We start from the raw sequence: 288,358 nt of genomic DNA on the forward strand, positions 1-288,358 counted from the left end.
GTGTTGAAAACAAATATGTCATGTGCCAATTAAACACCAAACAAGATATCATTAAAGAGTTTCTATCAAATTTTGGCCCCTTCATTATGTTCTAAGTAAAGCACATCACTAATTCTTGTCAAAGAAGCAGACAACATCTGATTCTAAAAATATTAAAATATGTATATTTCATTATGTGTTGGGTATCAAGTTTCAATCTTATGCACATTTTTCATTGTGTATTTTGATCCATCACACCATTATGAGAAAGAGACTTTTATTGCCCAATAGAACTTGGGGAAACTGAGGCTCAGAGAGGTTAACAGAATTACTCCAGGTCAAGGAACCAGGATTCCAATGGAAGTTTGACTGATTCTGAAGTCTATTGTCTTGTGACGTCCCTGGTGACCCAGTGTCTAGGACTTCACGCTCCCAATGTAGGGGCCCAGGTTCAATCTCTGTACAGGAAACTAGATCCCACATATGCATCAACCAAGAATTCACATGGTGCGACTAAGGGTTCTGCATGTCGCAACAAAGATAGAAGATCCTGAGTGCTACAAATAAGATATAGTGTAGCCAAATAAATATATATTTTTTAAAATGAAAATAAAACAACATCTGTAAATAAATAAAGTCTATTTTCTTAACCACAATGCTATAATTTATTGCATGTCATAAAAAGGACAACACAAAATTGACCAAATCTAGTAACTAACAATCTACTTCCATCCAACCCTCTAAACTATCCCTGCACAGAACAGACTTGAAAGAACATGTTTAATTGTTGTGATCTGCGAGATGCATGCTGTAGAGGTTATTTTTTTTTTTTCCCCTAAATTTGCCACTGCACATACTGAATGCTTTCCCCATATTCAATCTTCTATGTCAAGAGTCATTTTCATATCGTCTAACAGTACATCAGGGCTATTTTGTTTACAATTACTTGTGTCTGTCAGAAATAATGGCTGCTCCTATTCTACAATATAATCCTCGGGTTGGAGTGCTTACTTTATTTGGCAACTATATTCCCAGGTGCAAGGTGATGGATTCTAAAAGAAATTTAACATGAGAACAATACACCCCCGGCAACAGCAGTCAAGACAGCATTGTGTTTCTTCCTGCAAACTTGTAAAGCTTTAAATGGGAGTCTTCCACTAGCACTTTGCTGTCATCTCAATTGGCTTGTAATACAGAAATCTGTGTGAAAAGTTGGAAAGGTAACAATTAGAGAAGAAATATTGCCCTTTTAACCATCTATTTTGTGCACAAGATTTTCCTCTTTCTATTACTTATTTAGGACAACTGCTTCCAGAATAACAGTAAACAAAAAATAATACAAGTAACAGTCTTGTGCTCCTGCTCATCGCCAAGTCATTTCTGACTCTTTGTGATCCCATGGAATGTAGTCCTCCAGGCTCCTCTGTCTGGGGGATTTTACAGGAAAGAATACTGGAGTGGGATACCATTTCCTTCTCCAGACGATCTTCCCAACTCAGGGATCGAACCTGAGTCTCCTGTGTGTCTCCTGCATTGGCAAGTGGATTCTTTACCACTGAGCCAACTGGGAAGCCCACAAGTAACATTAGATACTATTTATTGTGTGAAAGCTCTTTAAGGGATCAGACAATATTTGTATTTTACTTGCTGTATTCCAAACAGGTAGCATATTGTAGTGTCCATTGCTGCTTGTAAATACTGTCAAATAATTGCTAGATAATTTCTGTTTTGTCATCTATCTAGCTTGCAGGAAGTATGTAACTTTACCCTTTCACTGATTATAACATACTGCCTCAGGGAGATATGTCTAAATTCACATAGTAATTTGATAATGAAAAAAATATTTATTTCCCATCCTTTTCTGGATTGACACTCATACTTCAGGCTTTCCTTTTCAAAGGCATTTTCCCATGTTCTTTATCAATTGTTGAATGGTCCGAACATGGAAAAACAGTAAAGTTCCGATAAACCTTGGAATCACAAAACCTGAGTGGGAATCCCAGTTTTATACGTTTGATGTGTGAATTCTTTCTAGTTTTCTCATCTTGAAATAAGATAGTGAAGACATTACACAATGTTATCATGAGAAGTAAATGAATTAAGCAATATTAAAGCTCCAGTGGATCTTCCCAACTTGGGAATCAAACTAGGGTCTTCTGCATTGCAGGCAGATTCTTTACCAACTGAGCTATCAGGGAAGCCCTCTGACACCCACTGGACTCTTAATCTATTTATATATTATCCCTATTGGGAGATATATATATATATATACACACACACACACAAATGTACACATGTATATTGAAATATATATATATATATAGGCTCATGATCATGCTCAGTTGTGTTCAACTCTGTGATCCAATGGACTGTAACTGCCAGCCTCTGTCCATGGGATTTCCCAGGCAAGAATACTGGAGTGGGTTGCCATTTCCTTCTCCAAGGGATCTTCCTGACCCGGGGGATTGAATCCACATCTCTGGGGTCTCCTGCACTGGCAGCCAGATTCTTTATCATTGCATCCCCTGGGAAGCCCATATGTATGTATGTATGTGTGTGTGTGTATATATATATATGTATATATACACACATACATATATACCAATTGCATGTATACAGCAAATATATAGCCATTGCAAAATGTGTCTTGAATTTTCAGTGATAGCCAAATGAGCAGCAATGAGTTAATATCTAACCAGGTTTAAGACAGATGGATGGATAATATATTCCTCCAGCTTTCTCAAATCTAGAAATGCAAAGGAGAATGGCAAGTAAATCTTGGGAATCAGGAAAAAAAAACTGAGCTGGATTATGATGGTCACCTCTAATTACTAACTAAATAACTGGCCTTTACAAGTTAATGAGATTTCTTAATGTCACTTTTCTCATCTGTAAATTTAGCTTGCTAATACATAAGATTAAATGAGAGAAATCAACATATGTCACCCAGGATGAGTAAATCACAACAGAAGCTTGATACAAGTTAGTGTTTACTTTCATACTTAGGTATACTCAGCTAAAACGAATCAAGAAGCCCAACTCCTAAGTATTGGTATAGTGGGTGAGATATGAATATGAATTTCTGCTCTTCTTCCTTGTTGTTATATTTTAGTTTTTAATTTTTCCAAATTAATATCTACTGTCTTTTCCAAAATTCTGCACATTAGGATTTTATTACTGTTATTTTTTGTATGTTATTATAAAATCTGTAAATCATTATTTCATATTTCCTCATATTTCATCAGACACATACTTTACAACTTTACCTTTTATAGGAGTTCAGATTTTTTTCTTTTTTACATAGTATTAGAATGCACATCTTATTTGGATGTTCTAAGTAAATTATCTATTTCCTCATTTTAAGTAAATAAGTACTTAAGAAATTTCTACAGGGACATATTATCTAGTAATTTCCTCTAAAGTCCTATTCAGAAGCAAGATATCATTACTGTAATTGCTGTCATTTAAAAACACAAATCAAGGTCAATGTGAACAGGAAGACATTGTTTAAAAGCTGATAATCAGAGGAAGAAACCTTAATGTTAAGTATTTGATTTAGGAAAGGACTTAGGAAAGCTTCCTTATAATGATCAGTTAATGCATTAATTTTATACTTGGAAAGGAACAGACCTCAAACAAGACTTATATGATCCCCAGTGACCAAACATTAAAAAAAAAAACAAAACAAAACAAAAAAAACAACTTAATGAATGCTAAGCTTTCAATGAATTCATTGTTCTTTCAGCAACTCAGTAAGTGAATCTGACAGTAAGTCACTGTATAACAAAAGAAGAGTAGATAAGTTAAAATATGTGCTATTTAGGCCCCATTAATATCTATCTATTGGAAATACACTTCTGAAAATTTAGAGGTATAATTAGAAAAATCATGTAGAGGTTTCTTGGTTGCTGTAGTGGAAATGCTGTCATTCTAGTTTCTGCTGTATAAACAATACCAAATGTATCCAAGTTAGACTGCCTGTTTAAAGAGAAATCAATGAATTAACCAAATATTTACAGTCTTTTTCTTATTATTTTACTTGCCTAGGAGATTGAAAAACAACATAGTAAACAAAACAATCTATCATTTCTCACAAAATTGTCTGCATTAAAAATATTTAAAGCACTCACTCATAGAAAGATGACATATAAGATCTTACACCCAGCAAGGAATTGAGACTTGGCTTAATTGGACTTACATCCATTGGGTTTTTTTTATGCCTTTCTGGGATATTCAATTCAGTTCAGTTCAGTTGCTCAGTTGTGTCCGGCTCTTTGCGACCCCATGAATCACAGCACGCCAGGCCTCCCTGTCCATCACCAACTCCCAGAGTTCACACAAACTCAAGTGCGTCGAGTCGGTGATGCCATCCAGCCATCTCATCCTCTGTCGTCCCCTTCTCCTCCTGCCCCCAATCCCTCCCAGCATCAGAGTCTTTTCTAATGAGTCAACTCTTCGAATGAGGTGGCCAAAGTACTGGAGTTTCAGCCTCAGCCTCATTCCTTCCAATGGACACCCAGGACTGGTCTCCTTTAGGATGGACTGGTTGGATCTCTTTGCAGTCCAAGGGACTGTCAAGAGTCTTCTCCAACACCACAGTTCAAAAGCATCATTTCTTTGGCACTCAGCTTTCTTTATAGTCCAAAACTCACATTCATACATGACCACTGGAAAAAACATAGCCTTGACTAGAAAGACCTTTGTTGGCATAGTAATGTCTTTGCTTTTCAATATGCTCTCTAGGTTGGTCATAACTTTCCTTCCAAGGAGTAAGCATCTTTTAATTTCATGGCTGGAATCACCATCTGCAGTGATTTTGGAGCCCAAAAAACTAAAGTCAGCTACTGTTTCCCCATCTATTTCCCATGAAGTGATGGGACCAGATGCCATGATCTTCGTTTTCTGAATGTTGAGCTTTAAGCCAACCTTTTAACTCTCCTCTTTCATTTTCATCAAGAAGTTTTTTAGTTCCTCCGCACTTTCTGCCATAAGTGTGGCGTCATCTACATATCTGAGGTTATTGATATTTCTCCCGGCAATCTTGATTCCAGCTTGTGCTTCTTCCAGACCAACGTTTCTCATGATGTACTCTGCATAGAAGTTAAATAAGCAGGGTGACAATATACAGCCTTGACGTACTCCTTTTCCTATTTGGAACCAATCTGTTGTTCCATGTCCAGTTATAACTGTTGCTTCCTGACCTGCAAACAGGTTTCTCAAGAGGCAGGTCAGGTGGTCTGGTATTCCCATCTCTTTTAGAATTTTCCACAGTTTATTGTGATCCACACAGTCAAAGGCTTTGACATAGTCAATAAAGCAGAAATAGATGTTTTTCTGGAACTTTCTTGCTTTTTCCATGATCCAGCGGATGTTGGCAATTTGATCTCTGGTTCCTCTGCCTTTTCTAAAACCAGCTTGAACATCAGGAAGTTCACGGTTCACGTATTACTGAAGCCTGGCTTGTAGAATTTTGAGCATTACTTTACTAGCGTGTGAAATGACTGCAATTGTGCAGTAGTTTGAGCATTCTTTGGCATTGCATTTCTTTGGGACTGGAATGAAAACTGTCCTTTTCCAGTCCTGTGGCCACTGCTTAGTTTCCAAATTTTCTGGCATATTGAGTGCAACACTTTCTCAGCATCATCTTTCAGGGTTTGAAATAGCTCAACTGGAATTCCATCACCTCCACTAGCTTTGTTCATAGTGATGCTTTCTAAGGCCCACTTGACTTCACATTCCAGGATGTCTGGCTCTAGGTCAGTGATCACACCATCATGATTATCTGGATCTTTTAGAGGCCCACAAAGACAATTATGGTTTTAGGGACTATTTTATAGTATTTAAGGATTTAATTTTTTAAAAGATTATTAATTTTATCATCAAGAGGCAAAAGCGAAAAATCATATATTTTTTATTTCATTTTAAATTATATCAGTGATTATACTTAGTTCTTCATGTTTATTTAAAAGCTTTACTTGACCTCTCTAAATATAGATAGATAGATTGACAAATATAATACACAATGTATTCAAAACATCAAGTTTATTTAAGGCTTACTAATAGAAATTTAAGATATAGTGTTGAATAAATACAGATAATTCTGGCTCTCAGACTGAGAGATAAAAGAAGTAAATGATTACACACATAAAAGGTACATAGGTGGATAGAGACAAATTACAAATGAAATGATTGTGATCCGCAGGATACAACAGTGATACATGCATGATGCTTCTAACCAAGTCTTGAGTTTATGGAAGAAGTAATATTTAAGTTAAAATCCAAAAATATAAGTAGATGTTAGGCAGCCAAAGGATATTTTTTTTTAGGAGAGAAAATAAAAGTATAAAAGCAGAGTAAAAAAACATGCACAGGCACACACAAAATTTTTCTCTCTCTATGGCAATGAGTCAGAATAGCCTAACAAGCATGTCAGAAGGCAAAGACTAGAGTAGGGACACTTACATGTAATGCCTGAAAAAGATCAGTCATAAAACTCACTCAAGTACAACATGAATCATGAGTAAAATGGAGAGTTGAGAAGAAGAACATGGGGAAACCAGCACAATCATAGACACTCTCTAACAGAACATGTTGCTTGGGTTTCCACTCTAACATGAGTACAAAGAAAAAAAAAAAAATCACATGCTGAATGGGGTCCCAAAAATAACTCCAAGCAATGCTGATGAAAGGCTGAATTATCTCCAAAGGTGGACGCATGATTTTTGATTTTAGACCAGTGATTCCTATATCATCTAGGACTATGAATAAAGGTCAATTTCCAGGAAAAGAAGAGGACAGGTGAAGGCTCAACCTGGTGTCAGAACCTTTGCTAAATTGTTAAGTTTCAGCAAAGAGCTGTATCCTGCAGGGAGCTGCAGAGCTTATCCATAAACAGAGTTATAGAGTCTCAGCAAATTTACAGAACAGCTATAGAGTTGTGCCAAGCTGAACATGTGGTTTGATAGGGGTACCCCAGGGTGCATGAGATGAAAAGCTTACAGTATCATGGTAAACTGCAGAATCAGTGTCACTGCGGGAGAGGCATTAGAGGGTAGGACAGTTACATGTATATGGAGTTCAGATTTGGTCTATTCAAAAGGACTATTTTAGACCTCTCATTTTCTATGACTTTGTGACACTGTAGAAATACTAGCACCCCACTCCAGTACTCTTGCCTGGAGAATCCCATGGACGGAGGAGCCTGGTAGGCTGCAGTCCATGGGGTCGCTAGGAGTCGGACACGACTGAGTGACTTCACTTTCACTTTTCACATTCATGCATTGGAGAAGGAAATGGCAACCCACTCCAGTGTCCTTGCCTGGAGAATCCCAGGGACGGGGGAGCCTGGTGGGCTGCCGTCTATGGGGTCGCACAGAGCTGGACACGACTGAAGCGACTTAGCCCCAGGAGCAAAAGCAGGAAGTACTAGCAGAATAAGACTTGCTTGTCTCAATAACTTAAGGGAATTACTTTTAATTTGAAGGGACACATGAAAACATCAGAGATTATAGCAGGGTATGATAATGAAGAATACAAAATGCATTTAGTTCACCTATGTTCTTGGAACATGTTAGGCATTCAGTCATACCCTTAATGATTTAATTGATAAACAATTGTATTATCTGAGAATTTTCTTATTTATAATTGAATATATACAACATGTATTAGCATACACACACACACACACACACACACAGACATTTACATTATAAACATAATTGTTTCTGGTCTACTGCCCAGTATGATGGGATTCTTTTTTTTCCTTTGCATTGTCTCTCCCCATGGCTTTAATTATACAAGTTGTTCTGATTTGATCCAATTATAAACTGTCCTTCTCTATACTACACTTCCTAGTTGGGACAGTGGTTTAAGAATTCACATGCTAGTGCAGGAGACTCAAGACGAGGGTTCAATCCTTGGGTCAGAAAGGTGCCCTGGAGAAGGGCATGGCAACCCACTCCAGTATTTTTGCCTGGAAAATCCCATGGACAGAAGAGCCTGGTGTGCTGCAGTCCATGGGTTTGCAACAGTGTTGGACACATCTGAGTGACTGAGCACATCCTACAATGAATACAATCCAGGCTGGTAACAAGTTTTTGTTTGTGACTCCCCATCCTCTGTGTCCATTCATGCATAGTCATGGAGGACTAACTCTCTTCTAAGTCTTAGGTTATACTCATCTATCCAGGATTTAGTATCTCTTTGTTTCCCTTTTTCCTGTCAGGTTCCCTCTGTTCTGCTTCCTACCATTTCTCAATGCTCTTCACGCTTTCTTGTATCCAACAATACTTGTCTGGGCCTAAGTTTTTATCCAGAGAGTCTAAGTCCCTTTTAATCCATCAGATCCTAAATGTTCCAAAACAGAGGGTATATAACAATTATTTATGGAAATTTTTACATGTTTAATGTTTCAAAAAGTCTAAGAAGACAATCTTGAATGAAAACGGGAGCAAAGATACTTTCAAGGGCTTAATATGGAGGAGAATTATTTCAGATTAGCACCAAGCAGTCGTCCCTTTAAATGAGCTAGAAGTTGGATTGGATTTTATTCCCAAAGATTAATTAAAAAAAAATAGGAAAATAAAACTGATGAGATCACTTACTCTTTCACCCACCTAAAATATTCAATGGCTACCCGTTACTTCAGGGATATTCTCCTTTTATATAGTCCACAATGCTCTGTACAGTCTTGGCCCTATTTATCTCTAACTCAGTTTGTCTTTTGCCAGCTGTCTTCCTTTTTCTCTTTTAATACATATTCAGTCCTCTGAGATCTCAGAAACCCTGGCCTTTTTTTGGGTCCTTGAACCCAGCATGATTCTTGATCCACAGAGTCTTTTCAATGGCTTTTCTCTACCTCACCGTCTCCACTAATTACTTAACTCTGCTCATCCCCAGACCAAAATTGAAGTAGGGATTTGTGAGATAGGTCATTCCTGAGCAGGTCAAATTCATTCAATATAAATTCATTAAGGGTCCACTATGTACCACACACTGTCCTTGATACTAGCTTTATAACAGTAAACACATTGTCTATGATATACTTTCATCATTACTTTTAACTCCCTTATACATCACTTACCACTGATGTAACCTAATTACTATTAATTTCATACTTAAATGCTTATTGTCTCTCTTACCGTTACTCTCCCTGAAGGCAGGAAGCATGGCTTCCTGCTCACTTTTTGAATTGAAGCTTACAGAAAGTCGGTGCACAATATTGGTAGAATGAGACAATGAATAAAATTATGACTCCATATCATAAGGGTAAAAATTAAAAAAGGATCACTGATTTGGATAATTAGGAAGTACTGTCTATCCTGGTTCACAAGTAAACAGTTTATCAATATACCTCTCTTTTAAGCTGAAATAGGTTAAAAAAAAAGAGTACAAAAATAAATGCACATAACATATACTTAGAAAGAGGACATTCATCATACCTTAGCCATGTAGAGAGATCACCCAACTTTGATCAACGAAGCCCATCCACCTAAACCTCTCTTGGTACAAAGTACACTTTGGGCATAAAGAGATCCAATTTTGTTGTCAGCAGTGATCAAATTCACTAGCAGCTACCCTTCTCTGTAGTCAACCAACATCTCAGCTCTGGATATAGCCAAACAGTGAAAAGTTTTCAAAGACATTGTAAGGGAAGAATGGATTGTCTTTGTTTTTCTATAGCTGCAAAATCATGAAGATAATATTAGAATTCCTTTTCTCTTTGTAGAAATGGTAGGATTTTATTTATTTTAGAGCTTCCCTGATGGCTGAGATGGTAAAGAAATTGCCTGCCAATGCTGGGAACTCAGGTTCAATCACTGGGTCAGGAAAATCCCCTGGAGAAGGAAAGGCAACCCATTCCAGTATTTTTGTCTGGGGAATCCCATGGACAGAGGAGCCTGGCAGGTTACAGTCCGTGGAGTCACAAAAGTGTCAGACATGACTGAGTGACTAACACTTTCACTTTGTGTTTTATTTTACTTTTTATTTTATGGATGGAAATAAGACAGGATGGTTGCTGGCAATAGCAGACAGCTGCTAATTATTTGAAAAGGGACATACTAAGTGAAGCATAAGATAGGGATTGAGAAGGCTGAATTCTGGTCTCTGCTTTAGGATTTAAGGATGTCTTTCAATCTCTCTTCACTTGATTTATGCAAAGAGTTAACATATTAATTACTTTTATAACTCTAAATTCTATAATTTTATATAAACCTTTGTTGTTTTTTATAAAAAAAAGTTAATGTTTATTTGGCTGTGTTGGGTCTTAGTTGGGGCACACATGATCTTCATTACCTTATACAGGACCTTTCGTTGCAGTGCACAGACACGTTAGTCATGAGCGTGGGCTCAGTACTGGGTGCACAAGCTGCAGGGTGCATGGATTTTAGTAGTTGTTGCATGTGGCACATGGGCTTAGTTACTCCGCAACATGTGGGGTTTCAGCTCCCCAAGCAGGGAAGGGACCTGCAGGGGACCCTTGTCCCCTGCACTGCAAGGCAGATTCTTGACCAATGAACCCCCAGAGAAGCGACTGCTTTGCTGCTTTTATTTTGAAAACTTTCAGAAAATTTCTTCTCCATGATGAGAATCAGCATCAAATAAGAGGTCTTCTAGGAGTCTGATTTTACACAATTAAACCCAAAACTTTTTTTTAGTTTTTAAACTATCCTATTTAAAATTCTCTGTTTTAAAGAATTTAGTATTTATGTGTATATTATGCTCGCCCTTTGCAAAATAGACAGTAAGAAAGTTCAGAAATTTTGAAATAAAAAAGTCACTTGCAGTGTCATTAAGTTTATTTCATTTTTCATTCTCATTACTATCACTGTCAAAATAATAGGTTCAATTTGTGTTATATTCTCATTACAACCTTGAATGAGGCATCAGAATTTTAATGCCTTATATTTCCAAAGAATTAGAGAGCATGCTGTATTACATTGACCTTTTCAGTATTCCATACAAATGGATTACTGGAAACCACCTTTGAGAAAACATATTTGTATCTCCCCTCCCTTGCTCACATGGCAAATTCTTTCCTTTAATTGGAAAGGAGAACAGGAGAAACTGTCCAATCAGGAAGGCACAAATCCTGAAAAGGTCATGAAGTCTGTGTCTCTGTGTGTATACACATACATAAATACACACAAATTATGTACATGTAAATAATATTGAATATACACAAAGCCTTTAATAATATAAATAAATATATTGGTAGCTTTAGCAACTGTATCCTGACATTTAGAACCCACACAAAAGATAAACTCTACAACGTAAAATTAGAAGAATTTTCTTCTTATTCTCACTTATGAAACACATGAGGTTTGGTTTCAAAGTTAATACTCGGTTCAGCTTAGTTCAGTCATTCAGTTATGTCTGACTCTTGAGACCCTGTGAACTGCAGCACGCCAGGCTTCCCTCTCCATCACCAACTCCTGGAGCTTGCTCAAACTCATGTCCATTGAGTTGGAGATTCCATTCAACTATCTCATCCTCTGTCATCCCCTCCTCCTTCTGCCTTCAATCTTTTCTAGCATCAGGGTCTTTTCCAATGAGTCAGTTCTTTGCATCAGGTGGCCCAAGTATTGGAGTTTCAGCTTCAGCATCAGTCCTTCCAATGAATATTCAAGATGGATTTCCTTTATGATTGACTGGTTGGATCTCCTTGCAGTCCAAGGGATTCTCAAGAGTCTTCTCCAACACCACAATTCAAAAGCAACAATTATTCACTGCTCAGCTTTCTTTACAGTCCAACTCTCACATCCATATATGATATTGGAAAAACCATAGTTTTGACTAGATGGACCTTTGCCAGCAAAGTAATGCCTATGTTTCTTAATATGCTGTTTATATTAGTCATAACTTTTCTTCCAAGTGGGAAGTGTCTTTTAATTTCATGGCTGCAGTCACAATCTGCAGTGATTTTGGAGCCCCAACATATAAAGTCTGTCACTGTTTCCATTGTTTCTCCATCTATTTGCCAAGAAGTGATGGGAACAGATTCCATGATCTTAGTTTTTTGAATGTTGAGTTACAAGCCAACTTTTTCACTCTCCTCTTTCACTTTCATCAAGATGCTCTTTAGTTCTTCTTCGCTTTCTGCCTTAAGGGTGGTATCATCTGAGTATCTGAGGTTATCGATATTTTTCTCAGCAATCTTGATTCCAGCTTGTGCTTCATTCGCCCTGGCATTTCACATGATGCACTCTCCATACAAGTTAAATAAGCAGGGCAGGGTGACAATAAACAGCCTTGATGTACTCCTTTCCCAATTTGGAACCAGATCATTGTTCCATGTCTGGTTCTAACTGTTGCTTCTTGATCTGCATACAGATTTCACAGGAGGCAGGTGAGGTGATTTGGTATTCCCATCTATTTAAGAATTTTCCATAGTTTGTTGCGATCCACACAGTCAAAGGCTTTGGTGTAGTCAATAAAACAGTAGATGCTTTTTCTGGAACTCTATTGCTTTTTCTATGACACAACAAATGTTGGCAATTTGATCTGTGGTTCCTCTGTCTTTTTAAAATCCAACTTGAACATGTGGAAGCTCATGTTTTAGGTACTTTTGAAGCCTGACTTGGAAAATTTTGAGCATTACTTTGCTGGTGTGTGAGATGAGTACAATTGTGCAATAGTTTGAACATTCTTTGGCATTGCCTTTCTTTGGGATTGGAATGAAAATTGACCTTTTCTAGTTCTGTGAACACGGCTAAGTTTTCCAAATTTGCTGGCATATTGAGTGCAGCACTTTCACAGCATCATCTTTTACGATTTGAAGTAGCTCAACTGGAATCCCATCACCTCCACTAGCTTTGTTCATAGTGATCCTTCCTAAGACCCACTTGACTTCATATTCCAGAATGTCTGGCTCTAGATGAGTGATCACACCATTGTGGTTATCTGGATCATGAAGATCTTTTTTGTATAGTTCTGTGTATTCTTGCCACCTCTTCTTAATATCTTCACTTCTGTTACATCCATATAATTTCTGTCCTTTATTGTGCCTGTCTTTGCATGAAATATTCCCTTGGTATCTCTAATTATCTTGAAGAGAGCTCTAGTCTTTCCCATTTTATCATTCCTCTGTTTGTTTGCACTGATCATTAAGGAAGGCCTTCTTATCTCCTTGCTATTCTTTGGAACTCTGCATTCAAATGGGTCTGTCTCAGATATGCAGATAACACCACCCTTATGGCAGAAAGTGAAGAGGAACTAGAAAGCCTCTTGATGAAAGTGAAAGAGAAGAGTGAAAAAGTTGGCTTAGAGCTCAACATTCAGAAAACCAAGATCATGGCATCTGGTCCCATCACTTCATGGGAAACAGATGAGCAACAGTGTAAACAGTGTCAGACTTTATTTTTGGGGGCTCAAAAATGACTGCAGGTGGTGATTGCAGCCATGAAATTAAAAGATGCTTACTCCTTGGAAGGAAAGTTATGAACAACCTTAGATAGTATATTGAAAAGCAGAGACATTACTTTGCCAACAAAGGTCTGTCTAGTCAAGGCTATGGTTTTTCCAGTGCTCATGTATGGATGTGAGAGTTGGACTGTGAAGAAGGCTGAGTGCCGAAGAATTGATGCTTTTGAACTGTGGTGTTGGAGAAGACTCTTGAGAGTCCCTTGGACTGCAAGGAGATCCAACCAGTCCATTCTAAAGGAGATCAGCCCTGGGATTTCTTTGGAAGGAATGATGCTAAAGCTGAGACTCCAGTATTTTGGCCACCTTATGAGAAGAGTTGACTCATTGGAAAAGACTGTGATGCTGGGAGGGATTAAGGGCAGGAGGAGAAGGGGACGACAGAGGATGAGATGGCTGGACGGCATCACCGACTCAATGGACGTGAGTCTGAGTGAACTCCGGGAGTTGGTGATGGACAGGGAGGCCTGGCATGCTGCGATTCATGGGGTCGCAACGAGTTGGACATGACTGAGCAACTGAACTGAACTGAACTGATCTTTCCTTTTCTCCTTTGCCTTTCTCTTCTCTTCTTTTCTCAGCTATTTGTAAAGTCTCCTCAGGCAACCATTTTGCCTTTTTGCATTTCTTTTTCTTGAGGATGTTCTTGATCACTTGATAGTTTATATTAGATTCATTAAGTTGCCCTCAGTATAATATTATCTGTTTTTCCATGTTTGTGATTTAGATATTTAACTCCATTTTAATCTACTAAAATGGGCACCATAAAAATAAGATATCATGTTATAATTTACTCAGAACATGTAAGGACTAGTCAGTAGTCTAAGCAATCTATTTGTTCAAATATTCTCTTCTCATTACAACCTAAGTTGTCATCAATATCTGTAGAGGCAGAGTAGTCACAGAGTTTTATTGAGGCCATAAAGCTAAAGAGATGGAACCAGAAATACTTATTTTAAATATTTTAAAATAAAATAAAAGCTCTCCTGTATTTAGTATACTATCACTATTAAATATATAAAATATATTTCAACTGGTTATAATTTCATCATACTGCTAACAATTGTGTTATAATTTTATCATGCTATAATTTTATATGTTACAATCCTAGCATACCACAATCTGCAGTAGGAGAGATGGAGAGAAATCTGATCTGTATCCCTTACTCTTGTGATCAGTGACTGAACCTGTAATCCAAAAGTTTGTAAATCAGCAATATTGTTATGAGATTCTCCTGTCATGTCCCATTGCAATCAAATTCAGAGTCAAGAATTGTTGATGATGATGACTAGATGATATGTAATATTTTAGACAGATGTGACTTCAAATTGTACTAAAATGACAGAATTAAGAGAAAAAAAACCTAAACACCATATTTTGAAAGACTAAATATTTGTAATCATGTAATTAGGTATAATTAATACATTCATTTATCAAATTTCCTAATTCTTAATTGTACACTGAAAAAGGTGGGTGTTAGGTGGGGTTAGAAGGGGATAGTTTTTATGTTAAAGCATTTTAAAAGCTTCTTTAGATCTATATTTAATTAAGAATATTAACATATTTTTACTGGTAAAAATCATTCAGCTCAAGCTTGAAGATTTTAAATAACCATTCAGTATTACCTGATTGTAGGTTCTCTAATTAAAACTTTAAACTAAATTGAACTTTTTTTCTCCTAATACACACATGCATACTCTATAGACACCTAAAACAAGATTTCTAAATTTTAATATAGAATTTAGAGAGTATAATTTCCTGTATCTTCTTTGTGAATTTTGAGAGCTTAATTGTTATGTTATGGCTGCACTTATCAGAAAGCATTGAAAAGTGTTAATTACTTTGTACTTTGGTTAGTTATGAATGCATGCAAAATTTAACTTTTTCCCCAGAAGCAAATAAAGTCCACATTTATTATGTTACATAAAAGTTATGGAATGACTTAAAATAATGAATCCAAAAGCAGTCATACTCCAAGTTTCAAACACTTGTGTGACATATAAAAGGAATCCTGGAAAATTCCATAAAACCATACAGCCATTTTAATAAATCATTGGTGGGTAATGAGAAACAATGTGTGTGTGCATTATGTATATGTGTATGTATGCACAAATGTGTATGTATGCATGTTGTCAGGCAAACATAAAACTTTGTAAACAGTAAGCAAGTAATGGAAAATGAACATAGAAAGAACTTTTTTTTTTAATCACCTGTACCAACCATTTTCTTGGGATTACCTTGGTATCAGTACCACATCCTAGTTTTTGAGTGCAGTATTAAATCTTTGTCAATAACCTTTGCGAGAATACTTCTACTGACTGGGAGCTCATTACGGCTTCAGGTCTTTTTATCCCATATATAACTGATTTTTAAAGCATGATTTGTGTTTAACTGGGATATGCCACACAGTTAGTATATTTGTTACAATTCATTAATAAAATTGAGAAATAGTTTTTGAGCATCTGGTAAATAACCAGCATTTTTTTTTAGTGTGATGAGTCATAGTGATGAACAAAAAAAAGCAGAAAAATTCCTGTCCTCATGGAGCCTGTGTGCAGAACTGAGAGGAGGACTGGGTGATGTTAAACAATGATAAATAATGAGGGGAAAACATTTAGCATGAAAAAGGAGCATTATGATTAAGACACAGCTCCTGGCACCAAGGCCAGCACTGCCACATAATAGACATAAAATATTGGATTACTTCTTCCAGTCAAAAGCTATTAGAAGGATATCACCTGACACATAAATATGGGTTACATTTGTTCTTGCCTCAGCATTCAGCAGTCTTAACTACTGGGTTGATGGATTATGGTGTTGGTGCTGGGAATGACGGGGGTAACCATTTTTTTAGAAGAAAATGATCAGGTCCATATCTTCTTCCACACTGCAGTCCTCTAAATACTTGAGAACAAGTCACAGTTCATTTGAGACATCTTAACTCCAAATTTATCCCTTCTGGTCCCTAAACTGGTTCTTGATATGACTTGCTTTCTAGTTTCTCCATCATTTTTTTTTCAGTATCTTGTGAAAAAAACTCCTATGTCTTAAGTCATGTTCCTGCATTCAGCATGCATGCTGAATAGAAAGATGTACAATCAAAATAATATGTTATAAAGAGGAAAAATCTATAGAATAGCTTTTTCAAGAAAGGTAAAAAATCTGATGATCCCACTGCAATGTAAAAATAATCTTTAAGAACTACATGTACCACAGCTTTCTTATCCATTCATCTGCTGATGGACATCTAGGTTGCTTCCATACCCTGGGTATTATAAACAGTGGTACATATACACAATGGAGTATTACTCAGCCATTAAAAAGAATACATTCGAATCAGTTCTAATGAGGTGGATGAAACTGGAGCCTATTATACAGAGTGAAGTAAGCCAGAAAGAAAAACACCAATACAGTATACTAACGCATATATATGGAATTTAGAAAGATGGTAACAATAACCCTGTATACGAGACAGCAAAAGAGACACTGATGTACAGAACAGTCTTTTGGACTCTGTGGGAGAGGGAGAGGGTGGGATGATTTGGGAGAATGGCATTGAAATATGTATAATATCATATATGAAACGAGTCGCCAGTCCAGGTTCGATGCACGATACTGGATGCTTGGGGCTGGTCTACTGGGACGACCCAGAGGGATGGTATGGGAAGGGAGGAGGGAGGAGGGTTCAGAATGGGGAACACATGTATACCTGTGGCAGATTCATTTTGATATATAGCAAAACCAATACAATATTGTAAAGTTAAATTAAAAAAAAAAAAAGAACTACATGTAATGTGTGGCATGGTGATTGTAGTTAACAGTATTGTGTTATACATTTGCGAGTTGCTAAGAGAGTAGATCTTAACATTTTGCATCAGATAAAATTTTGCAGTCATATGAGATGACAGATGTTAACTAAACTTATAGAAATAATTTTGTAATACATACACATATCAAATCAATATGCTGTACATCTTGGACTAATACAATGTCATGTGTCATTTATATCACAAAAAAATGGAAAACTTAGCAACCAGTTTTAAAAATGTAAAACCTCAAAGTTAAGTAGGAAGAGAGGGAAACAATCTAAATATAACAAAAATGGATTACTGAAATAGATGATTACCATCATCCTAAATAGTGAAACACTAAAAACATATCAAATAAACAGAAACAGAGATACTATATATCATCATGTATACCTGTGGTGGATTCATTTTGATATTTGGCAAAACTAATACAATTATGTAAAGTTTAAAAATAAAATAAAAATAAAATAAAAAGATAAAAATAAATAAATAAATAAATAAAACTAGTCTGGAGGTGTTAGCAATTGCAATAATGAAAATAAAATTAGATAACCTACAGACACATTAGAAGATGTAAAAGTATCCTATTTGGTGACGATTATTATTATATTAGAGTTCAATAAGGAAATGTGGCAAAGTAGTAGGTTATAACATAAGTATACAAAAATCAGGATTTTTCTTCCCTCCAGCAAAACAGATGAGTCAAAATTTTAAAATCCATTCCCATTAGAAAAAAGTAATAAACAATGTAGGAATATATTAAACAGAAGAAAGGCAAAAGATCTATATGAAGAAAAGTATATAACAAACGGAAAGGCTTCCTGAAAATGAAGATTTAATATCATAAAAATGCAAATTCTCCCAAAATAAATACATTTAAAGCACTTCCTATTGAAACACCAACAAGATCAACATGGTAAAGGAGATTTGCATAAATTTAAGTTATGTGGAAAGTAAAGACTCAAAAATAGCTTAGAAAACTATGAAAATGGGAAGGGAAAGTGTACCAGATAAGCAGAATATTCTATAAAGACTCTGCAGTAAAATGTGGGGAAAATAAAGGACTACACTGAGACAGTCTTCTGGCTACATATCAGGCATAGTTATTTTCAATGTCATTTTCTATATTTCAAGTGTTTACCCTTCCCTCACCCCTTCTTTTCTCAATATATCTCTCAACTTTCATTCAGAAATTCCCATATATAGATTCAGTGGTATATTATATAGTTTGCTATGTCTAGTCAAGCATCATGGCTATTTTCCATGAAAAGAACAAAACACTAAATCTGATAGACACGGGACTGTAATTTTTTCTCTTTATAAAGGAATAACCTCTTCTAGGTGTTATTCTTCTATGTGTTTAAAACCCAAAGTAAGTCAATCAAACTATAATTGACTGTAATTGGGACTCCCACAAGCTCTTAATCTGTTAAAAAGTACCTAAAGTTAAGAACAGGTGAAAAATTCATCTGTGATTTTAAGTATTAGAAAATCTGATTTTCCTAAGAAATTATCTCTGATTCTGAATCAGAAATATATAAGTATGCACATATGTATATGTCAGTTCAGTTCAGTTCAGTCGCTCAGTCGTGTCCGACTCTTTGTGACCCCATGAATCGCAGCACGCCAAGCCTCCCTGTCCATCACCAACTCCTGGAGTTCACCCAGACTCACGTCCATCGAGTCAGTGATGCCATCCAGCTATCTCATCCTCTGTCGTCCCCTTCTCCTCCTGTCCCCAATCCCTCCCAGCATCAGAGTCTTTTCAAATGAGTCAACTCTTCGCATAAGGTGGCCAAAGTACTGGAGTTTCAGCTTTAGCATCATTCCTTCCAAAGAAATCCCAGGGCTGATCTCCTTTAGAATGGACTGGTTGGATCTCCTTGCAGTCCAAGGGACTCTCAAGAGTCTTCTCCAACACCACAGTTCAAAAGCATCAATTCTTCGGCACTCAGCCTTCTTCACAGTCCAACTCTCACATCCATACATGACCACAGGAAAAACCATAGCCTTGACTAGACGAATCTTTGTTGGCAAAGTAATGTCTCTGCTTTTGAATATGCTATCTAGGTTGGTCATAACTTTCCTTCCAGTGAGTAAGTGTCTTTTAATTTCATGGCTGCAATCACCATCTGCAGTGATTTTGGAGCCCCAAAAAAGTAAAGTCTGACACTGTTTCCACTGTTTCCCCATCTATTTCCCATGAAGTGATGGGACCAGATGCCATGATCTTCGTTTTCCGAATATGAGCTTTAAGCCAACTTTTTCACTCTCCACTTTCACTTTCATCAAGAGGCTTTTGAGTTCCTCTTCACTTTCTGCCATAAGAGTGGTGTCATCTGCATATCTGAGGTTATTGATATTTCTCCCGGCAATCTTGATTCCAGCTTGTGTTTCCTCCAGTCCAGCATTTCTCATGATATACTCTGCATATAAGTTAAATAAACAGGGTGACAATATACAGCCTTGACGTACTCCTCTTCCTATTTGGAACCAGTCTGTTGTTCCAGGTCCAGTTCTAACTGTTGCTTCCTGACCTGCATAGAAATTCCTCAAGAGACAGGTCAGGTGGTCTGGTATTCCCATCTCTTTCAGAATTTCCCACAGTTTATTGTGATCCACACAGTCAAAGGCTTTGGCATAGTCAATAAAGAAGAAATAGATGTTTTTCTGGAACTCTCTTGCTTTTTCCATGATCCAGCGGATATTGGCAATTTGATCTCTGGTTCCTCTGCCTTTTCTAAAACCAGCTTGAACATCAGGAAGTTCACAGTTCACATATTGCTAAAGCCTGGCTTGGAGAATTATGAGCATTACTTTACTAGCTTGTGAGATGAGTGCAATTGTGCGGTACTTTGAACATTCTATGGCATTGCCTTTCTTTGGGATCGGAATGAAAACTGACCTTTTCCAGTAAAAAAAAAAAATGCATTTATATATATACATATATACACACACACACACATATTTATGTTTATATACATATACATATCTCATGAAGAGATATATTTATGTTTATATACATATACATATCTCATGAAGAGATATATTTATGTTTATATACATATACATATCTCATGAAGAGATATGGTGGTCCTTGGAGGGATATTGACTGGAAATGGACACAAGGGAGCCTACTGAGATGCTGATAACATCCTATATCCTGATCTGAGTAGTGAATGCATCCTGGGTGTTAAGTTCAGTTCAGTCACTCATGTCCAACTCTTTGCGACCCCATGGATTGGAGCACACCAGGCTTCCCTGTCCTTCACTATCTCCCGAAGTTCACTCAAACTCATGTCCTTTGAGTCGGTGATGCCATCCAACCATCTCATACTCTGTTACTCCCTCTCCTCCTACCCTTAATCTTTCCCAACATCAAGGTCTTTTCCAATGAGTCGGGTCTTCACATCAGGTGGCCAAAGTTATTGGAGCTTCAGCATAAGCCCTTCCAAAGAATATTCAGGATTGATTTCCTTTAGGACTGAGTGGTTTGATCTCCTTGCTTTTTTTAAATTTAAATTTATTTTAATTGGAGGCTAATTACTTTACAATATTATATTGGTTTTGCCATACATCAACATGAATCCGCCACAGGTGTACATGTGCTCCCCATCCTGAAACCCCCTCCCACCTCCTTCCCTGTACCATCCCTCTGGGTCAGCCCAGTGCACCAGCCCCAAACATCCTGTATCCTGCATCAAACCTGGACTGGTGATTTGTTTCTTACACAATATTATACATGTTTCAATGCCATTCTCCAAAATCACTGGAAATGACACTGTGTTCTATGGAAATTGATGCACTGAATGTGGAAAATGTGGAAAGCTTCCTATTTATAATAGTTAAAGTGTTGGCAAATAAGAGCTATGAGAAAAAGCAAAAGGGATCTAGAGTATTTAACTGTAAGCAGGGAATGTTGCTGAATAGCAGAACAGTTTCTATAAGGACACATTAGCTTATAACATAAATTAAGCTGATCACTTGTTCACTATTCTTCCTGTGGGTAAGCATCAACTGCATTTAAATGACCAGAGGAAGGACAAGGGACTGGTCTGTTATGCTTTAAGTGGAAGAGAGAGTTATTAACATTTAGGGTCCAAAGGTAATTCTAATACTAATAATACTTTTTTTGTAGTATCTTAACACACAGGTGGTTCAGGTAGATCTATTTGAAAGTGCTAATGAATTCACCTTTTATGTGTTTTTATGACTCAGGAAAGATGAGGTGATCTCAGACAAGGTGATCTTTAGTGTTTTTGGACAATAACTTAATTGCCTCTAATCATGAAATGCTTTAGTTGTTGAACCAAAAAACAAAATTACAACACAAACGGCTTTCAATACTTCATCAGAATCAAAATCAGTCTATAGGGCACAGACTACCTAGAAATTCTGCTGGAAAGTTTATCTAAACATTATCTTAAACCTTGGCTTCATGGAACTTGGAAAGGGGAGTTGATCACTTCTGAATGCACAGTTGTAAATATCCCTTTGCATAAGCACATTAATGATCAAATATTAGGCTACCCTTTTGTGACATTTTCTGAGCTTTAATTTTTATTTAATTGAAAGTATGTTAGAACTGCTGTAACATTTAGAAGCATGGCTCTGGGAAGGCCACGTGCTCCTGTCTCCTTAAGTACATATTTATCCAGCAGGCTAACATTTTGAGACAGCTATGGCAGCTGTTAACAAGACTTTATAGGTTTAATGTTGACACATTAAAATTTTAATTTATGCTTTATCAACTGCTGACGTAGGTGATGATTAGCAAAATATAAAACAAATCAATTGTGTTTTTCAATTAAAACATGTTCCACAGCATACAATTTAACCAGACATTTTCTGTTCCTGATACTGTATTATCTTCCATTCATATAGTTAAGGATATAATTTCCAACACTTCACACATAACTGGCCATGATATTTTAAAAACTATACACATCAGCAACACTGTAATTAAACTTACATTTATTTAGTTGGTCAATGTTTGGGGGAAAGTTTTAAAGTAGTTTAGTCCTTTAACAAATGTATGAGGCAGATATCACTATTCCCATTTGACAGAGGAGAAAACAATGATTGTAAAAATCACTAGCTTATCTATAAAATTCAGGATTTGAACCCAGATTCTCTACCTCCAAGTTCTGTGCTTTCTCATTGTACACAATCAAGTATCTTTTAGAATGTGTCTAAGTCTGCTTGTCTACTGTAACAAAAATACCATAGACTAGGTGACTTATGAACAATAAAGATTCATTTCTCACAGTTCTGGATCCTGGGAAGTCCAATATTAAGCTGAGGGCAGATTTGGTGTCAGGAGAAGGTCCACTTTCAGACTTATAGGTGGCCACTTTCTCACTGTAACCTCACATGGCAGAAGGGGCAAGGAAGCTCTCTGAGGCTTCTTTCATAAAGGTACTAATCCCATTCAAGAAGACTCCACTGTTGTGACATAATTGTCTCCGAGAGATCCTCCTTCTTTACATACCGTCGCACTAGGAATTAGATTTCAACACATGAATTTGGGGGAACATAAATATTCATTCTAGAGCAGAGGGCATGTGTGGATGCACATGTGTGTGTGTGTTTCCTTGGACTCTAGTGAACGTGAACATGTCTTTAGATCATATGCAAAAACATCTTGAGTAATGAAAATATAACACTGCTAGATAGGTATCTGCCTCTGCATTTTAATAATTTAAGAAGATTATAGCTCAGTATATTTAAAGACTCAATGTGTTCTGTATGATTATCTTGTGGCTTATGTTGTTGCTCAGCTTAATTTCTGAAAATAATGTTTCTGACAAATACTGATCACATTTGCATTACTCTCTCCAGATACAACACCACACTCTGTCTCTAGTCTACATTTGGTGTCCTTGAATCATGTGTCTTGTAAAAAAAAATTGAGCAGAGAGAAAGCCTAACAGATTAATCTGAGAATGAAGCTAATTGAAAATATAAAAACAGGAACTTCTAGCATTTAGGAATTTCTAACTGCTACAACAAGTCGAGAGGTTCGGCTCACTAAAAACGCTTTAGTTAGTACAAGTGGTTACCTCCCAAACATCCACTCATGCCCAGTATGATTTTCTCTTTCATCTGTTAGTAATATTTTAAATATTTGTTTTTTCTTTGTGTCTATATCAAACCATCTTATATACTATAATTCTAATATAATATATAGGCATATTCTTTTTTTTTGCCATTCTATCTATTATAATACATATACTTCATAATTTTTATCCTGTTTTGTATTTTGTTCCAACTGCAGAATCTAGGATAGTGCCAGGCACACAATAAAGATTCAACAACTATTTTCTGGCTTGATTCATTGTGTGAAAGGAGGCTGGAAAATTATTCTCCCATTGAGAAGCATTATATACCATAAGACTTTTAAACTGCTTTATTCTGAATCTTGAATATTGCTGATGAGGTGTCCATAGCACCATCACCAATTCTCATTTCATAAATTCAAACCACAGGTCAGAATTGCTTTTCTTTAATCAACTCTCATCCTCAAATATGTTGAAGAAACTGTCAAAGGCAATTCAAAAGGAGGGGGAAAATAGCCTGGTGAGGTTGTGAATAAAATTTTCCTCATTCATGTGATCTCTTTTATTAAAAAGGTCTCCAAAGCTTAGACCCATGAGCCAGGCTTAATTAAAGTTATTTGCTTTTAGCTTAGAATATGAATCGCCCCTTCTCATTTTGAGATGGAATCTACCACTGACAGCAGGAATGGAAATCTGGGGCTCTATCTTCCCTAGAATTTGTCCCTTTGTCTTCAAATGAATCACTTTAATTAAAATAACTTAGTGACCTTTCTCTCTCTCTCTCTCTTTTTCCCCAAGTCTCAGATTTGCCCTTGGCTATTTAAAAATACTGCACTGAGAAACTATTTTTATTTCCTCTAGAAATATGTTTTTGTAAACATCTCTTCCTCTTATTATGACTGGATATTTTGCTGATGTCTTTGATTGATAAATATTAACGCCACAAACAAATAGACTTCAAAGCCAAGGGAATAGCAGTGCTCTTCAACATTTGTTTCTTTTGGACCTTATACAACACTTGAGACTTAGTGGGACTCAAACACAAACTTTGTGAATGAAAGAAGCAATGAATTATATGATCAGTTATTTGCAATGCTGATGACGATTTGAAATCATTACAATGAACAGAGATGATTAGATTCCATGAGGACTTATTATGCATTATGCACTCTATCAAAAATATTTATTCAACCATATAATATGCCAGTGTATTTAGTGTGCAACAGAGCAGTGAACAAACTCAGTATCTCTTTTCAGCAATCATATATTCTCACGGAAGAAATATACATTAATCAGAAAATCACATATATTATGAAATATTTATACCTATGTTAAGCTATATGAAAGAAATAAAAAATAGTTTTATAATAAGAACCCAACTTCAATAATGAGTAGTGGAGGGTAGAGGAGAAAGCCTCCCTGGGTAAGAATCATTTAATCTGAAGAAGAAGAAAGCTGTGTCACAATAAACAGGAAGGAGGAAAATATTCTAGGCAGAAGAAATAACAGTTGTGAAATGCCTGGGAGATGGCCCAGTGGAAGAATGATGGGCAGCAAGAAGAGAAGCAGGAAATGGGAATGCAGATAATCTAAACCAGATATTGTGGATTAATGAGGTCATGTGAAAAGTTCTGGATTTTGTTCTAAAACCAATGGTACTGACTTATTTTTAAAATGACTCCATTTTTCTGTATGCAATATGACACTGAAAAGAGGCAAGAATGACAGTGAGGCTACTGGAGACAAGATTACTGCCACAGTCCAGATGACAGCAACTTGTGCTTTGGGTGGGGGATCTAAAGTGCCTAGAAAGACTTGGCTCATATATGAACATTTTAGTAAAGATGACAGCTATGCGGAAATCAAATTTGGAGTGAGGATTAAATGCTCTGCTTTGAATATATTAAGCTTGGCATTACTGTATGAAATCCAAGGGCAGATGTCAACTAGACATTTTTATATTTACATACTCACACAAATATAATCACACATGGGGTCTGCAGCTGACATGAAGGACCCATAGTGGAAATGAAATTTTGAAATTGAACACTTTACAAGTAATATTTATAGAAAAGAAGACTGCTATCTTGCAGCAGAAGGATGGAAGGAAATCCATGCCTGAGTAACATCACAGAAAGCAAAGGCAGCAAGTTTTAATAAAAAGTAACTCAACTGAATTGGAGAAGGCGATGGCACCCCACGCCAGTACTCTTGCCTGGAAACGCCCATGGACAGAGGAACCTGCTAGGCTGCAGTCCATGGTGTTGCTAAGAGTCGGACACGACTGAACGACTTCCCTTTCACTTTCCACTTTCATGCATTGGAGAAGGAAATGGCAACCCACTCCAGTGTTCTTGCCTGGAGAATCCCAGGGACAGGGGAGCCTGGTGGGCTGCCGTCTATGGGGTCGCACAGAGTCGTACATGACTGAAGCGACTTAGCAGCAACTCAACTGAATATGAAATGATGCTTCAGACTAGAGAGGTGAATGGGCGCCACTGATATTATCTTCATTTTATAAATAAATGATACAGGATTTAGGAAAAGTAAACAACAGGTCAAAAATTACAGTGACATAGTCAAGATATCAGGTCAGTTTTTGTTTTTCCTATAAATTCTCATCTCACTGAATTATGATACCATGATAATTTGGATGCTAATATAAAGTAATTAGGGCTTCCCTGGTTCCTCAGTGGTAAAAAATCTGCCTGCAAATGCAGGAGACGTGGGTTTGATCTCTGGTTCAGGAACCTTCTCCCCTGGAGAAGGAAATGGCTACCCACTCCAATATTCTTGCCTGGAAAATTCTAGGGGAGCCTGGAGGGCTATGGCCCATGGGGCCAGACACGACTTAGTAATTAAGCAACAACAACATAAAGTAATTGAACTTATTTACTTATTTAAACAGAATAGTCAGAGCCTGGCACTGATAAGGCAAGTACACAGACACAGGCACATTCTTATTAGAAGGTGGCATTAGGGTCTTACCCGCCCTAAACTGGTCAACTTCTCTTGAGTGATCCAAAATTCTTATGCAAGTTCTAAAAACTTGACTCTGGAATTTCTTCTGTATTTGTCATTAAGGTACTGTGGGACATGAAAATAGAGTCACAGTGGATAAAAAGATAAAAGGAATCAAGAATCATGACACATTAGGTCTACACAGAAAAATAAACTTCTGAGTTGGGGCCACATTTGACTGTCCTATATAGAACAGCATCTCTCTCATTATCTTGTCACACTTTACTTCATAAAATACATACATAAAATACATACATCTGTCTACTACCTTCCTTGCTCACCTATAAGGCCAATAACGGTCAGAATTTTATTGTTACTCATTCTTTACTGAAACATCTAGCAGAGAGTCTACACATACTGGTCACTAGATAAATAAGTATAGAATGAATGAGCAAATGGATTATTGCGGTAAACTTCAGAAAACACTAACATATTGTTCATTTGTATGACCGCACATGGTCTGAATGCCAGTTAAACTAGAGTAGTTATAATTTGTAATAAATAGGAAAGTCTGTTTATATCAGCCTGGCACTTGGAAAAAGTAAGGGTAAGATACATGTGAGGGGGGAAAGTGAATGCCACTTTCTATTGAGAGATATCCAAAGGAGATATCCAGTGGATACCAGGAATGAGTATCCCAGAAAAGAAAATCCTGGGTGGCAAGAATAGGTAATATTTGGGAAAAAAAAAAATCAGTCCTGAGATAATGCATCTCCTATTTACTGCCCACTTATGAATAATAAATGTTCTCATTTATTGACTGTATAGCAAGTCCCATTTTCACAATCTACTGTTATTCCTTCTCACTAGTGTCTACCTGTCTACTACAAATGAAAAAAATTCAGATATTTGATGTATAATAGGGTACAGTCCCAGGTAGCAGAACATAAAAAGACACTGATCAGTGATCAGTCACATACATATGGGTACATTTAAGATCAAATTTCCAAATGATTGTTTCTTTAACATAGTGAAGACACACTTCATAACTTCTTAGTTTTACAAGTTCACAATGCAATTCATATCTCTGGATTTAGGAACTGAGTTTGAAATGGGCTGCCCAATCTTAGGAAATTCAAAATTTTTAATATAAGAAGTACTTTCACTTTCTGTTCTATGGTTGAAATTCTCTAACAAAATAAAGCATTTTTAGATGCAGCTAAAATTCTTAAGATATCCTCAGGGTTTCACTGAGGAAAGGAAGTTAACCTCAGATTATTTAGTATGGAAAACACTTTACATATATACACCCCCACATATAGGCATACTTCATTTTATCGTGCTTTGTTTTCGTTCATGTCACAGACACTGTATTTTTTTCAATTGAAGTATAGTTAACTTACAATATTGTGTTAGTTTCATGTGTATAGCAAACGGATTCATTTTTGAGATTCTTTTCTATTACAGGTTATTGCTAGGTATAGAGTATAGATCCCTGTGCTATACGGTAGGTCCTTGTTGTCTACCTATTTCATATGTAATAGTGTGTATATGTTACTCCCAAACCCCTACTTTATCTCCCCCTGGCACTATTTTACAAATTAAAGGTTTGTGGCAACCTGTGTTAAGCAAGTCTATGGGTGCCTTGTTTCCAACAGCATCTGCTCACATTGTGTCACATTTTGCTAATTCTTCCAATATTCCACACTTTTTCACTATTATTGCTTTTGTTATGATGAACTCTGATCAGTGACCTTTGATACCACTATTATGACTCATTGAAGGCTCAGGTGATGGCTAGAATTTTTTAGCAATAAAGTATTTTTAATTGATATGGACACTATATTTTAGATATAATGCTATTTCCAACTTAGTGGCCTACTGTATAATATAAACATAACTTCTATGTGCACTGGGAAAAAATGTGATTCATTAATATTTTACTGTGGTGTTCACTTTGTCATGATGGTCTAGAACAGATCCTGAAATATCTCCGAGGTATGCCTGTTGGGCTTTCTGGTGGCTCAGTGGTAAAGAATCTACCTCCCAATGTAGGAGACATGGGTTCAATCCCTGGGTCGGGAAGATCCCCTGGAGAAAAAAATGCAACCCAACTCCAGCATACTTGGCTGGGAAATCCCATGGGCAGAGGGCAGTCCAAGGGGTTGCAAGAGAGTTTGACATAACTTAGTGACTAAGCAACAATGCCTGTATATATTTCATGCAGTCTTGAATATAGAGTTAATGCCATGAACCATTACCTAAAGTGTCTCTAAGTAAGTTCTATAAAGGTTACTAAAGCTTACAATTGCAAGCTATTATCTTTAACACAATAAAAATATCACTGATATAGATAGATAATTAGACTGATAGGTAGACATTGACATGAACATGGACATACATAGATATAAACAAAGACACAGATTAGACAAAAACATGGGCATAGCTAGACATGGATGTGGATAGAGACAGGTGTGGCCATGTCATGATCACAGACATACAGGTGCAGACATAGACATAGATATGGATAGATATTATGGAATAGTAATTAAACCACCATGAGGCCAGTGACTGGCTTTTACAGTGTCTCTAAACAAGGTTTCTAAGAAGAGCATTGCTGACACTTAGGGCCAGATTTGTGGTGGTAAGCAACCCTATTCATAGCAGGATGTTTACCATCATCCTCGGCCTCTATCCACTAGAAACCAGTTGCCCCTGTTTCCTAAGTACAATGACCAGAAATAACTCCAGATATCACCAAATGTTCCCAGGATGGCAAAACCACCCCAGATTGAGAACCATGTTCTAGAATTGTGTTTCGCGAAAGGGTTTGTTTAAATGTAAAGATTCTGGATCCTCTCACAAATAGTTGAATCAGAATCTTTAGGGAGGAGGTTCTGAGAATATGAATTTTCCATAAGCAGGCTTGTTGGTACTAAGGAAATTATAAGTTTAATATGCAGATATGCTGTGAGATAAGCACAAATAAACCTCAATTCTGAAGCAGAGTGAAGATAATGATTTTACGAGGTTAGCACATATTTTTCTGATTTACAAATGCATAGAGTGAAAAATATTTATAACTAAAAGGCATTTGTATTGGATTTGCAATACATAATTAACATTGCACTCGGTGAGAACTGGACTACTAGCTAAACTTCCAATATTCTATCTGTCATATAACTAATTATTTCTGTGGTTCTGAGCAGGTCTTGGTCCCTAACACAGAGTTAGTGGGCAGTAAATGCTCATTTCCTCTTTTTGCTTTGCATTCTTTTTAAGCACTCCACTAAAAGATGGAAATAGACCTACCTGGCCTATTTCACAAGAAAGTAAATTAAAGGGAGACTGTGATAATGCTTTGATAAATAAAAATGTTACTTAAGTGAATGGACCATTATTATTATCCATATGATATTATGTTTTTTTTTTTTTTTAAGATAACCATCAAATTCCTGTTTTTCCTCTTTCCTCATGTGTTCCCTTTACACATAATCCAGCTGTGGCATATGGTCAATTCTTGATTATCTGCAAATGGATTAGCTGTCTTGGAGATTATCTACCTGCAATGGGAGCTGACTCATTATCTAGCTGAGCAGCTGTTAACACATCTGTCTTTTCCCACTCACAATGGGATTCCCAGAGAGGCTCTCCCCTTCTACCAACCAACTCATACAACTCTTCTCATTCATGTCTCCTCTGAAATAACCCAGCCAGATGGAGTCTCTAGCCTTAGGGTTTGTGGGGGAAAAGTAGAAAGGAAGTAAGACATCAGGCATGTTTCAAAATTCCCTCTTCTCTTCATGGAGAAGCTGATAAAAATTGACCTCTCTCTTACTAAACAAATAGGTACACATTGCTTGATGAAGCATGATTGCCCCATCACTACACACATTGCTGTCTCCTGATAAAGAGTTCAATGGGTAAATAGACAATGGAAGAAACAGCCATGGGGATTTCAGAAAAACCTTCCAAAAAAAAATATACTTTATATAACCTTATTGTGGTAACTTTAAACATGTATACAAATACTCTGACTCTTTCGACATCAAAAGATGTGCCTAAAACCCTTCCCTTTGATTCTAGCTGACCTTAGTAACTAGTCATCTAGATGAATATGGCAGACATGACATTATGTGACTTTCAAGTATAGCTAATAATGCTTCTGCCTGAATTTCTAGAAGACAGACAAATAAGCAAGCCACTGTGGAATCAATCTGACTGCTCTGAGGCCATGGTACTGTGAAGAAGTCCAAACTAGCTCATGATGAGCTATCACATGGAGAATATATGAGAGACAGAAATGACACAACTTGCCATCCCCCATCTGCTCCAGCGGCTTCATGTTCCACCTCCAGCTCTCAACTCATGGCACGTAAGTGACCCCCAGATGAAACCACCAGTCTAACCTTTCCCAAATTTCTAAAACTGGGAAAGATGACAGCATCACTGTCATTACCATAAACCATTGAGTTTGGTGTAACTTACATAGCAATAGATTGCTGATACATCCCCTCATACATTAACTTACAGCTTTTCAATATTGTTTGAGTCTGACTCTTCTCTGGCATAAAAAAATGTGTGTCAAGGCCCAGAGGCATATTTATCTCTCATTTATTTAATAAGTATATGTTACCTCAGACACTGTAGGCAAGGATGATTTATGGTTAAGCATATATAGTTCTATACTCCTGGAATATATAGATCATAAGAGAGATACACATGTTAGGTGCAAATGAGTAAATAAATCAGAAAGAAACAAACAGTGATGATTATTAATGCAGAGAAAACAAAATATGTAAAGAGGTCACATACCAGGGATATAGGACTTCCTCTGGGTTGAGGGCAGGGAGGGTGGTAGGTTGGCTTTATTCTCTAACTATTTAGTGTCACATCCTAATATCTCTGGGGTATATACCATTTCAAAGCTCAACAAGACAGGACATTGAACAAGGCTATACAGAAAACCCATTATGCAAATTGTGAAATCTTCAAGGTTCCATATGCCCTGGAATCTTAAATTCTTAAGTGAAAAGCTTAACCAGTTAGAAAATGAAAATAAACTAACCACATAAACAAGGAAATAAGCCATTTTATTTTTCCTCAGGTCAGATTTGGACCCAAGTCTCTAACAATGTTGCTTTGCTTCAGGATGGTGACGAAAACAGTCATTGACTTACTGGCACTTTTGTACCATCTGTGTTCGTGCTCCTTCTCATTAGTGTCTGGCAGCAAGAATTTATTTTATTTGATAAATAATAAATGTAATAAACCTCTACTATCCTAAACACTGTGAGACAAGGCAAAAAAATGAAAAGAGAAAAAAAAGTCAAGGTTTGTCCTTCAGAAATTTATATTATGAAACTGCACAGACTATGGCCCAAAAGATCTATTTATGTATTCTGTAGGAGTTTATTAAACATTTACTTAGGGACCTATTACTAGATGATAGGTGTTATAAGAGATAGCAAGTCAGTATCAGATATTGTCAATGCTGTCAGACTGAATTTTTTTTATTTAAAGGATTAAGATAACTTATCACATAATTTCATTCCAGTTTGCTTTCCCATCACAAAGTAACCATGTTTCAGGAGAAGTTGAATTTTTACTTATACACAGTTTATCTTCTTAGTTTTTAAATCATTCCTATTAAATTATTATGGATGATTTGCATCCATAAACTTCAATAACCTTTTTGGGACTTACTAAGATAAATTTTAGGTACTAGTTAATGGCACAGACTCTAGATTGTACAACACATGGTAACTAAACATGTGATCTAGCTTTTCGACCACATATACATTTTAATCTGTCTGTGCTTAAATTTCATCGTCTGTAAAGTGGGACTCCCAACAAATATTTTTTACTGCATGTTTAAGGAGTAAAATGAAGCCATTCAGCACAATCATTGCATATATTAAATACCTGATAAAATATCACCATACAATTATACGGATTTTATTTGCCTCTCAAAACATCTTTTGCAGGTACATAAATATAATTTTATTATCCTCGTTTTATAGAAGATGAAAGCTGAAACATTATAGTATTTTCCTCTGGCCACCCAGTGGTGCTAGCAGTAAAGAACCTGCCTGCCAATGTAGGAGCCAAAAGAGATACGGGTTCAATCCCTGGGTCAGAAAGATTCCCTGGCGAAGGAAACGGCAACCCACTCCAGTATTCCTGCCTGGAGAATACCATGGACAGAGGAGCCTGGTGGACTACAGTCCATGGGGTTGCAAAGAGTCAGATATGACTGAAATGAGTTAGCATGCACGCACATAGTAAATTGAATAGTTGGTATTTAACTCCCAGTGTTCTGTTTTAATATCCATATGTAATTTTATAATTCCTGAGATTTATTTATCTGAAGATTTCTAATTTAATTCTATGACTAGAGATAATATAGGAATAATTTATTCTTCTCTTTTCCTCATCCCTCACAACCAGGAAAAAATAAAAGGCCTATCAATTCTAGATGCAAAATTATTCTCATCTATTGACCACTCCTGATCTATGCTACTGGACATCACCTGGACCAAGCCATCATTCCGTCACAATTGGACATTAGCTGAGTCAACTCACTAGTTTTATGTTGGCACCTTTTCTCCACTTCTCTGAGTATAATATATACAAATCCCTCACTGTGACCTAGAGAGGTATATACAATTTACCTGCTCTGTCTATTACTCCTCTTCACCTCTCAATACCCCATCCCCTTTGCCCAAGTCAACAGCCCTGAGACTCACTGGCTTTCTTATGTTAGCTAAATTGGTTTCCCTGCCATTCCCCAGAGTGGTCTTTCCTCCCATCCCAGCATTTCCTATGACTGGATCTTATTTGGAATTTAGGAATAAACTCAATACCATCTCCAGTGTGAAGCTGCTCCTGTCCCTACCCACATAATCCAAATTAATCTCCCTTCACAATCATGTTTCTGTTTCACTTTATAGTACATACCACACTATAAAATTATCTTGTTGGATCACAGATACTGTTTATTTAGTTATTTACTTTTCTCTGTCTTCTCCCCCTAGGATGTAAGCACCAGAAAACTCACTCATCAAGTTCACTGCTCTTGTTTAGTCACTAAGCCATGTCTGACTCTTTTGAGACCCCATGGACTGTAGCCTGCCAGGCTCGTCTGTCCATGGGATTCTCCAGGCAAAAGTACTGAAATGGGTTGCCATTTCCTTTTCAGGGGATTTTCCTGATCCAGGGATCAAACCCACGTCTCCTGCTTGACAGGCAAATTCTTTACAACTGAGCCACCTGGGAAGCCCACCTTGTCCATTATTGAATGTCTAAATTGCAGAACAATATGAAACATACACTGTGCCTCCAATCAATACTTGCTAAAATAATGAATTAACTTTACTCCCTGAAGGTTTTTGAGTCTATGAGTCCACTTAAGAATACACACATCCTGCAAAGTTGGTACTTCCCAGGAACAAGATATGCATGTGAGTGACTCTCACAAGAGAGTAGGTCCACAGAGAAAAAAAAGTTACTAGTATACCAGTATTAGTAAATATCATTGCTAACAATGAAAATAGTAATAATCACAGCACACTGAATGTTTACCGATCACCCAGTATAGTTTAAGGGAAATTTACATATGTCCTATCACTGAATCCTTATAACAAAGCTTGAAGCAGCTGTCACTATGCCTATTCTACAGATGGAAAAATAGCTTCGAAAAGCTGTGTCCTGAAGCTAATCTACCAACAAGTGATAAAGGCAATATTTGAACCCAGGTTTATCTGGCTCCAAAGACACATTCTTTATAGAATCTCTTCTGTGGAGCAACCTGCTGTCTTCTCGTGCCTGCTCAGTTGCTAGGTAGTGTCTGACTCTTTGAGACCCTATGGACTGCAGCCCACCAGTCTCCTCTGTCCATGGGATCCTCCAGGCAAGAATAATGGACTAGTTTACCATTTCCTTCTCCAGGGAATATTCCACACCCAGGGATCAGACTCGTGTCTCCTGCATTGGCAGGTGGATTCTTTACCACTCAGCCACCAGGGAAGCCCCAGTGTCTCATTCCCAGTTGTTTTCTCAATGCCTGCTTATTATTTTCAGTGACAGATAATCTTGCTAATTCCATGAGAAGGATAAAAGTACTACTGCACTATCCATCAACTATACATGTGCTTTTGAAAACTGGTAGAAATTGTTCTCACTGGATCAAAAAGACCACCAAAGTCCTTATCATACTTAAAGTTTTAAAGTTCAGTATAGTTACAGAATCTCAGGGAATACAAAGACAGACTGAAAACACTGGTCATTCAACACACAGACATTCTGATGGGAAAAGAGGGGGCAGAGCATGGAGTCTGGTGAGGGGCTTGTGCCAGCATTTCCCTCTGCAGGATGAATGAAAGAGGACTTAGGAGGTTGACACCCATAATTGGGGTCAGAACACTGAATTTATTACTATTTTCCATTCACTGAAAGGCCCTCTCCTATGGTTTTATTTCATTTCCAGATTCTTGTATTTTAAACATTGAGTGAAATGCAAATGTGACATTTAAACTTTCAGAGGGACATTGAAAATGAACAGCTATGAGTAGAGTGTATTTGGTATGGATTGGTGGAGTGGAGAGGAGAGAAAAGGTTATTACATCCAAAGGAAATTTAACTAAAGAAGAGGAAGGAAAAAAAAAAAAACAGACTAAGTTACTCATATAAATGAGAAAACAGAATGACTATAGAAGGGCATTGAATATAAATCTGTTCCTCCCTTAAGTCATTTGAAAGAAATTATATGTTGGAAAGGTCTAAGAATTTTATCTTAGCCAGAAAAATATAGATGGACTTTTTTCCTGGGTTGATTCATGAAATGTAGAGGGCTTATGGGGAGAAATCTCCATTTGATTCTTACAAATAATATTTTAATTCTCTGCTGCTAACTCAAGAAGACTTTAACAATACTGCATGTTGAGATAGGGGAGAAAGTTTGACTATTTTAAGTAGAAAATATATACATATATTTATATGTATAGAAAATATATGTACATATAAATAAACTCGCTGAAGTGTTAGAAGAGACTTGCATAACCCAAAATATTATGTGAATAGTTACATAATATAGTCGGGACACAGGATATATGGCAACAAAGTAGTAACAACAATTAAAACCTCCTGCAAAGGGGTGAGACCCAGAAAAGTCCGGTGATTTATCCAACAATCACTGCAAAAATGTTTCACAATGAATAGGGTTGGGTGAATGGGAAGTCAGGACTATCCAGTTTGGTGGGGCATTTCTATAGATGGAAGTACGACCAATAGTAAGCACTGCATGCTAGTTCATACTTAACTGAGGAGATGAAAATCTATTTAGAAAGATGCTTCTCAGACTTTCCCTCTCAGAATTCCTTGTGCACACCCATATTTGACCATTATCTGTCTATGAGCTCTCATGGTCTGCTAAAATTCTAGCAGAGGCTCTCTTGTTCATTCTCCCTCTTCCTCTGTCTTCCTCTCTCTCCATCTTCCCCCACTTAATTAAAGAGAAGAGTATGCTGGATGGATAGATTAAGATCAGAGTTACCGGGGACGGTAGGAAGAAGCTGCTACGCTGAGACAAAGAATATAGTTTTTCAAGAAGTAAACTTCCTTTTGAGAATCTCAGCCTTTTTGTTCTTGGTCTCTAAGCAGTTCTGAGTCATAAGGACTCATTACAAAGACAAAATTGAGAAAATTATTGGAGATCTGAAGTTCAAATGTAACAGATACATTGCAACAATCTCCCTTGGCTTGGCTGGCATTCTGCTTTCCCCACAAAAGAAAGTACAGGAACAGCAGAATCAGGAAAGTACCAGCCCTGTTCTTCTTTAAACAGCCTCTCAGAAGATGCTGCCAGGGATGTTCCACAAACATCTGGAAGTAATGTGGCATAGTTGCAACAAGAACCACATGTCTTTGCATAAATATCACTGTATCATAGGTTGCTTGGGGGTCATGTCCTCATCACACTCATCACAGTCTCATGAGAAAATGGAAACTTAGGTCACAGAATATGTGACACTGTTACTTAGAATGCTTGTGGGTGCTGAAAATGGCCCAGCCCAGCTTTAAAGTCATTAATACTGTCTTTCAAACTATTAGCTACTCCTCAAAAATATGCTTTCTGTATCTCTTCCAGGAAAGACATATATAAGAACATTATATCATTTTCCCTCAACTAACATCCAGAAGAAGTTGACATCTTTTTAATGGAGTCAAATAAGAGGTAATTAGTGTCCTTGCCAAACATCATCCTTTAAAACAGTGAGTCATGTTACCCTAAGCATTAAGGTATATCCATACATCAGACTCAGGCCCCAGAATTCTATAGGGAACTGTGTAGCAACACATGACTGTATAGCAACACCTAGCACATGACCTAATGCATGACCACCTCAACGATTTTATTTCTCAGATCAGAGACCTGGCTTTACTCATTTGCTATGTAACCTCAGATGAGTCACTCTCAGTTTCTTTTCTTGTAAAATAAGATGAATAATCACTCATTATGCTTCATAGGATGGCTGTGAGGATGAGAAATAAATGTGAATTGTAAGTATATATTAGCATAAAATTGTATTTTTATTCTTACAGGCCAAATTATTAAGTATTTGGAAGCTGCACTGGCTGTATTGTGGGCCTTTCCGTGTTGAAGCAGTACTATGATTCATAGTGGAATTCCATTTTTGCTTTTGCCTAATTTTAGGTTTCCATTGGGCCCTTCTCTTTTTATTTATCCTCTGACTCTCTAACTAAGCCACTCTACCTTCCAACCCTGAATGTCAGAAAAATAAATTATGATCACCAATTCCAATACTAAGCAAATACCAGATGAGCCATCCACTTTTGCTCCTTTAGTATACTTTCTCTCATCTTCTGGGCTCAAAATTATTGTCTCCATACTATGTTCTATCTACCTCTGATCCCTTCAAGTCAACAATGTAATAGATTTCCCCCAGTCTCTTGATTATTTTTCTAGTCTCTCTTCCCTGACTTTTAATGCCCTGGTTCACTGTGGTGATAAGTTTTGTATTTCAGTGCTATACTCTGCCAAAGTCCATCAGGGAAAGAAATATGGAAGACCACGTGTCCCATTTCATGTCCCTATTCTAGGTTTATTCATTCAGGGTTCCTCACATACTAGTTAAGCAGGCAGAGGAAAGTTAATTAATCACTTGGAGTCTCATTATTCTCATGTCTAAAGTGTGAACAATAGTACCTATAATACAGTCATAGTCTAAAGTGGATAAAGAATGCATGTAAATGCACAGGAGTTAGGATAGCATCTGACAGTGCAAAGAGGCAACACATGCAAAAGGGCTAATGCCTCCTGATACTAGAGTGCTTAAGCTCAATCATCTTAGATCTGTGTAGACAATGTTAATGAGCTCTACCTCTGAGATAATTGCTAGACTGGTGATAGAATGGTCAATGTCCAGATGTTTCCTTCCATGTAGAGGAAACTCCAGTAATTTCACATTTCTGATCCCTTTCCACTTCTCACTGACTGACACATTTGGAAGGAGAATCTGGGCACAAATAACCCAGTCACCTTTGCCACACACCTCCTGAAAGTTAGTTCAGTTTTTATCACATGGAGCATATTATTTCATTGTCTCTGCCACCCTAAAATTTCTATACGCAGGACCTCAACCTGACGGAGTGTGGAGTTTTACACTGTGTCTTGTGACTAAGTGGTTAAGTCTGACTACTTTTGAGTCTCAGTATTAATAAGCTTCATTTCTGACAATGTAAAATATAACCTTTACAATATAAAATTTATATTTTGGTTCTGTTATGGTTACCATAACAAAATACCACCCTGGGTGGCTTAAATGACAAAAACTTATTTTCTCATAGTTCTAGAGACTAGAAATCCAAGATCAAGGTGTCAAGAGGTTTGATTTCTCCTGTGGCCTCTCTCCTGGCTTTCAGATGGCAACTTTCTCTTTGTGAACTCACATGGCCCTTTCTTTCTAGGAACATACCTCTGGTATTTTGTATTCTTCTTAAAAGGACACCAGTCAACTAACACAACATTGTAAAGCAATTATTGGGCAATCAAAAATAAAAAAAAGGACACCAGTCATATTGGGGTAGAGATCTACCATATGACCTCATTTAACCTTAAATATTAGCTCCTTAAACATCCTTCTCCAAATACAGTCACATTCTAATATAACAAAGGTTAGAGCTATAATATATGAATTCTGTAGGACACAACTCAATCCATAACAAATTCAGTTCAGTTCAGTTCAGTCACTCAGTCGTGTTCGACCCTTTGTGACCCCATGAACTGCAGCATGCCAGGCCTCCCTATCCATCACCAACTCCCGGGGTCCACCCAAACCCATGTCCATCGAGTCAGTGATGCCATTCAATCATCTCATGATCCGTTGTCCCCTTCTTCTTCCCTCAATATTTCCCAGCATCAGGGTCTTTTCAAATGGGTCAGCTCTTCACATCAGGTGGCCAAAAGTATTGGAGTTTCAGCTTCAACATCAGTCCTTCCAATGAACACCCAGGATAGATCTCCTTTAGGATGGACTTGTTGGATCTCCTTGCAGTCCAAGGGACTCTCAAGAGTCTTCTCCAACACCACAGTTCAAAAGCATCAATTCTTCAGCATTCAGCCTTCTTCACAGTCCAACTCTCACATCCATACACGACCACTGGAAAAACCATAGCTGTGATCAGACTGACCTTTGTTGGCAAAGTAATGTCTCTGCTTTTCAATATGCTATCTAGGTTGGTCATAACTTTCCTTCCAAGGAATAAGCGCCATTTAATTTCATGGCTGCAGTCACCATCTGCAGTGATTTTGGAGCCCCCAAAAATAAAGTCAGCCACTGTTTCCACTGTTTCCCCATCTATTTCCCATGAAGTGATGGGAACAGATGCCATGAACTTAGTTTTCTGAATATTGAGCTTTAAGCCAACTTTTTCACTCTCCTCTTTCACTTTCATCAAGAGGCTCTTTAGTTCTTCTTCACTTTCTGCCATAAGGGTGGTGACATCTGCATTTCTGAGGTTATTGATATTTCTCCTGGAAATCTTGATTCCAGCTTGTGCTTCTTCCAGCCCAGCATTTCTCATGATGTACTCTGCATATAAGTTAAATAAGCAGGGTGACAATATACAGCCTTGACGTCCTCCTTTTCCTATTTGGAACCAGTCTGTTGTTCCATGTCCAGTTATAACTGTTGCTTCCTGAGCTGCATACAGGTTTCTCAAGAGGCAGGTCAGGTGGTCTGGTATTCCCATCTATTTCAGAATTTTCCACAGTTCGTTGTGATCCACACAGTCAAAGGCTTTGGCATGGTCAATAATGCAGAAATACATGTTTTTCTGGAACTCTCTTGCTTTTTCGATGGTCCAACGGATGTTGGCAATTTGATCTCTGGTTCCTCTGCCTTTTCTAAAACCAGCTTGCACATCTGGAAGTTCACAGTTCACATATTGCTGAAGCCTGGCTTGGAGAATTTTGAGCATTACTTTACTAGCATGTGAGATGAGTGCAATTGTGCAGTAGTTTGAGCTTTCTTTAGCATTGCCTTTCTTTGGGATTGGAATGAAAACTGACCTTTTCCAGTCCTGTGGCCACTGCTGAGTTTTCCAAATTTGCTGGCATATTGAGTGTAGCACTTTCACAGCATTATCTTTTAGGATTTGAAATAGCTCAACTGGAATTCCATCACCTCCACTAGGTTTGTTCATAGTGACGCTTTCTAAGGCCCACTTGACTTCACATTCCAGGATGTCTGGCTCTAGGTGAGTGATCACACCATCATGATTATCTGGGCCATGAAGATCTTTTTTTTACAGTTCTTCTGTGTATTCTTGCCACCTCTTTTTAATATCTTCTGCTTCTGTTAGGTCCATACCATTTCTGTCCTTTATTGAGCCCATCTTTGCATGAAATGTTCCCTTGGTATCTCTAATATTCTTGAAGAGATCTCTAGTGTTTCCCATTCTATTGTTTACCTCTATTTCTTTGCCTTGATTGCTGAGGAAGGCTTTCTTATCTCTCCTTGCTATTCTTGGAATACCAAATTACCACTGGCCTTTTCCAAGTTGTTTCCAAATCTTATGTTCAGAAGGAGAGCACAAGTAAGTCATTTTGGAGTCCTCACTAGCCTTAAAGCAGTACTTTCCAATCTTATTTATATATTCCTGTAAGGACCGTTCCATGGCCCTGTGGAAGTCCATAAGATTGTCTAACATCTGAGACGTTTGGCACTAAGAACGAAACTTGCCCTCCTATGGGTGGTCATGTACACAGTAGTGATGTTTTAAAAAGCAGGAATACGTGTACACCCGTGGCGGATTCATGTTGATGTATGGCAAAACCAATACAATATTGTAAAGTAATTAGCCTCCAATTAAATGAATTTATATTCAAATAAATAAATATGTTTAAAAAATAAATAAAAGGCAGGAATAGAGAGCACTCACCAAGTAGACAGTAAGACTCATTCTAGAGGTCCTCAGCCTCCCTGAAGACAGTGCTATGAAACTGGAGCTCAGAGTGGGATTATCCACATTTGTGGAGCATAAAAGGGGTTTCTTCTAATAGGTACAATCTTAAAATAAATAAGTAAAGCCATGTTTCTATCTCTGTGTCCATAATATATTATCATATTTTTAAGGATATATTTGAGGTTGATTATCTGATTTAAAAGAAGAATACATGGCATATATAAAAACTCACTTTATCAGGTCTAGGTGAACAAGACACTTCAAAGTAGTGTGTAACTATCTTCCAGAATAGCTGGAACTAAGGCATGAGATACTCACGTGACTCTCCACTAGGAGAGAGAGCACATATGAGTTAGAATACCATGAACAGAGAAAATCAAAAGGATTTTCAATTATGAGCCTCAAATCAAAAGACAGGAATTCCAAACTGTTGCTACTGACATGCTATTGGGTTACTTCTCACATGGACAACATTTAGGCTCTCCTGGTTAAATGCTACACAGATATGTTTATTCAGTAAAAGCTAATTACAGTTCTGGTAATAACAGAAAAGTACAACAACAACAAACAAAAGATTGGTAACATCACACTGAGAGGAGGATTTCTATGCCAGACATGGGCTAAGCATAATCTCACTTAATACAACAACACTAGGCAATAGATGGTATCATCTTACTCTCCTCCAGAGAAATTCCCATGTGGTTTCACAAGGTAAGTAACTTATTCAACATAAAATCTATATCTACTTGATTACAGAGTCAGAGTATTTCACCACTAACCATTCTGGGTGCCACCTGCTCCTAACTCCTGGAAAGAGATAAATAAAACTTATCTTTCCAATGACAATACCACTCTTTCCTCTTATGTTTTGTCTTTAATACTCCAAGAGGGCTCTCTCTCTGAAACTTGCCTTTTATGTATATCCTCATATTATAAAAGGAGAAATATGCCATTTGGAGAGGAATTGTGACCAGAGACAGAGCTGCAACACTGTTAATTCCATCATCTAAAAAATTATTGTGCCCTTAGAACACCCATCCCTCTGAAGCAGATATCATAGGCAATAATTCCTACCTTACAAATGAGGACACCAAGAATTAGAGACTTCAATGACTTATCCAAGGTCATATATCCAGGTAGAAGCATCAAAGAGAAGAGATAATGTCTGACTTTACATTTGCTGCCAGATTCACTACTTTACACTTTTCCTAACAAAGGAGATAGTCTTTTCCTCTCTTCCACCCACTGTATTTCCCCTCCTGACCCTGACTTAATCTCCCTACTTATTCACCACCATTGTGGTTTTAAAGTTTATAAGTCATTTGAAGGAGATAAGCTTCTCCAACATCCAGACACTCTTATGCTAAACAACTCTGCTGTACATAAGGCACAGAAAGGATTTACATCTTTGACTCTCTTCCAGCAGATATTACTTATCTTGAACTGCCAGCAGTGTCTAGTCTATGTGATGTGCGTGACAGTGAAGAATAGCTTTTTGCCCAGCTTCCATGGGTAAAAGAAATCAGTAGTCCTTGTTTGATGGAATGAATATTCAGAGAAATCTTGGCAAGGAATTTGAGGCGGTGAGCCCTAAGCTTAGGAGCCAAGAAAATCACCCCTGACTGATTCACCAAACCTCTGCAAAGATTTTGCAGAGATTTGTCAAAGAAACAAAAAACAACAATAACAACAGAAAAACATGAGAGATGGATTATTTGGCCTTCCTTAAGACCCCTGTATGACAAATCTTTCCCAGTAAAATTGTCCTGAGTTACACATCTTGTGAGAAAATTTTGTTTATAACTTGGTTCTTTAGAACTTTGAACCAATTATATATTATAAATAAAACTTTAATGAGTCTTAATTACAGATGGTTTCCAGATACATATCTTAGCAGAGCCTTGTATGCATCAGACAGTCGAACATGATAAGTCTTATTAATTGCAGTGGTCATTATAGGTATACACATTTATCTTATTTTTGTCTCCACAGCACAGCACATCCAAATGTGAGAGGAGATGCCTACATTTTATAGTGTACCTGTGGTGCAATTAAAAATATACTTTTTAAATTTATCTTTATAGCCTTCAGAATAGAGTTAAAATATTAATTAATGGAAATATTTGCAAATGAATTCAGAAGGAATAGCTAGACATTCTCAAATTTACTAATTAAAGTTACTAAATGCGAAACAGATCTGGCTGATTTAGCAGAACTGGTTGAATTGAGGTCAAAATATGCTTTTATTCACAATTTTGATAATATGCTTAAAGAAGGTCTTCTCATTTTACTGCAATATTTGACTATAAACAATAGGAAATGTTTTAAAATTGTACAAAAGGGTCAATTATACTGATGCCAGTTTAATATCATTGGATCATGTGCAAAAGAGATTATTTTGTACTTTTCATTTTAATAGAATGACTGACCTCTGAATTCAGTTTTACTTAAGATTAGAATTTCTTCTGAATGAGATAAAAAAGGAACTGAACTCAAGAATTCATTCCTGGTAATGAACATTAGTTCAAAATCCTACTTTGATATATATGAAAATGTATTAAAAAATAAAACACATTTGATAGGCACAAACATATTTTTTCAACATAAGCATAAGTATAGTGTCAAGTACTAACATAATATAAACTATTTTGAGGGTTTTAGTCATAGCACATATGTACTTTTTTTCTTTCCTTCTACTTCAACATCAAATACTAGAAGTATAAGATCCACTTTAGAATATATCAAGGGAATATGGGTATATTCTTGAATATAAATGTATTACCTATATATTTTCCATTCCAAATGCACATAGGAGGCTCCTTCATGGTTTATCCTTAGGTCAGCTCATGGATGCAACAGTTCCAGACTAATCCCACACCATTTGAGGAACAGGGAGTTTCAGTGAGAAAGCAAGTATTTTCAAGAAGTAATAATGAGCATTGTTCTGTATTAGGGATGTCTCCATCAAATCAAAAAGCAGTGCAAAACTAACTGAGTTCAATCCTAAACAACTTAAAGGGCTGAGGGCAAAGCAGTCCCTCAGAATAAAATATGGGTTATATTGATGCAAGAAGAGGAAACTAAATGCAGCTGATCTTTGAACAACACAAGTCTGAACTGCATGAGTCAACTTATATGTGGATTTTTTTCAATTCACTATCTTACTTCACAATGTGTAACTGGCTGAACGTGCAGATAAGGAGGAAACTCAGATATGCAGGGCTGACTATTTTACTCAGGTTTTCAACTGCAAAGAGGGTCAGTGCCCCTAATTCCTGTGTTGCACAAGAGTCAACTCAGGGGGACTGCCTGATAGTCCAGTGGTTAGGACTCAGTGTCTCACTGCTAGGGGCGCTGATTCAATCCCTGGTAAGGGCATTAAGATCACACAAGCCATGAAAGAGTCAACTCAAATTGTCAAATAGCCAATATTTGCCCACCACAGCTAATATATCTGAATCTCTTGTGGTTTAACCATGGTATTTGCATTTTTAACAGATATCCCAGGTGATATTTACTGGGTTAAACTGTAAAAATAATTCTTCATGTAAGGTCAGCACCTCTATAAGAACTCTGAAATTAAGATTAGTATGTGAGTAAAGAAGATTGGGCTCTCCAATGTGGATGGACGTCATTTAATCCACTGAGGGCCTGCACAGGTTAAAAATTAGGCAAAGAGGGACTCTCCTGGCAATCCAAGGGTTAAAATTCCACATTCCCAATGTGGAGGCACAGGTTATATCCCTGAATGGGGTACTAAGATCTTGCATGCCTCATGGTGAAGCCCACCCCCCGCCCCCTGCAAGAAAAAGGGCAAAGAAAAGAAAATTTTACTCTCTCTCCCTGAAACAAGGTGGGATATTGGTCTTCCATCATCCAGGGACTAGGAATCTACACTATCTGCTGGTAGCTCCTCAGGTCTTTGGACTCAGACTGGGATTACAACATTGTTTTTCCTGGTGCTCTGGGTTTTAGAGCCTCCATAATCAAAAGATAATAGTAACATAATCTTTATAATAAGTATTAAATATTGTTGCTGTTATTTAGTCCCTAAGTCATGTTTGACTCTTTTTCCACTCCATGGACTGTAGTCCACCAGATCCCTCTGTCCATGGGATTTTTCAGGCAAGAATAATGGAGTTGGTTGCCATTTCCTTCTTGAAAGGATCTTCCTGACCCAGGGATCAAACATGTGTCTCCTGAATTTGCAGGGGTATTCTCTACCATTGAGCCACCAGGGAAGGCCATATAAAAATATTATTTATTTATCGTTTTATATAATAAACAGTTTAAATGTAGTATTTTGTTGTTGTTCAGTCATTCAGTCATGTCTGACTGTGATCCCACGGACTGCAGCATGCCAGGCTTCTCTGTCCTTCAGCATCTCCTGGAGCTTGCTCAAACTCATGTCCATTGAATCGGAGATGCCATCCAACCATCTCATCCTCTGTCGTTCCCTTCTCCTCCTGTCTTCAATCTTTCCTAGCATCAAGATCTTTTCTAATGAGTCAGCTCTTTGCATCAGGTGGCCGAAGCATTGAGCTTCAGCTTTAGCATCAGTTCTTTTAAAGAATATTCAGGACTGATTTCCTTTAGGATTGACTGGTTTGATTTCCTTGCAGTCCAAGGGCCTTAAGGGTCTTCTCCAATACCACAACTCAGAAGCATCAGTTCTTTGGCATTCAGCCTTCTTTATAAAGGCCCAACTCTCACATTCATATATGACTACTGGAAAAACCATAGCTTTGACTAGATGGACCTTTGTCCATCATTACCAAATGTCCAGACATTACCAAAGTAATGTCTCTGTTTTTTAATATGCTGCTTAGGCTCGTCATAGATTTTCTTCCAAGAAGAAAGTGTCTTTTAATTTTGTGGCTGCAGTCACCATCTGAGTGATTTTGGAGTCCAAGAAAATAAAGTCTCTCACTGTTTCCACTGTTTCCCCATCTATTTCCCATGAAGTGATGGGACCAGATGCCATGATCTTAGTTTTTTGAATGTTGAGTTTTAAGCCAGCTTTTTCACTCTCCTCTTTCAATTTCATCAAGAGGCTCTTTAGTTCTTCTTCGCTTTCTGCCATAAGGGTGGTGTCATCTGCATATTTGAGGTTATTGATATTTCTCCCCGCAATCTTGATTCCAGCTTGTGCTTCATCCAGTCTGGCATTTCACATGACGTACTCTGCATATAAGTTAAATAAGCAGGGAGATAATACACAGCCTTGATGTACTCCTTTTCCAATTTGGAACCAGTGCATTGTTCCATATCCGGTTCTAACTGTTGCTTCTTGACCTGCATATGTAATATTGTCTATTGTGTGTGTGTGTGTATATATATATATATATATGTATATTATATATACATATATATATGTATATAATAAATATATGCATATATATGTGTGCATATATATGTATATATAATAAATATATGTACTATATATATCATGTGTGTATATATATATATACACACATATATGCGTGTGTGTGTGTGTTTGTAGAGCGAAAGAGAGAAAAGGGATAAAGAAATTGGTTCTCTATTGGTTCTGTTTCTTTGGAAAATCCTGATTAATATATTGCTCCTGTTATAAGAATGCTCTTTAATTATAATTAGCTTTAATTAAATGATATCTACAAAAAGCTTTTATCCTTTCTGATGACCTCTGCAAAATACTAGCTTTAAAATTCTGTAAGAATGCTGTGAGATTCTGTTTTCTCCATCTCTCTCTATTCTTTTCTGTCTCTGTGTTTGCTCATGTAGATGCTTCCTCTGGTGAAACTGCTACTGCCTTCTGCATTTTTTGTTGATTTGGCTACATGTGTCCTCAGTGGAAAAGAAAGAGAAGTTGAGAATTACTTTGGGCAAGAAAATTTCTAGCTCTTTTGAAAATATTCTAAAAACCAGATCCTTCAGTGAACCTAAATATACACCATATGTTAACTTTTAGCCATGACCTTGAATATCCTCCAGACAAGTTAACACAGAACTAAACACATTACTCTTTCATTATGTTAAATTCTACCATGCAGATTATTGTTTTTACAAACGTTCTCTCTTAGTCCATCTCCTTCTACATACACCATATATTCAGTGCTTGACATATTCTTGCCATAATACAAGCCCTAAGGTTTTAAACTGGATTAGGTAGGGTCCTCCCTCAGTTCATTATACTCATCAATATTATGAATAAAAATAGATAAATCAATAAGTTACAATTATATTGTATTAAAAGGGCACCCAATTGCTCCTGTAGACCTGAGAATATTTTCATTAAAAAGAAAAGAGATTTAAAGAATAATTAAAGTTTTACTGAGTTTAAAATAAAGCAGTATGCACTGAGGCAAAGAGAGATGGAAATGCATGATATTTATTGTAAAGAGAATGTTTCACAAATATTTGGCTAGAGAAGGGCAAGTGATATGGGAATGGTTAGATGGGAGAAGGACCATCAATATCCATTAGACATTTTTAGACGGGGGTGACAACAGACATGTAATTTTCAAAACACTTCTAGCATCATATGGTAGATTAAAGAGGATAAGACAGAAAGGAGAGAAGGAAGGAGACTAAATGCAAAAACTGCTCAATAATCCAAAGAAGATTTGACAAGATCCAAAATAAAGTCCTGATAGGAAGGCTGTCATGATAATTTGAACATGTAGGATATGTGTAGGATAAAATGTTTAAGGCTTTGCAGCTGATTGGATGGAATAGTGAAGGAGGAGATGGGAGTGAGGATGACACAGAGGCTTCAAAAATAAGTGATCTAAATGAATGAAAGTGAGCCATAAACCATATTTAATCTTTTTAATTTCTATTGGTTGCTCACACTGGAAATATATGGTAGCTACCAATGGCACAGATTCACAGACTAGTGAATGTCACACATACTAAACTATCTCACCAAATTATAATTTTGAAAAACTACTGCCATTCTACTGCTTTTCACTCCAACAATGAGAGTTCTTTGAATCACAGCATAGAGGTTCTTTTACCTTATACATAGGTTTCCCAGGAGGCTCTTTTTGAATTAATTATCTGTGTCATCTCAATGATCCAGAAAACTTTATATTTAGTGACCATAACTGTGTACTTGCTGAAGAGGCATTTTCTGCACAGCTATACATCAAAGGCCAAATAGGCATGTGAGTTTCACACAGCTTTTGTAGTAACAAAGTACTATAGAGACAAAAAGGATATAGGCATGATAGTATATTTTAAATGATTTTTTATTATTGATTATGGAAATTAGGAAACGTAATCTTATCAGCTTCTGACTAACCCTTTGAAGATATTTTTGTTATTAGGTCTGATATTCCCCCACTCCACTAATGTACATTGCATTTCATTTCATCCTTATATTCTCAGCACTGTAATTTGATGTCAAGGCTTATGAGAGCAACATTTCCAATCCTTACTTTTAGAAATAAGAGACAATAAGACTCAGGGATAAATCAATTTTCCCAAGATCACACAAAGAAGAATTTTAAATAAATCAAGAGAATAATTGGACAATTAAAATTGGGTCTAGAGCTTTGCCATCTAAGATCTATGACAAAAAGTAGGTAGCAATAATGAATTGGAGAGCCATTTAAGTCTAGGATATTAAGCTTTAGTCATTCAGTGTGGACACATTGGAAAAGTTTAGCAAAGATGGATTTCAAGGACAGGGAAATAAGTCATTATCAGAACAAACTTCCCCAGAAAGGAGTAAGTATATCCATGACATGAAGCTTACAAATTGATTCTAGGTGACCAGAGAAAGTGATGTGCAGAAGACCCAATGGACCAAAGGAAGAATCCGTATGTAGGAGGAATATCTCAGAAGGACACACAAGGCTGGAAGGATACTGGACACCTCACCAATGCCCCAGTTTTTGGAGTGATCCCACAAGCATTTTGAGGTCCTTGAATGCATGGTTTTATAAAGGCAAATTGTTGTTCGTTGTTCAGTCACTAAGTTGTGTCCAGCTCTTCATGACCCCATGAACTGAAGCATGCCAGGCTTCCCTGTCCTTCACTATCTCCCTGCATTTGCTAAAATTCATGTTCATACTGGCAGATAGGTGAGAACCAATGAAGTCCTAAGGCATGCTGCTTAGAACCAGTTTACTGAAAATGTCTTTAAATGATATCTCACTTCTAAATAACAAGGTTGGGGTGGGAAATGGAAGCCTGTAACTCATGTTTGTTTTGATGTCTTCTTTCCTTCTTTTCTTTGCCCACATTTCAAAATAATAGTATCACTGAATTCCTATTTTCAAAAAAATAACTCAAATTATCTTTGAAAATAATTACCCAAGACAGGGAATCTCAAAATAACTGAATACAAATTGTCTGGGTCATCAAAATCCCCAAACACGGTCACTCCTTCAATAGATAGTTGTGTGCAACTGTGTGTATAAGTCTTTGTTATGTGGATATATTATAATGAAACTCTTTCTGACTGTAGCTTAGAAAATACATAAAAGATGGTGATTAAGCTGCTGGTTTCTTCACCTTCCATGGTTTGGTGCACAGGAACAATTTGAGACTTCAAGGTATCAAACAAACAAGTTTCCAGGTTGCTATACCCTAGAAACTAATTGAAATCATGTGCTTTTTCCACTTAAAGATTAGCTTTGACAGTGCTTCTGAAAATGAGAAGTGGGAAGAAGCACTCTACTCCATGTGGTGCTCCACAGCTTGGCTACAGACTCCAGAGTGACTCTACTGATCACAGATTTAGTGAACAGCAGGTCATATAAATAACAGAAAGTAGCAAATAACTTTGATCTTGGCTACCTCAAATTATGCAGAGTAACTAGGATATTCTCTTTTTCAGTTTGGCACTGGGATTTCAAATGAGATTTCAGGGACCCCTCTGACCCAAAAAGCAAGATGAACACTTTACACTTATCCAGGAGTTCTCTGACACCCAGTCAGCTTGCCATTTTCCCAATAGAATGTGTTAACCAACCAGAAAAGTCTAACATAAAAAATCTTAAATTTGAAAATGTGGCCCTGTGGTGAAATATGTCAATGTTCATACTACCTACATTGGCTATTTTCATGTGAAAGAGTGATGTCACTCCCTCTCCCCAACCCCAACACACACTTATATCTTCCATAATGTTTCCCTTGGAATGCATCAAGATTCATCAAGAAAATGTTTCAGTATTCAGTACTGTTTTATTGAAATAATTTTTTAGACAGTTTCACTAACTTTAAGAACAAGAAATCTTAATTTTAAAAGTGGCAGCACATGATAGCAATATTTTACACATAATTACTGCTGCTCAAAAAATTAAAATCAAATACAAAACAACAAATGTCAATAAATAACAGATTTTAAAGTAAAGACTTCTTGAAAGAATTAATACGTATTATGTGAGAGAACACTGAAGCCTGCTGCTGCTGCTGCTAAGTCGCTTCAGTTGTGTCCGACTCTGTGTGACCCCATAGACAGCAGCCCACCAGGCCCCGGCGTCCCCGGGATTCTCCAGGCAAGAACACTGGAGTGGGTTGCCATTTCAAGTAGCAAATAGTTTTCCTATTGATGAGCTACATCTTTCACCAAATTTATCCCTTCTGAAATGAAATTTAAAGTAGATGCTCTTGTCTTCTAATATTATTTTATAATCCACAAAGTGAAACAAATAAAGCCCAATCGTTTTTAGTGCTCACCTGTTCAGTTTCATCTTCTGATAGCCTCCCCTACATTCTCCTATGTGCCTCCTACACAGTCCAAGGCATCACTGTGGTCCATGTTTCTACTACTTTACACAGAATATTTATATCCCCTTGAATGCTTTCCCTTTCCATCGACTGCAGAAATCTTACTTCTTATTTATCTCTTTTTGCACCTTACCTTCTCTGCAAAGAAACCCAGTGTTTCCAGAGGAAGCTTCTTTCTTCTATGAGTTTAACAGAGCATAATTTATACCCTCTGTCTAAATATTTATTGCACTCTATTAGAAATGTTTGTTCATCTATCAGTTTCACCCAGTAAAGTGCACAGTCAATGAGGAAATCTTCATTTCCATCATTTCCTTACTTAAATTCCCAGGTTTCTTTTGACAGTAGCAGTGGGTCCCAAACAGTAATATTCATCAGAAGCTCCCAGAGGTTTGTTAAAGTGCAGGTTGCTGTATTACAATCACAGACTTTCTGATTTACAGGGTTTGAATAAGGCTTCAGAGAAGGCGATGGCACCCCACTCCAGTACTCTTGCCTGGAAAATCCCATGGATGAAGGAGCCTGGTAGGCTGCAGTCTATGGGGTTGCGAAGAGTCAGACACGACTGAGTGAATTCACTTTCACTTTTCACTTTCGTGCATTGGAGAAGGAAATGGCAACCCACGCCAGTGTTCTTGCCTGGATAATCCCAGGGATGGGGGATCCTGGTCGGCTGACATCTATGGGGTCGCACAGAGTCAGACACGACTGAAGTGACTTAGCAGCAGCAGCAGAGTAAGGCTTGATCATGTGCATTTCTAACAAGCTCCCAGGTGATAATAATGTTGCTGAAGACTCTAAGAACTACTGACTTACAGGACTTACTGACTTTACTGAGGAACTCAGCAAAACTATATTTTATTGAAAATACAAATTAATATGAACATACTTATGATTCTTGTACTTAATGTCAGATAGATCTGAAATAAAATCCCTGACCTGCCAAGTACTATTTTTATACATGGACATTTTATCTGAATTATGTTGTTTTTCCTCAGAGCAGCTATTCTCTATCGCTGATTAAAAACGACTTAATGACTTAAGACACACATTATAATTTGGTAGTTCCTCCTCAAAAAGGTAAGTTATTCCAGTCCTAGTTATACAGTCTAAAGAATTGAAAGCAGATTCTCAAACAAATACAGATATACACATATTCACAGAAGCTCTACGTACAAGAGCCAAAAGATGGAAACAACTCAAATGGCCATTGAGGCTGAATGGATAAACAAAATGTCCCATGTTCATACAATAGACTACTAAGTGGTGAAACAAAGGAATTAAGTACTGAGAAATGCTACAATCATGAGAAATGCTAGACTGGATGAAGCACAAGCTGGAATCAAGATTGCTGGGAGAAATATCAATATCCTCATATATGAAGATAACACCACCTTTACGGCAGAAAGTGAAGAAGAACTAAAAAGCCTCTTGACGAAAGTGAAAGAGGAGAGTGAAAAAGTTCACGGAAAACTCAATATTCAGAAAACTAAGATCATGTCATCTGGTCCCATCACTTCATGGCAAATAGATGAGGAAACAATGGAAACAGTAACAGACTTTATTTTTTGGGGGGGAGGGGCTGCAAAATGACTGCAGATGGTGACTGCAGCCATGAAATTAAAAGATGCTTGCTGCTTGGAAGAAAAGTTATGACCAACCTTGACAGCATATTAAAAAGCAGAGACATTACTTTGCCACCAAAGGTGTGTCTAGTCAAAGCTATGGTTTTTCCAGTAGTCATGTATAGATGTGAGAGTTGGACTATAAAGAAAGCTGAGCACAGAAGAATTGATGCTTTTGAACTGCGGTGTTGGAGAAGATCCTTGAGAGTCCCTTGGACTGCAAGGAGATCCAACAAGTCCATACTAAAGGAGATCAGTCCTAAGTGTTCATTGGAAAGACTAATGTTGAAGCTGAAACTCCAATACTTTGGCTACCTGATGCAAAGAACTGGCTCCTTGGAAAAGACCCTGATGCTGGGAAAGATTGAAGGTGGGAGAGGAAGGGGTGACAGAGGATGAGATGGTTGGATGGCATCACCGAGTCAATGGACATGAGTTTGAGTAAACTCCAGGAGTTGGTGATGGTCAGGGAGGCCTGGCGTGTTGCAGTGCATGGGGCTTCAAAGAGTCAGACATGACTGAGTGACTGAACTGAACTGAACTGAAATGCTACAGTATATATAATCCTCGAACACATTAAGCTAAGCATAAGAAGCTAGACACAAAGATCACTTATTGTATAATTTCATTATATGAAATATCTATAATAGGTAAATCTATAGACAGAAAAAGACTCGTGATTGCTAAGGGCTGAGGGGAGGAGGATGTAAAATGATTGCTCACTGGGTACAAGGTTTCCTTTAGGGGTGTTGAAAATTCTGGAAATTGAAAAAGGCAACAGTTGCACAAAATGGCGAATATACCAAACACCACTGAATTGTATGCTTTAAAATGGTTAACTCAATATTATGCAAAATTTACTTCAATTATAAAAGGACTTAAGAAAAAATAAGAATTCTCATTTATTATTTCAGAGTGCCCATGAGCCAGGAGTCTGCACATATTTTAAATGAGTCTTCTATTCGGGGTCTCACAAGGATGCAATTAAGGTGTTGGTCAGGCTGCATTCTGACTAGAGGCTTGACTGAAAACAGGATCCTGTTTTTTGTTTGTTTGTTTGAAATCTCCCTTAAGTTTTCAGCAGGATTAATTTCTTTGTGATGTGGGAAATGGCACTTAACTTCTTTAGGGCAAGCAAAAGGCTCTCTCTGACTTCTCTGACCCAATCTTAGCCACTTTGACTCTATTGCCCTGTACTTTTGAGGTTCTTGCTATAAACAAGTTTCTCCTTTGTAATCCACCTGGGACATTTGTATTCATCCTTCAATACAGACATTCTCCATGCAGGTTATGGCTCATATACCTGGCTTCACAAGACAACCAATGACTACTCCTACCTAAATACTACATATCACACTGAATTGTAATTATTTGTTTAGAATCTGCCTTCCCATCTAAAATGCTAAGTCTTTATGAAGAAGATAAAATGTCTTCTTCATATGCTGAACAGATGGTATTCTTTTATAGGATTTGATCACTTGATTAGATCAGACTACCTAGAATGATCAACTCAAAGTCAAATACTTTGGGACCTTAATTACACCTGAAAACTCCCCTCATTTTTGGCAGGTCACAGTTTCTGCCCGAACTCAAGGAAAAAAGATTATATATGGTTGCATCTCATTGGGGGACTCCTTAGGGTATGTATGCTTTGTATAAACTGAATATTTGTGTTCCTCAAAATTCATATGCTAAAATATAATCCCCTATGTTAAGATATTTGCAGGCAGGGCCTTTGGGAAGTTAAGTCACAAGGGTAGAGTCCTGATGAATGGGATTTGTGCCCTTATAAAAAGAGAGCTCCCTTTCTTCTTCTACCATATGAGGACACATCAAGAAGACTGTTATCTATGAACCAGGAAGCAAGCCCTCACTGTCATACATCTTCCAGTACAACATATTGGAAGAAATAAATCTCTATTGGCTATAAGCCATCTAGTCTATGGCTTTCTCTTATAACAGCTTAAACGGACTAAGATAATACTATATTGGCTCTCCAATTTGTAAAGTGAGAAAGTACTAATACTTTCCCTTAGGCCTATCATAGGAATTCAATGAGACAAGGCCAGAACAATGTTGGTATACAATAACAGTTTAATAAATATTAGCTACCATAGTAACTATTTACCTAGTTTATCATACATCTATTTTCATTATGTAATTCTCTCTAATATACATTTACTGTACCTCCAATGATGTAACTGAGGCTGGAAAAGACAACCTAATCATTCTAATTAGATATTGAAGCTGAAAACCAGAGACCTTACTCCATGCTTCAAAATATATTTTGAAAGGAAAAAGCAGCAACCAATCCCCTACAAGGAAGTAACCAGAAGGTTCATAAGGAGATATATGGGAGTTTTCTGAGCATGTCGATAGTCATACACAAAAATAAACTCAAAATGGATTAAAGATCTAAACGTAAGATCAGAAACTGTAAAACTCCTAGAGGAGAACATAGGCAAAACACTCTCCGACATATATCACAGCAGGATCCTCTATGACCCACCTCCCAGAATATTGGAAATAAAAGCAAAAATAAACAAATGGGACCTAATTAAACTTAAAAGCTTCTGCACAACAAAGGAAACTATCAGCAAGGTGAAAAGACAGCCTTCAGAATGGGAGAAAATAATAGCAAATGAAGCAACAGACAAACAGCTAATCTCAAAAATATACAAGCAACTCCTACAGCTCAACTCCAGAAAAATAAATGACCCAATCAAAAAATGGGCCAAAGATCTAAATAGACATTTCTCCAAAGAAGACATACAGATGGCTAACAAACACATGAAAAGATGCACAACAGCACTCATTATCAGAGAAATGCAAATCAAAACCACTATGAGGTACCATTTCACACCAGTCAGAATGGCTGCGATCCAAAAGTCTACCAGCAATAAATGCTGGAGAGGGTGTGGAGAAAAGGGAACCCTCTTACACTGTTGGTGGGAATGCAAACTAGTACAGCCACTATGGAGAACAGTGTGGAGATTCCTTAAAAAACTGGAAATAGAACTGCCTTATGATCCAGCAATCCCACTGCTGGGCATACACACTGAGGAAACCAGAAGGGAAAGAGACACATGTACCCCAATGTTCATCGCAGCACTGTTTATAATAGCCAGGACATGGAAGCAACCTAGATGCCCATCAGCAGATGAATGGATAAGAAAGCAGTGGTACATATACACAATGGAGTATTACTCAGCCATTAAAAAGAATACATTTGAATCAGTTCTAATGAGGTGGATGAAACTGGAGCCTATTATACAGAGTGAAGTAAGCCAGAAAGAAAAACACCAATACAGTATACTAACGCATATATATGGAATTTAGAAAGATGGTAACAATAACCCTGTGTACGAGACAGCAAAAGAGACACTGATGTACAGATCAGTCTTATGGACTCTGTGGGAGAGGGAAAGGGTGGGAAGATTTGGGAGAATGGCATTGAAGCATGTATAATATCATGTATGAAACGAGTTGCCAGTCCAGGTTCAATGCACGATAATGGATGCTTGGGGCTGGTGCACTGGGACGACCCAGGGAGATGGTGTGAGGAGGGAGGAGGGAGGAGGGTTCAGGATGGGGAGCACATGTATGCCTATGGTGGATTCATTTCAATGTTTGGCAAAACTAACACAATACTGTAAAGTTTAAAAATAAAATAAAATTTAAAAAAAAGAAAAGAAAAAAAATAAACACATGACAAATAAATTGTCAAATACTCAAGAGTATCAGCATCAGCTCCAGGATTCAAATACATATATATCAAACTTATGTATCATGCTCTCGGGACTCTACAGCATTTTAACAGTTTAATTAAAATATTGCCTCAATGCAAAAATAGTTATTACTTGGGAAGGATAATGATATGGACCTGACAAAGAAAATAAGGATAACTCTACATTCTTAATGAGAAAAAGCAAAAGAAAGAAAGGAAATAAACACTTCAGATTGATCTGAGAAGTGAAAATACATTCTGTGCAATGAAATCTGTGTTCTTCATACATGCCAAGAAGATATGTCAGAAAAAATGCCATAATCCATCCAAAGTGTTATAAAGTCTCTCTTGTGTTCCTATTAATAGAACTCTTAGATGAAAGAAAAAGAGCAATGGTCTTGGATCCAGGCAAACTGAATCCATTTGTCAGACCTGATGAGCATAGCAAAACTGGCATTTTTAACAATGTGACCTTAGATGTGTTACTAGACTCTCTAGGCTTAGCTTTCACATCTGAAAATTGGATATCGTGATATCAATGTCATAGAGCTGTTGCAAATTATATAATTAATATAAAATGCCCATCACACTATCTGCTACACACTAAATATTCAGTAAGAAGAGATGATGATAATGATCATAATGACACCTAAGTCAAGCCATTTTAACTCCCTGAACCACAATGTTCTTACGTGAATATGCTTTGCATAATCAAAGGGTTGTAGGGAGGATACTAAATGATGATGAATTCATCTTAAGGCACTGATATGCATATACAGGATGATGAAAAATTCTTGATGTACAGCACTCAGGATTGTAATAACTTTATGCTTTTGTTTAGAGAGCCAGAGGAGGGACTTCTCTGCTGGTCCAGTGGTTAGGACTTCATGCTTCTAAGGCAGGCGGTGGGGAGTGAGGGGGCATAGTTTTGATCCCTGGTCAGAGAACTAAAATCCCACATGCCTTGCCCCGCAGCCAGATAAAAGAGCGTCAAAGGATCAGGAAGGCTTCATTTCTATCATAGCCTATTAACACCTTCTTACCATGAAAAGGAGATGCAAGCACAAAAGAGGAAACCAAAGGGGAAGTATGGCACTATTTTATTTTCAATATTATATAAGTTGGTTCTCAAAACTCGAATATGATGCTCTTTGAAAGTAAGCAGCTGGGCTAATTGTAACCATGAAAAGAAAGCAGTTCTCCTTCCTTTTACATCCAAATCATTCTAGCAAATGGCTGCTTAAAATCTGAGCACAAGCCTGGACATCTGAACATGAGAGTGGACGGAAAGCAAAGCCAGCTCTCCTGCTTGATGTTTCTTCCACTTGGTCTGCCTTCTTCTTTAGCTTCCTAACACATTTTTCCAAAGATTAAGCTCTTTCCAAAGATTAACTGAAGCAGAGTTAGGAATGTAATGGCCATGTTGGGGAGCCATCCTTGAAAGAAAATACAAAGAAAGGTTAGTAGGCAGGGGGTGCTGCAGGATTACAGGACAAATCTGATGAAATCTGCCTTGCAATCCCAATGAGAAAGTGTGGCTCAAAGATTACCCATCATATTGAGTGGAAATGGTCAGACTTTTTTTTTTTTTAAACCAGTGCTTTACTTAATAACTGGATTAAGGTCACATGAGGGAGTGTGATCTAGACTACAGAGTTCCTGAAACAGACCCTGCAAATGCTACCAAGTGAAGTCTGTCAGCTATCACACTCCATGCAGATGTACAATAAATCTTTTCTTGAAGAGGAATCTGAGCGGTACATTTCAGTATCTTCAATACAAATAATGATCTGGTATATCACTTACATAATATAGTCAGAGATCTCAAAACTGATATTTGCTCTTCCGGTACAAACACTAACCAGCTGAGGAACATAAATTGTGTTCCTTTTTATCCCCTCTCAAAACGATGCCTGTGATAATCATGGTGATTAGTCAATTCCAAATCAACTTCATTTGCTCTATACTGTGTGCTTCTGCCAGATGACCTCAATATACAATTTAAATATGGAATAAAATGCTTTTAAAAATATATTAAATTGTTCTATGTTGAGAAGCCGAAAATTTATAAGAAAAGAAACAAAAAGATGGTAGCATTCATTACACTCTGACACAATTTTTGAGATTATTCTTAGGGTCGATATTTTCTCCAGGGGTTAATAGGTATGAATGAATGAATGAGAGCTAGAGTACACTAGATGATTTGGAATAAGAAATTCAAATATTCAGTGAACACAAACTATTCCAATTAAGTTGCATATTTAATCATCTGCCTACTTTCTTGAAATAAAATATTTAACCCTCTTTCCCTGAAGAAAGCAAATTTCCTCAGAAACCCACTAAAACCTGAACTGAAATATGAGGAAGCCACTCAGTCATGAATTCTACTATACAGAGAGACAAATAGTCCCACATAGTTTCATTTAATCAACTAAACCCATTAGAGAAATGTGAGGTTGAGGTACTAAGTCAAGTTGGAGATTACACACATCAGTAGAGTTAATGGTCTTTCTTTTTTGAGAAATTGCCATGGGGGCAGAATTATATTTAAACTTGTAGCTGGGTGAAGTAGGAAAGCACTTAATTTAGCACATCCATACTACCCAGTCAACTGATTGATTAACATTTCACTGAGCACCTATTATGTACCAGCTAAAATGCTAGACCTGGAGGCTCACAGGTAGACGCCAATACATTATAAGTATTAAGTGCTAGGATATGACTTATATGACTCATTGATTAGCTAACACTAATCACTCCCATTGCCTAAAAGCTTTCCAATAAAATGCCCATGAAATGAAGAGTGACTCTTTCAAATTTACAATACTGAAAGGCATACAAATTGTTCAAAAGTCTTTGATGGAACTGCCATGAGTTGCAGTATGGAGAGACTCAATTGAAAAGAAATCAGAAGTTAAAGAGATTTATGTCCCACCACTGACAAAGTCCACCAATAGGCTAGTTCCTTTTATCCAACCAACACACATGCTTTGCTCCTTTCCTTTTGTTTCATTACATAAATTATTAATCTAATTTTTGGGAGTGAAGGTTGGATGCTACATTCTGAATGATGAAGTCAGATTTTGCAAGTAAAAAGAAACAAGTAATGGAGAAGATGTGGGAATTGTATCTTCTCATATGCTTGTTTAGGTAGAGAAGAATCATGAACAATCTTCAACTATTAAAAACAACATAATTCCCTCCATTCATTTACAAGTTCTATCAGGCAGAGATATGAATAGACACCCAGGGACACGGCCACCTACATGTAACCAGTTAGAAGGAGCAAAACAAATTCTTGCCAAATCCCATCAGAGCCTCACCTGACTTTGCCTGGTAGATTTACACAGGACATTCTGTAACTCAACAACTGAAAAACACATTCTAAAGATCCAGATGTTTGCAAGTGAAGCACATAAAGGAGAAACACACACCTAACTCAAATAGGGAATAAACAACTGTACAAATAACACACACACATAGGCACAGTATGTTCTACCTTTGAAAAGAAATTTAGCTTAGAAAATAATACATTCCAAATAATAAAAAGTTGAACTTTATTAGAAATTAGGGAGTGCAAAAGCAGATATTTTAACCTACCACATAGGCAAATACATACATTTTAAAGATAATATTTCAATTGTACCTTTTTGAAGCCACTGCTCTAATAGAGCAGGAGTTCTGAGCTTAAAGGATGAATAGGTATCTACTAAGAGATAAAGGTATGAAAATACATACCGAGAAGAGGGAACAGCATCTTAAGGGACTAAATCCTGAATAAACATGACATTTTCTAAATCAAACAAACAAAACCCCCCACAAATCATAATGTGTGGAGTTAGGGCTGTGTGGTGGTGGTAAGACATGAAGGGATCCAGGTAAATAGAGACTGGGGACCCATTCAGAGTGTTGGAATTCAAGATGCAAAGTTTGGGTCTTATTGTGAAGGCTAAGTGAAATCATCAGAGCCCTGGTCGGTATCTTCTTGGAGCTCTGGTCATAGACATTTCTTTAAATCTTGCTATGGTGGCTTCTACACAGAACTGGAAGTAGAAAAGACTGTGGTCAAGAGAGGTGTCAGGATGTACTCAGGACGATACAACAAGTTAGTGATTTTATTGCCAAGGGAAAATCCATATCACACATTGCTACAATGTGCATCACCATCCTTAAAAAGAACTATTTCTGCCTACAAAAGCATCTGAAACAGTGCAAAAGTCTATGAATTTTTTTGATATTTTATGCAAATACACTTTCCTTTCTCCTCTCAATCTGTTCCCATCTGTCCTATTCAAGAATACTCTGCAAAACATTTTTTTAATTAAAAAAATTGAATAAGCATGTTATCACTTGTATCAATTACTAAATACTTTGGATATTTTCCACAAATAACATTCAGAATAGATTGATCTCTGAAGGTTTTTCAGCTATATTGTTTATCAATACTGAGTCCATTACACATGTTTACACTGGAAAGACAAGAAGCAAAGATGTGAACTGGGCTAGAGTCTGAGACCTAGGGAAGCTATGGACAAGTACCATGGACTTGACAGTGAGAACCTGGGTGACAACAGATGTACAGCTTTCTCAGTTGAACACTTCTGGTAAGGTACTCTCTCCAGCTCCTTTACTGGTGTCTATAAATATGTATATAATAAAAACTACATAGTGATAGAAGTCTAAATTAGAATGAGACCTTTCCCATCATAGGGAAGATGTAAGCACTGCATGGCATGATATATGTAAAATGCCTTGCCCAGTACCTGGTAGATGGTCAAGTCAAGGTTAGCTTTGTCTCTTACCATTACTCTCTCATGACTAATCTCTTAAACTGTCAGCTCCTTGTGGGTGCATGACTTAGAATTTTATAAGATACACTGGAATTGCTCAATAACCGCTTCCCAATATAACATCTCTCTCTGCCTAAATTCTCTCACTTATAAAGTCACAGTGGAAAATATTCTCCCCAAGCCTGAACTAAAGATTTCATGTCATATCCGTGTGGGATATAAAACACTCATGATAACCACTCAATAAATGTCAACCATTATACTATATGGGCAGTGTAGCATCAGCACGTACTCTTAGGAGCTAGACTGTTAATGATAGCTGTGTGACTTTGGATGAATTATTTTAAGGTTATGTGCCTCCACTTCTTATCTGAAAAGAGGGGTTGATAACATTACCTATGTTAGGAGTGTTGGACTTATTAAACACATTTAGAACAATGTTTGACATATAGTATGCACTATATAATGTCTAAGATTTTATTATAATCCTCCATTCAAATGAGATATCAAAAGATACACAGCCCATTTTTGTCATCCTGATTGTTTCAGACCCCACAGCAGGGAGGGGCTGAAAGGAGTGGTTCTTTAGGGTTAGCTGTTCCAATCACCAGCTGTTACTCTGTTAGACAGATCTCTGGTACAACTCATTACAAACGTATGATAACCCCAGAAGATGTTTTCTTCCTGCTGCCTTGGGCTTTTGCAAATGTTCAAACCTCGCCTCTGCTTTCCCTTCCTTTCTTCCTTGTCAGTTGTCACCTTTGGATTCTAGGCTGAAGCCAACGTCAGTCAGTTAAGCAAACCTGACTCCTGCTGTGGCCTGTTCTTTGAACCTCTTCCAGCAAGCTCATGGTGTTCATCTGTGCGGAGAGGAGAAGTCTGCCCAAAAATTTCTCAGCACTTGAGGGCTTCCAAACATTTCCCTGGTGTCTTTGTGCATCTCTACTTCAAATCCCTGTGTCAGAATGTTGACACTGTCTGCATTGGGAGTAAAATATTACTTTTGGTGTGTCATGTTTCTTTAAGGGTCAAGTATTTCAAATCTTGGTACTGGATATTTTGTCTCAGTGATACCAAAGTAGGTTTAATCCTGTGGTTTGTTTGTTTTGGCAAGATTCCTCCATATTCTCACTCTTTATGAGATATGAGTGAAGTGAAGACGCTCAGTCGTGTCTGACTCTTTGCGACCCCATAGACTGTAGCCCCCCAGGCTCCTCCATCCATGGGATTCTCCAGGCAAGAATACTGGAGTGGGTTGCCATTTCCTTCCCCAGGGGTTTATGAGATATACTTTATTTATTTATTTATTACCTATTCAGAGATAAATACCTTTAGGTCCAGACTCTGACACTTTCTAGCTATGGACTGTTTATATTAGGATTTAAGGATTCATAAATTCAAGGAATATTTGTTCAATGCCAAGTATGGATCTCATACTTAGTTTTTGTGTATTATTGCATCCTCGGTATTTACAAACATTTCCAGTGCTCTCAATGTACTTACATTTTGGTGAGAAGAGATAAATATTAATCACCATGGTCACAAAGAGATGTATAGGTATTGAGATAATTTAATTAATAAAAAGAACATGAGCTATGAAAGCAGTGAATATGCCTGTTTAAATGTGAGGATGGTAGGGAAGATACCCTGAATAAATCATATTTGAACAGAAATCTGAACACTGAATATGAATTCACAATAGCAAAAAGAAAGTGCTTCAAGGAGAGGAGATAGATGTGCAAACGTGCAAGAGCCACAGTTGCTGGAAGGAGTATGGTCTGTTTCAGAATCCAAAGGGTCAGTGAAAGAGAACCAAAAGTGTGTCTACAGAACTGAGCGACAATCACAGAAGTAAAGTCTGAAGACGTCAAGTCTGCCATGCCTTCTGTAATCTAGACTTATAAAACGGCACTCTAATTGCAGTTTCTGTTGTGAGTTCTTTAAGCAATAGAGGCCTTGGAAGAAGAAGAGAGTTTTCTTAAGACCACCCAGATCCTCCTCCATTATTTGCTTCTGTGCCTCCATTTCTTCACATACCACTCCAACTCTACAAATTGCTGCTGGTTCAGTATTCTATTTCTTGGGTTAGTGTAAGCTGTTTATATTCTTGTAGTTATGCTAAATTATTTCCAGTATGGCCCAACTAACCTTCGTTATTCTCTTGCAGAGAGAGTGCCTGAAATAGATGCCTTCCTCTCCCTAAAATACTGTATTTGCTGCTGATCCATGGATCTCAGCTCGCAACCACTTGATAAAATCATTCCCATTTCAGTCCATATGATACCATGGTCCAACTTAACTCCTATCCCTCAGGGGAAAATAGCAAATAACCATTGGTCATTCCCATAAATTGCTTAAGTATTTTATATTCATATTATTTTGTCCCCACTAAACATAAGTTGTTTGAAATACAAGGGTCATCGTTTCATTTTCTGTTAATTGCAGTATGTAGTCTCATGTTTTTCTGTTTAGAAATGAATAAGATAACTAAAGGTATAGAGGTTAAAGAACTCCCTACTCTACAAAACATGAAAATTAAAGTCACTTACATCACTAAGAGATTATGGTAAGGTAAATGAGACTCTTAAAAAGCTATACAATGTGCTATCTGCTACTAAACTTCATATACTAAAAATCATAATCTTTGAGGATTATGAACTTTCCCAGTGATCCAAAGTTTTAGTCTTGGTCAGGCTTGGTCAAGGCACAGTGCTTCTTGGAGCATCTAACAGGGGAATCAACACAGGTCTTTAGAGATTCTGTATGAGAATCTCTAAAATTCTCCTACAAATAGAAACTTATCATCATTTTAAACCAACCATGTGGACCATTTAAATAAAATGCTTTTGACATGCAGAACCTTAAGCAAAAAAAAATTTACATTTGGACTTTAGTGATCAAACAAGAAAATAAGATGTAGTATCCCATTTCTTTTACTATGTTTCAGTCACAGATCAGGATATTTCCCACAACTGACACTATCTTTGGATTATGGGTTTTCTGTATTATCAAGTGTTATCAGTGCTAGAAGAGGCTTTCTCTTAAGTTCTCCTGATCACTTCTAGTTCCCCTAATATTTTATTAAAGCTCCCATCAAGTCAAACCTCTAGCTCATCATAATTTAGAGGCATCCAATATAAAAATATTTGTCAGTACATGTGAATATCTGTTACAGCTCTGCTAACTAACATGGGAAGAACAAAAAATGCATTTTCTCCCATTCTGGAGATTAGAAGTCCAAGATCAAGGTGCCAAGATTGTCAATTTCTGATGAGAGCTTTCCGGTTACAAATAGCCACTGTCTTTTTGTGTTCTCACAAGGCAGGGAGAAAGATGGGGAGTAAGCTCTCAGGTTTTTAGTAAAGACACTAATCCGATCATGGGGGCTCCACCTCATGAGACTTATCTAAACTTAATATTTTCCCCAATGTCTCATATTCAAATACCAGCACATTGGGAGCTAGGACTGGAATATGTGAATTTTGGGAGACAAGCCGGTCCATTTCAAGTAGGAATTAGGTCAGTTCCCATTTCAGTAGATTGCAAAATAATAATCTCTGGATAATCAGTTTATCATTAGAAACTCCAGGGAACTTTATTCTCATAATGTTCACATATATTCGGAAAATCTTTTTGACTTGCTTCATGTTGAGGCACAGAGAACTGTCAGCACACTGGACCTCAAGCCTGCAACACTGGATCAGCCCTAGACAAATGGATGCCTGATTCCTTCTCCTTGAACGTCACCAGATCCAAGACCTTTGTACTTTTGTTATATTTACTGTAACAAGACAGGTAGAAACATTTCCCTTTAATAGAATTGAGTAGATATTATTTGTTATCAATTACATTTGTAATTGGAGAGAGAAATGGCAACCCACTCTAATGTTCTTGTCTGGGAAATCCCATGGACAGAGGAGGCTGGCAGAAGTACAGTCCATGGGTCACAAACAGTCAGACACAACTTAGCAACTGAACAACAACAACATTTGTATTGCCTAATACATATTTACATCTAATCCAATTTAATAACTTTAATTAGTAAAAAAAAAAAAAAAAGGAATCAAATATAGAGAATACAAAATATTAGCACTCAGGCGTATTCAGATAGGAAAGCATTTCCAAGATCTTTTTATCCCAGGACACTTGCCCTCAGCGGGAATTCAGTGCATGTTTGCTGATGGATGTATATCATACGACAACACTAGAACTGTCTGAAACCTGGCTCATTCCAAAGACAGCAGGGGACAATGGCAGGGGGTGGGGTGAGGAACTATGAGTTTACGTTTGATATGCTACACTTTAAGGTGATTTTCTCCCTCACTGAATTGCCTTCTTCTTCAAATGAATTCACTAATCTCTTAAGATGGGGTGGTATAGACCATATCCTGAAACAGCACTGAGATACTTAATAAATATCAGTAGAATAAATGCATAAATAAACTCTCAATGTCTTTCCCTTTACTCCTTACACCTCACATACAAAAAGCTGTTAAAAATAGCAATGATATTAGCATTTTCCCATTTTTTCCCTGATAAACAGACTCAGGGTATGTTTTACCTAGCTATAATATGGTATCGAGCATTGATATCTATGAAAGGAATTAAATGAACATTATAAACTAAAATTCTAATTTATTTAAAAATCTAATACAATATTGTAAAGTTTAAAAATAAAATAAAATTAAAAAAAAATAAAAATCAAACCATTAGCTAATTAAAATAATAGTCTGTGATCCCAGCTGTTGATATGAATTAATAAATTATCATGTTCCTGTTCATATATTCTACTGACATTTAATGAGCTTCTGGTCTGTACTAGACTTTCAGTTTGGCTCTGAGATTTTAAATACAAATAACCTACAGACCGAAGCCTCAAGATGCACATAATTTAGCTGGAGAGATAAATACATGAAAAGATAAATAATAACATATGCTTTTGTGATCAACAGTATCTATATAAAAAATAGTGGTCTGTGGAGAAAGGCAGGAAGAAGAAGAAAGCAAGAGAAAATTGGAAAGGCCAATCTTGGAACCTAAAAGTTCTAATTCAAATGATGAGAAAATTGCTAGGTGATGTCTTTCACAAATATTTACTTTCTAAAGTTTATTGTCATGCATTCTATTAGGTTCAATGTACAATTTTCTAAATGCTTTTGAAATAACTTTAGACTAATGAAAGTATTTTGAAACTGTAGTGTTCCCCCGTAACCTTTACCCAACTTCTCCTAATACAAATTTTTATGTAGTCATAGTATAATTATAAAAATCAGATTAACATTAATATAACTAAAATAACTAATATATAGATCTTGGTAGAATTTTGCCATAGAACTCATGATCCAGGTTGAACTTCTAGCCTAATTCCTCCTCCTGGCTGAAGAGATTAATCAAAGGATGGATGCATGCCTTATAATAGGCCAGTGAGACTCAAATAAGGTATTTTAATTAAATTAATTGGGAAATAGAAGGTTCTTCTGTGCTACAATTTCTAAATATAAGATCAGTTCATCTTGAAACTAATAGATTTGAAGTGTTTCAACTTCAGCAATAGAGACATATGGAAAGATTCTTAGTAATATTACCATGTTACAGCTGTACCTGATAGAGATCAACCCATGAATGCTTAGCTATATGACTAAAGAAATTGCCTCTTCACTTAGAAAACTTTGTGTTTGATATTCTGTCACATGCTAAGCAAAAATATAGATATTGTATTGACAGAGATACACATGACTCATTCAAATAACAGCACTTTTAAGTCCTGTGTGTGTGTGCGTATGTGTGTGTGTGTATGTGTGTGTGTGTATAATTACTTATATAATATGAATCTGTGCCCTGAATATTCTAACTAACTTGTCACAACCTAAGTTGGAGGAAAATCAAATTTATTTTATTGATCAAAGATATGTGTCTAAAGTATTCAGCACTGTGTCCTTGATTATGTGCTTGATAGTGTGCTAAGCCACCAATGAATGGAAATACTCCATTCTTTCATAGAATTCAAGGGACATTCTCAATGTTGTTACCAAAGATCATTCATTCATTAAGAATAAGATCCATGAGAGGCAGAACAAATTATGCTTTTTTGTGAATTCTTCATCTGCCCTACTCACTCCATCCTTTGGTGGAAATGGTGAATTGTGATGTGCTGGGGGACTGAAATTCTCCTATTATATTCTGAATTTAGATAAGAAGTTTGATATAAAAACTGCCACAATTATTTTCCTGTTCTCATCTTTGAAAGTCACAGCCAGGCTGCAAGAGTGTTTGCCAAGTTTTCCGCCTGGAGGAAAATTGTGTGACTGAGTTATAAATACATTGATGGATCCAGCTGGAACTGTCTCTTGTAATTTAATATGCAAAGAAATAATCTGAGTCATAGATGGAGACGAGCAGTTCCTTTCAGATAAGAGAGCTCTAAGTTTGGCTTTGTAGAAGACTGTCGAGAGCTTTATATCATAGAAAAATAAGAGATGGTCACAGGGCAAGTGGGGTCAAACTTCATCCTTCAAAACTAGCATTCAACTGACTTCCCTGATCTTTGTTCCAAAAATCGGCAAAGGGGCATGTCACCTGCCTTCTTCCTCAGTCAGCTTAAAATCAAAGGAGAATATATATAGTGTTTGCAAATGTTGGGAAAAATAAGGATCTCAATTTCTGAAAACTACATTTTTTTCATATTCCCTTAAGCTAAATAATGTGTATGTGTATCTACTATGAATAAGAAACATGATAAGAAGTGAAGGGGAAGGGAGGATAAGACATATAAATTGCAACTGAACCCTGCCCTCAATAAAATGTTGCAGTCCTAGTAAGATCCTTTTGCCATCAAAATAACTCTGAACATAATGCTGCTGCTGCTGCTGCTATGTCACTTCAGTCATGTCTGACTCTGTGCGACCCCATAGACGGCAGCCCACCAGCCTCCCCTGTCCCTGGGATTCTCCAGGCAAGAACACTGGAGTGGGTTGCCATTTCCTTCTCCAATGCATGAAAGTGAAAAGTGAAAGTGAAGTCGCTCAGTCATGTCCGACTCTTAGCGACCCCATGGACTGCAGCCTACCAGGCTCCTCCATCCATGGGATTTTCCAGGCAAGAGTACTGGAGTGGGTCGCCATTGCCTTCTCTGGGACATAATGCTACCTCTAGTTATTTTGAAGAGCTTGTAACATGACAATGTTACTATTTTGTAAATAGTAGCGATCATAGCTTAATAATTAATAATTATGCTTTCTTAATAAGTCATGCCATTTGATAACACACAGTGTATTAGTTATCTACTGTTACAACAAATCCCTCCCCCCAAATCTTAATGACTATAGATAGCAATTTACTATTTATCTTGATTATGTGGGATGTTAGGAGATTCTCCCATTATTTTACTTGTATTCACTCTAGCATTGCATTTATCAGAAGGTTGATTATTCCAGAAGGTTCTAGAGCCTCACTGGTGTAACCGGTAGTTGGTTCTGCTGCTTGAGGTCCCTCCGTTCTCCTCCATGTGGCCTCACATGCTCCAGTCCACTAGCCCAGCTTCCCACTGCAGTCTCAGGGCGGTGTCTCAGGAGAGTGAAAATGGGAGGCTCAGCCTCAGGGAAAGCATCATGTTTCTCCCACCACTTTCTGTCAAAGCAAGTCCTGAGGCCAGATTTAAAAAAATAGAGAAAGACAGACAGTAAATACGAGAAAACTGAGGTTCAGAAAGGTTAAGCAAAAACCTGAATAGTAAATGTCAGAGAAAGGATTCAAACATACAGATGCCCATGGGACCAGTGGTTCTGATTTTTCACAGCAGCACACTGTACTTTAAGGGTTTTTTTTTTAGCACTTTTACCTACCTAAGATTATTTTTACTTCTATCATTCCTGAGAGAGAGTTGCTATGAGTATTTTATCAACAAGGAATCAGTTCAGCTCAGTTGCTCAGTCACGTATGACTCTGCGACCCCATGGACTATAGCACACCAGGCTTCCCTGTCCATCGCCAACTCCCAAAGGTTACTCAAACTCATGTCCATTGAGTTCGTGATGCCATCCAACCATCTCATCTTCTGTTGTCCCCTTCTCCTCCTGCCTTCAATCTTTCCCAGCATCAGGGTCTTTTCCAATGAGTCAGTTCTTCGCATCAGGTGGCCAAAGTATTGGAGTTTCAGCTTCAGTATCAGTCCTTCCAATGACTGAAAAGAAGACTCTACACATGGACATCACCAGATGGTCAATACTGAAATCAGATTGATTATATTCTTTGCAGCCAGAGGTGGAAAAGCTCTATACCCAAAAACAAGACCGGGAATTGACTGTGGCTCAGATCATGAACTCCTTATTGCCAAATTCAGACTTAAATTGAAGAAAGTAGGGAAAACCACTAGACCATTCAGGTATGACCTAAATCAAATCCCTTAAGAATACACAGTGGAAGTGACAAATAGATTCAAGGGATTCGATACGATAGAGTACCTGATGAACAATGGACAGAGGTTTGTGACATTGTACAGGAGGCAGGGATCAAGACCATCCCCAAGAAAAAGAAACAAAAAAAGGCAAAATGGTTGTCTAATGAGGCCTTACAAATAGCTGAGAAAAGGTGAGAAGCTAAAGGCAAAGGAGAAAAGGAAAGATATACCCATTTGAATGCAGAGTTTGAAAGAATAGCAAAGAGAGATAGTCTTCCTCAGTGATCAATGCAAACAAATAAAGGAAAACAATAGAATGGGAAAGACTAAAGCTCTGGTTAAGAAAATTAGAGATACCAAGGGAACATTACATGCAAAGGTGGGCACAATAAAGGACAGAAATGGTATGGACCTAACAAAAGTAGAAGATATTAAGAAGAGGTGGCAAGAATATACAGAAGTACTATACATAAAAGATCTTCATGACCCAGATAATCACAATGGTGTGATCACTCACCTAAAGACAGACATCCAGGAATGTGAAGTCAAGTGGGCCTTAGGAAGCATCACTATATATAAACCTAGTGGAGGTGATGAAATTCCAGTTGAGCTATTTCAAATCCTAAAAGATGATTCTGTGAAACTGCTGCACTCTATGCCAGCAAATCTGGAAGACTCAGCAGTGCCCACAAGACTGGAAAAGATCAGTTTTAATTCCAATCCCAAAGAAAAGTAATGCCAAAGAATCCCCAAACTACCGTACAATTGCACTCATCTCACATGCTAGCAAAGTAATGCTCAAAATTCTGCAAGCCAGGCTTCAACAGTATGTGAACCATGAACTTCCAGATATTCAAGCTAAATTTTGAAAAGGCAGAGGAACAAGGAATAGAGGTGCAGAAAAAAAATCGTGACTTCACACAGGCAAACTGCTAAGTCAGGAGTTCATACAGAATACTGAAACTCATACCCCTCCCTTTACCCACCCATATTTCAACAGCAGCTTCATTCATTCACTCATTGATTCATTCATTCACTTACATTGCTCTGTAAAGACTATATTGTCAGGGCATCAGACTAAATCAAGGGAGGAAGTTAGGCTATTGTGTGGGGGAGGATGATGACTCAGACCCAGGTCAAGAAATGGAGAGAACTGGACTGGTTTCAGATAACATTTTGAGACTAGACTATGTAAGAAACCAGGACCGGATTATCCTCAGACCCATTCCTCGAATTAGCCTTTCTCTGCTTTTTATAAGGATTGAGCTGTGACTCTTCCAATGGGTGTTACTTCTAAAGCCTCCCTTTTCATCTAGATGCTCAACCAATGACACAGGCAAGACATTTGGAAGAAAAAAATATATATATATAGGAAAAGGTGTTTCACATGATCACTCTGCCTCCCAGCTCCATCTTCAGAGACATCTGTGTATCATTCATGGCTTCAGTCCCTATTGCAGAGTTCCAACTTTCTTCCATCAGCCTAAGTACTGTAGCAGCTCCCTGTATTCCTTCCTAGTTTGCTAATGTAGGTGGCTTTCTGCTCACCTAACATCAATGTACCAAATCCTGGTTAAATCTCCTTTTGTTCTAAGTACCCTTAAGGATTTTTATTTTCTTCCTTGTATCTTGGACAGTGACTTGGTGATGTTTTTAATGAAAGGAATGAAGAGCAGAGGGGTCATCATTTTGGGTTTGTGCAACTAGGTGGATGTAGGTTCTTTATATTAAGAAACCTTTCATATGTGTGAAGTTACTCATTCTTATCCTTTGAGACTTGGTTTTACTATTAACCTCAAAACAATGCCTTGAAGTCCCTATGTAAAATAGATTTTCATTATTTAGCAGTAATTGAATTATTTTGTTTTTAGCTTACTGCATAAAAATGTGAGCTCCATTGAGTTATGCCATGCCCTTCTTTTTATTATATTCCAAGTGCATCACCCATAGTAAATAAAAGACTAGTGTTTGTAAAAGGAAGAAGAATGAAAGGCAAGGAAAGATGAAGGGAAAGAGGAAGGGGGGGATGATTACAAGAACCTCAAGTTGCTTCCAACCACCTCTGTCCCCATGATTGAAACACAAACACTACACAGACAAGAACTCACTGGCCTCATGACAGACATGGACTGAATTATCTTCCCTCCTGAAATTATCACTGAATGTCAAGAACTACTCTGCATTTCCAGTTACTCCTGCTCTGAGATATTCCAAGTATTTTCTTTACCTACCAGGAACCATCTTTACTAGGCTTTAGATGGCAAAAGATGTCTATGGATGAACCTTTTCCCATGGCTATCACTCTACCACCTAGATATCCTGTTTTGTGTGTTTGTGCCTGACCAGAATCCCTTAAAATTCTGACACTACTATTCTTCTCTATATAGAAAACTCCAGTTAGCTGGCAAGCCTCATCCTAGACAATCTTCCTCCACCCAAATGCAAATCAATCACTTAACAGTCAGATTTGTTCTTAGGTCTGATGCTTTGAAACCAAGGTTATTCAGAAGAAGGTACATTGACTAGGAAATTAAACACAACCAAGTTCATCCCATCCTGACAGTTGTTAGCTTGTTATTATGATAAATATATTCCTCTCTCTGAGCAGAAGTTTTCACATTTAAAAGTAAAACACAGTTATCCAGTGATGATTATAGTATCTGAAACACAGATACATTAAATTGATATTTGTTGGAGGAAAGAATGGCAGCCTATCTCTACTGCTGTAAGATTTATGTCATTTTACATGGGTACAAATAATAATATGGTACCTGTTCCACTGAGGTGTTCATCAAATATTATCTTACCAAACCTCCAAATTCTGATTGATGTTATATTTGTAGACTTCACATCATCCCTATTCTGCAAAGACATCATAATCATTAACGTCTGTGAAAATTCCAGAAGACTGCTTTACCCACATTCACTTGTCTGAAATAATCATAACTGTTGACCAGCTCCCTCCTGGACCTATGTTCCCATACCTGCCCCACAGAACCTCATTCTATTATCTCCTACATCAGAAGACCACATTGCCTTCTAAATTCTTGTATTTTCAGACTAAAAGTCACATTATAAACATGGAGTTATCCTTCTCTGCCCATGTCCAATTGATTCTTTAACAGAAATCTCTAAATGCCTTATTTTTCTCCCTATCTTCATCCATGCCTTAGCTCTAGTCCACATTGTATTACTCCTCAATTATTTCCTATTTTAATTGTTTTCTTATTAGATTATTTTAGGATCCCCATTTCTTGTATATTTCACTATTAATGTTCCTATTTGAATGACTTTCCTCTTAAAATATCACATAAATAAAAATAAAAATTCTATCTGGTCAATATCCTTCACAATTTACTAATCTGGGTCTTTATAGGAAAAAGGCTCAACCTCCTATCCATAATACACCATACCCCTCACAGAGCAGATCCTATAACCCTCCCTGATCTTGTCACTAAGGTGACCATACACTTTTCTGAAGACTATTTTTCAAGAGCAGTTTTAGGTTCACATCAAAAATTGGGAGGGAGATACAGAGATTTTCCACATATTTTCTGACCCCTACTCATGCATATCTTCCCCCATTATCAACATTCCCCACCAAATCAGTATATTTGTTACAATTAAGTAACTTACATTGACACTCAATGTCCATAGTTTACATTAGAGTTCATTCATTATGTTGTACATCCTATGGATTTGGACAAAAGTGTAATGACATCCATGTATCCATCATTTTAATGTACAGAGTAGTTTCACTGCCCTAAAAATCCTTTGGACTCCACCTATTCAGTACTCCCCACTCACCAATCCATGACACCCAGTGATGCTTTTACTCTCTCCCAAGTTTTACCTTTTACAGAGTCACATAGTTGGAATAATACAGCATATAGCCTTTTTATATTGACTTCTTTTACTCAGTAATATGCATTTAAATGTCTTCTATGTCTTTTCGGGTTTCCCTGGTGGCTATGTGGTAAAGAACCCACCTGCCAAAGCACGGGACATGGGTTTGATCCCTGTATCAGGAAGATACCCTGGAAAAGGAAATGCCAACCCACTCCAGCGTTCTTGCCTGGGAAATTCCATGGACTGAAGGAGCCTGATGGGCTACAGTCCATGGGGTTGCAAAAGACTCAGACATGACTTAGTGACTAAACAACAACAAATGTCTTTTCATGTCTTGATAGCTCAGATCACTTTAGCACTGAGTAATATTTCATTGTTCGGGTGTACCACAGAGAATTTATTTATTCACTTACTGAAGGACATCTAGGTTGCTTCTAAGTGTTGGAAATTATGAATAAAGGTCCTATAAACATTCATGTGCAGGTGTTTCAGCAGACATGAGTTTTCCATTTATTTGGGTAAATACCAAGGAGTATGATCATGGATTGTATGGTAAGAGTATATTATGGTTTTATTTAAAAAACACCAAATTGTCTTTCAAAGTAGCTGTACCACTTTGCATTCCCATCAATAATGAATGAGAGTTCCTGCTGCTCCATATCCTAGATAGTACTTGATATTGTAAGTGTTCTAGATTTTGGTCATCATAATAGGTGGTTTAGCTGCTAGGTCGTGTCCAACTCTTGCAACCCCATGGATTGTAGCCTGCCAGGCTCCTCTGTCCATTGGATTTTCAAGGCAAGAACACTGCAGTGGGTTTCTATTTCCTTCTCCAGGGGATCTTCTGGACCCAGGACTCAAACCCGGGTCTCCTTCATTGCAGGCAGAATCTTTACAGACTGAGTTAGGAGAGAAGCCCTAATAGGTATATGCTGCTGCTGCTGCTAAGTCGCTTCAGTCATGTCCGACTCTGTGTGACCCCATAGACGGCAGCCCACCAGGCTCCCCCGTCCCTGGGATTCTCCAGGCAAGAACACTGGAGTGGGTTGCCATTTCCTTCTCCAATGCGTGAAAGTGAAAAGGGAAAGTGAAGTCATTCAGTCATGTCCAACTCTTAGCAACCCCATGGACGGCAGCCTACCAGGTTCCTCCGCCCATGGGATTTTCCAGGCAAGAGTACTGGAGTCGGGTGCCATATAGCAGTATCTAATTATTGTTTTAGTTTGGATTTCCCTCATGACATATGATTTGGAACATCATTTCATATACTTATTTACCATCAGTATATCTTCTCCACTGAGGCATCTCTTAAAGTCTGTGGTCCAGTTTTTAACTGGGTTGTTTTCTTATTGTTGAATTACATACTTTTTTTTTTTTAATAAAATGGAGTATCACCACTAATAATTATCTGGGACAACAGTAATAAACTGACACTTCCCTTTACAAATGAAGATTCATGCTCATTTTACTTATCACTCCTACTCTTTCTGATTCATCTCTCATTGTCTGAACTGCTTATCATCACACAAAAGCCATGCACTATTTTACCACTCGGCCTTAGGTCATGTGGTAACTACTTGTGAAACCCTTCCTTAATTTTCTTCCAAACACTTACAGAATTCTGAACACTGTTACTAATTTAAAACTTTGGTAAAGTTTCCTATGACCTTTATCAAAATATCAGAATTACTGTTCATTTCAAATATTGACACCACTTTTATTGTAACTGACACTGTGTAGTAGTATAACAATATAACCATGCCTCCCACATCAATGCTTGTATCTGAACCTGAAAGACTTAGGGTTCTGTTTTATTCATCTTTGTATTTCAGTTCCTAACAGGTTTGTTTCATAGTAGGTATACAGTCTTTTGTTTTGTTTTTTTTTCCCCTAGTGTTAAATCTCTTTTAAGTAAATAAATGGGCTTAACATCTGGGCTTAACAAATGGTGCTCAAACATAAATCACTTCTATATAGGACTCAATTTGAAAACTGCTAAAGGATCAGCTGGAGTAGCCAAATTTCCTAGAGCCCAAGGACCCTATTTCATTTTCGAAGGGCTTCTGTATATAAAAGTTCATAAAAGTATCTCTTATGAGTACTGTCCTCCATAGTGGAAACAGTGGCCTAAAAGGAAGTGAAGATATCCATGTCTAATCTGCCCCATAGGAAACTAACTGTAAGGCAGGGAGATCTGGACAGATAAGATAAAGTCAAGGGATTTATAAATAAGATGAACATCAGTAGTATGTGTTATGTGGAGAACTAGAATGGATGAATATGCTAGGCACCATCCATGTTTCTGGGATCAATGGGGTGGTCAGGAAAAGCTCAAGTTGGCAATATTTAAGCTGTGCTCTATAACACAAGAAAGAGCTATCTGTGCAAAGAAGGGGGAAGATGGGAAAGTTAGCTACAGAAGGAGGAAAAGCACTGCTGCTGCTGCTAAGTCGCCTCAGTCGTGTCCGACTCTGTGCGACCCCATAGACGGCAGCCCACCAGGCTCCCCCGTCCCTGGGATTCTCCAGGCAAGAACACTGGAGTGGGTTGCCATTTCCTTCTCCAATGCATGAAAGTGAAAAGTGAAAGGGAAGTCACTCAGTCGTGTCCGACTCTTAGTGACCCCATGGACTGCAGCCTATCAGGCTCCCCCATCCCTGGGATTTTCCAGGCAAGAGTACTGGAGTGGGGTGCCATTGCCTTCTCCGATTAGTAGCTCTGCTGCTGCTGCTGCTGCTAAGTCACTTCAGTCGTGTTCAACTCTGTGCGACCCCATAGACGGCAGCCCACCAGGCTCCCGTCCCTGGGATTCTCCAGTCAAGAATACTGGAGTGGGTTGCCATTTCCTTCTCTGAGGAAAAGCACTATGAACTTGTAATTTTCCTATTTTTAGTAAATTTTCCCATTTCTGAAATTTTTCCCTTATACTTTTTATCACCACTTTCCTGAAGGATCACAGAAATTGGGATTGTCTGATAGGATAAATATAAAAAAGTAAAGGAACCACTGTGCTTTATTCCTTTTCCTTCTTATTAAATGAATATATTTTATTTTTTTAAAGCAATTTTAGGTTCACAGCATACTTCAGTGAAAGGTACATACAATTCCCATGTATGCCCCTCTACACACACACACAGATTCACAAACACATATACAGGCTCCTCCACTGTCAGTGTTTCCCATACCAGCTTTGTACACTTCAACATTGAGGCATCATTATCAACCAAAGTCCATAATTTACATTATGGATTACTCTTGTGTTGTACATTATATGGGTTTGACAAACATATGTTGATTTGAACATGTATCTTATTATGGAGAAGGCAATGGCACCCCACTCCAGTACTCTTGCCTGGAAAATCCCATGGACAGAGGAGCCTGGTAGGCTGCAGTCCATGGGGTCACTAAAACACGACTGAGCAACTTCCCTTTCACTTTTCACTTTTATGCATTGGAGAAGGAAATGGCAACCCACTCCAGTGTTCTTGCCTGGAGAATCCCAGGGACTGAAGCGACTTAGCAGCAGCAGCTACTTTATTATACAGAATAGGTTCACCATCCTAAAAATCCCGTGTTCTACATAGTTATCCTTCCCTGCCCCTAAATCACCAATCATTTTACTGTTTTCATAGTTTTGTCTTTTCCAGAATGTCATATATTCGGAATTAAGCAGCATGTGGCCTTTTCAGATTGGCTTATTTCACTTAGTAATTTAGCCTTTAAGTTTCCTCCATGTCTTTTCAAGTTTCGATAGCTCATTTCTTTATAGTTTTACCTTTTATTATGTTTATTCTTAAAAGAGAGATTCATGCTATACAGTAAGGGTGTCATGATGTCAATTTATTTGAACCTGGTGATATAGGATTTTTTTAAAATTTTATTTTATTTTTAAACTTTACATAATTGTATTAGTTTTGTCAAATATCAAAATGAATCCATCACAGGTATACATGTGCTCCCCATCCTGAACCCTCCTCCCTCCTCCCTCCCCATACCATCCCTCTGGGTCGTCCCAGTGCACTAGCCCCAAGCATCCAGTATTGTGCATTGAACCTGGACTGGCGGGATTTTGAAAGTATTAATCTAGTGAACAAAATAGAAGCCCCCCCAAAAAAAGGTAAAAAAAAAAACTAAAAAATTTTTTCTTATTAAAAAAAAACACAACTGAGAAAAGGACTTTTGAACAGGGAGAAAAAAATAAAACTTAACAGAGGAAGAAAAATATGATATACCACCAGACATATGCACTCAGAATCATACCCACAGTATCACTGTCCTTGGCATTTTGCTTCCCTACCAACAGCCTCTAAGAATAAACAATAAGAAGGAACAGCTTGTTCATCTTTTCATATGCTGCCCTAAACATATGTTATCAAAACTTTCCCTTTTTTAAAATATCATTAAAAGCATTAAAGATAAATCAGGCCTTTGTGGGTTTAATTATTCAGTATATTGCATTTTAATTATTTATTAATATTCTGTATTTGACAAATACTTCCAGAGAATTGGGGAAGTTATAATAAAAAGATTAATTGACTCCATTAATATTCTGGAATGAGCCTAGTTTATGCATCGACTGGGCAAAGCACATCCATCTTCTCTGAGGAAAACCCAAGATTAGCTTAGCAACATTGGGAAAACTACATCTTTAAGCCTTCATTTTCTCATCATTAAGATAGGCCTAGCAATAATGTCTTTTAGTAAAAGATTCTTGGAAAGATTAATGGGACAAAGTACATTAAAGAAGTAGAACAATGTCTGGCAGATAATATAGAGTGTTTAATAAATATTTTATTCAATATTATTTCCACTTATAGGGATGAGATAATATATATTTCCAGGGTTTCCCTGGTGACTCTGTGGTAAAAAATCAGCCTGCCATCACCAGAGACACGGGTTCAATTTCTGGGTCAGGATGATCCCCTCGTGAAGCAAACGGCAACCCACTCCAGTATTCTTGCCTGGGAAATCCCATGGACAAAGAAGCCTGGCTGGCTACAGTCCATAAGGTTGCAAAGAGTCAGACATGACTTGATGACTAAACAACAAACAATATACATATTTCTATTCTGATGGGAGGTGTTAGGAAATGACTTGGGAATTGAAGGAGGTTATGATGTGCTCCAAGAAGACAGGGGACTACCGGATGGAGGAACAGTACCAGCACAAATCTGTATTTAAATCCTATCTCTCTTCCCATAATTGACTTACTATTGGGCATCACAAAACTATATTCTACAACTTCAGTGGACTGAGCAAATTCAAAGCAATAATTAGAACACAGAATATGCTGCTGGAATTACACATTAGGGTGTAAAAATCTAACCATCCCAAACAAGGTATTACATGCATACATAAAATCTCAGTCTTCAAAGAAAGTAGAACCTTAACAAGCCCCCTCAAATGTGATCTTATTCCAAGTTCTTATGAGATGGTAGAAAGAATAATAATTTCTGCCACCTTGACTAGGCCTTTGACATTCATAAATTTTGAAGGGAGAAGTCTCTGAAGGCACGATTATTTATCAACAACAACAGTGTCTGTTCTGCTTCTGGTGTTGATGGTCTGGTGCCTATCAGATTCCCCAGAGTGACCAAGAAAAGATCAGAGTCCCACAGATACAGGAAAACAGTTACACAGCATTTGTGGCATGTTTAGTTTTTATAAATACAATGAAGAGCACTTTATATGCATTATCTATTTCAACTTCACAGTAGGCCTGTAAGAATGATAATATAAAAGTGCATGACCAAGAAACCAAGGTAGAATGAACTGGTCAAAGTCACAAAAAGGGTGCAGTATGAACTGTCTTCTAAAACTCACAACTGTCCAACTGAAAAATGCGTATCCTTATCTGTTCTGCTGTGATGCTATCAATCCTTCATCAGTAATTTGATTTTAACACACCTATGCCAGTTAATTTGTTGTTTTACTTTTGTATAGCCTTCATAGCCTTTGTCTATGAAGTCTAAATAGCTTAAGAGTCCAAACGCTCAATGATCCAAAGAATAGGGATGAGTCCACAAATCCATATATGCTTCTATAAAAGCAACATCACTAAAACAATGACATTCATGTTGAGAAACCTCCTGGATCTGTCCCCACTAACTAGATTTGGCTAGCACTCTAAATCCTATATTATCAGTGCAAGTCCATTTTCCAGAGAGTACAGTAAGTGGGGCAGACATATGAGATTTTAAGTCAGAATAAATAAGGTCCATGTTTTGGTTCTATTACTAAAAACAGCAATTCAGAAGGATAATTTAATTTGTATCCATTTCAATCACCTTGTAAGGAAATGGAAACATTAAACGTAACTACCAGCTAGAATTGCCATGTTTCCCACCACCAGTCCAAACCTGGCTTGGGATCATTTAATGTGATTTTCAGTGCATTGCAAAAATTCATATGTGAACTATCTGTATCATCATCGTCAATGTCATCATTAACCTTATTATCATTTTATGATTATTTGCTAATTTATTCACCTTCAGTACTCCTGTGATCAAGAAAAAAAAAGTCAATATAAAAGCAGAATAATGGCAGGTATGGGAAAAGTAAGCTCTCAGAAACACTGTGTGCTTTATAAATTATTTTTATTAAAAGGAAATCTGTTTTCTGATTGAGCCAAGAAGAATCTGTAGCAGACAAGAGAGTGAAAGGAGACCGAGAACAAAATAAAGAAAGAAAGGTAGAAAGAAATAAAGTCAGATAAATGGTGGTAGTTTCCACCAGACTCTCTTTAGAGCATGCTAATTTCTGGAGCCTGAATGCTTCAGGGAAACTGATGTACCATCTACAATTCAGCTTTCTTGCATAATTAGCTCTTATTTGCTCTGTAACACTTTGCTTTTAACTCTACTTTTCTCTACTGAAAATAGGAAGGAGAGAGACTTATAAATTGTAACTGACTGTACAGAGATACCCCAGAGATATCACAGGTTTGGTTCAAGACCTCGGGAATAAGGTGAGTCATAGAATTCTTTTAGTTTCTCAGTGCATATAAAAGTTAGGTATATTCTATTCTACAGTCTATTAAGTGTACAAAAGCATTATGTCTAAGAAAAGTGCACACTTCAATTAAAAAATAACTTGTTGCTAAGATATGTTAACCATCATCTGAGCCTTCAGTAAGTTATAATCTCTTTGCACTGATCACAGATCACCATGATAAATATGATGCTAGGGAAATGTTTAAAATATTGGTAGGGTTACCAAAATGTGACATAGAGACAAAGAAAGTGCTAAGTCATGTCCGACTCTTACGATCCTATGAACTGTAGCCTGTCAGGCTCCTCTGTCCGTGGGATTCTCCAGGCAAGAATACTGGAGTGGGTTGCACAGAGACAAGAAGTGAACAAATGCTTTGGAAAAACAGCATCAATAAACTTGATCGATGTAAGGTTGCCACAAACCTTCAATTTGTAAAGGAAAACAAAAATGCAGTATCTGTGAAGTGCAACTTAAAGCACAATAAAATGAGGTATGTCTGTACCTCCTTGATTACTTAGAGTTTACCAAGAAAATATGAGAGTGGAAATTAACAAGACACTAGTAAACAACAGTTTTACTGGTTTGGTACTTATCGGAATGTTTTCCTAGGATATTTTTTAAAGCGTATTAGTTAGCCATGAAACAGCTTGTTTAGAATTGTTCTTGTGTCAAAAGAGGGAAATGAACAATCCTTAAGTAGAAGGGATTTTCGCTAACTCAGCTCCCTAGAAGAATCAATACTGTATCATAACTTTTTCCCTGCTGTTGAAACAGTGTGGTTTAAAATATAAAGATTCTATTCTTCCTTGGGAAAAAGCAATGTTTAAATTTTCCACCTGACATGTTATAGTGTTATATTTCATGTCAGGTTGTTTCAGGCATGGCAAATGATAGGAAGCCTCAGTGATACTGTGATACAAATTCTGAAGCTCACATTGAGTTATCTTAGTGGGACATACCAGCTTGAAAACATATATGAGGAAAATGCACAATTCTGAAGACCAGAGATAATACCCAAAGGTCCCAGAGATAGTAACGTTCATCATTTATTTCTGATGCAGGGACAAGTTAACAAAGCGACATACAAACACTATTAATCCAGCTTAATAAAATGAAGGCAACAGAAGGATTTGTTTTAACTCAGTGGGTAGATAAATATACAAATAGCCAAATAGATTCAGTTGACTATAAAAAGTTCTAAAACTGACAAGGAAAAGGGCTAATATTTATCTCATACCTACTGTGTTCCAGATTCTTTTCAATAGATTATTTGATTTAATAATAACAATTTTCTTTAGGTAGGTAATATTATTTTTCAACCTTCATTTTTTGTTCAAAAAGAAAAGAAAAACATAAATTGAAGCTTGGCATGTTTACCTAAGTTGACCACCACCATCTTTTTTCAAGTCATCTAAAAACACGGAATTTCTTCTAAATTTTGCTGAGTGCCGAAGAATTGATGCTTTTGAACTTTGGTGTTGGAGAAGATTCTTTAGAGTCCCTTAGACAGCAAGGAGATCAAACCAGTCAATCCTAAAGGAAGTCAGTCCTGAATATTCACTGGAAGGACTGATGCTCAAGATGAAACTCCAATACTTTGGCCACCTGATGCGAAGAGCTGACTCTCTGGAAAAGACCCTGATGCTGGGAAAGATTGAAGGCAGGAGGAGAAGGGGAAGGCAGAGGATAATATGGTGGGATAGCATCACCTACTCAATGGACATGAGTCTGAGTGAACCCCAGGAGCTGGTGATGGAAAGGAAAGCCTGGCCTGCTACAGTCGATGGGGTCACAAAGAGTCGGACATGACTGAGCAAATGAACTAAACTGCCTGAGTCAAGAGTCAAATGATGTCAGTGTTTCTGTCGTAACAAACAGTACACTATTTCAGGTCTTCACGGCCTCTGGCTTAAAGTTTACAGTGTTTTGTTTTGCTCATACTGGTTTTTTCAAATTTAGTTCCTCTTTAAAGCTTTCTATACATTGAAGCCAAACTATTATTATCTCTAAGTATAGTACCAATCATATTCATTTTTCTCCTCAGAAAACTTCTTTGGAATTATTTCCAGTTTTAAATGACATTAGAGCAACTAAGAGAGGCTGGCTCAGCCTCTCTCAATTTCCTGATGAAATAATTAGAAACCCAAAGAAATCCCCAACCTCCTCTACCAAGCGACCAAAACACTGATATAAGGTTCTGGAAAAAGGCAATACAGATGCAACCTGGGTCTAAAAGGCCTCCCAGCATCCATGGATGAAGATAAGGTCATAAAACCAAAGGGATTCTCTCATAAAACATAAATTTCAAAGTGATTTAAACAGAGAAAACCCAAATACAAAGAAAAAGACCTTCAGCCACTCCCTGAAATGCAGGACATGTTTCATGGCAGGGTTGAGGGAACAGTAGAAAAATAGAAAGGTTTAGCCCAGAACGAATCTCTGAAATATCCATATTAAAATTTGGCTCCATTAAAGAGGGTCTTGGTTACATATGATAGATGGTAATCCAAATTTGCAGGAAAAACATCAAAACTATATAAAATGGTAGGTTTACTTATTGGCAGAAAACTGTCAAGAATGAAACTGACAAGAACTAGAATGAGAATGAGAAATTGGTAACTCACATTTGCTATGCAACAAATCATAGAAACCCATCAGTCAGGTTTGTTAGGGAATCCCTTTATCTCATTGCTGCTGTTTCATACCTCGTCAGAAATGATGTGTAATCATCTCTGGAATCAACTTCTATCAGTGAATAGAATTTTTAACTGAGAAACCCTGAGGGTTCTTCTTTTCTCATCCACATAACAATCTCAATTGCTATTTCTATTCCTAGACTAGGACATCCAGACAACAGCTGGCTAGTAAGAAGCAGTTTACAGAGGCAAGTGGTCCACAGAGGTGTGGCAGGGGGACTCCAGGTAGGCATGCAAGCAAGAGATTGCTGTTGTCAGTTACTCCATCTGCTAGTTTGTCTGAAAACCTGACATTTGGGGTAAGGCTACATCTCTTCAGTCTAACAGCTCTCCAGGAAACTTAAACAGGGTCTGCACTGAGAAGTGGGCTTATGGCTATTTACAAAAACCAACTTCCAGCTATGGAACTCCATGAGTATTCCATATAACAGAATGGTTGGCAAACTCCAGCTATTTATTCAGGAGACCAAAGTGAAATAAAGTATATTAAATCTATCCATATATCTGCCTGCTTTTATATCTCTTTAGAAACATATTATAGAACGATGGAAAGGTACATCATCCAGACACCAAAGGATAAATGCTATCAGCCTTATAACTTAATGTTGTTCAGAAACTTCTGTTTTTATAGGCTGGTTAACAGAATATGATACGTCAGTTAAACAAAAAGTACACAGAAATACTTGAAAATTCTAATTCTATTGATGTTAAAATGTGTGTGTTGGTGGGGGGGCTATGTATTCATGTTTAACTGGAAGGAAACATATGAATTAGATAATTACTATCTCTAAGTAATGGATTTTAGATGACTTTCATCTTCTGTTATATATTTGTCTATGGTTTCAAATTTCCTATAGTTGCCACATTTTTTCTGTATAATAAAAATGTAATAAATATTTTTAAATAATTGAATAAAATGAATTAAAAAGGCAGGATTCAGCAAGCTCCTTGTGGACTGCCCAACAGTTCTCTGTTCCTTTTTAGTATTCAAGGTCTTCTTTACTTTGTTTCTAATTGTCATTTCATTCTTACTTTCTTACTTTTTTTTACAAACCTGCCATACTGAATTTCTCACTTTAAAAGAAGCCTATTATACAGAGTGAAGTAAGCCAGAAAGAAAAACACCAATACAGTATACTAACGCATATATATGGAATTTAGAAAGATGGTAACAATAACCCTGTATACGAGACAGCAAAAGAGACACTGATGTATAGAACAGTCTTTTGGACTCTGTGGGAGAGGGAGAGGGTGGGAAGATTTGGGAGAATGGCATTGAAACATGTATAATATCATATATGAAACGAGTAGCCAGTCCAGGTTCGATGCACGATACTGGATGCTTGGGGCTGGTGCTCTGGGATGACCCAGAGGGATGGTATGGGGAGGGAGGAGGGAGGAGGGTTCAGGATGGGGAACACATGTATACCTGTGGTGGATTCATTTTGATATATGGCACAACCAATAAAATATTGTAAAGTTTAAAAATAAAATAAAATTAAAAAAAAAATAAGCTACCTCTAGCCAGGACACTATAAACATATAGAACGGAAAAAGAAAATATTAACAATTTTATGTTGCTACTATATTCAATTGGTATTCACTATTTAACACACACACACATAGACAAATACACACACAGAATGCTCTATTTACCTATATGTGACTTAGCAGTTCCATAAGATTATTTAAATGTTTATTTTTATTTAAATGTTTCATATTCAGAACAAAGCTAATGGAGGTGATGGAACTTCAGTTGAGCTATTTCAAATCCTGAAATATGATGCTGTGGAAGTGCTGCACTCAATATGTCCCCAAATTTGGAAAACTCAGGAGTGGCCACAGGACTGGAAAAGGTCAGTTTTCATTCCAATCCCAAAGAAAGGCAATGCCAAAGAACGCTCAAACTACTGCACAATTGCACTCATCTCACACGCTAGTACAGAGAAGGCAATGGCACCCACTCCAGTATTCTTGCCTGGAAAATCCCATGGATGGAGGAGCCTGGTGGGCTGCAGTCCATGGGGTCACTAAAAGTCGGGCACGACTGAGCGGGACTTCACTTTCACTTTTCAATTTCATGCATTGGAGAAGGAAATGGCAACCCACTCCAGTGTTCTTGTCTGGAGAATCCAAGGGACAGGGGAGCCTGGTGGGCTGCCATCTATGGTGTCGCACAGAGTCAGACACGACTGAAGTGACTTAGCAGCAGCAGGAGCAGCATACGCTAGTAAAGTAATGCTCAAAATTCTCCAAGCCAGGCTTCAGCAATACGTGAACCTTAAACTTCCAGATGTTCAAGCTGGTTTTAGAAAAGGCAGAGGAACCAGAGATCAAATTGCCAACATCTGCTGGATCATCGAAAAAGTAAGAGAGTTCCAGAAAAACATCTACTTCTGCTTTATTGACTATGCCAAAGCCTTCAACTGTGTGGATCACAAAAAACTATGGAAAATTCTGAAAGAGATGGGAATACCTCTTGAAAAATCTGTATGCAGGTCAGGAAGCAACAGTTAGAACTGGACATGGAACAACAGACTGGTTCCAAATAGGAAAAGGAGTATGTCAAGGCTGTATATTGTTATCCTGCTTATTTAACTTATGTGCAGAGTACACGAGAAATGCTGGGCTGGAAGAAGCACAAGCTGGAATCAAGATTGCCGGGAGAAATATCAATAACCTCAAATATGCAGATGACACAACCCTTACGGCAGAAAGTGAAGAGGAACTAAAAAAACCTCTTGATGAAAGTGAAAGAGGAGAGTGAAAAAGTTGGCTTTAAGCTCAACATTCAGAAAACGAAGATCATGGCATCTGGTCCCATCACTTCATGGGAAATAGATGGGGAAACTGTGGAAACAGTGTCAGACTTTATTTTGGGGGGATCCAAAATCACTGCAGATGGTGACTGCAGCCATGAAATTAAAAGACGCTTACGCCTTGGAAGAAAAGTTATGACCAACCTAGATAGGATATTCAAAAGCAGAGACATTACTTTGCCAACAAAGGTCCATCTAGTCAAGGCTCTGGTTTTTCCTGTGGTCGTGTATGGATGTGAGAGTTGGACTGTGAAGAAGGCTGAGTGCTGAAGAATTGATGCTTTTGAACTGTGGTGTTGGAGAAGACTCTTGAAAGTCCCTTGGACTGCAAGGAGATCCAACCAGTCCATTCTGAAGGAGATAAGCCCTGGGAGTTCTTTGGAAGGAATGATGCTAAAGCTGAAACTCCAGTCCTTTGGCCACCTCATGTGAAGAGTTGACTCATTGGAAAAGACTCTGATGCTAGGAGGGATTGGGGGCAGGAGGAAGAGGGGACGACAGAGGATGAGATGGCTGGATGACATCACTGACTCGATGGACGTGATTTTGAGTTGAACTCCGGGAGATGATGATGGACAGGGAGGCCTGGCGTGCTGCGATTCATGGGGTCGCAAAGAGTCGGACATGATTGAGTGACTGAACTGAAGGAGAAAGATCAGCTTGGAACCATCTAGTGATTTCTCTGTATCAATCTGTATCTATACACAAATTCCTTTTCCCTCCCCATCATATATTCCTGACCATGTGATCCATTAACCACAATCTGTGTATACATCACTGGCAGTTCATTTCGTATCTTGGCTTTGCCTGTCCTTTCCATCTGAGATCACTTTTACAAAGCAATACTTAAAAGCACAAATCAAATGTTCCCATCAGTCAGAGATTATCTCTCTCCTTTTGCATCCTAGTGCCAAACGATGTTTTTTGCATGTATTTTTCCCACTGCATTACTGTGTCACAATAAACTTTCGGAGGGTAAACAGCTACCTTTTTCTGTGTTCTGTGTTTAGCATATAACTGATCATACAGAATCCACAAATATGCAATGAAAAATGGACAATTCAGGTTTCACAATTGAAACTCAGACCTTTGGAAACATGCCAGGGAATAGAGAGGAAGTATCTGACTGCAGGAAATGAGGTTATAGAGACAAAGGAAGAAAAGGGGAGAAGGCATCAATACTACTTTTACCTTCTTCACAATTTTGCCTTACGCTCACCCTAAGGCAACATGAATGGTAGAGACAGGACACTGAAATTGCAATTGATCCCTAACACACTAACTAGAAATTACTCCATTCACAGCAAATAAGAAGAAAGAATTACCAGAGCCAAAGCAAAGCTAACTTACTTCCTTTTCCTAGAAATAAAGTAACCAAGAGTTATAATAGGAACAAAAACAGAATAGGGACAAAAACATTGCCTTTTCCACATCCAAATGTATTCTTCTCTTTGCAAGAAAAGGAGGATAAAACAGGGCTTGCTGAAAGCTATGTGAAGGATACATGTTATGCTTTTCAAATGGATATGTATGTATATAGATGTGTGAGTATAATATACCTATATTATATATACTTCACCTTATATTTATAACATACCTCTACAATAAGTCAGTAATAGTACTTGAGATCTTAGAGAAAAAGAAGCCCCACATCTCCTCGGGTCTTACCTTTCACCCATACAGCAGGATCAGTTACCTCAGATCATGTGGTCATTCAGTTTAGCTTATCTTAGTTTAGTTTAGTCATTCAGTTGCTCAGTCGTGTCCAACTCTTTGTGACTCTATGGACTGCAGCACGCCAGGCTTCCCTGGCCATCACCAATTCCCGGAGCTTGCTCAAACTCATGTCCATCGTGTCAGTGATGCCATCCAACCAGCTCATCCTCTGTGGTCCCCTTCTCCTCCTGCCTTCAGCCTTTCCCAGCATCAGGGTCTCTTCAAATGAGTCAGTTCTTCGCATCACGTGGCCAAAGTATTGGAGCTTCAGCTTCAGTATCAGTCCTTCCAATGGATATTCAGGACTGATTTCCTTTAGGAACTGGTTTGATATCCTTGCAGTTCAAGGGACTCTCGAGAGTGGTCATTCAGCCACTGCTATATCCCTATAACTGTTCATTATTAGGCCATTCCTACTTGACTACAAGTTTCTCAAGAGAAACTTTATATCTGCATATCGAATCCCTACTTTGGGAAATAGTGAAAACCAAAAATGGTAAAATGAGGGAACATATTATTGAGCCCTCTAATAAATAAAAAGTTTTATTTGCTTATACATTATCCTGAAATGTTCCACCATCTTTGCCTGTAAATCATGTCTCTGAAACCACAAAGTGGGAAATTAACCTCTTTTGAAATCCTTGATTGTAGCTGCTAAGACTTCCACTGTGCTTTTAGTGTTTCTTGTGGCTCCTTAATGGTACATTCTCATGATTTCAATAAACTTCTGTTCTCAATATTGCTTCCCCTTGGTCAACACCTTTTAATGATTGATGGACCCTGGGAGCAATAGACTGCTTTCCTCAGTCCAGATTGTTTCATGGCTTGATGAGGATGAAGACTGCTTTTCAAAAGATAGGTTTCTGGATTCCAACTATGGAGATGGTTTCACTCCATTAGGGAGTTTCAAGTAGTGACACTGCAAAAGTTTTCTAGGTGATACTTCTATATCAATAATTTATCTTTATGGAGCTGGGGAAAATAGGTATTCACAACAGAAGAAGGTTTTCCCTAGGAAGTATCTATCTGCAGAAAATTTAGCGTGAGGAAGGGAGGCACGAGGCTAGGAACAAAATGTTCAGAAGGTATAGTTTACCACTAAAGATGGAAACATTCAATAATAATATTCCACAAAATGCAGTGCACATATCATAGTATTAAAAAAGGTAATGAAGGATAGTGGAAGTATACCTTTTTATTTCCCCTTTGGCCACACCATGTGCCTTGTGGGATCTTGGTTTGCCAATGAGGGATTAAACCTGGGCCATGGCAGCAAAAGCCCAAAATCCTAGCCACTCCATAAACAAATTAACTCCCCAACTATACCTTTATAACACTGATTCAAATAGTAAGAAGTATCTCCTTTTTGAATTGTCTTTAAACTATGCTGTCGCATGTAGGATAAAGTTTCAATTTTTGAATACTTGTTAATTTTAATTTGAAACAAGGAGAAACCTGGCTCAAATTCAGAGACTCGGGAGCAATAGATCTTATTAGAATATAAGAGTATTTTCTTGTTTTCTTAGGTTTATTTTTACCTTGTCTTTATAGCAGGTGATACTAGTTTTCCACATAAAATACCACTATATTCAAACCTCTTTAGTACAAGCACTGAAGTAAAAATGGTGAGTATATTAAATTATCAAGTCAATATTGCAGATAACGTTCAGTTGTGACAAAACCACGGACACAGTAAGAAATGACTGCAGTTTGGAAATTTTATCAATAGTGATGGATCGATCTCCCAGAAATGGATTTCTATTTGATGGGGAGCATGGAGAGAATTGATAAAGGCTAAGCATTTACTTTGCCGACAAAGGTTCGTCTAGCCAAGGCTATGGTTTTTCCTGTGGTCATGTATGGATGTGAGAGTTGGACTGTGAAGAAGGCTGAGCGCTGAAGAATTGATGCTTTTGAACTGTGGTGTTGGAGAAGACTCTTGAGAGTCCCTTGGACTGCAAGGAGATCCAACCAGTCCATTCTGAAGGAGATCAGCCCTGGGATTTCTTTGGAAAGAATGATGCTAAAGCTGAAACTCCAATACTTTGGCCACCTCATGCGAAGAGTTGACTCATTGGAAAAGACTCTGATGCTGGGAGGGATTGGGGGTAGGAGGAGAAGGCAACAACAGAGGATGAGATGGCTGGATGGCATCACTGACTCGATGGACGTGAGTCTGAGTGAACTCCGGGAGTTTGTGATGGACAGGGAGGCCTGGCGTGCTGCGATTCATGGGGTCGCAAAGAGTTGGACACGACTGAGCGACTGATCTGATCTGATCTACTGCAACGTTTGTCACATGCTAAGAAATGGTAGCTACATTGTCTGATTTGTAATCTTCCTTTCTCTTATATATAGTTTGGCTTATGTTCAAAATTCAAAGCATGTTTAGTAAATAGAATGGCAAATCTCGCAAGTTAGCACATTTCCAGGTGTGGGTCTGAACATTTTCCTTGCTACAACCATCTCCTACATTCCCCCTGGCTTTTATCTCTGTTTTCTCTCTACCTCCAGATGGGCCACTACAGTTTACCTTCCTGTGCAGTCTGCTGCTGCTGCTGCTAAGTCACTTCAGTCGTGTCCAACTCTGTGGGACCCCATAGACGGCAGCCCACCAGGCTCTCCCGTCCCTGGGATTCTCCAGGCAACAACACTGGAGTGGGTCACCATTTCCTTCTCCAATGCATGAAAGTGAAAAGTGAAAGTGAAGTCACTCAGTTGTGTCTGACCCTCAGCGACCCCAAGGACTGCATCCTTCCAGGCTCCTCCATCCATGGGATTTTCCAGGCAAGAGTAAGTCTCTGTCAAAGTCTCCTCAGGAGCTCAGAAATCAGTTTTCTCTAGAAAGAAACCAGTGTCCTTAGGGAGCAGGTTTGAACAGAGTATATTTAATTAGGTCTAAGTTTTTTAGTCACTGAGAATATCATTCACAGACATGAATCAACCAGTAAGGACACAGCCATATGTTTTATGAGGTTGCCTGCAACTGAAACACTTTATACTAAGTCAAAGGAAGAAGCAAGGAGGATTGTAATTAACATCAATTAAAAGAGATTTTTTAACAACATGAGATGAATCCCAGCAAATTAAGAGGCTTAAAATCTGAATTTTCTAAACAGAGAAGAAACTGAGCAATGGCATATGTGATAAGGTCACACTAGACACCTGGCTTTTAAAAGGACCAAAGCTGTGGGCAGCAAATAGATCTAGAGCCACCCACCTAATTTCTACACAACTAGTGACTTTCCCCTTTACATTCTAAGTTTCGGTTACCTCAGCTATAAAATGAAAATGGTGGTACCTTTCTCCTGAGGTTCTCCTGATGATTAATAATATTTTGCATAAAATGGCCCAGCCGATAGCACATGCTAATGCTATTTGCTCCTTCCTCACTTAAAAGAAAGGGATGATAATGATATCATAAACAACTGAAGACACAGTGATTTGTTTAAAAAGCCAGGCAAACTCATCAAAGTGAGTACATGCAGTAGTCTATAAAGAACGTTCTTTTATCTCTAAAATATTGGGTAGAAAAGCAGATGAATGCATGAATTAATTCTAACCAAAACAAAGATAAAGTATAAATACATAAAATGTGTTAAGAGGTTAAGTGGCTGGTAATTTTCATTAATTTTATCCCTATTTTGTAACTTTTACAAACATTATGTTCCACAAAATAGGAAATCTTTAGAAAACCTGAGAATTGTTCATAGCTTTGAAAAAAAAAACTAGGATTCAAATGAGAGGAGAAATATACTCTACGGCAGTGAACTAGTTCACTTGAGCATTATTTTTAAAGTTTTATCTTGAATTTTCACCCATAATCTTTCAAATGAGTATTGTAAGTAAACTGTGTTAATATTTACTTGAGTATCAAATTCATTCAAAAGATATTTAGACAGGAAAACTACATGTATGCCATAAAAGTACATGGGGATGGGGATACTCATAAACGTTTTCCTCTTAAGATACCTTAAATAAGACTTAGCATTTAAACATTGCTTCCTTGAGGCATATTATGAAATATTTTTCTCAGAAGAAAGGGATTTGAAGTCCATAAAATAATTATACAAAATGGCCAATCTTAATATTTTAACCATTAAATTTGTAAAGGGAATATTTAGTGAGAGGAAAAAACATCAGTAATTCAATAAATGAGATTTACATCCTCAGACATCTTTTGAAAAAGTTTTTAATTCATATCTTTAGTGTTTGAAATGGAAAGTGTTAGTCACTCAGTCATGCCTGACTCTGCCAGCCAGACTCTTCGCGACCCCATAGACTGAAGTCTGCCAGGCTCCTCCGTCCATGGGATTTTCCAGGCAAAGATACTGGAGTAGTTTGCTATTTCCTTCTCCAGAGGATCTTCTGTTTGACTACCCAGTATCACAAAATTAATAACTGGCTGAGGAGGTATTTCTACCCTATTTGTTCTCAAAGTCTATATATTTCTACTCTCGTGTAGATTATATGGTCTCTGAAAATATATAAGTCCATAACATCCATAACAATATTTAAATATTTAAACATAGTAAATAACATTAAAATATTTAAATAAAAACAATATTTCAATATATAAATATATGATGCTATAATTTGTAAATTCACATAGGAATAGGTTACAGCATCAGCAATATTCAACCAGAGAATGCTAAAATCTCTACTCATTTTAAGGTGACATCACATTTCTATTCTTAAGAAACTTTGTGATACTAAGTAAAGTGAAGTTTTTCTCTTGAAAAGTTCAAGTTTTTTAGGAGATGCTTTATTTGGTGATTATAATTATTAACTCCTGTTTATCCCTGACATGATCTTCTATAATACAAATGATCTGTTAGTGCTAAGTCAATAGTTATGAAATGTAAACATTACTGATCAAATGCACCTGTAGATGCCATCCATCATGTGACAAAGTTTTTAAACTTTGAATTATAAAACCACTCTTTACAGAGGAAAAAAAAAAAAACTATGTCCTATGAGTTGATTTAAAACACTATAAATTTATTTAAATATATGCAAACAGTAATATAGGTATAAAATCCTTATACTCACAATAAAATTTAAACTGCCAGAATCACAGCTTAAAACAAACATGGTTATACAAGTAATTAATTTAATGAGGAATATGAGGTCGTGTGTAGTAGTGAGGTAGTGTTCTAGATTTCTTTTCCTTTGAATTCTTCATGACTCCACTATGCATACCAGTCAAGGTTTAAGCCATTTTTCCATGTTCAAACTACAGAGAAATCATCATTCCTGCAGAATGCAAAGATGTCAGCCTGTTTTCCCTCAAACACACAATTTCTGTATTAGATCTTATTTTTCAATTAACTTAAAAAAACGGAATTTCTACATATATAATGTTGAAATATATAATGTTACATATATAATGTTAAAAATTAAAAACAAAGAGAGAATATGCACATGGTAAAAAAAGTTTCAAAAGTAGTACCAAACATATCTTTACTTAGGATTCTTGTACACTAGTATTTTCTGAAAAATCTCATTACTGAACACTGATTTGACTTTTTGTAATCCAGAATTTTTCAAAATTTTATTTTAAAGTCATAGGGTGTTTTTAATAACATATCCAATAACACAGTTTGAGAAATGCTGTATTAGACTGTCAACTGATTTTAAAAAGCACTTTCATACAATTGTTTTTATTAAAATGCATCATTTCAAGCACGTTGTTCAGCTAATCACAGTGAACACCAAGAAGGAAAAACATGAAGTGTATGAATTCAAGTAAATAGAGCCAGTGAGAAACAATAAGAACGCATACTTTCATTTTCTCTTTTTTTTCCTTCTGTTTAGGAGAAAACAGTCTACTGTATTTAAATTATTAATTTAACAGAGTCTTATTATTATCTTACTTTATACCATTTAAAGTTAATCTGAAATCAGGGAACTAAAAATAATTTTGTCAAACTTGATACTATCAAAAGGAAGTTTCTAGAGAATTTATTTAATGAATTGGTAACTGCGATGAAATTATATATACAACAGTAAAGTTCTATTATAGTAAATATTACTTTTGTGCTACATATGAGAAATAACTGAAGTAAAACATCAAGTAAAAATTAAAAACATAAAGTATAAAATATAGTATTCAACAATGGATATACCATTAGGGAGGGGAAAAAAGATACCTATGACAAATGATTATAAAAGAAAATGTGTAAAGTGTGAAATACATTCTCACAGCATGAGAGAGAGTGATGATATATAAGAATATAAGGGAAGATTTTGATGAATATAAGCCACATACAAACTGTATGAAAAAAACTATAGGCAGTTCTGCTTTGAATATCCCATCAAGGAGCCAGACCCATATCACACACTCTACCTCATGTCCCCTTAGACACTGAGGACTTCTACATACTGAACTTGTTTCTAAACGTTATCCCACTCGGGTCCAGTCCTCAAATACTTCTCTTTTCAATTTGGGTGGGACTGTAAGAAATCAGAAGAGAAAATTTTCTCACCTGTACTATTATCATTTTCATTTTAACTCTCAAAGTGGTATTATTTCCTCCAGATTAGACTCTTCTCCCTAAAAATAAATACTAAACTATCGGATTGGCCAAAAAGTTCATTTTCCATAATATCCTATGGAAAAATCATGGCCTTCCATACCACTTGTATTAACTATCTTAGCGAGATAAGTTTATCTAGTTCTCTATTCATTTAAAATATATTTCAGGGGGAGATGGGTGGGGGACTGTCATCCATCCAGACCCTATGCTAACTCTGAGGATCAGGAAAGAACATAAAACAGAGGAAATCACTTTTTATGGAACTGTACAACAAATTTTCTGATAAGGGTTAAGAAATAATCAATGTACATATACAACAGAATAGCTAATATTATTTCTGAGGGGGTGGTGAGTGAAAATTCCTTCTTGGAAGTGATAATAATGTAAGGCCTAAAGCATTACTAGAAACTTCACTGGTAGAAATACAAAAATGAGACTTAGGTCAATTTACATTTTCCTGAAGAAGACAGGAGTTATTTGGACATGATACCAAATGGACATAATCCATACAGATAAATTTATAGGCCTAGTCTGCACCAGTCTAATGCAACTGTGTTAAAATAATAAAATACAGTTGACTCTTGAATGATTTGAACTGCATTTATATGTGAAATTTTTTCAATAAATACATACTAAAGTACAATATAATCTGGGGTTGGTTGGACCCATGGATGCAGACGTGTGAATACAAAAAATGACAAGCCAACTAAAAAGTGAAATATTGATTTTCAACTGAACAGGGGTCAACATCCCTAAGCTGTGAGTTGTTCCAGGGTCAATCATAATCAGAAGTTTTTCAATTCAAATATTATTAACGACTTCAAAGTAGATCAAAGTTTATTTACTTTATATTTCATAGTGTTATATGGTGAAATTGCATTTCTTCTCTTTTATTCCATCATACACCCCAAATTCTGTAGGTACTTCTACATGAAAGATGCTCATATAGAGCACCCAGACATGCATGGATCTCTTTTCTCTCAGTTAGGTCTCCTAATTTTTCTATTGTAGTAAGAACATTTAACATGAGATCTATTCTCTTAACAAAGTTTTAAGTGTAAACTACAGTACTGTTAACTTTAGGCACAACAGAATATATCAGTTCTCTTGAGGTACTCATAATGCATAATGAAAACTGAATAGTTCTCCATTTCTCTCTTCCCTATGAAAGTGAAAATGTTAGTTGCTCAGTTGTGTAGGACTCTTCCAAACCCATGGACTGTAGCCCGCCAGGCTCCCCTGTCCATGGGGTTCTCCTGGAAAGAATAATGGAGTGAGTTACCATTGCCTTCTGCAGGGATTCTTCCCAACTCAGGAATTGAACCCAGGTCTCCCATACTGCGGAGAGATTCTTTACCATTGGAGTCACAATCCTGGCAATTACCATTCTACTCTTTGCTTCTATAAATTTGACAATTTCAGATCACCATATAAGATTATCTTATAAGTGAAACCATACATGTCATCCCGTGATTGGCTTATTTCACTTAACATAATGTCTCCATCCATGTTGCTTCATATTGTAGGATTTTCTTCTGTTTTAAGGCTGAATAATATCCCATTATATGCATAAGAAATGCAAAAAGGCAAATTGGTTGTCTGAGGAGGTCTTACAAATAGCTGAGAAAAGAAAAGAAGCTAAAGGCAAAGGAGAAAAGGAAAGATATACTCATTTGAATGCAGAGTTCCAAAGAATAGTAAGGAGAGATAAAAAAGCCTTCCTCAGTAATCAGTGCAAAGAAATAGAGGAAAATAATACAATGGGAAAGGCAAGAGATCTCTTCAAGAAAATCAGAGATACCAAGGGAACACTTCATGCAAAGATGGGCACAATAAAGGACAGAAATGGTATGGACCTAACAGAAGCAGAAGATATTAAGAAGAGATAGCAAGAATACACAGAACAGCTATACAAAAAAGATCTCATGACCCAGATAACCATGATGGTGTGACCACTCACCTAGAGCCAGACATCTGGGAATGCAAAATCAAGTAGGGCTTAGGAAGCATCACTAAAAACAAAGCTAGTGGAGGTAATGGAAATCCAGTTGAGCTATTTCAAACCCTAAGAGAAAATGCTGTGAAAGTGCTGCACTCAAAATGCCAGCAAATTTGCAAAACTCAGCAGTGGCCACAGGACTGAAAAAGACCAGTTTTCATTCTAATCCCAAAGAAAGGCAATGCCAAAGGGTGTTCAAACTACCACACAATTGCACTCATCTCACATGCTAGTAAAGTAATGCTCAAAATTCTCCAAGCAGGCTTCAACACTATCTGAAATGTGAGCTTCCAGATCTTCAGGCTGGATTTAGAAAGGGCAGAGGAACCAGAGATCAAATTACCAACATCCGTTGGATCATCAAAAAAGCAAGAGAGTTATAGAAAAACATCTATTTCTGCTTTATTGACTACACCAAAGCCTTTGACTGTGTGAACCACAACAAACTCTGGAAAATTCTGAAAGAGATGGGAATACCAGACCACCTGATCTGCCTCCTGAGAAATCTGTATGCAGGTCAAGAAACAACATTTAGAACTGCACACGGAACAACAGACTGGTTCCAAATCAGGAAAGGAGTATGTCAAGGCTGTGTATTGTCACCCTGCTTATTTAACTTATATGCACAGTACATCATGAGAAATGCCAGGCTGGATGAGGCACAAGCTGTATAAGATTGCTGGGAGAAATATCAATAACCTCAGAAATGCAGATGACACCACCCTTAAGGCAGAAAGCGAAGAACTAAAGAGAATTTTGATGGAAGTGAAGAGGAGAGTGAAAAAGTTGGCTTAAAACTCAATATTCTGAAAACTAAGATCATGGCATCTGGTCCCATCATTTTATGGAAAATAGTAGAGGAACAATGGAAACAGTGACAGACTTTATTTTGGGGGGCTCCAAAATGACTGCAGATGATGACTGCAGCCATGAAATTAACAGACACTTTCTCCTTGGAAGAAAAGCTATGACCAACCTAGACAGCATATTAAAAGCAGAGACATTACTTTGCCAACAAACGTCCATCTAGTCAAAGCTATGGTTTTTTCCAGTATTCACGTATGAATGTGAGAGTGGGACTATAAAGAAAGCTTAGTGCTGAAGCATGGATGCTTTTGAGCTGTGGTGTTAGAGAAGATCCTTGAGAGTCCCTTGGACTGCAAGGAGATCCAACCAGTGCATACTAAAGGAAATCAGTCCTGAATATTTATTGGAAGGACTGATGCTCAAGCTGAAACTCCAATACTTTGGCCACCTGATGCAAAGAACTGACTCAGTGGAAAAGACCCTGATGCTAGGAAAGATTGAAAGTGGGAAGAGAAGGGGAAACAGAGGATGAGATGGTTGGATGGCATCACCAATTCAGTGGAAATGAGTTTGAATGAGTTCTGGGTGTTGGTGATGGCCAGGGAAGCCCAGCGTGCTGCATCCCATGGGGTCGCAAAGTTGGACACAACTGAGCAACTGAACTGACTCTGTGCATATACCACATATTCCCAGGCATCTGTTGTTGGATATTTACATTGTTTCTACTTCTTGACTATTGTGAATAATGCTTTAAAGAATATGAGAGTCCAAAGACAATATATAAAGGATCAACAGATACATGAAAAATGCTCAACATCCCTAATCATCAAGGAAAAGCAAATAAAAATCACAGTGAAATATCACCTCACAACTGTTAGGATGGCTATTATTGGGGGGGGGAGACAATAGTTAATGAGGATGTGAATAAACTGTTGGCAGGAATTTAATATGATGCATCCACTATGGAAAACAGTATGGAGCGTGCTTAAAAGATTAAAAACAACCATAGGATCCAACAATTCAGCTTCTTGATATTTATCTGAAAGCACTGAACTCAGGATCTTGAGCATAGGTGTCTCCTTCTTTATGAGTACCTTATCATTACACTGATAACTCTCTCTGTTTAGAGATTCTTCACAAAGAAATTACCAGAAAATTGGTCCCTCTCTTTCTAACTTCTTTATCTTTCTGTAAAATTTCCTCCTCCTTAGAGAGAGGAAAGCAGGAAATGGAACGTGTAGGAAAAAGGAAGAAACTAGGCTGTAAAAAACAAAATCAGATTCCACTTCTCTCCTAATCTACAGCATTGCAGGTAGTATATATTCCGTTTGCTGCAAGGAATTCACACTCAGAACACATACCAGAGGTCAGAAGGATTAGGAGAGGAGATCCATTCACCAAGCCATTAAACAGGAGCAAATGTTTTACCAACAACTCAAGCATATTTCACTTCACTTGTGTTTCCTGGCTCCATACACCTACCTTGGAGCTTTTATGCTAACTCTTGCTCTTAAATCTCCTTTCATATAAAAGAGTTTTTCCATATGGTACATAAAACTCAAAGAACAAATCAGTTCAGAAATCAAGGCAAGGTTTCCCACTGCTAACCTGTCAGAATGAGTCTGTTTATTTATTTATTTATTTATTTTTAAAATCTCTTAAGGCTCAACAGACTTATTACAACTGTCAGACTTATGTTAGACAAATTGGCCATAATGTAAATAAATAGTCTCTCACCTTTGAAATTCTAACACTCAGCAGAAACATAAACCTCAAAAGCCACAAAAGGAAAAGCTGCCCTGAATTAACGATGAGGCCTTCCAGCATAAAATAAAATCATGTTTAGACACGGAGTACTTCCTCCCTGAGCATACAGATGAAGTTAGAATTAAGATGGCAAATCTAAAACAGGCAAAGTTTTTAGGAGCACCTCATTTATGTATTTTTATACACTACTCCTTGGAATCCTTGGGATTCTACAGAAGTCTTGGTGTCCACATTCTTATTCCAAATCCCCCAAAGATACTAACCTTTGAAATTTGAAAATAGAAGTAAAAATTCCCCGGAATTCTTAAGAATTTCCAAAATCATAAATAATTCTGTATTTTATGTACTTTAAAACTATGTCTTAAAATAATTAACAGCTAAAAAATAAAGAATGAATCTTTTAGATTCTAAAAGATTAAATATTTCAGGGGGATTTTATAAAAATTGGATACTACATAAACAAATACATTATGACAAGATTATATAGTTAAATAGTAAGCGAAATGAACTCTGCCTGATTAGGAAATATTTGATAATCAAAACATCAACGAAAGAAACATTACCATTAATAAATGCCAAGTAAAATAATTTAAAACTAAAATATAATAGTATAAGTATTTAATATTTAAAAGTTATTATTAAAAATGAAAGTTTAAAACACAGAAAGCTTAACTGTTCTATCCTGTTGTCTTAATCTTTGTTTCACAACAAATTTTCCAAACATTGAATGATTTCCTTCCTTTTGCACTGATGTTAGTTAACTTGTTATAAGTTCATCCAAAACATCTGCAAGTTGAATGCTATGATGTATGATGTTCTGTATGTTCATTTCATTTTTAAATAATAAAAATATTTTATCTACTTGTCCTGATTTTTATTTTGCCATTAAAATCTATATTTATTTTTCTGCTTTGTATTTTACATCAGTTTCTAATTTTCTTTTGGAATACTCCACAGCAACGTTCATATATTCTCTTTGCACTTCTTTTTCAAAGATCAATACTCTAAAGTGAATATCCAAGCACTGAAAAACCCCAGCAAACATTATTAGGTAGTAGTTAAATGATGTAAAATGCAGAACTCCTAGCAAAACTAATAGAACTTCACATAATTGTGCATTAAAATTGTCAATATAAACATTTATTTGTTTCCAAAAGTTATTTCTTGGACTACCAATCAAAAATTTGTTTAAAACATACTGTATGACTAAACTTATTAATATTTAATTTTTTGCAAGAATGACTCACCTTTTGCAGTGGCAGATAGCACTATGCACATTTATTTATAGCAGAGCAACAGCTATGAGGAAGACTGAATTATCAGACAGTATTGTTTATTTTCTACATACTTCTATCTTGGTTTTCAGAAATATCCATTTTATTCTTTAAATACAGATCAATGCTTTTCCTCATATTTCCAATTGATGTTAGGTAATTTTCTCAATCTAGTAGCATCTCTGTGTTAACCAAGAAGTTTTTATTTTCAAAGTATAATTTTTTCCTACTTTCTCCCCTTTTTTGCAAAGAAATAGCCCCTCACTAACCAGTAGATTAATGCCAAAGGGTAAGATAGTCAAGTGATCAAAGTCCACAAAAAGATAAAGAAAGAAGTGTTTGATGCAAAAAAAAAAAAAAAAGAGAGAGAGAGAGAAATAAATGTATGGGTTCAAAGAGTCTCAGTGGAATCCCTATAAAAATTAATGTCTTAAAATATATTGAAAATGGAAGACAGTAAAAAAGAAATCTTGAATACAGAAAACTAACTATTATAAGGAAATATCAATCTTAATGATATTTCTCATCAAAATTTCTTATCAAAAATTTGGAGGATAGAAAGTAGAAGAACACTTTTATATTACTAAAAGAAAAAATAAATTAACCTAGATTTCTATATTTAGAAAAACTATACTTCAAGAGTGAAGCTGAATAAAGACATTTCCAGATAGAGAAAAATTAACATAATCTGTTGCCAATGTGTTCTAAAATAATCACTAAAGAAAATTCTTCCAACAGAAAGAAATTATATCAGAAGAAAATTTGGAATATTGGGAATAAGTAAAAACAACAGAAATGGTTGATATCTTAGATAAATACATTATTTATCTAAGAGCTTTAAAATATTTTATAGTTGTTAGAAAAAAATCATAATATTGTATCATCAGATTTTTGTAGCTTCAATTTATAAGAAAAGGTACATAAAGAAAAGTTACATTAAGCAAAGATGGTAAAGAGACAATATTGTTGTGACATTTCTACATCCTAATTGAAATGATAAAATGTTGATACTATTATATTGTAAAAATATCATGAAACTATATTGTAATTTTTAAGATATTCCACAAAATACCATATGATTACAATCAACTACATAATGGGTAAACAGAAATACTAAAAATATTAAAATAAGCCACAAAAGATAGAAAAATGGAAACAACCAAGGGACAAATCAGAAAACAATTAATAAAATTATAAAATTAATCCAAACATACCAATAATTACATCATATGTAAAGTATCTAAATATACCAAAGAAAAGACATAGATTAGGAGAATGCATCTAAAAAATATGTGCTGCCTACTAGAAATTCACTTCAAATATAAGTAGGCTAAAGTTAAAAGCCTGGCAAAAAGAATTAACACATGAATGCTAATCAAAAGAGTGGGAATATTAATATCAGACAATTTTCAGTCAAAGAGAATTGCTAAGGATAAGGAGATTACAAAATAATAAAAGAGTCAATTTCAACTAAGAAAGCTTAGCATTTTAAATTTAACTTACTACAGAGCTTTAGAATATACATGGCAAAACCAAAACAAATGAAAGGAGAAACAGATAAATCCACAATCAACATCAGAAACGTCAACACTCTTGCTGAGTAAAAACCAGGATCAATATGAATTATTACAAAATCAGCAATGATATGAAAAAATGAACACCATTAATTAACTAGAGCCTTTGCATCAACACTTGCTTTTAAAACTCTTTTCATGTAAAGTCGGTTTTCCATGAAATACAAAAAAAATCTCAAAAATCCCACAAAATATTACCAAATACGATCCAACATAACATATAAAGAATAATAACCCCAAATCATCTGTGGTTTATTATAAGAATGCAAGCCATGTTTAACATTTGAAAACAAACATATCCCAATAGAATCATAGCCTAAAAGTCATGTCTGACTCTTGCGACCCCATGGACTACAGCTTGCCAGGCTCCTCTGTCTATGGGATTCTCCAGGCAAGAATACTGGAGTGGGTTGCCATTTCCTTCTCCAGGGGATCTTCCCGATCCAGGAATCAAACCTGGGTCTCCTGCATTGCAGGCAGATTCTTCACCCACTGAGCTACAAAGGAAACCCTAAAGAAAATCAACATGATCATTAAAGTTCATGCCCAAAAAGCATTTGACAAAATTCAAAATCCACTGCTAATAAATATTCTCAACAAATCATAAATAGAAGATAACTTACTCAACTTGATAAAGAACATCTACCAAAAACAAAACTACAACTAACCTCATCCTTAAAAGTAGTGAAAGACCTAGTAAGAGTATCAACTCACAGCAGTCAAACACCTGTCCTATTAAAGGGGAAGCTCCAGCCAGAAAAATGTAACAAAACAATAGAAGACATAAACACTTGAAATGAAGAAATAAAACTGTTCTTACTTGCAGATGACATCATTGTCTAAGGAGAAAATCCCAGAGTCTAAAAACAAATAAAAACAAAACAGAATAAAACCTCTCACACTAATTATTTATTGAAGCTTTAGGATGCAAGGTTAACACATAAAAATCTATTGTATCCTATGTCTAGCAATGTAATACACAATTTTAAAATTGTGTTTTCAAAATTCAACAACAATGTAAAGATTCAAAAGCAACAATGTAAATATTTAACTCCAAAAGGAAACACTCATGTACAAATATATAAAACATATATATATATATATATAAATTGTATTCTGAAAACTAAATGCACTGATGAAAGAATCAAAGAAGACCCCAAAAGCAGAGATGCATAGGGATAAAATTTCTATTTATCAATCCATGAACTGCTCAATAAAACCAATTTGATCTTTAAAATAATTGAGATACATATTGTGTTCATGGGTTGGAAGACTCAACCTGGTAAAAATGTCATTCCTCCTATTTTTTTTTTTTTCTTACAGATTTTATTTCATTCAAATCAAAATTACAGGAGTATATTTTGTAATATACAGAAGGAGTATACAGAAGCTCGCTCAAAAAAAGAAAATGGGGGTGGGGGTGGGGGGTGGGGAGTGGGTAAGGGTGATCTTGGCAAGATGGTGGAGTAGCCGACTGCAGCCTTCATGCCCTCAGACAGCACTAAAATTAGACAACTATCCACAAATTTAAGTAGCTCTGGGAAAGCTCAGGGATCCACTCAGAAACTTCAGCAACAGACTGGGGAGAAAAGTCCCATAATGACTTCACAAAAAGGGAAGGGGGAACAGTCTCGAGTTGCCAGTCTCATCCCATCCCCCAGCGTGGGACAGCTTGGTGCTGACAGGAAGTCCCAGACCCCAGAGAATTCCCTTCACCAGGAAAAAAACAGGGATGGTAACCAGCTACCCAACTTTTCAGGGCCCTGCAGGAGGACCGGCTTTGGTTTCATCCCATTCAGAGACTGGCACTGCCAGGCTGTCTAGAGACAGCACGAAACAAGGAAGCAGAGGCTATGGAAACCAGCGCTGAGTTTCCAGTCACCTGCTCCACCAACGAGTCCACAAGCCCTGTCTTGAGAGTCTGGACAGCCACTGCATATACCAGTGGACCCATGAAGCTTTCGTCACTGAGGACCTCACTGTGGACCCCAGTGCACAGCTCTGCAGAGGACACCTGTCGTTCTCCTCACCGAAGAAAACAGCGGCTGGCGCAGCCACCACAGACCCAGGCCGCTCCTGTCACTGAGGACTCCACAGGTTTTCTCGCATTTAGAAACACCAGTGACTGGGTCTCTACCTGCTTCTGTCCTCCTCCTCACCAGCTGCCACATCCAGTGCTACCATGGACGCCTGGGACCGGAGAACTTGCACCTGGCGCCCATCCAGTCTCTCTCCAGGAGGCAGTTTGGCCTCGGATGGCCGCACAGGTGCAGGCATCTGGAGAGATTCCCACCACCCGCCTCCGCCGCTGTGCGCATGCCCACAGCCAGTCCACGCGCTTGCGCCGTGGCAGGGATCCTCACAGACACTAGCGGGCCCTGACGAGGCTGGACTTGGAGCTCCCCGAGCGGCGCTGTCGCCTGTGCCCACAGTTTCGCCTGTAGCTCTGCGTCTGCACGCTGCAGACTCCGACTCCTGTCAGTGGCGTCCACTGCCCCGCACAAGCCTGCGGCGAGTCCTCTGTGCCGCCTTAGCAGTGCACACCACAGCCAAGGCCCCTCAGCCGCGCCAAGGCCTGGTTGTCTCTACTCCGCATTAGTTCGCAAACTGGCGCCTAAACTTGGAGCTCAAGGAGTGACTGGGGATAGACGCAGCCCACTCCAAATTGGTAGGTGGTGTTTTTAATAAGCAAAGGAACATATATGAGGGACTTGTTTGGGGAGACTGTGAAACAAGTAGTTGTGTGCACCTGCCCGCAGAATCTTCAGAGTTCCTATAGAGGATGGAGTTCAGTCACGTACGCTCTCTCAGCTGCTCTCTTAAGGCTGATTCACTGAAACAGCTGCAGCTGTGGGAATGGTGGGCAGAAGATACATTCCCAGGACAGGGGAAGGGGTTGAGGAATACCGAATTCCCCGCCTCCGGTGACTTGCAGGTCAGTCAGCCGTCACGTTCTCTGGATGACCTCCTGCAAAGCTTTATTCCCCATATTTAGCTCTTATATGTGCTCCTCTTTCGCTCCTCCTCCAGAATGTGCCCTGAGGGGTCCGCCATGGGTTTCATTTGCATGACCAAGGCTCATTTGACTGCTCTCTAGCTGCACCATCCCTGTGGGACATTCCATTGCAAATTCCAATAGAATGTGCACCCCTGGCTAATTCATGTCAATGTATGGCAAAAACCACTACTATATTGTAAAGTAATTATCCTCCAACTGAAATAAGTTAATTAAAAAAAAAATCCAATAGAAAGGCTTTCCCTAGGCATCATGGGGCTTAGGGTTCTCAACAGGTTTATCACAACTTGAGTCTGAACAGTAACCATCTCCTTATGATTTTCACACCTTTACAGTGTTGAGTGTCTTGGCAGGGGTTCCAGTCTGGCATCTAGGGTAGCAGGCTCCACTGGTTGGTCATACAGATGTGTGAAAGCTTGGGACAATACGTTGGTCCACAAGGCCAAAGTGGTTGTATCTGTTACTAATTTAATCTCCTGCTATAATATTCCATTTTTCCTTTTTATCAACCCTGATGCCTATGGGTTATAGCAGAGAGGAAACCTCCATTCAGTGTTGTGTTCTTTTGGCCAGTCTTGCATGCCATGACCCTTAAAATATGAGGCCTGATCACTGTCTATTCCATGAGGATGTCTGTACAGTGGTACTTAAGTTTCCCTAGTGCCCTATTGTTTGTAGCTTGGTAACAGGAGAAAGCTTGAGTTAGGCCAGACATGGTGTCCACACAGATCAAAACATACTTAAAAACCTCATTTGGAGGGAAGGGACCCTTATAATCAATTTGCCAATCTTTTACAATTTTGAAATTTTGGTAGATACCCCCATGTTCCTTTGGCAGTTGCCTTGGAAATTGATTTGAACACAAAGATAATTGTATTAAGCAATTCGCTGTATATAAAGGGCAATTCAACATCCTTGGCAATGTGTCATCCCATCTGAGTGCTATGGTAACCCTTCTTTCTACATATCCAATCTGCTGTATCTACTGAAGAGTCAGTTGTGAAGATTCATATCTGGGCTAGGACATAAGCTTCCTGATTGCCGGGAGGTGTCAGTGCCTTATGATTCAGAATATTAAAAACAATGAGGCATTCTCAGACACTTGAAGGTGCACCCAAGTGTTTTTCTGTATATCCTGATCCACAAGCACTTATTTATGATCATCCATTTCTCAGTACGAAGAGAAGTTTCTTACCATAGCATGTTTCTAAATTCTTCTGGTCATATCTGAGTCCATGCATATTTGTATTTATTTAATTAAAAAATTATAGTTGATCTGCAATGTTATATTAGTTCCAGGTGTCATTCGGTCGCTAAGTCGTATCTGACTCTTCACAGCCTCATGGACTACAACATGTCAGGTTTCCCACTCCTTCACTATCTCCCGGAATTTGCTCAAATTCATGTTCAATGAGTACGTGATCCTATCTAACCATCTCATCAGTATTTTTATAGATTATACTCTATTTAAAGTTATATAAATATAACTATAATATATATATAATATTATATATATATATAAAATATTATATATAATATAAGTATAGAGATTATACTCTATACATAGCCCCCCAGAAGTCTTGTATATTTTTACAGGGGTGCCTCTTCTAATAAGCCCACTTCCTGGTTAAATCCTATATCCCCTGTGCTATACAATATGCCCTTGAAGTTTATTTATTTTCTACATAGTAGTTTCAACCTCTTAATCTACTAACTCTATACTGCCCCTTCTACCTTCCCTTTCCTCACTGGTAACCCCTAGTTTACCCTCTATATCTCTGAGTCTGTTTCTGTTTTGTTATAGTCATGATTGTTTATTTCTTTGTTTTTAGATTTCACATATATGTGATAACATACAGTATGTGTCTTTTGTCTTTTGACAGTTCACTCAGCATAATCCCTCTAGGTCCATCAAGGTTGTTGAGAATAGCGGGATTTCATTCTTTTTATGGCTGAGTAGTATTCCATCACATATATAAACCACATCTTTTATATCTGTTCGTTTGTTGCTTCCACCTCTTGGATGTTGTAAATAATGCTGCTGTGAACATTGTGGTCTATGTATCTCTTGAATTAGTGTTTTTAATTTTCTTTGGATATATATCCAGATGTGGAATTGCTTGTTAATATGCTAGTTCAATTTTTAGCTTTTTGAGGAGAAGGCATACTGATTTCCATAGTGGTTGCATCAGTGTACGTTCTTACAAGCATAGAACCAGGCCACCAACTGTGGTCCTGGGAATGCCTCACCTTCTCAGAAATAACCCACCAGGAGCCCTTTTGGGGGCATCACCTCTGCCTGTGCCCATCCCTCAGCCTAATTTCCTACCTTGGGCGCCTGGCCCAGCCCAGGCTGACAAGTGAGGGAAGGGGAGAGGCAGGGGCATAACTCCATCCTCCCTTCCTTTTGACAAGATCCTAGAGGTTTCAAGTCAAGGCTGGAGGACAGAGATCATGACCTTACCAGCTACCTCTGAAGTCATGGAACCTGGGAGCAGAAGTCCCAACCACCACGAAATCAAGCATCAGTTAGACCTTGCAATCATGGGGAGGCCAGAGATCACAAGCCTCTACAAAGGGATATATGTGTGTGTACATGAGAGTGGGGCCGTTTCAGAGGTCATATCTCATGATTTCTTGAGGTGCACCATCACTGCTCTTTTCAGTAAGCCAAAGGCCAAAGTGCCCCCCTCCTTTTCATCTACCCCCAAGTCCTCAGGCTTTCTGAAGGCTAGGGGAGAAGAAGCTAAATGAAAGGTGTTCCAGGTACATATTTATCTCCCCTTCCACATAGCCCCCCAGAAGTCTTGTATATTTTTACAGGGGTGCCTCTTCTAATAAGCCCACTTCCTGGTTAAATCCTAAGACCAGTGTTGTGTTCCTAAGGTCTGGCCACTCTAAGATGAGGGGGTACTGCATGGGGAAGAGCTGTGAGGGAACAGGCAGGAATCCAGGGCTTATCCCTGGAAATATGGGGTCCAGCAGGGGAACCAACAGGGGAAGAGGCTTGGGTACCTGGACCAGGAAAAAAAAGAAAAAAAAAAGGCAAATGCTTCCTGCTTATCTGACAGCCCAGGTTCCTTCTACTTGTAACTGTTGTGCCCCCATCTCCAAAGGTGCAAGCTCTAAGCTTCAGACTCTACTTTGTGGCTTGGTCCTCTCCACTCTAAGTGCCCCCAGGATTCCTGGGTCTTGCTCTCCAGAACCCTCTTTCCCAGAATGCTGCCCTAGGCTAAGGAGGGCCAGAGAAGGTACCATGTACCACATACCAAAAAAGGTTTGGCCTAGGGGTCGGCCACATACTATCTTCAGCAGCCTCTTGGCATAAGCCCCAGCCTTCCCAAAGCAGCAGGCATCCCCAAGCAGGGGCCCAACCTAGAAAGCAGAGATAGGTTTAACAAAAACATAATGTTGACTTTCCCCCTCCAGTGGGGCTATTCTGTAATGTGACTTCCATATGTTTATATAAAATGAGTGTCACATTGAGAAAAAAGAAAAAAAAAACCTGTTTCAAAAGGTTACATATTTTATTCTATTTGTATGATCTTCCTAAAAATAAAAATAAAACTATATAAGTAGAATACAAGTCAGCAGTTGCCAAGGGTTAAGGTTGAGGGAAAGGTGAGACTGTAAAGGGATAACCTGAAGTGGTCTTTTGGAGACAGTGTAATTGTCTTCATCCCATTTGTTGTATACATGATTCTATACAAATGCTAAAATTCATAGAATGGTAAAAGAAATAAATCAGTTCCACACAACAATAATTAATCAAATTACTGATGGAAGCATCCTGTTTTATTTAAATGATAACCAGTGTTTAACATCCTCACATATACAAGGGTGTTAACTATAACAAAATGATGCATATTTTATTTTGAGAACATCTGAATGCAGAGTTCCAAAGAATAGCAAGAAGAGATAAGAAAGCCTTCTTCAGCAATCAATGCAAAGAAATAGAGGAAAACAACAAAATGGGAAAGACTAGGGATCTCTTCAAGAAAATCAGAGATACCACAGGAACATTTCATGCAAAGATGGGCTAGATAAAGGAAAGAAATGGTATGGACCTAACAGAAGAAGAAGATATTAAGAAGAGGTGGCAAGAATACACACAGAAGAACTGTACAAAAAAGATCTTCACAACCCAGATAATCACGATGGTGTGATCACTGACCTAGAGCCAGACGTCCTGGAATGTGAAGTCAAGAGGGCCTTAGAAAGCATCACTACGAACAAGGCTAGTGGAGGTGATGGAATTCCAGTTGAGCTATTCCAAATCCTGAAAGATGATGCAGTGAAAGTGCTGCACTCAATATGCCAGCAAATTTGGAAAACTCAGTAGTGGCCACAGGACTGGAAAAGGTCAGTGTTCATTCCAATCCCAAAGAAAGGCAATGCCAAAGAATGCTCAAACTACCGCACAATTGCACTCATCTCACACGCTAGTAGAGTAATGCTCAAAATTCTCCAAGCCAGGCTTCAGCAATATGTGAACTGTGAACTTCCTGATGTTCAAGCTGGTTTTAGAAAAGGCAGAGGAACCAGAGATCAAATTGCCAACATACGCTGGATCATGGAAAAAGCAAGAGAGTTCCAGAAAAACATCTATTTCTGCTTTATTGACTATGCCAAAGCCTTTGACTGTGTAGATCACAATAAACTGTGGGAAATTCTGAAAGAAATGGGAATACCAGACCACCTGACCTGCCTCTTGAAAAATCTGTATGCAGGTCAGGAAGCAACAGTTAGAACTGGACATGGAACAACAGACTGGTTCCAAATAGGAAAAGGAGTACGTCAAGGCTGTATATTGTCACCTTGCTTATTTAACTTATATGCAGAGTACATCATGAGAAACGCTGGACTGGAAGAAGCACAAGCTGGAATCAAGATTGCCGGGAGAAATATCAATAACCACAGATATGAAGATGACAACACCCTTATGGCAGAAAGTGAAGAGGAACTCAAAAGCCTCTTGATGAAAGTGAAAGAGGAGAGTGAAAAAGTTGGCTTAAAGCTCAACATTCAGAAAACGAAGATCATGGCATCCGGTCCCACCACTTCATGGGAAATAGATGGGGAAACAATGGAAACAGTGTCAGACTTTATTTTTCTGGCCTCCAAAATCACTACAGATGGTGACTGCAGCCATGAAATTAAAAGATGCTTACTCCTTGGAAGGAAAGTTACGACCAACCTAGATAGCATATTCAAAAGCAGAGACATTACTTTGCCAACAAAGATTCGTCTAGTCAAGGCTATGGTTTTTCCTGTGGTCATGTATGGATGTGAGAGTTGGACTGTGAAGAAGGCTGAGCACTGAAGAATTGATGCTTTTGAACTGTGGTGTTGGAGAAGCCTCTCGAGAGTCCCTTAGACTGCAAGAAGATCCAACCAGTCCATTCTGAAGGAGATCAGCCCTGGGATTTCTTTGGAAGGAATGATGCTGAAGCTGAAACTCCAATACTTTGGCCACCTCATGCAAAGAGTTGACTCATTGGAAAAGACTCTGATGCTGGGAGGGATTGGGGGCAGGAGGAGAAGGGGACGACAGAGGATGAGATGGCTGGATGGCATCACTGACTTGATGGACATGAGTCTGAGTGAACTCCGGGAGTTGGTGCTGGACAGGGAGGCCTGGCGTGCTGCGATTCATGGGGTCGCAAAGAGTTGGACACGACTGAGCGACTGATCTGATCTGATCTGATCTGATGGATGTGTTTAAGGTAAATTTTTTAAACTTCCTTGATGACATCATGTCAAGAGGAAGGGAGACCTAAAACTATGGGATCAGGCAAGCACTTTAACAGGACATATTTACCAAGACAGGCTGTGTAGTGAATAGCAATTTGAAGTGGGTCTCAAGGTATTAGTAAGTATTGACCAACTTAGGAGGAACCTAACTTTCCAGGTGTAGACAATCCCATTCTGAAAGCCATGAAGACCTACAATATCCTGGCCTTTTTAAAGAGAGTTAAATGATTCTTTATGTCTGGATCTTAAATTTGTAGAAAGATGTAGAATCAGATGGAACTTGAATGGTGAAAGATCTCAATTTCAAAGAACTGAGTTTCCAGGGCTGAAGAATGCTTTTATCTTGAGGAGAGTAGGAAACTGCTGAACATGGTTAAGCTATATATCCTCCACCTGATGTCTAAATAGTTGTAAAAAAGAACCAAACCAAACCAAACCAAACAAAACAAACCTGTTACTGTAGCAAAGCCCTGAAGTATTGGTGCTGCTGCTGTTGCTGCTAAGTCGCTTCAGTCGTGTCCGACTCTGTGCGACCCCATAGACAGCAGCCCACCAGGCTCCGCCATCCCTGGGATACTCCAGGCAAGAACACTGGAGTGGGTTGCCATTTCCTTCTTCAGTGCATGAAAGTGAAAAGTGAAAGTGAAGTCGCTCAGTTGTGTCTGACCCTCAGTGATCCCATGGACTGCATGCATCCTACCAGGCTCCTCCGCCCATGGGATTTTCCAGGCAAGAGTACTGGAGTGGGGTGCCATTGCCTTCTCCAAAACAAGTACTAGCACATATCGTATATCCAGCAAGATGTTAGGTACTGGACATTTAAACATGACATGGTATCAGTACTCAAAGGGGTTTTTTCCATGAATTTTATATATATATATATATATATATATATATATATCTCAAGATTATAGTGCACTGCAGTTTGGGTTATAGCAAAATTATTCATAAGAATAATCTCAGAAAAGGGGCCCCAAATATAGCCTTAAAATGTTTCTAGGAATCCTAGGAGATGGGTAGAAATGAACTAGATAGTATACCCACAGGAAGGAACTATGAGAAACAGAAAACAGCCTCAGATTTTCTAAAGTGTGTCACATCCAGGTAACTGGGACTGATTACATGTTACTAATTACACGTTAGGTAGATACATGGAGAAGCGGGGACAGGCAAACCTGACAAGACATCTGGAGCTGGATAATATTGGAACTTGTGTTTTGTGCCAGGGAGAGTAAATATGAGGCATTGATTCTGTCTTTGATTTGTTTTAAAACCCAATCAAAATTTTCTTCAGAAATCCAATAAACAAAACATGTTGAAACTTCAATTTTCTAGTTGTGCGAGGTAGTGCAGAGGGAAAGGGAGATTGACACACTGAAGGTCTGTCCCCAGCTACTTTTCTGGCTGGTACTCTCCGAAGATCCTCCCCAAAATTTGAAAAATTTCACTAATAATTGTGTAGTAGCTAAGGGACTTTCAGAAGAGGCATGCTAAGATCATATTTACAATTTAGAATGAAAATATGCATACCTCTGTCAGTGTCCTCAGAAGAACAAAAATTAAAAGTACCCTCTTTGATTAATCACCAATGTATACCATTGTCATACATGGTAGGCATGTGGCTATGATGAAATGAGACACCTTTCCTTTTTAGGTAAACTATCAGAGAAGGCAATGGCAACCCACTCCAGTACTCTTGTGTGGAAAATCCCATGGATGGAGAAGCCTGGTAGGCTGCAGTCTATGGGGTTGCTAGGAGTCGGACACGACTGAGCGACTTTGCTTTCACTTTTTACTTCCATGCCTTGGAAAAGGAAATGGCAACCCACTCCAGTGTTCTTGCCTGGAGAATCCCAGGGATGGTGAAGCCTGGTGGGCTGCCATCTATGGGGTCGCACAGAGTCGGACACGACTAAAGCAACTTAGCAGCAGCATGGAATGCTTAAGGGAAATTTTCCCACTGCTATGGTCACAGCATGGCCATGAGGAAGAGGGCTGACCTAAAATCATTGCCAGACACATACTTTATCAGAACACATGGAGCAAAACAAGTTTTTGAATGAATGAAAATCTTCAGTTTTTTTTTTAAAGAAAGATTAATCAGCTGTTTCAAACATCTTCTAGATCAGAATTTTTCCGTATTCTGCAGAAATATTCACGTATAGAAAGTTCCCCAGGGATATTCATATACATTAGAGTTTCATGATCTCTGTTATCTAGATACATTATCTTATATATTCAAACATTGGGTACACCTCTTATAGCACTTAATGAAAGAAGACAGTTGCAGAATGTTTGTAGACTTAAATGTTACTAATAAGCAAAATTAGACAAGGAGAGTTTATAAAGGTCTGAAGGACTATGTGACATAGTCCTATGTCACAGGCCTCCTCAGAATCAAACTAGATTATTTTGAAGTGAAGTGAAGGTCACTAAGTCATGTCCAACTCTTTTCTACCCCATGGAGAATGTAGACTTAAATGTTACTAATAAGCAAAATTAGACAAGGAGAGTTTATAAAGATCTGAAGGACTATGTGACATAGTCTTATGTCACAGGCCTCCTCAGAATCAAACTAGATTATTTTGAAGTGAGGTGAAGGTCACTTAGTCATGTCTGACTCTTTTCTACCCCATGGACTATACAGTCCATAGAATTCCCTAGGACAGAATACTGGAGTGGGTACCCTTTTCCTTCTCCAGCGGATCTTCCCAACCCAGGGACTGAACCCAGGTCTCCTGCATTGCAGGCAGATTCTTTATCAGTTGAGCCACAAGGAAAGCCCAAGAATACTGGAGTGGGTAGCCTATCCCTTCCCCAGTGGATCTTCCCGACCCAGGAATTGAACCAGAGTCTCTGCACTGCAGGCAAGATTCTTTACCAACTGAGCTATCAGGGAAGCTTTTACTTGGTGCAGTAAGAGATTCCCACTAATATTTAATCTCCCTAAAGCAACCCCTGCCTGGATTCCCAACTGGATATTCCATGTCTCTTATGAACACAATATATATACCTCAAAAAAAGAACCACTTTTAACAAGTAACAAATGGTGAATACAGGTGTTTCAGTTCCACTGGCTGTTCAGGGAAAACATTCATGGGTAGTAAGATGTGTTGAGGGGGGTCAAAGGTAACTGAAATCACTGATGCTCCAATATTATCATTTTGCCAACAGTTTCAGGTTCTCTTCACATTTAATTTCTGACTGAAGCTAAAGTCCAAAACAGTCATTTGAGTTTCACATTATCCTTTCCTTTTAGTCTCTTGAGGACATGCTAAGAATTTGTGAAAATGGCATAGTGTCAGGAAGCAGGAAATCTAAAGAGGTAAATCTAAAGAATTTGAAGCATGTAATCAAGAAATTTGTTTTTGTTTAAGTGATTTGACTTTTTATATAGAAATTTTATCAGAAAATCCCATTTATACCCTAATGAGGGTTTGAAGCTCCTTGGAGCTCTCCTCAGACATTGGGCATTTGGCCTCTTTAATTGAGAGTGAGCTCTGAGGATTTTTGTGTGTTTTTTTTTTTTTTTTTTTCTGACTGAAGTCAGACAGATTGACAGTGTCCCGAGAAAAAGCCCTGACCTGCCTGGAGCAAGGTAATAAATAATTAAGATGTTGAGTGGGATATGATGATTCTCACCTGGCTTTATCCCTCAGCTGCCAGGGGGTTTCCAGACTATAAGGCTCTGAGAGAAAATACTTTGCTCATGTCATAGACCTAGGAGAGAATCAGTAGGAAGTAAAGCAATTATACTCATTGTGTAACTTAATGACACAATGTAATGTGCTTACTAAGTGGATGTGAATATATGTGGGTTATTAAAGCAAGGTTATGGATCTGAAGAAAGCAATAACCAAACTCTAAAACATTTATGACAATATTTAACAAGCTAATATTAAACAGACTTTTAAGAAGTTTCAAGCAACTTCGTATAATAAATGATATTAGCCAAAAAGAAACAGCAGCTCCAAAGAGTCTCAGTCCAATCAATCTTTTTCTCATTTTGTAATAATTTATTTGTATTATTCTCCAAGACACTGTGAACATATGTGTTTATTTCTGCTTTGATATATTGAAACTCATTACCATGAGGCTTTTTCTAAATATCCTCTGAAATATTTATATAAATTATAGACATACCAATATTGCTTATAAATTTACTTTTATTTTATTCCTTTCTTTTTTTTTTTGCATTCAAGTCTTAGTAAGTTCTAATCTCAGCATCTAATTGTTATGCTTCTGTTAGTGGGGACAGAGAACATCCCAGGGTTTATAACTCTCCATCTGTGCTAAAAAGTTAACATTTATTTCATAATATTATTTTTAACATATGCATATCACATAAATAATTTGCAAGAAAATTTGACCTTCTGATATATTATTGATAGCATTCATTATGGCTGATTATATCATGGAGTCTTAATACCATTATACATGCTATATGACAGAGATTTTTGGTTTAAATTTAATTCATAAGTAAAGGGAATACTATACAATTATTTTAAAGTTTTTTGAAATTTTGGTAAAATTTATTGTTCTAGTGATATTTAGGTGAACAGTTTAGTGGCTTTAATCCCACATAGATGTGCAGCCATTACCACCATCCATCTCCAGCACTTTTCATATTGCAGAACTGAAACTCTGTGCCTATTAAATAATAACTCCCCATTCTTCTCTCTCCTCTGACTCTGACAAAAACCATTCAACTTTCTATTTCTATGAATTTGACTCTTCCAGATAGTGGAATCATTTAGTAACTGTCCTTTTTTGACTGGCTTATTTCAAATTCCACAGTGTTCACTGTAGCATGTATCAGAATGGCATTCCTTTTATGGTTAAATAATCTAAAATATAAAATTTTAGAAATCAATAATATAAAATATTTTATGCATATACCACTTTTTGTTTATCCACTCATCTATAGGTGGTTATTTGTTTCCTTTCTTTTGACTAATGTGAATAATAATGCAAGATCATGGGTGTACAAGTATTTCCTGAAGTCCCTGCTTTCAGTTCTTTTGGATATATACCCAGAAATGCAATTGCTGAAACATATGATAATTCAATGTTTAATTTTTTTGAGAAACTGTCTTTCTGTTTTCTGAAACTGCAGCCCTATGTTACATTTCTGCCAACAATGTGTAAGGGTTTTAATTTCTCCACAGTCTTGTCAACTCTTGTTATTTTCTGGTGTGTGTGTGTGTGTGTGTGTGTGTATTTGATAATAACCATTCTAATGGTATACAGTATTATTTCACTGTGGTTTTAATTTGCCCTAATGATTAATGACATTAAGCCAGTTTTTAGTGATTATTATTCACTTGTGGATCTTCTCTAGATAAATGTCTATTCAAAATTTTTGCCTATTTTTTAAAACAGGTTAGTTTTTATTATTGACTAATTCATGTTCTTAAATGAATTTTCTTACTTTTTTCCTAAATGCATGATTTTAGACTTTATTCAAGTTGTTCTTAACAGCAATAACAGAGACCTCCCTACATAAATTTTTCATGGCTTGTCTCCTTGCATCTTTCAGCATGGGATAAACATATTTTATTACAAAATACACAGACATATCTTAAGCTGAACTGTTGTCTGCAGATTCATGAAATAATGGTCAGAAAGACTAAGCCAATTACCTCTTATTACCCATAATTTCTCCAAAGGAGGTAAAAGAAAATTAGTAATAATTAGTTGTATCTTAAAAAAACAAAGAATTGACATAAATGAATTTTGCCTTAGAAATAGTAGAAATTAATTTGGTTGAAGACGCTTTACTAAAATGCAAGTATCAACAATCAGACCCCATAGAACCTGCTGTGTCTTTGTGTCTTTGATCTCCAGTTAGATATCCACCTGAAAACCAGTGCATCTGAATGGAATATATCCTTTCCCTCCAAAACTCCCCATTCATTTTAACCCTCCCTTTCAAGCAACATTACTACCACCAACTCACAAACTTAGGTCAGTAGCTTGACAGTCATCTTAGAGTCTTCTGCACTCTATCTTATCCTTCCTCAACCAATCCAATATAAATTCTGTCCCACAGATCAGTCACAATTTTTTTCATCCCTTTTGATATTTCCATGTGTCAGGCTATCATGACTGGTACACCGAGGAATCTCATAAATGGGTTTTCTGATTGATTTTTGTCTCTCATCAGTTCATTTTATGCATCAAAAATCTTTCTAAAAGACAAACCTACTAATACGTCGCTCTGATCTAACACATTTTTATACGGCTCTCAGTGCATTTAGGATTAGATCAAAAGCTCTGATTTGGCTTGAAGGAAGCATTGTGGCAGCACCATGCTTTTAAAATCTCTGCATGTTCTTCTTTTCTCTTCCTCCCACACTTCAGGATCACCTAAGTTCCCTAAATGAATAGTCTCAATTCTATGGCTTTGCACAGATTGATTCCTATACCTGGAGTACCCTTTAGCTCTTTGATTTTCATAAATCTGACTCATACTTCTGTATCAGTTGACAGTTTAGAAGAAATTCTATGGTTATCTTTCCTTGATCTCTAAATCTGAATAGACTGTTTCCATTCTCTGCTTTCATGCAGCCCATGATTTCCCTAAGGGCATTTATCACATGGTGATATAGTATCCTTTTAATTCATCTATACCTCCCCAGACTAAAAATTTTTGAGGTCAAGTAACAAGTTTGTTTTGTGCATAGTTTAGTCAGTTCCTTACCCTAATGTTTGGTGTTATGGGCTGAACCATGTCCTCTCAAAATTTCTATGTTGAAGTCCTACCCTTTAACATATGAGAATGTGACTGTATCTGGAGAGAGAGACTTTAAAGTGGTAATTAAGCCTGAAGTCAGTTGAGTGGGCCTAAACTCAATCTGACTGATGTCTTTATAAGAAAAGATGCACTACAGAGTATGTGTAACCAGAAGAAAAGATATATATCTATATATACTTACATACACACATATACATACACATCAGGAAAAGGGCCATTTGCAGGTCAAGGTAAAAGGCTTCAGGAGAAATCAACCAGTCTACAATCTTCATCTTAGACTTCTAGATACCAGAGCTGTGAGAAATGAATTTTTGTTGTTTAAGCCTCATAGTCTGTGATATTTTGTTATGGCAGCTCTACAAACTGATAAGTATTGACAGTCAACAAAAATGTGTTGAATGAGTAAAACTTAGGGATTTTTCATAGATTTCTAATGAACTTTGCCCTAATTATTTTATTAACATAATTTTGAACATACTATGAAACATTCTACTATATATTTTTTTCATTTATAAAAGTGATGCAAGTTGGTCATTATTACCCTCAATTTTCAGGTGAGGAAACTGAAATTCAATAATTTTAACTGAGTTTTCTGAGGACATCTCACTCATGGTAAAGCTTAATTTCCAGCCTGTGCTACTGATTCTAAGTTCAGAACATTACTATCATAACCCAATACCTCCTAAATAATTTCTTCTAATCAGGTCAACTTTATTTTGGTTATCCTGTAAATAAAGCAATAGCATTCTGTTCTTTGAATATCCATTTCTTAAATATGTTTTTGTGGTATATGATACTTTAGACAAATCATATAAATTAATCTGGAGAGATCAGCTTGACTCAATGTTTGGTTTATAAGGCCTGAGTCTGTAAGATGCTAATTGATTAATTTGTAAAGTTCATATTAAGTTGCCAGTTTAAAAGGCATGCTTTGATTGTGAAATGTCTTATAATTAATATATGAGAGTTTATTTTAAAGTGAATCAGCTATTCCTGCAGCACACATTTAAGCCTTTTCTGGCAATATTATAAAGTTGAAAGACTATTCAACTTAGAGACAGATAGTTTCATAACTCTCCTGCAAGACTTACAAGTGACAAGTTTTTGATACTCAGAACATCTCCCTGGTTGCCAGTTCTCTTTAAAATAATGTGCACCTTAAAGAATGGTGGTGAGGCCAGAAAGAGTCAGCTCATATAAAACCCTGACACACATTAGGTTTTCAATGTTATTACCATTACCTTTGACATGAAGGAAGAAAGATTTGCTGTACATGTTATAACTGAACATGTCCTCAAATCCAGGGTAGTTCAGCTACATGTAAGATTATTAGGAAAGAAGAATTGGAAATAATAAATTTACATATTTTACCTAAAGCAATGTCATACAAGTATAAGACTCTGAAGAAATATGAATACTTTGTTACTGACACTCCTTTCTTTTCCTTGCAGTTCTTCCAAAAGGCAGCTATCTATTTGTAAGCCAAGAGAAAACTTCCTTTTTCCATAACCGAGTTTATACAGTGAGAGTAGAGCTTGAGGAAATGAAAGACAGCTGGTGGTTTGGTCTAGTCTCAGAAACACTTTCTTCGTTTACAAGGAAGAGGAACCCCACCATCACCAAGCCTGTAAGTTGTCTTTAAGTCTGCTTCAGTGTATTCTCTTATTTGGTCTGTAATCATCTCTTTTATTACTTAGCTGAAGTTCAGTTCTTGCTCCATCTTAAAGAAATCTTTAAATCATGTTTCCATTCACTGTTAAATGGTTATGGGATGATAAGATTATTAGAATGGCCTACAGCTGATGGACAGGGAGGCCTGGCATGCTGCAGTCCATGGGATTGCAAAGAATCGGACATGACTAAACAACTGAACCAAACTGAACAGCTCTTAATAGCTTACTCTTAGTAACTTCTATAGAACCAGTGCATGAATAATGGAATTTTGCAAATCTGGCATGCTCTGGTTACATTCAGTTTGTTGTCAAGTGTGTCCTAAGTTAATGGGCTCTACCAAGTTCACCATGGAAGAAAGTGTCTTCCTCCATCTTTCTTAAAAAGTTGATGAGCTTCTGCCATGCCTTCATTGCATCTGTGATGTTTTTATTTTTTTATTTTTTAAATTTATTTTAATATAAATTTATTTGTTTTAACTGGAGGCTTTTAAAGAACTGGCTTACATGTTGCTTGTCTCTTATTTTAGGGGTTATTTGTTTTTTGAAAATCATGAACCTTGCACCTTTCCAAAACAAACAAAAAAAAATAACTATATATGCTATTACTGCTAGCTCTGCCTTTTCTGTGTTTTGGCCACAAATCCTTTTCTGTATTTCTATCATAATGCTAATGTCTACCTGGCTGTGTCCAGTTAAAATATACATAGTGACTGGGTTTGCCAGAAAGATGATAGAGTAGGGGGTCCCTAGCATTATTTCTTCATAGCAGGAGCAACTAGCAGATATCCACATACAAGAATGCCATAATAAAATTCTCAGAACAGAGTAAAGGACTCCCATGGACTACCAAAAAGACAGTCTGCATTAGAAGAGTAAGAAGAATTGTTTCACTTTGACTGTGTTACCCATGCACACACTGACAGGGATTCTCTGGGTCTATAATTTATCCAGTAGAGATACAGAGCCCAAGGTATATATTCAGCATCCCCAACATCTAAGGCTGTTTCTAAGAGGCCAAATTCTGTCTCATTAGGAATGTGGGGGAGGTGACAAAGCTAAATCACCTGGAGTCAGCCAGGAAGAAAGAAGAGAAATAGGACACACAGTGACCAGCACATGGATTTTCATGGTGTCTTTGTAGCCCTGCTAGCAGCCTCACCTGACCAATGAGTCCATCCAGCCACTTTACTCACTCATGGAGCTGACCTGGTGTCTCTGTCTGCCAGGGAGTTTGGTTGGCAGTTTTGCCTGCCTTGGGTTCCCAGCCAGCAACCCAGCCTAGCAGGGGGCACAGCTGTTGGCCTCATCCCGGTAGCAAGCCATGTCAGAGACTCTGCCCCGCTGCAGAGCGTAGCCTATGCTTAACCAGGCAAGAAGCCAAGCCAATGATCCCTATGAAACGAAAAGCATACCCTGTAGCTCAATGGAAGCAGAGAGCCCAGACAGTAACCCCACCCAATTGTGGAGCCCAGCTTCCAGCCCCACCTAACTCTGGGGTACACACACCAGCCTCACTCAACCAGGGAACTTAATCAGCAACCCTGTCCAGATTTGAGGCATAACCTGCAGCCTGCCCAAATTCGTAGCCTGGTAACAACCCAAACCTACAGCAGAGCACAGTCAGCAGCATTGTCTGGGTAGATAATCTTGCCAGTGATCTTTCTCAACTATAGAGCACAGGTTTTGGCTGTGCAGAGTCAACCCTGGAAGGCCTGCTTGAAGGAAGAGTCAAGACAACACCACCAGTCTTCCAGGAAGCACAGCCTGGGACCCCACTCAACCAAAGGTGATTATGGAGCCTAGCCGTGAACCCACTCAGTTGAAAAGTCCAACCAAGTGAACACTAATCAATGAATTCAGTAAATTTTCAGGATAGAAAATCAATGTACTGAAATTAGTTTTATTTCTACACACTGACAACAGACTGTCTCAAAAAAAATTTTAAAGAATTCCAGTTAAAATATCATCAAGCACAAATACTTAAAAATAAGTTTAACCAGAAGAAGTAAAAGATATATATACTGAAAATATAAAATACTGATGAAAGAAGTTGAATAAGGCACAAATAAATGGAAAGATATTTCATGTTCATGGATTAAAAGAATTAATATAGTGAAAACGCCCATACTACCCAAGAAGACCTACAGATTTAATGCCACCCCATCAAAATTCCAGTATCAGTCCTTACAAAACTAGAAAAAAATATCCTAAAGTTTGTATGGAACTACAAAAGACCACAAATAGCCAAAGCAATCTTGAGAAGAAGTAAACACTTTGAAGCATTACACTTTCTCATTTCAAACTATACTAAAAAGCCAAATTAATTAAAATAGTATGGTACCAGTATAAAACAGGCACACAGAACATTGAAACAGAATAGAGAGCTAAGAAAGAAATCCACTCATATACAGTCAACTAAACTTCCACAAGGCATAAGAATACACAATGGGTAAAGGACAGCCTCTTCAACAAATGATGTTGGGAAAACTATATATTCACATGCAAAAGAGTAAAGTCACACATTGTCTTACATCACTCACAAATGAACTCAAAATTGATTAAAGACTTAAATGTAAGGCCTGAATCTATAAAACTCCTCAAAGTGGCATGGGGAGAAAACTTGACATTTGTCTTGACATGGTTCTTGGTTGTGACACCAAAAGCACAGGAGACAAAAGCAAAAATAAACAAAGTAGTCATATAATCAAAGTAAATGGCTTTTCACAAAGAAGATGTACAAATGGCCAACAGATACAAGAAAAGATACTCAGCATCACTAATCATCATAGAAATTCAAATCAAAATCACAATGAAATATAACTGTACACCTGTCAGAATAACTATTATCAAAAAGACAACAAATAACAAGTGTTAAAGAAGATGAGGAGAGAGAGAACACTTGAGCATTTTTGGTGGGGATATAATTTGAAACAGCTATATGGAAAAGAGTATGAAGGTTCCTCAAAATAGAAAAATAGAGCTGCATATGATAGTCCTCTCATGTCTGGGTATATATCCAATGGAAATGAAACTAGGATCTTGAAGAGATGTTTGCATTACCATGTTTACTGCAGCATTATTCACAATAACAAGACATGGAAACAACATCAGTGTCCACTGACAGATGGACAGATAAAGAAGCTGTGGTAAATATAAACAATGAAATATTATTCAACTATGAGAAAGAAGGAAATCTGTAATTTTCATAACATGGATGGACCTTGAGTGCATTATGCTGAGGAAATAAGTCAGACTAAGGACGGCAAATACTATATGATCTCACTTGTATTTGAGATCTAAAAAAATTAAATTCATAGAAACAAAATAGAACCATAGTTGCCAGGGCTAGAAGGTAGAAGCAAATGGGAGATGTTTGTCAAAGGGTACAAACTTTTATTTATGACTTGAATAAGTTCTGTGGATCTAATACACAACATTGTGAGTTTACTTAATTTTACAGTATTGTAAACTTGAAATCTGCAAAGAAAGAAGATGTTAAATGTCCTCAGCACACACAGAATGATAACTGTTAGAGGTGATGGATGTGTTACCTAACTTGAGTGCGCTAATCATTTCACAAGGTATATGTATATCAACTTATCATGTTGTGTACCTTAAGTATATGAATTTTATTTGTCAATAAACCTCAATAAAGCTGAACAAATATGTGTATATATATTATATATATATAATATATATAAAATGATGTGGGTGGGACTTGTTAAAAATAGAGGCGATATACACTACCAGGAAGGCAGAATAAAATCTATTTTTGTAATTGGTGTTTGTCTTTTTCAGAAAATAAAAATACAATTATTTTTTGGAATTTGAAATTTCAGAAAAATTACCACAAGTAATTCGTTCACAATCCATAACAGAGAACCATTGTTAATAATTGATAGAATATATCATATATAATTTCCATTTATGCATATGATATAATGCATTCACATATAAAAATATATATGTATATAATTCTGTTTTATGTTAACAATGCATAGAAATCTGAATGTCACAATTACACATGATTACATAATCTTCCCTCCCATAGATGTAACTCCATCTATCTTTCTTTTTATTTCCTTTGGTGTATATTTAAATTATTACTTATTTATAAGTAAAAAAGCAGTGGATACATGTTTTTTTGAACTTCTAGTACTCCAAAGAGAACCAGCTGCCAAATCACTGATCCTGATTATATTGATGAGTTATTTGGGTGCACGGAGTGTATCTCACCTTTATACCTCCAAGCTCTAGAAATATTGCTGCCACATGGTGTCAACTCAATTATCTGTGAGAAACTGAAATAATGAGTGAATATCTATAAATACATACTGTGACATTGTTTTCTTTCTTGTTACCATATCTAGACAAGGATTGTAGTAGAACATAATAAGCTATAAAAAACTAACAGCAAATATTTATTTGGAATACCAATGTTCAGTGACCCCTAGAGCAGTATTAGCAGTACATGCTTATGGGACAGAGGCCAGGCCTCTGGAGCAGAATTTCTAGATATGAGCAATTGAGAATTAGCCAGCAATCTGAGGCTTGTACTTGAAGAGATGATAGAACTGGGCTTGATTTAGGATGAAAATGATACTGAAATAAATGTGGATCTGTAGCCACAGATTTGCGCCAGTTGTCTTTAAACAGTAGCAATCTACAAAGATGCCATTCTACAGGGATGTGAGAATAAAACATTGAGGTCTTGTATCCTCAGCAATCCTTACCTTATCCATGAATCCCTGTAACATTTTTTTTTTCCCCTTTGCTCTCATACCCAGGTATCACTACTGGAGACTGAGAGGCTAATTCAAATCCAAATTTTGGCACTTACTACAAGTAAGTTGCCCATATCTCATTTTTTCCCTTCACATTCCAGGATTATTAAAAAGATTATGTGAAATGATCTCTGTGATGCATCTTGTACAGTTCCAAAGATCAAGGAGGTATATATAGCACATTATATTTTTCAACACTTCCCTCTTGTTAGACTTGATGACATTTGGGCTTAAATAATTTAAAGATAGTGATTCTAATTTAAAACAAAGCAAATAACAACAACAAACTGTTTGGATCCCTGTAAGTTGACATTAGGGTGCCATTAAAATTTGTGAGCTGGGAAATTCCATAATAAAAAGTGATGCTCTAGGAAATATATTTTGTGAGCATTATAAAAGGTAGATTGAGAGTGAATATGGACCCCTAGCATGAAGATACAGCAGTAATAGAAATATTTATAAGAATTATTTGTCAAAATAGCAACAAAAACAAAAATAACACAAGGCTATGAAGGAAAGATTTTCAGCATCGGAGTGGCTTTGGGATACATTATTTACATGATAAAAAAAGTTGTATAAAGTTGTATATGTTCATCACTAAGAAAAACTGTTTTCATTAGTATTTCAAGAAAGAATGTTGTTTTTAGATCAAATGAAGGGAGAAGAAAGGAGATAAAATAAATTATTGGGGTCAAAGAGCTAAATATAGCCTTGCTTCTGTTCTGAATAAGAAAGAAGTTAGGTGAAACCTAACTGAGTAAGGTTAGTCACTTGTAACATATTTGAGTCTTACTACTAGAGGACATAAAAGAGTTGATGCACTGTACCCTTCTCCAAGAGTTTAGCTTAGTGTCTTCCACCTTTAACGAAGGCATAAGAATAGCCAGATCCAAAAGTTATCTCCAAAGGAAATGTTATATAAAACTAAATAGTTATACCTTCATTTAATCACGTTTATTATGTGATTTTATAATTTTCATTTATGAGGAATACACTCTACTACATTTAAGAATAACCAACTTAATGACTACCAACATAGTCTATAATCCCCCTTCTTGCAGTAGTTGTATGGGTGGAGTGCTGTTATTTCTTCTTAGAGTACCATTACTCATAAAGACATCTTTATTTTCTTCTGAATTTTATTGCTAACATTAACAGTTGTCACTCATTACTCATTTTTAGAAACAAACTCCATTTCCATCACTTTTCCAGAGATTATTATGTGCACAATAAACAATAAAGTATAATATAGCTGAAATGGTATACATATTTCAGAATCTGTACATATTCTAAGTGACTGACTCCTACACATCAGCCTCCTCCAGTAAGATTCAAATTCCTGCAAAATTATAAACCAATTTACTTCATGGAGTTCCTGATTGATTACAAAGGGAAGTGTTCAGTGCATGGTCCCTAAGCATTTGCAAGTGCCCTTAACTGACATGCTTTGAATTGCGCATAGAACAGCGATAGAGAATTCAGATGCATTTGGAATGTCTTCGTATATGTTCAGTTGAAATGAGCATACATAGCATAATTGCATTATGATAGCAAAGTAGTATTCCATATCAATAATACTAGCTGGATTTTGTTTGAGGAATAAAATTAATTGCCCTGTACCTCATTTGGTCTAGAAACGTGAACTAAGTAACTTTCTTTGGATTGTTTCTTGGAAGAAGATTAAAAGTAGATAATAATTTTGAAAAAAAGGCCCATACACAAGTGCAATTGAATAAGCTATGTGAACGTAAACTCCATTTTGATTGGGGGCTTCAACTATGAAATCCATTAGATTCGCTGCTTTTGTTTGAGCAGCTGTTGATCTGCAAATATATTCAGTGTAAATGTTTATATTAAACATTTAGACACAGTGTGTAGTTTGCATTGTTTCAATCCAATAAAAAAAAAAAAAGTATCTTTAGTCACCCGGGTTTTGCATATGTTTGCTTTAAACAGTTCCAAACACATTGTTATGAAGTTTTTCTTTTTCTTCTCCCAAATGAACATTGCTTAGCCACACACCAAAGAAAGTGACTCAAAGATTTTAGTGAGTTGTTGGCAAGTTATCTTTTTGAAATAAAGTTAAACTAGAAACATTTCCCTAGACATTAAATCCAAGAGCCATTTGTTCTTTTCAAAGGTGCCTGCCAATGATATGGGAAAGTGAGGATTATTTGGAATTTACTCCAAAGAGAGATTCTTAGCAGTAAGTCCCCAAATAGTATGTTATTGGCTAGTAAAGTGACTTTCATGGCTTAAGTGTATTTTAGTTGTCTTTATTTAGTATAATATATGGTAGCTCAGTATCGGTGACTTCTTTCATATTGGAAAAGTTGTGACATGAACCAGAAAAGAAATCTATACCTAAAGACTCCTGTAAATCACTTTTTAAAAAAATTTTAAAGTCCTCTGTCACTTTAAATATCCACAGAATAATAATTTCAGAATAATAAGCTTAGACTTTGTTCAATAAATGAAGTTTATCAGCACTTCATTTGGGACTCTCCACTATAGCATGCTGGGGTTGGGAGTCAGACAGAAAGTATATAAACTTTGTGCTATTGTATAACCTCTTTGAGATTCACTGGCATTAACAACTATTATATAGGCTTACCCTGAGGTTTGAATGGATCATTGTACTTGACATCACCAGGAGTGATGTCTGCATACAGCAAGTGGATAATATTATAAGGCTTGTATCTTTAGGCACTCTTAACGTAATCTGGGAGAAGGGTTTGGTCCTGAGTTCCTGTAATTTTCTACAACTATCATCACTGAGAGGATATCACTATTTGTTTTGGGGGCAAACCAGTAGATTGGAAAATGATTTATTTAAACAAAATAATAAGGAAGCCTAGAGTTGTCTGCATCAGGAGCAAAACCACATTATTCTTTATTTTGCTGACTCGTTGGAAAAGACCCTGATGCTGGGAAAGATTGAGGGCAGGAGGAGAAGGGAATGACAGAGGATGAGATGGTTGGATGGCATCATCGACTCAATAAACATGGGTTTGGGTGGACTCCGGGAGTTGGTGATGGACAGGGAGGCCTGGCGTGCTGCAGTTCATGGGGTCACAAAGAGTCGGACACGACTGAGCAACTGAACTGAACTGAGTGTGCTCTATGGAAGTTGGGGCAGGAATAGCCTCTACACAGTCAAGTGATTTTTCAGAAGATTACACTTACCTGCTTGAAACACAATGCTGACTTTGTTCTCTATTGATCCTGACTTGGACCTTGGGTGGCACACAAATGCAGAGAGGACTGGTTGGGAACTGAATGTACCCCTTTGTTCTCTTTCTTTGTTTTCAGATTATTGGTTCCCAGACTCTTGGCACAAGGTTCTCTTTTATTGTTTGCTTTATAACTTCTCTAAGTGTTTCTTATTGTGTGTATCATAAAGATCCCATAAGCTAAATGAATGATTTCTTTGACAAAACTGTTTCTCACAAGTTACTTGAATGATATCAGTGATGTAATAAACATTTTAACTCTGTCTTCAATACCTACATGTTTCTTCATATTTCTCTGTAGAAGCCTCCATAAACAGATAGGCTTAATAGAGGTCAAATGAATAGAAATTAGGATTTTAACCTTATTTTTGAATTAAAGGTGCATACCCAATATTACCATTGGAGAAGCACTTGCAAAGAGTAATAAGATGAACAGATTTAGGAGATAATGTTAGTCATACCTGGCATTTGTACTACACCTCATCTTTGAACAGCACAGTGCAATATCAGTCAGTCAGTCAGTTCAGTCGCTCAGTCGTGACTGATTCTTTGTGACCCCATGAACTGCAGCATGCCAGGCCTCCCTGTCCATCACCAACTCCCGGAGTTCACTCAAACTCATGTCCATCTAGTCGGTGATGCCATCCAACCATCTCATCCTCTGTCGTTCCCTTCTCCTCCTGCCTCCAATCCCTCCCAGCATCAGTCTTTTCCAATGAGTCAACTCTTCGCATGAGGTGGCCAAAGTACTGGAGTTTCAGCTTCAGCATCATTCTTTCCAAAGAACACCCAGGACCGATCTTTAGAATGGAGTGGTTGGATCTCCTTGCAGTCCAAGAGACTCTCAAGAGTCTTCTCTAACACCACAGTTCAAAAGCATCAATTCTTCAGCTCTCAGCTTTCTTCACAGTCCAACTCTCACATCTATACATGATTACTGGAAAAACCATAGCCTTGACTAGATGGACATCTGTTGGCAAAGTAATGTCTCTGCTTTTGAATATCCTATCTAGGTTGGTCATAACTTTCCTTCCAAGGAGTAAGTGTCTTCTAATTTCATGGCTGCAGTCACCATCTGCAATGATTCTGAAGCCCAAAAAAATAAAGTCTTACACTGTTTCCACTGTTTCCCCATCTATTTCCCATGAAGTGATGGGACCAGATGCCATGATCTTAGTTTTCTGAATGTTGAGCTTTAAGCCAACTTTTTCACTCTCCTCTTTCACTTTCATCAAGAGGCTCTTTAGTTCCTCTTCACTTTCTGCCATAAGGGTGGTGTCATCTGCATATCTGAGGTTATTGATATTTCTCCTGGCAATCTTGATTCCAGCTTGTGCTTCTTCCAGCCAACCGTTTCTCATGATGTACTCTGCATATCATTTGATTATTGTTTCATGTATCAAGTGTTGCAGCCTAGATCCCACAACCCATTTGCTTTTCAGGGAAAACAACTGTAGCTCTTTGCACTTTGGCTCAGCCTAACTTAGAGATTTTTTCTCAAGAGAGGATCTTAAAAACAAACTGAATTGATGCTGAAGTATGAGATAGAATATTACAATGGAATTAATTTAGCCTAGGAGTTTCAGGAGAGGCATCCCGAGGTAGCACAGGATGAAATGTGATGGATGCTAAATAGTTAACTGTATAGGAGATGGGACGGGAGGACAGTCTCCTTAGTTTAGGAAACGGCAGTGAGAGACAAGAAGAGGAACAAAGGGCATTAGAAGGACTGAAAGACATGGAGCAGGTGGCGAGGAGAGTAAACTAGAGAGTGAGTGCGAGTAACGGGGTGGGAAGACATAGAGGGAGAGAACTATTGAGTAAGATAACAAGTGATGGGACTTCCCTGTGGTCCAGTGGTTAATACTTTGCACTCCCAATGCAGGGGCCCCATGTTTGATCCCTGGTCAGTAAACTAGATCCCACATGCCACAACTAAGAGCCTGCCTGGTACAACTAAGAGCCTGTATGGTACAGCTAAGGCCTGGCACAACCAAATACATTTTTACAAAATAGTGAATGATGAGAAGCTGATATATACAATATGAAGAGAAGAGGAAAAGAGAAGAATGAAAGTTATGAGAGAAGAAGAAAAAAGGATGAAAGAAATGCATAGGGATGGACAGGGAATGGGAAATAGGGAAGAGAGAAAAAAAGGAAGAAGAGAGAGAGGAAGGAAGGAAAAAGAAAGGGAAGAATAAAGGAGAGAGGAAGGTAAATTGGAATAGGGTTGAGGTGAGAAAGAATAAGGGATTTGGGGCTAGAAAGTCAAATCACTGGAAAATATTTCAGATTTTTGGACATTCTGTAAGGGTTGTGTGAAACAGTTGGAGTGTTAAAGATGACAGTGATTAACATGATCAAATTTGGAAAGTGTGATTACATAAAGGGAAGATGATGAGTTTTCCCTTCAGAAATTTGAAATCTAATGGAGAGTGGAAGAAGCAAAGTAAAGCATGAAAAAACAGCATAGAATCAGGAAACAGATTGGTTTTTGCTACAGGCTAGGGTAAGAAGACAAATGGGAAGTAATTGTTTAATGGGTTTAGGGTCTTTTGGGGTGTGGTGGTGAAAATATTTTGAAACTAGATAGAGGTGGTGTTTGCACAGTATTGGAAATGTACTACATGCCACTAAATTGCTTAATTTAAAATGGCTGATTTTATAGTTTATGAATTTCCCCTTAATAGAAATGAAAGCAAAAAGTTTAAACTTCATTCCTAAAGTTATAGGAACCTCTGAAAGAAATAATAAAGAAAGTGAAGAAAGAAAAATATAGGGAGAAAGGAATGAAAGAGAGGGAAGGGATGGGGGGAAAGGAGAAAAAGAAAAAGACGGCAAATTACACAAGTTGTTTCTGAAAAGTGACTGACAAAATAGTCTTGGAGGGAAGATGATGTCTTTGTGTTCCCAGGTTTAGATTTCTTGGAGACAGGTCTGAGAAGAGTCTGGATCTGAAATGTAAATTTGGAAGTCATCGGTTTTGTGTTTAGCAGTTTAAATCTAACAATCAAAAAAACTGTCTCTTTCAAAATGATGTTATAAGGAAGAGTTCAAGTCTACATTTCTACCGATCAGCTCTTATAATTTTTTTTTAGGATGGAAAGTTTTACAGAAAATGGAAGAGCAAAACTCAGAGAAATATCTTCAGGGAGGTCACATGATAAACAGCATCTCTGCTGAGAGCCGGGTCTCTTGGAGTTAGGACACAGCAGAGCCAATTCTAAAGATTTATAAACAGATTGGTCTGACTGATAAAGATAGGACAGAGCCCAATAACAAAATTTTATGTTTTATTCTTAACATTCGAAGTATGTGTGTGTGTATTTTTTCCTTAAAGACATTGATTCTAAGGCTAGACAGTGACTGCTACTTTTATAATGCTGAATTCTGTTGTTTGCTTAACATCCTAAGACAGCATAACTGAGAAATGTTTCCTGACATTTGGGGTACAGTTCATGTGACCTGAAAGATCAGCTCACAACAGGCAATTGACATGAGAAGATGGAACAGTTCTGTGATACCTACTGGCCAAATCTTATTTGAATGCTGCTGGGGATAGCCTAGGCGAGATAGTCTTGCCTATGTATCTTCTCTTCCCTGGGTCTTATTCATGGCTTTATTTGTGTCATGAGTTTGTTGAACAAGACAAATAGTTTTCTAACTTATTTTGCATAAGTATCACTAAGGGAAATTTTCAAAATGCAAACTCTTGAGCCCCATACAAATGTATTCTGACCCAGTAGTACTTGATCTTGATGCTCTTAGCATGTGAGATATGGGAAAAGGCAAATTTTAAGATAACTTTCTTCTCAAGTATTCTATAGTTCAATAATTTTATTTCACTTCCTGTGACAAGGGTATTTTTACCAGCCACGATGAGTCACACCCATGGAATTTTTCTCTTCGAGAAAATTAGAGATACCTAGGGAACATTTCATGCAAAGATGGGCTCGATAAAGGACAGAAATGGTATGGACCTAACAGAAGCAGAAGATATAAAGAAGAGGTGGCAAGAATACACAGAAGACCTGTACAAAAATATCTTCATAACACAGATACTCACAATGGTGTGATCACTGACCTAGAGCCAGACATCCTGGAATGTGAAGTCAGTGGGCCTTAGAAAGCATCACTACGAACAAAGCTAGTGGAAGTGATGGAATTCCAGTCGAGCTATTCCAAATTCTGAAAGATGATGCTGTGAAAGTGCTGAACTCAATATGCCAGCAAATTTGGAAAACTCAGCAGTGGCCACAGGACTGGAAAAGGTCAGTTTTCATTCCAATCACAAAGAAAGGCAATGCCAAAGAATGTTCAAACTACTGCACAATTGCACTCATCTCACATGCTAGTAAAGTAATACTCAAAATTCTCCAAGCCAGGCTGCAGCAATACGTGAACCATGAACTTCCAGATGTTCAAGTTGGTTTTAGAAAAGGCAGAGGAACCAGAGACCAAATTGCCAACATCCGCTGGACCATCGAAAAAGCAAGAGAGTTCCAAAAAAATATCTATTTCTGCTTTATTGACTATGCCAAAGCCTTTGACTGTGTGGATCACAATAAATTGTGGAAAATTCTTCAAGAGATGGGAATACCAGACCACCTGACCTGCCTCTTGAGAAATTTGTATGCAGATCAGGAAGCAACAGTTAGAACTGGACATGGAACAACACACTGGTTCCAAATAATAAAAGGAGTACGTCAAGGCTAGATACTGTCCCCCTGCTTATTTAACTTCTATGCAGAGTACATCATGAGAAACGCTGGGCTGGAAGAAGCACAAGCTGGAATCAAGATTGCCAGGAGAAATATCAATAACCTCAGATATGCAGATGATACCACCCTTATGGCAGAAAGTGCAGAGGAACTAAAAAGCCTCTTGACGAAGGTAAAAGAGGAGAGTGAAAAAGTTGGCTTAAAGCTCAACATTCAGAAAACGAAGATCATGGCATTTGGTCCCATCACTTCATGGGAAATAGATGGGGAAACAGTGGAAATAGTGTCAGACTTTATTTTTGGGGCTCCAAAATCACTGCAGATGGTGACTGCAGTCATGAAATTAAAAGACGCTTACTCCTTAGAAGAAAAGTTATGAGCAACCCAGATAGCATATTCAAAAGCAGGGACATTACGTTGCCATCAGATGTCTGTCTAGTCATGGCTATGGTTTTTCCAGTGGTTATGTATGGATGTGAGAGTTGGACTATGAAGAAAGCTGAGTGCTGAAGAATTAATGCTTTTGAACTGTGGTGTTGGAGAAGACTCTTGAGAGTCCCTTGGACTGCAAGAAGATACAACCAGTCCATTCTGAAGGAGATCATCCCTGGGTGTTCTTTGGAAGGAATGATGCTAAAGCTGAAACTCCAGTACTTTGGCCACCTCATGTGAAGAGTTGACTCATTGGAAAAGACTCTGACACTGGGAGGGATTGGGGGCAGGAAGAGAAGGGGACGACAGAGGATGAGATGGCTGGATGGCATCACTGACTCGATGGACATGAGTCTGAGTGAACTCCAGGTGTTGGTGATGGACAGGGAGGCCTGGCGTGCTGTCGCAAAGAGTCGGACACGACTGAGCGACTGAACTGAACTGATTACACACAGTTATGTTGATTTCTTCTTCAGACAAAATGCATCTGCAGTGTCTTCTTTATTAATGCTGTAAAATATATAAAAGGCCTAGAAAAAAGTAGTTGCTGCTGCTGCTAAGTCGCTTCAGTCGTGTCCGACTCTGTGCGACCCCATGGACTACAGCCTACCAGGCTTCTCCGTCCATGGGATTCTCCAGGCAAGACCACTGGAGTGGGTTGCCATTTCCTTCTCTAATGTATGAAAGTGGAAAGTGAAAGTGAAGTCGCTCAGTTGTGTCTGACTCTTAGCGACCCCATGGGCTGCAGCCTACCAGGCTCCTCCATCCATGGGATTTTCCAGGCAACAGTACTGGAATGGGGTGCCATTGCCTTCTCCCAGAAAAAAGTAGTGGATTCGATTAAAACTTTAAAATGAGAGGTTTTGAGTTAATAGTTTTATAGCTAGTTTTATTTCAACTCTGATATATTAAGCTATCATTTTTTCAGCACCTGTGGTAAGCCAGACACTAGCATAGGTGATTCAGGATATTAAAGCATTGGTTATGATCTTGAAGAACGTCAAAGTAGACATCTTTTTAAAATGTGTAGTTGCATTAAAATGAAATAAATGTAATTAACAAAAAAATATAATTTATGCAATAGAGAAATAATACCTGAGAGGACTTATCCCCTTTTTATTTTGTTTTAAAAATAGCTTTTTAAAAGACCTGAGAAGTTTTAATAACAGTATTTAGGCTTATGAACTATTTAATTAAGGACAGACATTTGGATGATAACACAGTGAATACTGCTGAATTTGGATAGATCAGAGAAGATGCACTTGGAAAGATCTACACTTTGTAGTAAATGATATGTACTAGAATTGTGCATGTGAATACATGCTTCTTTCTGTACGATCAGTCTTACAGAAAGAGGAACAGTCTAACAACCTGGTATTTAACATCAAGTGTGTAATTGAATCTAAGCAAAAAGTTCCTAACTCAGATTGGGGCAGCTATTAATAGCTGACTAGGAGACAGGAAATAGGATGTCTGTTTCCAAGGGAAAATAGCAGATAAGAAGAGTGTTTAAATACTCAAAGTGTTAACACCCTCCCATAATTCAGTTGTATAGGATGGTGCAACCCACATAAGGCAGAAAAAATAACGATAAACAGTATTAATTGGCGGGTCACAGTATTGCAGGCACTGTTTTAGAACACTGTACATATTTTGTCTGAACTGATCTTCAAAACTACATTGTGAATCAGGTGCCAGAGGTGTGTGATTTGCTGCTCCAAAAAGTGGGTTTAAAGGGGCTAAGTATTTGGCCAAGGTCACACAGTGTTGCAGAACTGGACTTAACCTACTTTTCTGTCTGTGTGTGCTCTGTCTCTTCAGTCATGTCCAACGCTTTGCAACTCCATGATCCATAGACTACCAGACTCCTCTATCCATGGGATTCTGCAGACAAGAATACTGGAGTGGGTTGCCATGCCCTCCTCCAGGGGATCTTCCAGACCCAGGGGCCGAACCCACATCTCTTGCATCTAAGCACAGATAAACCTACTTTTGTTTAATACCAAATTCTTGATTTCTTTCCTTGACCATCACTTAATACTGCCTTTTAACATTCAGTGGTGCCTTACAGACCTAGCATAGATACAGTTGTTGGATCTGTTCATTTTTAGGGAAAGAAACCACGATGGAAAAGAGAGCAAGCTAATTAATAGTTTTCTCATTTCAGACGAAGGCCAGACCGTTAAAGTCTTCCACTTGTACTCAGAACGCCAGTACCCCTCTGAATATTCTATCAATTCACAGCATAAAAACAATCAAATTACAGTCTTTGAAGGAAAGGTAAACCCAGCCAGGAGATTGATTTTTTTTAAATGAGCAGAATTTGCTGAGCTACCATATAGAAAGCTCCATGTTACCTGACAGTTGTAGCAGCAAAGGAGGTCAGTGGAACATCCACACGAGTGGCCTAGTGAGAAGATGTCTTTAAACTAGAGAAAAGCTGTTCAGCTCCCAGACTCAGAGGTTGGCTTTATTTTTTTTTTTTTTCTGCATACTTTTTCTTTATTTTTTCTTTTTATTTTATTTTTTAACTTTACAATATTGTATTGGTTTTGCCATATATCAAAATGAATCTGCTACAGGTATACATGTGTTCCCCATCCTGAACCCTCCTCCTTCCTCCCTCCCCCTCCCATCCCTCTGGGTCACTCACCCTCCACATAGACATGATAGCTATGAGATAATGCAGCATAAAATATTATATGCTTATAATGGGTCTCATAGCCTGACCCATTGCTACTGTAAGAGAAAGAAAAACATAGAAAATGATTTATTTTATTTCTTCACAATTCATGATGCGTAACAGCTCTATTATAATGAAAATTACTGCTACAAATAAAATAGAAAAATCTTTAAAGAGATGATGCTGAGAGGGAGAAGAATTCTGCTATTGATAGGTTGATTGTATCAAAATTAACACATTTCAGAACCTCTTTAAATATTCAAAAACCTTGAATGAACACCTAATCATATGCCCCCATTACATCTGGAGATCAAAGAAGACAAATAACTTCATCAAAATCATTGAGAAAACTGGTGCTAGAATCTCAATTAAAATCCATATTTTCTAATTGTCACTCAGTGATGTTGCTGGTACAGTATGTTGATCCAGTTTTCCTTTCATTTACATTTATAAAATGTCAATAATGATGACTGTACAATTTATATATCACTTAGGTCAAACAGTCCTTTGATATCCAACTAAAATAAGACTGAGCTGCCATCTCACATTCAGAGGAAGATTCAAGTCTCTGTCTCTATCTGACCATTTATGGATTGATTGAATTTTATATTAACACTCCTGCCTCCAGTTTCTTTCTTCAGCTGAATTAAATAATTTATTGGTTTTTCTATACCTGCTATCCCATTTTCAAAGTTGCAGTGACATTCAGGACTCTCTATTCATTAACCCAAATACTTCTTCCATTGGGTTTTTGGGTGTAGGGGCCTTTTCTTGAAGTTTGAAAACAAAATCTTGTTACAAGACTAAACATGTTAGAAAACAAAATATCAGACATACCTATTTCAAATAATTTGAGACCACTTTGTCTTGAAAAATTTTCACTAGTCATCTTTATTGACTCCAGACTTACAACATAGTCATTTGTTTCTTTTCTTCTCAAATTCCTCTCCTCCTCTTTGTCCTGTCTGTTGCAGGCAATGAATCCCACAATTTTCTTAAAAAAATCTAAGCAGGAATTTTTTTCTGTTTTATATATATGTATTTTTTCTGTCTTTTTCTCTTGCCTGTTCCCTAAGTACTCCATTTTCATAAGTAAGTTTCTCTAACAAGTTAGTTTCCTTAAAAGAAGGGCCCTTAATGATATATTTGCTACTTTAATACAGTGTTTGCCTGTCTATGACATAGCATCTAAGTTTTTACTAAAATAATCCTCCCTTTGAATAGAAAGGACACACAATTTTAAGAAAAATGTACTTATATCATGTTGATCTGACATTCCTATTTCTATAAAATGTAAACCACATAGTTATTTATATATTTTTCTTGGCACACAGACTGAATGAGCTCTGTAAAAGGTGGGAGCAGGAGAGCTGGACTACACTGCTTCCATCCAAATAAAACCAAATTAACATCCAAAGAAAGTGGAAATAAAGATAAACTTGAATCTGCACTGGAATGAAGGAAGGAAGCCATCTCATGCCACATACCTTGAGGTCTCCCTGTTAATGAGCCTAAGATAAAAGAGCAACCTTAAAAAGCATGTAAATTAAGTGTCAGCGTCAACTCCTTAAAAAAAAAAAAAAAAATACCCTTTTGTGTTAAGTGATTAGATAAGGAGATTCTTAGAGGACTCTCTCCCACATTTCCCCACACATCCAGAGTTTAACTGATACAAACCAGTGCTAGATGTACAGATGATCTCTAAGGAATTTCCTGGCATTCCAGTGGTTAGGACTCCATGCTGTCACTACCAAGGGTCCAGTTTCAGTCCCTGGTAAAGAAACTAAAATTCCACAAGCCAGCATGGTATAGCCAAAAAAGACATGATCTCCAAAAGAGGGGACATGTAAAATCAATGCTGGACACAAAGGCTACCTCAAAACATTGGCTGTGAAGCAGAGTGCACCTAAAAAATACATAAATTATATATCCTTTGATGTACTCCTAGAGTCTCTTACTCAGTCATTTGTAACCCCTAAGTGCAAAATGTCCACCCTTAAAGGACTGAGATCAGGCTGTTATCTTTGAAAGTCTAGATCTTTTTCAAGGCAGGAGCCCAGTGTGTCTCGCTTTGCCTGGCAAAGCAATACACCTAGCATTTTCTACTTAAAAAAATGAAACAAGCAAACAGAAAACAGGAAATAAAAGTGGATCTAGAAAACCAAACATAAATGAGGCAAGAGGAGATGAGTGTGTCATGTTACAGAGTCAAGACTGTAAGGAATGGGAGACTATAAGGGAGGTCATGGGTGATATGAACTGTGGGATTTAGAGGCACAGACAGAGAGAAAATAGAAGTTGTATGTATTTAAGTGAGCATTATGCAAAACCCTGACTTGTTTGAATATTGTGAAGGACCCACAAAATGTTCAAAGTTCCTGTTTCCTTTAGGTATTTTAATTCTACTTAGGAATAACACCTGTATCTCTCATTTCAAGAAATATTATTTTCCCAAATTTGACAAAGGTAATTCTTGTAATCCAAATTCTCAGCAACCTATATCAACTACTATTTTCTTCTTTTTGATCTGTTTTCCCAATTAAAGCATTATCATTTTAATATTATTAAAACCATTTATATTCATTTAACATTTCAAGTAACATAAAAGCAGAAAGACAAAAGCAAGGGATAACACAAACCCAGAAGCGACTAGTATTCAGATTAAATGATAGCAATGGTGGTAGAACAAATTAGTGGTTAAACAGACATCTGTCTGTCTATACATATAAATAGGAAGATGATTGGATGGATGGATAGAAAAATATATAATAGTTGGATGATTGGAAGTACCAAAGGAAGATAGAGACTAGACTCATGGATGTACATAATGATGGATGCAAAGATGACTAGATATAAATTTGTAAACAGACTGTTTCTACTCTTATTGATATTTTAAATAACTATACTTCATTTATTCTACTTGAATTTAAGAGAAAAAAGAACCTGAAAAAAATCTAATCACTAAGTTTAAGATATTTTTTTTTTTACATTAGGGAATATAATTTATTAACAGACCTTTAAGAAATTAAGAAAATACATTATTAAAATCATTGAAAGGTTAGAATCATTATTTTCCCTACATGTTTGAGGCAGTATGGATTGAATCCCTTTTATGCAAATAAGATAATTAGTACTCAATCTTTTTTTACCCACATTCCATTTTTTATTGCTAATTATATTAGTGTTACTTTGTTAAGGATTACACAAAGTGCATTCTGTTCTGAATCAATAATTTCACAGTTGTTGAGATTTAGTTTATAAATGGATTAAAAGTGAATGCCAGTTTTTATTATGGAATATTTTTAAAAACACAGAAGAAGAGAGGATAGTAGAGGAGTGCCATTATTAGTTTGATATAAATTCTGCATATCATACCAAATTTGATGTATTGATACAGGTTGCTTCAAAATTAAAGAGAAATCACAAACTCAGAGTCTCTAAGTTTACAGGCATTTTGAGAGAGTTTTCCCTGTAAGGAAATTTGACAATGAGTTGTCACAGTAAGGATCGATAGGAGGTGGGGTGCTATTAACACCTAGTTGGCAGAGACAGGGTTGATGCCGAACATGGGAAAATACACAGGGCAGTGTATACTCCACAACAAAGAATTCTCTCATCCCAAACGTCAGTAATGCCAAACTTGAAACACCCTGCTCTGAACATCACTCAGTGCACAAAGATCCGTGGCATTTTCTGTCTCCGGTGTTTTCCAGTGTCTACTTCAGTCCCTCTGTGTTCTACTGGAAGGTTAGAAACCCATTCTTCCTCTGACAATTCCTCAAAGGGCTTAGTTTCTAAGAACCCTCACCATTTTATTTTGTGTCTACTGAATACCAACCGAGTTTGTTTCAGATATCCAGAATGGATCAGTTTCATCTGATTAAAATTGTTTTCTAATTAATTCCTGTAAAGCTGTATTTGAATTTCCTGAACCAGAAGTAGTACTGGATAAAATCCATCCTTTTGAAAGATTCTTAATCAAGACTCTTTTAAGTTCTGCTGCCTCTTTGCCTTCATGTTAAACACCTTGTCTGCCCCTCATGGAGGGCAAATCATTCTCTATTACATATGTAAAATCCTTGAAAATGTTTAAAGTGTTGAAAAGCAGTTTTGCATTCTATTGGCGAAAATATTCTTGAGTTAAAATGCTTCTTCTTCTATTATTTGATTATGTAATTAGTATTATCAGTAATGTCAATGTCTAACTAAAAACTAGATGTTAGCAAAATTTATGAACACACCAAAAAAGAATTTATTTAATAGATTTGTCATCAGTCATCTCATTATCCATTGACACTTCTGAGAAGTCAGAAGCACAGAAAGATACAAACAGAGGCACTGTTGTTAAAACAAGAACAAATTAAAAGTCAAAACACAAACAGTGAAAAGTCTGATATTTATGTGACTAATGAATATAATTGAACAGAATTTTTGTAAAAACACAAGTATATATGATTAGTGTTCACAGAGTGGATCTTAAAAAAAGATACAGTCTCCAAAGTTAAAATCCCTTAGCTGAAATTCCAATACTACCATTTCAATTTCTTCATCTATAAAACGAGCATGTTAAAACAGCAGCTGACTCAAAGGGTTCCACTAAGAATTATTTTAAGTAATTAATTTAAAAATCTTAGTTCAGTCTTTATCATGTTGGAAGCAGCAAATAAATATTAGGTGATATTACTATCATTAATTATTATCATATCTAATCTAGTCACACACACACACCCTTTGTTCATATGAGGTAAATAAGTTTTAACTTCTCAAGGAGGCTATTCAGTCAGTGATATTGTCAGTACTAAAGGTCTTCTGCCACTGACTCCATCTGCTCTGCTTTCTTTTGAAAACGAAATTGTTAACAAATTCATTATTTTTAAACCCAGAAGCTCCTATGGAATATCCTGCAGATAAGGTAGGGAGGCAATTAGAAGTTAAGTAAGAAGTTAGTGAAACTCTGCATACCAGGCATAAATTGTTCAGCTCTAAGTTTTCTTTTCACACTTTCATTTCTTGGTTGTTTATCTTCATCTCTCTCCCACTTATGGCTCCAAGTCAAGGGTCTACTCTACTTGGAGGGTGGCAGCATCCAAGAAAGAGCAGCATGACCTTGATTCCAAATCTCATCTCTTTCCTCCTTTCCTATTAGACCTAAACTTTTGAGAATTTCTGGAGTATAAGTTATAAAGGAGAAAATGCAGCAGATACTAATGGAATGAAAAATATGAAGTAGATCATGAAGCATGACAACAAAGGTCCATCTAGTCAAAGCTATGGTTTTTCCAGTAGTCATGTATGGATGTGAGAGTTGAACTATAAAGAAAGCTGAGTGCTGAAGAATTGATGCTTTGAACTGTGGTGTTGGAGAAGACTCTTGAGAGTCCCTTGGACTGCAAGGAGATCCAATCAGTCAGTCCTGAAGGAAATCAATCCTGAATATTCATTGAAAAGACTGATGTTGAAGCTGAAACTCCAATACTTTGGCCACCTGATGCAAAGAACTGACTCACTGGAAGATACCCTGATGCTGATAAAGCTTGAAGGCAGGAGAAGGGGATGACAGTGGATGAAATGTTTGGATGGTATCACTGACTCGATGTACATAAATTTGAGTAAGCTCTGGGATTTGGTGATGGACAGGGAAGCCTGGCCTGCTGCAGTCCATGGGGTCACAAAGAGTTGGACACGACTGAGTGACAGAACCGATGAAGCATCTGTTACAGCTGTCAGAGGAGCTGAGAATTATTTTTTTTTTTCCCTTTATCCAACAAGAAGCCTCAAACTAATTTTGAGCAAAGAGATGACCTTATTAGTTGTATTTATTATAAATTTTTATCTAGTGGCAAAATTTCACTGGATGCTTCTGGGAAAGGGAAGATGGTTAAGAATACTTGAACGAGGACACTAGCAGTGGATTGGAAAATGAACACATGCCATGGTTAAGAGATTGAATGAAGCAAAATTACTGAATTATTGAGTGATTAGACAAGAGGTTAAAAATAGAAAAAAAATTGAGGGATATTCCTCTAAATGCAGAACTTAAAATTGAACTACTGTCTGCAATGGCACCCCACTCCAGTACTCTTGCCTGGAAAATCCCATGGATGGAGGAGCCTGGTAGACTGCAGTCCATGGGGTCACTAAGAGTCAGACATGACTGAGTGACTTCACTTTCACTTTTCACGTTCATGCATTGGAGAAGGAAATGGCAACCCACTTCAGTGTTGTTGCCTGGAGAATCCCAGGGATGGGGGAGCCTGGTGGGCTGCCGTCTATGGGGTCACATAGAGTCAGACACGACTGAAGTGACTTAGCAGTAGCAGTAGCTGCTTCCAAATACTGTTTCCACCATTTCAGAAAATATTCATTTATTACTAACAGTGCCTATTTTCCCTTTACACCCACAGATAGCTGGTGTAGTTATTTATAAGTCTCCACATCTGGAGAACTAATTTGTTTGTGGACTATTCCAGTTCCACGGAGTTGTTAGCGATCACTCAGCTGCACCAAGTTCATTCAACCCTGATAATTAAATTAAATATCTACTGACATCAAAGAGACAGGAGAAACTTACTAACAATACCAAGAAAATTTTCATGCCCCTAAAGAAAGCCACACTGCATTATAATGGAGACAGAGGACATGTTCTATAATGGAGGGATGGTCAATTTAATATTCCACTCATATTTTAATGTGTCTGTAGTGTAGTCTAGCGGAATATGATCTCACAACTGGTGTAACACATTGGCGGCTCAATATAATAGGACTGACGTTACTATGGAATTCAATATTACATGGGCATGACCTTACTGAAGATTTAATTACTTGAAATACCAGAAGGATGATGGTATAACAATATCATTGCAAAGGTCTTTAGAAAGAAGAGCATGAGTGTCATGGCTGCTGACTTCCACACATTTATTTTTATTTTTTTTAATTTCTGCATTCATTTTCTTACTTAAGGGTATCACCATCAATTTTTACACAGGCTCTACAAGCCTTAGAATCATTCCTTCTCTTAAATATTTTTGCTCTTTAAAAAATGCTTACACTTTAAAAAATAATAAGCAATACCAAATAGTCTCCCCTATCATGCCTAAGGCACAAAGTTGTGTCCTCTCTACAAGTAAATACCATCATCAGTCCTTTATCTATCCTTCCTGTGATAAGATAAAAATATAATTTTGTGTGTGTGTGTGTGTGAGGCTCTGTCTCTTTTAAAAATGTTAGCATATTTTACTTTTTAACCCCGTCTTTTCCTTATTTAGTCTCTCTTAAGAAGTGTTTCAAGTAAACGTGTATAGATTAACCAAATATTATTTATTGTAGAGATGCACCATGATTTATTTAAATAGTGGCCTACTGATGGCTATTTGGGTTGCTTACAGTTTGTTATAGGCTGAATTGTGCCTTCCCCGAATTCACATGTTAACATGAATTTCATGCAGTTACCTCAGAATGTTACTGTCTTTGGGGATAGAGACTTTAAAGAGGTAATAAAATTAAAATAAGACCATTAGGTTGGGCCCTAATCCAACCTGACTGGTGTACATTTAAGAAGAGGAAATTTGATTTATTTGTTCTAGTTTCTGTGAAAAATACCATGAATTGCATTGTCTCTGTAGATTGCTTTGGGTAATATGGACACTTTAATCATATTAATTTTTTCAATCCAGGAACATAGAATATCTTTCCATTTATTTGTATCATCTTCAGTTTCTTATATAAATCTCTCTTACTTTTCACAGTATGGTACTTTCTCCTTTATTAAAAATTTTATTTTATTTTTAATTGGAGGATAATTACTTTACAATATTGTAGTAATTTCTGCCATACATCAACATAAATCAGCCATAGATATACATAGATCCCTTCCTTCTTAAACCTCCCTCCCTATCCCACCTCTCTACATTGTCACAGAGCACCAGCTTTGGGTTCCCTGCATCACACAGCAAATTCCCACTGCCTACCTACCTTACATATAGTAATAGATATGTTTCAGTGCTGCTTTCTCAAATCATCCTACTTTCTCTCTCCCCAACTGTGTCCAAAAGTCTTTTCTCTATGTTTATATCTCTATTGTTGCTCTGTTGATAGGTTCATCAGTACTGTCTTTCTAGATTCCATATATATGTGTTAATATACTATTTTTATGTTTAACTTTCTGACTTACTTCACTCTTTACAATAGGCTCTAGGTTCATCCACCTCATTAGAACCAAATCAAATGCATTCCTTTTTATAGCTGAGTAATATTCCATTGTGTATATGTACCAAAACTTCTTTACCATTCATCTATCAATGGACATCTAGGTTGCTTCCATGTTCTAGCTATTGTAATTAGTGTTTCAGTGAACATTAGGGGACATGTGTCTTTTTCATTTCTGGTTTCCTCAGGGTATATGCCCAATAATGGGATTGCTGAGTCATATGAACTATGCCAAAGACTTTGTGTGGCTCACAATAAACTGTGGAAAATTCTGAAAGAGATAGGAATACCAGACCACCTGATCTGCCTCTTGAGAAATTTGTATGCAGGTCAGGAAGCAACAGTTAGAACTGGACATGGGACAACACACTGGTTCCAAATAGGAAAAGCAGTACATCAAGGCTGTATTTTGTCACCCTGCTTATTTAACTTCTACGCAGAGGACATCATGAGAAACGCTGGACTGGAAGAAGCACAAGCTGGAATCAAGATTGCCAGGAGAAATATCAATAACCTCAGATATGCAGATGACACAACCCTTATGGCAGAAAGTGAAGAGGAACTAAAAACCTCTTGATGAAAATGAAAGAGGAGAGTGAAAAAGTTGGCTTAAAGCTCAACATTCAGAAAACTAAGATCATGGCATCTGGTCCCATCACTTCATGGGAAATAGATGGGGAAACAGTGGAAACAGTGTCACACTTTATTTTGGGGGGTTCCAAAATCACTGCAGATGGTGACTGCAGCCATGAAATTAAAAGAAGCCTACTCCATGGAAGGAAAGTTATTACCAACCTAGACAGCATATTGAAAAGCAGAGGCATTACTTTGCCAACAAAGGTCCATCTAGCCAAGGCTATGGGTTTTCCTGTGGTCATGTATGGATGTGAGAGTTCGACTGTGAATAAAACTGAGTGCAGAAGAATTGATGCTTTTGAACTGTGGTGTTGGAGAAGACTCTTGAGAGTCCCTTGGACTGCAAGGAGATCCAACCAGTCCATTCTAAAGGAGATCAGTCCTGGATGTTCTTTGGAAGGAATGATGCTAAAGCTGAAACTCTAGTACTTTGGCCACCTCATGTGAAGAGCTGATTCATTGAAAAGACTCTGATGCTGGGAGGGATTGGGGGCAGGAGGAGAAGGGTATGACAGAGGCTGAGATGGCTGGATGGCATCACTGACTCGATGGACATGAGTTTGAGTGAACTCCTGGAGTTGGTGATGGACAGGGAGGCCTGGCATGCTGTGGTTCATGGGGTCGCAAAGAGTGGGACAGGACTGAGCAACTGAACTGAACCGAATGTCGTAACTGGGCTTCCCAGGTGGCACAGAGGTAAAGAAACCATCTGTAGTGCAGGAGACTTGGGTTCAATCTCTGGGTCCAGATGATCTCCTAGAGAAGGAAATGGTACTCTCGTATTCTTGCTTGGAAAATCCCATGAACAGAGGAGCCTAGGGGGCTACTGTCCATAGGGTCATTACAAGTTGGACAGGACTTAGCTACTAAACAACAACAGTGTTTTAACTAGTCATCTAAGTTAATTTTCTTAACTTGTTAGTATTTTAAAGTTGGTTGTCTTGGATTTATTAAATATACCAGTAAAAATTAGCTCCCTTCACCCTTTTTCCATTTGCTTCTTTTCATCTATATTTCATTCTCTCTTTAGGTTCTGTACCATCTCCCTTGTCTCACCTTGAATTCTATTGTCTCAGTATCTGTCACCTCCAAGATTCTGGGTCTCTTGCTTTTTATTACTGCCTGTGTTTTCACAGTTGCTCTCCACTGACTGCTTACCTCAAATGTCTCACACAATGGAATCATTTTGCATAAAATTACCGGAATATTTCTAATCACAACCTGGAGTGTACATGGTCACAAGTATTGAGAGTTTATCACTTGTACCATATATATAAGAGATGATAAACGGGAAAAGATAGTGTTTTGATTGTGGTAACTGTGTCTGAACAGGCTTTAAGCAAATTTTATTGGGTTATTCCTATGCAGGTAAAATTTAATCATAGGGAATTCAAAGGCCTCCACTGGGGGGATAGTCTATTTCAATTCTCTAACCCACATTCTTAGCCAATTGTCTTATTTAATCAAGTACAACTGAAAATTCCAAATGGATATATTAGGAAATAAACAACCTTGGTTGTGTCCTCTTTTCCCAACCTTTTAATGACTGTCATTCCTCAGCTCCAAGAGGTTGTGTGATCCAATTAGGCAAATTGAAAAAGACTGCTTCTATGCAAAAGCATGAGAAAGTTAATTGAAATCAATCCATGTTCAGTGAAAATGCTACAGACATCACTGATAATTTAGAGCAATTAAAAGATGTTGTCCTGAAGCAAGGCAGAAACATTAAGTCTAAAAGCCTGCTAAAGGAAGGGAAATTACCGAAAATATTTAAATGATATTATTCACCTAAGATGGACTAGGGAAATCCAATCCAATTAGAAATTGTAAGATATTTCATTAGTCAGAAGCTTTGTTCTTAAAACCACTGAAATGAGAATTCTTTCACCTAGTATCCTTTGTCATTGCAAAATAATCTGTTACAAACAATACATCAACCCTAGTTTTGAGTACATTCTTCATGCAAATAGTTGTTGTGGTTTAACTTTCATAAAATAGTTTCTCCATCTATAAAATAAGGTCGTTTTAACTAGAATAGTTATTTTCAAGTGATTTGTTTAGAGATATAAATGTTCTAGGATGTAATTGGACATGTATTGTTTGGTAGGGTGAGGTAGGACAGAAAGCAAAGAAAGCAAAGAAATAAACTGTTAGAACACTGAGTTGCCCATCTCATAATTACCACATAAACAACTCTGTTAAAAATAGGGATATTAAGTATGTGGTTCACCCCCTCACCATCCCTTTTATCTTGACTGTAGCATACATCACCATTTAATCAAGTTTTCTATTTCCTGGAGCCTGGATAGAGAGAGCCTCAGAATCCTTCTTACTATGTTATAGTAATCAGGCCATAATTACCTGTTGCTGCTGCTGCCGCTGCTACATCGCTTCAGGCGTGTCCAACTCTCTGTGACCCCAGAGACGGCAGACTACCAGGCTCTGCTGTCCCTGGGATTCTCCAGGCAACAACACTGGAGTGGGTTGCCATTTCCTTCTCCAGTGCATGAAAGTGAAAAGTGAAAGTGAAGTTGCTCAGTCGTGTCTGACTCTTCGGACCCCATGGACTGCAGCCTACCAGGCTCCTCCATCCATGGGATTTTCCAGGCAAGAGTACTGGAGTGGGGTGCCATTGCCTTCTCCATAATTATCTGAGATCCACAATACTCTTGAGATGATGAAGAGTGATTAAACAGAGGATATTGGTTAAAATGCCTGGCATGCTTTAATATTTCCTGACCAACACAGGAGTGAAGACTGATAATCTATCATGGGCAAGCCACAAGGTCACAGTCAAAATACATACAGTCACTCTAAATATTTGAATGGTAAGCCTTTGACTATGTGGAACACAAGAAACTGTGAAAATTTGTTAAAGAGATGGGAATACCAGACCACCTCCCCTGCCTCCTGAGAAATCTGTATGCAGGTCAAGAAGCAGCAGTTAGAACCAGATGTGGAACAATGGACTGGTTGTTGGGAAAGGAGTACATCACGGCTGTATATTGTCACCCTGCTTATTTAACTTAAATGAAGATTACATCATGCAAATTGCTGGGCTGGATGAAGCACAAGCTGGAATCAAGATTGCTATGTGAAATATCAGTAACCTCAAATATGCAGATGACACCACCCTTATGGCAGAAAGCGAAGAGAAACTAAAGAGAATCTTGATGAAAGAGGAGAGTGAAACAGCTGGCTTAAAACTCAGCATTCAAAAAATGAAGATCATGGCATCAAGCAATGGAAAAAGTGACAGACTTTATTTTCTTGGCCTCCAAAATCACTGCAGATAGCAACTGCAGCCATGAAATTAAAAGATGCTTACTCCTTGGAAGAAGAACTATGACCAAACTAGACTGCATATTAAAAAGCAGAAACATTACTTTGCCAACAAAGGTCCGTCTAGTTAAAGCTATGTTTTTTCCAGTAGTCATTGTATGGATGTGAGAGTTAGACTATAAAGAAAGCTGAGCTCCAAAGAATTGATGCTTTTGAACTGCAGTGTTGGAGAAGGCTCTTGAGATTCCTTTGGAGATCCTTCGGTTTGATTGGTAATCAAACCAATCATTCTAAAGGAAATCAGTCCTGAATATTCATTGGAAAGACTGATGCTGAAGCTGAAACTCCAATACTTTGGTTACCTGATGCATAGGAATGACTCATTTGAAAATACCCTGATTCTGGGAAAGATTGAAGGTGGGAGGAGAAGGGACAAGAGAGGATGAGATGGTTGGATGGCATCACCAACTCAATGGACATGAATTTGAGCAAACTTCAGGGATTTGGTGATGGACAGAGAAGCCTGGCAAGCTTCAGTCCATGGGATTGTAAAGAGTCTGACACAACTTAGTAACTGAACTGAAGTGAACTGAAGAACAAAGGAACGTGACTGTTCACATATTCCTTTATATACTTTCAAGACTAAAGCAAGTGAAGAACATGATATGAGTGCTGGCAGGTATGCACTTCAGATATAGTTGTCTCTGAAAAAGGAGCATTCAAGGTGTGATTGGAAGGAGTATGTAAGTATCAGAATAAAACTCTGTTTTAAAGAAAAGAAAGGAGGTATGAGGAGTGAGAGAAAGTGCTTGCTGCGGAAGATGTGTATCAGCAGTCACCCAGAGTGTCCTCCTTCATGATGCCTGCTTCTGGGCATTTTTACTGCTTTTATCTCTAATTTTACCATTTGGATAGTTTTTGATGCCTTGGTCTATTCAGTGGATTTATTCCTTTTGAAATGTACAATATAGGATAATGTTCAGTGGTTTTGTTTCCTAGAGACCCTGGTTTCTGTGTTTGAATTCCAGGTCTACCGCTTATTATATGTGGCTTTCAGTTCAGTTCAGTTCAGTTCAGTCACTCAGTCATGTCCAACTCTTTGTGACCCCATGAATCGCAGCACGCCAGGCCTCCCTGTCCATCACCATCTCCCGGAGTTCACCCAAACTCATGTCCATCAAGTCGGTGATGCCATGCAGCTATCACATCCTCTGTCGTCCCCTTCTCCTCCTGCCCCCAATCCCTCCCGGCATCAGGGTCTTTTCCAATGAGTCAGCTCTTCGCATGAGGTGCCCAAAGTATTGGAGTTTCAGCTTTAGCATAATTCCTTCCAAAGAACACCCAGGACTGATCTTTAGAATGGACTGGTTGGATCTCCTTGCAGTCCAAGGGACTCTCAAGAGTCTTCTCCAACACCACAGTTCAAAAGCACCAATGCTTCAGCACTCAGCTTTCTTCACAGTCCAACTCTCACATCCATATATGATACTGCATTAGTCATTACCCCCCATATCCTGATCGGACATCTTGTCAGCTCTAGGTTTAGATCAATAAAATTTTCTAACATGTACTTGGAAGCTCAAAAAAAAAAAATCCATTTTACTGTTGGAAAAATAAGCTTCATAATGAGGTAAAATTCTGATTTTGTAGATGACTTGTTTATTTAACCTCTGCTAAAGACAAAAATATGATTTACTGATTTTGATTCTCTAGTAAAAAATCATGTCACCTTTTAATAAGCAACTGATTACCAAATGCTGGGGTCTTCAGTCTCATAAACAAGGATTATGGTTAAAATATATTGAAAGAAGAATTTAAATATAAAAATCAATAAAAATATGTAAAAAGTAATATAAATCAAGAGTAAAAGCAATTCATTCTTGAGGCTTTATAATAACATTTATAAACTATTCTCAACCCGTTGCCTGTTTCTGAATAGAAAAGAGCAGTATTGAAAAAATTAACAAAGCAAGTGTGGTCATAAATAACTAAAAAAATAATCGTAATAGCTACCATTTACTGAGTACTTGGAAGCTCAGATTACTACAAAGAACAAGTTGTACTTAGCATTGAAAGCATTCCAGGCAGGAGACTTATTCTTTTACATAAATTATCATATTTAATACTCAGCAATCCTTGGAGCTTTGAGTTTTAATGCCCACAATTTAGAATGAGGAAGTGGAAACTCAGAGAGGTTGACTCATTGTGCCAAATCACAATTAATATATGATTGAGTTTAGATCATATTGAATTCTAATTTTGGTGATCTTTCCACTAAACTGTGCTGCCTCTTCCAAACACAGAAAAATACTAAAATAAATTCTCTCAACTATCTTGTCCATTGGTTGAGCATTAATTATTTTTTGAGGAGAATTGTAGGCCTTTCTTTTTTAATGGATCATCCCCAAGGTGGTCCTCAGCTATTGCTCAGGGTAGAGTTAATAAGTGCTGGCATTTAAATTCTTGCATATTATAGCAGAGACTGTATGACTGAAAGCCAGGGCTTATTTTCTGTGAGCAATGTTTAATCAAAAGTGACCCATAATTTCAAGCTCCAATGCCTACCCCCACTTTATTAACCAGACACTTATTCGTTTTGGAGCCTCTTCACTCAGGTTTAAAATACAGTGGGTGATCCTTAGAGAGGCTGTTTCTTTATCCCCTATCCTCTGGCTGCCCTTTCTAAAAGCTCAGGAAAGAAACTTCCATCCTTTAGTTTCTTAATCTTCCATACTTATGACAGATGAGTCAAAAAATATTAGACTGGCTAGTGAGGGTTTGCTTAGAGGAAATAAAGAGTTTGTGGTATATTTATGCACATACATGCATGTTTGTCTGTCTGTATGTTTTGAGAAGGAGCAAGAGAGCTTTCAGTTCCATTATTATCAAAATGCAGCCTTTTTTCCCAGCCTATATCAAAGCCACCTTCCTGTTCAGCCCAGTATTCCAACAGAATTCTCTAGCATCTCAGCAAAGCGGGATACTGTAACTGACTACAATTCAACAGGGTGTATTCTGCATTAAACCACATGGACAAAATGTACAGATTCTGCCCAACCTCCCCTGTGACTATATAAACATCAACATTTAAATTTATATATATATACACACACACACACACACACACACACACACACACACATAAACTAACCCTATATCAATAAAGTGGTGCAGTTGCTCACAATATTTTCAAATTATATGCCCACCTCCAGGCATCTTCCCTCTTCTTTTCCCTTTATTCTTACTTTTTCCCTTTGTATATGTTACTTTTTTATGTTACAGATCTGCTTTTATTAAAGGCTTGAAAGAGTAATTTTCACCATAGAACAGGATATAAAACAACCAGAGGACTGTCTTACAACTAGAGGGAAACTGACATCCAGAATAACATACGGAGAGATGGTTAGCTATATTTTATGGAGGAAGAATTGACAAGAGCTAAGAAGCAAGAGAAAAAGAGAAGTGCAAACAGGGAAAGAGTCAAGGAAACAATCCAAACTGATGTCAGCTTTTTTTCCCCCCACTTGGGCCACTGTATGTTAAACTTTTAAGTGGATTTCTTCAATTTATGCAATCAGGAGCAAGAGACCCCTTTGGCTTGCTGTAATGGAAGATACTGGCAGGCATTGGTACCTTGTGCTTCTTCTGAAAACAGTGTTTGAATTTAAAAGGCCAAAAAGTTTGAATCCTGTTATTATATAACTCTGTTTGTCACCTGTGAAACATCTTGTGAAAGAAATAAATCCCCATTGTTAAAAATGATTAGTGATGCAAATGCAACAGGTTCAAAAAAAAAAAATAGTGATGATCAACCTTGTAGATTTATCAGGATTTTGAGAGTCACCTGTGTCAAGGAAAATGCCTTTGTTTTCCCTACACATAACTCAACTGGGAATTTAGAAATACTGAATTAATTTGGACCCCTGTATTGTGATTTGTCAGCTCAGTGTATCAATGTAGAGAAATCTAGAAAACCCCACTTGGGTTCATTCCATTTGTCAGTTACTGACAGTTTCCTTCAAACTCTTCAGGCATCCAAGCGTGCTGTGCTGTCCTTAGTTGCTCAGTCGTGTCTGACTCTTTGCGACCCCATGGATTGTAGCCTGCCAGGCTCCTCTGTCCATGTAATTTTCCAAGCAAGAATACTGGAGTGTGTTGCCATGCCCTCCTCCAGGGGATCAAGCCCAGGTCTGCTGCATTGCAGATGGATTCTTTAGTATCTGAGCCAATAGTAAGATGTTATTGTGATGGTGTTTAAAAGAAATCAAATGTTCTTTAGATTATTAGCCTAGGATCAATCCCAGACTTAAGATATTGAATTAAATTACTCTTCTGAGGTGACCTTCCTTTAGGATTGACTCAGAAGGACTTCTGCTGGTAAATAAGATTTGGAAGTTAAAAAGTTTTTGCCTGTTTCATCTTGGTTTGATACCAGAACTATTATTCTGTTGGCTCCAGCTGTAGTCCTCTTCACATTTCTTTATGTCCACAGATGCAGTCAGCCTTAAAGTCTAACTCCTTCTCCAGTCCATCTTTCTTACTCATTGTTGAATAAACAAATATTTATACACACCTGTATATTATAGTGCTGATTAACAATATTAATGATAAGATTAATATTAAAAGATAAAAGGGAAAGAAAATGTCAAAATTCAACAACAGCAGCCATTCTTAGATAAATTTTGCAGTAAACTGTCCCTTTTGTTAATTTCTCAGTTCCCTTATAATACCACCATTACTTTCCACAGTCCTTTCATAAAAATCTCATTCTACTGAGAAGTAACATTGAAAGAACTTGGGCTCTTCTCAAGTTCAATGCTGAACTCACTGGTACTCATGGTGGGTTAGAATCTTAGATTATGCAGGATATTCTAGGGATTTAGGGGCTGTCAAGTAAAATGATAGGACTGCAAGAGACAGTAAAATGTAACAAGCTTTACTGAGTGATGCTTAGGTACAATTGAATGAGAAAGAAAGTTCCTTAGAGCATAAGACTATCCAGAAGCCTATGACAAGGACACCAGAATGGGGAACCGATAATGGAACTCCTGGAGGAGAGGGAAATGGCAGATAGGCTTTATATGTCAAGATGATATTGCTGAGCTGCAAGGCAAGGAGTCTGTGCCAGACAGCTCTAAGGGTAGGAATGATTTGGTTTCTTGTTACAAGACTATCTTATTGGTGGCTAATGATGCTGGGTGAGGGATGAAAAACAAGCAGACTCTAAATAGTTAAAAATTTGCTTATTTGGGTTGGTTTTTAAATACTTGATGTGTAAAAATTTGAGTTTTTTACCTGCAGGCTTTTGAACTAACGGGTCTCAATCTGCAGTGAAGAAATAAACAAGTAAGCTGGGACCAACACACAGAGGCCACCGTTGGATTATTTATATAGCAGATTCATAAAGAATTCAGACAATCAGAGGCTGACACCAGGTTCCTAGATAAGGACAATTGAAAATATATTCTGTTCCTTTTGTTTTTTAAACTTTAAGGGAAAGAAAGGGGTGCATAATTTGAAAAAGGCTGGGGCTAATATATCACTATTTATCAAATCTTGGTGAAATGATCCTTAACTGAGTAATATTTGGGCATCATAACATATGACTCTCATGCCATTATCAATATTGAGCAATTAATAGCATATCTTAGAACTGATCCCCTGGAGAGGGGAATGACAGCCTATTGTAGTATTCTTGCATGGAATATACCATGGACAGAGGAGCCTGGAGGGCTACAGTCCATGGGGTCTCAAAGAGTCAGACACGACTGAGCAACTTCCATAATATTCCTTTTGGAAGATAAATAGGAATGCCATATTTAAAGCAGTGGCACCCCACTCCAGTGCTCTTGCCTGGAAAATCCCATGGATGGAGGAGCCTGGAAGGCTGCAGTCCATGGGGTCGCTGAGGGTCAGACACGACTGAACGACTTCACTTTCACTTCTCACTTTCATACTTTGGAGAAGGCAATGGCAACCCACTCCAGTACTCTTGCCTGGAGAATCCCAGGGACGGGGGAGCCTAATGGGCTGCCATCTATGGGGCCGCACAGAGTCGGACACGACTGAAGCCACTTAGCAGCAACAGCAGCAAAGGACTATAGCTACTAAAAGTGTCTGGGGAGCATTAACTTGCAGTAAATACTAAACCAACTTAAACAACTTGGCCTCATTTGCTCTTTCATTTAAGTTTCCCATCACTATACATCAAACAACTTGTCTAGCAGTCTCACAAAACAACCCATTTGGATTTATTCATCATCGTTGTTGTGTTTTGATTTTAAACAATCTTAGAGCTAGCAATCTATCAGTGCTGTCTTGGGATGCCTTTATGTGTCTTTCTTAGTAAACTCTTACTAATGTATCAGAGTGAACTCATTTGTTGCTTCCTCCCTCATAAAGTTTTCTCTGACTGTCCCAGGCAAAATGAATAAATGTTCTCTCTATATTTCCATAAATCTTTACTCATGGTATTTTTACAAGAATGTTCCTGCTTCATATTATAATCAATTTGTTATGCTTTTGATACTGTAGACTCACCTCTTCCTATTTCTTCAAGGGCATGCCTCTCATAAAATTGAATCTCTATCATCTAGCATAGAGTCTGACACACAGAGACACTTAAGATTTGCTATATTAATGAACTGTATTGATGTTAGTAACACTCTAAAATGTTTACCCTAATAAAATATGACTAGTAAGTTGCACTGAAGGAGAAATAATAATTATTTTTTTTATTTTATAAAAGGAATGCATTCAGATTAGCAAAACAATATAAAGCAAATCCTTTTAAGTGTCATGAATGAACTCCATAATATATAAAAAATGTGGTAATATTTCAAAATATTCTGTGACTCACCTTTCATTCTTTGGGGAAAGTAGAACTAATTGCCCAGAAAGTTCTGTCCCACAATTCAATACAGGAGTTCCTTTTTGGATGGCAGCAATAATTCTCCATGTCATGAAAAACCAATGTCATTGGAATTTGCCCTTGAGAAGAATCTGACAATTGTCAGAGTAATGGAAAAAGTCACTCAGGGGCATATCTGCGATTGCCTGTTACAGATGTGAGTACATCCACTTTACCTGCACATGCAACTTCTAGAATTTCTTATAATTTACACCATCTGTTGTTCTGGATCCTTTGTTGATTTGTGCATCATTTGGAAAGCAGAAGCAGAACACCTGCCTTCACAGATGTTTCAAGGTTTAACCTGATGCCCAGATGTAAACTGATTTAAAAGAAAAATAATTGGCTAAATTCCAGGTGAATAAAAAAATGCAACCTTAAAATTTCCATCCACATATTAGATAATCAGGGAATGGTTTATTCAAGATCTGCAGACCTAATTTCTTTTTTCTTTTTTTTTGGTTGCAGACCTAATTTCATTTTTAGGTTCATTCTGATTACCTCGGTTCTTTTTTTTGTTATATAGAATAAATTTCTAGATCAGACTTCCCCTCTCATAATATCAAACACAGAGCCTCAATCCTGGAGTAAAACCTTACTTGATGGTGTACACACATACATGAAAAACCAAATGTTTTCATATTGTCTATGAATGCAAATTAGGAAGATACTGGGACTCTCTCATTCTTCTCATCATGAATGTCACCTATTCATACAGATTTCTTTGGTGAAACTATAAAATAATCATAATCTCCAGGTAATATCTCATGTATATCATCCATTCACACTTTGCCATTTATCACACTTTGAAATTGTGTTTGTTTTCTTGTTTTATTTTCCATATGTTCCATGAAAGTTAAGCTCTAAGAGAGGCAGACCTTTTCAATCTTGATCACATCAGTATTTTCAGTTTTGAGAAACATGTCTGATAACTAGTAGGCACTTAACAAATATTTATTCAATGCATAGAGAAACTATATAAGAGTCAAAGTAGGAACAAAAATGGCATATCTGATTTACATTCATTAATTCTTCTTTTCTGAAGAATCTCTGTCCAAATTAAATGGAATATGACCTGCATAAACAATTTTAGATTTCCAGTAGCCCCATCAAAAAATGAAAAACAGGTGAAATTAATGTTAATGATATTTTTTCTAGCCCAATAGATTAAAAATATTAACACTTTAACAAGTAATCAATGTAAAACTATGTAGACATATTAAATATTCTTGTACCAAGTTACAAAAATGGTGTGTATACTTTGTAATCATACCACATCTCAACTCAGATGAAACACGTGCAAAATGCTTTATAACCACGTGTGTGGCTAGTGGCCACTGTATTGGACAGAATGGATCTAGATTAGAGTCTGTATTGGAGTTCAGTGTAAAAATAAGATGAGACAGTAGAACTATTGGTTATAATTTGGGAAGTCTAGAATGGAAAAGTGAGGATTTGAAACAGTAGACAAGTTATGTTTTCAACACAAAGACTGAGTTGATTGGCACTATGCTTAAGGAAAAGTAATGTCATGCGAAGAATTGAGGGTTAGTACCATTCAGTAAATGAGAAATAATAAGCATTTGAATTAAGACAGTGACATAGAATGAGAAAGATGGAACAGATAAATCAGACTAGGTAAATATTCTCAAGTAGGCATCCATTCAGTATAACATCACAAAATCTTTATATTTATTTTTTATCAATAAATATTTCCAGGTTTCATTTAGAATGATTTGCTGTGATAATAGCAGTTAAGAATTATGAATCTTTTCACTCATAAAAGAAGTCTTCTTGTACCTTTAAATTACAATCAAATGACAGCAAACCTGCTGAAAAGCAAATTGATGAATGAAATATGAGCATAACATTTAAAAAAATCGCACCTCATTATATCAAACTCAGTTGGAGGCTTAAAGTTAGAAGTCCTTTTTGAGACTAAATCTTTATGTTCAACAGAATATAGGAGAGACTCCATAAAAACAGTGATTTGCCACCCAAATGCCACACCTCTCATCTCTGCTCATACAGAGTCAACAAGTCCAGAAAGATTGCCTCAGACCTTATTTCTTGTGTAAATGCATAACATTTCTGTGGGCCTATAATGTACCAGACATTGTTTAAGCATGTTACCTCACAGAGAACTTAGTTACCTACCTTCCATCTCATTCCATCTCAGTGTCAAGGGATTTAAAGTTCTTTTTTCAATTTATCCCTTTTTACTAAAAAAAAAAAAAAAAAAAGTTACTATATGCAAAAGACTATAAACCGCTCTATGTATAGAATATTTAATATATGGTGTTTTGTTTATTCTTTGCAACAACCTTATAATCTAAGCACCATTGTTCACATTTTCCAAAGAGAAAACCAAGCCTGAAAGATGTTAATTAGCTTCTCAAAGTCAGAGCAAATGAAGTAGAGAAGGGATAAGAACACCATTGATATGGCTTTTTAAAAACAATCATATCAGATATCCTTTACACTGTAAATAATCCAATTTAAGGTGACCATCTTCAGGGCAATGCCTATGAGAGTTTCAAAGAAGAGATTGTCAGTAATGTTAAATTCTACAGAGAAATTAAGGAAAGTCAGAACGGAGGACATCTGCTTAATTGCATTTCACAAAGAGGTCAACTTTATTTTGTAACTTCTGAAGCAGTATTCTTTTTTATTGATGTATAAATGGAATATGACCTGCATAAACAATTTTAGATTTCCAGTAGCCCCATCAAAAAATGAAAAACAGATGAAATTAATGTTGATGTACAAAGTTGGGTTAGTTTTATGTGTACAGCAGAGTGATTCAGTTATACATTATATGTATCAATTATTCTCCAGATTTTTTCCCTTATAGGTTATTATGAAATATTGAGTATACTTCCTTGTGCTATGCAGTAAGTCCTTCTTGGTTATCTATTTTCTAGATAGCAGTTACTCTCAAACTCCTGATTTATTAAATGCTTATTCATATGTTACTTTATATGTTACTCTCAAGCTCCTGATGTATTACTCCTCCACTTTCATGTTTGGTAATCATAAGTTTGTTTTCTGTGTTTGTGGGTCTATTTCTATTTTATATATAATTTCATTTTTATCTTTTTTTTTAAGGTTCCACATTTAAGCAATGTCATTTAATATTTGCCTTTCTCTGACTTACTACATTTAATATGAAAATATCTGTGTCCATCTATGTTGCTGCAAATGGCAATACTTCATTCATTTTTTATGGCTGAGCAATATTCCATTGTATGAATATACCACATCTTGGAATGGGAAAGAAGGAAAATAGCCAGTCATTGTGAAGTAGATGTTGATTGAACAAAAGTTAATATAGATGAGATTGTTCAATGGGATGAGATGTAGATGAGATCTCTTGTTCGATGGGAATGTCTAAAACTCCTCCATCTCTATGCAACTACTGTGATTAGACTTCTCAAGGAATTCATTGAAAATATTGGTGATAATATAAATTGTTTTAATTATTATCCAATTAAAGCCTGATCTACTGGATAGCTGTAGATATTCACAGTCAATGGTGACTTAAGAAGCATTTAATATAGCACTTCTATTGAAAAACTTCCATTTTCTCTGGTATCTAGGAAGAGCATGAAATTTTGTATCCTGGGTTTAAATGATCATCCAGTATCTTTTTATTTATTTTAATTGTTAAATGGATGAAAAATATTTTAATTGTTAAAATTAATATAATGCAACTTTTGGTGCTGCTCTGAGGTTGGAAAAGAAGCACTACATATATATGGGTATATATAAAGAATAAGTTATATATTTTATATAATATATCATGATTTGTTGATATAGTATCTACTTTCCCTTTCCTTTTCCATTAAAAAAAAAAATCTAGTAATGGCCCATCCACTTATAAAACAACTATATGGAAGGCAGCTATGCTCATCACTGTACCGCCAGCTCTTTGTTTTTTAGACATCATAGTTATTCATGCTTAACTCTCAGATTCCCTAAAAATACTTTTGAAAAAAAATTCTTATAAGAGAGAAACAGCTACTCAATAACTTATATCCATTGAAATAAGATGTCATTTTGCAAAAGCAAGGAGTCTCAGTAGCACCAAAGAAATTTTTTAAAGTTGAATATTTTATGGCTCCCATTCACCCCCAAATCAAAGTCTTTTCTATCCTGAACTATTCAGGGAAATTTATATTATTTATTCAGCAGATGCTTTTAATTTCAGAATCAGTTTTGTACTAATTATTTCTTACTGACTATTTTTAGTGATATGGGATTATCATCTCCTTCACTGGAAATACTAGGCTAATTAAAGCAAAAAAAAATTATTGTGTACATACATGTTGAGTAAAATCTAGTCCTCTGAATAATATTAGACATTAACATTTAGTTTGTATTGATATAAACTGATGAATTTATGTAAATGAGAGAATATTATTTATATAACAAGAAAAATATCATCTACTCACATATTAAGATCTTATTTATTAGTTACTGTATTTTGCAGGTCCTTCATCATATCACCACCCAAACATGGGGGTTTTGTATCATTGCACCATCATTTACTGGTTTACTAAACTTCCTTTAGCCCCAGTTACTTCCTGTGCACAAAGTGTTAATTGTGATAGCCACCTCACAGCCTTATTGTGAGATTCAAAAGGGATCCATGCGCAACATCTTGGAATTGTAATTTGCCACATAATCATAAACATTAGCTGCTATTATTTAATAGCTTTGGGAATTCTATAACATAAATATATTTGATGCATAGTTTAGGAGATACAAAGCAAAAATTAGGAGCTATGGAAAAAGAAAAGGCAGTTATCATGAATATAGCAGATCTTGTTGCCAGTTTTATGTGAGTGAAGTTATGCATTCTAATTTTTTTCTACAAGCCTAAATAAAATTGACATTTAGAAAAGTCACAGTGACTTGACTCATTGATTTAGATCAACTCTAAATAAGTTTTTTTTTTTTTTTGGCAGAGACATTTTAGCCATTAGCAAGTTTGACTCTTAAAAGGCCCTGTCTCCATGGGTGAAGATTTACTGATACAAGGAACTCATATAGGGATCAAATAGAAGCCATTATGTGCAACAAAGGCAGGAAAATGAATAAATGTAGTACTATTCCTATTATAATTACATAGCCAAAGCTAATGCATGTGTATTTATGTAAATGATCAGATATTATTATCACATACTGGATGGATAAGCTTGTGATTAGTGACACTTGTGAAATTCAGAACACTAATCATAATTACTAGCAAGACAGTCATATGGAAATTAGTTAGCCTTTGCACTATAATACATTATGAATTAACACATTATTCTTGGCTTGCAGTAAACTTATTTCCCAAATCGATATAATTTATTTCATTAAACAATTTAAGCAACCACAACCCTTAGATAAAGTTTTGGGGATCGTCTGGAAGTAAGCCAATGTCAAGATTAGAAGGTAACAGTTTCATTAGGCTCTTAATCATTATCTGTGTGTTTTCCTATCTTGAGTTTATACAGATTTATATTCACTTTCCTAGGTGGCACTAGTGGTAAGGAACCTGCATGCCTGCTGATGAAATGCAGGTTTCATATAAGAAATGCAGGTTAGATCCCTGGGTGGGGAAGATCCCCTGGAGGAGGGCATGGCAACCCACTCCACTATACTTGCCTGGAAAATCCCATGGACAGAGGAACCTGGTGGGCTTCAGTCCAGTGGGTCGAAAAGAGGCAGACATGACTGAAGTGACTTACCATGCACGCATATTCAGTTTATGTACTTACAGAGAAAAAGACTAAAAAACTATGTATCCTGTGATTTATAAAGCTTTTAGTCTGCCCTGGCATGAATACATATACTTAATTCTTTAAGAATAGTGAAGAATGCAAGAGAAATTTTCAAAGTTATGTTTTAATTACTCTGCTCTAGCACAAAAGGAGTATTTTTTTAATCCAAGTTCTGAAAATTCCTTATAAGTAATTATTATACATCTCTACATTTTTCCTTTTTTATTTTTTTATTGAAGTACAGTTGACATACAATATTATATGTTTCAGTTCTTTTACATGGTGATTCAACATTTATATACATTACAAATTTACCACCATCATAATTCTAGTAACCATCTGTCATCATACAAAATTATGACAATATTATTAATTTTCTATGCTGTACATTATATCCTGATGACTTATGTTATAACTTGAAACTTGTTGTTTTCTTTTTTTGTGGCATCTTTGTCAGGTTTTGGTATTAGGGTGATGGTGGCCTCATAGAATGAGTGTGGAAGTTTATGTTCCTCTGCAATTTTCTGGAAGAGTTTGAGTAGGATAGGTGTTAGCTCTTCTCTAAATTTTTGGTAGAATTCAGTTGTGAAGCCATCTGGACCTGGGCTTTTGTTTGCTGGAAGATTTCTGATTACAATTTCAATTTCCGTGCTTGTGATGAGTCTGTTAAGATTTTCTATTTCTTCCTGGTTCAGTTTTGGAAAGTTGTACTTTTCTAAGAATTTGAAAGCTACAGGCCAATATCACTCATAAACATAGATGCAAAAATCCTTAACAAAACTCTAGCAATCAGAATCCAACAACACATTAAAAAGATCATACATCATGACCAAATGGGCTTTATCCCAGGGATGCAAGGATTCTTCAATATCTGCAAATCAATCAATGTAATACACCACATTAACAAATTGAAAAATAAAAGCGGTGAAGATCCCTGTGCCTGGCATGTGGCAGTGGTAATAATATCACTAAATAAAATAAATGCTGTTAAATAAAATAAAAGAAAAATAAAAGCCATATGATTATCTCAGTAGATGCAGAGAAAGCCTTTGACAAAATTCAACATCCACTTATGATAAAAACACTCCAGAAAGCAGGAATAGAAGGAACATACCTCAACATAATAAAAGCTATATATAACAAACCCACAGCAAACATTATCCTCAATGGTGAAAAATTGAAAGCATGTCCCCTAAAGTCAGGAACAAGACAAGGGTGCCCACTTTCACCATTACTATTCAACATAGTTTTGGAAGTTTTGGCCACAGCAATCAGAGCAGAAAAAGAAAGAAAAGGAATCCAAATTGGAAAAGAAGAAGTAAAACTCTCACTGTTTGCAGATGACATGATCCTCTACATAGAAAACCATAAAGACTCCACCAGGAAATTACTAGAGCTAATCAATGAATATAGTAAAGTTGCAGGATATAAAATCAACACACAGAAATCCCTTGCATTCCTATACACTAATAATGAGAAAATAGAGAAATTAAGGAAACAATTCCATTCACCATTGCAATGAAAAGAATAAAATACTTAGGAATATATCAACCTAAATAAACAAAAGACCTATATATAGAAAACTATAAAGCACGGGTGAATGAAATCAAAGAGGACACTAATAGATGGAGAAATATACCATGTTCATAGATCAGAAGAATCAATATAGTGAAAATGAGTATACTACTCAAAGCAATCAATAGATTCAATGCAATCCCTATCAAGCTACCAATTGTATTTTTCACAGAGCTAGAACAAATAATTTCACAATTTGTATGGAAATACAAAAAAACTCGAATAGCCAAAGCAGTCTTGAGGAAGAAGAATGGAACTGGAGGAATCAACCTACCTGACTTCAGGCTCTACTACAAAGCCACAGTCATCGAGACAGTATGGTACTGGCACAAAGACAGAAATGTAGATCAATGGAACAAAATAGAAAGCCCAGAGATAAGCCCACACACCTATGGACACCTTATCTTTGACAAAGGAGGCAAGAATATACAATGGATTAAAGACAACCTCTTTAACAAGTGGTGCTGGGAAAACTGGTCAACCACTTGTAAAAGAATGAAACTAGAGCACTTTCTAACACCATACACAAAAATAAACTCCAAATGGATAAAAGATCTAAATGTAAGAGCAGAAACTATAAAACTCCTAGAGGAGAACATAGGCAAAACACTCTCCGACATACATCACAGCAGGATCCTCTATGCCACCTCCCAGAATATTGGAAATAAAAGCAAAAATAAACAAATGGGACCTAATTAAACTTAAAAGCTTCTGCACATCAAAGGAAACTATAAGCAAGGTGAAAAGACAGCCTTCAGAATGGAAGAAAATAATAGCAAATGAAGCAACTGACAAACAACTAATCTCAAAAATATACAAGCAACTCCTACAGCTCAATTCCAGAAAAATAAATGACCCAATCAAAAAATGGGCCAAAGAACTAAATAGACATTTCTCCAAAGAAGACATACACATGGCTAACAAACACATGAAAAGATGCTCAACATCACTCATTATCAGAGAAATGCAAATCAAAACCACAATGAGGTACCTTTGCATGCCAGTCAGAATGTCTGCGATCCAAAAGTCTACAAGCAATAAATGCTGGAGAGGGTGTGGAGAAAAGGGAACCCTCTTACACTGTTGGTGGGAATGCAAACTAGTACAGCCACTATGGAGAACAGTGTGGAGATTCCTCAAAAAACTGGAAATAGAACTGCCTTATGACCCAGTGATCCCACTGCTGGGCATACACACTGAGGAAACCAGAAGGGAAAGAGACACGTGTACCCCAATGTTCATTGCAGCACTGTTTATAATAGCCAGGACATGGAAGCAACCTAGATATCCATCAGCGGACAAATGGATAAGAAAGCAGTGGTACATATACACAATGGAGTATTACTCAGCCATTAAAAAGAATACATTTGAATCAGTTCTAATGAAGTGGATGAAACTGGAGTCTATTATACAGAGTGAAGTAAGCCAGAAAGAAAAACACCAATACAGTATACTAATGCATATATATGGAATTTAGAAAGATTGTAACAATAACCCTGTGTACGAGACAGCAAAAGAGACACTGATGTATAGAACAGTCTTTTGGACTCTGTGGGAGAGGGCGAGGGTGGGATGATTTGGGAGAATGGCATTGACACATGTATATTATCATATGTGAAATGAATCGCCAGTCCAGGTTCGATGCATTATACAGGAAGCTTGGGGCTGGTGCAGTGGAATGACCCAAAGGGATGGTATGGGAGGGAGATGGGAGGCGGGTTTCAGGATGGGGAACACAAGTACACCCGTGGCAGATTCATGTAGATGTATGGTAAAACCAATACAATATTGTAAAGTAATTAGCCTCCAATTAAAATAAATAAATTTATATTTAAAAAAAGAAACTTGTACCTTGATCTTAATCCCCTTCATCTATTTTACCCAACCTCACAGTATCTCTGTCACTATGAATATGTTTTTGTTTTGTTTTGTTTGTTCGTGTTTTTTTTTTTTTAGACTTTTCATGTAAAGTGAAATCATGAAGCTTTTGTCTTTTTTGTCTAATTTCACCTAGCATAATACCATCCCATAATACTAGGTCCATCCATCTTTTTACAGTTATCAAGCTTTCATTCTTTTATATGGTTAAGTAACATGCCATTATAAATATACCACATCTTCTTTATCAATTCATCTATTGATGGACACTTAGGTTTTTTTATTAAAATATATTGGCTATTGTGAATAATGCTGTGATAACAGAGGGCTGTATATATCTTTTCAGGCTATTGTTTTTGTTCTCTTTGGGAAAATATCCATAACTGAAATTTCTGGATCATATGATCGTACTATTATTGTTTGAGCACCTCCCTACTGTTTTTCATAGTGGCTGCGCTACTATGTGCTGTGCCTCCTTCTTAGCATTTGTCACACAGGGCGTGTGGGTCTGACTAGACCACATCTCCACCCCTCCTATTCATCTCAATGCGGTTCTTATTCATTATATCCTTAGTCCTAGGAAATGTGTTCTGCTAATCTTCAGGTCACTCTCAAGAGACAGCTGTTTTATATGGAGTTGTAGTTTTGGTGTGTCCACTGAAGGAGATAAATTCGATCTTTCTGCTCTACTATCTTGAGCCAGACTCCACATCTCTTCATTTTAAAGTTATTTGAAAATGCCTTTATCATTCTGCAATAAAAATGATAAGGTATAATCTCTCTTTCCCCCTCTCTCTTTAGCTTTTTTTTTTTTTTAATTAACAATAGCTATTTCTCACTGGAACAATTTTTGTTTGGCAATAAATTTGAAGACATTTCCAAAGTCAGGGAAAAAATGAGGGGAGTAGGGGATTACAAAATTATAAAATGCAAGTTGTCTTGTTAAAGCATAAAATGACTGCAGCAAATGCCACTCCAGGGGAATAGTGCCTTGCCACTGATTTTTGCTAATGGAAACACCTGACTGACTCCAAGGAGAATGTTGCTTCATGATCACTAGGGCGATACCATTATTCAGAACCTTAGTATGATTTTAACACTAAGGAAATAGTTTTATGGCCAATGATGCTAAGTTCTCTTGGGCAATGAACAACTCTTACAAGATTCAGGAGTATCAGGTAGAAGAATCTTCATCCTTAAATTCAGACTATGAATCTTGATTATTATTATTATTTTTTAAGAGCTTAAACAAGCAACTAAACTTTTCTGAGTACTTTGGGGTTTTGAAATTCTCTCTTAGTTACTCACCTAGATAACCTAATAATTATGTATTCATGAAAAAATTATTTATTGTTTAATTTGTTAATTCATTCAGGAAATATCTGTGTAGTGGCTTCCATTATATTAATAAATGTATGGCAGCTCTATGAAAGTTTTACTACTGACTACAAACTTTAGTTTAGCTGATTGGTCATAACATTTGTTTCAACATATTGACATATAAGTCTTCATTTTCACCTAGTTGGATTGTATACTCTAGGGCTCCTGTATGAAGATAGTTTGCCCTTTCCCAAGATTATAAATGTATATTTCATTAGAATCCTAGAGTCTGTCTAACAGGTCATATTTTTTATTTCATAGCATATTTTCATGTTACTGATTCTGTGATATTTGTTAGCACTTTAGTAAAAATTGTGTCACAGTTTCTAATGAAAGCATCTTATGTTATCTCTCTGACATACTGATATCCATTAATTTCCCAACACTTTCTCTGATATACAAAGTGTAAAGTGCTGAGCAGAGTGCTAGGGGAGGGGGCATTGTGGTGTATCTGACATTAGCTCTCGTTCTTTCATTCACCAAAGAAGTACTGAGACATGAATATAGTTTATTCTAGCCCTGGATATATAAAGATTAAATAAGTCAAGATCTATATATTTAGAATCTTGTACTTTAAAAAGGTAAGATGAAATATTAGGCAACTACCACTAATACAAGAGATAACATTGAGTTTCTATCAAAAGGGCAGCTCAAATAGTAACAGAAATTCTTTCAAAATAAAAACCAGTTGCTTCTAAAATTGACATATTTATTTGGCATCCCTCACAGACATTAGTCAAATGTTTCCTACCTAAATAATTTAATGCTTTTATATTAAAAATAAAACAGTATTAATTTGTCTATCTAAATAGGGAACTATCCTGGAGTATATACTGTTGTGCACTGTTGGTTTTGTTTTTGTTTGTTTGTTAGTTTTTCCTTTTAATATGGATACAACCTGGTATGTGGGATCTTAGTTTTTGACCAGGGATGGAACCCTTGCCCTTTGAAGTGGTAGTACAAAGTCTTAACCACTAGACCACCAGGTAAGTCCCATATCCTGGAATATCTAATAATGATATATTCTAAACTACAGATATTAGGTGTCAGTTTACACACTCAGAGAAATAGGTGTAATCACTGTCAGTTTAGGACAAATATAGCTTCTTTGCTCATTTGCTACAGTATAGCAACCTCAAAATTAATTTAGGTTTCTTTTTATTTTATCAGGGTTAGCACATAGTATATAAGGACTGAAATCAAAGAGAGATTGTAATAGAGGAGACTTATTATTATTATTTGCTTGGCATTGAAGAAATTTGCAAACCTATCTCCAGTACACTCCAAGTTTATCTGCAAATTCTAGACTCTCATTTATTTTAAATACTGTATTGAAAAATAATTGCTAACATTTGTTGAAGGCTCACATGAAGAGCTCTCTTCTAGGTTTTTCTGAGGTCTGTCTTATTTAATTCTGAGGATCATCACATGAGGCATTTTTCACAGACGAGAACTCTGAGTCATAAGAAGGTTAAGCAGCCTCTGTGAACCAGAGCCTGGCTAAATTTCACAGTCTGAGATATTTCTTCCCTGGTAGATGAGCCACAAGATAAGTAGTTATGGAGGAGCTACAAGTCTAAATTCTTAACCAACAGTAAGCTGTTGTGCACATGAAACTACTTTGCAGTCAAGTCAGCATATTTCACAATCACTTCTTTTTTGCTTTCTCTGCAGCATCCACACATGGGCCTGCTTAATGTTAACCTACACATGGAAACATGATTTAACTGCAGCTGAAGTGGTACTTTTTCTCCTGCTCAGTGTTACTGCTTCTGAAGGAAGAAGTAACTTTCTGTGGACTATAATGCACAATTTTTAATACTGTATTATACTTGTATGCTTCAGAGGTCTTAAGAAATTGACAGTGTTCATCTGATCTTTGTCTTGGTACTAGGATAGTGTGTGCAGTAGACTGTAATGCAACGGAACTAGTAACAGAATGAAACTTGAAGTAAAATATGCCTAAACAACCATTCCTCCTTAAATGAGTCATATAATATATTGTATATTATATCAGTCTAGTTTAAATCAAAAGTGCAACTATCAAATATGTTATTTTTAGAGCAACTTTAAGATAAAGGTAGCATGTGACCATATTCAATATTTCTTAGGAATTTGGTAGAAAAATGGCTTCATTTGTAGAAATTATTATGTTTTTATTTATTAAAATTTGATGCCCAGTAATTTCATATTAGTGCTCAATACTGTTCTGAGGTTGGGAAAAGTACCAAATCATTGTTTGGAATCTTAATTGAGGATCTGGATACTAAAAAATTTTCAAATGTATGAGAGCACAATAATGGACATTATTCCTGTATATACATTTTATATTTTATTTATTTATTTTGAGGAATAAACTGTCAATTTTATTGGGCTCAGACTAGAAAACTGTGGGTCTTGAGGACCTCTGTGAATTTGTCAGTTTTCTTCTGTATATTCTTTTCGGCCTGCTTCCATGGCCTCATAAGTTGCTTTTTCTGATGATGGATCGTGGCCTTCTCCTTTCTCTTCTCCTCCAGGGTGACTGTTACCACCTGGTACTTCCAACCAACCTCATGAGCTGGGTGGCATAGGTAGGCAAACTTCTGTGTAGGCTTTAGACACAAAACCTTGAGGGCAACAGCAACCACCATTTGCTTTTTCTTGTCATAGGGTGGCAGGATCCCAGCAAACATCTTGAGGTGGTCCAGGGCATCCTGGCCTTGCTTGGTCTTGTGGAGCAGCATGTCCCCCACGGCTGGGACTCAGAAGTGGTAGGGGCCACGAGAGGGGTTGGTGTTCATTACTTGTGGAGGAAGGCCAGATACTTCAACTTATTCTGTAGAAACTGCCAAAATGTTGATGCCCTCACAGCACACAAACACAGCCTTCTCACTGACCTGGAAGAACCACGACGGCTGCCGGGTGGCTCAGGAGGTGATCTCAGCCATCTAGCACCAGGACCTGCCCTGCTGCCGTCTTTAACAGTTGCCTAGGCTGAAACCATTTTTTTTAAGTGATTGAAAATATTCTAAAATTTGGGTATGATAAGTTTAAGAATGCGTTCTGCATGTGACTATCTCCAGCACTGTAAATTGAAATTGTGTGGGTCCAAATAAATTAACTAATATGTAAACTTCATCTATTCCTTTCTGTTTCAAAATGCCACACCTAAACTGTTATCCAAAGCCAAAAAAGAGAGTAGTCAAATGAACTGAGAGGAATTATCTGCTTATTTAACTGTTTACACATATAATTTCATGTGTGGAGAAGCTATTTCTGAAAATGTATAGCTATTTTTATCATTTTTTTTTCATTTGATGGTTACTCATAACTAGCTGAGACATTCATGAGAATTTCACTTTAGCAATTATGTTTGTGAGGAAATATATTTACCAGGAAAATTTTTATGTTGTTCAATTATTCATGCATGTTAAGTCTCTTCAGCCGTGTCTGACTCTGTGTTGCCTTATGGACTGTTGTCCTCCAGGCTCCTCTGTCCATGGGATCTCCAGGAAGGGACACTGAAGTGGGTTGTTATGCCCTCCTCCATAATCTTCGTCGAGATCTTCTGGACCCAGGCATTGAACCCACATCTTTTATGTCTCCTGCATTGGCAGGAAGGTTATTTATGACTAGCACCACCTGGGAAAGCCCATCCATAGAGCAGATAGGAAGTCAAGTAAGTTGTCAGGTACTGAACAAATTCCCACTCAAACCTGACAGTCTCTAACTCCCTGAACTTGGGTAAAGAAGAAAGGGATTGTAAACCTTGAGTAGATACTAAGATCAAGCACACAGGAATATGCATTATATGATTGAATTCTATGTGCTAGACAGTCCCTGTCTCCTCTTAGAAACCTCCCATGCAGAATAATATATTTTATTGTGTCTCTCCTCTTACATCATTGCCGTCTCAGATATTTGCCCAGTTTATTAGCATGAAAACTGGGATTCAGTCACTTAATTTTATCGTATTGCCTTTTCTGTTTAGTCCTGGCTCTGCATTAGCTCTTGCTACTACTAGTTTACTTAACAGGGGGACATGGACTAATCATCAGCAAAAGTGATTGCCTTACATAGCCAGGAGATAAAAAGGTTTTAATCAATACTGATTATTGATTATTTGTAATTGTCATTTAGCCAGGGTAATTCACTGGGCTTTCAATCCTCCTCTTCTAAATATGCATGTGTCAGTATAAGTATACTTAGAAACACATACTAGAACTAACATTATCTATGATAAATATACCTTTCCAGTTTTCAACAAATATTTTTGGGAATGGAACATTGATAAAAAAAGGATGAGTTAATCATACTTGTTATTGATCTGTGCATGCCCCCCATCTGGTTTGATCAGTTTCCTTTTCATCTCTCTCCTCTCATGTCTCTCGTCTTCTATTGACAATGATCCTAAAAATTTTAATGTATATTTGTTAAAATTGTCTGAATATATTTAAAATTTACATTAACAACATTAAAAATTTTTTTTTTGCTGATTAATATGGTTTTAAGATCTATGCTTGGAGAAGGCAATGGCACCCCATTCCAGTACTCTTGCCTGGAAAATCCCATGGATGGAGAAGTCTATGGGGTCGCTAAGAGTTGGACAGGACTGAAGTGACTTAGCAGCAGCAAGATCTATCCTTGATGCTGCTTTGTCAAACTCTAGTACACTTCTCCCTGCAACATTTTGTTTAAGAACAGCTACTCAGTTCAGTTCAGTTCAGCTCAGTCATCTCCGACTCTTTGCAACCCCATGAACCGCAGCACACCAGGCCTCCCTGTCCATCACCAACTCTCCGAGTCCACCCAAACCCATGTCCAGTGTGTTAGTGATGCCATCCAACCATCTCACCCTCTGTCATCCTCTTCTCCTCCTGCCCTCAACCTTTCCAAGCATCAGGGCCTTTTCAAATGAGTCAGGTGGCCAAAATATTGGAGTTTCACCTTCAACATCAACCCTTCCAATGAACACCCAGGACTGATCTCCTTTAGGATGGGCTGGTTGGATCTCCTTGCAGCCCAACAGACTCTCAGGAGTCTTCTCCAACACCACAGTTCAAAGCATCAATTCTTCTCTGCTCAGCTTTCTTTACAGTCCAACTCTCACATCCATACATGACCACTGGAAAAACCTTAGCCTTGACTAGATGGACCTTTGTTGACAGAGTAATGTCTCTGCCTTTTAATATGCTGTCTAGGTTGGTCATAACTTTCCTTCCAAGGAGTAAGCATCTTTTAATTCATGGCTGCAGTCACCATCTACAGTGATTTTGGAGCCCAGAAAAATAAAGTCAGCCACTGTTTCCACTGTTTCCCCATCTATTTCCCATGAAGTGATGGGACTGGATGCCGTGATCTTCATTTTCTGAATGTTGAGCTTTAAGCCAACTTTTTCACTCTCCTCTTTCACTTTCATCAAGAGGCTCTTTAGTTCTTCTTTAGGCTCTTTAGTTCTTCACTTTCTGCCATAAGGGTGGTGTCATCTGCATATCTGAGGTTATTAATATTTCTCCTGGGAATCTTGACTCCAGCTTGTACTTCCTCCAGCTCGCATTTCTCATGATGTACTCTGCATATAAGTTAAATAAGCAGGGTGATAATATACAGTGTAAGTGCACTACTTTTCCTGTTTGGAACTAGTCTGTTTTTCCATGTCCAGTTCTAACTGTTGCTTCCTGATCTGCATACAGGTTTCTCAAGAGGCAGGTCAGGTAATCTGGTATTCCCATCTATTTCAGAATTTTCCACAGTTTATTGTGATCCACACAGTCAAAGGCTTTGGCATAGTCAATAAAACAGAAGTGAAGTGAAGTTGCTTAGTGGTGTCTGACTCTTTGCGACCCCATGGACTGTGGCCTACCAGGCTCCTCCCTCCATGGGATTCTCCAGGCAAGAGTACTGGAGTGGGGTGCCATTTCCTTCTCCAGGGGATCTTCCCGACCCAGGGATCAAACCCAGGTCTCCCGCATTCCAGACAGATGCTTTAACCTCTGAGCCACCAGGGAAGCCCCAATAAAGCAGAAACAGATGTTTTTCTGAAACTCTTGCTTTTTTGATGATCCATCGGATGTTGGCAATTTGATCTCTGATTCCTCTGCCTTTTCTAAAACCAGCTTGAACATCTGGAAGTTCACAGTTCATATATTGCTGAACCCTGGCTTGGAGAATTTTAAGTATCACTTTACTAGCGTGTGAGATGAGTGCAATTGTGCGGTAGTTTGAGCATTCTTTGGCATTGCCTTTCTTAGGGATTGGAATGAAAATTGACCTTTTCTTGTGGCCACTGCTGAGTTTTCCAAACTTGCTGGCATATTGAGTGTAACACTTTCACAGCATCATCTTTTGAGATTTGAAATAGCTCAACTGGAATTCCATCACCTCCACTAGCTTTGTTCATAGTGACTTCACACTTCACACTTGACTTCGCATTCTAGGATGTCTGGCTCTAGGTGAGTGATCACACCATCATGATTATCTGGGTGGTGAAGATCTTTTTTGTACAGTTCTTCTGTGTATTCTTGCCACGTCTTCTTAATATCTTCTGCTTCTGTTAGGTCCCTACCAATTCTGTTCTTTACTGAGCCCATCTTTGCATGAAATGTTCCCTTAGTATCTCTAATTTTCTTGAAAAGATCTCTAGTCTTTCCCATTCTATTGTTTTCCTCTATTTCTTTGCATTTATTGCTGAGGAAGACTTTCTTATCTCTCCTTGCTATTCTTTGAAATTCTGCATTCAAATGGGTACATCTTTCCTTTCTCTTTGCTTTTCCCTTCCCTTCTTTTCACAGCTATTTGTAAAGCCTTCTCAGACAGCCACTTTGCTTTTTTGCATTTCTTTTCAATGAGGATGGTCTTGATTCCTGTCTCCTGTACAATGTCATGAACTGCCGTCCATAGTTCATCAGGCACTCTGTCTATCAGATCTAGTCCCTTAAATCTGTTTCTCACTTTCAGTATATAGTCATAAGGCTCAAGTGGTTTTTAACTCTTTTACACATGTTTTAACATCTATGTACTAGATATACAATTTTGGAGAAATTCTTATTTGAAGTTTTGGAGTACCAGAAACTGTTAAGCCTTTGTAATATTTTGATTCCCAGGTCGCTCAGTAGTAAAGAAACCCGCCTTTATAGCAAGAGACATGGGTTCAATCCCTGAGTCGGGAAAATCCCCTGGAGAAGGAAATGGTAACCCACTCCAATATTCTTGCCCAGGAAATCTCATGGACAGAGGAGCCTGAGGGCTACAGTCCGTGGGGTAGCAAAAGAGCTGGACACAACTTAGTGACTAAACAACAACACTATTTTGATTCAGTCAAGATTGAGAACTAACAGTAAACTATAATTATACATAAATCCTTGTATCTTAATCCATACTTTTTTTATGTTACAGTGCCTCAACAATCCAATTGAATCAGCTTTCTTTAATATTATTAGCATCCACCAAATGCTAATTATTTTCTAAACATTAGACTTAGTCATACTTTCTACCCAATCTTATATTAGTTACTCTTTTCTCACCTTGAAACTTTACCTCATTTGCTTCTTTCCTCCTCTTGCCTCCTCAGTGCCTGAGACATAGACTTGAATGCAAGCATTTTTCCCCCCAATGTTATCTCAGAAAGAAGAACGAGGGAATAGAGAGACTGAAACTGATCAATTGAAGGAAAAAAGTCATTAAAGAATGCATCCTTGAACAGTTTATCATCAAGAAAAATGGGACTTCATCCTATTATTGACCCTGTATGAAACCATGTAGAATGTGCCACAGAAACACTTTAGGATGATAAGAATATGAGGCAATTATCCAATAACTTCTGTAGCTTACTGGTTATGGGTTTCCTCTAGAGATGTTAGGTATGTTTCCCTCTTCACACACTGTCAGGCTGTTCCTGTGACATTAGACAAGCAGTTGTCTGACATTGAAGAAAACATGTCTCCATTGAGTCTCTTGAGATGAGATACTGGGAGTTTTAAAATGCTGCCCCTCACAGCTGTGGTGGAACTAGATAAGCTAAAGAATGTGTTGTGAAACTCAAGAAGTATCTGCCTTCAACAGGTTTCTCCTCTTCCTATCCTACTCTTTGCTTTTTTTCTTTTCTTCCTGCCTGAACATAAAAAATATGATCCAGGTACACGTATAGATCAAATAATGGGCACGATCCAATTACCTGCCACTAATGGGATCATGATATAACAGGAAAGGCAGAGCAAACCATTTTAATCTGAACTGGTAGTCGAGAATATATGCAAATAGGATAAGTGAGAACATTGCATCTATGTTACCCTCGGAGAATCACAGTGCCTTGAAAGGACTTGCCTCTGAGATGTAACTTCAGTAGTGCTTACAAGAAAATCTGTATCAAAAAACTAGTTGTTTCATCATGCATGCATGCATTCTTTTCTTTTTATATGCCTGAAAAAAATTATTCCATTCTTGACCTTATTGCTTTATATGCTTCTGCATTGTCATTCTGTAAAATTTACCTTTTTAAAATTTAAGTAATTATTTGATTAGTGTTTGGCTCCCATAATGATCTAGGACCACTAGAAAAGAGATTGTATCTGTTTTCACTTACCATTCTTGAATTTCAAGCCCTGACATAGTGCCTGACCCACAGATACATAAACAAAGAAAGCAAAGATAAAATAAAAGAAGCAAGAACTCTGTGCTTCAGTGTTCCTTTTACTGTAAATGTGCTGTATGACCTTCGGAAGATCACTTGATATTATAGGTCTCAGTGTTCACATTTGGTCACTAGACTTAGTGATCTAAAATGGATCCTCCAGCTCAATCTTCTATGACTCAAATAATGTGAAGGTAAATTCAGCATTTCAATAAATTGATGATAGCCATTCTTTACTGATGCATCTGTCTTAGAAAAGAAGTGACCATCTTATGTTTACATGACCATAGTAAACATATGTGACCGTAATTCACCTCTACATAATTTCAAATCTCTTTCACTCCTACCCTCCACGTATACTGTACTTCTATACAGTAAGTCCTCTACATACAAACCTTCAAGTTGTGAAATTTCAAAGATGCATACATGCATTCCGTCAGCATCAGGTTGCCCTCTGTCTCTTATTGCTAACAATCCTTAGCTCTTCCATCTCCCACCTCCTCTCTCTCCTCTAGGCAGTAACTCTTTTTACCTGTGCACTTGATGCCAGCACCTTTATGCCAGCTGGTGTACTGCGCTACTGTACTTTTCAAGGTACTGTACTGTAAGATTAAAAATATTCTCTTTATTTTTGTGTTGGTTTATGTATTATTTGTGTGAAAACTATTTTCAACCTATTATTTACTACTTTAAACAGTACACTATAGTACTTTATAGCCAATTGTGTTAGCTGGGTACCTGGGCTAACTTTGTTGGACTTACGAACAAATTAGACTTACAAATGTACTCTTAGAATGGTACTCATTTGTATGTGGGGGAGTTAATGTATATATGTGTGCTCAGTGGCTTCAGTCATATCTGACTCTTTGTGACCCTATGACCTATAGCCTGCCAGGCTCCTATGTCCATCAGATTCTCCAGGCAAGACTAATGAAGGGTTGCCATGCCCTCCTCCAGAGGATCTTCCTGACCCAGGGATCGAACATGTGCCTCCTGCAACTTCTGCATTGCTGGCAGATCCTCTAGCACTGAGAAACTTTTTTTTTTTTTTTTGAAGGTCAGAACAGCATGAATATGATCACACTTTCATTTTTTAAAAAAGCTGTCAGTCTTAGAGTCCCAAGCCTCCAACAAGTAGATACCTAATCAGAATATATTTAGAGCCAGTGTATCTTTTGTTCTTTATATTTTAAAGAAACTGCATTAAAAGGAAAAAAAAAAAAGATGTCGGATTGCCATGTTAAATATAAATCAGTAATATCAGAGTTGAGATATAATGTCTGGTCAACTCCTCTTTGTTTGGCAGAGCCATGGAGCCCCAGATCCATGTCAACATCCTCTAGGAAAGTTAGAGAAAAAACAGACTTTCTGATAAATTCACTACCAAACATAGACTATCAATGGGATGCTTTTAAAAGCTAAATCCTCAGCAGTAGAAAGTGACAAGATACTGATCAGAAGAGGCTTCCTTCATGAATTCAGGCCTCTGGCTCCTCTACTGTATATCCATTCACATAGAAAAAGAGGCCACACATCCGTAGTGAATGTATATTAACATATAGAGAAGGAAGGACATATCCATACAGGGTGTGAATTCACAACTAGAGAAGAAAGAACACTCTGACAAAAAGCATCTAGTGAGCTAAACATATGGCTTCAAACTCTGAGTTGTCAGCAGAATACACTGTCCCGTAGTGAAAATTATGTCAGCCTTTCCCCCTAGAAATCACTCCATAAAAATTTAACTCTGTACCATTTCAAATTCATCTGAGGAAAAGAAATAAAGTACCCTTAAATCAAAGAGATTTATGTATTCCAATAAAGATGCAAGATTTTGTTTTGATAGGAATAATGCAAGAACCAACAAATTAAATGCTCTTGAGGAATGATTATGACTATAGGAGTTATTTTGTTTTTATCAGGATTGAATAGATGTAACTTGTCTCTTACAGTTGTACAGATTGCTGTGGTATTGATAAGTGGCTTATGAGAAATGGTGTTGAATTGGGAGGAAAGTTTAATTTACTTTTAATTTGATTTCATAAACCTGACTTTACATCTTGAGTTGTAGTTAATTATTATTTACCAGCCATGATACAAAGTAACCTGCCACCAGGGACAGGGACATCAATAACGCCCCTTATGAAGATCACTGTCATTGGAAGGAATGGCATACATTCCACTCGGATGTCAGTGATGAGTAAATTTGAAAATTGCCTCTGATCTCTCAGGGAGTTTCAGCTTTTACACACTTATGCTTCCTAAGGGTCCTTCTCTGCACTTGGCATTCACTAAAGTGCCACAGAAGCAGAATGGACTGATCAAGTGATCTGGAGGCCAGTCAAGATAAATTAGATGCTTAATTTATATACCAGGCATTGCAGACAGACTAATTACTAAGAGACAGTTTGATAAAGTAATGTAAGACTCTGCACATATTAGGCAGAGCTTGCTTCCATGAAATTATTGCTGATATATTTGCTCTGCGATTTGAGATTTTGCATGCACAATTGTGCAGTGAGCGCTATGAAACACATTCTATAAAAATATTAAAACTGTGCTATCTGCCAAACTTTTCTAATTTTATACTGCCCACAAGAGAGGATTTTCCTTTGCTTTGTAACTTTTTTTTTTTTAATATTCATTGAGATGGATGTGAAATAGTTAAACAAGATGTCTAAAGATATAGTAGCTGAGAAAGATTATGAAAATAAAATCATAAAAAGATAGAATCAATCACTAAAAAGTGGGGAAATAGGCCTCTTGAAAAATAATGCTAGAATTAAAGTTCTTGTCTCGTCTTAAAAATTCATAGACTATACTAGATTTTGGGCTCCCCACATGGCTCAGTGGTAAGGAATAGCCAGCCAATGCATAAGACACACGTTTAATCCCTGGATCACAAAGATCCCCTAGAGAATGAAATGGCAACCCACTCCAGTATTCTTGTGTGGGAAATTCCATGAACAAAGGAGCCTGGTGGGCTGCAGTACATGGCTTTGCAAAGAGTCGGACATGACTTAAGGGCTAAACAACAACAACACTAGTGTTTAGAGAGACAGAGTGCAAAACAAGAGGTAAGAGCTCAGTTATAGAGAAAGAAGTTTTGGGAGGCTACTGGTGTTATATTGCGAAAACACAGGAATAAAGACTGTATTCCAGACCTTTCTGTTTGTGTACAGTGGAATAGGGGCAATCAATAGTTCATGTTCTTGGAAAAACTTTAAGCATTGTAATTGAAATGTAAGCTTAACTTAGTTGCCTAAGGGGAAATGAGGAGTTGAGGTCACTTAACTTAAATACTGGTCATAGCAAACACCCTCTTCTAACAACAAAAGAGAAGACTGCACAAGAACATCACCAGATGGTCAACACCAAATCAGACTAATTATATTCCTTGCAGCTAAAGATGGAGAAGCTCTATAAAGTCAGCAAAAACAAGACCAGGAGGTGACTGTGACTCAGGTCATGAACTCCTTATGGCCAAATTCAGACTTAAATTGAAGAAAGTAGGAAAAACCACTAGACCATTTAGATTTGACCTAAATCTAATCCATTATGATTATACAGTGGAAGTGATAAATAGATTTTAGGGACTAGATCTGATAGACAGAGTGCCTAATGAACTATGGACAGAGGTTCATGACATTGTACAGGAGACAAGGTCCATTCCCAAGAAAAAGAACTGCAAAAAAGCAAACTGGCTGTCTGAGGAGGCCTTACAAATAGCTGTGAAAAGGATAGAAGCAAAGGCAAAGGAGAAAAGGAAAGATATATACCCATTTGAATGCAGAGTTCTGAAGAATAACAAGGAAAGATAAGAAAGCCTTCCTCAGTGATCAGTGCAAAGATAGAGGAAAACAATAGAATGGGAAAGACTAGAGATCTTTTCAAGAAATTAGAGCTACCAAGGGAACATTTCATGCAAAGATGGGTTCAATAAAGAACAGAAAATATATGGACCTAACAGAAGGAGAAGATATTAAGAAGAGGTGGCAAGAATACACAGAAGAACTGTACAAAAAAGATCTTCATGACCCCGATAATCACAGTGGTGTGATCACTCACCTAGAGCCAGACATCCTGGAATGTGAAGTCAAATGGGCCTTAGGAAACATCACTATAAACAAAGCTAGTGGAGGTGATGGAATTCCAGTTGAGCTATTTCAAATCTCAAAAGATGACACTGTGAAAGTGCTACACTCAATATGCCAGCAAGTTTGGAAGACTCAGTAGTGGCCACAGGACTGAAAAAGATCAGATTTCATCCAATCCCAAAGAAAGGCAGTGCCAAAGAATGCTCAAACTACCACACAATTGCACTCATCTCACACACTAGTAAACTAATGCTCAAAATTCTCCAAGCCAGGCTTCAGCAAAACGTGAACTATGAACTTCCAGATGTTCAAGCTGGTTTTAGAAAAGGCAGAGGAACCAGAGATCAAATTGACAACATCTGCTGGATCATTGGAAAAGCAAGAGAGTTCCAGAAAAAACATCTATTTCTGCTTTATTGACTATACCAAAGCCTTTGACTGTGTGGATAACAATAAACCCTGGAAAATTCTGAAAGAGATGGGAATATCAGACCACCTGACCTGCCTCTTGTGAAATCTATACGCAGGTCAGGAAGCAACAGTTAGAACTGGACATGAACAACAAACTGGTTCCAAATAAGAAAAGGAGTACGTCAAGGCCAGATACTGTTCCCCTGCTTATTTAACTTCTATGCAGAGTACATCATGAGAAACACTGGACTGGAAGAAGCACAAGCTGGAATCAAGATTGCCAGGAGAAATATCAATAACTTCAGATATGCAGATGACACCACCCTTATGGCAGAAAGTGAAGAAAAACTAAAGAGCCTCTTGATGAAAGTGAAAGAGGAGAGTGAAAATGTTGGCTTAAAGCTCAACATTCAGAAAACTAAGATAATGGCATCTGGTCTCATCACTTCATGACAAATAGATAGGGAAACAGTGGAAACAGTGACAGACTTTATTTTTCTGGGCTCCAAGATCATTGCAGATGGTGACTGAAGCCATGAATTAAAAGATGCTTACTCCTTTAAAGAAAAGTTATTACCAACCTAGGCAGCATGTTAAAAAGCAGAGACATTACTTTGCCAACAAAGGTCCATCTAGTCAAGGCTATGGTTTTTCCACTAGTCATGTATGGATGTGAGAGTTGGACTATAAAGAATGCTTAGCAGTGAAGCATTGATGCTTTTGAACTGTGGTGTTGGAGAAGACTCTTGAGAGTCCCTTGGACTGCAAGGAGAATCAACCAGTCTATCTTAAAGGAGATTAGTCCTGAGTATTCATTGGAAGGACTGATGTTGAAGCTGAAACTCCAATACTTTGGCCACCTGATGGGAAAAGCTGACTCATTTGAAAAGACTCTGATGTTGGGAAAGATTGAAGGTGGAAGGAGAAGGGGACGACAGAGGATAAGATGGTTGGATGGCATCACTGACTCAATGGCCATGACTTTGAGTGAACTCCGGGAGTTGGTGATGGACAGGGAGGCCTGGCATGCTTCAGTTCATGGGGTCCCAAAGAGTCAGACATGACTGAGCCACTAAACTGAACTGAACTGAACTTAAATACTGACTTTAAAAAATGCCACTCTAAAATCAAGGGTGTGAGGCACAGTATACTTGGGGGAGAGAAGAGTATCAGGTTGGTAAAGAGAAGTTCAAAGGTCTACACAGAGAACAGAAACAGTGTTTGTAATTACAGGTTGTTACATAATGTTTTTAAAAATTCCCTGATATGGGATGTTACCATCAGAATCACAGTGGGTATTAGTGTTAACATTGTGCTATGAAAGAAATCTCTTGATTTATCTCTAGAGAAGAAAATTTAAAATGAACCAACAAAACATGTCTAGAAGGTCATTGTAGTCAATGCACTAGGGACAGAATTTCTCAGTTAGATACCCAGTGCCTATAGCCAATAGGAAAATAAACCTAAATGAAGTTACTCAGATTGTCTCATAGGTTTTACTGCACATGTTGTGGCTACTTCAAGTGAATGGTACCTGACATCTAGTACCTAAGTCATTGTATACATTTGCTCCTTAGGTTTTAAAAGATACTTCCATGCTTGCCTGGACCTCTTAGAGTAAGAAACTTATTCTTTTTTAACTTTGAGTTGAAGGCTGCCTTGGAGCTCCTGGAAGTTTTGAAGTTAAATGTCTCAAAGCAGTTTTCTTTAGAGTTTCGGAAGAAAATTCAAATTAACAATGTCCAATTTCTCAGGGTGGAGAATGCATTAAATCCCTGAACACTCCAATTAAGCTCTGAAAACTTCCTGTTCACTCCATGATTTGCCTTTATAAGATTCTGGAGTATCTGATATCTCCCCCTTGCTGTGTAAACTGATCAAGAAAATAAGTATGTCCACAGACAAATTATTTTATGTCCCTGGACTCTGTGACATTTGGCATACCGATGAAGTTTCCTTGACAATGTGTCATGTGTTCAAGTCTCTCCTTCCTCTATGACTTGTATCAGCATAAACCCGCTTTAAAAACAACAACAAAATCCTACATTTAAATTCCTTTCTGGGTCAGAGGCCACTGATTACATGCTGGGAGGCATATAGCCTTCTCAATAAAAATATAAGGTCTGTAGGGTTCAGAATCAGACATTCCTGGTTCGAATCCCAGTACTGTATTTTGAACAATATAATCTTAGACATATTATTTTTTAAATGTCAGATTTTCATTTTGTTAAATTATTTCTTTTTTTGGTAAAATGGCAATGATAATTCTTACATCATTGGACTATAAGGGAAACTAAATGACATAATGTATGCAAAATTATTAAGAATATGCTTGATGCATAATTAGAATTCAGCAAGTTTACAGATTCTATATACTTCTCACCAAAACTATTTTTTTCCAGGAACATATATGGTTTATATTTAAAGTAAAATAGAGAGTGGGTTCTCTACAATCTCAAATGCACAATGTTCTTGTTTACACAGAGTTTTCCATTTCTGTTTACCAGAACAACAGCTAGAGATGGTATTCCTGGGATATTTTACCTTGCATTTGACACAGTCTTTAACTTAGTAATATCATATTTGTCTTTATGTCCAAGACATTCTCTCCATCCATGTATAACTCAGGTAGGACACCTAAACTTCCCTTCTCTTGCTTCTTTATCTATGTAAAGAAGGTGGTAGCAAGATTTGCCCCCCAATACTACTATTCTATGACTTTTAGTTACCAAACTTAAAAATGCCTTAGTTTTTCAAATAAAAATTAACTTTAATATGCTGTTTTGTCTACTAAAGTATCTTTATCCTTAATGTGTTTCCAAGTTGGATCTCGAGCCTAATGACATAGAAATGACTAATTCCTCTAGAATAAGAAAGCAATCAGTAGATTAAATATTCCTCTGCCTGTATTCCAAACTCAAAATTGCTTGTTGGATGTAAGAATTGAATGATGGTATGATTACAATCTACAGTACATTTATTCATTCATTCAAAACTTATATGAGTGCCTATTATGTGCCAGATACTATGGTAATGCTAATAAATATGTATATATAATATATATGTACACACATATATACATGTGTTTGTATATATAATTATAAGTGTACATATATATTTCTTTATAGTTCATAAAGTGCTTTTGATTGAGATTATCTCACTTAATATTTATAATAATTCAATGGGGAAGGGGAATGATCCCCAATTTTAAGATAAAGAAACTAATTATCGGAGAGGTCAAGTAATTTTCCTAGCATTCTATAATTAAGTAATAGACAGAAATTGGATGTAATCTGTTAACACTTTATGTAGTTTCTGATTAAACTACACTTATTTTAGGACTTTTCTTTGTTTATATGTTTGTCGAATAAACTACATAGTCAGAAAAACCTAGCTCAGTGCACGTATATTTCCACAAGTAAACTTTAGGATATATAATCTATATAATATAGGATATATAATGTATATAATATAGGATATATAATCTATAGGACATATAATCAGTGTGTCAGCCTTAGACACACTGTACTTCTGGCTGGTGAGCTAATGTGTAGTAAATCCATGTGGTATGCAGAGTTGGAGGTCCTGTGGAAATACTTGGTTTCTTTTTAGCTAATATGTAATGATTTTAGGTTGTCTGACTAATGAAGCACAGAATGCACTATTTCTCTCTAAATGGTGCTATTTCAACACTCAGCCTGGAACTTTATCAGAAATGCAAATTTAGACACAAAGCTGTCTATGCATCTGCTCGGTTGCATAGCCTCTGTGAATGTTTTTTCATTCTTTTCTATTGGCAAACCTGAAGATTTGAGAACCAAAAAATATGGTCAAGATCACATATTAATAAATGATGGACTGGGACTCAAATTTATTTCTTCTTGGTTTCTTAATCATCACTCCTCTCCCATACAGTGATCTCATTGATTATCATCTCATTACAGAGAAGAGGGAACTTTCTTCATCTCTGATGCCTCAGTGCCGGGTGTACAGTCAGTGCCTAATAAATAGGTGTTGACTTGTCTGTATGGATGGACTTTTCTTTCTAGCATCATATACCGGTATACTACTATATTTCCTGGGGCCAAAGCTTTTGAACTGGATGAGTTTGTGATGGTTGTCATGTCGTGCTACACTGGATGGACTTTAAAAGCCTGTTTATAGCAGACTAATCCAGTGAGTGATCGTTCTGTGCTTAAAACTGTCTCACTGAACTCACAGCATCTGATGTAGCCTATTCCATTTTCTGGTGTGCCTGCACCCACATGCATATACACATGCCTAAAGGGTGTTGTTTTTAACATTATGAATTGAAATCTGTCCCTTAAAATTTATCTTCTTTTTCCTAAATCTTATGTTGGAAGAAACATGCAGTTTAATCATTACAATATATATCTCTCTCCTATATTGAAGAATTTTCAAGTTGAAATCATTTAAATACAGGGCCATAGAGGTACTTTTTTTTTTTTCCTAAAAATATCTTCCTTTCACCCTCATGAGTACAAGTAACATCAAAACCAAGGACTAATCTACTGTACACTATCTCCCATGAAATTTAAATTCAAATGGAAAAAAAAAGATGATTAAAGACATGATGAATAATGAAATAATGCATTATGTAATTGCTAATAAAAATTGGTAAATATTTAAAGGTACAATTACCTAGGATTTTTCTCAGCCAAAAGAATATTACAATGGATTTTCTGTACTTGCAAATTTATTACAATACTATTCATTATAGAAATTATCTTTTAAAGTTCAAAAGATTTTCTCTATAAATATATTCTATTATATATTAAGTTCAAATATTTATTTAAATTATATATATATATGAATGATTGATGTATGGGCTTCCCCAGTGACTTAGCAGTAAAGAATCTGCCTGCAATGAGGAGACACGGGTTCGATTCCTGGTTTAGGAAGATTCCCTCAAGGAGAGCACAACTCACTCCAGTATTCTTGCCTGGAGCCGTGTTTGAAAGTGAAAATGAAAGTCGCTCAGTCCTGTCTGACTATTTGGTGACCCCACGGACTATAGTCCGTGGAGTTCTCCAGGCCAGGATACTGGACTGGGTAGCCTTTCAATTTCCCTTCTCCAGGGGAATCTTCCCAACCCAGGAATTGAACCAAGTTCTTCCTCATTGCAGGTGGATTCTTTACCAGCTGAGCCATAAGGGACGCCCAAGAATACTGGAGTGGGTAGCCCATCCCTCTCCAGCAGAACTTGCTAGTTTTAGCAGACATTTGGTCCTGTCCAAAAAGATCCATGGAGACATATGGTCCACACCAAAAGGTCCTTGGTTGTTTGTCCTATCCAAAACTACTTGGCATGGACCAAATGTGCTCATGTAGTTTTTGGATAGGGCCCAATTTCAACTATCTTTTAGTGTGAACTGAATTTTTTATTGATCGGGTGTCTTATGGACCAAATATCTATGGATATTTTGGGCACAACTAAATGTCCTTCAAAGTAAAGCCATACCAAAATTATTGGTCATCCCTTGAATGAAGCAGGCCAAGTATACCTTATTTAGTTTTGACTTTTTTTTTTTTTTTACTTCGAGTCACTATAAACTAAAAATTTCATGCATCAGCTCTTATACCTACCAGTTTATTTTCTAATTTACTAGTTGGTATGAATCATTTTAACACTTTTGAGATCTTTGAGCATATGCTGTGTAAAATTGTAATAGTATTACCTCTCTGATTAATTCTGTGTTATTTTCACACAGAATATTTTCTCTAGTCTAAATGCAAGTATATTATGAATTAAAATTATTAACTATTACTATTAGGATTAATCATTTTCATCATAGCTTGAGTAATGGATGAGTCTGATTCTCTACTGGAAACAAAAAGATTGAAGAAGAGGTTTTATAAATTACTTTTTTTTTTTTTTTAGTACATTGCATTTGTGAGATCTGTACTCTTGTTTCTACTTTCAAATAAGTGAACGCAGAGAAGACAGCAAATTTTATTAAGGCTATATAGATCATATATAAATGACACAGCCAAAATTTGAATTTAAACTTAACTGTATTCAAATCCATCCTATCAATCATTACTCTGTACTTCTGCTCTCAAATCTCTTTGGAAGTGAGGCCAAGAGTCTCACATTGCCCTGCACAGGCTTATCCTCTCTTATGTGGGCTCCATACATCATATTTCTTTCTTCTTCCACAGCCTGTTCCCAAGCAAACATGGGAAGCATTCTCCCCATGCTCCATCTGGAGACTCAAACTCACTCTACAATTTTGTTCTCTCTCTTTCACTCATTTGTGCATCATCTGTCCCAAGTTTACCACTATGGCTCATATACATTAGCCGTTGAGAAACATATAGCTAGTATAAACATATTCTTCAGATATATTTTTACTATCTGTTGTTCTTCAAATTATCTATTTTAAATAAATGCTGAAGATGTTTTAAATTATGACCTGAAACCTGCGAGAGCAGCTCCTCAGTTCTGAATGACTGAAAGAAAACAAAACAACACCCTATTTCTCTCTCTCTTTCTTTATTTCTGCCTCTGCATGCCCGTATATCTATATTTTGCCATCAAACTCATAGAGTTAAAAAGCAACACTGGCTCCCAGTGAATGTTCCCATAGCAATATTAGCAAAGTTTCATTGCTGCTGGCTCAGTGCTTATTTGAATGGGCCAGCAGGACCATTTCCTCCTGTGTTACAGGCTTCAGTGCACAGCAGAGAACAACTAAGGCTGCGTGGGCACTTATCTGAGTGCCTCTCCACAGAGGTTACCTGAGGAAACAAGAAATTGGGAACCACATATATGTCCCTTTTACAGCTTCAAAGGAAGACCTTTATGCTTATTGGAAGAATTTTTTTTTTAATTGTCGAGGACAAGAATCTCGCAGAATCAAATTTAAAAAGGAAAATTAAATGCTGTCACCAGTCAGGACTTTCTAAGGTGGCACCACATCAGAACATTGTCTGTGCCAGGGGAATAATTACCAGAACACATCACTAAATGTTCCCTGGAGAACCACAGAGGTTGTTAAGGCAGGCAGGCAGGCAGACCTGGATGTATATCTGGGTTTTGCCTTTTAGTGCTGTTTTAGGTTGGGCTCTACTGAAAGCAGACACTGAAATAGGATTTGAGAAAAGGAGATTCCAGGAAGTACCAGTAGGGGAGTGAGAAAGAGAGACTGGGAAACATAAGGATTCAACTAAATATGCATTATACAATAGGTTAGAGTTATGTGCAAATGAGACTCATTTCATTTTCATGGGGAAACCAAGAGACAGTGAGGATCATGCTTTACTATTCTCCACCAGAAGGGCAAAGAAGCTAGATTGATGCTTCCAACATCCATCTGTTATTGTCTGAGTCATATTCCTGAGATCGTTAACTCCCTGGCACTTCTGGTTTAACCAATGAACAGATGAGAAAAAGCTCAAAGGTGGGGAGTTGCATTGGGACCCCATAAGCATCTACTGGAACCGTGTCATGTAAATCTGGGTGAGGTTCCTACAGTGCCTGCTCTACTAGGTTGGTGACATAACTTCTCTCACTTTCATCTGTAAAAAAAGGGCACAATCATCAGAATTTCACAGCATTTTCAAAGGTGAGTTGGCATTGCATGAGTAAGATGCTTAACACAATATCTAACGTAAAAGGGCACAAACAGAAAAACATTCCTATGTTTCACTTTTAAAAGATAGTTGACAAAAGATATGTTTAAATCTATTTAGGAAACTCTAAAAAAGTTTAAAGGCAGTCAGTTCCCTGAACCACATGATTAAAGTTTGTGCAAAATAATATTTGAAGTGCTTTTATCTAGGGAAAGAAGTGCTCTATTTGCAGGTGGGTTTAGGTATAGGGGTGAATTATGAGTCCACTTACTAAGTAGTAAATGTGTATTAACTCTTGGGAAAGAAAAGGTCAAGTAGAAGGAGGGAGGAAGTGAATTAATTACAAAGCATCTTGCTAAGTAATTGTAAGAACTTAAGAAAAGGCTAAAAGAATTATTATGCTGCCAGATGCTGAATGTGGCCATGTCTGTGTTGAGCAAGTAGGCCAATTTACTTAACCAAGAGAAGAAATAAAGGATACAAGAAAAGAAGAGAGAGCCAGAAACAATGAAATCATTAGCTGTCTCTTGGTGCATTTATCTAGCAGAATTATTTGTTCCTTGTAGAGATGCTCTCCGTAGCTGCCTATGTGTGCACTGCTTATGTTTAAGTTATCAACAAGAGTTAAAAAGAACTCTTCCTTGGATTCCATGGCTGTGTACCTTTCATGTATAGCAAAACAACAAAATACACATTACAAAAGCACACCCCAATGCAAAATAAAATAAGTGGACTAGAGTATTTTGTTTGATATAACTAGGTAAATTAAATGTTCTTCTAGCACTATTTCCCGGCTACTGTCCATGGGATAGCAAAGAGTTGGACCTGACTGAGTGAGTAACACACACACACAAGACTATTTCAAACTCAAAGTTTAATGTGAGGTTCATCTGAGGTTTGAAATTTGGTAGCATAGTTTCCCATGTGAAACATACAAAAGGATGCAGAGACCTGAGTTCAAATTATGGCTGCATCTTTTAATACACATTAGACAGTAACATAACCCCTGTAAGCCTCTTTTCCAGGATTACATGGTACGAGTCATAAATATTACCCTGGATGAAAGATGCCTTTGCCATTCCACTTGAGCACAATCCAGCTCTTCCTGGTGCTTATAGCATCATAACTTAGAGATAATTCATTTGATCAATGCACCTGTAGGATTTTTCATAGTCCAACGCATGACATATGACATAGTTTTCACACATGGGCTATGCCCAACAAATTACTATGTGGTACAAATTTATAGATTTATAAATTGTATACTACCAGCTATATCATGTATATAGTCATTTATTTACAATATTTATCAATAAACCATCATATATAGGACTCTGTTCAGGGACCACAGAAAAAATGCAGTTAAGATGTAGCCATAGTCCGAAAGTTGATTTTTTTATTAAGAAATATGTTTATAAAATGAACTATATAACGAATTATAACAAGAAGAGTGCTGTTGGAGATGTTTGAAGGAAAAATATAAAGAATTAATGACTGTAATATATAGAGGTGGCTCTATTGGTATCAGTAGCATATATCAAGATAAAAACCAGGATCTGGAGCCACAGTCTTTGGATTTGAACCCCGGTTCTTCCAGTTATTCTCATTATTGCTTTGGGTAAGTCAGTTAACTTCTGTATGCTTAAAGTTTCTTCATATTTAAAGAGATTCTTATGTGGAGTACATTTTTCTTTAACACAGGGCAAGCAATTAGTACAGTGTATGGAATGTGGCAAAGGCTAATTAAGTGTTTACCTTTACTGAAAGTGAAAGTGAAGTCGCTCAGTCATGTTCAACTCTTTGCGACCCCATGGACTGTAGCCTACCAGGCTCCTGCGTCCATGGAATTCTCCAGGCAAGAGTACTGGAGTGGGTTGCCATTTCCTTCTCCAGGGGATCTTCCCAACCCAGGGATCAAACTCAGGTCTCCCACATTGGAGGCAGACGCTTTAACCTCTGAGCCACCAGGGAAGCCCTAATTATTATTATATACTAAATTTTGGATTAAGTGCTTTATGAACACCACCTAGTCCTATAAGTACTATGAAGGAAGTCTGCTGTCATCTCCACTTTATGGATGAGTATACTTGGTTTAAGACATTACTTTAACTTGTCTAATTTTAGACAGATAATATATAGCTTTAGAGGGTGAGATGGCTGGATGGCATCACTAATGCAATGAACATGAACTTGGGCAAACTTTTGGAGATGGTGATGGACAGGGAAGCCTGGTGTGCTGTAATTCAGTGGAGTCACAAAGAGTCAGACATGAATAACTGGGTGACTGACCAGCAACAACAATATATAGTTGAGACAAGTTTTCTTTTATGTGATCCCATTTCAAGCTTCTAATCTCTTTGAAAAAGTAAGCAAAGCAAGGAGTAAAGCCAGAATAATGTTTTTGCTGGAAATTCAGACTTGGACAAATAAAATACATGGGGGTGAAAAAAGGAGGGTTAATAATCTTATAACTGTGTCTGAAAAACAGTAGATGGGGCTCATAATCCATTTAGAAGGTCTTTAAATGTTTGGGTGGTTGATAATGTAATCAAAGTTACATTAACAGTTAAGTTTTATCCATTATTTAAGAAAGTTAGAAAAAATAACCCCTCTTTTTAAAATGATTTATTACCTTCCCCTATGTAAGACTGAAATACATACTTAAAGTACATACATACTTATGAAATACATACATAAGCCAAGTATCTCTCCCCCTGTTTTTGTTTTTGTTTTGTTTTGTTTTATTTTTTTTAATTTTTTAATTTTTTTTACTTTACAATATTGTATTGGTTCTGCCACACATCAACATGAATCTTCCACAGGCGTATGTGTGTTCCCCATCCTGAATCCCCCCCCCCACCTCCCACCCCGTACCATCCCTTCGAGTCATCCCAGTGCAACAGCCCCAAGCATTCTGTATCGAACCTGGACTGGCGATTCATTTCTTATACGATAATATACATGTTTCAGTGCCATTCCCCCAAATCGTCCCACCCTCTTCTTCTCCCGTAGAGTTCAAAAGACTGTTCTATACATCTGTGTCTCTTTTGCTGTCTCGCATACAGGGTTATCATTATAATCTTTCTAAATCCCATATATACGTGTTAGTATACTATATTGGTGTTTTTCTTTCTGGGTTATTTCACTCTGTATAATAAGCTCCAGTTTCATCCACCTCATTAGAACTGATTCAAATGTATTCCTTTTAATGGCTGAGTAATACTCCATTGTCTATATGTACCACTGCTTTCTTATCCATTCATCTGCTGATGGACATCTAGGTTGCTTCCATGTCCTGGCTATTATAAACAGTGCTGTGATGAACATTGGGGTACATGTGTCTCTTTCAATTCTGGTCTCCTTGGTGTGTATGGCCAGCAGTGGAATCACTGGGTCATAAGGCAGATCTATTTCCAGTTTTTTAAGGAATCTCCACACTGTTCTCCATAGTGGCTGTACTAGTTTGCATTCCCACCAACAGTGTAAGAGGGTTCCCTTTTCTCCACACCCTCTCCAGCATTTATTGCTTGTAGACTTTTGGATCGCAGCCATTCTGACTGGTATGAAATGGTACCTCATTGTGGTTTTGATTTGCATTTCTCTGATAATGAGTGATGTTGAGCATCTTTTCATGTGTTTGTTAGCCATGTGTATGTCTTCTTTGGAGAAATGTCTATTTAGTTCTTTGGCCCATTTTTTGATTGGGTCATTTATTTTTCTGGAATTGAGCTGTAGGAGTTGCTTGTATATTTTTGAGATTAGTTGTATGTCAGTTGCTTCATTTGCTATTATTTTCTTCCATTCTGAAGGCTGTCTTTTCACCTTGCTCATAGTTTCCTTTGATGTGCAGAAGCTTTTAAGTTTAATTAGGTCCCATTTGTTTATTTTTGCTTTTATTTCCAATATTCTGGGAGGTGGGGCATAGAGGATCCTGCTGTGATGTATGTCGGAGAGTGTTTTGCCTATGTTCTCCTCTAAGAGTTTATAGTTTCTGGACTTACATTTAGATCTTTTATCCATTTGGAGTTTATTTTTGTGTATGGTGTTAGAAAGTGTTCTAGTTTCATTCTTTTACAAGTGGTTGACCGGTTTTCCCAGCACCACTTGTTAAAAACATTGTTTTTTCTCCATTGTATATTCTTGCCTCCTTTATCAAAGATAAGGTGTTCATAGGTGTGTGGATTTATCTCTGGGCTTTCTATTTTGTTCCATTGATCTACATTTCTGTCTTTGTGCCAGTACCATACTGTCTCGATGACTGTGGCTTTGTAGTAGAGCCTGAAGTCAGGCAAGTTGATTCCTCCAGTTCCATTTTTCTTTCTCAAGATTGCTTTGGCTATTCGAGGTTTTTTGTATTTCCATACAAACTGTGAAATTATTTGTTCTAGCCTTGTGAAAAATACCGTTGGTAGCTTGATAAGGATTGCATTGAATCTATAGATTGCTTTGGGTAGTATACTCATTTTTACTATATTGATTCTTCTGATCCATGAACATGGTATATTTCTCCATCTATTAGTGTCCTCTTTGATTTCTTTCTCCAGTGTTTTATAGTTTTCTATATGTAGAAAAGGGAAAAATGAAGAACCCCAGGGTTAGTAGAAGGAAAGAAATCTTAAAAATTAGGGCAGAAATAAATGCAAAAGAAACAAAAGAGACCATAGCAAAAATCAACAAAGCCAAAAGCTGATTCTTTGAAAGGATAAATAAAATTGACAAACCATTACCAGACTCATCAAGAAACAAATAGAGAAAAATCAAATCAATAAAATTAGAAATGAAAATGGAAAGATCACAACAGACAACATAGAACTATAAAGGATCATAAGAGACTACTATCGCAATTATATACCAATAAAATGGACAACTTGGAAGAAATGGACAAATTCTTAGAAAAGTACAACTTTCCACAACTGAACCAGGAAGAAATATAAAATCTTAATGGACCCATCACAAGCATGGAAATTGAAACTGTAATCAGAAATCTTCCAGCAAACAAAAGCCCAGGTCCAGACGGCTTCACAGTTGAATTCTACCAAAAATTTAGAGAAGAGCTAACACCTATCCTACTCAAACTCTTCCAGAAAATTTCAGAGGAAGGTAAACTTCCAAACTCATTCTATGAGGCCACCATCACCCTAATACCAAAACCTGACAAAGATGCCACAAAAAAAGAAAAGTACAGGCCAATATCACTGATGAACATAGATGCAAAAATCCTTAACAAAATTCTAGCAATCAGAATCCAACAATACATTAAAAAGATCATACACCATGACCAAGTGGGCTTTATCCCAGGGATGCAAGGATTCTTCAATATCTGCAAATCAATCAATGTAATACACCACATTAACAAATTGAAAAATAAAAGCCATATGATTATCTCAATAGATGCAGAGAAAGCCTTTGACAAAATTCAACACCCATTTATGATAAAAACTCTCCAGAAAGCAGGAATAGAAGGAACATACCTCAACATAATAAAAGCTATATATGACAAACCCACAGCAAACATTATCCTCAATGGTGAAAAATTGAAAGCATGTCCCCTAAAGTCAGAAACAAGACAAGGGTGACCACTCTCACCACTACTATTCAACATAGTTTTGGAAGTTTTGGCCACAGCAATCAGAGCAGAAAAAGAAAGAAAAGGAATCCAAACTGGAAAAGAAGAAGTAAAACTCTCACTGTTTGCAGATGACATGATCCTGTACATATAAAACCCTAAAGACTCCATCAGAAAATTACTAGAGCTAATCAATGAATATAATAAAGTGGCAGGATATAAAATCAACACACAGAAATCCCTTGTATTCCTATACACTAATAATGAGAAAATAGAAAGAGAAGTTAAGGAAACAATTCCATTCAGCATTGCAACGAAAAGAATAAAATACTTAGGAATATATCTACCTAAAGAAACTAAAGACCTATATATGTTTTTTTTTTTTTTTCTAATCAACTCAATAATCTGAATAGTTTAAGTTCCTGAAATCAGGCGAGGACTCAGGATCTGACAAGCAGTGGGATCTGACAAGCAGTGTCTGAATTCTAAGCAATCTCCTGTGAAAGTTCAGAAAAGCGAATTGGCTGATTCCAGTTACGTAGAACTAGAAAGATGATCATTGAAGATCAGTTTTACCTTGAGGCTATGAAAGAATGCACAAACTACCATTCTTCTATAATGAGTGCTTCATTGATAGTAGATTTAAAATACCTTTGCCCAGTACCTTATATTTTACTTCATTCAAATCTCTTTATTCTATTGGTGGCCATCCACTCAGTTACCTGTTTCAGAAACAAGATATTAAACATATTCAGCAGTAAGCAGTAAAAATATTCAGACTGGCCCATCTTACAGAAAATGCATAATCAGTGACTAAAGATGGGTTAATGAGACCTCTTGAATCTTGAATGGGAATTTGCCTTATCTACAGCAATTAACATGTTTGAAAACTAGAATTAATAAATAATCATAGAAAGTTCAGCTTCAATTACCATTACAAATGTTTGTATTTATTTTTGCAGAACAATTGACATCTAATTAGCATGTTAAGAGCTGCTTGTGTTTAGATATTAATCAGACATCTTTTAAAAATCTTAGAGTTGTTTATTTAGGTAAGCTTGGCATAAGCATAATTGTAATTAACTTATACCACTTCAGGACTTACCTCTCATGCAACTGCTGGAGCCATAACCATAAACGTCTTGTTTAGTCATTTATTAATTCATTTAATAAAATGGTGTATCAGAAACCAATTACTTCTTAAAATACAGGAAATTTATTCCAGCCCCTCTGGAAGGATGTTTGTCCATATCTTTATTATTTCAGAATTTGAAAAGAAAAAGTTTGGGGGGAAAGGTTTTGTAAACAAAACTAGCCATGCCTATAAAGCTTCTTCCAACTTTTAATACCCATATAATACTTTGATCATAGCTTATTAGCTTTTAATACAATGCATTGTAATACTTTAAATAAGTTGACTCTTTCCAATAGACTGTGAAATTTCAAACAGTTATATTGAAATCTATTCCGGTTTGTATCCCCATTTCATAACATGATACCTGGAAAATAATAGGCATCCATAAAATCTATTTAAAAGAATGAATTACCTACTGGTATGATCTGTTGTTAAGAATGTGTATTTTAAGTCTCTTGGAAAATCCAAACTTTAGCATTAGACAGACCTGGAATGAGAAACATGGCACAGCTCTGGTCTAACACACAGGGGAACTTTATGCAACATCAGACCCTCATTCCTGAAACACGAATTACAGAGTGGTGGTAAGTATGAGCTGGAGAAGGGCATGGCAACCCACTCCAGTGTTCCTGCCTGGAGAATCCCATGGACAGAGGAGCCTGGTAGTCTTCAGTCCATAGGGTTGCACAGGGCTGGACACAACTGAAGTGACTTAGCATGCAGTGAGTATAGAATAGTAGTATAGCATGAGGTAAATATAAAGACAAATATATGGCATGAAGTGAGTACTTGGGAGGTGGAATATTCTATTATGTGCTTTTTTTAATGTAGATACAAGATAAACTTTGAAAATGAGATTGCATTTACAGAAAATCCACAGAAGTCCCCAAGAGTTGTCTCCAAGCAATAACTTTTGTCCAAAATCTGCTAGAAGGAAATATTAAGGAAGAGTTATTCTTAAGTTCATTTGGAATCTTCCAGTTACGTGGCTTTGGAGAGCAGTTTCACTAACTCTGCAGAAGCTTTTTGGCTCTGTTTGCATGTGGTTTAGAGAAGTTATTTGAATTTCAGTAGCTGTGTCCTATTCCTTGTGTCTCAGGGGTATAGTTGTGTTTTCTCTGACTCAGAACCAGTGCTTGGAAAGAGGTAAAAATAGTCTGGAAGGCAATAATTTTTCTATCAAATGGAAGAAAGTGGGGCTGAGCCAACTCCTGAACTAAAGTCAGAAAGCAAGTGCAATATTTCTCTTGTTGCTTAGACTGGGGAAATGGCCTCTACTCTGGCTAAAAAGAGAAACAGCAATCTAAGAGTTAATATTCCTATGAGGCTTTACTCCAATGCAGCATAACACAGACATCGCCATTGATAACATTTTGACAGAAGGGTCAGTCTGCCTGCTTAGATTACCACCGGTGACTGGGACCTCATTGTCTCATTTGCCAGTGCCTTTTCTATCTTCAGTTTGGTTGGTTGGTTGTCTGTTTTTGTTTCTGTTTTCAGTAGCTACTTCTAATATTGTTTTCCAATAATGCCTGCCTCCTGATATTCATACCTTTATGTGATCCTTTCCCCTTAAGTCTAGGCTAGAGCTTATGACTTGCTCTTAAAGAAGAGAACACCACAAAAACAAGGGGATACGACTTCTAAGACTAGGTTATAAAAAGAATTTGGTTTCTATCTTGCTCAGCCTCTCTTGCTTTCTTACTTGCTCGTCCTAATGGGAGCCAGTTGCCACACTGCTGTTCTATAGAAAAGCAGACATGGCAAGGAAATGGGAGATGTATTCAGGCAACAGCCAGAGAAAAACTGAAGCTGTCCTTCCAGAAACCCAAAAGGAACTAGTTTGCTCAACAAAAATATTTTAAACTAAAAAAAAAAAATAACAAGTCAAAATTTGTGAGTGTAAGAGAATAGGGCTTAGAGGAAAATTGAGAGCATTTAGTTTTATTTTAGGGGAAAAAATATATCTAATCAATAATATAGGTTTCCAACACTTAAAACACTAGGGAAAAAAAGCAAGTAGAATCCAAAGCAAGTAGAAGAAAAGAGTTTAATAAGTATAAAATCAAAAATCAATGAAATAAAATTGAAAATAGAATTAATGACAGCAAAATTTGATTATTTTTTAAAAAGAATTTTATAAACATCTATCAGATCTATATAAAAGAGAGAAGAAATAAATTATAAATATTAGGCATCAAATTATAAATATATTTTTGAAATTCTGATTCTAAATTTTTTTGAAATATACCCAAGAGTGAGACTGCTAGATTATGGTGGTTCTACTTTTCATTTTTTAGGAACTTCCACACTGTTTTCCATGGCAGCAGCACCATTTTGCATTCACATTAACAGTGTATAGGGTTTTCAGTTTCTCTCTATCCTCCCCAACATTTGCTATTTTATTTTTCACTAATAGACATTCTAACTGTTATGAGGTCATATTTCATGGTTTTGATTTGTTTTTCTCTGATGATCAGTGATTTTTGAGCACCTTTTAATATACTTGTTGGCCTTTTGTATGTCTGGAGAAATATCTATTCAGCGCTTTGCCAAATTTTTTTTTTTAATTGGGTTATTTGCATGTGCATATGTTTGTGTGTTTGTGTGTATGTGTATGTTTGCTTTGAATTGTGAAAGTCCCTTAAATATTTTGGAAATTATTGTCAATATGTGGTTTGCAAATATTTGTTTTCCCTCATTTTGTACATTGCTTTCTCACTCTGTTGATTGTTTCCGTTGCTATTCAGAAGCTTTTAAAATTGATGTAGTCCCACTTGTTACAGGCTTCCAGGTGGCACAGTAGTAAAGAATCTGCCTGACAGTGCAGGAGAAAGAAGAGATGCGGGTTTGATTCCTGGGTCGTAAAGATCCTCTGAAGAAGGAAATGGCAATCTGGTCCAGTATTTTTGCTTGGAAAATTACGTGGACACAGGATCCTGGCAGGCTGCAGTCCGTGGAGTCACAAAGAGTCATACATAACTGAGTGACTGAGCACAAACACAGTCGCACTTTTCTGGTTTTGTTTTTGTTTCCTATACTTTTGGTGTCATATTCATGAAATCATTGTCAAGATCAATGCCATGAATCTCATATTTTTCTTTTAGACATGTAAATTTTTAGACTTTAAGTCTGTAATCAGTATTGAGCTAATGTTTGTGTATCATGGAATTAAGGATTCAGTTTCATCCTTTTACATGTGAATATCTAGTTCTCCAAACATCAAATGTTGCAGAGACTATTCTTTCCATACAGTAGGTTATTCTTGGTACCCTTGCCAAAGGTCAGTGTGCATTCAGTTCAGTTCCGTTCAGTTGCTCAGTCGTGTCCAACTCTTTGCGACCATGGCTTTTATATTCTGTTCTATTGGTCTATATTTCTGTTTTTAGACTAGTATCATACTGTTTTATTTAACATATATATATATATATATATCATATTTATATGTGAAATCAGAAAGTGATGTTTCAGCTTTGTGTTTTCTCAAGATCACTTTTAGCTATTCTGGGTCTTCTGTTGTTCAATATCAATTTTAGAATTATATTCTATTGCTGTAAAAATTACTGTTGGGATTTCAATGGGAATTTAAATCAAGATCTTGAAGTGTTATCTGCAGTGCCATGTGTATTTCAGCAGTATTCACACTATACATGATGTGGAAGCAACCTAGATACCTATTGACCGATGAATAGATAAAGAATATGTGGCGTGTGTGTGTGTGTTTGTGTGTGGTATGTGTACACCTACACACCCACACCCACACATAAGGGAATGCTATTCAGCCTTAAAAAAAAAAGGATATTCTACCATTTGTGATGACATGATGACCTGAAATATAATATATTTAGCAAAATAAGTTAGTCATAGAAGGACAAGTAGTGCATGATTTCAATTACATGAGGTGTATAAAGCAGTCAAACTTATATAAGCAGAGAATAGGATGGGGGTTCCCAGGGCATGGAGGAAGAAGAAAATGGGAAGTTGTCATTCATTGCATGTAAAACTTCAGTTATACAAAGTGAATCAGTTCTAGAGATCTGCTGTACAACAATGTTCCTATAGTAATACAGTGCCATGCACTTAAAAACTTAAGAGGGTAGATTTCACTTTGAGTGTTCTTACCATAAAACAAAATAAAAACAAAATCACCAAAGGGACACAAGGAATATTTTGGAGATGTTGGATATATTTATCACCTTGGTTGTGGGATGAAATTAATATGAGTGTATGCATACATTTGAACACATCAAAATATATATATTATATATATGCAATTTCTTGTATATCAATTACACCTCAGAAAAACTGTAAAAATATTAAAAATGAAAGAAAGGATATCAGGATGGACCCCCATAGACATTATAGAATTTTAAAAAATACACAAACAATCTACACACAAACTTAATAATTTGCATGTGGTAGACCATTTCCTGAAATATCACAAACTATCAAAATCATTGAGAATGAAGGAGAACTTGACTAGATCTATAATCATTTTAAAACTTAAAGTAGTATTTAAAATGTCTGTTTCGCTTTCAGAGTTTTGTAGAGGCATTTGAAATGGTTCCCTTTGTCCACTACCTGGTGTCCAGACTGAAAGCTAGCTAGTGGTCTATCCTGTAGGGCAGTATTTTAAAATCTAATGAATGCTTTATAGATTAAGGCCATGCAAGAACAGCTCATGGGTGGTGCCAGGAGTTCATAAACAATGATATGCTATTTCTTGTCCTAAATCCTTTCCTCTTCACAATATACTCTATGCTTTATGGTTCCCCAGGGTTCTCTTTTGTGTCCTTCAGTCTTATTTTGCCGTATCCTTCCTGCAAATGCACCTGCATTTAGCACCTACCTTCTCTGGGGTCACACAGAGTCGGACACAGCTAAAGTGACTTAGCAACAGCAGCAGCAGCAGGCAAGAGTTAAGAGGTAAGAAATATATATCAGGAGGTTCATCCCACCTCTTGAAATCCAGAGTTCCTCTTCTGGGGAGCTTTAGGTACCTGTGGACTGTCTTGGGCACAAAAATAAATAAAAATTATAGAAAACCAAAGATTTCTTCCATTCTCTATGATTGCTAGGAGATGCCTTTCTGATCTTCACATGAGATCTGGAGGGCTTCCTTTTCATCCTTCTCTGCCTTGTCTAAGGCTCACTTTCTGCTTTGGGACTGCTTTGACCATAGGCTGAGAGACATCAGAGAGGGAAAGAAAAAAGATACTCTCATTGTTTGCTTTTAATTCTTCTCTTCTTCCCCAATCTACTTGCTTCTCTTCAGATTTTAGAGTCTTCAAATAAATTCTATTTTTGCCCAGGTTTTACATCTATATCCAGTAGAGGAAAGAAAAATGTTTTTTCCCTAAAATTTAAATAATCTCAAAATTCAAGTATTTTCTAATATTGTTTTATATTCTGTTTCCATTAAAATAGGAAAAAAATACTTCTAGCATATCACTACCCCAAAATATGTTGATATTTCTCCAAACATATTTAGTTTTTAAAAGAATATTCTACTTCTAAATAAAATGTATGCTATAAATCCAGTATGTACTAGGATGGCACAACTTAAAAGTAGTATAAATATTCTCACAATATGAAAGTGCATCATATTGTCTGATAAATACCTCAATAGGTTTCACCCACTATTTCCTTGTAGGAAATGTAGAAGTAAAACTGGAAAAAAAATACGTCACTAAGCCTTTGATGAATGTTTGTTATTTTGAGATTTACAGTAGAGGATTCTTGATTCAGAAGAGGTCTGGCCCACCCACTGAACTGCAGTTTCTGTCTGGATTCTGGCACCAAGCTTTAACTCAACAATAACATTCACCAGATGGGGGATAAAAAAGAAAAGTCATCAAAATCAATATGAGCCTATTTTTATAGAAAACTGTACTTCATAAATAGCACTCCCTTAATCTTAAAAATTCAGAAATCAGAAGTTTCTTCATTCTAGAGTTTGTCAAATCTTCCCTTGTCAAATCTCCTACATTTTTTTTCTCCTCTTTCCACAAATTTACAATTCAATTTGTTAAAGATTTGTGAAGATCAGTACAACTATTTAAGGATAGTGGACCAAAACTCATGTTTTAAAAGTCCAGTACATCAAGAGATAAGACATATTTCTATATCCTTTCTTCGGTCACATATGAACCATTAGGTATAAAATTCTATCTAGGCATAAAATTACAACCATTAAGTATAAAATAACACTTAGTGAATGGTGCTCACTCTATACAAGACCCTGATTTGTAGCCTTAATCTCTAAAACAAATATTTTCCATCCAAGATAATGATTAAAATCAAGAAGTATTCAACATTATATGATAAAGTCAGATAAGTTGCTTTGCTTAATTTAGTTTGGTTTGTTGGGGACATTCCCTGCAGTGGTAATGATATATATAAAGCAAATGAAATGAGTACATGCACATACATACACACATACATACAGTGTCAAAAATACTAGTAATGATCAATGGTAGCTAAAATGTAGGTAGAAAGAGAACTAATCATGAAAGACCCTTTTTAGAGTTTTCACTACACTACTGGGATTATTTTGATCATTTTAAGTATGTGTGTGTGTTTGTGTATGAGGTGAAATATGTTTACCTTCTTATTTTAGAAAGTGGAAAGCATTAATTGGATGGGAAGATGCAACAGATAGCCTGATCAGTTAGTAGATTATGACACTAGTCCAGAAAAAAAGAAATCATGTAGAATGACAAAGATCACTAGTAAAATTTCAAAGAATTTATGTTATTTAAACTAACTCTTCAGGTTTTCTATAATTTGTTTTTGTTTTGCTTTATATTTTATTTATTTATTTTTAAAAATGCATAGTAAACCTTTAGATTATGGGTTATAAAAGTTATAAAGTTTTTCCTACATTTATATTCATTTGGGGATGTTTTTAAAAGCAGATTTTTATATAAAAATAGCAGAAAAGCTATACTAGAGCAAGTGACTTTAACCCACTAAATTTCTGTTACTGCATTTCTCTAGAAAGGATAATAATATCTACCCATCTGGACCCCAGGAATGATGTCAGGGTTGTTTAGCTGGGATTAGAAATTATATTTTTCTGGAATCTGCTTATCAGAGCAGAAAATGGTAAAAGGAAAATAATGTAAATATGAGTCTTAGAGACTTTCACGACTAAGGCATGGAAATCAAGATGAGGACAATGTCCAAAATGGCAGAAGTGGGAAAAGTAAATTAAACTAGTTGCAAGTGGTTCAGTTAAGTGGAGTAGAAACAGGGGCAACAACAAAATAGTCATTCCCCTGGAAACTGTTCTAATTGCTTGTTTCTGTTCTTAGAGTGGCAAGATGCAAGGCTTGCCCATGATTTTTATCAGTAGGGCATTAGGGACCTGTACATTTTGGGTTAGTTTAAAGGCATAGATATTTGGGGAATATCATTCATTCTTCCTCATATCATGAAGAAAATGGATATGAAGTTGATACAGCAAAGACAAGTTAATGTTGACTATTGATGTAATCATTGCTACTTTGATTAAGACAGAAGAAACTGTTTTGTAACTCCGAAAGCCTTTAAGCAACCAAAGTGTTATTAGAATAAACAAATCCAATATATGCATTTACCTTTATTAGTACCCACTCTGGGATGTTTACCAGAGATTTTGTGGCATGCAACTGATCATTTTTAAAAGAATTTTTTCAACTTTTAACTCATGTATTGGTTCTTTGGCAGGACATATAAGATTTTATTAGATTCATTAGCTTTTCTGAAGAGTGTGGCTGGGGGAAATTGGCTGCAACAGCTACATCATAGAATTCGGTTCTGATTTCAGTTTTCTCAGAAATCTTTTTTAAGAGCTCAGGTGTCAAACTTGCAGAAAGGAGGCCCTCAGTTAACATAAAAGTGTGATTTTGCTTTCCTTCCATCTTGTAGGGCCTAGGGATACAAGTGAAAAGAGACTTCAAAACTATTGTGATAAATCTGGCCCATCCATTTAGTTTGCTAACGAAAATTTGACAGATAATCTCTGCTACTTAAAAAATGTTCTGTAGTTTGACCTTTATCATTTTTAATGAAGAGTTGTCATGATTTCGATCCCAAAGTTAATTAGTAGCAAAGAATATGTTTGAACATAGGTTTTCTGTCCTTATATTGTTGCCTTCCTCCACCCTCCTACCAATTAACTTATTTCAATGGAAAATACTCTGTCACTGATTAATAAAGACTAAGCCTATGTAATCATTTCCCAGGAAACAGTTGCCATCTCTTTGTACTTCTGCTGCTCTGATCTCAGAAGCCAACAAGTCCAACACTCTCATGGTAGATAGACCATGACCAGATGACCTGACCTCTCTGTAGCAAGTCAGTGTTTTTGTCTAGAACTTGGGACCTTGAGTTAGGGATATGAAGCATGGAGACTGTGGAGACAGTTTATAATTCATTTTGAAGTGCTTTGTAAGCAGCAGCTTTCATTTCTTGAGGTAATGAGTAGGTGCAGAAATAGTGGTGAACTCTACAGTGGCTGTAGACCAACCTCTTTGGTTCTCTTGCTTCCCTTGTTTTTCAGTTGCTCAGTTGTGTCCAACTCTTTGCAAACCCATGGACTGTAGAATGCCAGGCTTCTCCCAGAGTTTGCTCAAACTCATGCCCATTGAGTCAGTAATGCCATCCAGCCACCTCATCCTCTGTCATTCCCTTCTCCTCCTGCCTACAGTCTTTCACAGCATCACGATCTTTTTCAATGAGTTGGCTGCTTGCATCAGGTGGCCAAAGTATTGCAGCTTTAGTATCAGTCCTTGCTTCCATAGGAACAAGCTAATATCCTTCTACTAAACTTACTTTCCTCTTGAGTTAACTGTCTGTCTTTTGTTGTCCACAAACAAAAACTTGATACAAATATTTTAGCTCTTGAGACAAAATAACAGTATATGCTGCCAATAACTTTCACTTAGGAGGAAACATATTTTCAGTACTTTGTTGGCACAGATATGATTAAGATATCATCCTTATCATCAACTCCCAGAATACTGTCTTGATACAAAAGTTTTGAGTTTTATACACACACACTCTAGCTGAGATTAAAATGCCCATAATTAATTGATTTTAACACTGTATTGGCCAAAATTTTAGTGTACATGGTGCCATATACACAAGGCATAAAAGAAGCAGATTCCAAGAGAGCATTGTTTACATAAAAATTTAAAGAAGAAAATGTCGCTTTCATAAAAAGTATTATGGTATAGAGATTTATTCTCAGTTACTCAAAATACCCAATAACATTACTATTTGACGGCAGACACTAGAGATTTTAATTATAGTGCTTTAAAAAAAACTATTAACATCATCAACAGAATTGTAAACATAAAACTTTTCTGTAACTTTGTTCTCCCATAACAAAAATAAGCAGAACTTTCTTCAATGTTATTAAAACCATTAACTTAGATGTATTTTAATCTCATACTGTGTGTCTAAGTAAAAAAGTAATGTATATTTGAACAAAAATCACTTAAAATAGATAATCTTTTAGGAACTAACTATAACCCAGTTAGCATTTATTAGAACACTCTTTATTATGCAAGCCCTAAATGGGCTGCTATCTATGGGGTCGCACAGAGTCGGACATGACTGAAGCAACTTAGCAGCAGCAGCAGCAGCAAATGGGCCACGGGAGGAAACTGACCATTGTATGTAGCAAGTTGTTACTTCTGCCCAGGATTGAAATCTCGACTGAGTGATATAAAGACCCAGAGAAAATTCAAAATCCAGGATAAAGGTAAAAGCACATACTGCTGCTGCTAAGTCACTTCTGTAGTGTCCAACTCTGTGTGACCCCATAGACGGCAGCCCACCAGGCTCCTCTGTCCCTGGAAGGATACAGAGCACACGCTAGAACATGACATAGAACAGATTCTAGTATGAGGTCCAGGTTCACCCACTTCTATATATTGCATACTTGTGTATTATTTTGCTGGTAGCACCTAACCTTCCAGGTATTCATTTCCTCAAAAGAAACCTGGGAATAAAATTGCAGTTTCTAATTCATATGCTATATGAGGATTAAATTAGCTATTGAGTATAGCATGTTTAACCAAATGCTTAACACATAGTAGATGCTTAGTAACTGTTGGCAGTTATCAGTATTAGCATTACTTTTATGTTTCATCTATCACTATTCTTTATTTTTCTTCCTCTGTTATTTATTATTACAAGAAAATGACCAAAATTTAGAGAAGCTAAAATATAGTGAATATCTAAGTAAAGAGATGAACTATAATTATATTTAAATATACCTGTTTAGAGCAATGAAAAATGTCATAACTGAACAGGAATTATTCAGTTGTCCAGTGTACAGACATGAGTTCATGTGAGATAAATTTCTAGAACAGTCAATAGTTAACACAATCTGGATTAATGCCTGTATTGATGAGATTGTTTTTACCAGAGAATATTAGTCCTGACTGAAAACTATATGAATAGTAGCAACCAAGAATAACACTTTTGAATCAGATATTAGAGTGCTCTTGCAAATATTTTCTCTCAGCTAGCACAGCCTCCAGGAATGAATTAAAATGCAGTATTTTTAAAGAGAAAGTATTGCTGACATGCTAATTGGTATTAAGTAACACAGAGTCAGGGAGAATTCCAATCTTCTCTTTTAGTAAAAATGAAATAAAAAAAGGAAAACCCAGAAAGAGGTGGGCCAGGCATATTGGGCCTCAACATTTATTACATAAGATAACTCAAGTGATGAGGGGAAATTGGCCACTTACTGAAATATTTCTGGGAAGATTTAAAATAAACAGGTAATGATAGTCCCAGCTAGGTGGTAAAAGGTACTTGATAGATAATTGACTCTAAAAGCCAGATACAATAAATCTCTAGTAGGCAGAGGGATGGCAGACTCATCACAAATTCTTTTTTTTTTTTTTTGATGATTGCATTTTTTTTAGTCCATCCAAAATACTTCTCTGTCCTCTTCTTTCTCACTAAATAGATCTTTGATGAAGCCCAACCCACTTGTCAGCAGAACTAAATACAAGGAGAAGAACTCTTAATATGTCGCTTAGAGTGCAGTAGACTCTTGGCCTTTTTGCTAAGATCAAGGGTAATGTGGAGGCTTCCTTAGGGGCTCAGTGGTAAAAAATCTGCCTGCCAATGCAGGAGATGAAAGAGACACAGGTTTTATTCCTGGATCGGGAAGATCCCCTGGAAAAAGAAATGGCAACCTCTTCCAGTATTCTTGTCTGAAAAGTTCTGTGGACAGAAGAGCCTCGCAGGCTACAGTCCATGAGGTCACAGAGTTGAACATGACTAAACACACACACACAGACACACACCCAGGTACTAAGGGCAAGGCTGAGTCCTCTCTAGTCCTGGCCAGGTGCAAGGCCTACCTACTGAAGGCCTAGGATCTCCTCAATCAACCTCCACCAAAATCTAGGAAGTTTCCTAAAAGAGAAGATCAACATCTCTTACCTCAGGTTTTCCATCCATAGAGATGCCAGCAAGCAGGATTCATGAGTCCAAAGACACTCACAAATAATTGGAATATCTTCGTTGGCTACAAGTCCTGCAGAGAACCACAAGTCAAGGAGATTGTTTAATGTCCATTTTCCACTTAGGATTTAATTTTCTTCCTGCACAGACTCCTCCAAAGCTTCAGTGTATTACTCCTCTTTTGTGTTAGCAATAACGCCAAAACTATCTCTTCTGTATTTCCCAATTTATCATGCTTTGGTCTAAAAAGTTTGTTTGCTTGTATAGTATCTATAAAGCAGAATATATTCCATGCATAGTTATGTAACAAAACTCTTAGAATGTACATTTCCCAGAAACCAAATAATTTATTCCTTGTATAATAAATAAATTTACCTGTAGAACAGTACCACCAATCATGCCCTGTTTATAAGTTTTCCACCTTCTTATTAAAAAAATAATAAACTTCATTTCTCTGTATCCTTCTCTGTTCTTCAGCAAGTAATTCATCAGGTATAAAGGTATTACAAACATAATTCTTTATATTTTTATATCAAACCTATGCACATGATGTTGCAAATCCTTAGGATAGTTGTACACACACACACACACACACACACACACACACACACACACACACACACTCATCCCTGGGGACATTAGCAGAGAGAAGAATGGGATAAGAAGTGATTGATAGCTATAAAGGTGAAAAGTCCCCATAAGTCTAAAATTATTTTGTTCATTTTTATAAATGAGGAAACTGAGAGTCATCAGTTCAGTTCAGTCGCTCAGTGGTGTCCGACTCTTTGTGACCCCAAAAACTGAGAATAAGCGAAATTAAATAAATAAGTCTTCCAAGATCTGGCTGTAACTAAAAGACAGTGCTGGGATTTGAACTTCTATTATTCTGATTCTAAAATCTATACTATTCCCCCTGCATTCTCACGAATATGTACAGTTGTGCATCTGCTTGAAGGGGCTAGAATCTAACATTAATTCAGTCAATAGAATCTCAGGAAATAATGTCTCCTTAATTTTAATTGAGAAATGTATCTTTTTTATATTTTAAACTAGTTATAGGTAATTTCTTAGCAGTTTTTTCCCACCTATGAATTAAGGATCCATGCTGATTTCAAATCCAATGATCTATAATGTATAATCGGGAAAAATGAATTGCTAGTCAATTTCAAATTAGTTCTTCAATACTAGTTAAATAAATCCCTTCATTTTTCTAAGACAGAGTAATAACTAGAATCGCAGATGGCCTATGTTCCGTTATTAATATGAGGGACATAATCACACACTAAAAATATAGTATGTCACTGAATCTCCTTGGGAATCAGAAATTGAGCATGTCCATTGCTGTCAGTCTGACCTTCAAGATATGACATGATGCCAAATTACTTAAGATTTCCAGAAACCGCAGGGAAGTAAAGAAAGCGTTTCCAAAAAAAAAAAAATAGTTTCCTTCCGTAATTCAGAATCTGGCTTGCACAATGCTTAAAGTCTAGGGCTTATTTTGCATACCTACAGTGATGTTTGAGAACCATATATCTATTAAAAAATCTCCAACCAAACTGGAGAGAAAGGACCCAGACTACTTGAGACACACAGTGAGTTCTGAGGAACATAGTTCAGAAAGGAGAGAAAAGACTCAAATAATAGGTAGGCTTCATAAAAAACGATAGACTTCGAACAAATATGTCTTCATGATGAATCATTTATGTTCTCTGAATATTCCCCATATATGTTTTTACACATATACTTATTGTTTTTTTACCTTTAGTAGACAAGTTTTTTGATGGCAAAGATAACAGACTGTGATGTCTTTCTTCATATGGTCAGGTTCAGTCTTCTTCCAACAGTCATTAACTAAGCCATAACGCAAATAACTTACTGCCGAGGCATCAGGGTTTTTCCTAAGATACCTTATTCTGAGGAATTCCTTAGAACTGATTTATTCTAGTGAAGTATGATTTAAGTGTTAACATGTACTTCAAATGTACACTCAGTTCTACTCCCGCTTTTTTTTTTTAATCTCTTCCATGGAGTTATACAAGCCTATAAAAATGTTTGTTATTATTATTGTTAGTATTGTTCATGGAAATACTAGCCTACTAGAGCAACAAATTATTTCAGATTTCTTATTTCCCTCCTCATTTTATTTTTCTTTATTTTCTCACACATGATCCTAAGGTTGAATTTTACTTGTAATGAACCCTTTCTCTTATTTGACATAGATTTACCAATATGAACATATGATTTGAATTTTATATTTTCTTATTTTATAGATACAGAAATAGGCATAAAGAGAGGTAGATAGATATATCAGTCAATCCTTTGGGCTCAGGTCCTTTCTTTGTTCCATGGCTGTAGACATCTCAGTACCTGCATCTGTAAAACAAGAATACACATCCTCATCTGATAGGGTTATCAGGAAGATTATACAAAATAATGTACATAAATCACTTAACACGATTTTCTTTTTCTTTTTTTTTTTTTTTTGTCACCAAGAAAATTAAGACCCAAAGAGGGAAAAGTTCTTGTTTAGATTATGAAACACTAATAAAACATTGAATGTTTCTTCCTGATCATTTCTACATTTTCTGTAAGAAGTTAATCTCAAATCTTTCATGAGAAGCATTTAGATAATTAGTCTAAGTAAACTTCTGTTTAATTAATGATGTCTCCAAATTTCCCTGTCCAAATGAGTGTAACATTGGTTTATCTTTTAAAAAATATTCATTTCATAAGGAAACGTAGATCATAATGCTAAAATATGGCATGTGAGAAACTTTCCCTGGTGGTCAGACAGTAAAGAATCCAGCTGCAATGCAGGAGACCTGGGTTCTATCCCTGAGTTGGGAAGATCTCTTAGAGAAGGGAATGGCTACCCACTTCATTATTCTGGCCTGGAGAATTCCACAGACTGTATAGGCCATGGGGTTGCAGAGAGTCGGACACGACTGAGCAACTTTCACTTTCAACCATTTTTGCTTTGTTGTTCTGTAACTGCCTTCTTTCACTTAGCATAATTTCTTCAAGGTTTGCCCATGTTAGAACATAGGACAAGATTTCATTCTTTTTTAAGGCGGGATAAAATTCCATTGTATGTATATGCCATGGTTTTGTTCACTAATCCATTGATGGACATTTGGGTTGTTTCCATCTCTTGTTTATAATAGTGCTGCCATGAACATGAGAATTGCAAATACCTCCCCGAGATCCTGATCTCAATTCTTTCAGATACTGCACGAGTCTCTTTAAAAAAAAGTATCTAAAATAGTCAAATTCTTAGAAGAGAATAGTACAATGGCGGTTGCTGGGGAGTAGAGGGAGGGAAAAATGGGAAGTTGCTGTTCAATGTATGTAGATTCTTATCATGCAAGATGAAAATATTCTAGAGACTGGCTTTAGAACGATGTACATATAGTTAATATTGTACTATAAACTTAAACTTTTGTTAAAAAGGTAAAAAAAAATAATCTCCTGGCCATCAGTCCACTTAAGTTGTTGTGAAAGCTATTTATAAGTCTGAAGTTCTATTTTGTTTAAGTAGTATGATTTAGAAAAGATATACGTATATATCTTATATATCATCTAATTGATGCATTTTAAAAAGTTAAATCATATATTAGACATGAATAAACATTTATTTTTACCTCAACCTCTGTGTATGTGTATAGCCAACATTGACCTTCCCATCAGTCATTCTAGAGGTCAAAGGGAATGGGCCATAAGTGTCTTATCACTCAGTAGGAACTGTCAGTTGAATTATTTTGAAGTAAGTTTAGGAATATACTTAATAAGTTGAATAATCATTTTTCTGTCCTATTTTGCAGCTTTTCATTCTGGACATATGTTAAATAAGTTTTCAATCATTGCCAGAAATTCTAAGGAAGTGAAACTCATTTGTTATGTTATATTAAGGGTAATTCAAGGAGTTTTAATGTCATCTGCTGGAACAACAGCTGAATTCAGGGATGTTACATAACAGTTCCAGCATAACATGTATTGGATGACAAAGTCAGATACAGGCTGAGTATAATAAAAATAAGCGAGCTCATGTTGTAACCTCGTATTGAATTCAGTCTTTGATTTGGATCTAGCAGAATCTGTTTTATTCTCATTTGAGTAGTCATCATCCTTTACCTTTGTTTATGTTTTGTGTTATTAGATAGGTGCCAAATTTACACTAAATCTATTTATTATAGAGTATCCATGTACTGTAAATATTTAAAAGTGTACACACAGAAGTTATAAATGTGAATTAAAATTATTCTACATATAGCAACCACAAAGTTAGAAGGTCCCTAATACTAACTTTCTGTGTCAGTAAATTCACGTTTCTAGGTTTTGATTTCTTGCTTGTAAATGGAGGAGACTCAAGTAGACTGTTTTTAAGGTCCACAATAGATCTAAGCTTTTCCAATAGGACATTACATTTTGTTGAGCCCATGTGCCAAGCACTGGGCTAGATATACTGTGTGCATCATAATATCACAACAACCTTGTAAGAAAGATAGCATTATAGTGTCCCATATCAGAACACTAATAGGGCTTTTCTAAAAATCAACAACTGATACATAATACACTGAGAAAATATAGTAAGGCCTATCTACAAAATCCAATTCTTTTTAAGTCAAAATTCTACTCACTACATGCACCAAGAGTTAGAAAATTCCACGATTTTGTGTCTCTCCTATCCTCTTATGGAATAGAAAGTGTTTCACAGATATTAGAGATTATAAAATATCTATTTTAATCTTAAACTTAAAAAATTGGAAATCACAAGTGAGAAGTTTCTTGGGCAAAATCTTTCTGGAAATCTCCCCAACATTCTTGTAGGCTTCTAGTTAATCCTAGTCATCGTCATGAGAGCTATTTCCAGTTTCTCTAATTTTTAAAATCCCTTTCCAGCCAGAAATCCAGCCTAGAAGTGCTTGCAACTAGCCATCTGAGTTAGAGCACTCAACAGAGACCAGCATTATATTCCCTGGCATTGCTACCTTTCCCTCCCTCACTTTTTCTGCTGCAATGAAAAATGATTCATATAAAGGAAACTGAAATAGTAAAAACAGAAAAGAAAAAAATGAGAAAGACTGCTTAACAATTTTCCAGTTGTGGCTGGGGATGAGGAAATTGAAAACAAGCCAAGAATGCTTACTTTTCAGCCATGCCCTAGAATTCGTTTTGGTTTCAGTACAAGAGAATTGCTTCCATGAAGGAGAGCCACAAGGAGACTATGAGATCACATTTATTTATTTTTTTTCCCCTTGATCAGAAGCAGAACTATTGTGAAGGGATCAGGCAGTCCCCGAAGAAGCCCCTGAAATAAACTGATTATAAGAATCATGAAATACATTGGCCCCTTCCTCACCCACTTGTTTGCTGCCTCTACCCTCAGTATCATGGTCAGTGCAAAAGGCTGAGTTCTATAGGAGATGTATTCAGTAACAAAAGAACAAGATTGAGCCTTGATAATTCAGGAAAATGAAACTTTGAGAAGGTTAAGCTTGCCATTTCTGAAGCAGGCTTTCCTTCCAGAATATACACGAGAGTCCTGGGGATGTCTCTTTGTACTCCTAACAGAGAAAGCACTTTGCTCTCACCAAGTAAGATTCTCATTACTTTTTTCCATTATTTGCCCTAATCTCAGGGTGAGAATGGGAAAAGAAAAGAAAACACACAATGTTCCTTACTTAGCATCATGGATATTCGTTTTGTGTGGTTGAATCATTATTGTACTGAAATAATGCCCACCCCACTACTTAGAGTAAGTAAATGCTGTCCCCACCTTTCCCACTGATACCGCAACCATCTCTCCAACCCCCAAGCCATCAGTGCAACTGTTTATTGATTTGTTAAATTCAGTTCTTCCAATAGCTGTTTCAAATATCACTGAGTTTCCTTTAAAAATATTTCCCCACAAGGTAAAACTTTCAGACTCGCTGAGTTATTTCGTGCTTTAGATGTGAAGAAATTCTTTATGATAATATCTAAAAGTGTGTTGCCAAAAAAACCCTAGGTAAAAGATGAATGTGTGCAAGAGGAGTTAGAATGAATTAGGAACATTTACCAAAATTACTTACTATGAACCTGTACAGTTCCAAACTCTTGCCAAGAGTCTATAAATATTATGTCCTTACTACTGGAAAGGAACTATTGCTGGTGCAGGGTTGGAGAATGCTAGAGGGCCAAGTTGGGTATCTAGTCATTCTTTGCTGGCACAGTAAGGACTTAAGATTTAGTAAAATAGCTAAGATAGAAAAGAAGCTGATTGGAAGCACTTACACAAAGAATCCTGGGGAGGAAAAAAATTTAACTATGTCATCTGTGAGAGGTATAAGCATTAAGTGGTAATGATAGATAACTTTGGAAAATCAAATAAAAGTCTTAGGCATCTGGCTAAACACACTTGGTACATCCATGCAAGGGAATACTACTCAGAAATAAAAAGGAGCAAACTACAGATAAATTCAACAAGTTCGATGAATTTCAAGAGTAAATAATTACAGTCCTAAAGGGTTACATGTTGCATGATTACGTTTATGTAACTTTCTTGAAATACCATAAATTATAGCAATGGGGAACAGTTCAATAATTATAATGGATTAGGTAAAAAGGAGTGAGTGTGGCTATAAAGAGGGAGCACAGAGAAGTTTCTTAGTGGTGACAGGACAGTTCTATATTTCTATTCTGAAGATCTATTCAGATGATAAAATCTCAAAGAACTATCAATATATACACTACACAAACATACCAATAAAATCCCAAATTATATTGTAAATCAAAGATGATCAATGGCTCAAGAAGATAAATTTATTCTGAAGTCATACCAGAATGTAAAGTGTGCATACACACACACACACACACACACACACATATATGATAATAAGTGATTTTAGTGATTAAAGATTTTGGAATCACCAACAACTTCCTGAGGTCACATGTCCACAAGTAGAAGTATTTTTCCACTTACAAGTTGGAAACACATCCATTCATTCATCCATTCATTTACCCACACCTGCTTTGTCGTTGTATTAATCTTGCCCCAAGGACCAAAGATTAAAGATATATTTCATTATTTCAAGGTGTTCAAAGCTCACTGAAAAAAATATAAATATTATTTAAAAAACATACAGAATAGTAGTAGATGAATCATCTGTCTTCCACCCTCAAGAAGCTACGTCAGAGGTGGTGTATAGCATGTAACTTTTATCTGTGTTCAGAAATAAAAAATTGAAGATAGGTTCTACTCAGTTATAGTAGGTATATGTCTTTATCAATGCTTGTGTTTTACCTTTATTTTGCTGGAACTGTGGATTCTTTGTTTTATGCAGTCATTCAGTATCTCACCCCAAGTTATTCTGTCAGGGAAGAGATGGGAGAATGAGTGTGTTGAAATATACAAGTCTAGTTCTAGAAGTGCTGATAACTAACTGTGTGACCTTAGGCAAGTTACTTCTCTTGGTCTTGTTATTTTCTTTATATAAATCTAGACAGAGATCAGGATGATTAAATGTGAGGTTGTAATTAAAATGTAAGCTTTATTGCCTAAACAAAGTATTGAATAAAATTGGGAGACTTTTTCCCACTTGGAATAAAATTTAAAACATCTACGGACCTTTGTTGATATTTGTATTTGTCATTTTTTTTAGAAAATCTTGGGACAAAATCCTCTTTCTTTGCTCTTTTCTGATGTGAATATTTTGACATCAAATGCCTCCAGAATCCTTCATCCCTTGCCCACAGAACTGCATGCATTTTCCAGTAATCCCTCATTTCCACCCCATGGCCACTTGTTGTCTACATGTTTCTCTCTGATATTCCTATAATGGGAAATATTATAAAACAATAATCAAGAACAAATCTATTCTCAGTACAGAGAACTTGTCCATGTTACTTTATTTCAAACATAGCTTTAAAAAGTTTGGAAGTCTCTGGACTACAGTAAAAAAAATCTAGAGTGGGCTCAGAGAAGAAAAGCAGGCTTTATATTATGTGAACACATCTAATTCAAACTGCTCAAACTCTTTTCCCAAAATGAAAATTGAAATGCTTTTTTTAAAAAAAGAAAGAAAAAAGGCTGTATTGGCTTTGTTATTCGCAGACTATGTAAAGTTGGATATTTCTTTGGGCCTTAGTTTCCACAACAAGAAAAAGAATATTGGAAGTTTAAAAAGCCTGTTTTTTTAGCTTGAATTTTTATGCTAAAATGACTTGTGTGTGTGTGTGTGTGTATATATATATACACACTTATACATCTATAATTATGTATAAACAAAAACAGATAAGTACATGACTAAACCCGGGTTCTGGAACCAAAACTAAAATCACTGGGCATCCTTCTTCCAGTGTTCAGCCTATCCCAAAACACCTATATGAGTATGTGTGCATTTATGCACTCTTTTGTGCACACACAAACATACATGCATGTACTATCATGTTATAGAGTTAAATTTTATATAAATATTTGAACTGATTATGATAAAATGACTTTGCTGATTCTCTGCAACACTACGAACTGCCGCACACCAGACTTCCCTCAGTTCAGTTCAGTTTGGTTCAGTCACTCAGTCGTGTCCGACTCTTTGCAACCCCATGAATCGCAGCACACCAGGCCTCCCTGTCCATCACCAACTCCCGGAGTTCACTCAGACTCACATCCATCGAGTCAGTGATGCCATCCAGCCATCTCATCCTCTGTCATCCCCTTCTCCTTCTGCCTCCAATCCCTCCCAGCATCAGAGTCTTTTCTTTTTTTTTTTTTTTTTTCAGAGTCTCTTCCAATGAGTCAACTCTTCGCATGAGGTGGCCAAAGTACTGGAGTTTCAGCTTTAGCATCATTCCTTCCAAAGAAATCCCAGGGCTGATCTCCTTCAGAATGGGCGGGTTGGATCTCCTTGCAGGTTTCCCTATCCTTCACTATCTCCTTGAGTTTCCTAAAACTCATGACCACTGAGTCAGTGATGCCATCCAACCATGGCATCCTCTGTTGTCCTATTCTCTTTTTGTCCTCAGTCTTTCCCAGCATCAGGGTCTTTTCCAATGAGTTGGCTTTTCGCATCAGGTGGCCAAAGTGTTGGAGCTTGAGCTTCAGCATCAGGCCTTCCAATGAATATTCAGGGTTGATTTCCTTGTGGATTGACTAGTTTGATCTCCATACTGTCCAAGGGACTCTTAAGAGTCTTCTCCAGCACCACAATTCAAAAGCATCAATTTTTCAGTCCTCAGTCTTCCTACAGAGAAGGCAATGGCAACCCACTCCAGTACTCTTGCCTGGAAACTCCCATGGACAGAGGAGCCTGGTAGGCTGCAGTCCATGGGGTTGGGAAGAGTCGGACAGGACTGAGTGACTTCACTTTCACTTTCATGCATTGGCAAGGAAATGGCAACCCACTCCATCATTCTTCCCTGGAGAATCCCAGAGTCGGACACGACTGAAGCGACAGCAGCAGAAGCAGCAACAGTCTTCCTAATGGTCCAGCTTTGTACATTGATGAACTCAAACACTGAACATAAATAAGATTCAATAAATAGGTAGGAATGAAGGATGTATTCACTTTTCATTTTTTAATGAGAGATCTCTTACATTATTTTAGTATTGCATTATTATTTTTACATTAAGATTTGGTCTCTGTCCTAAATGGTATTTATTTTCCTGCATAATATAGCAGAGTGGTCCACTTAATAAAAGTGAATGAATAGAGGATCCACTAGATGGATGGTGGTTGTTTCAGCTTTATTTTATAAATAACATACCTCTTTCCTCTGAATTAAAGTAGCATCTCTATTATACATTAAATTATGATGCATATTTAAAGCCAAGACCGGATCCTCATTTCTTTTTCCATAACCCTTTTTTTTCCCCATCCAGTGTTATACTAATGCAATTACGGTAGTTTGGGAATATGATCACTATTTAGAACTGCATCCCCTTTGTACTGACAATTTCCTCCCACCTTGCTTAATTTTCCACTTCTGACATACTTTTCAAATTATAACCTATAATACAATTTTACTTATTGATTGTGTTTATTGATTATATTTTATTTATCCTTTCTAGAATACATGTTTGATGAGGTCAAGGTATTTATTTCTGTTGTTAACTTATTTATCCCTATGTTTCACAGAGGGCAAATACATGGATGTAAGTACCAAATAATATCTTTAAAAATTAATAAATTTATTGTGCTTTTAAAAAGTGCACTATTACAACAGAAAAAGACTATTGCAAATGTATCTTATCTTCATCAACATTATCAAATATTGCATTAATTCTAGTATTCTATTTTAAATTATTCTAATCTCTTCCTTTCAAGTGTTTTTATCCTTTTTAAAAAATGTTCCTTCTTTTCTTACTTGTTGGAACCTCAATATATTATTGAATAATAATGGGTATAGTGAATATTTCTGCATGGTGTCTCCATCAGGGCAGAGCACCTGGTTAACACCCTGTAAATCTCTGTTGAATGAAATTTGCTGAAGGAAATCATTTATTATGTAATGCTAAATTAAAAGTAAAGCATAAAATATTGTTGGAACAAACCAGTCAAGAAAGTACAACCCATCTAATTCAAATTTTATGAAGTTCAAGAACAGCCAGAATTAATATATACGGTGATACATCAGAATACCAATTTCCCTGGAGAGGGTGTTGACTGGGATGGGCAGGAGTGTTCTGGATGTTGTGCTTCAAATGTCCTTGATCTAGTTACTGGAAACTCAGGCACATAGACATGCGTAAGCTTTGCCCGTGCTGCTACATTGCATGTTAAATCTTACTTAAAAACAAACCATAAACAATGTACAGAATGGTTTATAAATCATAAGTATGTGTGTAGTAGGGTATTTACTTATTTAGAACTATATTAAACATATTAATATGTCAAACACGTTAAAAGTGTTTGTTTTAGGATGCCGGGGCTGTGGAAGTTTTGTATTTATGTCTTAAACTTTGCATAATTTTCATTCATGATTATATATATTTAGTAAACAAATGCAGGAATTTGTTTTTGTTATCATTGGATTTCAGTATGCATGGGATCTTTTACAGTCTGTATTATACCAAAAATGAGTATAACCAATGACTAGTAAAGGAACTGTTACTCTGAGTCATAAGTTTTGAATAGCAATTGATAGTCCAGCTCATTCCATATACAGAGTAAATATTTTCTCTCCCATGGTACTCCCCATACCTAGAATAGTTCCTGACACAGAGTAGGGTGTTCATTATATATTTGTTGAATGAGTGAATACATTTGAAGTACACTAAAATTCTCACAGTGGGCTTAAGTACAACTTGGAAGCAGATTTAAAGTATCCCCTACCTGTGATAGAATTATGTTTGTATCTGCTAAGATAGGATGTGGATGAGTATTAGGACATTATTTGAAAGAAAAATCCTCTTTCTTAGCTCAAATGGCAAGTCATGTAGCACCACAGGAAAAAAGAGATAAAAAATTTAATGTCTGGAAGATTCACTTAGAATCCGGATTTCACCACATTCTCTCTTTGTGAAGTTTGCCTGGCTGCCCAAATATTCAGATACCAATTTTCTTCCTCTGCAAAACAGAAATGTTTCTGAAATTGACTGAGATAATAGTATTCAGCCTCTGTTAAACATTCACTACATGCAACCCCCTATGCTAAGAACATTATATATGTTTCCACATTTCTAGTATGTGAAATATCTGAATTACTAAGCATAGAACTCAGTAAAAATGCATTTCTCTTCTATGGTGACTGAATTTTTAAGACCCCTCCAATTAGCTTTCTATATATTTTATATTACCTAATTTATTTTCTTTAGGTTTTGTAAATTATTCTAAATTGTACTCTGTTGCCCTTTCTCTAAAGACTTCTAGGTTCCATTCCCTTCTTGAGTTACCTAAAGTTCATTGGATCAGCAAAGTTTACTGTAGACTCTGCTGGCATGTAATCTTTTTTGGAATAATTATGGCATTATCTCTGGTCAAGGATCATCTGAACACTTTAGGATATTTTGGGTGAAGTGGAATTTTCTTCTGATACAACAAATTCCATCTTTTTTTTTTTTTTTAACAACGCCATGCCTTTCAATCTTAGACTTTGTTCTGTTCTTTAAATAGCATAATTCACTGACAAGATTGAGATAGGTGAATATCAAAATCCCCATGAATATATCACACATGTAACAAGTAAGGTGACAGTAGCTCCATTATATAAATTTAAACTTTGGAGGGAGTGCCATATTAGATTTATGATTTCTTGAATCAGGAAAGGGAATGGAATTTGGAATAGATTCACATGGAGAATAAGAATGGTTAAGTAAAGAAAAGTATATTGATGTCTGGACTTCCAGGGACCTACGTCAGCCCGGGAGCTGCCTTGGTTAAGAGGGCGGAGAAGCAGTGTTTGCAGAAGAGATTCCATGAAAGAGGAAGGAAATGTTGATGGAGGCTTCTTCCTGAAATGTGCATTTGAGAAAGGTCACTGGTTCAATCGGCAGGTGCAAGGTCTTGAATCATATTAACAGTGTCAAAACAAATAGGAAGTGAGGACCCATTCAGTTCAGTTCAGTTCAGTCGCTCAGTCGTGTCCGACTCTTTGAGACCCCATGAATCGCAGCATGCCAGGCCTCCCTGTCCATCACCAACTCCCAGAGCTCACTCAGACTCATGTCCATCGAGTCATCATATATAGCGATACTTGTGCAGTGTCCGCTACATGCCAAACTCTATGCTAGGTCTTTCCAGGCGTTATTCCATTTACTAATCAGAGCAGCCCCTGAATTAAGCATTGCAAACCCAGATGAAGCAATTGAGGCTAAGGAAGGTAAAGTGGAAGAAATGAGAGAAAAACATGTATAAAAACTTTCCTCATCTGGAACACAAATGAGAATGAGGCATCAGTTTTTAAAAAAGTACTAAGCTTTCTCTCTCCACCCTCTCCCAGTTTTTTTTAATGTCCTCAAAAGGCTGGGATTAGGAATCCTCCCACAGCTCATCTCTCTTGAGAGCTTTCCTAGTGCTGCTTCTGATTAAACTAACAGATTAGACCCAATGGCATAAGGCGCAGCTTCTCTCCTTTGAGAAAGAACAAATAAGAATGAAGTGTTAGATTGCAAAGCTAATTATATATTCTGTTCAAGTGTCAACCATCTGTTGCAATTGTTAAAAAAGCAGGCATAAGTCAACTGTTGTGGTGAGATGTTTACCATTGTGAACAGACAGAAAGTTTATGACACTGGTGGAGATTCATTGTTCTAGCATGTGCCTGGAGGCTGCGGTGGGATTCCACTGTTACCTTGGGAAGCCCACCTACCAGTGAGGGTTCAGGTGGTAGCTGATGATCAAGTACTAGTCATAACTATTTCAGAACTGGAAAGCCTTCTTAAAGTACCAACACTCTGTTTACAAATGGAAAAACTGAGATCCCGTGAGGGCAAGGTACTTCTTATACTACACTTAAAATTTCAGCACTCGTCTTTCTGTGGAAATTTTATGTCTGCATGTAGGGTTCTCCCTCAGGTGTAGTAAGTCCCTGAAAGAAGGGACACTATTATCCCTGTATTAGGTGCATAGACTAGTATCCAACACATCACGGTGTCTGGGATATACTGTAAAAAGATAGTTGTAAAATGAATGGAGGTTTTTCTAACAAGGTCAAAGCATACATAATTTGCACATTTACCTGACTCCAGAGTCAAGCCATTCTTTCCCTCATCAACTTCTTCACTGAATAAACTGAACTTTCTGCCAAACTGTGACTTTTGATAATTCTCTTTAATGAGAATAACTGGAATTAGACTCCGTGTTAGTCTCAGTTTACATTATGGAAGTCAATTTAAATCCATCTATGAAGAATACTGCCCAAATAAGGAAAACCATTTTCTTTTGGCATAGGCCATTCTTTTTCTGAATGAATGAATAAACCCTTTTGATAGAAGTGATTTTTGACCTTTTATATTATTGAGTGAATCTAGTCTCTTGGGCCATCAAAGGGAGAATATTACAGGTATCATGGGCAGGTCTGCCCCCAGCCAAGTTTCACTGGCATCTGCAATTATGCTATGGGAGTGGGAGTTATTCTTTGATGCCACTGTCTTGGGATCATCCACCTGGGACAGAGACTTAGAGTCAGCCTATCACATTGCAGAGAGTTGGTTATCATTCAGTGATTTTAAGTGTGCCTTTTTATAATTCTGTAATTTGTTTCTAGATTTGCCATCACTAGCAGCACATCCCTGAACAACTTCCTTCTCTTTTGTTGATCTTCCATTGATAAGAGATTTAATCTTCTCTTTGTGATTCAAAATTGCAAATTCCCTTAACCTGTTCTTCACAAGACTTAGTATCACAGGACTGTTTCCTATGGAAACATTTCAGTTGTCAGTGACTGTATTAAAATGAAGTGTTCAGATTTAGCCAGTGGAATTTGTGAGAAATATTTAATGGTACTAATAGCACTCCCTGAATGCATACTCAGGGAACCAGATAAATGATAAGTAATGATTTCAGATTAATTACTGTACTAGGTAACTCTCCACAATTTTAACTCAAGATTTCATTTGGATACTAACTTTTGCAGCCCTCTCCATGTCTTTTCAAAGATAAGAATGAAATGGTGAAACAGGCCCACATTTTAATCTAAGGCCTGGCTGATGAAGCCTAGTAAAGCTTTTACTCTCATTGGGCTTTGAGATTGGAATACTGACTTTTTTTTCCCCTCCCAACACAAGAAGGGCAACTCTAAGGCATTTCAGCAATACCACCCCTTTTGGGGTGCTGGAGTGCAAGATTCCTCAGAGCAGCTTAAAAAATAAAAAGTAGGTACCTTCTTAGAGCCAAGAGGGAAAATAAATGAAAACAAGTTATTGCAAGAAAAGTAAGTGATTTTCTTCACATTATGCTTAGTTTTAACATCAGAGCTGCTATGTAAAAAATATAGCCACAAATGCCTCAACCCCCAACTATTTTTATTCTGTTTTTTTTACTGTTCTTATAAAGTGAATGCCACATCCACCCAGGGTATTTCCTCATACAAATACTCCTCAAATGACCACCTCACACTCACTCCTCAAATCCACCCAGGAGGATGTTGCCATAAGTCACTTTGCTTTAATGTTTAGAAGAGTAAAACTTTCAATGTATCTTAGTTACTATGTATTTATTTGTTCATTGTCTTACTTTCCCCTGGTGAAAGTTGTTGCTACAGCAGAAAGGCCTGCAATATATATATATATATAGATATATATATATATATATTTTTTTTTTTTTTTTAATGGGAGTAAGAAAATAGGACTGGGGGAAATATTATTAAGAGTAGAAATTTGAAATCATGGTGAATATTGAAACCAAATGCTGGTCATAAGGGTTTATATGATAGCCACTTTCTCACTTCCTTCACCTCATCTGGAAGTGAAAGTGTTAGTCACTCAGTTGTGTCCTCCTCTGCAACCCCATGGAATGTAGTCTGCCAGGCTTCTCTATCCATGGAATCCTCCAGGCAAGAATACTGGAATGGATAGCCATTTTCTTCTCCTGTGGATCTTCCTGACCCTGGGATTGAACTTGTATCTCTCATGTCTCCTGCATTGGCAGGCAGATTAACTATCTCCTCTTATGCCTGTTTTATTTCGCTTTGGAAGCCCATTGTTTTTGTTATTAGAAAAAGAACAATATCATTATTTTATCTTGGACATTTTCAGCAAGGTGTTTATTTTCAATGATTTGGATTTATTTAGGGCTCTATTTACTGAAGTTAAGATGTAATGTTACAGCTGATGTTAAGAAGATAGTTTGTACTCTGGGAAAAAAAATACATGAAATTATTCAAATATAAGATACAGAAAGTTAATGAGGATGGTAGAATGTAAGTAGCTGAAATCCATGTAGCTCAAATTTTCCCATTTCTCTCAGCAGGAGTTTTTGCTGATGGAAATATATTGCAATGCAAAAGAGAGGACTCAAAATATTATCACATAGTCCAGACCGCTCCAAATGTGTCCCACTCAGTCCAGAAGAATATGGCACTCTAATTGCCCTATCTAAGGCAGTGTGTCCCAGGGCTAGTGTTGTTGGAAACAGTAAATTCAAAGAGCTCTAGATGAGGAGTGTCTGCACTGAAGGATATCTTCAGAGGGCAGCCAGGAGGGTATTGAGATGATTGACATGAAAAGGAAGCAGAAACACCAAGTTTTCAACCACACAGTTCAGTTCAGTTCAGTTCAGTTTAGTCACTCAGTCGTGTCCGACCCTTTGCGACCCCGTGGACTGCAACACACCAGGCCTCCCTGTCCATCACCAGCTCCCAGTGTTTACTCAAACTCATGTCCATAGAGCCGGTGATGCCATCCAATGATCTCATCTTCCGTTATCCCCTTCTCCTCCTGCCTTCACTCTTTCCAGCATCAAGGTTTTTTCAAATGAGTTAGCTCTTCCCATCAGGTGGCCAAAGTATTGAAGTTTCAGCTTTAGCATCAGTCCTTGCAATGAATATTCAGGACTGATTTCCTTTAGGATGGACTCGTTGGATCTCCTTGCAGTCCAAGGAACTCTCAAGAGTCTTCTCCAACACCATAGTTCAAAAGCATCAATTCTTTGGTGCTCAGCTTTCTTTATAGTCCCACTCTCACATCCATACATGACTACTGGAAAAACCATAGCTTTGGCTAGATGGACCTTTGTTGGCAAAGTAACGTCACTGCTTTTTAATATGCTGTCTAGGTTGGTCATAACTTTTCTTTCAAGGAGCAAGCATCTTTTAATTTCATGGCTGCAGTCACCATCTGCAGTGATTTTGAAGCCCAAAAAATAAAGTCTGTCACTGTTTCCACTGTTTCCCCATCTGTTTGCCATGAAGTGTTGGGACCAGATGCCATGATCTTAGTTCTCTGCATGCTTAGTTTTAAGCCAACTTTTTCCACTTTCCTCTCTGACTTTCATCAAGAGGCTCTTTAATTCTTCGCTTTCTGCCATAAAGGTGGTGTCATGTGCATATCTGATGTTACTGATATTTCTCCCAGCAATCTTGATTCCAGCTTGTGCTTCAACCAGTACTTTCAAGAAATTGGTAGTAAACAAAGTCAAAAGATGAGACAGAAGCTAATAGGATTCAGGGTTAAAAGCAAATAATTGCTTTTGTGGGTTCTGGTGTTTTTTTAAAAAAATATGCATACAAGTTATAAATTCAGACATAAAAATGAAGAGCAGATGCCTGTATAACAGGAAAATAAGACAACTGACACACAAGATGATGAACAGGATGAGAAGTTAATGGTTGGTTAGATAGATTCACTTTGGATCTGGTACACATCTCTCTTTCTGGGAAAGGTAGAATGTTGTTGAAAATTATTCCTTTCCTCCATTCCCAGACTTACATGATTACTGAACCAACTGTGACATGAAATCATCTGCAAAGTTGGTTAAATGGTGAAATTCCATAGTTCTAAGTATCAACCTCTTTGGAGGAGGGATGGAATCATAGCAGGAAATATTCATTTCTGTAGTGAGAATTTTTTAAAGATAGGCAAAATGCTTGAGGGCCACAAACATGTATTAGAATTCTGGATAGATCTCTGCTATAGAGAAGAACCATCACCTTGGTCATGGAGACTTAAATAGAATCCCGGTCCTATGGAATGAGCCAGACATGTCCGAGATGAGGCTCCACACCATAACCATATTCCCCATTTAGCTGTTTACTCTTGGAGGGAGAGTGCCAAAGACATTTTTCTGATGGGTGCCTAACCCAGGGCAAAGTGCAGAGCTCACCAAAAGAAATTGGAGTTAGGAATAAAATATAACACCAAGACTTCAAGTCCAACTTGAAACAAATGACACATTGGATTGTTCTCTATGAACTCTGAACATCCCATAACTGAACAAGGAATTCAGTGTTTTAAATGCAAGAAGTGTTTACTCTTTATAATAGACTTGAGCCAGATGATTTTGGACTTAAACATGTAAAGCTGCATATTGGTTTGAAATATTGTAGCTTGTATTCTTTTAAACAGAAGCACTATATTAAAATATTCCATACTTCTTGTCTTTAACAGAGAAAGCTTAGAATTCTGCCTCTGTCATTAGCTGATTCTGGGCCCATGGGCAAATTTCATAACATTTCTGAGTGTCACTTTTATCATTTGTAAAACAGGGATACTAGTGATGGCAATCTCACAGGGATTTTTTGAGATTAAATGATATAAAGTGAATAAAAAGGGCTTGGGAATACATTTGTAGAAAACAGAATAGGTTTTTGATTAAGGTGAAGTGAGATGACTCCCATGATTCCAAAATTCCCTTGGGAAGATGACTAAGATGCTGATTGGAAGAGAGAAAAAAGAGAACTGCCAAAAAAATCCTACCTTCCTTAAGGAGAGCTCAAGGGAAAAAATACATGCATATGTGTGTGTGTATGTATGTGTGTGTGTGTGTGTGAGTGTGTATACAAATAGTCAATATCATCTTTAAAAATAACAAAATTCTAATGAATGATTTTAAAAAAGATCATACAGAGACGAAGTTTCTCAAGGTTAGAACTTGACTAGGTTAACATCTGGAGAAGGCAATGGCACCCCACTCCAGTACTCTTGCCCGGAGAATCCCATGGACGGAGGAGCCTGGTAGGCTGCAGTCCATGGGGTTGCAAAGAGTCGGACATGACTGAGTGACTTCACTTTCACTTTTCACTTTCATGTATTGGAGAAGGAAATGGCAACCCACACCAGTGTTCTTGCCTGGAGAATCCCAGGGACAGGGGAGCCTTGTGGGCTGCCATCTCTGGGGTCACACAGAGTCAGACGTGACTGAAGCGACTTAGCAGCATCAGCAGCAGGTTAACATCACAATACTTTAGACAATTAAATAGTGGAAACTTTGAAACCAAAACATTGCTCAGTTATCCTAGAGGGAGGTGATACGTGCAAGGCCAAGAAGGTCAGGGATCCGTATCACAGCTATTAAACAGCTTAATTGACCTGACTGTCATTATATCAGGGAGTCAGCCTCATAGCAATGGTCACAACAAATGATGAACTTCAGGAACTATGGTTCAAGGTAAAGAATATGGTTCTTGAAAAGTATGGGAAAAGTAAAAGAGTTTAATGGGCATTGTTCTAAATCAGGAACCCATTTATTGCCCAGAGAAAAATGAAAAATCAGATCTGAAGAAAAACTCAAAGTGAATAGAGTCTGGTAACCTAGGGGAAGATGCTGTAACCCTTAGGCTCTAAAGAATAGAAGGTAATTAACAGAACCCAGCAAAGGCAATTTTGAGAGGTCTATATTACAAGGGCTGTGGCCTTCAGTAGACGGGCACTATCAACCTTTGGCAACCTAATAGGAAGTGAATCCTCTCTTGCTATTTTACAGAGTTCCTGATGGTGGCCTTTATTGGCTAAGTCCAAGTGATACCAGAGGACACAGAAGGTAACTGATCAGGTCCAGACATATCAGCCTCCCAGCACAGAGCAAGTAAAGTATAAGATGTAGATCAGGAGAGATAAACAGAAGTTTCCCAAGATGTCAAGCAAGAAGAGGTGAAGGCATGTTTTAAATGCTGGCAATATGAGTCTGGAATCCTTGTCTCAACCATTATCACATACAACCTCTTATATGAGTGGGCTGGGGTCAGAGAATGACCCTCTAAGTCAGGCTAAGCAGTAGAGAATGTATCCTACAAGTAATATGGACCCTAAATGAGTTTTAGGTAGTGCAGTTATATTCTTATCTATTTAAGTATTTATTGGTTGTCTGATTTCTGTTTTCGATTGAGAAAAAGGTACACTTAGCTAGGGCGAAGGATGGAGACCAGTAAGACTGGGCAATGTTTTTGAGGAAGAGGAAGAAAGTAGTGTTTAAATCTTCTGTGCTAACTCAGCAGAGATTAAAACAAAACAAAACATTCTGGCTACAGGAATAAAGATAGCGGAAGAGGCTAATTTATTAAAATCTGTGGGATTTATTTGTTAAAATCTATAGATTACTTAGTTGTAGGCAGAAGAAGGAGCATGAAAGCCTCTCAGATTGCTGTCACAGGTGGCAAGTAAATGAATGGGGATTCTTCTTACTATTTGTTGTTGGTTACTTGATTGATTTTATTTTTTTTTTTTTGCTGCATATTTTATAAGCAGTGTGAGCTGTCTAATGGATCGTTACACAAAAAAGTTTAGAATATAAGATAAGTGGAGCTGAAGATAATGAATTAAGGGTTACCATAGAAAAGATACTAGTAAAAATATTTGGGCTATGTCTGTAAAATGAAAAGGTAAAACTGATTTCAAGTGAAATACCACAAGTAGAAGAAGATACTTAGAAAAACAGAGGAAAAAAGAATAATGATAATAGCAACAGTGGCAATAAAGAATTAATATTAATAACAAGTGACATATAACATTTTATACAGGAAATTCTAAACTTTTTCTAAATGTTAAATCTTGTAAGTTTTACAAAAAAAAATCTATGCAGTAGGCTACTATTAAGCTCTATTTTAATATTAATGGATGAGAAATAATAGCAATTTAGGCTTAGGGATAAGGAGATTTTTTTAAGATTACATAGCTAGTAACATGCTAAATTTAACTTCAAACTCAAATCTCTTTACTGAATCCATGAAACCTTCCATTTGTTGTCAGAAATGAGGAAAGAAAAAAAAATCTAAGTCATGGAAATCACAACTAGTAAAATTTGTAAGCAAAGGGTATTTCAAAAAGGCTTAGGAGTATTGGTGCTTCTGATAACTGCCTTCTCTTCTTCTAAGAATCAGGGTGATGCATCTTTCTGTGTGTTACCAGCCCCATAGCACTGTCCTGTCCATTGTAACTTCTCTAGATCTGAGGTTCTGAACTTCAGGATGAATCAGCATCACCAGTAGGGCTTGTGAGACTTAAGATTGTATGGCCTCATCCCCAGAGTTTTGGATTCACTTGCTCTAGGATAGAAACTGAGAATTTGCATTCCTGACAGATTCTCATCTGATGCAAATAACAATAATCTAGGGGCAATACTTCAAGATCCATTGGTTTAAACCATGTCTCAGTTCAGTTGCTCAGTTGGGTCCAACTCTTTGCGACCCCATGGACTGCAACACACCAGGCCACCCTGTCCATCACCAAGTCCTAAAGATTACTCAGACTCATATCCATTGAGTCTGTGATGCCATCTAACCATCTCATCCTCTGTCATCCCCTTCTCCTCCTGCCCTCAATCTTTCCCAGCATCAGGGTCTTTTCAGATGAGTCAGTTCTTCCTATCAGGTGGCCAAAGTATTGGAGTTTCAGCCTCAGCATCATTCCTTCCAATGAACACCCAGGACTGATCTCCTTTAGGATGGACTGGTTGGATCTCCTTGCAGCCCAAGGGACTCTCAAGAGTCTTCTCCAACACCACAGTTTAAAAGCATCAATTCTTCGGTGCTTAGCTTTCCTTATAGTCCAAATCTCACATCCATACATGACTACTGGAAAAACCATAGCCTTGACTAGATGGACCTTTGTTGGCAAAGTAATGTCTCTTCTTTTTGCTTTAAACCATGTCTACAGCTTTATAAATAGTATCAGTATTAAACACTCTAGAATTACCCAGTTTGACTGTCTATGGGGGCACTGACTGAATCAATATGCCACTTAAATTCTCTGAAATTCATCCTTTTAATGTGTAATACAAGAAAAATGTGAAAATTGTTTCAATCTAATGACTTATTGGAAAGATTAAATTGTAAAAAAAAAAAAAAAAGTGTACAATAGTTGCCAGGTACTAAGGAATCAATAGGTACCAGAGATTATTATCAGGTTGCAAAGTATGATTCTCTCTTGGTATCATATGCATACTCTGCATTCCAGTGAAACCAAAGTAACTAAAATTTATCAACAACAATCTTTCTCACAGTTTTATGGATACCATGGCCAGTGTAGGTGCTTTGGTCCATAATACTTTCTGGTAGCTTTTTTTCTTCTTATATTGGTAATTAAATGCTCAAGATTCCAGTGCATACTTGGGATAAATGTTTTCACTTTCTCTTCCCGATGCCTTAATACTGTTAACTCTATCATAGTCCTTCTCACACTACAATGTTTGCCTCCTATTTCCCTGACTAGACTGTTTTAGAAATAGCGTCTCATGCATCTCAGTAACCACAGGTCCTTGTCTACTACCTGACACTGAGTAAATACTCAGATTTGAGTCAAATGAATGAGTGAATTATGTCTAGGCTTTGTTTCTCAAGAAGTGACCACATGACTCAGTTTTCCTTAGGACTCTCAGAAGAGAAACCAAAACCCAAAATGTCAGAAAATGTTAGAACTGTAGTAGCACTGTACACCTCTACAGTCACTGTTTCTCATTATCTTAGTAAGACATAGCACAAGGAAGCAGATGGTTTGGAAAGGCATAAAATAAACATGAGTAACACAAAACCTGCCACTCAATAACGCTAATCACACCACATATTTTGGACAGTAGCATCTTCTCCACTTGCTAATAAAACTATTGTGAAACATATGTTCTGGGAAAAGTGAAAATAGATGAGGGAAAGTTAGCAGAATTTCAACTCTGCCACTTACTTTAAAATACTTGTCTTTTTTTTTTTTTCTACAAAATCACTGAGTGTACATTAAAACTTGCCATTTCAGTAGGCTCTCTCTCATATCTGCAGTCCTTTTATCACTTACTTTAAAAAAAACAGCTCATGCTGTCTCTGAAACTCTACCATTTCATTTGCACATTATTTCGTATTATACTGAGATTATTCAGATGGTTCCAGGGTTATTTTGTATAGCAGTGACAGTTTTTCAAGAGAAATGTTTTGAAGTCAATCAGATCAGATCAGATCAGTCGCTCAGTTGTGTCTGACTCTTTGCGACCCCATGAATCGCAGCACGCCAGGCCTCCCTGTCCATCACCAACTCCCGGAGTTCACCCAGACTCACGTCCATCGAGTCAGTGATGCCATCCGGCCATCTCATCCTCTGTCGTCCCCTTCTCCTCCTGCCCCCAATCCCTCCCAGCATCAGAGTCTTTTCCAATGAGTCAACTCTTCGCATGAGGTGGCCAAAGTACTGGAGTTTCAGCTTTAGCATCAGTCCTTCCAAAGAAATCCCAGGGCTGATCTCCTTCAGAATGGACTGGTTGGATCTCCTTGCAGTCCAAGGGACTCTCAAGAGTCTTCTCCAACACCACAGTTCAAAAGCATCAATTCTTCGGCGCTCAGCCTTCTTCACAGTCCAACTCTCACATCCATACATGACCACAGGAAAAACCATAGCCTTGACTAGATGAACCTTTGTTGGCAAAGTAATGTCTCTGCTTTTGAATATGCTATCTAGGTTGGTCATAACTTTCCTTCTAAAGAATAAGCGTCTTTTAATTTCATGGCTGCAGTCACCATCTGCAGTGATTTTGAAGCCCAGAAAAATAAAGTCTGACACTGTTTCCACTGTTTCCCCATCTATTTCCCATGAATGGTGGGACCGGAAGCCATGATCTTTGTTTTCTGAATGTTGAGCTTTAAGCCAACTTTTTCACTCTCCACTTTCACTTTCATCAAGAGGCTTTTGAGTTCCTCTTCACTTTCTGCCATAAGGGTGGTGTCATCTGCATGTCTGAGGTTATTGATATTTCTCCTGGCAATCTTCATTCCAGCTTGTGTTTCTTCCAGTCCAGCGTTTCTCATGATGTACTCTGCATATAAGTTAAATAAGCAGGGTGACAATATACAGCCTTGACGTACTCCTTTTCCTATTTGGAACCAGTCTGTTGTTCCATGTCCAGTTCTAACTGTTGCTTCCTGACAAATAAACATTGCTTTGTGACTTTTCTGAAGGGTCATTTTGACTTGTAAAATTTTATAGTTTTGTGTGTTTAGTACTTAAATCTTCAAACAGATACATCAAATAAATCAGTGAAACTTTTAATCCTGTGCAAAAACTCCTATAATATAATGTATTTGAAATAAAAACAGCATGACTGTTTCTGTACCAGAGAACAAGACACCAGGTCAGATTCACTAATTCATTGAAAAGCATCACTATATAATTTTATCTTTAATAAGTTTTCCATCTTGGTAAAGTCTCCACTTTTGAACCCAAAGTGCTAGATTTTGAATATCATTTCACTTTGTTGTTGCTGTTGTTTAGTCATAAAGTGGTTTCTGACTTTTTTGTGGCCCCATGGACTGTAGCCCACCAGGCTCCACTGTCTATGGAATTTCCCAGCAAAGATACTACTGTGGGTTGCTATTCCCTTCTCTAGGGGATCTTTCTGACCCAGGGATAAAACCTGTGTCACCTGCATCGACAGGTGGATTCTTTACCATGAGCCACCTTATTTATTGTGCATGACACTAAATGAAAGAGTAAATGGATGAATGAACTGCAACTCTTGTCTTATGACAGTAAAGATGGTAGCAAGTGTTAACACTAAAAATGTCATTGGGTCAAGAATCTATGGGAATATGTTTTGTAATAAATTAGGGTTAATCTTGCAGGCTATAGAGAATCATTAAGGCTAAATATTTAAACCAAACTCAACTTTTAATTAATTAATTATTTCTTCCAAGAGATATCTGTTGAGCATCTACTATGTTCAGTGTTAATACAATAATAAACAAGTCCACTATGACTCCTGTCCTTATGAAGCTTTTATTATAACAGGCATGTGTTGTGTTTAGTCACTCAGTCATGTCCAACTCTTTGCAACCCTTTGGACTGTAGCCCATCAGGCTTCTCTGTCCACGGGATTCTCCAGGCAAGAATACTGGAGTGGGTTGCCATGCCCTCCTCACGTGGATTTTCCCAACCCAGAGATCAAACCTAGGTCTTCCACTTTGCAGGTGGATTCTTTATTGTCTGAGCCACAAGGGAAGCCCATAATGGCCATGTTGATCATAAACAACCATAAAACAAAATAAATGTTTCAACTGAAACTTGTGATTGATACCATGAAGCAGGGGGTTAGGAGATTATACTGGGCAGCTGAATCCTGCCAGTGCCCTGTTTTATTTACTATCTGGTTTAACACAGAAAAACATTTACCAACCCCTTCTATGAATGAAACAAGTATAGATTCAAAACAATGGAGAGTAGACCATCTCAGAGAGAGTTCCAGGAGTCAATGACCTTTTAAAGTAGGTGACATTTAGCAGAGGTATGAAGGATGGGAAGAAGTCACCCATAAATAGATGAGGGCAAAGGGTCATCCTGAAATAGGCAATAGTGTGAGTGAAAACTAGAGGCTGGAAAAAGCAGGATGCTTGAAGACTTCAGAGATGACACCTTATATAAGTAGAGGGAATGATCAAGGAAGGAGGAGTTGACACATGATGGAGATAAAAACAGATTGATTTATCAATCTATCCACCCATCTATCTATCAAGATAAACCTCTGGCAGATGGGGAAAAAAAATACCTCTGTTTAAATACAAACCACCCAGCCCTTAGCCTATCAGTAAATACCTCTCAGATTTTGACTATGAATGTTGTTAACAGAAACAGCCAGTATATTGATGAAAAAGATAGGCTCTTCTCCAGCCGTTGAAATAAAGCTGGCATGAAGAAGGTTATTTGTGAGGCAAAGCCAATTAAATCTGCATTTACGCTGATTTTGCAGCAATTCCAGAGTGTTTTGGGTTTTTTTTCTTTTGAATGGCAGAGCTGGCAAAATGCTAACAAATTCAATGTACCATGTACCACATGAAGCCCAGAGAGTATTTCTAGAAAATGATGATGGTTTTCTAAACTAGTCAAAAAGGGGAGGGTTATTTTAGCCCTAATGCACTCCACTATATCAAGTTGTTTGCTTGAATTATTTATGTGTGTATTGCAATTTTTAAACTGGGAGCATCAGAGACATTTATGCCAGTGAGAAGTTAAGGACCTCGTAGGTCATTCAAGGAGAATGTTAACTAGGGCAAGCAGCAGTGGCTGGAGAAATATGTCCAATCCACTTCACAAGTCACAGGGGCTTCACTGTCAGACGTACCTAGATATAAAGATGTATTTGGCTACTTTTCAACTGTGTATACTGAGATAATTACAACCCCTACCTGGAGCTTCAGTTCCCAGATCTCTAAACTGGAGATCTACATTCTGATATAGTATATTATTATGAGATTTACTAACGTGCCTGAAGAATGGAATATATAGTAAGTATGTAATGAGTCCTAGCTATTGTTGTTGTGGTTATTATTCTTTTACTCCAGGAAATCCCAATGAGCATAAGAATTCACAAGCTGAACACTGTGATTACTACTATGCACAAAGTATGCTGGTTATTCTAGTTGTGAAGACACACATTGTATGCAATTAAAATCCACAGAAAAAATTAGACCAGTATTTCATAAATATCCTTGAATACTTGTCTAAATATTGTTTCCCCAGCACCAACCCAAACCCCAGTGTATCAGAGTCTCCAAGGGAATGGCTGAAAGCTACGTGTCAAATAGACAACCAAATGATGATGCTGCTCATGTGGAAAGCTAGAATGATCAACCATACAAACAAACACAACACAAGATAGGATGGACCCTTGTCTTGAAAGAGATGTAGACAAAATACATTAGAAAAGTCAAGACAGGAGAAAGTTTCCTGAACAAAATTTCACTTTGTGTCTTTGAGAACATATTTGTGAAAAAGGATGGTTGTTACATACAATTAAAATGTGTGGCGTGTATGTGTGTGTGTGTGTGTGTGTATGTGTCTGCGTGTGTTTGCTGTGCTCAATCATGTCTGACTCTTTGTGATCCCATGGACTATAGCCACCAGCCTCCTCTATCCATGGAATTTTCCAGGCAAGAAAACTGCAGTGGGTTGCATTTCTTCTTCTGCAGAATCTTTCCAACCCAGAGATTGAACCTGTGTCTCTCTTTTTTTTTTTTTTTTCTAATTTTATTTTATTTTTAATCTTTACATAATTGTATTAGTTTTGCCAAATATCAAAATGAATCCGCCACAGGTATACATGTGTTCCCCATCCCGAACCCTCCTCCCTCCTCCCTCCTCCCTCCTCATACCAACCCTCTGGGTCGTCCCAGTGCACCAGCCCCAAGCATCCAGCATCGTGCATTGAACCTGGACTGGCAACTCGTTTCCTACATGATATTTTACATGTTTCAATGCCATTCTCCCAAATCTTCCCACCCTCTCCCTCTCCCACAGAGTCCATAAGACTGTTCTATACATCAGTGTCTCTTTTGCTGTCTCGTATACAGAGTTATTGTTACCATCTTTCTAAATTCCATATATATGCGTTAGTGTACTGTATTTATGTTTTTCCTTCTGGCTTACTTCACTCTGTATAATAGGCTCCAGTTTCATCCACCTCATTAGAACTGATTCAAATGTATTCTTTTTAATGGCTGAGTAATACTCCATTGTGTATATGTACCACAACTTTCTTATCCATTCATCTGCTGATGGACATCTAGGTTGCTTCCATGTCCTGGCTAGAACCTGTGTCTCTTACATTGGCAAACCAATTCTTTACCACTGAGCCACTGCTGCTGCTGCTGCTGCTAAGTTGCTTCAGTCGTGTCTGACTGTGCGACCCCAGCGACGGCAGCCCACCAGGCTCCCCCGTCCCTGGGATTCTCCAGGCAAGAATACTGAAGTGGGTTGCCATTTCCTTCTCCAATGCATGAAAGTGAAAAGTGAAAGTGAAGTCGCTCAGTCGTGTCCGACTCCTAGCAACCCCATGGACTGCAGCCTACCAGGCTCCTCCATCCATGAGATTTGCCAGGCAAGAGTACTGAGTGGGGTGCCATTGCCTTCTCCTACTGAGCCACTAGGGAAGCCCAAAAAGAAAATTAATAAGGTTAAATGATTAAAACTAATCTGGGTAAGAATGTATTTATGTTTAGGCAAGCTTCTAGATTTGCAGTTGGAAAACCACATTCATCCATCTGCTAAAATATCATAAAATGTGAGTCATGTGTGTTCTGTAAGAAAATAGAGTTTGTTTTGTTCAGATCTGAATAGTGAAATCTTCTGGGCAACTAAGGAACTACCTTAGTAAGTATATATAGTTTATGCCCTGCTTTTCATGAAGGAACGTACCATAAGAACGTGGGTGTCAGCAAGTTAGAGTCCCCCAGAATGGAGAGTACTGAGATCAGCATAGCCTCTGAGGACAAGAACACCCAGCCCAGACCTTTAATAAACCATTTGAACAACTCTAATGGTATAGATAAATACACAGAGAGAGGTAGATCGAGAAACTTATTCTTTGGAGAAAAATCAGGAAAAATAGGAATGGGACTAGTGATGGTAGCAAAACTAGTAGTAGAATGTGTAACACGGATACGGTGGCAGTGTTGCACTTACTATTTGTTGTTGTTGTTGTTCAGTTGTCCAGTCGTCTCGACTCCATGGACCGCAACACACCAGGCCTCCCTGTCCCTTACCATCTCCCGGAGTTTGCCCAAGTTCATGTTCATTGCATTCATGATGCCGTCTACCCATCTCATCCTGTGATGCCCTCTTCTCCTTCTGCCCTCTATCTTTCCCAGCAACAAGGACTTTTCCAATGAGTCATCTGTGCGCATCAGATGACCAAAACGCTAGAGCTTCAGCTTCAGCATCAGTCCTTCCAGTGAATATTCAGGGTTGATCTCCCTTAAGATTGCCTGGTTTGATCTCCCTGCTGTCCAGGGAAATTTCAGGAGTCTTCTCCAGCACCACAGTTCAAAGGCATCAATTCTTTGGCATTCTGCCTTCTTTATGGTCCAGATCCCACAACTGTGACCACTGGGAAGACCATAGCCTTGACTATATGGACCTTTGTCAGCAGAGTAATGCCTCTGCTTTTTTGTCATCACTTTCCTGCCAAGAAGCAATTGTCTTCTGATCTCATGGCTGCAGTCACTGTCCACACTGATTTTGAAGCCCAAGAAGAGGAAATCTGTCACTACTTCCACCTTTTCCCCTTCTATTTGCCATACAGTAATGGGGCTGGATGCCATGATCTTAGATTTTTTTTTTTTTTTAATATTTTGACTTAAGCCAGCTCTTTCACTCTCCTCCTTCACCCTCATCAAGAAGCTCTTTACTTCCTCTTTGCTTTCTGCACCTACTGTATTCCAATACTAAAACCTTGTGTGCAACCTCTGAACCAATCTTCTGCCCTCTTATGGATGGGTCCTAGTGCTGTCCCCATTTCACAAAGGAACAAAACCAGCTTTGAAGCAATTAAACCCTAAACCTCTTATGTTAGGTCACAGGCTTATGAATGGTTAAGCTAAGACTTAAACCCATGCTATCTATCTCTGAGACTATTTTTTTTAATCCCAATAAAGTTGTGTCCCTTGAAGTAGGAATGTGATTATAAAGAATCTGACTTCGTTTTTTGATGTTTGACTGTTTACAGTTTTTAGACTCCCCCCTCCTATTTTTCCCTTATGCTCTGCTCCTGGACGAGCTGATAAGAAAGCCTGGCTGCTTCCCCTTTGCAGTCCAGTGTAGAATTCAAACATTTGTCCTCTGGGAACTCTCATTAGCATCACCCCCTAACAAAGTAAATGCCCAAACTGGTTTCTCTTCCTTTCCAGACTGCTTTTCTTTTCCTATTTGAGAATCCTGTCCTACTCTCCCAGAGATCTCAATTATATAAATAGTAAAATATTCCTGTGTGTGTGTGAGAGAGAGGTGTCCTCAGTCTTGACCTACAAAACTAGATTTTGAATGGGGCTTCCATCTGCCTCTGCAGGAGACCGTGACAAATATGTCATTTAACATCTTCAACTCTTATTTTTCCTCCTGTGCATTATTTTTGTATCCCACACCAGTCACCCATCCCCTCTCCCTGTTGTACTCAGGAAAATTCCTTCAAGAACAGCAGTAGCAAATATTGAACACAATAGAGCTGCTTCTTGGAAATCACCCCTAACTAAATATAGTCCAAATTCCTCCTGAGATTCTGTGGCTACTTTGACATTCTTCTCATCTTTATTTTTTTCCACAGACAGCCATTGTTGATCAGTTTTGAGAAGAGGGGTGAAATCTTATCCCAATATAGACTTATAGGTTTGTTTTAGAATAGGCTGAAGATATTTCTCAACCAGATCTGGGTATATAAGATGCCCAAGATACAGTGGTTGTTGGAAATACTAAGGAAAAGGGGAAGAAAACTGTTGCAAATGCCAGTAAAAGAGGCAGGAAAAATAAACAACACCAGGAATATACCTGAGATAAAATAGGACCTCAGGGGCTTTAGTTTATAAAGTTGAGTCCTGTGCTTCTCCAGTAAATATTTTCTCATGGTCTGATTAAAAAAAAAAAAAAAGATAATCAATGAAGTGACAACAAAACTCATTTTCCCCAGCAATAACTGAGTAGTGCCCATTAGAGGGACCCCTGTAGGTACCCTCAAATTCTCGAGAAAATATCATGACATTAAGCTCAAGGTGTGACACAGCTGGCTGAATATCCCTTGAAAATGTTTTGCCTTTCAGCTGCAAAAGTTCTTCTAACAAAGTGGATGTTAGAAGAAGCTCCCAGGCACCCCTGGCTATGTCTATAGCTCATTATCTCCTCATTACAGGGAAGCTGAAGGGGCATGAGGAAAATGCATTCAGAAAGACACATTCATGTTTTATTGATTGCCAACAGAGCTCAAGCCTCTGAATTCTCACACTTTAGGATATTTTGTTAGGAAAAATAAGTACAATTGGCCCTTGTTTACATGCCCTCTTCCTTCTGGTACATTGATTCCAGCACAGCACAAAATTGAGCATCTTTCCCAATTAGATTCTCATGAGCCACCTCCACACATAAGCTAAAGTGAGGCTTTCAGTAATCACATGACTTATTGTCTCCAAGGATTTGAAGCATATCCCACTAATTGAATCCCCTCTTTTGATGAATAAGGACACTGAGTTCCAAAAAGGTAAATTGGATTGTCCACAGTCACACAGCCAGTGAGTGACAGAGCTTACATTGGAACTCAGGGTTCCTGGTATCATTTCTTCACACTTTTTAAATTATTCTGTGTGTGTTAAGTTCATTCAGTCATGTCTGACTCTGCTACCCTTTGGATTGTAGCCCACCAGGCTCCTCTCTCCATGGGATTCTCCAGGCAAGAATACTGGAGTGGGTTTCCATCCCCTTCTCTAGGGGATCTTCCAGATCCAGGGATCAACTCCACATCTCTTATGTCTCCAGTGTTGGCAGGCCAGTTCTTTACCACTGGCATCACCTGGGAAGCCCTTTAAATTATTCTAACAAACCTATATATCAGTCACCCTTTCTGGAGAGAAAAGCAGAAGTTTTAAACTCTCCTGTATTGCTATTAAAAACACATAGTCCATAGCCCATCTGTTGGTATACTTAATAATTATGCTTGCAGATTATATTAATAGTTGACAGACTAGGTAGGCAGTTGTTCTTAGGCTGGTCAGGTAATAAAATGAGGAACTTAGAATATTTCATTGTGACATAGAGATGCAACTTAGTCAACGTGTGAGTCCTCTAGAGGAAGAAGGAGTTGATTAAATCTTAAGGACAGAGGCATCTAGAACCAAGGAGAAGTGGTTGTGAGTATAGACTTTGAAATCAGAAAGAATGATATAAACTTGGGCAAAGTGATTAAATTTTCTATTTCAGTGTACATGCCTGAAAAATGGAAGTAATAATAACTACGTTATAGGGCTGCAGTGAAAATTATATCAGACCATATAAATAGTGACTTTTTATTGGAGAGATGTATCAGTAAGTGTTCTAATCACTTCACATGTGTTAATTTATATTTGTCCTCACACAACCCTATGAACCAAATGCTATTATCTTGATTTGGCCAATGGAGAAAACTGAGCATAGAAGAAAAAGCTTCTAGTCAAAATATCAAAGTCGTTGATTAGGGCAAACTAGCATCAAAACCTATGATGTTTACTATTGTGCTAAATACATATGGAATCTTTTAAGGACTTTTAAACTAAGTACATAGTAAGTGCTCCAAAAAGTAACTTCTATGAGCATTATTATCTTATTGATGCTGATGATGAGGGTAAAGAGGTGAGGAAGGAGGAGGAGATGAAACCACAAAGGAGTAGGTGATAATAATTAAGTGTCTTGCCCAAGGTCACTTAACTGGTGTTTCAGCAAGAAAAGGCATTGTCCAGTAACAACAATCTTCAAAATGTCAACAGATTTAGAAAAGAAATAAAAATAGTCTATTTTGCTGATGTTATAGGCCAGCTATCTGTCAGCACAGAAAGGTGGGGAAAGTCTACTTATGTTCACTCAAGGACTCAGAATAATGGAAGCACAGTCTCAACACGTCCTTCTGTGATCAGCGCAAAAGGAAAGGGATGTGGCCAAACATTGCCCAACATAGATACACATCACTGCCACTCACAGTGAAGTGTCCAAGATAAGCCACAAATCACACCTAATTTCAGAGTGTGGAGGGACATGCCGTCATAAAATGGTGCTCATATGAAGAGGGAATTGAACATTTATAAATAGCCTTAATGACTCTGTAATTAACAAGCAGGAGAGCAAGAACCAAAAGTGGGAAGTTTGGGTAGATGTTGGTTTTTAAGGATCATCTAACCCTTAGTTTTTTATGACTGCATCACAACTTACCAGAAACTTTGTGAATTAAAGCAACACACATATAGTATCTCATATTTCTTAGGTCAGAAGTCCAGGTGATCTCAGCTGAGTTCTCTGATCCATGTCTCACAAGGCTAAAGTCAAGAAGTTTGCCAAGTTGGGCTCTTAGGCTTGAGGAAAGAATCTAGTTTGTTGTGACTTGGTGGAAAGTTAACACTCCCTTGCTGCATCTCAAGTCAGGGCCTCTCAGTTCTACTAATGACCATTCCTATCTCTTTTCACCTCAAGCCAGGAACAATCTATCATATCCATCTCAAATTTCAAATTTGGTGGCTCTCTCCTGCCACCATGCACATAAAACTATATGATTTTAAGGACCTGTCAGGCCCAGCCAGGTAATCTCCACTGTGACATACAATGGAACACAACTGTAGAACTGATAGCTCATAACATTCCCAAGTTTTGATAATATCTCTTGAACATCTCTGGTGAGCCATTTTGGGAAATCTGCATGCTACATCAGCACTGACCAATGAATTGCCTTCCAAAGCATGCATTCTCTTTATTGCAAAAATTACTTCCTGGACTAGAAAATTATCTTTCAATTACATTGCAGAGAGGATATTTTGGTACTAGAATTTACATTAAATGCCTTCCTTTTGCCTTTTTTTCACACAGAAGAAATAAATGGAAGCCAACAATATTAGTTTTGTATTGTTGCTGTAGCAAATTACCACTACTATAGTGACTTTGTCCAGATTTGCTTTCTTATAGCTCTGGATATAAGAAATCTAACACACATCTCCATGGGCTAAAATCAAAATGTAATTAGGGATGTGATTCTATAGCCTTTAGGAAAACCTGCTGTTGACTTTTTACAGATTGTAGGAACTGCCTACAGTTCTTGGCTCATGCCCCCTTCCTCCATCTTTAAAGCCTACACGTGGCAAGTGGAGTCTAAACATTTCATTTCCCTGCTTCTTCATCTATAACTGCAACTCTCTTTAACCAAATGTTCTTCAGGGTTCTAAAAGAGTCTTTGTTTTTAATGACTCATACAATTAGATTTGACAGTTTCAGATAAACCAGTATAATCTCCCCATCTCAAGATCCATACCTTTAATCACATCTACAAAATCAGTTTTGTAATATCAGGTAACATATTCATAGATTTCAGGGACTACAACTTAGAAAACTTTGGAAGTCATTGATCTGCCTACCACACTGAGTTAACCTAAAAGAGTGAAAATCTATTGGAAGGATCCGTGTATTTTTCAGGTAAAATAAGGATTTCCAGAAGGGTTTGAAATAACATACCAGAAGGATTATTGTAATCTCTCTGCATATGTTTCTTTTGCTCCTCCTGAAAATCTGTTCTACTTTTCTTTCCCAGCAGAACCACCTTTTCTTTTTCACCCAACCCACACAGCAGAATAACCTTTCATCATCTCCTGATTTTATGATACCAATCTACCTGCCTGCAGAAGTTGTCTTGACTCTTTCTCAGACCATATTTCCAAAAGAACTAATAACACGGGTCTTATCCTTGGTCTAATATGTCACACAAAGTGGTGTAGGGTGCCTTTTAACTAATGAATAAACACAGTACAGCATTCCATATAATAGGATATTATTCAAGAGAGAAAAGGAATAAAGTACTGATTCATGCTGAAGCCTTGAGAATACACTAAGTGAAAGAAGACATACACACACAGAAAGTCCCACTTATTCAGTCATTTCATTTATATCAAATGTCTATATTAAGCAACTACAGAGAAACTGAGAGTGGATTAGTGGTTGCCTAGAGCTAGAAGATTGAGAGTAAATGTGGAGTGAATAACAATGGGGATAGGAATATCTTTTTGAGATGATAAAATGTCTTAAAAATGATTCTGGTGATGGTGTCTGTGATGGTTGGTACTGATTGCACAATTCTTTGATTATACTGAAAAATGTTGAATTGTTTAAAGTTGTGAATTCTATAGTTCATGCTTTGTATCGCATAAGGAACTCATATTCTTTGAAGAGATATATGTGAATATATATCTATATATATGAGTATATATGTGAGTATATATATATATATATATACTACTTTTCATGTAGTCATTAATCACTTATTCTAAAATTATAGAGATAAAAATGGATATTTTATACAAATACTAAAACATACATAAGTTAAGTTTATACATTACATATACTTTCTAGACCTTATTTTCTTTTATTTGGTCTTATTCTATACCCAAAGTCAATTGGCTAGTTTTCCTACCAAAGAAGTATTAAAAACAGTCAATTAGAAGATGGATAATAGACACTCTGAAGTTCATGAGAAAAAAAGTGAAAGTTGTCCAACTAACATAAGGATATAATAAAAATAAATTTTATGAATTAATAATGTAATTAGGGGCATTTATTTACAGACCATGCAACTGGTCTCTCTACAACTGATGTCTATAAAAAAGTTGCAGTAATTAAGTTTGTTTGTTTGTTTTTAACTTAAATATACAGTTCTATGTATTTAAGACAGGTACAGGGAGGACATATATTTTTCAAACTTATTTTCTGCCAAAATGATTGGTTTCAAACAAACTTAGATCTTAATGTTGGATAGTTTAGATACCTCTGGTATATTTTTATGTAATAATTAATTCCACAGTTATTCCAAATGAAGAATATAACATCATTTAATGCTTCCTTATGGCTAATAAAGTGGACCATGTAGGAATGTAGGAAAGCTGTATCTATACCATACGTATATCTTCAGTGGAGATGCCTCAGCCTCTTTATGCATATGTGTGTGCCTGTTTGTGGGGAGGAGGAAGGAAGTGTGCAACCTGGGTAGGTTCAAAAATGTCCTGTGAAGGACCAAACACTTCTTCCTAATGACTTTGTAATCCAAATCCAATGTCAGCACAGTGTTGACACTGGCTCCTCAAAGTATGATTTTATCATATTTGTATACAGGTGACATCCACAACTGATTATGCTCTTTGCTAATTTTCTTGATTGTCTGTCCAGTTCAACTTTCTCCTCAGCAATCTTTCCTGGTTAGTAAGTGAGTAGTTCAGAGTATTGCATAAACAAAATATATTGTTGTTTCTGAATGTGTCCCACTTATATTTCAGGCCATAACAACAAGCTAAAGTCATTTAAGGAGAGAGGAAATAAATAGGGTTCTGTAAATGTCAGTGCTGGGAGACTATGACTACATGATCACATTCTGGTTCAGGGTTTCCAGGTGCTTGTGAACAGAAGGATCTGGGGCTTCTGAAAAAGAAGTTGAGAAATATGCTTTGAAGTACTTAGTATTTTCAAATTAAGTTTTATTATTTTCATTTTAGACTGTGATTTGTCCTTGAGAATTCCTTCTAATTCTCAGTTTGTATTATTTCACATGTGTTTTATGTTTCAGATGAACTGATTATGAGCATTACTGACCTACCAGCCAGGGTATCTCAAAAATTGTGCTAAACATGGGCCTGTCAGCATGGTTGTAAATCCATATGAATATTGCTTACCTTAGAGTCAACATGCAAACTGGTCATCAGTACTGAGCATTTCTCTTTTTTATATATATTTGTGTGAGTTGTGAACACGTTCTCCCTTATTTTAACTACCTTATGTCTCACAATGTAATTATTTGAAAATAATTGCTTTCTCATATTAAAACCACTTGTAAAATTAGAGAGGGAGTAAAAATTTGTACATATTATCCCCCCTAAAATAAAATTATTGCTGTTATCATTGGATGAACATCATCTGTCAAAAACGACAGTGTTTTAGGATGGAAATATTTGTCAGCTGCATCTAAAAATACTAAAATTATTAGGAAGTATTGCTGAGGTTGTTTGAGAGAAGGAATGAGTTCTTTCTTTTCCTACACAAATTTGGATTTTCCTTGAAATAAATGTGTTGTCCTCGAACTCAGAATCTGTACCAAAATGCACTAAGGAATTGGGAAAATTGAATATCTTTAAGAATCTCCCAAATACTCTACTGTATGTTTTAAGGTTAGCCCAAGCTGAGTACTCATGTTTATGTGTATACAAACACACACACACACACACACACACACACACACACATTTATATTTTGGAGTGGTAATTAAAAATTATCCTGTGTCACCAAGGAAAATAAAGCCTCTTCAAACCTTTTATAAAGAGAAATAAGAACCTTGCCGAAGTAACTGAATTACATTCAGGAAATTACATTTCTTAACAAATGATGAATTAAAATAAAAAGTCCATCTCACATTTTTCTAATAGCTGCTAATATTTCTTCTTCGAGTCTCTGTCATGATAAGACCTTAAACTGACCTCCAGTTATGTTCCCCTTTTGGTATTCACACCAGAAGGAATTGTATAACTCCTTCTCCTTGAGTGTGAAGAGGACTGGTGACTTGTTGCAAACCAATAGAATATGGGAAAGGTGAGGGAATGTCACTCCCTTGATTAGGTTACAGTATATGTCAAAGGTTATGGGATATCACCTGAAATTGCATTACATTATATAAGACTCAATCCTTTGTGAAGACCTACACTAGTTTCTCCCACTCTCCTGATGGTAGTGAAGAAGTGAACAGACGTATCATGAGCGGTCTGTAGGAAAACCATGTATCTGGAAACTACAGGAGGTCTTTAGGACCTCAGAGACCCATAAGAACAAACCAGCAAGGAATCAAGTTCCTCATTCCTTCACTCATAAGGAGAACAATTCTGCCAGCAACGTAAATGAGCTTGGAAATGAACCCATCCACAGTTTAGCCCTCAGATGAAGAGCTAGTTCCTGACTACACCTTCATTGTAGCCATACAGAGGAAACAACAATCAGATTTCTGATATGAACCAATAAATGTGTGATAGTTGAATCTGCAAGCATGTAGCAATCTGTTAAGTAGTAATAATAAAGTTTCCTAAATCAAGTGTAAGTGTGGACAAAATATGACTTGAATACAACATATATATTCAACAAATTGACAGCGTAGGTAGTCAGAAGTTATGATTTAATGTTCTTCACTTTTGTTTAAAAATCAAAATGTAAGTCTGACAAAATGTTAGACTGATACAAAAGTGTTATGCATCATTCAATGAAAAGCTTAAACTCTAACACCTATTGCCATCAGTAAACTTCCTGTATTCATTTGTGTGTGTGTGTGTGTGTGTGTGTGTGTGAGAGAGAGTATTTCAGCCTTTCTCATGGTTGGTCCCCAGAAAACATAAACACAAGAAACAAAATTCTCTTACAGAGAAATCTACCCAGACTATAAGTCTTCTTGTATTGTTCCTTATGATTTCATATTTATTATCTTTCATTATATGCATGTGGCAAAAAATTGTTCATAAATATGAAAGGCTGCAGAATAAAAAACAGATATAATTCATACAGTAAAGATACTTCATAGACAGTGGCATAATTAATCCTCAAATAACCTTATGTTGAATGGTTTCTCATGCCCATTTTGTTGATTGTTAGGCAGTTTAAATGATTTATCCAGTCACTCTTAGTATGCAGCAGAGTAGGAAGATTTGATAATTAATTTTATGTTCCAACTTAACTGAGCCATGGAATGCACAGCTATGTGGTAGAGCATAATTCTGAGTGTGTCCATGAGGGTGTTTCTCTTGAGGGTAAGGTGTAAACCCATTCACTGAGTAAAATGAATCATACTCCCCAATGTGCGTGGACCTTATCCAGTCTGTGGGGCATCTGAATAGAATGAAAAGTCTGAGTCTCCCATATGAATAATAGGGAACTCATCCTGCCTGACTTCGTTTGAGCTGGAACAATCACTGAAGTGATTGTTTCCTATATTTGGACTCAGAGTAAATTATCAGCCCTTTCTGCGTATCTGCTGGTCTTTGGACTGTAACTTAAAACATAGGTTCTCCAGGATCCCCAACTTCTTGACTTTGTGGTAATAACATGTTTCTAAATAGAAGTACTGACTTCTCAGCCTCTGTAATCATGAGTCAATTCTTTATAAATAAATAAATAAACATTTATCCTGTTGGTTCTGTTAGCCAAAGAAAACCCTACCTAAAACATAAGTTGAGCACTGGCCTCACTAATCTCTAAGTGCTTTTTCTACCACTTTCCTCCTTCCCTGTAAATAACAGCATCCCTCTCCCTTTTAAAAAATAAGACTAGTGGAGAAATAAAAACACCTTACTTGTATACCATAATGTATATTTTTGCATGCATAATCTAAATTGTTAAACACACTTATTCTTTATAGGAAGTGCCCTTTTCTTCAAGTGTTCAAACATCAAAATGTAAAAGAAACAGAAGAGCTGTGCTCATAGGAGCAAGGAGTTATGGTCAGGGCACTCATCACCCTACCCCTCCTGAAATTCCAGAGCCTCACACACACACATACACACACACAAATATCTTGAAGAAACAGTAAATATTTCGACTGGTGTTCATCAAAACCCTGGTGGTATATAAGATAGGAATCATTACCTTTATTTAAAATAGAAAAAAAAAAGATTGGATTTAAGTGAGGCTTACATGGCAATAATCTATGTTATTGCCTTTCAGTAAGATCTAACAGAGGTGTCCTAATGTGGGCACTAGATTTATGGCCTCATCACTTCCTAAATGGTCAATTCTAAAGAAGTCGGTCCTTTCCAGTTAAATCTTCATTCAAGTCACTTCTAAGCATCCCTAGGATGTTTCTCATCTCAGATAGCTTCATGAAACCATTCCAATTCTACTGACCATCTCTACCTGAAATAAAAATAATACAGAAATTGGTCATATTTTATACTGACAGCAAGACAATTACAAAAGCCAGCATAAGCCTAATTATTAAGAGAAAATTTTACTTGTTTTACCAAAGAAAACATACTTTGTTTCTCTTGCTTAATTTGTTTATCTGAAAATAGAGATGATGACGGTTATGGTATCTCATGGAATTTGCTATAACACTTGAAGTAACATATGCAACTGTACCTGTAATATGTAAGAGCCAGTTGCATTAGCTATTAATAGATTTGTGAATTCTTTGTAAGGTAAATATTTTTTTAATTTTCAAATATTGAATTGCATATATAGAAAACATAGTTAGAAAATCAATGACAGATTACCTCAATGAAGAAGAACAGCATTTTCTGTAATAACATTACAGAATAGAATTTCAATTTATTTTCAATAAATCCAATCACATTGAAGTATCAGCTAGCATATTGAAATATCAAATGTCAGATTACCTCAATCAGACCAATGTGAAATGTCTCATGCTTAAAAATATAACTGGTTTTTGCTTGTACATTAAATTACTGTTTGCCCACAAACTGCAGTTTCAACTTTTGCCTACCTGCAGGTGAATGGAGTGCTAAGTGGGGTTATAGATAAACTATATACCCTCTTTCATAAGCCTCCTTGTCTGTCTGTGGCTCATTACTTTCCAGAACATCACAGACTTACAATACAGAAGGCACTCAGAAAGCAGTAAGGCAAGAATACAGAGTTTCCTTGTAGTTTTGGTGATGCCTCCTCCCCTTATATCATGGCACATCACATGAAACCAGAAGAAATGTCTCTCTAACCTTAGGGGAATTCTTGGCCTCATAATCTGCATGTTGGGGTCTAGAGATTGACAGATCTGGCAGACTCTGTGCTTTCAGAAAAAAAATATAAAATGTACTAATCAACAAGAATTTTCATAAAGTTTTTAGTTAACTCATTAACTATCTTAAACTCCTGGGCTGAGTCCCTACAGAGAATTGATGTGTTGTCTGTACTGAGTCATACGACACATGATTAGAGAATGTCAGTTACTTACCTAAGTATCCAAAGTCCTTCAAATCTGGCTCCCAAATAAGAAGCATCATGCTAAAATGAAAATGAATCTGTGAGTCAAGGTATCTAGATCTTAATTCTTCGGCCACTTGACTTTGTGAGTCCCTGCTGTTAAGCTTTTCTGGGCCTTTGTATGCTCACTGTGAAGTTGAAACTATTGCGATCCCTATTTAAACAAATAGGAAAACTGATGGTCAAAGAGTTTAGGTGTTTTGTATAAGGTTGCACAGCCACTATGCAGTAGAATCAGGTGTAGTTGGCACCAGAACTCATGCCCTCAAACCCTCCCTTACATTTGCTACTGTACTGAATGTTTATCAAATCATTCTGAACAAGTTTCAGCATGAATCACTGGTTTCCACAAAGCATAACCTTTTATTTTACTTACTCTACGGTCCTAGGCAGATGACTCAACTTTTCTGAGCTTCTCTTTCCTCATCTGTAAAATGAAACAGGAGTTATATAATAGCAGGTAATTCATAAGTTTATTTCAAGGACTAAATGGATTATCATCTATAAAGTACTTAGAAAAGTACCTCAATAAGTATTAAATATTAACATTAGTATTAATTAGTATTACTATTGCTGTTATTACCTGATGCTACCTGGTGGCTTTAAGCAGAAATTAAGAGCAGAGCCAGTACCAATAGACAGGCTGATGTGTCAATCACATATTAATTAGCAGTTTAATAAAATCAAGAATCACTTAAATGCTTACATTTAAAATATCACAGAAGGCAGATTTGGATTAAAACTAGAGTCGTAATTTCTCAATGCTGGAAAAATGCTTAGAATCAACTAGGAGCTTTCAAAAATATCCACACCCAAGTCTCATCCAATACCAGTTAAGCTTATCAGCATCCTTACCTTTTCAAAGCACTCCAACAGCAGTTGGTTTGAACTAGTTAAAAATGAACCACTTTACAAAGGATTTCAAAATTTCCAGGAAAGTTATTATTTGGGGAGGGGAATGGGACTAAAAAATGTTCTAGCCAGATATTTTTGTCTTTTCACTTTTCTGTGCTGACTTCTGCTGTCCTCCTGGATAGGGAAAAACATTCTTCTAGTTCCTCCATTTCCAAAAGTTGATTTAAGCACTCTTTCCCTGCCTTGGCTATTCCATATTCCAATTGCCACCTCTCTCTGACAGCTACCCCAGTCCTACTTAAAATGACCATTTCTCGGCTGACCCTATATCTCTTTATCTTGCTGGCTAGGTGTTCAAGAAGAGCATTCAGAAATTTAAAAATCTTAATTGTGAAAATCAGCCTGACATTGTCAGGTAAAAATAAAGAGTAGGAGAAAGCAAAATTTAATTTGCTTGTCCTCAATATAGCTTTACTTCTGTCAGTTTTAGGCATGGTTTTCCATTTTTTCATGGTAGTAAGGACTAGGAATGTGTGTGGGCTCAAAGATGGAAACAACTCAATTCTGCAGTCACTGAGCCATGCCAAATCCTCTCTCTGCACAGAAACTACGAGTAACCTTTTGGATGAATGCAAAGATTCCTTTCAAGATAGTTACCCATATCCAACTTGATAGGTGAACTGGGCCAGTAGACTGTGATTACTAATTAGCAAGGGAACAATGTTAAGATCTAAACTAATACAATTATGTAAAGTTTAAAAAAAAAAAAAAAAGATCTAAGTGTTTACTACACAGTAGTCTTCAGTCCATGAAAGTCTGCTTTGTATACATATACCCAGTGAGTTCTCAACTGTTGCTGCTGCTGCTGCTAAGTCGCTTCAGTCGTGTCCGACTCTCTGCGACCCCATAGACGGAAGCCCACCAGGTTCCCCGTCCCTGGGATTCTCCAGGCAAAAACACTGGAGTGGGTTGCCATTTCCTTCTCCAATGCATGAAAGTGAAAAGTGAAAGGGAAGTCGCTCAGTCGTGTCCGACTCTTAGTGACCCTATGGACTGCAGCCTACCAGGCTCCTCGGTCCATGGGATTTTCCAGGCAAGAGTACTGGAGTGGGGTGCCATTGCCTTCTCCTCTCAACTGTTAGTGTTGTGTTAATTTAAGCTATTCATTCAACTTAGGTATTTACTCTGTCAGGAATGGTAATGAAAGAAAAGAATGTGAAATGAAGGCACAGTTCCTGGCCTCAAAGAAAGCATGGTCCAGCTGTCCATCTATGGGAGGAAAAAAATTGTATGACTGTAAGATGATTGCTAAATGTAGAGAGAGACACAGCTTGGCTGAAACACTGGAGCGGTACCTAACTTATCCTCACTCAAAATTGTTTTTTGAGTAGATTGGAGTCTACTAGGGCTCTCCTTATGGAAAGACGAACACAGCCTGTGCAAAGAACTAGAGAGGAAAGAAAACAAGGTTTGTCTGCAGGATTGCAATAGCATGGCATGACTTGAGTGAGTCAGATAGGCTGGCTGAGATCACACCATGGGCATTTTTGTGATGGAATCTAGAGCTTAACTTTTATCCTGAAGTATACATAAAATATCTTCAGGTTTTAAGCAGGAGAGTGACACAATGTGGTTTTCACTTTAGATCAGGAGAGAAGTACTTTGGGGTATTAGATTTAAAAGTCACATGGATGTCACAGAGAAATAATCGGATTTTTGAGGGAATTCCACATTATATTACATTAAAGAGCAGATGAGAGAACTGAGAAAGATTTTAGGCTGGAGGGGATAATACCAAAATAGGACATCTGGTGCCATGAGAAAGAGAGAAAATTTATTTGTGATTTCTGGGCATGAATGGAACTGTCACTTATTAGAAACATATTCCCATTCAGCATTTAAAAAATACACACCTCTAGATGTTTGGAGTTGTTCCAAGATGGGAAGGTTTGCCAGTTGCTTCTGGTTGGGGCTGTAAGAGCAAAGACCTGATAGGAACTTGGGTAGGTATATTTAAGTCTTTTACAAAGACTCTGTGCCCTCGTGGGTAGCTTTGGTCTATATGCAGCCACTGGAAAGTGTGCTGATGAAACAAACCAGTAAAAAGGTCAGTAGTGGGACAAACTTCCTTAAGGTCTGAGATAGAAGTTCAAATAATGAGAATTCTTTGTACTCATTGCAGATACATGCTTTCAATTAAAAGCAAATAATGAAGCAAAGGTCCTTGAAAATCTGTGGCCTTCACCTTGTAACCAAAAGTACATGACTCAAAGGGTTCTTGATTGGCTCCTCCTGGCAAGGCACCTTGCCTCATTTTTTTTCTACCAACTATCATGATTCCCAGGACACAGACTCATCTTTACAGTTGCATTGCTAAACATCTTTCTCTTATTTTTCTTTCCAAAAACCTGGAGGCAAAAATATAGTTCCTGAAATGATACATTTTAATTAAAAAATATTTTGTTCCAGTTTTAACCTGGAACAAAAAATAACACTTGTATTCATGTTTGGGTCTAAGGTAATATTTATGTTATATATATATAAAATTCTATATTATATATCTTTAATGCATTATCTTATGATCTATATTATTCTAAAGAAGGCAGTCTATGAGTGAAAGGAATATTTATGGTGATGCTGTGGGAGGTAAGAGAAGGGATGGTGTTCAAACTGCTCTTCCTTTAATATCCATTTCACTGACAAACGTGGACCAGTTTGGTGCCCATCTGAACGGAGATACAGAACCATTTTGCTTGACATTTCACTTGACATTTTGAATTAATTTGCTTTTGCAACCATAGAACCAGTATAAAATTCGCATGTTGTCGATTGAAAATTTTAGAGCACTGTACTCAGTATCCATTAGGTTGAACCATACCAAGTTGCAGATATTTAAACATTTCAACCTGAAAAATGACAACTGCTGTGATTTAGCCTAAGAGAAGCCTCAGTTCCAGTCTTTGCCGTACCACAAGGGGGCTTGAGTATTAAATCAGCTATTCAATCTCTTAGAACCTAAATTTTTCTTAACCAGTTAAATGTGGACAAAAACAGCAATCTGTTCCAGGTGATACGTAGATTAAACGAGACAAAGACACTGAGTTGGGGACACACTTTTTAAAAAGGTAAAATGCTTTGAATTGCCTTACCATCCTCAAAAGCCCAGTAAGACTGTTATGTTCTTCAACTCTCACTCCCTACTGGTTAAGTGATTTCTTGGTTAGAATACACATAGGATTACATACTTTTATTTCTTTCTGGATATGATACGACTTTTCTTTCATTGATCATTTATTCTCAAAGCTATTTTTTTACTTTCCTGGATTTACTGTATAGATTTCTTCTCAATGGGTAGAATATTTATACATTTCATTAACTGTGTACTCAGGCTTTCTACTTTGTTCATCCAGGAAAATACTCAGTAGAAAATATGCTTGAGGATTGTTTCCGTTACCACTGAGGAACTGAAATTAATTCCCTTACAATTTCTAAGAGCTTCAAACATTTGTTTTATTTAGGAATCAAATAGCTGTGCTGGAAATGCTTTTATTACTGTTAATGTGCTTTTGTCCTTTATATATGGGTGATACATTTACCAACATTGGTCTGACAGGACTTTCAACAACTTTAGTCCAGACTTTGGTACCAGGCTTCTAAGAGATCTTTCAACCTTCACTTTCCCTTCCCTTGAAATCTGTTGTCCAACTTAACATCAGAATTTAACTTCTAATCACAGGTTACACTAGCCTCTATTTAAGAAGAATCTTGCTTGACTCCGTGCTCAAAAGGTTAAATTCACACTTTATGGTTCATTATACAAGATCTTCTTTTTTTTTTTTTCAGAGTTTTTATTTTTTTATTTTATTTTTTTTTTATTTTTTTAAATTTTATTTTATTTTTAAATTTTACATAATTGTATTAGTTTTGCCAAATATCAAAATGAATCCACCACAGGTATACATGTGTTCCCCATCCTGAACCCTCCTCCCTCCTCCCTCCCCATACCATCCCTCTGGGTCATCCCAGTGCACTAGCCCCAAGCATCCAGTATCGTGCATCGAACCTGGACTGGCAACTCATTTCTTACATGATATTTTACATGTTTCAATGTCATTCTCCCAAATCTTCCCACCCTCTCCCTCTCCCACAGAGTCCATAAGACTGTTCTATACATCAGTGTCTCTTTTGCTGTCTCGTACACAGGGTTATTGTTACCATCTTTCTAAATTCCATATATATGCGTTATTATATTATATTTATGTTTTTCCTTCTGGCTTACTTCACTCTGTATAATAGGCTCCAGTTTCATCCACCTCATTAGAACTGATTCAAATGTATTCTTTTTAATGGCTGAGTAATACTCCATTGTGTATATGTACCACTGCTTTCTTATCCATTCGTCTGCTGATGGACATCTAGGTTGCTTCCATGTCCTGGCTATTATAAACAGTGCTGCGATGAACATTGGGGTACACGTGTCTCCTTCCCTTCTGGTTTCCTCAGTGTGTATGCCCAGCAGTGGGATTGCTGGATCATAAGGCAGTTCTATTTCCAGTTTTTTAAGGAATCTCCACACTGTTCTCCATAGTGGCTGTACTAGTTTGCATTCCCACCAACAGTGTAAGAGAGTTCCCTTTTCTCCACACCCTCTCCAGCATTTATTATTTGTAGACTTTTGGATTGCAGCCATTCTGACTGGTGTGAAATGGTACCTCATAGTGGTTTTGATTTGCATTTCTCTGATAATGAGTGATGTTGAGCATCTTTTCATGTGTTTGTTAACCATCTGTATGTCTTCTTTGGAGAAATGTCTATTTAGTTCTTTGGCCCATTTTTTGATTGGGTCGTTTATTTTTCTGGGGTTGAGCTGTAGGAGTTGCTTATATATTTTTGAGATTAGTTGTTTGTCAGTTGCTTCATTTGCTATTATTTTCTCCCATTCTGAAGGCTGTCTTTTCACCTTGCTTTGAGTTTCCTTTGATGTGCAGAAGCTTTTAAGGTTAATTAGGTCCCAGAGCTAGAACAAATAATTTCACAATTTGTATGGAAATACAAAAAACCTCGAATAGCCAAAGCGATCTTGAGAAAGAAGAATGGAACTGGAGGAATCAACCTACCTGACTTCAGGCTCTACTACAAAGCCACAGTTATCAAGACAGTATGGTACTGGCACAAAGACAGAAATATTGATCAATGGAATAAAATAGAAAGCCCAGAGATAAATCCACGCACATATGGACACCTTATCTTTGACAAAGGAGGCAAGAATATACAATGGATTAAAGACAATCTCTTTAACAAGTGGTGCTGGGAAATCTGGTCAACCACTTGTAAAAGAATGAAACTAGACCACTTTCTAACACCATACACAAAAATAAACTCAAAATGGATTAAAGATCTAAATGTAGGACCAGAAACTATAAAACTCCTAGAGGAGAACATAGGCAAAACACTCTCTGACATACATCACGGCAGGATCCTCTATGACCCACCTCCCAGAATATTGGAAATAAAATCAAGATCTTAAAGTACAAGTTGGTGTTAGATTATCTCCTGCATTTCCCCTCGCATCTCCTGAATCCAGTTTACTAAACTCTTATCATCATCCAAATATTCTGTTACAAGATACTCTTCTCTCTGACTGTTCACAACTTAGTTCTCTACCTGGAGAGACTTCTTTGTCTTCTTTGACTAGTAAAATCATCCTTATAAGACAGCTCAAATGCCATCTCTCTGTGAAAGTCTCCTCTCCTCCCTGAGGCTATTAATCATTTATTCTTCTCTGTTTCTCATAAAACTGTGCTCATACTTTCCATTGTGATTACGCTTTTACTTACGTTTCTCTCTTTCTGTAGTCTGTGACCTCTTGTAAAGCAAGGACACTTACTCATCTTTGCTTCCCCAGGGTCTAGATACTCATTGAACCGTTGCTTTTTTTTTTTTTTTTTCATTTTAAGTATAAATGAAGGGTAAGTTTCTCCAGCTTTTATAGATACATTTAGTCCTGCCTAAATGATCCACAATTACAGTTCCTGATTACTTGGTGAATGTTCAGAATGTCTGAAGGTCCTAGAGAAGAAAATTACTGAACACTTTTCAAGAGCGAAGGGGATTTCTGATATAAGATTTTAGGACAGAGTGTGATGGGCATGTATGAGGCCCACTTCTCCAAATCTGACCCATAAAAAGAGGCCAGGGAAATGACCTGTTTTGGTGTCTGGGAACAGCAGCTGTCATTTAAGATGACCACTGGCTCAATGAGATGTTTGGTGTTATTCAATTAATGATAGCCTCAGAATACTCAGATTGTGAAGGGTAATTGTCTAACTGTATTCTCTCACACAAAGGAAATATCAGCAATAGTTGGTTCATTCCATAGAATTTGGTTTTAAGAGGGACAGTGTCAAGCTACTGTCAGCTCATAAATGAGACATCAGAAAAATGAGGTATAGACATGACATCATTTATGTAATAGTTAAATAATTTGAAATGATTAGATGAGAGCCAAAAATAAGAGAGTTACCATATATTCAGATATGGGCCCACATATGTGATAAGTTGACACATGAAAAGAGCAAGAGTACATTCCCCATTGTTTCAAAAAGAGGGACATTCTTTACAGGGATGGCATACTGTTCCTGCATGAAAGGGAGACAGACTCATTAGCAATTAAGCAAGTGAAACTGTAAGGTGAAGCCATTTCCCGAGATGCACAATCATGTGCAGGATTTATAGTGGTAAGGTCAGACTAAATACATGTTTTCTAAACATTATTATGTGTAAGAATCACTTCTGCTCTTGGCTAAATGTGAATGAATTCTTATTCAGGAGACCTAGAGTGGGTCCTAAGAGTCTTCATTTCTCGCAATATGCCTTTAGGAAACTTGCTTATCCTGCCTGCACCTTACTTTCCTCATCTATAAAGTGGGAATGCTTTGCTCTTTTCATATTGTCTTGGTCCAAATTAAATGAGAAGGTGTATGTAGAACATTTAATGCACTGCAGCAGCTAGCAATAAGCTTCTGTATGATGTTAGTGATTGTATTTTAGCTTTGACAGTATTGTGCATTGATTTCTAGGGTCATATTCTTATTTATTTCTAAACATCAGAATAATAAAAAGATAACTGCAATGTGAAAATCAATGAAGGTACATTCTAATGTTCTGATAATGTAACTCTTTAATGAAACTCCATCTAGCTTCAACCCAGTGCAGAAAGATCCTTCTAATGAACAACTATATATCCTTTAAGAGTGAACTGAAATACCACCTATTCTCCACCTTCCCAATCACAACAAGGGGATCATCACTCAACTTTTTGGTCCCTCTTCTGTACATACTGCAGGAATCTCTTAAAGCACCCATCATAAATTATGAAAACAAGTACTTAACTACAAACACATCTCCTCCTTGGAACTCAGGATTCCCTGAATTCAGGGACCAAGTTGTTCACAGATTATATCCCCAACATCTATATCTAATCGATAGCTAACATATAACATGGTAAATAATGGATCCTTCCAATTAATTGATGATTTAAATTATAGATGAATAGTCAAATTCATTAAAGAATTGATAAAAGTCAGTCCTTGATGTTCACATTTTCCTTTCAAATTCTCCCTGCTGTCTTCTGTAATTCTCTCTTATTGGAATGGAGTTTTTCCCCTATATATGCTATAATACGAGTCTCCATTGAGATGTTTTCAAAAAAATATTTGCTATTTGTCTTCCAAAGTGTGTAGGAGAGATACAAACACTTGTGAATATGTGTCTGAAAAACAAACCAAGGACTAACAGGTGGGATAAATATTTAGGGAGGGGAAGTTCAGGTCAATTCAGATGCTCTCCAAATGATGAATATTCAGCTTACTTTGTTCAAGAGGTTACCTCTGCACAAATTCAAGAGTAAAAATTAGAAATAAGAAAATACTTTATTTTTGCTTTTGCTGTCTTTTGTTGGGAAGACACTCTCATTTTTGGTACCAACTACTGACATACTTCACCATTCAATCAAGAGAGCCTTATGCAGAATATAAGTAAACATCCTTTGAGAAAATACAAATGGCTAGGAAGTTAGATCCTCCAGGTTGTAAAGAATTTTACAGGTAATTTTGCCCATCTTCCTGTCTCTAGAGGACAATAGCTTCCTTGAAATACAAGGCAGCCCCATATTTGTATCATCCCTGTGGACTGAAACATTTAGGTTTACAATCCTCTTTGTGCAAATATTTTCGAATAGTAGAGAAGAAGTAAGGCGAGGCATGGTACCACCCATACTCTGTGCCAATGGCAGCTATTAAAATAGCAAACAAGATAGAAAGATCAATCTCTGTAATCTCTTTGTGAAATAAACTAAAAATAAGCTGTCAGGCACTGTGCTAACCTCTTCAAGTGCATTATCATTTTGGTTTATTCTTACCAAACCTGTAAGAGGTGGATGCTATTACCCATTTTGGATAATAAAAGCTGTCTTAGAGAGGTTTAGTAATGTAGTCCATGTCAGATGTTTGTGCCTGCGAAGTATAGACTGCCCCATCATACTCTATGCCTCCCTGCCCACAGAAGCACCGTGATAGTCATCTCCAAAATGGTGGCATCCTGTGTGCAAAATCCTTGAGAATCTAGAAAGATACATAAGAGATAAATTTTCAAGATGATATGTTTGTCTCTTGGAATCTTAAATATTAACTGCAATAATGTTTTTTTTTTTTTTTCCCCACTTAGGCAAATACCTTAGAAGTAGAATGAACAGATTTCCCTGCATGTCGCTCCAAGACTGCCCATAGGGTTTTGTTTTCTTTCTTTCTTTTTTTTTTTTTTTTGAAGGATAATTTCTTTACAGAATTTTGTTGTTTTCTGTCAAACCTCAACCTGAATCAGCCATAGTTGTACATATATCCCCTCCCTTTTGAACCTACTTCTCATCTCCCTCCCCATCCCACCCCTCTAGGTTGAAACAGAGCCCCTGTTTGAGTTTCCTGAGACATACAGCAAATTCCCGTTGGATATCTATTTTAATGTAAGTGTCCATGTTACTCTTTCCATACATCTCACCCTCTCCTACTGTCTCCCCATGTCCATACGTCTATTCTCTCTGTCTGTTTCTCCACTGCTGCCCTGTAAGTAAATTCTTCAGTACCGTTTTTCTAGATTCCGTATATCTGCGTTAGAATATGATATTTATCTTTCCTTTTCTGATTCACTTCACTCTGTATAATATGTTCTAGGTTCATCCATCTCATCAGAACTGACTCAAATGCATTCATTTTTATGACTGAGTAATATTCCATTGTGTATATGTACCACAACTTTAGGCATTCATCTGTCAATGGGCATCTAGGTTGCTTCCATGTTCTAGCTGTTGTAAATAGTGCTGCAGTGAACAATGGGATGGATGTGTCTTTTTCAATTTTTGTTTCCTCAGGGTACAGGCCTAGGAGTGGGATTGCTGGGTCATATGGTTGTTTTATTCCTAGTTTTTTAAGGAATCTCCATATTGTCATCCATAGTGGGTGTATCAATTTACATTCCAACCAACAGTGCAAGAGCATTCCCTTTTCTCCACACCCTCTCCAGCATTTATTGTTTGTAGACTTTTTGATGAGGGCCATTCTGACCAATGTGAGGTGACATTTCATTGTGGCTTTGATTTGCTTTTCTCTAATAATGAGCGATGCGGAGCATCTTTTCATGTGTTTGTTAGCCATCTGTATGTCTTCTTTGGAGAAATGTCTGTTTAGGTCATTCTCCCACTTTTTGATTGGGTTGTTTATTTTTCTGTCATTGAGTTGTATGAACTAGTTGTATATTTTGGAAATTAATCCTTTGTCAGTTGTTTCCATTGCTATTATTTTCTCCCATTCTGAGGGTTGTCTTTTCACTTTGCTTATAGTTTTCTTTGCTGTACAAAAGATTTTGAGTTTAATCAGGTCCCACTTATTTACTTTTGTTTTTATTTCTGTTACTCTAGGAGGTGGGTCATAGAGGATCTTCCTTTGATTTATGTCATCAAGAGTTCTGCCTATGTTTTCCTCTAAGAGTTTTATAGTTTCTGGTCTTACATTTAGATCTTCAATCCATTTTCAGTTTATCTTTATGCATGGTGTTAAGAAGTGTTCTAATTTTATTCTTTTACATGTAGCTGTCCAGTTTTCCCAGAACCATTTATTGAAAAGGCTGTCTTTACCCCATTGTATGTTCTTGCCTCCTTTGTCAAAAATAAGATACTCATAGGTGCATGGGTTTATTTCTGGGCTTTCTATCTTGTTCCATTGGTCTATATTTCTGTTTTTGTGCCAGTGCCATACTGTCTTAATGACTGTAGCTTTGTACTATAATCTGAAGTCAGGAAGGTTGCTTCCTCCTGCTCCATTCTTCTTTCTTAAGACTGCTTTGGCTGTTCGGAGTCTTTTGTATTTCCATATGCATTGTGAAATTTTTTGTTTTAGTTTTGTGAAAAATGGCATTGGTAATTTAGTAGGGAGCACATTAAATCTGTAGATTGCATTTGATAGTATAGTCATTTTTACAATATTGATTCTTCCTACACAGGAACATGGAATATCTCCCCATCTGTTTATGTCATCTTTGATTTCTTTCATCAGTGTTTTATGATTTTCTGTGTACAGTTCTTTTGTCTCCTTAGGTAAGTTTATTCCTAGATATTTAATTATTTTTCTTGCAGTGGTGAATGGGATTGATTCTTTAATTGCTCTTTCTGATTTTTCATTGTTAGTATATAGAAATGTAAGTGATTTCTGTGTATTGATTTTGTATCCTGTAACTTTGCTAAAGTCACTGATTAGCTCTAGTAATTTTCTGATACTATCTTTAGGGTTTTCTATGTACAGTATCAAGTCATCTTCAAATAGCGAGAGCTTTACTTCTTCTTTTCTGATCTGACTTCCTTTTATTTCTTTGTCTTCTCTGATTGTTGTAGCTAGGACTTCCAGAATTATGTTGAATAATAGTGGCAAAAGTGGGCACCCTTGTCTTGTTCCTGATCTTAGGGGGAATGCTTTCAGTTTTTCACCATTGAGAATAATGTTTGCTGTAGGCTTATCATATATGGCCTGTACTGTGTTGAGGTATGTTCCTTCTATGCCCATTTTTTGGAAGAATTTTAATCATACATGAGTGCTGAATTTTGTCAAAGGCTTTTTATGCCTCTATTGAGATGATCTTATGGTTTTATCTTTCAATTTGTTAATATGGTGTATCACATTGATTGATTTCTGTATGTTGAAGAATTCTTATTTCCTGGAACAAACCCAACTTGATCGTGCTGTATGAGCTTTTTGATGTGTTGCTGAATTCTGTTTGCTAAAATTTTGTTGAGGATTTTTGCATCTATGTTCATCAGTGATATTGCCCTTTAGTTTTCTTTTTGTGTGTTGTCTTTGTCTGGTTTTGGTATTAGGGAGATGGTGGCCTCGTAGAATGAGTTTGAAAGTGTTCCTTCCTCTGAAATTTTTTGGAAGAGTTTTAGATGGATAGGCATTAGCTCTTCTCTAAATGTTGGATACAATTCTCCTGTGAAGCCATCTGGTCCTGGGCTTTTGTTTTTTTGGGAGATTTTTGATCACAGCTTTGATTTCAGTGGTTGTAATTGGGTCTTTCATAATTTCTATTTCTTCCTGGTTCATTCTTGGAAGATTGAACTTGCCTAAGAATCTGTCCATTTCTTCCAGGTTATCCATTTTATTGCCATATAGTTGTTCATAAGAGTCTCTTATAATCCTTTGTATTTTTGCATTGTCTATTGGAACCTCTCCTTTTTCATTTCTAATATTGTTGATTTGAATCTTCTCCCTTTTTTCTTGATAAGTCTGGCTAAAGGTTTGTCTATTTTATTCATTTTCTCAAAGAACCAACTTTTTGTTTTATTAATCTTTACTATTGTTGCTTTCATTTATTTTTCCTTTATTTCAGATCTTTATGATTTCTTTCCTTCTACTAACTTTGGGGGTTTTATGTTCTTCTTCTTCCAGTTGTTTCAGGTGTAAAGTTAGGTTGTCTATTCAATGGTATTCTTATTTCTTGAGGTAGGATTGTCTTGCTATAAACTTCCCTCTTAGGACTAGATTTTGAGTTGTCATGTTTTCATTGTCATTTGTTTCTAGAAATTTTTTGATTTAACTTTTGATTTCTCCAGTAACCTTTTGGTTATTTAGATATGTGTTGTTTAATCTCCATGTGTTTGTGTTTCTTACAGTTTTTTTTTTTTTTTTTCCCTTGTAATTGATATCTAGTCTCATAGCATTGTGGTTGGGGAAGAAGCTTGATACAATTTCAATTTTCTTAAATTTATTGAGGTTTGATTTGTGACCCAAGATGTGGTCTATCCTGGAGAATGTTCCATGTGCACTTGAGAAGAAGTTGTATTCTTCTGCATTTGGATGGAATGTCCTGAAGATATCAATGAGCTTCGTCCCATCTAATGTATCATTTAAGACTTGTGTTTCCCTATTAATTTTCTGTTTTGATGATCTGTTCATTGGTGTGGGTGGGGTATTAAAGTCTCCTACTACCCACTCTAGTACTCCTGCCTGGAGAATCCCATGGAGGGAGGAGCCTGGCAGGCTACAGTCCATGGGGTCACAAAGAGTTGGACAGGACTGAGCGACTTCACTTTTCACTTCACTTTCACTATTATGTTACAGTTTCTTCTTTTATGTCTGTTGGGTGTTTGTTTTATGTATTGAGGTGCTCCTACATTGGGTGCATAGATATTTACAATTGTTATGTCTTCCTCTTGGATTGATCCCTTTATCATTATGTAGTGTCCTTCCTTATCTCTTGTAATGCCTATTCTTTACTTTAGTCTATTTTGTCTCATATGAGGATTGCTACTCCAACTTTCTTTTCCTTCCCATTTGCATGGAATATATTTTTCCATCCTCTCACTTTCAGTCTATATGTGTCTTGAGGTGTGAAGTGAGTTTCTTATAGACAGCATGTATATGTATCTTGTTTTTGTATCCATTCAGCCAGTCTTTGTCTTTTGATTGGAACATTTAGTCCATTTACATTTAAAGTAATTATTGAAATATATGTTCCTATTGCCATTTTCTTAATTGTTTGGGGTTGATTTTGTAGATTTTGTTTCTTCTCTCATATTTCCTGACTATATAAATCCTTTTATATTTGTCGTAAAGCTGATGGTACTGGTGGTACTGAATTCTCTTAACTTTTGCTTGTCTGAAAAGGTTTTGATTTCTCCATCAGTTTTGAATGAGATCCTTGCTGGCTACAGTAATCATGGTTGTAGATTTTTCCCTTTCAGTACTTAAAATATATCCTTCCATTCCCTTCTGTCCTGCAGAGTTTCTGCTGAAAGATTAGCTTATGGGGTAAGCTAATCCCCATTTGGGGTAACTCCAAAGCGTATGGGGTTTCCCTTGTATGTTACTTGTTGCTTCTCCCTTACTGCTTTTAATATTCTTTCTTTGTGTTTAGTCTTTGTTAGTTTGATTAGTATAGGTCTTGGTGTGGTTTTCCTTAGGTTTATCCTGTATGGGACTCTTTGTGTCTCTTGGATTTGATTGACTATTTCCTTTCCATGTTGGGGAAATTTTCAACTATAATCTCTTCAAAAATTTTCTCATGCCCTTTCTTTTTCTCTTCTTTTTTAGGACCTCTATAATTCAAATGTTGGTGCATTTGACATTGTCCCAGAGGTCTTTGAGACTATCCTCAGTTCTTTTCATTCTTTTTACTTTATTCTACTCTTCAGAAGTTATTTTCACCACTTAATCTTCCAGCTCACTGATTCATTTTTCTACCTCAGATATTCTGCTATTGATTCCTTCTGGGACTTCTCTGGTGGTTCCGACAGTAAAGCATCTGCCTACAATGCAGGAGACCCAGGTTCAATCCCTGAGTCGGGAAGATCCTCTGGAGAAGGAAATTGATTCCTTCTAGAGTATTTTTAATTTCAGTAGTTGTGTTTTTTGTCTCTGCGTGTTTATTCTTTAATTCTTCTAGGTCTTTGTTAATTGATTCTTGCGTTTTCTCCATTTAGTTTTCAAGATTTTTAATCATCTTTATTACTATTATTCTGAATTCTTTTTCAGGTAGTTTGCCTGTTTCTTCTTCATTTATTTGGACTTCTGTGTTTCTGGTTTGTTCCTTCATTTGTGTAGTATTTCTCTGCCTTTTCTTTTCTTTCTTTTTTTTTTTAACTTATTGTGTTTGAGGTCTCCTTTTCCCAGGGTTCAAGGGTGAATTCTTTCTTCCTTTTAGTTTCTGCCCTCCTAAGGTTGGTCCAGTGGCTTGTGTAAGCTTTGAATAGGGTGAGATTTGTGCTGAATTTTTGTTTGTTTATTTGCTTGTTTTTCCTCTAATGGGCAAGGCTAAGTGAACTTGTAATCCTGTCTGCTGATGATTGGGTTTGTATTTTTGTTTTGTTTGTTGTTTAGATGAGGCACCCTGCACTGGGTGCTGCTGGTGGTTGGGAGATGCTGGACCTTATATTCTAGTGGTTTCCTTTGTGTGTGCTTTCACTATTTGACACCCCCTAAGGTTAGTTCTCTGGTAGTCTAGGGTCTTGGAGTCAGTGCTCCCACTCCAAAGGCTCAGGGCTTGATCTCTGGTCAGAAATGAAGATTTGACAAGTGGCTTGTCATGGTATTAAGTGAGATTAAAGCAAATATCCAAAAATGAGAAACCAAAGATGAATCCCAGACAAATGGCAGATACAACATCAGGCAAATAATAATTAAAATGATGGATTATACACATATACATGCCCATGAGCAAAGTAAAAACAGTCCAATAAAAATAAATTACAATAGATTGACCCAGCGAACAAAGGAAATAAAAAATTATAGTTACCAGTTAAGAAGAAAAATAACTAAAGCACAAACTGGAACACAAGACTAAAGCAAGGTGCCAAGTGGGGAATAAAGCAATGAAAACAAAACTAACTAACAAATATGTTGAGAGGAAAGGAAAGAAAGAAAGAATAGATATGTAAAGTTAAGTAGAGGTAGATGAAGAAGATTTATATCCATTAAAGATTAACCACAGGGGAAAAGAACAGTAGGAAAACCAAACAAAGGAATAAATGTAGAAAAAATAATAATAGGTTAAAAAAATTAATTAAAAAGAGAAAAGAAGGAAAAAAAAAAAAAAAAGGAAAACTTCCCAGAACTGTCAAAGCCCAACTTAGAGGCAGAGGTTTATAACAACAGTAAAAAATGTGACTTAGGAAAAAAAAAAAAAAAAAAGCTCAAAAGCTTAATTAAATTTCATAGCGCCAATAAAATTGACTACAATGGTGGGGGGTGGGGTGGTGTACGGAGGGAAAAAACGAAAAGAAAAAGGAAATCCAAAAGAATCTACAGAACATGTCAAAACATAAGAATAATAAATGTTTTTTTGTGAGTGTCTGCTGTCAGAGTCCTTTTCCTCTCTGGGAGTCACAGTCCACCTCACCTCCTTAAGGTACCCTCCAACACTGTGCTGATCTCTGGACTTGCTGTTGGGGACACTCAGATTCTAATCTGGTCCTGCTCCTCTGTGTTCTATCCTCCAAAGTCTACAGCTATCTACGGAACTAATGCATTTTCTTTTGTGGGAGCTCTCAGTAACCTTTTATAAATTCCACAGACACAGAGTCTGCCTAGTTGATCATGTGGATTTAATGTGTAGTTTGTACAGCTAGTGGGAGGGTTTGGGATCTTCTTTCTTAGCCATACTGCCCCTGGGTTTCAATTGTGGTTCCACCTCTGTATGTGGGTCATCCACTGGGGTTTGTTGCTGAGGCTGCCCTGGAGGATTTGGGTTTACCCCTGTGAGGGCCAGGGATGGAGGTGGTTCAGCTGCTTGGGTCGCAGGGATTCTAGCAGCACCAGGTACTCAGGGGGGTGGGGGGTTAGGGCAGCAGGAAACATAGTGCTCTAGAAGGGTATGGCAACCAGTATTGGCCAATATACTCCAGTATTCTTGCCTGAAGAACCCCCTCCCTGACAGAGAAGCCTGGCAGGCCACATTCTACAGGGTCACGAAGAGTCAGACACACACCGAAGCGATCCTGCACACATAGGTGCAAGACTTCTTTTGCCTGTGGCAGCTCTGCCCCAGTGAGAGTTGAGCATGAAGGTGGTACAATTGCTTGGCTTGCAGGGACTCTGGTGGTGCCAAGTGTGCAGGGACACAGACTGCCTCCATGCAGGAGTGATGGCCCTATCAGAGTCTTTTTTTGAGCCTCTTATAGCTGGCAATCAGAAGGCCTCATTGGCCAGTCTTTATCTGTAGCTCCACCCATTCAGGTAACTTGGGGGCTCCCTTGCCTGGGATCCTTCTCTGTTGTTAAGTGCATCAGGCATATAGAGGGGCCCTACTCTGTAGTTCAGTGTTTTAGCCTTTGATGGGCCAGACTCTCTATGTTCAGCTTCCGATGCTGGTGTGTGGAGAGAAAGAGGTTATGGTGATGGATCTACCCCCTGCACAGGACTCAGCTGTATCGCCTTGCTTCCATGGCTGCCTGGCTTTTCTCCACAGGAATTTCCCACCACAATCTCCTCCCTCACATCCCTAGGATCTGTCTCTCTATAGTTAGTAGCAGCCCTCGCCAGGGGACTTCTTCACAATCCCTAAACTCCAATTCCCCCACTGTGCCTTCCAGGGGATCCACAGCTCTGTCTGGGGTATGTATGGCTACGGCAAGGACTGTCTGATTCTCATTCCATTTAGGCTTCCACAGATCAGCTGTTTCACTCTGAGCCTTAAATGTTTCTCCTCTGACTCAGACAACTGCCCTGATGTGGGGATTGGATTCCTGCTTCAGCTCCCCCATCCACCGAGGGCAGGTCCAGTCCTACTAACACTCCTGTTTTTCCCCCTAGTTCCTTCATCCCACCAAGTTTTGCATTGGTCTATATATTCTTTTCTGCTAGTCAGGTACTCCTCTCCGCTTTCAGCTGGTGTTCTGCATGCACTTCTGTGTCTGAAGGTGTATTCCTGATGTATCCAGGAAGAGAGATGTACTACTCCACGTCCACCTACTTCGCCACCAATTTGTTCTCCTCATAGAATTTTATTCTCAGTTCTGGCCACTAAAATCTTTAAACAGCCCTGACTGGGCTTTGTGACTTTCATTACCCTTCTCTTCCTAGGTTCTAGGTTCTGTAGGCTAAAGCTATGGGACATACAGGAATGCACATAAGGTTAACCCTAGCATGAGGCTGTCTATCTCAGCAGAGTTCAACATGAGGGCCTGCAATGACCATCTCTCATGTGACCTTAATGCTGCTCTTTAGCCTTCCCCTTGTTAAGGGACTTCTCAATTGTGGGTGTTTTTGCTTTGTTTGATTTATGTTTATTTTTATATTCAGTATAGCTGAGTCCAATGAGAGGGTATGGCAGGCCCAGTGCCCAAATTTGTAACTGAAATTGCATGACCTGACTTCATTTTCAATTGGAAGATTTTTTTTTTTTTTTTTTACTCAATTCTCCTTTTAGAAAAATCAATAAATGGTTTTTGGTGCCTTTCAAAGAGATTGAATGAGTGGAAATCAGGTTTTGCCATATCATTATGGCAACTAAACACCCTAGGTTTTCTGGGACAGATCCAGTTTCAAATATCCTATCTTGTCCCCCAGTTGTATTTTCTTATTTTTGATTAGGGAGGTACACAGCTAGCATAATAGAGAAGGAAGCATTTTTGAACATCAGACTTTGGCCAGGCCTTTAAAATTGGAGATGTGTATGCGTGTGTCTGTGTGTATGCATTGCAGGTACGTGTAGATATATATTCATGTGCACATATGTATATGTGTACATATTTATTTTTCTCATCTGTCTAAATCTACAGATATAGCTATAGACATAGATACTTGTTTATGTACATATCAAGGTACAGAAACAAATATTGTCCTTATGTTCCCATTATACAAGTGGGAAAATTTGAAGTTTACAACTTTCTCAAGGTCTACTACATCTGAGTAGCTGAAATAAGATTCCAATTTTGTAGTTTGGCTTCAAAGCCTGTAGTCATTATTCCCAATCTTCCTCCATCCTGGCAGTTTATTTTTGAAATGTAAATTTTCTTTCTTTACCTCATTTATTCCTTCTGAGAACATGCCCCAGGCTCCTGGTCATCTGATTACAGATGCCTTGTGAAGGGATAACTTGCCCCTTCCACAACCCTCTCTTTATTTTGCCCAGCCGCCTGCCCTTCCTAGTCCTTTCCTAACTCCTAAAATACTTGCTCCTGTGAGATGTAAAATCAGACTTCAAACATCTGAACTGGTGCCTGCCTGAGGAGCCATGATTGATTGCCACTCACTAATTATTTGGAAGGTTTGGGAGTGGGTACAGGAAGAGAGATGATCACAGAACAGTTAGAAAGAGATTTGTTTCTCTTTTTGCTGCTCCCTTGTTATTTGCAAATGTCTGCTGGTTTCCTTTCAGCCTGTTTGTGATTAAGAATCCTGCTGAGATGACACTTGGTGGTTTGAATAGCCAAGCATTGTACCTGCATTTCTGCGGGTAATTTAGAGGTGGATCCATCTGCAAGGCTCACCATATTTTTTCTCAAAATCTGTAACAATATTACCTTAATAATAAGGTAATATTTTCCAATGAGAACATAATTGATGAAATAGTATTTTGTTTTTCATTAATATGTGCCTCGACTATCCAGTTTTAGGATATGAAGTATAACTGAATTGCTGTTTTTTTTAGACACATCCAGGGAAACCATCCTGGTTATATTGAATAGCCAAAAAGATAAACATAGAGTTAGGTAATTATTTACCTGACACACCCATCAGGTGCATCATTGGCACCTTTATATATATAACAGAGGAAAGAGTTGAAATTGAATTGTTCTAAAAAAACATACACAGATTCACAAGATTCAAAATTGTAAGAGTGACCCCTAGTGACTATGTAACTGCTTAAATCTTTACTAAAACTCAATACAATGTTAAACATGAGCATCTGAAGAAAAAGAGAGCATAGTTTTTCATAAAAAATAAAAACAACAAAATTACTCATTTTGAATTCAGTTATATTTCATATTTATGCTTTGAAAATAATATGATTTTATCGCAAAACATTGATTTATTCTAGATAAAATATATATCACTTTTCTATTAATCCTTCAGTTCAAATCAGTGAATTTGCATTGTGAATATACTGGGTACATATCCTAAGGAAATTCCTAAGGATGTAAAGAGAAAGGTCTCGTTCCTGTGGTGCTCACAGACTCACCAGGAAAGACACAAGCTTACTGGGCCATTGCAGGGCAGTGGGGTGCTGTGGGCATACGTATAACAGCACAGCCTCTAAAAATAGAACTATTGTACAATGGCTGGGCGGCTTTTCCTGGGGACCATAGATTGAAATAAGATTTCATCAGTTGGAAGAGAGAGAGCAGCTCTACCTAGGCACAGACACACAAAAGCAACATGAATCTGTATAAGAATCATGAGTATTTCAGTGAGGCTGAAGCATATAAAGCTATAAAGATATGCAGAATAGTCTTGAGACACGGGTACAAGACAGCTCAGGAAAGGCCTTGTACACCATTCTTGGGCATTCTGCTGAAGGCAATTGGAAAAGACTTAAGCAAGGAAGTCATGTCAGTAAATTTGCATTTGGGATGAATTATCTGGCTTCAGAGCAGAGCATAGTTGAGGCTATTAAGACTCATGCTCAGCTGCTTCAGTTGTGTCCAACATTTTGCAACCCTATGAACTGAAGCCCTCAAAGCTCCTCTGTCCATGGGATTCTCCAGGCAAGAATACTGGAATGGGCTGCCATACCCTCCTTCAGGGCATCTTACCAACCGAAGGCTCAAACTTGCATTTCTTGCATCTCCTACATTGGAAGGCAGCTTCCGGGAAGCCCATACATTTTGGTTATTTAAACATATAAATATTCATTAACATATATTAACTATATGAACCACAGTATGAAATTTAATTTTAGAATCAAATATTTTAAATCTTTATTACATGGTAAATTTACATGAACTAGAATGTAGTGGAAGAAACTGTTGTATCCCTAAATTGTCCAGATACCAGGTCAAAAATCCAAATCTGGAATTATAGGCCTTGAATTGATGATTGGATGTTTACCTTTCTGATACATGAAAACACCTACCTCACGTCCCTGCTTCCTATCTTCTTCTGCTTGGGCTTGCATAACAGACTAACTCAGACTTGGTGGCTTAACCAACAGAAATTTATTTTCTCACCTTCCTAGAGACTGCATGTCCAAGATCAAGATGTTGGCAGCTTTGATTTCTCTTGAGGCCTCTTCCTTTGGTTTGCAGATGGCTACTTTAAAAAAAATAAATAAATAAAGTATCCTCACATGGCCTTTTTTCTGTGCATGTGTACATTTGGTATCACTTCCTATTCTTATAAGGACACCAATCCTATCTGATTGAAGTCCCAACCTCTGCCCTCATTTAATCTCCAAACACAGTTACATTAGGAGTTAGGACTTCAATATATGAATTTTAAGGGAGCACAGTTCAATCCATAACACTGCCATGTTTCCTTGCTCAGGAAATTAAATAGCAAGAAAATGCTTCTTTGAAACTCACATTATACGGAAAGGTCATGAGCACAGTCAGAAATATGGTTTATGGTCAGGGAAAAAAACAACAATTTGTATTTGAAATTATAGCAGAGGCTGTGGTTTGCTGACCAGATGCCCACTTCAGAATTAAGATATTAATTTTTCCAGCTTCTAGGAGTGTTACCTGATGGCCATTCAAAGTTGAGTTCTTCTCCAGAATATTCCAAAGCCTAGATGCAATTGCCTTACCCAAAGTCTTATTCCTTGCTTGGTACTAGTTCCTATCCAAAGATTATTCAAATAGGCTCCTAAAGCGAAAAGTGAAAATGTTAGTCATTCAGTCAGGTCCAACTCTTTGTGACCCCATGGACTGTAGCCTGCCAGGCTCATCTGTGCATGGAATTCTCCAGGCAAGAATACTAGAGTGGGCTGACTTTCCCTTCTCCAGAGGATTTTCTGGACCAAGGGATCAAACCTGGGCATCCTGCATTTAGGGCAGTTTCTTTATTGTCTGAGCCACCAGGGGAGCCTATAGGCTTCTAAGGACTTGTCCTAACATTCATCATAGATGGGACAACTCTGAAGGGACATTCAAGGTCCAGATCTCCCCATGATGATGACTTTGCAGTCCATCTTCTACATTATGTCCAATCCTACTTTGGACACTTCTATCCTAAAGCAAAGAAGAAAGATCACTCTGTTGCTACTGAGAAATCTGAATACAAATTTGGCTCACTTTTCTCAGGGAATCCAAGTAAATTTATTTCAAACACAGAATGTTAAATGGGACTGAAATAACCCATCCTATGTTAATGTTATCAAGTCTTAGAAATCAAGTGAATTGTTCACTCCATATTATGTTTTGGGCTTCCCAGGTGGCGCTAGTGGTAAAGAACCTGCTTGCCATCGCAGGAGACTTAAGAGACACAGGTTCGATTCCTGGGTCAGGAAGATCCCCTGGAGGAGGGCATGGCTATCCAGTCCAGTATTCTTGCCTGGAGAATCCCCACGGACAGGGGAGCCTGGTGGGCTACAGTCCAAGGGGTTGCAAAGAGTCAGAAATGACTGAAGCAACTTAGCATATTATGATTTTAATTTCAATTGAGTATTCTCAAGTTATTAGCTTGGTATTACATTCCACTGTGCTATAAGTAGCACAAGGACAGGGATTTTATTAAACTGGTTCTCTAATACATTCATAACTGCAAGCAATATATCTGGTATATCAGGCATACTATAAAACAGGTAGTGAAATAATGGTTTCTTATACATTCTCTAGAAAGAAAATAAAAATCTTGCTATAACTTTGAGCGGTTATTATATATCCGTCAAAGTCTGGGTCAAAAGCTATTCCTGCGTGATGTTTTTTTATTGATGTATGATAGGTAAAAGAATCAATCCTCACCAAACATTCTCTGTTGCTCCTTTGTGATGTCCATTACTTCATACCATCTGTTGTAATTATTTGGTTTCTGCCCTCTATTGTAGTTCTTTGGTTCCCTTTGCTGTATATTTTGTTTTAAAAGTGAGAAGTTGAAAGAGGAGAATTGTGTCCATTTCTCAATATAAGTCAAGAAAGTGTGCAAAAGTTAGGCCAGATGTGGCTGGAACCTTTTAAAACACAAATATTTGGATTGATCCTGGGATTTGGAGTTCTCTTGATGTGGATCAGAGACCAGCTTTTATTGTGGTATCCCCTACTGTGCCCAAGAACAGTTTCACTTCGTGTTACAGTTAACTTCTAATGGCTTTAGGCTTTTATACCTTCTTTCTATCTTATATTTCAAATAGTGGAATTTTAAGCCTCAGAACAGAAGGGTAGAGGTAGACCTGAGCTCTTTCAAATAATGCAACCGTATCCCTCATATTAACCTGTTCTCAGAGCTCATAAACCCTACCTCCCTTTATTGTGATAGTCTTATAGATCAAGGACACCATGTAATTTTACAGAAGCCACTTTTAACTGCCTGATCCCACGTTCTTAAATCTAACAGGTCATCAGTGCATAAAGTGGCAGGAAGTAGACCAATACAAACTTTACATCAAGAAGTACCAAACTGTCTCAATGTCCTCTGCATTGACTGACTCTTGTTCTCATCCAGTTCTGTATGTAATTCTTGAGATCTGATATTTCTTTCTCTTTCTCAGAACTAGACTTGCCATGAAGTGTTGTTGGTGAAATGCTTAACTTTCTGCCAGACATTGTTAGAACTCACTCTCTGACTTTCTCTGCGGTTTGATATTTGAAACAATAAGCTATTTACAACAAATATGAAAAATAGCCATTTATCAGTTAGCTTCTTGTCTTAATTCGGATTCCAAGAAACAGATACTGGGATAGAGATCTGCACACAGGACTGTTATTGAAGAGTATCCTTTTCCATACTGTCCTAAACCATGGGGAAATGGTATTTATGGTCCTGCATGAAAAAGATATTTGATGCATTATGCCACCTGGGAAGAGGATATGATATTGATTAGAAAACTGTCTTCATCTGAGGCAAATCTCCAAGATTCTTAAAAGCTGGTGGCTATCAACTGACTGCAGTGCCAGTAGCTGAGGAATAAGTCCTTCTGTTTTAAAAAGTGGTCTGGACAGTGTTCCACATGGCCCACTGTATTTGGTAATGGTCACGATCCTGTCTGCAGAAGAAAATGTCTTAATACCTTATTATTTGGGCATACAAAATAAGCAAATATTCAGTCTGATCACCTTTCTATGAGAATACAATAATATTAAAGTGTGATCTTGAAAGAACCCCCACTATGAAGAACACATTGGCTGCTTATTTTAAATGTTTCCCATCAAAAATACTGAATAAGAATCTTTGAGAATGGAATGCAGTATCTTCTACTAATTAGCACCTTCCCCAAACCTGATGAAATAGGCTCTCCTAAATTCTCCAGAAAACACTGCTATGTAAGAGGGAGTCCTCTCCAGGCCTTAAGTCAAAGTCATGTTTCCTCATATCTTTGTGTGTGTGTGTTGAATGGATGACAATTCACTGTGAAATGTAGCACACGTTAGCTAAAGAGCACATGATATTTTAAAGCTTATTTTAATGAAAAATTTGATATTTTGAAGATTCAGGGTATTTTTAGTTGCTAGAATGGACTTTATTTATATAGAAAAATCCTTTAAAACTGGAGTAAATCCATTAGAGTATAAGGTGTTTAGCAATTTAAGCATCCATAAGCAACCTCGGGGGTTTCCCAGGGGGCTCACTGGTAAAGAATCTGCCTGCTAATACAGGAGACGCAACATACACAGGTTTAATCCCTAATTAAGAAGATCGCTGGAGTAGGAAATGACACCCCACTCTAGTATTCCTGCCTGGAGAATCCCATGGACAGAGGAACCTGACATGCGGGCATGACTTAGTGTTTAAACAACACAAGCAATATCATTCAGTACTTAGTTATGACGTTTAATATATTTTTTAGAACTTGGAGCTATTAAAATTTATCAAAAGTACCCCATTAAATGATAAAGTTTTAAGAAAACAAAGTTGCAGTTATTTAAATTATCAATATAAGCCTCCTTAAGTTTTGTCTTCAGAGGTTTGGCAAAAGAGTCATCATACAGCATTTTGGGATATGTATTCCTTGTGACTGTTCACTCAGAGGAATCATGATTTTCCATCTTGGCTATATAAGAAGCAAAAAAATAGTACCGCTGATTTAAACTGAGATACTGAGAATTTCACGATGCGGATTTCTGATAAACTCCCTGAATGTTAGCTAAACTGTAATTAGTGTTGTGCTGTTCTATCATATATGTTAAATGTGAAGTGGAGGTCATTGATTTGAGCAAATGGGCTGAGAATTTCAGAATGTTGTGTAATAGACTTAAAAACTATAATCTGAAAGTCTTTTTATTAATTTTTTGGTGCAAGAGCAGTGATTTGACTTAATCCTAATAGAACTTGAATTAACCAGCTTTGATGCTTCTTTAACTTTATTTCTTTTCTTTATGATGTGTACAATTGTTAAAATGCATGTTAATAACAAAAGAGGCTGAGCCCTTACTCAATTTCACATCCTTTTAGCCATTCTTCAGTATACATCATGATTTACAATCTTTAAAAGGGACAATAGAGACTCAAATATATTAAATGACTGCCCAGACAACACACAAAACTGAGATTCAAATTCAGGTCATACTTTAGTTCCAGTGTCCATTAGAAAACACCGAATCCCAGTCTATGATATTCCTTATTCCTCGGCCTGTTCTCTATCCCACTTCTTTTATTTCTTTATATATAAATTCAGGGCAATGAAACTTAGTAATCACACTTATGTCAGAGCCTATATGAGTACCAAAGACAAGAATATACAGTTGGATGAGATTCATAAATTTATATTAATAATCAAATGTATTTTTTTTATAAATTGCTAAGGTCATTGACTAGGTTAATACTAATGCTCAATGAATTATTTATTTCTATATTATCATCATCATCATCATAGTCATCAATATTCAGACACTATTCCCTCACCAGGGCTTCCCAGGTGGTGCTAGTGGTAAAGAACCTGCCTTCCAATGCAGGAGATGTAAAGAGACGCAAGTTTGATCCCTGGGTTGAGAAGATCCCTTGGAGGGGAGCATGGCAATCTGCTCTAGTATTCTTGCCTGAAGGGTCCCATGTACTGAGGAGCCTGGCAGGCTACAGTCCATAGGGTTGCAAAGAGTCAGACATAACTGAAGCAATTTAGCATGCACACATGCATACACATTCCTGTACCAAGGAATTTAAATCTAGTGGAAATAAATATAAAAGCAAAATCATCATTGGAAAGAATTCTGATAGATTAAGAGATTGTAAGAAGTTTCCTATATAAGTATAGGAAATGATTCTTATTTTTCTTAAGAGCTATTGTAAACTTTGATTATGATTTAGCTAAGCGGAGAACAAGGCAGCTTCAACATTAAAACTCTCTTGAAAACAGACACCAAAGAAATTCTTAGAATCCCAAATTAACTTACTCTTGAATATATGAAGTTGATGCTAAGTAGATGGTGGTAGAAGATTCTTCTCCAGGTTATGATTTTCCCTCTTCTATGCAGGTCATAAAAGCTCCTGTGGTTGGTAAAGCTCCCAGTAGAACAAATCTATTCAGAAGAATCAATTTCCTTGTTGTTGTTGTTCAGTTGCTAGATCATGTTAGACCCTTTGTGACCCGTGGACTGCAGCATGCCAGGCTCCTCTGTCCTTCAACTATCTCCTGGAGTATGCTCAGATTCATGTCCATTGAGTAGGTGATGCAATCTAACCATTTCATCCTCTGCCACCTGGTTCTCCTTTTGCCTTCAATCTTTCCCAGCATCAAGGTCTTTTCCAGTAAGTCAGCTTTTTGCATCATATGGTCAAATTATTGAAGCTTCAGCTTTAGCATCAGTCCTTCCAATGAATATTTAGGGTTGATTTCCTTTGGAATTGACTATTTTGATTTCCTTGCAGCCCAAGGGACTCTCAAGAGTCTTCTCCAGCACTACCCTTCAAAAGCATCAATTCTTGGGTGCTTTCTTTATGGTCCAGTTTTCACATCCATACATGACTACTGGAAAAAACAAAAACAAAAACATAGCTTTGACTATATGGACCTTTGTTGGCAAAGTGATGTCTCTGCTTTTTAATACACTGACTAGGTTTGTCATAACTTTTCTTCCAAGGAACAAGCATCTTTTAAATTCATGGTTTCAGTCACCATTTGCAGTGATTTTGGAACCCAAGAAAAGAAGTTGTATCACTGTTTCCATTTTTACCCCTTTTATTTGCCAGGAAATGATGGGACTGAATGCCATGATCTTAGGTTTTTCTTTTTTTTTTTTTAATTTAATTGTATTTAACTTTACAATATTGTATTGGTTTTGCCATATATCAAAATGAATCTGCCACAGGTATACATGTGTTCCCCATCCTGAACCCTCCTCCCTCCTCCCTTCCCATACCATCCCTCTGGGTCATCCCAGTGCACCAGCCCCAAGCATCCAGTATCATGCATCGAAACTGGACTGGCATCTCGTTTCATATATGATATTTTACATATTTCAATGTCATTCTCTGAAATCATCCCACCCTCAAGCCTGGTTTTTCACTCTCCTCTTTTAGGCTCTTTAGTTCCTCTTCATTTTCTGTCATTAGAGTGGTATCATCTGCATATCTAAGGCTGTTGATATTTCCTCTGGCAATCTTGATTCCAGATTGTGATTCTTCCAACCTGGCATTTTGCATGATGTACTCTGCAGAGAAAAGGCAGAGGAACCAGAGATCAAATTGCCAACATCCGCTGGATCATGGAAAAAGCAAGAGAGTTCCAGAAAAGCATCTATTTCTGCTTTATTGACTAAGCCAAAGCCTTTGACTGTGTGGATCACAATAAACTGTGGAAAATTCTGAAAGAGATGGGAATACCAGACCACCTGACCTGCCTCTTGAGAAACCTATATGCAGGTCAGGAAGCAACAGTTAGAACTGGACATGTAACAACAGACTGGTTCCAAATAGGAGAAGGAGTACGTCAAGGCTGTATACTGTCTCCCTGCTTATTTAACTTCTATGCAGAGTACATCATGAGAAACGCTGGTCTGGAAGAAACACAAGCTGGAATCAAGATTGCCAGGAGAAATATCAGTAACCTCAGATATGCAGATGACGCCACCCTTATGGAATAAAGTGAAGAGGAACTCAAAAGCCTCCTGATGAAAGTGAAAGTGGAGAGTGAAAAAGTTGGCTTAAAGCGCAACATTTGGAAAACGAAGATCATGGCATCTGGTCCCATCACTTCATGAGAAATAGATGGGGAAACAGTGGAAACAGTGACAGACTTTATTTTTCTGGGCTCCAAGATCATTGCAGATGGTGACTGTAGCCATGAAATTAAAAGACGCTTACTCCTTGGAAGGAAAGTTATGACCAACCTAGATAGCATATTCAAAAGCAGAGACATTACTTTGCCAACAAAAGTCCGTCTAGTCAAGGCTATGGTTTTTCCTGTGGTCATGTATGGATGTGAGAGTTGGACTGTGAAGAAGGCTGAGCACCGAAGAATTGATGCTTTTGAACTGTGGTATTGGAGAAAACTCTTGAGAGCCCCTTGGACTGCAAGGAGATTCAACCAGTCCATCCTAAAGGAGATCAGTCCTGGGAAGGACTGATGCTGAAGCTGAAACTCCAATACTTTGGCCACCTCATGCGAAGAGCTGACTCATTGGAAAAGACTCTGATGCTGGGAGGGATTGGGGTAGGAGGAGAAGGGGATGACAGAGGATGAGATGGCTGGATGGCATCACCAACTTAATGGACATGAGTTTGGGTAAACTCCGAAAGTTAGTGATGGACAGGGAGGCCTGGTATGCTATGACTCATGGGGTCGCAAAGAGTTGGACACGACTGAGTCACTGAACTGAACTGACTCTGCATATAAGTTAAAGAAGCAGAGTGACAGTATACAGCCTTGACGTACTCCTTTCCCAATTTTGAACCAGTCATTTGTTCCATGTCCTTCCCTGTAAAGAAGAACAAACAAAGGAAACTCTGTGGTCATCCACATGGATTCTCCTCTTCCAAAATACCCTTTAAATCTAAAATGTTTGTCCCTGATTGAACAGTGAGGCTTTTTAGAAACAGCAGCTCCATTAGTACTTGTTCTGGACACTGCCTTTGTGAAACTGTCTGGCATTAAACTGTCTAATCTCAGTCCCTCCTGTCCCTACCCAACCATGTTGACTTGTGATTTTTTTTTTTTTTTCCCTAGTCACAGATTAGTTCAGCTAGGATGAATCTGATTTTCACTTAAGTCTGTGCAGATTTCCTCCTGTGAGCCACTGCTGGGTCTGCTGGGATCCTGCCAAGGACACTTCCTCACCTGGAATCTTGTTTAGAGTTTCAGACAGAGAGTTGGCAGCTCAGGTGTTTGTAGTCATAGTAACGCCAGGGGAAAATTAGGGATGTACACAGTTGAATGTCTGACCCTGTGAATATGAGGCTGTCTTTCTCTATTCATCCTTCTATCCATTCATTCACTGATTCATCCCCAAAACATTCATCAGGAATCTGCTATATGTCCTACATTGTGTTTGATCCCAGAAATGCCAAGCTGAAAATTATTTAGCTACTGCTTTTGAAGAGGTCATTCATCATTCATTCAATGAGTAAATGTTACTGAGACTTTTATACATCTCCTCACTGAGCAGGTCCTTGAAATGCAGAGAAATGATAGATAGGAATTTGTGCCCATCTCTATAGTATGTGTCATCTATAAAATCCAGAAAAAAAGATGAGTACCCACTAGGCAGTGCTCAGTGACATATAGATTATTTCTAATGTATTCATATAAATAGAAAAACAAAAAACTTCAATACAGTGAAATATGTGCCACATAACTGTGTGACAGTGCTGCTGGAGCTATTTTGACCTACCAGGCGAAATATCCAGCAATGTCTGTAGACGTTTTTGACTGTCACAGATGGAGAGTGCTACTAGCATCTAATGGGTAGATGACAGGGATGCTGCTAAACACGCTGCAATCCACAGGCGCCCCCCTACAACAGAGAATTATCCAACCCAAACGTCAGCAGCACCCAGGTTGAGAAGCTCTGTGTGCAGATAAACATAAACATACACAACTATGAGTGCGAAAGAAAGTTTGATTTTATCTTGAGGGCTAGAAAAGTCTGTCCAAAGAAGAAATCATTTTAGTTTGGTTGTTGACTCCATCACAAATTACTATGAGTGCCATGACCCTGAAGTATTATAGACTAAACACTGAATAACAGAAAATTCTTTTTTGTTTGTTTATTTTCACCCAAAACTACTGGAGAATATTTTTCCATGTAATTTTGTTAGATAATCCCAACAACCCTATGAAGTATATAGAACAGATACAATTCTCCTGTGGAACTTAAAACTCACAAAGATTGTGTTTTGTTTATTTATATCCCAATTTCCTCTAAGTCACAACCTATAGTAAATGGCATTTCTCATAAAGTCTAATGATATTTTTAAACATATTTGGTTACTCCAACAGCAAAGAGAGGGGGAATTCTCATAAATTCTTCACAAAGTAAAATGATCATATGCTATTGGACAGAAAGTTGCATTTTGTGGAATTAAATGTTAGATGCTTTGTGCATTTTTCAATTTTACTAGAGTCCTTCTACACTCCAGGTATATACCTGATTAAGTAATATGTCCAACCCCATCATTTTGAATAGGGAGGGCAATCAGTGATACCTATTCATGTTTGTGATAAGGGTGTTCACTCCCCAGAAATGGCCAAGAAAAACAGAATTGTGCAGACACAACATATGTCAAGAATGTAAATACAGAGGGAATGTGGTTTCTCAAATAAGCTTCTTGCCTGCAGGCAACACCTGCATTAATCAGGTAGTTACCTCTTCAGATACTCTGAACCAACTAGAGGTTTGGCTGAGGCTCAGAATCACTTGACCACTGACCATTTGAAGCTCTTCCCTGACTAAACAAGTCTCTAACTTCTACTTATCTTCTCTTCTAAATGTTTCTCTAATCTGTTACTTAATCTCTGCTGTCAGTGCATACCTACTTTTGGACATTGATTATCACCTTGTTGATGTTTTCTGTACTCAGGTAACATAGTAAACTATTACCTAACACATTTATCTAAATACACAAACTTAAGTGCATTTGTTTAAAAAAAAAACATATATATCAATCATGAATGTTAAAAAAAAAAAAAAAAAACAGTTCAGGAAAGAAAAGAAGATAACCTTAAAGTAATTACAATTTTAAAAAAATGAATTGTTTAAACTCTACCTGAAAGCCACTACCTAGAGGTCAGCTCTGACTGTTGAGATGGGGGATTAGCAAGTTTTAAAGAGATGTGAACCGCTATCACCAAACTGAGACCATCTACTTTCTGTAATCAGAGGGACTGAAATAGCACTAGAAAAGGAAACTCATTATGCAAATAGCATTGTTTTGAACCTTTTATTCACCCTGTAATATATATACCCCATACTTGGCCAGTGATATGGATACCTTATTTTGGGAAATGTTGGTTCAGGGCTTATCATCTTAGCCTAGACATTTAGTAATACATTTAAATTGATCTCTCTTTCTAGGCTCTTCTAAAACACTTCCACACTAGGGAACCCCATGACCTTTCTCTTCCACAAAGGCATATGTGTGTGTGTGTGTGTGTGTGTGTCTGTATATATATATATACAACTTCAACATCCAGTTTAGTGGTCTCATTGCTTGGTATGTCTCCCCAGTAAAATTTGTTGCACAGAACTGGACTTATTTTCTGAATTTCTGAAAGGTGTGATTCAGGTTAGTACTAAAAAAATGAGCATAGTGGGAGCAAGATTGAAATACACAAATGTTGTTTACTTCTTTCCCTTTTAGCCAATAATAATAACTTTATCATGTAAAACTTGCTTATAATATATATAAGACAAAACAATGTCAGGAAATGTGCTAAATAGTTGCAAATACTGACACATGAAACACTACCAGGAAACTAGAGTACAGTAAGATTTAAGGATCTTACCCAAAGTTTCTTACCTAGAAGAGCCAGAATGTTGCTGAATTTGACCATGGTCAGGTTTCTGAGACACTGCTTCTAGCTGTATTCTGAGTAGATCAAAGTTGAATCAGTTTGGTTAGAATTATGGTTTTGACTAGGCACACATTTACCAGAGTTTCATCCTTCTCAGACTTTAGATAGAATAAGGGACACTGACACGGAGCACCAATTCAGTGTGAAACACACACAAACACAAATGCTCAGGTTTCTGTCAATGTGGTTAACAGTGGACCAGCTATTATTATTATTAGTCATGTATTTACAAAATATTAAATATAGATAGTAATAATTTGAAATAAGTATTTATGTATTTAATATGGAAGAGGTCAAGAAGGGAAGAGTAACTTTACTAAATTGTATGTGAATAGGGTCTGGCTTTTTGAATGATGAGGCCAAATTGTCTTTCCCTGCTGGACATTAGTTCAGTAAAATAGCACAGGGTTCTGAATCATGCTTTGTGTGGATTCTATAAAAAGATCTTCGGTGTCTTGTGCTAGAAATGAAAAGAAAAAGGCAATTGCATGCTTTTAGGCCTATCTTGAAAAGAGTTTATAATATCAACAGTTCCTCTTTCCCATTTTCAGGGTAGAATGAAATCTAGATTCCCCTTGCAAGACACAGCTTGCCACAAATGCTAGACTAAACATTCAGCAATCAAGGTGAGCTCCAGGGGGAGCTCTGAGTTTCCAGAGGCTAATTTGTACACCCTGGCTTGAGCACTGCTCTCTGACAAACAACAAAAGATGCTGTTCTCCAAAAAGAAGAGCTTATTTATTTGGGTTGTCTGCTGTATGCTTGTTTGATATTTCTTTGACTCTTGATCTTTGTTGAAGTGAAAAAGAAAGAGAGATTTTTTTTTTTAAGTGCCTTATAAAATTGGTAAAGTTTTGACTAGTTTTGGAAGAGAAAACACCTTAATCCAGCTAGAGATCCAGGCCATCTTAATTTACTTCCTCTGGCTTTCACAGTTAGTTCTCTGCTGTGGGCTTTGTTCCACCTCTCCCTGCAGGTTCAGACCTTGGTCCCTGAGACAATCCTGGCAAAGGTGGGATGCTTTTAAATGCTTTAATGCACTCCTACCCTTTCTATCTTTTTATGGAGCATTAAGTTACTACATTATATATAGGATCTGGGAACCATCTGGGCACCCTGTTTTGCTTACCAAAAGCTGTATCATCAAAATTGATATTGTGGTATGAGAGTTGTCCTAAGTTCCTAAAGTCACTTCCTATTCCACGGACTTCGCAAAGTTAGTAATACTCTTCTAAATGTTCCTTTCTTTTTGTCTTTCCTCCCTTCTTTCTTTTTCTCTATCCTTTTCTTTCTTTCTTTCTTTCACTCATGCATTTATGTAATGGATTTCAATAGCTATTAATATTCCACCATCATCCATGGGGATCATAGAGAATTTTCAGATATATAATTGAGTCACAGTTTCCTAATACAGATTACATAATTTATAGAGAAGCCAAATGGAAATTCCTTTTTTCCTGTAACTACTGGAATTTCTCCAGAACCTCTCCAGGAATAGACTTGGAAAAGCCATAATCCTAAATCTTTTCTATTATCTTCTCTGCATATCTAGATATATATCATGTTGTCATTTGTACAAATTACTTTTGTACATTGCTTCATTGCTTCATGTCCATAGCATATTTCTGTGTTGAACTGCTTCTATTAGGCAAGTAAAACCAAGCTTGCTGACAGGCCATCAGTCATAATCCCAGACTTCCCCAGAAGACAGTCTAGTCCACCTTGTTTGAGATGGAATGTCAATGTTTAAGTAATTTCTTGGAAGAAGACTCTCTCTCTCCCCGTGCTGTAATCACTTGTCCTATCTGATAGAGAAGTCCACTCCTCTACTTTTGCAGTACTTTCCTGAAGCTCCATATTATTGTCATCATCAGCCGGATTGTCTGATGGAATCACTTTATTCTTCCCTGGAGCACTTGCTTTCTGTCCCCTGGTACTAATCAACTACTTTGAAGTTGATGTATACTAGGTTCTCAATAAAGTCTGAAGTGGTGGTAATAATGATGGTACTAACAGCACCAAAAATATATAATGATTTCAGATGAAGTTGTGATTAATTGAGCAAGTGTCACAAATCCTATCCCCCATGAAGTTCATAGATAGATGTCTTAGAGTAGTGTTTGACATGTAAGTGCACAATGTGTTAAGTAATATTATTATTTTCCCATACAAAGTAGTTCAGAGTGAAAAGAAATCTCCAAGTACACACCCATGTGTGTGTGTATGTATTGTCCCCACATCCTTACCTTACTTATTTTTAGCCTCGGCCATTTCTCACCATTCTAACTGGCCATTTGGTAAACACCTGTGTGTTTATTAGTTGGTGTTCTGTGTGCACACAGAGTGCAATATAAATTTTTATTCAATTACCTAATACCATTAATAGGTGCTGCTTGAGAGGGCATGAACAAAGGGAGGTCTTACCACCAAGTGCTTAGATTTTCCTTCTCTTGCTCAAAAATACTATTTTCCATCCCCATTGTTTTATATGGCATTTATCCTTCCTGGAGTGTTTGTGCCTATCAAAATCTGTCATAATATATAAGGCTTAGATTATCTGCTGTGGCCTGTATGAATATTTCCCCAGTCCTCCCCTATTTGGCCCTGATTATATCTTCTTTCTGTATATACAGCACTAGATTCCTAGCATTATGAGAAATGCCAGACAATTTTCCCTTGACCTGATATACAGAATTTGAGTATCTGCCTTTGTGTATTAGAAAGTCTGCATGCAGCTCTGTACTAGGCACAAGGAATAAGGTGGTGAAGAAAGCAGATATCCAGGCCCTTTCAGAGCTTACAAGATAGGGCTGAATGTGGATCATAAGTAAAATAATTACAAATCATCCATTGATCTTTTAAGAATATACCAGTGCTATGAAATTGAATCTCAGAATCAGTTATAATATACACAAGAGTGTTCCAATTGAGCTTGGTTAGTCAAATTAAGTGCCCTGATGAAAAGACTATTAAAGCCAAGACTTCAAGAATGAGTACAAATTACCAGTTAAACAAAGAGGAGACACCTGATTTTACCAGAGGGAAACAATATGCTGATATGCTAATATTTCTTCATTCATGTACTCACTCACTCACTTAACAAACAGTGAGTTCCTACTTGATGATGAGCACTACTGGATACTGGAAACTTAAAAGTGAACAAGTAAGGAAATTCCCAGATCTTGTGAAGTAAGCCAGAAAGAAAAACACCAATACAGTACACTAACGCATATATATGGAATTTAGAAAGATGGTAACAATAACCCTGTATACAAGACAGCAAAAGAGACACTGATGTATAGAACAGTCTTTTGGACTCTGTGGGAGAGGGAGAGAGTGAGATGATTTGGGAGAATGGCATTGAAACATGTATAATATCATATATGAAACGAATCGCCAGTTCTGGTTCGATGCACGATACTGGATGCTTGGGGCTGGTGTACTGGGACGACCCAGAGGAATGGTATGAAGAGGGAGGAGGGAGGAGGGTTCAGGATGGGGAACACGTGTATACCTGTGGCGGATTCATGTTGATATATGGCAAAACCAATACAATATTGTAAAGTTACAAAGTAAAAAAATAAAAAAAAATTATTGTGGAGAAGACAGAGTAAACAAGTAACAAAACGAGGCTATTATGCCACATCTGGCACTAACTTGTATAATAAAGGGGACTTACATTAGGGTTATGTGATAGGTACTGTCAGAAAAAGGAAGAGGAAGAAAAAAACAGTGAGACTGGTAGATCTGGAAAAACATCTCAGGGAAGGTAAGTTTGAGCTTAGACGTGAGTGAGAATACAGCATACATGTGAACCTGGAAAAGGTTTGGGATGGTCACAGTGGAGAACATCAGAGGCAGAGGGATATGGGATTAGCCTGGAGATTTAGCCTGAGATTAGCCTGAGAGCAGATTCTGCAGGCCTTTCAGGTACTAGTGCATCCTGAACATGATTCTAAGAGAAAAAAGCAGCTATTAAAAGCCATTAAACAGGAGCATCACATTATCACATTTGCATTCCAGAAAATAAATAAAGAAGATTTTCTTATGGAGCAGGAATGGATGTTAAAATTTCTTCTGTACCATTAATGGGTGGGTGAATACTAGAAACTGCTTGTGTCTACTTTTGCATGTAACCAAGTTACTTTGTAACCCACCCTTAAGTATATTTCCCAACAGAAATGCATGCATATATGCACTAAGAGAGACATGCAAGAAAATTTATAGCAACATTATGTGTACTATCACCAATCTAAAAACAAGCCAAAAACTCAAGAGTAGATTGGATAATTAATCATGATATAAATCATATAATGGAATATTTTGCAGCAATGAGTAAACAAATTGCCACTACACACAACATTGAGGAATCTGACAAAGCATTGAACAAAAGACGCCAGGAAAAAAAGAACACTTGCTATATGATTCCGCTTATATAAAATTTGAAACCCAATCTACAGTGTTTGGATTCAGGTTACTGATTGTCTTTGTGGAAAAAAATGGAAATAATTTTGGGGAGGTAGTTTGTGGGTACAACTGATATTCCATTTTTGATCTGGGCAGAGTGTTACATATGGTTATAATTCTTTGAGTTGTACAGTTGCACTTTGTACATTTTCATTATAATTCACATATTTAATAAACAAAAAAGGTGATAAGAATTATTGATAGCAGTCATCCAGGTGAGGACTGGCTTTAGCCAAGACCAGAAACCATAAGAATGAATCCAGTTCGGTTCAGTCGCTCAAAGTGTCTGACTCTTTGTGACTCCATGAATCACAGCATGCCAAGCCTCCCTGTCCATCACCAACTCCTGGAGTTCACTTAGACTCACGTCCATCGAGTCAGTGATGCCATCCAGCCATCTCATCCTCTGTCGTCCCCTTCTCCTCCTGCCCCCAATCCCTCCCAGCATCACAGTCTTTTCCAATGAGTCAACTCTTCGCATGAGGTGGCCAAAGTACTGGAGTTTCAGCTTTAGCATCATTCCTTCCAAAGAAATCCCAGGGCTGATCTCCTTCAGAATGCACTGGTTGGATATCCTTGCAGTCAAAGGGACTCTCAAGAGTCTTCTCCAACACCACAGTTCAAAAGCATCAATTCTTCAGTGCTCAGCCTTCTTCACAGTCCAACTCTCACATCCATACATGACCACTGGAAAAACCATAGCCTTAACTAGACGAACCTTTGTTAGCAAAGTAATGTCTCTGCTTTTGAATATGCTATCTAGGTTGGTCATAACTTTCCTTCCAAGGAGTGTCTTTTAATTTCATGGCTGCAGTCACCATCTGCAGTGATTTTGGAGCCCCAAAAAATAAAGCCTGACACTGTTTCCACTGTTTCCCCATCTATTTCCTATGAAGTGATGGGACCAGATGCCATGATCTTCGTTTTCTGAATGTTGAGCTTTAAGCCAACTTTTTCACTCTCCACTTTCACTTTCATCAAGAGGCTTTTGAGTTCCTCTTCACTTTATTCCATAAGGGTGGTGTCATCTGCATATCTGAGGTTATTGATATTTCTCCTGGCAATCTTGATTCCAGCTTGTGTTTCTTCCAGTCCAGTGTTTCTCATGATGTACTCTGCATATAAGTTAAATAAGCAGGGTGACAATATACAGCCTTGACGTATTCCTTTTCCTATTTGGAACCAGTCTGTTGTTCCATGTCCAGTTCTAATTGTTGCTTCCTGACCTGCATACAGGTTTCTCAAGAGGCAGATCAGGTGGTCTGGTATTCCCATCTCTTTCAGAATTTCTCACAGTTTATTGTGATCCACACAGTCAAAGGCTTTGGCATAGTCAATAAAGCAGAAATAGATGCTTTTCTGGAACTCTCTTGCTTTTTCCATGATCCAGTGGATGTTGGCAATTTGATCTCTGGTTCCTCTGCCTTTTCTAAAACCAGCTGAACATCAGGAAGTTCACGGTTCACATATTGCTGAAGCCTGGCTTGGAGAATTTTGAGCATTACTTTAGTAGCATGTGAGATGAGTGCAATTGTGCAGTAGTTTGAGCATTCTTTGGCATTGCCTTTCTTTGGGATTGGAATGAAAACTGACCTTTTCCAGTCCTTTGGCTGGAAATGAATAAGAATGAATAGGTAGACTCAAATGACATTATATAGAAGTGGAAATGCTTTAGTGGTTAACCAGTGAGGAATTAGAAGGAGTCAGATAATTTTTAGAATTCAAACTTTATTCTTTCTTTATTTTACAAGCTTCTAACAGGTGTGCTTATCACCTGTTCCTCCTATCCTTGTGGTACCTAGCACTACATTTGACATGGGATCAACATTCCATAAATACTGAAGTAATAAGCACCACGCTTTCTGATAAGAGTGGAGGATCTTACTTGGCATCGAAAGATAAAGAGAAGGAGGAAAGTAAGGCATTTAGCTGTAGCACTCTCAGTTGTCATTACAACAGAAGGGAAAGTAGATTTCTCTTGGAATACCCGTATCAATTCCAAATTACTTGGAATACCCGTATCAATGACCTTCTTGGGTCTCACGGAAACAGCAGTGAGCCCTGACACAGAATGGGAGATGATCTGTTGACAATCAGGACTGATCCTAAGGCTTTTAAAATTTTCTGTGGAAAGCCAAGATGAAGTAAAAATAGCATCATCTTATTCTCTGACTAATGGGAACAGTTGCATAAAGGTTTCTCATTAAGTACATCAAATCTTACCCTTTATATGACTTTAGTTTAGTTTTCTAGTCTGGTTAATTTCCATTCACCAACAGAGAAAGTGATGGGTATTTGTAGGACTGAAGCTGCTCTGAGTCTACTTTCCTAGACAATGTGGGTGTTTCTGGAGGGAAAGGGATAGGAAAGCCAGGGTTTAACCACTGATTTATAAATGGTCACTGAGAACAAATAGAAATTTGGTTACAACATGGAATATAAAGACGTTTAGCAGCACTGCAGCACTATGTACATCTGAGCTGTCCCAGGTGCTGTCATAAAGCTTCCTTTTTAACCCCTCTGCATTAAACCTTCCAACACTCAATTCTCAAAATATTATTAACTCTTTCATGACAAAAGGAAGGTTCTTTGCAAGATAATAGATACTTAATCTATTAAGTAGATTAAAGAATCTGAAGTTTGTCATTACAAAGGACAATTCTCTAACATGGAGCGGTAAGGCCATGGGATTTTGAGAGAGGCCAATCATGTTTTACACCTCCATCTTTTCCTTTGTCACAGGCCTGTAACACTACCGACTGCACTTAGCTTAAAGAGCCTTGTCCGTAACTATGAAATGGTTGAGCATAGTACATAGTAACATTTTTATCAGTACCCCCAATATTAAAATAATGAACATTTTAACCCCTAAAATGATTCCTGGCATTATGTATATACTATGTCTTTGCCCCTTTCTGGTGTTAGATTGTGATTCACAGATATAGGCAGCTGTATATAGTTTCCCCTATATCATATAGTTTATTTAGTTTATATTTCCCCTATATCATATAGTTTATTTAGTTTATATTTCCCCTATATCATATAGTTTATATATAGTTTCCCCTATATCAAAATGTCCTAACTGATTTTACTTTGGGAATATTATAATTAATTTTAACGTTTTGCTTCCATTTATTATTTTCTCATTGTCAGCCATCAGTTTTATTACCATGTATCAGTGGCTGTTGGTATTTTTCCTTGTTCTTCCTTGATCTACTATGAAATCAGATATCTACATTTATGGGAACTACATACTATCTACATTTGTGTAAACTATCTACATTTGTGTAAACTAAGAGCAGAATCAGGTTTTATATACCCGAACTCATGAGTGCCTGTCTGGATTTAAAGCTGATCCTTTTTGCCATTTCTCTCAGCTGTTCACAGTTCAAATTTACATCCTTAAAGATTTGTATCAGATAAGTGAGGTCTTGTTGATATATTTTGGAAATTCCCCATTGAGTCACATTTACCTGCATGAGGAAGGGAAGGCCTTGCCAATGTGTATAAGAATGAATCACAAATATCCTGGAAATAAGAGTATGGGGAGGGGGTGGGCAGTCTGCTGTGCTCATTTGAGGGAGACATCAAGGTTAGGAAAAGTGTGTGTAATTACTCCGATAAAAGGGCAAATGACTGAAACTAGTTTTATCAGTAAGAAAAAAAAAAAAAAGAGCCCACAATAGGTAGTTCAACAGAAGAATTTAATTAGATACTAATATGTTGGAAAAGATAAATGGCCAAAAAGGAGGTAGTAAGGCAGTCGGGATTGTAGCAATAACTGGAAGTTGCTACCATACTTACTGTAAAGGGACAAATATCATTTTCTAGTACCTAGGATATGGTTCCACCTAATGGGTGCTTGACCTCGGGGTAAGGACTTCCTGTCTGAGAGGATATGCAACAATGGAAAATACATCATCCCACCATAAGTGATGCTTCCCAAAGCATAAAGTGAAGAGAAGTAGCCTGGCCTCTTCCTCTATTTGATCCTCCAGTTTTCAACCAGGTCATTCCCAATGACTAAACAGAACTGGACAGGGAGGCCTGGCATGCTGCTGTTCACGGGGTCGCAAAGAGTCGGACACGACTGAGTGACTGAACTGAACTGAACTGAAACAGAACCAGATGTTGGTTTGGTGAATGTAACTGGCAGTTAGCAGAGCAAAATAAGCAAAGAGAAATGGACAAATATGAGAGGAAAGAGACAAGTGGTCAGCCCACTGGTGAGAGATAATTGGTTGTAATCAAGGGATAATATTGAGGCTCGTTCTTGTGGGAACTATGTTTAAACAAGCCTGTGTGTCAGGGAAATGAGATGGCAGTGTGGAAATGAAGGTGGTTTCAATGATTCCTCACAAATGGAGGAATCCAGCTGCCCTGGATTTCCATCTTGTGTACAAGTTATTCTCCATCCTCTTGGTTTGGTCAGCGCTTAATCCAGGAAGACATAAATTGTGCTTATGACCTTCCTCCTATGAAATGATTGATTTCAATGCCTCTGTGTCTGCATGTGCATGAAAATATAAATATCTGTTCGTCTATAGATTCTTTTCCTCAGATTCCCAATCTCCGGAGCAGGGATAAAGCCACAAATCTGCCAGAACACCCAAGAAAAGCAATTAGTTCATTTTAGATACATTTAAATATGTTGAATAAACAATTTTGTGTTTTCTATGGGGCCTATTACACTTGAGCTTGAGAAGTACTTACTAATAATTTTTTGGTTAATATCCACTTGAATCACTTTAAATTAGCATTTCAAAATCAGGCTGAGTCCAAAGGCCAGAGGGTTGGCAGAAAGATGATGATAGAAGCTGAATCTCGACATTCCTTTAGAAAGCTGAGGTTTACAGAGGGTTGGTTTTGGCTTCTCCACTGGAAACTTATGTTTGGACAGCCATCTAATACTAAAACAGTTTTAATTTTGCCCAGGATTTGGATATGCGACACTAAATTAGCCTGATGTTGTTGGAAAGAAACTGACCTGGGCTAGGAATCAGAAGATCTGGCTTTGCTACCAAACCTGCCTTTACAGCTCTGTGACCCTGAGTGTATCACTTAATATTGCTGAGGTTTGGAAGGTAGGGTGGTGGGTGTGTGTGAGCTGGTGGGAGGCAGGGAGGAGGTAGATTTATTGAGAACAAAGAACAAAAGTCTTCCTCTGACACAGTGGGTGTTAACTTTCTGTTGAGCCCCATGTCCTTAAAGAGACACATGCAAGGAAGGCAGAAATATGCATTAAAATATGGCATTTGCTCCAACTAGTTATCATATCAGCTTGATCACATCAGTCATGTTCCTTCACCTCATTGTGGCATTTTTCTCCTTCAAAAACACCAATAGATTGGTAAAAATATCTTACAATATAGTGATTATCCTTATAATAGGAGCCAGACAAATGTAGGCACAAATCCAAGTCCACAGCTATGTGACCTTAGGTAAGTCACAAAACATTCTTAAGCCTCTGTTTCCACATGTGTAAAATAGAAAATATAATAGCCCCTACCTCAGTGCTGTGTGCACTGAATGAGGGAAGAATGCATTAGAGCTCTTAGTACAGCACCTAACACAAAGCCTCAATCAATTCTGTATGTTATTACAATGGTAGCTTACTAATATTTTAATCAGTGTAGTTATTTGTTTTTCCAGTTCTTGGGCTCTAACCATAGCCATCTCCTGGTGAAATCCTTTCACCTGAACTGTGTTTTTGTCTACCTGATGTTTCCTAGGTCTTATACAGGAAATTCTGTCAGTGCTTGAGAGCCTGTCTCAAGTCCAGTCCCCACTCAGGCCCTAACTACGTCCATCTCTTTTCTGGATGTTCAAGATTGGTTCCTCAGAAGGAAGTATCAGGCAAAGGATTCATGAGGATGTAATTTAATCTGAAAGAGTTGTCAGGAAAAAATAGTAGAAGAGTGGGGTGTGGGGAATAAAGAGACCACACAGAGTATGGTATCAAGCATATCCCGGGGAAGAAAATGTTTGCTCAGTCCCACAGAGGAGCATGGATTATGCATTGATGTGCAGGTAATCTGGCCCCCTGGAAAAGTTGGAATTGTCCCAAACAAACCTCAAGAAAACTTGAGGTTGTATCCAGCAATTATTGGTTGGAGGCTACCCCCAGGCATTTAAAGCTCTGCCTCTACTAAGAGGAGGTGTTTGCAGACAGCCTGTGGAAAAGCTTCTTATCAAGAGGCATAGATCTAGCAGCTATTGATAAAAGCACACTTGGAATGGATAGACAAACATATATCTTAAACATTCTCACCAACATGCAAAAGAAGTTAATTATGTGAGGTGATGGATGTGTTAAACGTCTTGATATCAGTAATCATTCCACAATGTATATCTATAATCATCACCTTGCACACTTGAAATGTATAGAATTACATTTTTCAACTATTCCTCAACAAAGATTATGAAACAGGAGAGGATAAAGGAATCCATAGGAATAGGAGAAGCATCTTTCATAGCAATAATGCTAATAATAATTTCCCTGAGCATAGTACTTTGCCCTTAATACTTTCACTCTCATGTCATTTGGCTCTGTGAAGGATTGTTATTCTGTATTGATGGATGGTGAAGATAAGTCTCATTGAACACATGTGTATATGTACACACATGTAGACATAAATATCTTTAAAAATATGTTTAACAATCCATGATATTTAGTCTTTCCACTAAAGCAGGTCACTTAATGGATTTTTTTTTTTTACAAATTTTTTGTGCTATAGTGCTCAAAAAAAAAAGAAAAAGAAAAACTGTATTACTTTTTAAAAAAATTTAAATATCTTAATCCCTGCTGAGTTAGGACAGTTCAGTTGTCAGAAGCTTACGAGGATGAATTGCATAGAAAATTCCCAAAGTAGTGAAAAGATAATTTTTGTCTCTCCTCTGGGGGAAAGAGACACACTTTTCTAGCATTATAGCACATGATAGTTGTTGTAGTGATGCTTATTAGAACCTCTTCTCAATAGCGTCACAGCCACTGTCAAACTGCAATTACACATGTAAACAGCTGAGTAGGGAATATCTGGATTTCTGCCACATGTTCTCTCTCCAGCTCCTGCTGATCAGTCGAGTCTCTCACAGCAAGGTATGGATCAAGTTGAATGTGGATATAGTGGACCTTGGAGTTCCCCTTTATCAGTTGCTAGAATAAGGAAAGAGTTGAGAAGCACCTAAGTCTTGATGTCCATTGATTGTGACATGCAAATGAAGCACACTCTAGTACCCAGGACCATATAAAGCTTCTTTAGCCATCAATCCATTACCTTCTCTCACGGGAAAAGAGAACCAGACAAGGGTTCTTGCTCCCTGACTCCTGGAACCCCAGCCTGCCTTTCTTCTCATCTGAGTTAAGATGTTTTGGTTGCCTGGATGCAGCTGAGCTTGTGAAAAAATGTCACTGAGCTGCTGTCATGATGGCCATTTTATCACCATGATTTATAAATGGATTATCTGTGAAAATGGCTCTAGTTTTAATCATGCCTCCTGCAGGAAAAGGATTGTTCATGTTGGTTTGTTTCAATGACAGGTCCAGCTACTCTGATATTTTACAATGATTGGCAGATGCTTCACTGCAAATGATATCCATCCTCCAGAAAGAATTAGTTAACTTCTAATATCATTAACCTCAAAATATGTGTTCTACTTACCCCCTCAGTCCTATTTCAGATTCATTCTTTGGGGGAATCAGAACTTTCCATCCCATTTTCCTCTAATTCCATTTCAAGAAGGAAGCAATCAACAACAAATTGTTTCCACAGTGTTCCACATATGGGAATCAGTCTTTGATGTTTTTCATAACAAATAGATTTCAGTGGAGAATGGGAGGAAATGCACAATTTCCTCTTTTTGGGTCTTCAATGAAAGGATGTATACCTGGAATCTATCATATTATTACCATCAGTTTATTTGGTCTGTATCACAGGCAGGTACCATTATCTTTATTGATCCTCCTTCTTAAAATAGTCTTTCAAGATGGGATCATCTCCACTTAGAGTCAACCAAGGATTAGCTTGGTTAAGTGACATAGTTAAGTGGCAGGAATGAGATTTCAGGTAGATTTCTAAGATCCAGTCCTCCACTTATTTTCATCATTGTCATGTTTGCTAAGGTTTGTTCCACAGAGCACTAGGCCTGTACAGTCTCCATACCTCTGCCTCCTTCTACTTGCTCTCAAAAAAGGTGAAAAAACAGGAAGAAAAGAAATTTCAAAGAAACAGTCTTGAGGAATCACTGTGTACAATAATATTCAGAAAATTCAAGGAGGCCCTGATTTCTATAAGTCATTTTGTTTAACTGATCTTTTCCCAAAACTTAGTCAACCATGAAATATGTGTTTGACTGATATTTGCTGACAGAACCCTGTGGATAAGTTTTTAAGAAAAGCTCCATTAGATTATATTTCAGTGCCTGCTTTTATAGTTTTTTTTCTTCTTCTTCTTTCTTATTTTACATTTACTTGCATTTTTAGGAGCAACAAAATTTTATAATATCAGTAAAATTAACTGTAGCATTTCTTTCTTCCTCTTGAACACTATTTCCTCTCCTTCTCCAGCTTCTGACCCTGCTGCTTCCCCTCCTCCTCATGTCCTGTCACTATCATCATCATCTCTTTTTTCTTCATCAGAGTCATGAACTGTATTTGCACACAAGTGCCCTGTGAATACCCCTCTTGGACCTTGTGTCATCCTAACTATTTAATGAAGACCAGAGTGGTTAAATATATTCTCCAAATCACAGAGCTATAAAGTGGCTGAGCAGAGAGTCAAACCCCTGACTTACTTTTAAATCTTTTCCATAGAAGCACAAGAAAGTGGGCCTGGGCTTTATTTAATTTTATTCCATACTTTACTCTTGGAAAATTGACTCATTGAAGATTTAAGAGACAAAACTCAAGGGTCAGGGCAAACCAGCAGTAGAGCAAGTTATAAACCCAGTCTTTCTGATCATCAGGCCAAATCTATTTCTAGAAG

The 288,358-nt window shown here is 37.2% G+C and overlaps 1 protein-coding gene, 1 long non-coding RNA gene and 1 pseudogene across 8 annotated transcripts; 1 reads left to right on the forward strand and 2 right to left on the reverse strand.

The window, feature by feature from the left end:
* Positions 1-620: 620 nt before the first annotated feature.
* On the reverse strand, positions 621-103,526 carry LOC147353360 (uncharacterized). Of its 2 annotated transcripts, none has more exons than XR_015145046.1 (3): positions 103,145-103,526; positions 101,828-101,867; positions 621-1,179 (listed from the first exon to the last, which is right to left on the reverse strand). It is a non-coding gene; the product is annotated as an uncharacterized LOC147353360 (long non-coding RNA). The 2 variants fall into 2 exon arrangements; XR_015145047.1 differs by lacking the exon at positions 621-1,179 and adding an exon at positions 67,828-68,220.
* On the forward strand, positions 102,458-166,812 carry LOC147353361 (uncharacterized). 6 transcript variants are annotated; one of them, XM_086349554.1, is made up of 3 exons: positions 102,458-103,675; positions 117,986-118,161; positions 166,217-166,812. In XM_086349554.1, the coding sequence occupies exon 1, from the start codon at positions 103,190-103,192 to the stop codon at positions 103,604-103,606; it is 417 nt and encodes a 138-aa protein (XP_086205680.1). In that variant the 5' UTR covers positions 102,458-103,189; the 3' UTR covers positions 103,607-103,675; positions 117,986-118,161; positions 166,217-166,812. The 6 variants fall into 6 exon arrangements, with proteins under 6 accessions (XP_086205680.1, XP_086205683.1, XP_086205679.1 ...); XM_086349557.1 differs by having other exon boundaries at positions 166,350-166,812; XM_086349553.1 differs by lacking the exon at positions 166,217-166,812 and adding an exon at positions 165,372-165,881.
* Positions 166,073-166,423, reverse strand: LOC147353362 (large ribosomal subunit protein uL13 pseudogene; annotated as a pseudogene).
* Positions 166,813-288,358: the final 121,546 nt, after the last annotated feature.

Source organism: Bos grunniens, chromosome 18, assembly GCF_055505025.1.
Source record: "Bos grunniens cultivar Pamir isolate PY7600 chromosome 18, Bosgru_T2T1.0, whole genome shotgun sequence".
NCBI lineage: Eukaryota > Metazoa > Chordata > Mammalia > Artiodactyla > Bovidae > Bos > Bos grunniens.

Coding starts and splice junctions, on each gene's coding strand:
- LOC147353361 (XM_086349554.1), top strand. CDS start 103,190: ATGGACGCCTGGGACCGGAGAACTTGCACCTGGCGCCCATCCAGTCTC.